The sequence below is a fragment of the Anolis sagrei genome, chromosome 1, assembly GCF_037176765.1.
Source record: "Anolis sagrei isolate rAnoSag1 chromosome 1, rAnoSag1.mat, whole genome shotgun sequence".
NCBI classification, from domain to species: domain Eukaryota; kingdom Metazoa; phylum Chordata; class Lepidosauria; order Squamata; family Dactyloidae; genus Anolis; species Anolis sagrei.
The window spans coordinates 184183132-184471489 of NC_090021.1; the positions used below are offsets into that span (position 1 = coordinate 184183132).

The window sequence follows — 288358 nt, forward strand, 5'->3', positions numbered from 1 at the left end:
AAAGAAGAACCCCTTCCTTAATTCAAAGATAGCACAGATGCTCAAAAAAGGTATATGCTGGGACAATTGAAACTGTTATCAAAGAATAAGATGTTGCATCCTTCCTCTTGGTATGCTCTACAAAACCCAGTTGGATTAGTGGTTGATCCATAATGGTGACAATATCTTATATTGCAGCTGAGGACAGTGATCTATCTAACCTGGGAGTAGAAGAATGAAAGAAGAGCAATGTTGGACTAAACCAAAAACCACACAGGTCATACAGTGACCAATCAATCAGGAATGTAAGTGCAGCTCTCCAACAATTATTACAAAGAAGTATCCTTTTTCTGATACTGAAGAGTATATGTAGCTGTCCTTACTGGTCCCACAGATATCCCAAATTTCCACAAATTTATGCAATCTCCTTTTAAGCCAGCCCTGATCACAGCCATTAGTACATCTGGTGGCAGTAACCTCCACATATTTATTATGTGAATGTGAAGAAGTACTGCCTTTCATTTAACTTGAACCTCCTACTATCCAGGTACAATGGATGACACCACATTTTAGTATTAAAAGAGAGTTCTCTCCTTCAACAGGTATCTGCCCTCAGTCAATATCAGTCACATAAGGAGACTGCATCATGTCTAATGGCAATGTGGTAATGAACAACAGAAGTATACTGGGTAAAGATTTAGATAGATAGAGGCATTTCTGTGGGCAGTCAAGATTTCCATGCTTAAGGGCTTTGCAAATGCTGATGCATGTGCTGTTCTGAACTAAGCCAGGTACCAGGAGTTTGTAAAATGTCCACTTCCCATGTTTTTCTCTGGTGTAGCTTCTCCCCACTTGACACCTTGTGTGGCATTGCAACAATATGGCACTGTAATGGGATGAAAAATCAGGAGAAGTGTTAAAGAAAACTGCACCTTTTGAGATTTAAGTGCATTTGGTTGTGTTTAATTGAAGAGGGAAACAAAAGACTAACTATCCTGAAAACTTTGCATTCATACAAATAATTCGTATAAATCTATGTGAAGCTGAGAGTTTTCTTAATCTTTATTGTAGTCATAAACTCACTCTTTGAAAGGACAACCAGGCAGCAATAGGGTGTATAATATTATTACCTTATTTGATTTTAATATTTGATAACCTAAGGGTATGGAGACCGTTTTTGTAGGATGGAGAGATCTTGAAAATTATAAATGACTATGTGGCAGTTGTGTTATTTGGTTTCATTTGATATCTCCCCATCTTTCATAAAATGCTGTGCAGATAATAAAGAGTCCTTTTAATAACTGTATTGCTACAAACTCACTCTTGTGCCTGGAAGCCTGTAATAATTCAGAGTGGATCTGGAGAGGGCCTCTTGCATTTTTGAAAACCTGAAGCAAATATGAAATTTTATTTCTGTCATAACCTTGTTAAAGATATGCAACTCAACACAATTTCTCTAAAACCCTGAGCGCATGAAGAAAATTGTATTTATTTCTTGTGGTACGCATCTATCATAACCAACCAAGTTTAGGATTGTAAACTGAATTTTATGTCATTTTTTGTGAGGTGATGGTAGTTCATTATCTCCAGGAAGGCAAATGTTGTTCCTTTGAAAGTTTCCTTTCCAGCTTAGTTTAAGTGTTTCCATGAAAAACAACAACCAAACAGTACAAAGAATTAAATTCCACCCACAAGTCATGTGTTTTCTAAAGGGAATAGGAAGGAAGGAAAATTAAACTACAGCTGGGATTCTGACTTTGTTTAAATGAGGTTGGTTTAGCATTTTCATTGGCAAGTCCCTCATTCTGAAAGAATTCCATAAAGAGTTCCCTTCTAATGAAAGTGGTGTTTACATTTATTTGGGACAAATTAGAATGAAGATAGTGTCCCATAGCTGCATTATTCTATTCTTTGCTATTTTTAATACTACTTATTTATTGTGATGCTTATTTCAGTCTTCCTTACAGGAGTGGACATACGAGAAGAAGAAGAAAGGCTCCCGTACCTTTAATAGCGCAGGGAATTTCAGCAGGCATAGCTTCCCTGACAAGCTCTAGGTGCAGAAATGCTATCTTCTATACAACTTGAAAGTAGAGGAGTCGAGTTTGAGTTGAGTAGGAGTCAACTCTAGAAGTTAAGAGAAAACCCACAAGGGAAGCAAAAATATTTTAGAAAGACCAATGTTATTCCCACATGGCAGATGTGTTCAATAAAAACCAATGTGGTATGGCCATAGTTTTGGGCTGGAACTTGAGAGATCTCAGTTGAAGTCTCCATTAGGACATGATATTCACTGAGTGAATTTGACCACACTTCCTCTGAGCCAGATCTACATAGTAGGGTTGCTATGGAGGTAAAGCAAGAGAAAAGAGAGATACATACATTGCTTTTTGTTTATTGAAAAAAAGGTGGGTATAAATTTGAAGTAGAAAACAAAAAATGAACTATAGTTTTTAGGTTGCCTAAAGTAAAATTCAAGCTCAAAATTGGATAGCCAGAACATCAGAAGACTTTCAATCAAAAACATAATATCAAAACCTGTTAAATTTCCCTGAAGATGACACTAAGATGTTAACTTCCTTAGTGTATTTTAGATACTCTATGGATGCATCTACACTACAGAATGCAAACTGACATCATTTTAACTGTCCTTGGTTCAATGCTATGGAATTATGGGAATTATTTATTTATTTCAAATATTTGTACCCCACCCTTCTCAACCCCCTGGGGGGGGGGGGGGACTCAGGCCAGCTTCCAGCTGGCAACTATTCGATGCTTCTATGTACACACAGTAAAATACATAACAGAACCAATAATTAAATATAGTTAAAACATTGATAAGGCACTCTCTGGCAGTACCCTCTGGCAGAGAAGGCTAAAGACTTCATATAACTACAGGTTTCATGATCCCCTAGCATTGAATAATTAAAGTGGTGTCAAACTGCATTAATTGTAAGTACACCTAAGTATTATCTTAGAATTTGATTGAGACCCGTTAAAAAGATATTAAGACTGCACAATATAGGCAACAGTATAGGAGCATTATTGTGTACTGAAATACAGCAATGTGTGAGACAAGAACCTCATCACATTGGAGTCCAAAGTGCAGGCAATAGTGGAGGGATTTGCCAGGCAGCATGGCAAATCTGGCAGTTAGTGGGGGAAACTGTCAACCCTTGCCCCCCATGGTCCACACTGTCACCTTACCCATCCCACAGGAGGAAGTGTTGCCACCAGATTTCCCCTATGCTCACCCCGTAATTTCCTATGAGAACTTCCCCCTGCATTCACCCCATTATTTCCTATGAGAACATTGGGAGCTTCCCATCTTCTCTGGGTAGCATCCTAACAAGCTGCCAGGATGCTGGAAGGATAAAGCCCCATTGGAAGTAGCCCTATGTTGTTTGATGGGCTCTGGTAGGCTCCGTCCTCCCAGCATCTTGTAAATATCCTAGGATGATGACATTTGGTAATGTGATGAGGTCAATCTTCATATATCCATGGATTCTTTCACACACTTTGTCTATACATTTATGTTAATGTATGCAAGTTTTATCCAAAATTGGGGCAAGGCAAGGATTGCCATTACTACGAAATGACTTGAAAGCACAGCAACAACATCTTAGCCATTACTCATTCATAGGGTAACCATAAGTCAAAGTCAACTTCTTAGCAAGTAACCATTGCATTGCTTTTCTTTTATGGTACAAATATTCTGAATTCAGTCCTTAGCAAATCTGAAGTTTTAGCATGCTCTGGCTACAAGCATGAACTTTACAGGGAGAAGAGTCATTTCTCAGTGTAGTTCTTACTGATGTAAAGCTATGTCTTGTTTTCAAGGCTTCTGAAGAAAATGTAATCCAAGCAAAATTATAGAGGGTTTATGTCTTTGATCTGACTCCAGTGAACAGCTGTACTGTACAATCACTGTCAAATCTTGAATACTGAAAAATAGACTGATGTGAAGTGCTTTTCACTTCCATTAGTAAGCCCAATACAGTCAATGACTCACTTTGAACCACAGCCTTTTCAAAAGGGATGCAAAACGACTGCCCAGAAAGCAAGAGAGACAGAGAATGAATAAATATACTATCTCTATAAATCAGTTTACACTGAGAGAATATGTAAAAAAGTCCCTGTGTACAGACATTAGACCATTGTTGCCAGTACTCAATGGGGAAAAAAAATCAAAGCTATTAATATAGATATTCACCCCAGCTATCTCAAAATATCAAAACAGAATGGATATTTCCTGAACATCACATAAACTTAATTTGAGTTTGTCTATAGACTCTAATGCAAACCCAAGTATAACTATGATTATGTGATACTTGGGTTTGTATTAGAGTTTCTGGAGTCCTTGAATAATCTCCCATATTGTAAGCTCATTTTTTTCCATTCCTTATTAAGGACCTCATCACACTAGAGCAGAGGTCGTGAAACTTTTAAAACAGAGGGCCAGGTCACAGTCCCTCAAAATGTTGAAGAGCCAGATTATAATTTGAAAAAAAAAAGAATGAATTCCTATGCACACTGCACATATCTTATTTGTAGTGCAAAAAAAAAAAACCTTTAAAAACAATACAATAATTAAAATGAAGAACAATTTTAACAAATATAAACTTATGAGTATTTCAATGGGAAGTGTGGGCCTGTTTTTCGCTGATGAGATAGGATTGTTGTTGTTGTTGTGTGCTTTCAAGTCATTTCAGACTTAGGTTGACCCTGAGTGAGGGTGTAAAACTGTCAGGGTTCACTGTGTGTGAAATTATATGGAGTAGAATAGAGTATCCTAAGAAAAGGTTTGGCTGATTTGTTGGAATAAAAGAAGACGCTATTGAAACTGAATCAAAGACAATCCAATTTCTCAGTCTGTTCACAGTATGTCCAGCTAGGGAAACACCACACACACATACATACACACTTTTCATTGACATCAATAGAGGGTAATATTTCTCTATGTAAGGACACACAGGGATCTGAATTGGGGCAACTGAGTTCAATGCCACAACTTCTTGTCTTCCCACTGAGATTTGCATTAAATAAACCTTCCACTCAATAAGACAAAATTATTTAAAACATTTATTTGAAGCAAAATAAAACAGACAACTTGAGATTACATAGAAATACAAATTTCAACCAGAGCACTAAACCTTTTCATTAAAAATGTACTTCCTTGTTGAATTAATTTAGGTGTTTTTGTATTGACCTGATCAGTTAGATCACATTTAGCAATTTGCAGAATCAATCTCCATAAAAATCAGTAAAACAAAGATTTCTTAAAATGTGCAAATAGTTTCTGAGTGTTTTTTAAATACCATTCATAGTAAATGGCCCCTAGATATATGCTTATTACGTAAAGCTTTCTTTAAAGTACGATAAAAATACAAATTCTATTTGTTTAAAAAAGCCATTAATATGGCTACTAAACATCCTTGTACAAATTGCAAAATACTATATGACAAACAAAATTATAGACTTCGTTCTACGAAATGCAGCCTACTATACCTCCTTCGTGATTTCATATATATCTATATTGACAGGCACAGAGACCAGGATCCAAAGGTTCACTTGTGGTGGTTTGCATATCCATGGGTCATTTTCACTCCTCTCACTTGCAGTCAACTGCCCCTTTTTCCCCCCAGGCTGCAGTTGGAGACCCACTGAAATGGCATCCAATGTGATGAAGGGGTGTACAACTGAAAAAAGGAGATAGCCCCCCTGTTTCCCTCCAGCTTTGCACACACATTGCATCTCTTTGGATTCTGGCCATAGGTATAGATATACATGCACACTGACCAAAGAATAAAGAAGGAAGACTTAACACAATGAAAAAGAATTAAGACTCAGTGGAGCCACATACCTAAGCAGCTGCCCAATTTAAAGCAAGTGGAGATTCCCAGCTTTCTAGGCATCTGCTTAAGCATCGTCCAAGAACTAAGCTTTAGAAGGTAATAATATTGCATAAATGCATTCTATTATCTCTGTAAACCTCGGAGTATACGGTTCAAAACTATATTTTGCAAACCAAGTACCAAAAAACTAGTTCTTTTTCCTCCCTCCAAAAGATAAAGCCAACAAAATAATCTCACATTTGCTCTCTTTTTTCTCCCATGCAGCCCCCCCCACCCCAAAAGTCTTTAGTCTCTCTTTCAGCAAAAGGATCTATACAAGGAGAGAGAATTTTATCAGAAAAACAAATGTTGTAATTTTTAAATAGACATTGAACAAAATAATGGCAGGAATGGAAACATGAAGGGAGATGTGATGAAGGAATGAAATGGACAACTAAATGGTTCACTTATTGCTAGTTGGAAGGCAAGGGGAAACTTTATGCAGAGATATGGCAACAAAACACAGATGTCCAGCAGCTGGTGGCTGTGCACAATTCACAGCAAGAGTGTCTATCCCCACCATTAATAAGGTATTGATTCCTTTCTTGGAATATGTTGCCTAATTACTCACCTGTAAATTTTGCTATAAGATGAGATTATTTACTGATTCATCATATTTTTACTCCAAGCAACTTGTATATACTGTATTTTCCAGCGTATTAGATGACTTTTTAACCCTTGAAAATCTTATGAAAAGTCGGTGGTTGTCTAATATGCCAGGTGTAAAATAAAAAGAATAATAATTAAAAGAAAAGAATAAAATCCAAGCCCCTTAGTGGCATGGCCTGAGGAAGGAGGGAAAGAGGAGGGCGGAGGGAGGGAGGGAGGCCACGGGGGGGGGGGGGGAGCGGCAGACTGCATTGCTAGGGAGACCGGATGGGGGTGATGGCCCACTGAGCTTTCCCTGTGGCCTCCGCCACTCTCCCTGTTTTACTTTCAAGGTCCTCCTTTACACCAATGCTCATCTCCTTCGAAGGCCACTGGGCTCACCTAGGTACAAGGAAGTGCCTCCAGATGATGACTTTCAGCATCCCCCGAGTGGTGGATATGCTTGCTGAGGCATTCTGGGAGTCGCAGTTCCCTTACTCCTGGAGGTGCTGCCTTGGGGCCTAGGCGAGCCTTCAGAGGTGAGCATCAGGGGTGGAGGAGGGCCTTAAAAGTAGAGCGGGGAGAGCAGTGGGGGCCACGAGGACAGCCCAGTGGGCCATGGCCCCCAGCTGGTCTCTGTTGATGCGGTCTGCCACTCCTCCTCCCCATGCCCTCCCTCTGGCCTCCTCCTCCTCCCTCCCTCGCCCCGGATTGACAAAGCTTGCACTTGGGATTTCTTGTAACAAGATGGCCATAGTGTTGAAAGAAGGGTAGTCTTAAATGGCGAGTATATCCCTAACTCTGTATTTTATCTTTAAAAGTTGGAGGTTGTCTTATACGCCCAGTCATCTTGTATGCCAGAAAATATGGTAGTTCCTCTGTGACTTCCTATTTCAGTCACTTACAGAGCTTACAGCTAAACTCAAGGAGAACTGTATTATGTCTTTGCAGACTGTTCTCCATGCCATTAACACTGTGGAAAACAGAGCTCTACAATCCTTTAAGAAGTTTGATTTCAAAACAACCAGGATTTTTTTTTTCAAGAAAGACATGGCTACAGTGCATACCGGTAATTCCTATCAATCAGGTTGAAGAATTTCTGCTAGGCATAGTGACTTAGCAACCACCAGCACCCTAAGCACAGTTTAGATTTAATTCAGTTTTAATTTATGGATGTCAAGACATTCAAGTAACTCTGTTAAGGAATGCGTAACTGTACCCTAATCGTGAACATCATTGTGTGTATAAGGCATGCTTGTAACTAAATGTACAGCTGTAAACAGGCAAGCGTGGCCATTACAAATAGTGATTGAATAGGAAAATCTTACTCACAAAGCATTGTTTTGAGTGTGATTAATAAGCTTGCTTCTAGTAGACCCGATCAGAAATCTTGAACATCTTTAGCAAAATAATATAAAACTGGCACATGGATCTTTTGAGTACAATTACAGATTCAGTACTTTAGGTTTTAAAATTTTATGCCCGTTTGGCTTTTGCTAAGCTAGGATCCCACTTGTCTGATCAGTTGCAGTGTGACTGGGATCCCTTCCTTTTGACATGGTTGATCACCCAGAGGGCTATACAGTTTCTGTGAATCAGAACTGTGCACTGGTGCCAATCAGTATGACTGATTTGTCTTGTGGGGGGGGGGGCAGATCCTATGGGGTAGGCCATGGAGAAAGAGTTCTCTCTTTGGTCTGCTCCTTGTGTACTGAAAGAAGACTTGGATGTGGTGCCAAGCATTCCTATCACTGGCTTCGATTTCACAGAGGAAGAGCATACAACAGTTCCAATGAACTGGAAGTGTACAAAATCTGTTGGCATCATATATTTAACATCAAGGCAAACTGCATGCACAAAAGACAGTCATGGGGGTACAGGGGACAGTCCTTATGAGAAGAGCCACACACAAGTGCTTTGGAAATTCAGCTGGAATTATGTTGAGTAACAAGAATGTATTATGAAGCATTAGCAGTTCACCCATACTGTTATTTTCAGTATCACCATGATTTGTGACCCTATTGTATGACTATTTCACTTGCAGTTTTGGAATTAAGAAACCAGCAATAGGGATTTAACTTTTAAAATATGTCGCCACTGCAAATCGCAGTCTTAAAAAATGCCACCTGATAATGCAAAAGGTGGTATGCATTAATGATCCGAAGGACTTGCCATAAACACACAGTGAATTGCTAAAAAAAATGCAGGTAACAACGTTCAAAATGTGAAAATCAAAGAAAGACAGCAATGTGACTTCATTTTGGTTTCATATACATGTGAGACTTTTTCTTTTTTACATTTGTACAGGGATAATACTGAAGCCTATTTGGAGTTTTACAGAAGCAAACCTCACAAAAGGTAAGATGTTGAAAAACTTTTTGGCACATTTATAATGTTTGTAATACATTTTAAAAACTTTTTTAAAAAAATGATTCTTTATTTTCATTTTTCTTCTTGGCATCAACACCGGCTGTCTAGAGGATCCAGACAAAATACTGTGCCTTCTAGTGTCAGTCCCATTTTGAACCCCTCCTGGAAGAGAGAAAGAAGGAATAATAAAGTAAGATATTTTACTAAAATGAACTTAGTTCAACAAACATTTGTGCCTTGGTTGGTTGCATTTTTTCCTATTTAAACATGGTAAACAGTAGTATACATCTTTGAAAAAATTGTTCTTGCATGTAAAGATGAATAAATTCCACAGCATAGTGAGACAAAATAAATATTTCTGTGAAGTTTTTGCCTGGTATTCATACATCCATACATGATTTGGAAAATAACTATATACAAAAATAACAGTTGTTTATGCAAAAAGAATTTCAAGCAATATTTATTTTACATGAATTTTTCAAAAATATCCGTAAAGTTGATTTTTTCCCCACAAAAATGTTTTATGCAACCCTCCCTCCCCAATTTTCATGTAAACATTACCCTGTTTCCAAAAAATGTTTTTGTGCAAACACAATTTGTCTCTCAAAACATGCTATTTTCTTTTTGCATAGAGTATGTATTTCTGCACAAAACCTATAATTTCATGCAAAAACCTCGTGTAATTTCTCCGCAGAATAAAACCCTGAACAAATATAAAAATATCAGTTAAAATGTACTAAATATTCCAAATCCTATTGTGCTAGGCTCTCCAACGACATCAAATAATCTCTGTTAAATTAAAAACAGAATATGAAAATTCTGTCCAATAAGGAATTCAAAGCAAATGTGGTGATTTTATGTGTAGCTCAGTTTTAGTAACATTAACATTTTCAATGGTGTGTGAAATATATTCTCAGGTGAAATCTTGTTTACTATTAAGGCTACTACACTATGTCTTTGAAGCTGAATTTTGCAATCATGACAGTATAGCTCCCAACCATTTAAGTGTAACAAATGTTTCCAGGTGAGAATAAATTAGTTGTGAACAAATCAAACCAGCCACCATAAGACAAATCAAAGGCAGCTTTAAAGCTATATTCAGTTCTTTTATCTTCTTTCTCTACTGTTGTAGGAAATACTCGAGGGACTTCGCTTTTGCAATAGAAAATGAACATGTCATGTAAGATGAGACAATAAAGAAATGATCAATGATTGTGCCATCTAAGAATCATGCAATTTAGACTCATTGTCTTGGTAATGCTCTTTTCTAACAGTTGCTGCTACTTCATGCAAAAAATATATCACCGCCATCATCACCTACATGTTTTAGGTATTACAAATCCTATGTCAGACTGTATTAGGTAGATGCTGTTCTAAATATTTAAGGCACATATTAGAATGGGAAGTTCCAGAAACTTTAGTAATTCCCAGCTGAAATTACAAATGCATGGGAAAAATATGTTAAGTGATATAATAATAACCTTGATGGGAATAATTAAGGAAAGATGTATTAAATTTTCCTGGCAAAATTAGTTGTAACAGCAGTTATAGAAAAAGGCATTAACTAGGCTTTCCCCTTCTAATGAGCTCATCTGGCTGCCCTGAAATTGAGAATACTCATGTGCTCACTGGGGAACCATGTGTGTAAATCATTGTCTCAACTCATTTTTTGTGTGCTATCTGTGTTAGCATAGTATGAGGTTTCTAGTAGGTGAACAGTAAGGTAGTCATCTACACTTAGCACAAAAGGAAACAAGTGAAAATGTATCATTTTAATTAGGAGTCTAATTTTTTTTGTTAATTTAGAAATTGTAATAATAATATATTCTTCACCACAGAGGGAAAGACTGTGACCACAAGATATATGTTTTTCCTCCTTCTGCTCTCCAGGAGCTAATCCATTGTGAACAACCTCACAGCTCCTGTTGTCTGTCTCCTCTCATTGTTCTTCATCGATAAACTGGTCTTGCACTGGACAGCCATTTAAATAGTTCAGTCCAAGTCCTCTTTTGGAAGGCGTCTTGTCTTTCTGCTCTTCAGACCAAAGGGACATGATTACTCCAATGAATGCTTCATGCAATTCAGAGAGTGTCCAATGGCCAACCAACTTTCAAGCAGCTAGCTTACTAGCCTCATGGATGAACTTAAATGAAGTGGTCTGCTATGACTTGGAACCACAAGCTTTACTTCTAGATACTTGGAGCTTTTAAGTTAGCATACCATATTTACTTGAGTGAAATGCACCGCTGATTGTAATGCACACTTCCATTTTGAAGGTGCACATAAAAAAAAAATTGTTGTCAAATGTAATGCATGGCTTCCCCTTCGTTGTTGGCCATTTTGCTACCTGTCTTGGAATGGATGATAGGCAAGGGAAAGTCACACCTCTCCATCAGGCTGAGGCCTCAGCCTGACTTGGGTTGGGGGGGGGGGGCAGCTCTCAACTAAAGCTTCATTCACAAATCCTTCAAAAACTCCCTGTCACCTGTCTATCAGTCACCAGTCTCAGCCTGATAGAGTGGCATGGCTTCCCCTTGCCTGTCAGTCATTCGGTCCCAGCTAACAGGCAAGGGGAAAGTCTCAGCATGATCAGAAGGGGGGCGTGAGTCTTTCAAAACTAGGTGGAGGTGTTGAAGGCCTTGTGAATGAAGCCAGTTGGGATGCAATACCCATCCATTAGGGGTGCAAGCAGGTTTATGTATGCAATTCTAATGTGCCATCAAATCTAATGTACACCCAATTTTTAGCTATGTAATTTAGCCAAAACAGGTGTGCATTAGAGTCAAGAAAACACAGCTATGTATGCATAGCCTTCTTTACAGAATATTAATCAGATACATTTAGTTACATATACTATACCTTCAGAAAATGTGATACATGGTATTTTAGATTTCTATTTAAATCTAATATATAATGTGAAAAAACATGCTGCCTTGTCTTTCCCAACGAAATAGTAATGAGAAGGAGATTGCACTGGCAAATATACTGATAATTTCCCTTGGAGGAAGAAGCCCCCAGTTTTTTACCATCTGAACTTGAATCTCTTGTGGAAAGAATTTGGGGAAATGCATTCAGTCAATGCTACTAGATAAAATCCTACTTATGCTATCTTTTGGGACTAAAATATTTACTTTTACTATAGCCTCAACTAGGAGAGTAGCTATCTTGTCAGCTGTTTGTATTACAAACGAACTGTTATTTATGTTGTGGGTAGTACCATTATATTTCTTGCTTCTTGATTTTTCTTCTTTCTCACCTAGTGCAAGTTTCAATATTTTACATGATTTTTAAACAATCAGTCACAGACAACTATGCTTTGCTGATATTATACTCTGAATATATAATTAATTTTTCGGAAGCAAAGTGCAATCAGTTTGTTGAACAGTTTGTCCCAGCAGATTTTTCAATATTTTGTCTATTACTGTTACAAAATCTAAGGTAAAAATAGAGGAATCACTTTTTTCTAACCATTATCTCTTTAAAATTATGGAGATACAAAGGATTATGTATCAATTGAAGATTTATATGAATAGTTATTTTTAACAATAACATATTATTTGAACAATACACTTTTATATATTGCCTTCTAGCTATATGGCGAATCTTACAAAACCTATGAAGTCTAACCTTCTAATGAAGCTATTTGGGAAACGTGAAAAACTTAGAGGCCTCAGAACATGGTACCTAAACAAGAGCACAGAGAAAAACACTGTAATTAAATAAGCTGCAGTTTCACCTAATTCATACTTTATTTTAAAAAACTTGAAATGGTGGAGAGTCCCGTCCCCCCAATATGACATACAACTTATTCAAATTTATTTGATACCTATCTATATCTGTCAGGGTGATTTGAATGCGATTTTCCTGCTTCTTGACAGGGAGTTGGACTGGATGGCCCATGAGGTCTCTTCCATCTCTTTGATTTTATAATTCTATTAATTAGAGAAACAGTCTCTTGCTGAAACATTAGGTTGTGGAGTGGCCTCCTTCATATCTTGGGGAGTAGAATTCAAAGACCCAAAATGTGACTTTCCAATGTGGATTCAACTACTTCACCTGGTTTAAATCTTTACAGGATTCTGGTCCATCTTATGAACTCAGAAGTAAATCTTGACTGGACTCTCAGGGATTTACTCTCAGGTGAGGGTTTTTAGAGTTCCACCCTTCAAGTGTCACTATTTGGGAAAATGGGTTTCTAAAAAAACCCCTATCTATTTACACATGAACTGTCCTCCTTAATAAAACTTCCTTGTGGGGTGTGTTGCATTAGACAAGGGACAAGCAGTGAAATGTCCTCCCTGGAAGCTTATCTCATGGCATATTTTGTATTTCTTACTACCCCATTAAAACTTTCTTCCATCCCCAGTCTTTTATGCTTGGTCATAAAGCTGTTTTATTTTGTCTACACTTCATAATATGTTTGAAATTTCTATATATTCGTATTTTTAATTTGTTCTGTGAATTGTCCTAAGAATTACAAAAGGATGGGCTGCCCCTACTCAGAATACATAAATAACATCCTGGCCTGTATTATCTATTGGTATACTTGGAGCATTGAAAGAAATCCCCACTGGACTATGAGAAAAAAGATCCATAAAACCAGCATGTATGGCTTAGTCCTACATATTTTGGAGATAAAATTTTTGTACAGGACTGTTCGATATTTCATATTTCTTCTATATGCATTGATTCCTACAGTTTGCCCTGAATCATGGGTATTTGGTTTCATGAATAATGCAGAACCATAAATATGACACGGAAGTTTCACTTCTCAACATTCACTTTAACAGAGTCACAAATGCCCTATTTTTCAAGTCTGTTCTGCACTTGTAAGCTGAGGGAAATTTTTTCATTATGGGAATGAGATTTGCCTTTTCATCCAGCAGAATATCTCAATAATTATATGAAACTTAGGTGCCTTGTTTTAACAAAGTCTCCTGCGATAATATTTTTTTTTTTACAGTTTTGAATAAAATTAAGCTTTGTTTGATACTTAAATAAAATAATCTGGCTAATTGGGCCGAATCAAACCTTGTGAAATGCTTGTTCACTTATATGCTACATGAATGAAAAGTACTGCTAACTATAGAATATCCTTATTCTCCTCCCTAATATCCATTTGTTGTTTACTAGGAATAGCGAAGTTCTCCATTTCTTATAATAAAGGGAAAATGTGCCCAGAGAACAAAAGGATAAATTTAAACCTTGAGCAACCTGGCTATTCCTTATTACTATGGTTGATCTCCATAAGTGTAAAAGGAAGCAATATCACTGTATTCCTGGCAACAAACTTTCTTCATCCAGAAGGAATGATTGGAACGGCTACGTCATTGGATTAGTGGATATTTTGTGGTAGTGAAAAATACAGAGGGAAAAATTCCAAAATTATAATTAAATGTATAAATTTGTGTTCATATTATGGAAAAGAGTATTTTCTGGCTTCTTCATGGCATACATTCCCTTTTATTAGGAAATGGAAACAAAAGATTTTATCAGATATACCAAAGTCTTTCAAAAGTAGCTGGAAAAAATGCAGTGGATTTTTTTTCTAGCTAACTTTCATCTAAGGAGTCGTCAAACAAGTACGTTTGTTGAAGTGTGCTGCCACAACCCTATTTTGAGTGAGGTCATGGACCTCAGGATGAGCTGGCTCTGTTTTACAGGAGAGCAACACATCCTGTAGAAAGTAAAATAAATAAATAAACAAATAAATAAAATGGGAAGGTTTCCGGCATGGTCAAAAAAGATTTGTTATTTTTTGTTAGAGAGGATTGCTTCAGAAACAGTCCATTCAAGCAAACAGAAAGAAATTTGTCAAGTGTAATGTCATGAAAACAGAAAAGAAGGCTTGATGGTTATGAATGGGTATTGTTGGGGACAACGGTATAGATTTTTTACCATAGCTCAAATATAAGCGACATCAACAACACATCATAGAAACTCCATAGGAGATAAAATGAAACTTGAAAAAATATATACAAACCATCGTTGACGCTGCACACCCATGAATGCACAAAGAGATAGAAGAAATATTAGAGCTTTCAACAAACTGGTAGGCATCAATAATATTTCTACTGATTTAGTTATACCTTTACTACACAATTAAAATACATATTAAGTTGGAAAAGATAAAAACACTCATTTTCTGTAACACATAATTAAGGTTCTCTGCTCTTTAAAAATAATAAAATGTTTTAAAGCATAACTAATCTTGTTTTTACTTCACTAGTCGTAATAAGTAGCAGTAATAAGCCAACCACAATATTTTCTATGCTTTCATGTCTGAAGAACAGACAGAATAGTGGAGAATATGATGATACAAGGCAATAGGGTCTGAATGATGGGAAATGCCTTCAACTCGGATAAGAAAAGAAAATATCAGTAAACAGACTAAATTTCCCTGTGTTAACTAAACATATATGTGCTTGAGAATTAAAATGTACTGATATAAGTAGTTGATCAACAATAGGAATTTAGGCCCAAAACAGGTAAAGTAAGGGCCATGGAGAAATGGGCTTGGTAAACTGGGAAAGTCAGTTTGCTCTCACTCTTTGCCATGTGCTTCATTAGCTAGCATATGGGTAATAAAGCCCTAGCATTAACTGGGCTAGATAAGGCTCTATGTACAGGAGCTACTGTGGTCTAATGGTTTGAGTGCTGGACTAGTGCTGTAGAAAACCAGAGTTTGAATCTCTACTCAGCCATGAATCCTACTGGAAAACCATGAGAAAGTCACTTGCTCTTGCCAAGAAAACCCCGCTATATGTTTTCTAAGGGCCCATCCAAATAAGGGCCCATCCCAGGACATGTCTCAGTTTTTAATGGAGGTGTCCAAGTGACATTCCTGGTAAAAATGAATTAATTCAGAACTATTTAAGGTTTCCCTGGTTTGTTCCAAATTAATTTGGGGTATTGGGCCTGTGGGGACTCACTTCTGAGTAGTCCTGGGACAAGTTGGGGGTGTGAGTCCCCATTGCAATGCTGAACCTTTTGGGCTCTTGGAGCCCAAAGGTGTGGGATGGCACTGACTCCCTGTCTCCAAGCTCTCAATTTTGCCCTAAAAGTTAAGTAAAACGTTTCTGGCCCCTATAACTTTCCTCCTTGCACAAGGAAATGACTTATGAGGAGATTGGGGGGGGGGGGGGGGTTATGAGGAAAATCCTTCCTCATCCTCCCCCCACCATATTTCCTCATGCATCATTTCCTTGCACCAGGATGGGAGGAGGAAAGTTATGACTACCAGGTATGTTTTACTTATTTTTAGGGTGAAATTGGGGGGTTTCAGGGTGGCTACCCACCATCCCAGGAAAGCCACACTCTATCCCAGGAAAGCTCAAGTTTTTTGGGGAGGGGCAGTGGGCACTGAAATCCACACCAAAGTGAGTTCTTAAAACCTGCTTTGGCGCAGATTTTAGTCCTGTCTGGAAGCACCCTAAGGGTTTTCATGATTTTGACTTGAAAATACATTACAATAACAGATCTTCTCACTAATAATCATTTTCATTTTCCTGCCTCTCTGGTTGATTGCTACAAAATTATTGGTGATTTTCCAGAAGGAAAACAATGATACATTAGACATCTTTTCTTTTCCTCCCGTAAAAGCTTCTAGGGCTGGTGTTTTCAAACAGAGCATCAGAAGGTCAAGGAAGCTGAAAACTTATCCTATAGACTAAGATGAGCTCTCTGTTAATAACTCGGCCAACCCCACTTCTTAATGTAACACTGAACATCTCATAGGCAATGGACACATTACCCACCACATGATCCATTTCCCTCCTTAAAAGCCCCATGTTTACATTGCTTTGGAAACATTATTTTGTGCAGAAGTAAATATTTGATCACCTGCATCTCATCTAGTTTGGACTGAATGTCTGGAGGGAAATCTCCTGCTCCACAGCTAAAAGGGTCAAAAGGTTCTGCTCCAAAAAGGTCTCTCTCTAGAAAGAATTACAAACAAAAAACAAGGAGTCAGCAACACATCCGAGCACAATATGGAAACTCAGATTTACAACAGCTGGTAAAATATCAGCCCTAGAGCCCCAAATAACACTTGCAGCCATAGTTATGCTATCTTCTAGAAGGTCACAACTGGAATAGCTGTGTTCAGTACTCTACTTCGGACTATTGCCTATTGCCACTATGAAGAAATCATTACATGCCACTGATTTCATATTCTTTCCCTTAAATTAATGTCCCTGGATTAATTACGGTACATTTACAGAAATCCTAGACAATGGAGTATGGTTGTCAATGGCTGTAAACCAATTTGAATTTCATGCTTTGAGAAAGGTTTGATATTCATCAATTAATTAATTAATTAATCAAATGTTAAGGCCAATCAGAGACTCAAGTTTGCATAAATGGCCAATAAGTACAGACATTAAGAATTTTACGTTGTTCTATAAAATAGTCCTCAGAGCAACAAGGTAGCAGTTTTGGTAATATGTGTTTTTTAAGCAATTTTTTTAAAATTGAAAAAGGCTTTGCTTTCATTTCATCTCTAATCCCAGCAATCACAGATGATCAACAATTATATAAAAAAGAAGGTGGAACGGAACAGATCCAGACAGAGATAATAACATGGTTTATTTTTTAAAAATGTCTTCATATAAAAAATGGGAAAGCTTGAAACTAAGTCTTGCTCATTTCCTCTACATAACTTGCCACTCTAAATGTATAACCTCCCATATATTGTGCTATAAACTGGCTGTGCACTCGTACAATACAATTATATCTCATTAACAAATGCAAATATTTCCTCTCTGATCTCTCTATCCTCATCCCTTTATTTCAGGCTATTACCTTTATGTAATCATTTGTATGTGATGTTTGTTCCTGAAATGAATTTTATGAAGAAATCATTTCCATTTTCTGATAGGAGAGATTGAGTAGGTATTCCTTCAAACACTCCCAGCATATGTGAACAATTCAATTTGTCTTATGTATATATGAATTTCTCCGTTTCGGGAGCATTATAAAACAAGAGACATTTATAATGTGATGCTTAGTGGGATGTTTTTCAACATCTTGACATGAATATTACTTTTTTCAAAATTGCTACTGTTACTCACAAGTTTCCCAAATATATTGAAAAGATAATGTACAAGAGTATTAAAGTCCAAAAAATAGTCTTTGAGGTTGCATGTTATATACGAAAGATCTCACAAAAATTAACAATCAAAGTCATAACATATAATCCTTACAACAACCCTGTAAGGTAGGCTAATATTACTTTCCCTAATACTATAAAACATTTGGGGAGGCCATCTAAGACATAAAAGCTTTCCTTAAGCCAGTTAGTAAATTTGTTCATGGCCAAGAAGAAAAAAAAACATTGAAACTTTTGAAGTTCAATTTCTTATCCTACCTCAATATCAATGCCTCAATAACAATTACAAATGTAAAACAGAATAACCCAACAAAAACAACAGCTTAAACATAACAGCTTTAAATAAAAAAAACATAATCTATTTAAAATTATAACTAACAGAAAACGTGAACATAAATATCTGAATTAATTTACAAATGCCAATGAGATTCAAAGATGTGTGCATCAATTGTGTGGGCAATGATGTTAAATGTGCTAATATGGTCTAACAAGGCCCAGGTACATTAATAATTTCTATCAGAAGTCTAGTAGTAGTCTCCCTTGAACTAATACTCCTCCTCTCTGTATGCTAATGAGAAAACTGGGTTTTCAGCTGTTTTTTGAAGGACAGAAGGGAGGGGGGCAGCTTTATTTTTTTAGGAAGGGAGCTCCAGAGGTGGGGGGGGGGCAATCACAGAAATTAAGATATATATTGGCCTCCCATAGGATGCTGAAAGGACACATAGGCACATCTGCTGTGTGCACCAATTTTGAGGAGTCATGGAACAGTTTTACCATAGGTTTAAGCCTCCCAGACTTGCTTTAGAATCAGAGGCTTTAGTGGTCATTTTCAACAAGAGAGTAAACTGGAGGTCAGCTTCTGGTTTATTTCCTTCCCCCCTTTTGGCTTACATCAACCTGGGGGGGGGGGAGCGGACACCATTGACCCCAGAAGGATATGTGATCACCAGAATTTGTCTCATCCATTGCCTGCAAAGTTACAGGCTTTTAACAAAAGAAAATACATAATTTCTCATGCATTATATTTTTGGCCATTTAAGGATGAGCATTTGGGGTCCTTGGTGAGGTTAAAAGCAGCTGGGACCATTCACTTATGGGTAACACCACACAAATTATTTGGTAGCGTTTGTGTGTAAATCAGTAACCACAGATAACTTTACTTAAGCATAAAACTCAAAGTATATTGGGGGAGGGCAGCATCATTTTACTGATGTTTCATCTCAGATATTTCAGGATACAGAATATGGGTAATTTTGAAATACAGTGTTAATTACATGAGTCATTGTAGCCAGACATAGTTGTGTAGAATATTATTTCATAGTCCTTTAAAATTGTACGTCTTCCATTACAGAAATATGAGATAGCTTTATAAGAAACCAGTCACAGCCAAGATGACATAATTAAATATCCAGACATCTTCTGCTGAAATTAAGATGGGACTAGCCTGCTGGGATTTGACAAAGTGTGTATAATGGTATCCTAATATTACTATTGTAACAATTGAAATAACAGATCTGAAAGTCAACTTTTGAGTGTCATGTTCTGCCTGTGGTACATATTTAGCACAACTATATGCTATGAAACAATCATGAGGAGCAAAGCAAAGGCAAATATATGACAAATGAGCATTTTTTTTGTTCTTCCTTAGCTTCTTTAGTGGTAATTAGAAGGGGCAGATTATGATTCCATCAAAATTGGATCAGATTGTGGACTAGAGGCATTTCTCCTGACGTTTCGCCTGCATCTATGGCAAGCATCCTCAGAGGTTGAGAAGGTCTGTTGGAAGTAGGAAAAATGGATTTATATATCTGTGGGTTTATATATATAAATGGGTTTATATATATAACCCATTTTTCCTACTTCCAACAGACCTTCTCAACCTCTGAGGATGCTTGCCATAGATGCAGGCGAAACGTCAGGAGAAATGCCTCTAGAACATGGCTCTATAGCCCGAAAAAACCCACAAGAACCTAGTGATTCCAGCCATGAAAGCCTTCGACAATAGATGGTGGACTGTTTATGATGCTATTAATTTAGTTGTATTTACAGCCAGCCCTCAATATTCGCCAGGGTGAGGGGCAGAGGCGGCTCTAGGTAATTTTCAATTGTAAGCAAACAGTATTTTGCCCCCCCCCCCAACCAATCACTGATATATATTTTCTATTCATCATGGGAGTTCTGTGTGCCATATTTGGTTCAATTCCATCATTGGTGGAGTTCAGAATGCTCTTTGATTGTAGGTGAACTATACATCTCTGTAACCACAACTCGCATATGTCAAGGTCTATTTTTCCCCAAGAGCACCTCAAGAGCGCCCCTGGGCAAAATCTACTATACTGCAAATGCTTACTTTGCGTAATAGGTTGAGCCGCCCCTGGTGAGGGGCATGAAATCCCTGTAAAAGTGAAAAACGGTGAATAAAAGAAATTGTTATCCTTTTTACCTGAGAGACCATCTCTCTAGGAATGTCTGGAAACTCACAACAGAATTGCACTGGAGGACCTACATATTTCTAAATAGGTATTCTCTTTAGAAATCTCTTGGTCCTCCAGCATGACTGGAAGTCTGACCATAACGTCATACTTGATGACCAAGAGATTCCTAGTGAGAACATTTTAAATTAAATTCATGAATAATCAAATCTGCAAAAAGTCAAACTGCAAATGCAGAGGAATGAGTATACACCAAAGGATCAGATAGTATAGCCTCCCACAAAACAAAAGCAACATGCACCCCCACACAATAATTATATAGGTGATTTTACCTTTTGGCTTTATTTTGCTTAGTATGAAGATGTAAATAAACTTTTTTTGCTGCATGAAAAACCCAATATAAGAAAAATATTAGGTCACTCATTACAAACTTACTGATCTCTGCAGATCTACTTGGCACTGGAGGAGGCTGTGTGCCATTGCGAGTAGGTGTTGATGACTGAGGGGATATGGGAGAAAAGGGAACCATATCAAAGATGTCAGTGGAGGGTGATTTAGGTGTCACACTGCCTGCCTACAATAAGGACAATAAACATTAGGGTAATATTTCACATGGGGAAAAAAATTAACAGTATTTAACTTTTTGCATGCAGAAGATAAAAGGCTACATTATCAAACAGAATGGCATGCCAAAATAAATTGCCAATACTGAGGAAATAGCATTTGCAGCCCAAGATATATGAGACATGCTAAAGCTTTTGCACGTATCACTTCACATTTACATCTCTTCGGTAGTATTTAAAATTACATAACTTTTAAGTATACAAAAACTTGAAAAATATGAGAAATTCTGAAAATAGAAGGACAAGGACCATTTACTAGACATTAAGTTAAATGTACAGAATTACTGCCTGTAATTAAAAAATAGAAGATCAATTTCACTTTATTAACTCAATTTTATGCAACAATGGAATGAGAATTCTGACAGATGAGTTATTCTACATGCTTAAAAAACATTTGTTGTGGATACCAATACATCATAATAATTCAAATATCTCACAATTAAAAAGGTTTCAGAATTCAATTTTACTTCACGAAAATATTTTTTGTTAAAGCACACTCTTTCTCTGGTTAACGGAAGAATATCGTCCTAAGATTAAAAATCCAGTAATGATACACATGAAAGAATTGTAATTTGAAGAACAGAATCCATTTTCAGGTGCTGGCAGTACAGATTCCCACGGGCAGCTACCAGAAGAGGCTGGTAACGGAGAGAAGAGGCAAGTAGCCATGACATCACTTTAATTACTTTACTGTATTTGCAAGATAAATGCTCCCAAGATCTGAATTGTATCTCAGATGTTTTTCCAAAGCTGTCTTCAGATCAACCGTACCAATGTCATCTTAACAGAATGGAAAAAATTGGTAGCATGCACTGTATTACCATAGGAGTCTTTATTGTTAGATATGTTTATTGCATTATTTTGTTGTAACTGATTGTTGAATTAAATCAGTATGTCTCATTTTGGGTTTCATCATGTTTATACCTAGAATACTTGGGCTGTCTCCAGCGAGATCCTTTCGTACACTGCAAGAGATTTTCTATTTGACTTATCAAGGCAGAGGACTCTGTTAGCGGAAGAAGGTGGAAGTGATTTTCACCATTCCTGTCCCCAAAGCCAGAAGACCAAATCACTTTCCAGTGTGCTCAGTTTTTCTATAGCAGTGAGGACTGAGGCTTAAAAAATATTCCCCATTTTTTGGATTGGAGTTCTTTCACAAATAAAACTGTTTTGTATTCACTTGACACAATTTGTCACCAAACAGCTGTACCATATATACTCAAGTATAAGCCAACATCATATTTCAGTCAAGGACAGGTTTAGGGGCAATATTATGGAGTGTGATATGACCCACAGTTAGGTCGAGGCTCATTCCACAGAGAGAGACAAGTACCAGCTCTGCCTCGGGAGCCAGATGCCACCAGCTACTGTCCCTACCATTTTCCCATCCAGGCCTTCTAAAAGACCAGAAGTGGGGCTCAGGCAGAGGGAGCAGAGGAGATTGGTGCTTCTTTTAGAACCTTCTCAGATAACCTTTCTCCACTTTCCTCAGAGAATGAGAAGATCTCATCCCCCCCTCCCTTATAAGAACGAAGATACAGGAATTACACTAACCCATACATAAGTCAATCCAGATTTCTTAGTTGATTTTATGACTCTTTCTACACACACACACACACACATATATAAATGTGAGTGTAAACAGTAAAGAAATGTATTCTAATCTACCACAATGTGTCACAGAAAATCCAAAAAGTTCTTAACATAAAAATGTTTATAAAATTCTAGGTATGGCATAAATTTTCTGTTGTTGTACAGCACACACACACTTCCAAGAAGAGTCTACTTATACTATGCCTTTTTAAGAGTTACAATCTCTTACTCTATTATAAGTCAAAGAGCTTGGTTTTCTGGAAGATGTAGAATATCAGCACATTGACAAAGGCAGAGGAACTACGAGTTAGTACTGTAACTGTCATTTGGGAGAAAGCATTAACAACAACAACAACAACAACAACAACAACAACAACAAGCATTCTTCTGTTTGGCCTCTATGCCATAAGTAATAAGTATTTCCATTACATGGTTTTCAGAAACATCTCTTAACTCTAGTTTTCAGTCATAAACACTGGTAGAGGATCTCATGTGAAATCTGTAATGTATGTTTATCACACTACCAAAAAGTGCCTATATTGGCACTGAAATGACAGCTGTTATAGATCATATATGAACTTATATACCTCCTATACTTCCTACTCCTCAAGTTATTTAGTCAACCTAAATTCAGCACAGAGTGAGTTTGGAAGCCCTTCTGCTTCAATCTTCTCATGGAGACTTGAATGACTATGCTGTACACTCAGAAAAGAGATTTCTTCAGACTATATGGCTAGTTTTTTTTTAAAAAAAACCCTCTGGTCTTGTGAAATCCTTTTTTTTTTTTTTTACAAAAGTAGAATTATCTGATCTTCTACATTATAATCAGAATTATCTGATCTTCTACATTATGATCCAGTGTCATATGGGTGGTATATCAATGTAAGCTGCCCAAATTGTATAAATATAAGTACAAATACATTTTTTCCTTTAGTTTTATGCATTTCCCATCCTTCTGAAGAACTGTTGTCTGAAAGGTGGCCAGTTTTATCCAAGTTAGTTTTCATTTCTGTTTTTGGGGCTCCTAAAACAACTGGTAATTCATACAGAAAAATTCTGGTAAATATTTTCAGCTTTTGCTGAATCCTAAATAAGCTTGTGTATATATAATTTGTATATGACCTATGTTTCTAGCATACCTAGTTTTTACTTATGGTAATCTTTTACTAATCCACACACCACAGGTATGCAACAAGTGGATTTCTGAATGTATAATCTCGAGTAAATAGAATTTAAGTCTGATCTTTTAAACTATTGAGATTTACAAGCAAACACATAGGAGTGATGGCAACATAACCCTTATATGGCAACAGGAAAATTACACTTGTGGGGTTAATTATTTTCATGATTTTTTTCATATCAAAGATAATTCAAATACTGAAAGGTTGAAACACAGCACAGAAAATAGCTGTCTTCATTCCTGCCTTATCACAACATAAATTTACAAGAAAAATGGGCAGCATGCTTAACTCCTTCTTATTTTGAAATCAATGGTCTGAAATGTGCTTATTTCCAGCTACATTGAATTCAATGACAGGAACGAAACAAGGATGGAACTGTATCTACTGTTTTTTTCTCCACCCCTTGAGTTAGTCAGACTAAGTTGTTAAAAAATTAACTTTATTTTAAAAGTTACATTAAAAGTAAAAAAAAGTCAATCAAGAAAAGAAATATAGAGTAAAAACACAAAGAACACCAAGAAAAAGAAAGAAAGAAAAGAAAAAGTGGACTATCTCTGATCTCGCTTCATCCAACCAAAAGAAAACAAACATAAGCCTCACCCTCTAGGCCTTACAATGTTGACTCCTTTCTCAAACACCCCCCCCCCCCCCTTCAAATTATTCTTCAAAACTCAAAATTGGCACATCTTTCTTTTCCTTGATCAAAAAGTGAACAAAAGGCTTCCAGGATTTAGACTAAGTTTAGATGAATTCAATTCCAGCTGAAATGAGTGGGACCAGTCATGGCTAAGGCTACAAATTTAATACCTCTATTTATATTAGTCGAAATGTTTAGGATCTAGCATCTGAATCCAGTCATCTTAGAGGACCCCCAGGAATTCAATGGTACTAAAGTTACTTCCAGCTGTAGCAAAAAAATAATAATCCCAAAACGATTCTATAAAACTACCAGAATCGCCCCGCAGCTGGCTTTAGATCTGATGGTTTCAAAGTCATTTCAGTCCTCCAGCTTGAGTCAACTCTACCATTCAGGAAGTTGTTCAGGAAAAACCTTTCCTTTTTGGAAAGGGCACAGGAAGCAATGTGTTTAAATAAAACAAAACATGCTCTGATGAGAGAAAAGGAAAAAAACCCACCCATTCTGGATGAGGCAGTACATTTATCTTGTCAGGTTCCATCTGAATTAGGATTATTCTGTAATATCACCATTAATTTGAACCAACTCTAAGTCTCCCCAGACAAGGCAGTCTGGTGATTGAGAGAACTTTCAATAACTGTTTGCGTTCAATGTCTTACTGGACACATATTGCTTACTAAACAAAATTTGTAGCTCCTTGAACTTTTGTCTATTATAGGCCGTTTAATCAAGAAATGAATGACCCATGCGTTTGCACGCAGATCTCTCACTAATAGCTGAAACAAACATACTTGTTATACTATTTGTTATAAGGTATACATTTTTACTGCAAAATCCTAGGGCAGACATTAATATAGTCACAAAGCATTTGGAAGATGAGAAAAAGTAGAAACATCTATATTTTTTAAACCATGTGTTCTTCCATCCACACACTGCAAATAAATACTCACTTCTGTTTCTCTTAGATAATGAGACTTTATTTTCAAAGAAATGTGCACTAGCAGTACCCAAGAAGCATTTTTAATTGAGTAAATCCATGCAAAAAGCCTAAATGTTTTCTGGGGCAGCCAAATGATAAGTGCAAATAGAAACTGAATGTTGTATCAGCCCATATTCAAAATCAGTAAGCATGAAATAACTTCTATTGGGAATAAACAATGGGCATTCTTCATTTTGCACAGAGTTAAATTGAACTTAGCAAAAAATAAATTATTGGTTAAATACCGGTTTGATTGTACACTGTTTCCTAAACTTTTTATGCTGTCCAATCACAGTTCTTGAAAGGCACTGACTTTTAGAAAAAGAACCTGGGAGAAGATCTCACTTCCTATTTTACCTTATATAAATTGCTTCATTTCTCAAAGCATGGCATGAATAATTTTGTGATCATTATCTACTATCTGATGAAATTTGTTTAGAATGAGATTCTAAACAAACCAATTCAGAATTAAGTAACCTTCAACTTGATCACCCTTACTTCTCAATTAGGCCATTCTGGGTTGGGGTACATCACTTTTATTTACTCTGCTGGTATACCTAACCAACCCAAGTAATCATAGCACAAACTCACCATTAAGCATTTTCTAAGGAGAGAAAACTCTAATACGTATTGGGAAATGTATAGTGTAATTGTAGGGTTAAGATCTAAGAGAGTCAGAATGCTCAAAGTTTTTGTACTACCTATAATGATGAGAAACATATCTGGTCTGTCCTTTAACCACTGTACAAAATGTAGCATTTTGATACAATCCACACACAACAAAGATAGAAAGGTTGGGGAAAAAAGACTGCTTGTGCTCAGCCGGATTACACGAGGTCTTGGGATGATGTGTTCATGGACTGGCTTTGGAAGACCACTTTTGGAAGGTGGCGGTGTTAATAGTCCAGATGACTGTCTGGAGTCAGGAGAGCTCACAGGGGTGAATGTAATAGAAGAGATATCTAAGCAAGGAGTAGAATCCTCATTGCTACACCAGAAAAAGGTGGAGGGTCTTTGAAACATGTGGCATTCATAATCAGACTCTATGTGCAGCAGCTGTAAAGGAATCACAGAAAGAGAAAAATATTCTAAGGAAGAAAAGTGGTAAGAAAAGGGAAGGAAATGAAAAAGTACATTTTAAAAAGTATTGCTTGCTAACTGATATTCAATTTTTTTCCTCAGTAAAGTTGATTTTTTTTTTCTATCTCTCAGCAACAATGGGTAATCCAGTTCTGGCAGAAGCAAATTGAATATGTTCATTAAATGATGCAGTTATTTCTTTTTTTAAAAAACAAACTTTTTTTCATGTACAAAAATAACCACATGTACCAAATACGTTTTCAAATTATCATATCTATAATTGCTTTGCATATGAAAGGCAAACATGGTTGTGTGGTTAAAGCACAGCCCAGTATTTTGTGCATTTCATATAACTTCACAAACCATTTTTCTCACCAGTCACAGATACAAAATAAGGTTATTATATCATAGAGTTGATTAGGTTCTCTTCCCTCTGAATGTGATACTTATACATCTTGAAATCTTTAGACAAGTAATTAAAGTGCATCTGATTAATTTCAGTGGACTATAAAATGCAACTGTACCTCTCCTTCTTGCATTTTCCAGCAACCAATATACAGAGGTATGCTGCCTCTGATCCTGACTAATAGCCATTAAGACCTCAATATTTTCTATTCCTTTTTTGTAATTATGCCTAATAAAAAATTATCAGCATAAATGTGATTTTTTGCACGGATACGTATTTGTTTACTCTTGCTTACACTGAATCAGATTTGCCATTTGGAAATACGTTTTTAGAGAAGTCTTCACGATTTGTTGTTTTTATCACTTTACATAACATGATTTAATCTGCAAACCGCTTTGTGGAGAGAAAAAAGTGGGGTATAAATTAACATAATGATCATGATCATCATCTTGGCCCTCTCCCTCTTGTCCTCGAACAAACATAATAGAATGAAAGAAACAGAACAGGAAACGAAGTGTAGAGAATAGTAATCAGGTAAATAATGAAAAACAGAGGCATGTAATTCAAAAGAAAAATGCCAAGAAAGTAATTATAATGTTAACATGTATTTTAAAAAAATATGGGGAAAAGCTAACCTTGTTATATCACATGTAGTGCAATGTAAAGTATAATACTATGGAACATGGAGGTAAACAAATAAGGGAACATAGTGTTGACATTTGAAAAAAGCAACCATAAAATTAAGTATTTTAATGTGGGAAGGGGAAGCTATGGCCAGCAGCAGTGGTGGGTGGTGACATTGATGTAAGTGCACTTAAAGATAACAAGCATAGCATTTTAGTTAATGGCCTTTAGAAGGTAAATTTGAAATGCTTTGAAAAGGTGGTTGAGTCACGTCTTCCATATCCCACTGTAATATTTTAGTAGCCTGACCTCAACAGGGCTGATTGCGTCCATTTATTGCACAAAGGTAAAATGCTGTTCCTGGAAAATTTGCAATAGGAAGTTACAGCCCCGTTGGGCAGCCTAGTGAGAGACAAGGATGAAGCAGATACGTGTCACTTGCCCTTTCCCTTGGGTAAGTACTGGGGGGGGGGGGGGGGATAAAAGCTAGAGTGAACACTTTGGTACTGGCTATTTAGGTTATAGGATATAAGACACTGGGAAGGAGACTACCCTGGGTCTGGCCTGGAGCATTTGCCCTCACTTAAATCCTGCATCTTGGGGAAGGTGTCCTTCTGTTTCAGTAAATGGCCAGATGGGAAGCAACTAAGGAACCAGCTACACTATCCATTTAATGCAGGTTCAATCTGATATTAACGGAAGTGATTTTGCTATGCAAATTATTACATAGGAAATCCTGGCAACAATTTGAGGCCTGGGCGGGGTTTACACAAACCACTGATGCACGTAAAGGGTTTTTTTTTACAGGCTTTTGTGGGAGTTTGTTGTCTGGCTGCCACAATTTGAAGCTAGTTTTTGGATTGCATTAAATAGTCAGTGTAGATGGGGGTCAAAATTATTGAGCCTTAGGACTCAGGTGGTTTGTCCAGGGATAGGCTGAGGAGGACATCAAGGAGTGATGTCTGCCTCAACTACTCCTGCCTAGGCTACTTCCCACTCTTGCTCTTTTCCAAGTTTAACGTATTTTAAATAGGTGGTAGATTAAATAAAGTAGACCTTATTCTACCCAGTTCTATGTTTCTGGTCTCTTCGTGTCATGCTTGCTCAGCAATGACACAATGGGATTTGAGCTGAAAGTAAGGTCATTTGCTGACATGTTCAGATGTAAAAGGAGGATTCCAGAGAGATATTGTTAAAAACACTCACTAACAATTCTTTTTGTCTAGAGGTCAAGGCTTCTTCAAAACCATTTTTTTGTTTTTAACTATCAAATAGCTCTCTTAATATATGCCTTTTATGATGGTTGCAAATGAACTGGTCAGTGATTTTGTACTCCTAGAACACCAGAAATAATGGCTGAAAATGTATTTTTATGAGTTTAGAATATATGGTGAAAATTGCTTGAAATACATTAGCTACCATTTAGACACTGATCTGAGATGGATAAAGAAAATCTCTTAAGAAAGTAAACTTTTATTTGAAGTATGAAGGATAAAGCACCATCATACTGGAGCAATGATTTAGAAAACTGTACTACCATCAAATGACTTCAGTCAAATACTGGGAGGAACTCAGATATAAAGCCAAAGCAAATCTTGAAAAATAAATAGTACATAAAGAGTAACAGAAAGTCTATGTATGAACCCAAAAGTCTAATGATGAGAAAACACAAAAGTCCACATAAATTAAACCACTAAAACATGGTAGGCAATTGCAGTTGTACACTCAGCAGTTCCTGAACTCTTTGCCCATGAGCAACCCTTCTTGTAGGTGGATTAAAGAATACAGTTCTATTATGTAGTGAGGGAAACCACATTATAACAACCATAGTACAGCTCTAGCTGCCTACAAAATTATTCAGGAAATAGTCAAAACAGTGTTAATTAATATCACATACAAGCCTGCTACGAATGTACATGACACAATAACCAAAAAAAGCATACAATTTTTCTATGCTGAAAATAATGGCATTCAGCCTCATAGAAAAGCAATGTAAGACAATATATGAAAAATGAAAAACTTCAGTCTATAGCCACATGCAGTTTTTGATGTAAATCAAGTATATGTGAATTTTGTGCAAAATAACTCCATAAATATAGAACTTTGTGAAAAGAGAACATTTCTATGCAGATTTTGGTTTTTTTTAAAAAAAAAATACAATTTCTTGTCTAAAACAAACATATACATATTTCACAACATGTAAATCCTGCACTGTGAAGATTCTCATTCGACTGTGATTCTTCTTTTTAGGGTTACATAAAAGGAAAAAGATGCTGTTCCACCATTTTCAAATATTTTCAGATATTATTTCCACAAATGGGCTACTCTCAAATTGTAATGGACATCTTATTCATCTTAAGATTCTCCTAAATATGTGAAACCCACCTCAATATTTTTGCCTTCCTGGAATTCTTTACATACTTCAATACTAAAGCAGGCAAAATTTATATAACTATATTGTTTTTGCAAGCTTGTATCTTTTATTGATATCCATGTTCTTCTCCAACCTTCCCAAATAAATTCCTAGAAGGTGGGTGAGTAGGTAGGCAGGCAGATAGTTTTGGGCTTGTTTGTAAAAGTCATTTCTCAGATTTTTTTTTCTCACCAAAATCTTCCATTGGCTAAGACTGGGTGTTTATCTATCATGTTGTTAGGAATTTAGCATTTCTAGACCTGGTCTAAAGATAGTGTTTATTCAGAGTTGAGTGCAGACCTCTCCTCAAACAGCTGGATAGTGTTTTGGCTAGCATCAGACTGTGGTGGCAGCTTACAGTAAATGTTTTTATTTTGAAGAGGGAAACTCTTCTACAAAGGGAAATGGTAGTACAAAAAGTTCCTTGGCCAGTTAGAATCCACATCTGCAATCCTAAAGCTGGGGAAGAATACATGCTATAGCCTAGTAGGAAGAATATAATGTGGTGTGTACAGATATTCAGAGTGTAAGTATTTGCAGTAGAACATTTCACAGACTTTAGATATAATATAGTACACTTCAGATAATGTGTGTGAGTGTGTAGATATGTGAGGGCAGGGCAGGGGGGGAGGTATCCTTTTGTCAGAATTAAGACCTTGCATAGAGACATAACTGAGAAGATCTGGCTTTTGTTTTAAAACTCAAAGAAAGGAAAAGCCATACAAAAAATTAGGAGAACATACAGCAAGCATACTCTAAAAAGTGGATTTTTCTTTTATCTTTTAGCTATAGTGGAACTAAGTGAACCTCGGTGATATGATTGCAGCAATATTAGGGGGGATTCAGCCACCTTCATAAAATTGTTTAGGTAAAAGTAAAAGAAACCATCAACGCTATAAAAACTTTCAGCAACAACTCACTGTCTCTACACATTCTGCTTATAATTATTTCTGGACTGTGAAGAAGGTTGTTGTGAATGTAGAAATTGTGTTTATCACATTGTAAGGTCAACGCATGAGATAAGCACTGGATTTGTTTTTCATATGGAACAGGAGGGTTGACAATGTATACTTGATTATGCCACTGAAAAATTCTTTGGAGATATCCTCACTACAAAGAATGCCAAAGAACACTGAAAAGAATGCCAAGGCATAACATTTACTTTGTCATTTTTATTGGAATACAAATGGAACAAAAACCAACTGTTTCGTTTTTAATGTAAATTTAATCACACAGAGCTTTCTTGCATTATGCTTTCAAAATTAGCAAAGCTTACAGCCAAATATTTGTCTAAAGCCTGAAGTGAATGCAACACAAATATGGGAGAGAGTGTTATTACTAAGGGATGGGACACAGAATACCTTGTGGATAGTGTTAGCAATTAAAATTCTAACATTTGTGCACATGAGAACATCCCAGTAATAGCTCCAGAAAGAATTACAAGTGGGATTGGAGGTTGTTCACTTCCTTAAATCCCATCCATTTAGCTATTTTTATATATCAAAACATATAGAAAGGTTTATGGAGAGGTAAAACTCTTGTCCCTTGAGTTGGGCATCAGCAGCAGCTAGAGAGATCTCTGTGCTGAATATAAAGGAGGCAGTCAAAGAAGTCTGAAAAGGAGGGACTGACAGTAGCCACAGTTAAAAAAGCGAGTCAATTATAGAATATCCTCTAGTAACTATCTTAAGATTTACAGGAAGTTAATAATATCTGCTATAGTATAGATGGCTTCTATGCCTGGGGTAGTATTAAAATGACCAGGCTTGGAACGTTTTCATAGTACAGATTATAAATCCATTCATTTTCAGCCACAACTCCCTCTTCCAAAAAACAGCCTTTCAACTTAGGGCCCTTCCAGACAGACCCAAAATGTGGGACCTGTCTCACTTTTACCTGAGGCATCCAAACAACACCTCAGGTAAAAGCAAATGCAGAGAAAACTGGGTTTTCCCAGTTTGCTCCACATTAATTTGACACCTGGAAAGATCTGAAACTTAAGCTAAGGTAATTTTTCTTTTCTTTTTACAAGTAAAATTGGAGGGGAGGGGGCTTCAGGGTGACTGCATGCCATCCTGAATGTAATCGGGATGATATATAGTCACCCCCCCCCCCCCCAGGAAAGCCAGTTTCTTTTGGTGGGAGTGGGGATGGGAATCTGCACCAAAGCGGGTTTTTTTTAGGGCACTTCCAGACAAACCCGCTTTGGCGCAGATTTGTGGGCTGTCTGGAAGTGCCCTATTTTCTTCCGTACTCCTCAATATTTGTCACAGATATATTGGTTCATGTGTCCTCCTTGATACATGATATACTTTATGTGTGACTCTTTTAGTGATGAAAAATTCTATCGTAACTGAAGGATATAGATTTGATTAAGGTTTCAAGTTTTGACTGAATGGATTATAATTATGAGTATCACTAACAAAGTCATAAATTTATGAAAGGAAGACTACTTATGTTTCTGGACTGCAGTACCTGTAGTCTATGCGCCGCAGGATGAATGATCCTAGTGTAACCTCCACAACTCAACTAATTAACTGAGTGGTAGGAAAGAAATGCAGTTGCATGGGGCATCAGTCTCAGCCAGAATCATTGGGGAGGAGGGAGAGGTAATGAGAAATGCATGCCTTTTTGATGAATACTATTTGAGCTGACAGAAATCCTGTTGTCAAGATTTCTGTCTCCCTAGTGGTGGTAGTGGAGATCACTAGGCAAAAAATAGAGGTAGCTTTCAGGCTCCCTGTATCCCAGCAATTACCACTGAAATGTCTAGGTAGTAGTGATTCTGCTTCCAAGACTTCTGTTTTCACCCACAACCATAATATGTGAGTATTTACAAGTATACGCGCATGTAAGATTGCATAAGTCTCTAGCACAGTGGTTCTGTGGGTCCCCAGACGTTTTGGCCTTCAACTCCCAGAAATTCTAACAGCTGCTAAACTGGCTGGGATTTCTGGGAGTTGTAGGCCAAAACATTTGGGGGGACACAGGTTGAGAACCACTGCTCTAGCATCAAGATTCCAGCCCTGCAAGCCCAAAAGCTCTCTGTTTTAATTCATTACTCTACTTTCAACTCCATTTGTTTTTCCAAATGTTAATATTTAGCTCAAAAACCAATCAATCTTGAGAAGGAACCTTATGTTTAATCATCTTTCATATTAATGAAATTGTTATCATACTTTACACAAGGAGAATGATTTCCTGGATTACAAGCAGTCACTACGGACTACATTAGACAGAGCTGTATGGAGGATAGGAGCTCAAAAGTAAATCTTTTTCACAATATTAATAATTGTAATTAAAATAATGCACTAAAAGAAGGAAAGACTCACAGAGAATATTAGTTTATCAGGAATAAAAAGTTGCATTCAATTTTCATAATGAAGTTCCACTTCACTGGAGTGTATACTCTTGGGATTCTGGATGCTATTTCGATTCATTTCTGTTTACAATTGACTGTCAGTGCTGGAGAATCCTAAAAGGTAATCAGGCTCTAAATGCAGCTTACCAAATAAGATAATATGACAATAAGACCGCAGACTATATTATTATCATCTTAAATTGAGATACTTTTTTTAAAAAAAATATATACTGCATCCACCATTATTCACTGAAACAAGGCTAATCAGAAAAACCTAAACAGTCAAGTTGTATCTTTAACAGTAACACAACACTATTGTTTATGAGGAAGCATCATGGAATCCCAATTCATACACAGCTTCAAAAAGTGAAGGGTTTATGGCATTGCACATAAAACAGACAAATAAGTAAGTAACCATATGTTTGTGACAAAAATTCAGGAGCACCAAGTGTACCCAAATCCATGGCAAATTCTCTTGATATGCTTAATTTCTAAGGAAAAGAAAGTTGAAAGAGGGAGGGCGGGAAACAACAAATTGCCTCGGGATCAGGAAGCCTTTGTTCATAAGCTTTCAAATCTGGATATTTTCTGAAGCTAGACAGTAATTATTGGAACAAATTGTTTATTTATAGGGGTTCTTTCATTCATTTTTACTTAAAATGTTCCAATGTTGATTCCTGCCATTCAAAAGAGGCAATCGAGCTGAATTCTGCTGAGCACAACTGCAATATTCTCTTGAATTAAATCCATTTAGGTTCCCAAGATAAGGTCACCAAAGTTCTCCCCAACTTCATCAGTATTGTTAATGAGAGAGATTTTGCATGCTCTACTAGAATATTTACTTCATTTATATACCGCTTTAATTTATTTACTTCATTTATATACCGCTTTTCTCAGCCCTCAGGCGAATATATAGAACTGCAGTTACAAATGAATCATAGTTACACAGCTGATGACATGACTTTGAATATTCCTTTTCTGGTTTGTCACAATCTTAGAGTTACTTAAACACAGAAATATGAGTTAGTTAGGTCAATGAGCAAAAAAAAAAAAAAAAGCTTTAGATTGATTCTGAAGCAAATTGGATGGTAGATATATTTAATAGCACATTCGCTAGAAAAAATGGCTTTTGCCTAGATACTTACTGGCGAGGTGTGTATTTGGGTTATTCTTAATTGGTTCTCCAAATCTTGTACCTTGTTTTTTAACTCCATGTTTTCTGTTTCTAATTCATTAATCTAACAAAAAAATAGTTAACAGAACGGTGAGTAGACATGCAGACTAATTAGTGGTGTTGTGGATAAGGAAATTTATCAAATAATCACAATACTCTTAAAGCAGCCTAGAAAAAAAAGAAATCATTGAGGGACAAAAGGTTTACCTGTACTCAGTAACTGGGACTGTACAGAAGCCATATGCTGAAATTCATCCATAAAATATTTGTTCTTAAATAGGTAACTGTTGTCATTGTCAGTCATACAAGTTGGAAACCATGTCCTATGAGGAGTGGCTTAGGGAGCTAGCTATATTCAGTCTGAAGAACCGAAGGTAAGGAGGTGACATGATACCCATGTTTAAATATTTGAAGAAATATCATGTTAAAGATGGAGAAAGATGGTTTTTACTGCTCCAGAGACCAGGGAATGAAGCAAGGGACTCAAACCATAGGGCAAGAGATTCCACCTAAACATTAGAAAGAACTTCCTGATAGTAAAAACTGTTTTACAGTAGAATATGTGGTTTTGGAGTGTGGTGAAGGATTTTTTAAACAGAGGCTGTTTGGCCATCTGTTGGGAGTGCTACGATTTTGCATTCCTGCATGGCACAATGGGGTTGAACTGCATAGCCCTTGGTGTCTTTTCCAACTCTATTATTCCATGATTGTACACTAAGAAAAATTAATAAGATTTTATACAAGGAGAGTTCCAAATTCTATCCTGTGCTCAATAGCTTCTGCAATATTAAATTCCCATTTCCTTGTTTATGAACATAGACACATATTTATATGTAATTTTTGTTTGCAAAGTATTATTCAGATCTGGAATGAAAAAGGAGGTTGCTTACTACATGAATTTAGTACAGTACCATCAATGGCTTTCCCCATAGTTTTTCCCATTCACTTGTAATTTCTGTAAAGTTTTGTCCAATTTGTATCTTTTTGCTGATAGAAAACATCACCTCCCCTCTCTACTGAAGGGGCTCTCTTCCATTTTTCCAGAGGACAATTGTTTTTTGGTATTTGAGGGCTGGGGGCTGGAAAAGAAGCAGGGAAAATGGTCAGAAATCACCTTCATCCCTATCTCACAAATGGGAGCCCATGTTATACCAAAGGAAGTTCCATCAGCAATGAGATACAACTCATTCTTGTTGCATGTTCATATGCAGCCCAATCTAATACCTCCTCATGGATTAATGAAAATTCCGCTTTTGTTTTGTTTTCTAAATAGCTATCTTGAATTTGTCTAATTTGTGATGGAACTGCTTAAAACCACATAGCCTTATGTTGGCATTCTCATCTTTTCTTTTCTTTTATTGCTGCCAAGTCCTGTTATTTCTTAGTTTGGCAATTTCCCCAAGATCTAGATTACATTCTATAAACTTGCTTCTTATAAAATCAGATGATAAAATTCCCATCATACTTATTCTGCTACATTCCAGCAGTATTTTTTGTAAAGAAAAATCTAAACGATACGTTATGTAAACCGAGAAAGAACACGTGACGGGTTAACTTACTCTTTTTTGTAACCCTGCAATCTGTTTTCTTGTTTCAACATCCTTTCCTCCAGATTCCAGAAATTTCCTGTAAGCCAGGTCAAATGCTTGACCAATAGTTAAGGTTATCTCTTCTGCCTTTATATAAAGCAAATATTACCATTAGCATGCAAACTGTATTTTATGTAAGGAAGAAAAAAAATCTTAAAAGAGTATATTGGTTCATTACCTATAGTCAGCTATGCAAAGAAACTTAGCAAAATGGAAAGTCTACAAGATGCTGAATCAACAAAGAATGTATTATCCAAATTACAATGAAAGGATGTCTGAGCTGTGCAATGCATTACTTATTTTAATAAGCGGTTATAATCTTAGTGAACTATATATTATATAATCCACATCTGTACCATTTATGACTGAATCCCATACTTAAAATATAAGTCCACAAATCTATTGTTTTTGGAGGAATTTATTTCTCATTAAAAATCCCTAAAACTTATTTGTCATATGACACCTTTAGAGACCGCCCAATTATATCATCAGGGTATTCTGGAGGGAATGACCCACACATTAAAAATAATCTGTTTAAATGCAAGTGCCATAGGCAGAAAACAATAAATTCAGAGCATTGCTGGTAAATCACAATGAAAAGGACATGATGTTCAGCATTCTGTTTAAGTGATGCTAGATGAATGACACAGAGATGGGACAAAGACTTGGCACAACTGTGGAACTGTTTTTGAGCCAGGTCACTAAGTAGAAGTAATCTGTCTCTGAACAAACTCCAATTGGCTAGATCATTCTAGAGTGATTCCTACTCATAAAAGTCCTGGAACTGGTAGAGAATCTGATTTTTGTGTACAATGGGTACTCCACATTTGCTGGGTTCAGGTGCACTGGCTCTCTGCAAAAGTAGGAAAACTGCAAATTAAATGGCTATGTTTTTACCTGAGAGGACATTTCTCAAGGAATCTCTAGGTCTTCCAAACAACTCTGTGGTCAAGGTCTGCCCTAAGTAGATCATAGAGTTGCAGTGTAAGACCTAGCAATTACTAGAGAGAATGTATTAATCAAATCTGTGAATATAAAATCTGCAAAAGAGAAACCTGTAAATATGGGAGGCCAAATGTACATTTGTATGAATGATGAGTATGACTCAATTAGAGCAGCATAACACTGAATACAAATGCTTTCTTCCAATAAACAATTGGGCTTAACACTGGTTTAATCCTAATACATGTAAATTTATTCATAAATTGATGGAAAATCAGTATTTTTCACATAGGTGAAGTGCATCAACATCAAGAAACAGAGGAAGAGATAAATATAAAGACACATTATCTAAGAACATGGAAATACCCAAAATATTAATTCTTATCATGGCTGGGAAACTTTGAGAGCTGTAGTGTAACCACCACCCCACATCCCAAAAACCTCAATTTGTTTCCAAGCTCTACTACAAAGCATCTCTATATCAAGATAACAGGCCAAATATTTTCCCAGCATAATAGGGGGGAGCATTTTTCACAGGTTGTTTTGTACTGTGAATCCAGTGGGATAAAACACACACATTGGTTGTCAAAGGCAAGAGCACTTGTTTTATGCATTCCTCTCAAATGCAAAAGCGGAGTCTACTCCAGACCTGTTTACTGCTAACTAGAATTACAAAATAGGATGTAGCAGGACACACAGGCATGCACCTTTCATGCTTTATTTGTTTTGCACAAGGTTGAGGAAGGCAGATCATATTTTGGACTCCATTCATACTAGCTCCAGTTGGAAAGTTTGAATAGTGCTGGCTAGTTTCTCATTTGGCAAGATTAAAATCAAAGTTTTAATGACAATCTTACATATCAGTGTAGGAAACTGTATCAATAAAAGCATCTAGTGATATTATCAACATTCCAGTGCTGATAGCTATGACAAAATTGTAGCTTCAGAGACAGGAATCTTGGCATGTTTTTCTCTCATTTCTGTTTTTAGAATAATTATGAAAAAAGGCAAAAAGTATTATAGCATAAAACCCCCTAGCCTAAATCAGAGCATACATGTCATACTTACACACTTTTCACTGTCAAAGACATAGCACAAATGCTTATTTGATTCAGAATCTTTGCATATGAAAGTGAATATCCTTTTGTCGGTTTTGTCATCAGCACAAAATGATATCCTATGGAGCTGGCAGTTGTGCTGGACTTCCTGCAAACAGTAATTGTGCAATTACACTTTAGGAATTATGTTTCAGATATAAATCGCATTTTGGATCTTGAACACTTTCTAACCTTATAAAAAGACAGGGTCCTCTCTAGCCATAAGGAGTAATACTCTACATAGGAGGCAAAATTTACAATCACCACCTACAATTTATTTTCTAATGGTATATGGCAGTCTTATAAAACACTACAGTTGCTTTCTCAGTTATGTTTACAATCTGTTAGGCATCTGGGTCTGATTTGCAGCTACACAAGGCAGAGAAGTATAAACACAAGATGTTCCATTACAGATACTGGCTTTATTCACTGGTTCTTTTTCTGGATCACACTCAAAGTAGTTTCTACACAAACATCTTACTGCTGTACATAATGTTCTGTCAGTTGACATGTCTGTATATTTAATGTAGTAACCAGACTGGCAGTATCATTTTTTCAGATGGAAGATAGGATCTTGGAATATATAGCAAATGACATGTGTCATCTCAACATCCTACTCAAAAGACATGTTAAATAAATCATGCACTCAAAACACAAAATCTGACTCTTGTGATTACTTTAACAAATCGTGACAACCAAATATCTTAGAAAGCAAGTTTCACACAATGTGGCAAGAATATATAACTATTTGCAACTTAGCTGAGGCAATGTATATCCTCATTCTTTGACAGTGAAATTACATCAACCGCCTGTCTCACTGATTGTAATGGCATATGCACGTTGTAAGTCTCATATAGGCTTGCACAGGCAAGTTGCTTACCAAGGTAAAGTTCAATCTGGTCTCTACTAACTTTCTTTCGGCTAAGGGTTGACACTGGGTGGTTTCTGATGGATGGAGTCAAGTGAAATTATAACTTACCAACCACATTTCAGTGGTGTGATACTTCGTTGCATGTTGCTATAATGGGCATGATATGACCATGCGAGCAGTGTTTCCTCCTCTCCCTGCATCTATTTGTGGTTTATATACACATCTTTCTCCCAATAATTTGAAGCATTTGCTTGGCAGTGCTGTTTTAGCACCCTGTATGAATCATCCACTTTTTGAATCAGCAGAATTGCAATCTTCTACATACATTGAAAGAGAATTGGTACTTTGCAACCACTCCTTTTTTGACAGCTCTGTTTTGATCATGCAGAAAAATTAACACATATCTACTACCATTCAGAAGGGAGAATCATGGTGGTGTCCAATACCTTGCTTAGTTGCTATTGTTACATAACTTATCATGGAGCCGATGATTTCCATTTGAAAAATAAACATTTGGAAATTTATAAAAACAAGAAAAATCATTGGCACTTTTCTGTTTTTTCCTTTCAAAGTTTCAAAGAAGTTTTTTATTACTTCTGGCCAGCATCATGGGAAAGCAGTTCTGATCATCAAGAAAGATATGCAGCTTAAATGGGAGAGCTATTCTCTGCCCTTTTTATTTAGTGTCAAAAGCATTGCATAAAACAGATAAAACAAAGGGATCACAACCAGCTAAATAATTTTAGAACAAAACCAGGCATTAGCAGCCACATTGTCTGTAGCTTTAAATTATTCTTCCTCTGTGCATGACACAGGGCATTGTGGGCAAGCATACAGATGTGGAGTTGTTTGTTCTGCTCAAGAGTTTCACAAGGTGGAGGATTCTTTTAGGTAGTGCCATTTTGTCAGGTTGTTTTTTGATCTGCCCACTCCACTTCTGAATCTGTTCAGGAACTTCCAAGTTCCTGAACATCCTTGGTTTGCCCCTGGAAGAAGACCCTCCTAGAGGGTCATCCAATTTGGATTTCCTGGTTTATCTGTCCAGAGGGAAGCTCTTGAGGTTGCTGGTGCAATATTAAGAGAAGTGGTGGTTTTCATGAAGCTTTTCCTTGATTTGAGTCTATTGGGAGGAGGATGATAACAATACAGTGGATGGCTTTCATGGCCATTCTTTCCAACCCAAAAGCATGACTTTACAACATTCTCTGCCCTAAAATAATTGGGACTGTAGTTCTTCAGTATAGGCACCTCTGGGAAACCTATTTTTTTTTAAAAAAAAATATTCATAACCTGACATTATAACTCTTAACTACTCATTTAAAATGTGTTAATACCATACAATTTTGCATTGTGCAGTGCCTGATCATTTACTTCCTTCAGTCCTCCCTCAAAACATCTATCTTCTCTGTTACTCTGAGAGCACAAAATACTTGTCAAATGAAATCCTCAATGTCTTTCCACTTTTAGGACATTTCTTTGTGCGTACCAACAATTGCACTGATTATAAGGTGGTGTTCTGTGGTTTCTTGGATGTACAAATGGCTGTCACTTTAAACATATTCTTCTTCTTTGAGGGGGTGGGGATGGGATTGAAAAGCTAGAGTTTTCTTTCCTTTTCCACATAATTGAATTGATGTTTCACCATGCATTTCTTTCATTTATGGAAGGACCATATTTGTTTCCACTGATATTGGTGTTCATGAGGCCAAATATAGAGAATTCAGTAATTCTCAACTCAGTAATGCAATACTATAAAGGTATTTTGCATTTCTTTCCATGAGACACTATCATGGCTCAGAGTTTTTGGGTTATTTACAGTTTGATATATGTATTATGGAAATGGCTAACAACAAGTAACAGCCTCTCCTATGCCAGCAATCTGGAAATAAGTCACTTAAGTGGATTTCATTCCCTAGGGCAAAATTTAAAGAGAAAGTGAAAAGAAGAATATAAGATTCTTACCTTTGTTTTTGGATCTAGAATTTTAACGCCATATATTGAGATTTGTAACTCAACCTTTGGTGTTTTTTGACCTTCCGATTTCTTGATATGCCTTGCAAACTGGAAATTAGCAAGAAATATTCATGTAGAAATATATATAGATATATATAAGCTATTGTAATTGGCTGCAAGCTACAATGTAAAACAATACTTTCCTCTATATAACTATATATAATTATACATTTTCCTGCAGTAAGTAACACAAACTTTGTTTACAGGGGTCTGTGTTGGATGCAAAGATTTCTCAGCAACCAGGACAGGTATTTGTTTTTTGGTGGGTGGAGTACTGACACTATGTTTACGAAATTCCAGTGGATTTTATGTAAATTTCATTTATTTAGGCAAGTACTTAAGAACCTCTTTTCTTAGGCAGGCATTTCATTTTTAAACATGGTACTGAATAATTGATGTTTTTAAAAGAATGTGGTATTTGCATTATATACAGTTTTAATTACTGCATTACCCTGTGTTTTTTATTTTTTTTCTCAATGTTCTATGCTTTGAAAAGTTGCAAAAATTGAAAAACTGGCTAAATATATTCTTAAATAATGTAATAGCTGAATTAATAAAACAATACAGAACATGACTATAAAAACCCTTTCCTAAAATACATATTGTCACTAGAGGTCTCAATGAAATGCACATTGCAGCTTCAGCTTGTTCTTGTTTAAGAGATGGTTCAATTTCAATCTAGTACTAACATGCAACTTAGACTACTTCTCAGGCTATCTGATATAGGGGACTAACTATTGTTTTCCAGTGTGCTGAGAAGTGGTGGTGGTGGTGGTGGTGGGGGGTGTTATTTGTTTTTGTTTTTGTTTTTTGCTCATCAGGTACAATGGCTTGTTCCCATCCTGGAAATTTGTTAAGTATTCAATGGCATGGGGCCCAGAAATTGTCCAGGGACCATCACCTTCAGTAGCACTAATGTAGACCACTTTCCTCACTTACCAGATATGTGTTCCTCAAACAAGTGCAGAAGCTCACATTTAGCATAGCCACTTACCTTTTTATCAACTTTTCGTATTTTTGCTAACAACACTATGAAACATGATTTTTGTTCCTGGGTTATAAATGTTATTTCCCAATTGGATACATCATAAAAACATGGGAAAAGTTTATTAAACTGCAAAAACATAGGGTTTTTTTTGTAAAACATCCTGCAGCAAATTTTATTATAGTTTTTCAATTATTATCTCATAGAGTCCCAACCAATTCAATATAATAATAATAATTTTTATTTATACCCCACCACCATACCCCCAGAGGAACTCGGGACAGCACAGAAAGCACTCAAAGGTGTAAAGACGCAAAATACAAAAAAGTTCAAACATAGTAACACAGAAGCAATAACCACCAACAAAAACATAATAGAACCCTCCCTGGTTAAGATCAATAAAATGCAACAATAGCTGCAGGTAATAAAGTTTGTAGCAGCCACAAAAACATTTTGGAGTATAACAACTACTTTCAAAATAAGTACTGTATAATTAAACAGGAAATAACACTTTAAAACCAGGAACAGAAATATTTTAAAATTTTGTTACATAGTACTATAAGCAGTAGTGTAAGTTTCATAAAATGGTACTGAAAGCAACTGAATATACTTATAACACATATGCATACAAGTGCATGCTTGTGCAGAAACATGCAATCATACACAACAAATAGTTCAAAATAGCTCAAAAGTAGATGCTCCAACTATTTTCCAGCCTAACACTCTGTTGAAGAAGGTGGCTGAAAGGAAGCTAAGCTAAAAGGACAGGCGTTTGTTTGTTTGTTTCAATTTATACCTTGCATTTCTTTCAATATAGGACCCAAGCATCTACTTGGTGACAACTAGACTCTGTTGTCAACTGTAGCATTTTGACTATATCCATCCCCTCATTCAGAAATACAGTAGGCCTTTTTGCAATGTGCTTGCTGCCTGTCTTCCATCATTACATCATTACTTCATTGTAGAGTTGAATTTGGCTTAGTGATCAACTGCTGACTTGTGTTGACTACAGTAATAACAAAATGTAATTGTGAAGGTTTCATTTATGTGATTTAGAGTCCTCATTGTTGAAAGTGGTGGAATGGGTTAAGCCCTTGTGCGGGCAGGACTGCTGACCAATAGGTCAGTGGTTCAAATCCATGGAGAGTGGGTTGAGCGCCTTCTGTCAGCTCCAGCTCCCCATGCAAGAACATGAGAGAAAGAAAGTGGGCTCCCCCAGTGGTGGAATGGGTTAAGCCCTTGTGCGGGCAGGACTGTTGACCAATAGGTCAGTGGTTCGAATCTGGGGAGAGTGGGTTGAGCTCCTTCTGTCAGCTCCACCTCCCCATGCGGGAACATGAGAGAAGCCTCCCACAAGGAGGGTAAAACAACAAACATCCGGGCACCACTTGGGCAATGTCCTTGCAGATGGCCAATTCTCAAACATCAGAAGCAACTTGCAGTTTCTCAAGTAGTTCCTGACACAAAAAAGCCTTTCAATTACTGGGGCATAACAATGATCCACTTGTTCCTACTGCTTCTGATTCATTTGTCCTACTTGGAGAATTCTGCAAGACATTTACCACCTAAGCTTATACAAGCATTGTGTGGAGAAAGGCTACTGCTGTTTTTGACTTTGCATAAAAAAATGGAAAAGAACTGGAAGATGAGGGGAAGGACAATATAATTGAAGTCCTAGAGCAGGGGTCCTCAAACTTTTTAAACAGAGGGCCAGGTCACAGTCCCTCAAACTGTTGGGCTGGATTATAATTTGAAAAAATATATATGAATGAATTCCTATGCACACTGCACATATCTTATTTGTAGTGCAAATAACACTTAAAAACAATACAAAAATTGAAATGAAGAACAATTTTAACAAATATAAACTTAATAGTATTTCAATGGGAAGTGTGGGCCTCCTTTTGGCTGATGAGATAGGATTGTTGTTGTGTGCTTTCAAGTCATTTCAGACTTAGGTTGACCCTGATTGAGGGCCGGAAAAATTACCTTGGAGGGTCACATCCAGCCCTCGGGCCTTAGTTTGAGGACCCCTGTCCTAGAGGAAGGAACAGCAACAATGTTTGTAATGCAAGAAGCTCTGAGGAGCAATCTCTAGTTTCCAAGGATATTCTTTTCAGGGACTTCCTCCATTGGGTTTTCCACATAATATTCTTTTCTCTTCTCAAAACTAAAAGCTTATGATCACATCCAGTTAATCTATACATGATCTTGGTTTCAATCATGCTTGATGAGGCTAAATGTGAAACATTCTAGGGACCTCTTGTTTTTGATACCCTTATGACAAGACTCAAGGGGGAAATATTAAGTCATAACAAAGAATAAAGTAAAAAAAGATAAAAAAATTGGAAGCATTTCCATTACAAAAAATAACTAGGCTCCCCTAACATCTGTGGTCTCTCTAGTAGGTATGATTCATAGTACTTTCATATAGGAGCAAACAAACATGAAGCAAAATTGAATATTCCATCCAGAGGACACATCATAAAAAGTTGATAATGCAACAAAGATGTATCTTTATAGTAACCTAAACAATGAGCTACTCAATATCATAACTTTGATACTGACTGTAGTGAAATAAATAAAAATTTGGAAGAAAAATAGAACAAATTAAGTTTGCCAATAGCACCTCTCTTTGGTAATGGAACATCAGCACCACCTGCTGGTAAAAATCAAATTATATACTGTATAATCTTACAGTTTTATAGACTGAAATGTCTGGGGGAGGGCAAGACATCAATAATTTGTGACTAAGTGTTGAACAGTTGATTATAGGACTATATCAGCTTCCTTTGGATTCTGCTCAAATGTGGATCAAGTGATCAAGTTATGACAGTCAGAACTGACTAAACAATGCCTCTGCAAATTTAACCATTTAATATTGAATGGAAACCAAGAGCAATACCTCACAGTAGGCTCTTAACTCTATGAAGCATCTGATGTATTGGACTTTCATTACGACGTAAAATGCACAATTTTTTTTAGAAAAAGGATCTGGCTTTTAATAGACCCCAAGTGCAGGTTTCCTTCACCGTCAGGAAACCTTTAATTTATGTTCCTTGTTTCCTACAATTAAGTTAGCTCTTTTTGAAGTTTTGATAATGCTGCGATTTCATGAAACTTTAATTCACACATCTATTTTCCCTAACTAAGAATGAACAGATGTGAATACTTTGAACGTTTTTTCATGCAGAGCATGCCTAAATTGAATTACAGAAATCTTATGATTCATCATTAAAAAGAATTAAAAGGAGGGAAGTTTTAATTGAGCAGGAAGTATTGGATGTGATTTCATTCTCTGATTCATAATTCAATATACAATTTTGAGCCCTCAGAAACTGCAAAGCCTCCACAATTTTTCTTTTAAAATGGAACCATCTTTTTGAGTGTTTTTATGCATGTGTTGCTTTGTATAAAATGTTTCACAGACATTTGTAAGGGTGGAAAAAGACCAATAATGCCCTTGATTCAACAAATCGCCTCTTTGTTATTTGCCAAACTGTGTGATTAAGACTGGATCTCTTAGGCAACTTTTGTTTCTGTTGAACAACTGTGAAACTGTGTGGTTGAAGGCTTTTATTGCTGGAATCACTGGGTTTCTGTGAGTTTTCCGGGCTGTATGGCCATGTTGCACAAGCATTCTCTCCTGACGTTTCACCCACATCATGGCATTCATCCCCAGAGGTTGTGAGGACTTCACAACTTCTGAGGATGCCTGCCATAGATGTGGGCAAGATGTCAGAAGAGAATGCTTCTGGAACATGGCCATATAGCCGGGAAAACTCACAGCACCCCAGCCTAGAGAAATCCCTGCTGAACATAATTGGATTAGATGGACTGAAAGCTCCTACTGAAATATTGTAGGCCCCTTCTACACTGCCATACAAAATCCAGATTCTCTGCTTTGAATGGGATTATATGGCAGCGTATACTCATATAATCCAATTCATAGCAGATAATGTGATTATCTGCTTTGATAATCTGGATTATATGCCAGTGTAGAAGGGGCCTTAGAAACAGACCTCACATTGCATTCATTCTCAGAGGTTGTGAGGACTTAACAACTTCTGGGGATGCCTACCATAGAAAAGGGTGGATCATCAGGAGAGAATGCTTCTGGAACATGGCCATACAGCCTGGAAAACTCAAAGCAAACCAACTATGAAACTGACCAAAACTAAGCCTCAGTATCTTTTTAAAGCAGGACAAGATCTTTTATTATATAGGACATGTTTCTGATATTGGAATTAATTTGGTAGGTCAATTAGTGTGTTGGGATAAATGTTTTATTTAGCACTTCTATCCGTTGCCTTTATTTTTGCATGGCAACCAAGGATTGCTGACAAATGCAGCTTTTAAGAAAACAAATGATCTGGAGGCAAGATGTAGCTTTTAGTTCCATTCTGTGCTTGTAAAAAGCACTTTGCTAACAAGATGCTGGGGTCACATAGATTTCAATCAGGTCAGCATTATTTTTAAAAACACAATAAAATATAGTTGACTATGACTCAAATTTAATATAAAATGCAGTACAGCATTAAAGATTAATAGCTCTGCTATAAAGCCAGGGGCTTGGGTTTCTGGTAATGGGGCTCACTGTTAATTCCTGTGATATATCATAGATGCATGAAACTTTACCCTGTATTTCCTTTCAGCTGAAAACTTTGAGGTATGAATTAATATCTCTTTCACCACTCTATCAACATGAAGTTGTTGAAAAGAGACCTGTATAGGGAATCATGCATGAATTTGTCATCAGCTTTGACCTCTGATGTGATTGGTGGTCTTTGAAACCAATTTTCAATAGTTTGGCATAAAAAAATCATTCTTAAAGTCAGATTTGGCCACAGTAGTCCACACTCTTGTTCCATCTCGAATAGACTACTGCAACACACTCTATGTGGGGTTCCCTTTGAAGACTGTTCAGAAGGTTAAAGTAGCTCAACAGGTGGCAGCCAGGTTTCTTACTGGAGTGGGGTACAGCACTGGGACTGTGGTGCAGCCAGTTGGGAATCAGCTGAATTAAGATCACTACTGACCGAAAGGTCATGAGTTCAAAGCCAGTCCGGGTCGGAGTGAGCATCCAATCAATTTGTATAGCTTGCTGTCAACCTTTGCAGCCCGAAAGACAGTTGCATCTGTCAAGTAGGGAATTAAGGTACCACTTACGCGGGGAGGCTAATTTAACTAATTTATGATGCCATAAAAATCTCCAGCAAGCCTGCAAACAATGAGGAAGTACTTCATCAGTGCCACAAATGAACAGTGAAGCAACAGCTTCCCTGGTGGCCAGAAATCCCTCATGAAAAGTTGAAATGTTAAATTGCCTCTGTGTCTAAAGATCGAACTGCAAAGACTCCAGCACAAGTCAGTAAAGGTGGTCCCAGTGGTGATCGGCACACTGGGTGCAGTACCTAAAGACCTTGGCTTGCACTTAAACACAATCGGCACTGACAAAATTACCATCTGTCAGCTGCAAAAGGCCACTCTACTGGGATCTGCATACTGGCATGTTGCAAATGTACATCACACAGTCCTAGACACTTAGGAAGTGTCCGATGTGTGATCCAATACAACAGCCAGCATAGTGACCTTGTTTGCGCTTTACTAATCTTGTCCTGTTTCAAATAATAATAATAATAATTATTATTATTATTATTATTATTATTTTAAATTATAAAGAGAAATATTGAAAGGTTTTCTCTAGCATTCTGAGGGATGAATATGGAAATGAATTATGTGAAGAGTTCCCTGCATTTTGCCTATTCCAAACTTCAGCTGTTGATGAAGATGGAGGGGCCTCCCTTCTCAAGGTAAAATCATTATTCTGATGACAGATTTGCTCCACCCATAGCCAAGTAAGGCTTTTGTTCTGGTATTTGCTGGAGCTGAGGACTACAGGGGTGGTAGGCAAAAAGGAGGAAAAAGATAAATCCCAATTTGAATTTTCTCCATCTCAAACAGGTCTTGAAGCAATTCTAAATAAGGCAGACCTTTGCAAAACAGGAGAGCTTTCAGTTTGAACACGGAAAGCTTGACTAATGCAAAGACACAGCCAGTTAAGAGCGAGGGCGAAGACAGATGCCATCCCACCACCAGAAAGTATGTAGATGAGTTTACATATAAATAAGTTGCAGGCAGACAAGACAACCAATGTGGGTTGGGTCCCTGCTGTGAGTGACATTGAAAATATTTTGTCCCTACTGTAGTTCCAGTTTGGATTGAGGATCATTGCATTTGTAATTTACAAGGGAGGATGCTTTGATTTCTTCTGATTTTATCCCTTCAATTTGACCAATTCATTTAATTGCTAGTGCAAACTCTTACCTTGACAGAATTGAATTAAGAATCACAATACTGGCATGTTGCAAATGTACACCGAGTCCTTCAAGTTACAGAAACATGCTTAGAACAGATTGAACATTGCTTCCAACTATATATACTACATTTTAAAAAATATTTCCCTACCTTAAGCTTTCTAACAGCGTCTCTCACGATTTCTGTGCCTTTTGGCTGCTCCACTTCAGTACTGCCTAGAAACTGAAAATATTGTAATTTGTGAGAAAAGTAATGAAAACTTATTTCTTCTTTAAAAAAAGACTGACATCAGTTATCAGCATGTTGTGTGGTAATAATTAATCACTGCATAATTTTGAATCATCAAAACATATAAATACCTCCTTTCTGGTACTATTTTATCTTTCTAGTGAAACTGACACATTTACTTTACTTAATTGAAACACCTTTTTTTGCTTATTCTGACAAACTTCTACATAATATTTTCTAATGAATATGAAATACTATTACCTTTTGAAATTCTAATCATCTTAGAAATATTATGATTAGACATTTGAAGCCAGACAAAAGTCCTGTGGTACAATGTTAATGAAAAGTTGGTACTAAAAATATTTTAGAAATATGGATATAATATTTAGACGGTGTGTTCATGTAATGCTACATAGAGTTCATGCTTCTAAAATCATTTCAAAGCACGCTTAGAAATAGTTGTAAATAAATCTCCAAATGTTGTGAATACAGAACATCTTTAGAAGTCTGAAACTTTGACTTCAGCAAACACAAACCTATTGTAACATGCTGTCAAGTTATCAGTTTGAATATACCCATACCAAATCAAAACAATGTGTGTGTGTGTGTGTGTGTGTGAGAGAGAGAGAGAGAGAGACTTACACATGCACACTCACACTGATATGTGACAGGGAGAAAAAATATATCCAAAATAGAGCAATTTTATCAGCAAATTAAATCATATACAAGTTTATGTTGCTCATACAAAGCAACTATGAACAGGTTGCTTACCAATAACTGTAGTCCTTCAAGTTGCTATGTGTGCCTGTGCAGTGCATCTCTCAAACCCTTCTGAAGCTATACAATATGCATTTTGGTAGTACCCCCCCCCCCCCATTTTTCACACACCCGATAAGGACATTTTCTGCCTAAATCATCAGTTCTCTGGGCACTGAAGTGGCAGCCAAAGATGTAAGGAAGACAAGATAGGACAAGGGGAGGATGGATGAGGTTGTGTGAGTTCACAAATGGCTGCTTGAAGAATCACAGTTACGGGAAAACACCCTGTTGTCTCTCTTTGTGGACTTTGCAACTCACACAAATGGGAGACTAGCAAGTTATGCACCATAAGACGAGGGAGTGCAACACAGAATAGCGTAGCCCCCCCCCCCCCCCAAGCAGCCTTCACTGGGGGCTTGTTTTATGTAGAAGGATGTCTCTCAAGGAGAATGCTGCCATCAACATTGCTCTGTGGCAATGGAACCAAAGGGAGAGGAAGGTCCCCAAGAGGATATGACACATCAGGTACATCAAAAGTTGTTCAGGTGGAGTACATGCAACCACAGCCTTTGGAGAAGATTTCAAGAGCTTGCTTTCCAAAACACTACCAACTACTGTTCCTGAGTCTGTACAATGAAAATGCCATTCACATCTCCTGATGAATGTCCATCTTCCATGAGTGCTCACTTGATTCCCAGTGACACCAGCCAATTGAACAGCAACTGTCTTGAGTACTGCTGTGAAGATTATGGATCCTTGGCCTCTTATTTTTTTTGTGGTTCTTCTGCACAGGCTGTTCAGATTCCATAACCATATCAAGGGTCTTTTATGGAATGGAAGGCACTCAGGACTGAGTCAATGATTTGGATGCAGTCCACTCAAAGGTCTTTCTAGGTTTTGTAGATCTAGTATCTGTTTCAAGGAGGTATTGTTTTAGTGTTTCAATGTGTACATGAGACTGACAAAGTACCAACAATGCACATGATGCTGCTGAAGCATGCAAAAAGAGACACCAACAGAGGAGGCATCCTAGTGGCTATTTTTCACGGTTCAGACACCTGTTTTTGATGCATTTTCCTAATTTTAATCTCACAATGACCATGGTGATATTGTGGAATAAATGACTTACAATGACTGCACACTCTCACATAACATCATAGTCTATCTCTTGCGGCCAAGTATGATTGCCTTCAAAGTGTATGGTCCTGGTGGTGGGTATGTAGGTGATTGTACAGACTTATCTATTCTTGATCTCCATGCTCTTTTGCAGTGAAGACACTGATTTCTAGATGGAAGGAGGTCCTGGTTAGGGTTGGTTTGAAGCAACTTCCTCTTGACACATTCTCCCTTCTGCCCTCTTTGAATTCCACAGCACTATTGCTAACAGCTAACCTCCAGTTAGAACACTTGAGGGGCAGGGCTTCCCAGTCCACAGTGCATATGCCATGGTTTTTAAGGTTAGCTTTAAGACCATCTCACATAGCACTCCTCTCTCAAACAGATTTTGGCCCCACAAGAAATAAGCTTTTTGAAAGATGTGAAGGAGGGCATAAGCATGGCCTCGAATAGCCAATCAATAGCAATGCTGAACCATAAACCAAGGGATGTGCCAAAGCAGTCTGAGTCCAACATAATAAGGAAAAGCCAGGCCAAATAACCAAGCCAAAACACAATGAACAAGGGGAAAAATCAATCTGAAGACATCAATTAAAGGTAGAAATGATTCAGAATGAACACTCCAGATCATTTCCTAATTATGACGCTGCAGCAGCAGACAGGAGGCTTTAAGTGGGAAATGTGCTGGTCAGGAGATGGGTGGCGATGCAGCCAAAATGCATACTGCATGGCTCCTGAAATGTATGAGTGGTGCACTGCATGGGCACAGATGATTTATTTGTGGTGTCACAGAGAACATAAAGAAGAAAAATCTCTGTAGGGTGATATTTTTCAAAAAGTCAGACAAAACCCCCAAATCTTTGCACAGCTTCCAGATTCTAGGGGGAAAAAAATCTCCAGCTATAGTACTTTACAAAAGATTTTAGAGTGTGTCTGGAATCTGGTATCTTTCCAGAACTGTCAACTTGCAGAGAGCCACAAAACAAACGGATCAACATTAAAACCTTTTGTGTCGACATGAAGCTCGGTGTCAGCACACATCTTGAATCATTGTGTTATGCCAGGGCTTCTACCACTCATACTGGCATAAACATACAAGACCAAGATACAATCTAAAGAGAATGCTATAGTAAGAATGCCTTATAGGTCTAGTGGTTTCAGAAGAAATCATAGCATTGCAAACAACAGTTATCATTCATAGCAGTGGAGTGAGACGGGACAGATAATTACACTTTCTCACTCATTGATCATATGTGCCCATCCTGTTGCACAGCATAACAGTTTGGGTAACATGATATAGAATAGACTAAAACTTACTTGTTTCTTCTACACTGTGCTGCTGCTCTGTTTAATTTCTACTATAGACAGAATGTACATCTCCAGTGTAGAATTAATGTTGTTTTACACCACTTTAATAACAATGGCTCAATGCTATGGAATTGTGGGATTTGTAGTTTAGTGAGGCACCAGCACTCTTGACCATGAAGGAGCTGGGGGTAGTGATGGCTGATGGAGAGTTCTGGCATGGGCTGGTCGACGAGGTTACAAAGTCAGAAGTGGCTGAACAATTAAACAACAAATGCACTCTTTGGCAGAGAAGGCTCAAGACCTTTGAAAATGACATTGAGCCATGAAAGTTAAAATACTTTCATATTGCATTAATTCTACATTGTAGATGCAATCAAATCATCTGCTGCATCCACTGGCTGCATAATGGATTACAGTGCAAGAAGAGTGGTGCTTGAGTTGCTACAAATACCGGTCAGCACTACTGCATTTGCTCAGGAGAAAAAGGTAGGATGTTTGGATTGTGCTATACTACTGTGTCTTCTATATTTTATATAAATAGTAAGTCTCTAAATTGATGAAAACATTTCTATTTTTAGATCAGGGGTCAAACAACATGTAGCCCACCAGATACTTGATGGGATTCCACTCCCCTTGAAGACACAGGTCCGCTGTCTGGGGGTCCTCCTGGATTCAGCATTGACGCTTGATGCTCAGGTGTTTGGAGAGGCTGAGAGGGTCTTCACACAACTAAAACTTGTGCACTAGCTGCGACCGTACCTCGTGAAATCTGATCTGGCCACGGTGGCCCATGCCTTAGTTACCTCTAGATTGGATTATTGCAGTGCACTCTACGTGCTGCTGCCCTTGAAGATGGCCCGGAAACTTCAATTGGTCCAGCGACTGGCAGCCAGACTGCTAACTGGAGCGAATTACAGGGAGCGGTCTACCCTCACGTTTAAGGAACTCAATTGGCTGCCATTTATTTTCCGATCCCAATTCAAGGTGCAGGTTATCACCTACAAAGCCCTTCTATGAACCTGCATGATCCCTTCGATCTTTGGGGGAGGCCCTCCTCTCGCTTTCCACCTCCATCATAAGCACGGCTTCTGGGGACAAGGGTTAGGGCCTTCTCCATGGTGGCCCCCCGGCTCTGGAACTCGCTACCCAGGGAGATCAGGCAAGCACTCACCCTAGTAGTTTTTAGGAAAAGTCTAAAGACTTGGCTTTTCTGGTGTGCTTTTAGGGAATGAACAACAAATCCCCATACCTTGTCCGTCCCAGTACAAATCTATCCTTTCGATGCACTTTATTTCATCCCTCAGTGAAGATTAACCTCATTATTTTTCCCACCTGTCTCCTACTAGATACTCTACTCTTTTTATCTATCTAACCCAGGGGTTTTATATTTTTTTTCTTTATTGCTGTGTTTAATCCTATTACTACTTTAGATTCTGTGTACATTTTATTGTATAATTTTGTTATTGTTTAGCATTTTATTTGATGTTATTGTCTGTTGTATGCAATTATTTTGCCTTATTGTAACTTTTGGGCTTGTCCTCATGTTAGCTGTCCCAAGTCCCTTCAGGAAGATGGTGGCGAGGTATAAATAAAGTTTATTATTATCATACCATCCCTCGTCATTGGATATGCCAGGCTGGATACATATGAGTTGCAGTTAATAACATCTAAATGGCCACAAGTTGTTCATTTGCTTTTGTAGAAACCCTGAGAATGAGACTACCTCTACTTACTGCAGATTATTTTAATCTTCAGAAACAATTTATTGCCGGCACAGTATATGGAATGTGTTTGCAAGAATGTTTCTAAAGATGAGATAATCATAAATGAGATAATTACTACTCTCCACATCAAAGGGCCACTGAACAACAATGAGCACACAGTACGTTTAATCCTCCACTTGACTTCCATTGAATTTCATAACCAAGAAAATTGACTGTGATCTATGAGAACTTCATAATTGTACAATAAAGGCAGAACCACAGGGAACACATTTACTTTTACATCTCACATTTCAATTGAGAAAAAGGACCACATGACATATGCGGTATATCTGAATGGTATTAGCATATGCTTTCACAGATATTTAACCCAAGGTCAACATACTGCGGAGATTTAACGATTTTTTATAAACAGTCTCATTGTTGACTACAAAAAATCTCAACACCTGTTGAAAAAACTATTAACAATACTAGATTTTCTTTTGCTTCTCACACAGAGGCAAAAAAAACTAATAGTTGTAGGCAAAAAGAGGACAAAATTCACTCAGAAGAATGATTCTGCACCTTTATTCCTTCGAATAATCATAACAAATTAGATTATTAGCTTGTCCTAATGAAAGGTAATTAGAAAGGAGGCATATATTTACTCTAATAATGGAAAAGTGGTTTGTCACAATAGGTTACTGTTATGCAATATATTAAATAACTACAGTTCTGCTATTCATCTGAAATATTGGTTTTCATTGACTTTTCACACAGAACATCACAGTTATGGGTTTCATCAAGCCTCAAGCCCCACCACATTCGCAGGGGGTTCGGGCCCAGGGGTCCCTGCAAAACCGGAAAAACTGTGAATATAAATAAAAGCGCGAATACATTTTTTACTTGAGACAACACTTCTCCATGTATTTGGAGGTCATCCACCATGACCTTCAAATACAACTTCTGGCAGGAGCGGACTATAGAATCATGCTGGAGAACTACATTTATTTTATTTTCCTAGAGTAGTCGCAGAGCTCCTGGGAAGAGCACACAGAGCCCCTAGGGCTCTGTGGAACACAGGTTGGGAACCACTGATCTAGGCTATACACAAATTGTGTCATTACAATGAGTTACAGGATCAAATTGTGAGTGAAAAACTGCACGTCTTCACATTATTTTAATTCTCAAACCTGACATATTGAACCAATTTTTTGTATTATTAAAATACATTTTCATAAGAAAAGCATTAGGTTTCAATTCATTTAATCTACGTGATTTATAGAACCACTGATTTATCATGCAGTAGTTGTGATTATAAACTGGATTAGGATAAAAACTTTTTTCATTCCGTTCATACAATTTTTAAAGCCTCTCTCCATTAAAGATAAACCATTCAGATCAACATTTAAGTTAGCAGCAACTTCAGTGATTTTGGAACACAGGACACAAGCCACAGAAATTGAAAAAAATATTTATTCATGCAAAACCGATGACTGCTTCTCTATGACACCTCAATGCATTACCATTTTTCTGCATTTCAGAACATAACATTTCAAATAGATGGTGCTTGTAACAAGAGACTAAAATTCATGACTATGCAAAAGGATGTTGACTTTTTTTTACTTTGTTTATGCTCATAAATGGAAAAAAATGAAGTTAGTTTCTAAAAATGTTTTGTGTACTTTCTTGCTCCACCACAAAGATTGGAAATCTTGTTTAGTTTGGATGACTAAACAAGAGTTTTAAAAGATACAAGAACTTTATAGAAATCTTTCTTTTCCAGTAGAGAGCAGTGCAGGGTTTTTCTCTTTTTAAATTCCTTTTCTACAAAATTATTCATCAGATTTCACAATGGCTTTTAATGTCTTTAATCACTGCCTGTTAACAAGACTTGTTTCACTCACAATTAAAGCAAGAAACTGTGAGAAACTTTATAAGCAATAGCATTATTGTGGATTAAAGTCACTTTGTCATGTTATGAAATATTACCTGTGTGAAGTAAGTTTGCTCTCTGATCATGTGAATACTAGTGAGTGGGCCGAAAAGACCTTGGAATCCAAGAACTCAAGTAAGTCCCAAAACTAATTTCTCTTCATTTCACAAAATATATATGAACAGTAGAATGAATTTTAATACAGAATATTTGCTATTAGGCATGTGCAATCTGGATAAACCTTGGTCTGTTTTGGTGTCCCGGCTTTCGGTGGGGGTAATGATCCGGTTTTTGGGAGCCTCCCAAATTTGGGAAGGCAAGTATTTGTTTTTGCTCTGGGGTGCTGAAAGATCTGGTTTTTGACCCATTATGGGGAAGGGGGGCTTCCCAGACTCCCCTTCCCATCATTTTAGGCAATTGATCTGTTTCTACTCTAGAGGAGAGCCACTGTAGGCCAGCATGCATGATTCCCCTCCTGGGCCTGCATGTCACATGCACTCTTTCCAAGGCATTTAAAGGAGGACATTTCTTAAAGCTGTTCCTTACTATAAAGGACAGGTGCTGCAGGCAGACACACACACTTTAAGGAGGCTTTTTACATGTTTCTATTTTAGAGGAGAGGCACTTGGCTGCAGGCAGATGCTTGCATTTTAAGGAGGCTTCTTGTTCTTAAACCTGTTTCTACTCTAGGGAAAAGGTGCTGCAGGAAGGTGCTCACACTTTCTCTCCTGGGCCTGCACCATGCAAGCAGTCACACACTCTTTCCAAGACATTTTAAGGAGTCTTCCCACTTCCAGCAATGACTTCCTGGAACTATCCTCCCTGGGCTTCTTTTTTAAAATCCTCTTTTTTCCTGGCATTCTTCAATCTCCTTTCTGTTTTGGGTTTAATGCTTCCTGACAGCTGTTGCTACTTTCTTCTCTAGATGAGAGGTAACTGGTAGTAGTTTTCAGGGAATGAGGGTTTTCTTTTTGTTTGCTGAGGATTAATTAAAAAAAGACTAAACTGTGATGGCAAAAAGCAGAGAAGGAGCCAAGATTGGCTCCCCCTTGCTTTTGTTGTGGGTGGGATTTTGTACCGGGAGGTCCCTTACCATTATGTGCTCCCGATGTATTGAAAGTACCAAAGGAAATGGAGGAAATGAAATGAAATGAAAGCACACAAGTCTACTTGCTATTAAACATGAAATTTCATCACAGATTATTTATTTATGCATTAAAGTATATAGCTGAAATTGTTTGAAATACATTAAAAAATTAAACACAATCCACCTAAAACATTGATTTAGAACTGTTAAAAGCACAATAAAACACCAAAGGTCAGAACACTTATGGCAATACTAGTTAAAAGCTTGAGGCTTGCTGAAAAAAGGTGAAAAGATAGCAAGGAGAGAGCTAGCCAAGTCTATCTTGAAAAAAATTTCATAGCATGGGAGCAGACATTAAGAATGCTTTCTACAGAGTCCTCATTGCTGTTCCTTTGTGGTGGTGAGCACAACAGAAATCCCTTCCCTGAAGATCTTAAAATTCCACCAGATTCATATAGGCAGATGCACTCTTTCACAGAGTCTGGATCTAGAGGGTTTTATAGGTCATAACCAGCACACTAGGAGCCCCTGGTGGCACAGTGGGTTAAACCCTTGTGCCAGCAGGACTGAAGACCGACAGGCCAGAGGTTTGAATCCAGGGAGAGCATGGATGAGCTCCCTCTGTCAGCTCCAGCTCCCTATGTGAGGACGTGAGAGAAGCCTCCCATAAGGATGGTAAAACATCAAATCATCTGGGCATACCCTGGGCAACGTCCTTGCAGACGGCCAATTTTCTCACACCAGTGGCAACATTCTCCTCAGAAACTGACCAGTTGCCAGCAAAGCTGTTTCAGCAATCGATTTATATGATGCCTATTGCCAGCTGCCGTTAGAAATCTATTTGCAGTGTTTTGGACCTGAAGAAGATTTTGAACACTTGCTGCAGTTCCACATAGCGAGTGTTATTGTAATCCAAATCAAGGCATAGGTTACTGCAATCAAATATGATATCTCAAGGAAAGGGATCACTGGCTGTGCCTAGAAGCCAGTGGCTTAAATCTCTATGAAATCCTACTTTATAGTACTATATGCTAATGATCACAAAAAGTCTGAATTTTTATGTACAGGTATATGTGTATTGGACGAGAGAAATACAGGGAGTGGGATGTAATCTTACAAGTTTCACTTCATATGTTACAATTGTTACACTTTTCTGTATGTACAGGAGAAATTTTAATTCATGTTCTCCCACAAAAGAAAAAAACACAGAACTCTTCATATAGGAAAACAGCCAACGGAAGTGAGGCATTATACTTTAGTTCTGTCCTACAATGTTCTTCTTTTGGACAGATGCAATTTAAACAATTTAGAAGTTATAAAAAAAAACATTTAACCCTCCTGATTTAGCAGTCTCTCCTCATTCTCGGAATTTAGAATACTCTATGTTATTTAAAAATGACAACCACAGAGTTTTCCAGCATCCTGACAACTGGGGGCAAAATCTGTGGCACTTAGATTCCTTCTACTTAATGAAGGAAAATAGCCCTCAAGCATGGACAGGTTGCTTTTAGACAGTGTCAAATTGTATAAAAGGTACTCCCCCTTATTTCCTTCCTTTTAAAGAGCGAACTTATTACAGTTCTCTCTCCTGCAGTAAATCTTGGCTTCCCCAATGCCTGTACTCCTTTTGACAGATGTACTTATCAGCTAAGTGAATGTTGACTGCGTTATCAATCTTACTCCTCTTTCAATTCTCCAGGCAGATTGTCCCCCGGTTTTTAAAGTGTCACTTTCAACTTTCTCCAACTTTTTTTTTGGTATTTCTATTTTAAAACACACTGTTTTTAAAGAGTTGGGGGGGGGGGTGTCTCAATGATAGCACCTCCAATCAATTAATGCAATACCAAGGCAGCAATCTGCAACATATATATGGTGGTTCCCAAATTGTGGTATTCTGGGTGTTTTGGATTTCAACTCCCAGAGGCCTCAGCGGCCTTGGTCAATAATCAGGAATTCTGGGAGCCAAAGTCCCAAGAACCTGGAAGGCCATAGTTTGGGAATGACTGATATATACAAACCCAACCCCTAATTCTGAATAAAATACTAGTGTGAACAATCTGAAACAATTGTGCTTCCACTACAGTTCCAAAATCCAAAGCATCTGCAGGCATGGATTAATGGGTCTAATCCATAAACTCCTGCCTAGGAATTTTCAAAATAAGGGAAATACATAATCACAAGAGAGAGAGAGTGGTGTAGTGGTTTTACACCAGGCTGGATGTGGTCTTTTGGCTCTTTGTGCCAGCTCCCGTCTGCTTTGCCGCCCTTCAGTATGCAGACATGGTGGCCCACCACATCCCCACACTGAAAGGAGGGCCAAGGCAGAGAAATATCTCTACCAAGTGCTCTCTGGAGAGCACTCGGCAGTGGTGTGTTTGTCTCCCTCCTCTGAGCCTGAGGAAGGTGGGCTGCTGCCTTCCTGGGTCCTGGAGAAGAGCTGGGGAGAGAAACACGTCGTTGTCAAGTGGCAGTGGTGCGTTTGTCTATGGGGGGGGGGAAGCATGAGAGAAGCCTCCCACAAGAATGGTAAAACATCAAAACATATGAGCGTCCCCTGGGCAACGTCCTTGCAGGCAGGCAATTTTCTCACACCAGCCCCAGCCCCTCCAAGGCCCCAGCCCCACCCTTACAGACTGGCTCCACTCCTTCCAGCCCCACGCCTTCCAGACCATGACCCAGCCTCTTCTGGCCCCACCCACACTCCCTCTCAGCCCAGCCTTTGTAGCTGGGCCTATATGGTGGCCTCAGAGCAAAAAGGTTTTCCCGTGCCTGTTCTACACTACAACAATGGATATGAAGATCTCAATCCCTGTTCAGCCATGGAAACCCACTAGGTGATCTTGAACAAGACACACACTTTCAGCACCAGAGAAATAAATCCGCATAGATTGGCATTACTTTGTGGGACCATATGTCAGCTATTTTTCAATATGGACAAAATATATGTGTTTTATTATTAAAACTAGAGCCAGTAATAGTAATAGTAATAATTTTATTTCTGACTTGCTTCTCCTCATGGCTCAAGGAAGATTACAACATAGCTAAAACACATAATCATTGTATAAAATACAAATTGAAAAAACACAGTAAACTCATCATTGACCAACTATCCCAACTGTTATTGAAAATCAATGGGTTAGATTAAGCAAAACATCAATCCTACCACAAATAATTGAAGCAAAATGTAAGTGTGCATGCACACACACACATTTCTTACTACTGTTTCAAATAAAAATATATTGCAGTCATGGGCTTAGTCTATTTCTGTCTTAGAAAAAAACGACTACAACAGCCATCTCTTCTCATAAAATAGTTGGCTCAGATTCCTGTAATTTTTTATGAGATATTTTATCTTCAGACAAGAATATAGGAATGTTACTACCCAGTGCATTTTAGCAAAGCATTAGAAATGATTTTCAAGTCACTGTTTTGATCGGTATGTGAGAATATATAATGCAGTCCTATTCTGAAATAGCTGTTTACATCTCACTGCCTCAAATGTGATTTAAACAATAGAATTAGTGTTTATATAGTACTGAAGCCATAATAGAATACTGTGTTCTCCATACTTTTCAACCAATAGATATACATTGCATCTTTCAAGCAACTAACAGCTTTTCTAAGTCACAATATGATGAAGCTTAGTGATGCATTTTTTTAAAAAAACCAAACAAACCTTAACTCTGCCAATGTTGCTATGAGAAAATAAAGTATTTTCTATACATTGTGTTATGCTTTATCAGAGATTTTAGGAATTATTTTGGACTACAGCTTCCAGAATCCCCAGCAAATGTGTTCAGTGTTCAAGTTTTATTTTCTGTTTTTTTTATAAAAAACATAAGGCAGTATTTAAAAACATCCCATTCCATTTCAATATTTGGTTGAACAGTGTTTTTGCCTGATCTTTTTCAAACAAACTCTAAAGAAGATTTCTTTAAAAACATTGCTGTTTGGGAAGATGAGCAGCAAAAGATGTAAGTATGAATGGGTGTGAAACTGAATGTTCTTAATGGACATTTTCAGTGTGAACAAATAAGAACAAATGTCCTCCCAGGGACTCCTTAAAACCTTATATTTCACAACCTTCTGCTCTTTTGATTCTATTTTCTGGTAGCTTTTGGCAGTCTTCGTGGCACATTTTTTAAAATCTGTGTTATTCAGATAATCAGTACTGAATTATCATAATAGCACTGTTTGTTGTTGTTGTTCATTTGTTCAGTCGTTTCCGACTCTTCATGACCTCATGGACCAGCCCACGCCAGAGCTCGCTTGTTGGCCATCACCTCCCCCAGCTCCTTCAGAGTCAAGCCAGTCACTTCAAGAATCCCATCCATCCATCTTGCCCTTGGCCGGCCCATCTTCCTTTTTCCTTCCATTTTCCCCAGCATCATTGTCTTCTCTAAGCTTTCCTTTCTTCTCATGATGTGGCCAAAGTACTTCAACTTTGCTTCTAACATCCTTCCCTTCAATGAGCAGTCGGGCTTTCTTTCCTGAAGTATGGACTGGTTGGATCTTCTTGCAGTCCAAGGCACTCTCAGAACTTTCCTCCAACACCACATTTCAAAAGCATCTATCTTCCTTCACTCAGCCTTCCCTATGGTTCAGCTCTCACATCTGTAGGTGACTATGGGGAATACCACTGCTTTAACTATGCACTAGAGCCCCTGGTGGCGCAGTGGGTTAAACCCCTGTGCCGGCAGGACTGAAGACCGACAGGTCGCAGGTTCGAATCCTGGGAGAGGTGGATGAGCTCCCTCTATCAACTCCAGCTCCTCATGTGGGGACATGAGAGAAGCCTCCCACAAGGATAATAAAAACATCAGTCTCCAGGGCAGCAGAATCATCCGGGTGTCCCCTGGGCAACGTCCTTGCAGACGGCCAATTCTCTCACACCAGAAGCGACTTGCAGTTTCTCAGTTTGCTCCTGAGACGACCAAAAAAAACAACAACTATGCACTGTACAACCAATCATATTTGAGCACATAGCACTGTAAAGTCAGGTGAGAACTAAAACAATAGTTGCCCTCATCTTAAATGCAAAAACATAAAGTATAGAAACAGGCACGATCCTTTATAGGCTAAATCTAAAAATCCAATAATCCGGTAAAACAAGAGCCATGACAACTCACTACAGTCAGGGTCACTGCAAGGAGCTCTTTGTGGAATGAAGTACAAATCCCAGTCAGAACAGCTCTTTATCAAGGCAGTGACTGAGCGCACTGTGAAAGATAGGCCAAAAATAAAAAAGGCCAATTGTGATGAACAGAGTGGGACAAATCTGTTAATATTGCTCTCTCCCACTTTTGGCTTTTTCTTTTTTCCCTTTTTTTTAAAAAAGCTTAGGTTCATTTCAACCAATTTATAAAGAAATGAGAACATGTTGGAAAGTTGTAAAAACTAAGGATGCATTATTTCATTAATTGTCGTCTCTAAGAAAGCAAGAAATAATTTTTGAAATTTTCTTCCTGCTGCAAGAAAGTCTTCATAACACAGTTTTTGAAGCCTACTTTAGAACTCATTTGCAAAAGTTTGCATGGAAAACAGCATTTTATCCAAAATGCTAGTTTTCAAAGACTGAAACCATGAAGTCAGTTCTCAAATGAGAAAAAAATGTATGTAGAAAGCAGCAGTTCTTTCCCAACTTTCTGCTTCTGATTTTTTTGACTGGGAAAATAAAAGGATCCTAAAATGTTATTCCCTGGAAATTTCAGGATACATTATGACAAAGTCTCCATTGTGCTAATGGCTAGGGGACATCTACACTGTAGAATTAATATCACCTTAACTGCCATAGCTCAATACTATGGAATCGTGGGATTTGTAGATTGGTGAGGCACCAGCACTCTTTGGTAGAAATAGTGATGAGAAGGCTTGGGGGGAAAAAACAGAAAAATTGGGCAGTGGGGGGGATGAGAGAAAACAAACCTGGGAAAATTGGAAGGGGGGGGGCACCAAAAACTGTTCCCCCCCCCCATTTTTCCAGGTTTTTTTCCCTAGACTTTCCCATCTATGTGTAAAGAAATTGTAAAACTCCTATCATTCAATAGCATTGAGATATGTCAGTTAAAGTGACGTCAAACTACAGTAGTCTCACTTATCCAACCTTCGCTCATCCAACTTTCTGTCTTATCCAACACAGTCTGCCTCCCACCAGGATCCACAGCTGTTTCAATACATTGTGATGTTTTGGTGCTAAATTCATAAATACAGTAATTACTACATAATGTTACTGTGTATTGAACTGCTTTTTTTGTCAATTTGTTGTAAAACTTGATGTTTTGGTGCTTAATTTGTAAAATCATAATGTAATTTGACATTTAATAGACTATTCCTTAATCCCTCCTTATTATCCAACATTTTTGCTTATCCAACGTTCTGCTGGCCTATTTATGTTGGATAAATTAAAGTGACTCTACTGTTCATTGATTCTACAGTACTGATAATCCTTATTCTTTTTGCCATTTGTAATAACATAGGCATTCTATGAATGCGAACCAATAACAATGGGACTGCAGGATACTTTTTTGCTCATCGTGACAGGCTCTTGTTTGTTCATGTTGGAATATCAATTATATTAACATACTTCAAGAAGGGAAAAAAGGATGACCCAAACAATTACCATCCGGTGAGCCTCTCATCAATACTAGGCAAGATTCTAGAAAAGATTGTTAAGGAAGTGGTCTGAAAACACTTAGAAACAAATGCATTCATTGCTAATAGTCAACATGGATTTATCAAAAACAAGTCATGCCAGACTAATCTGATCTCTTTTTTCGATAGAGTTATAAGCTGGGTAGATGCGGGGAATGCTGTGGATGAAGCGTATCTGGATTTCAGTAAGGCTTTCGAAAAGGTCCCCCATGACATTCTGGCAAACAATTTTTTTTTGTCGTGTCAGAAGCGACTTGAGAAACTGCAAGTCGCTTCTGGTGTGAGAGAATTGGCTGTCTTCAAGAACGTTGCCCAGGGGACACCCGGATGATTTGATGTTTTTATCATCCTTGTGGGAGGCTTCTCTCATGTCCCCGCATGAGGAGCTGGAGTCGATAGAGGGAGCTCATCCGCCTCTCCCCGGATTCAAACCTGCGACCTGTCGGTCTTCAGTCCTGCCGGCACAGGGGTTTAATCCACTGCACCACTGGGAGCTCCAACTAGTTCAATGTGGGCTAGGCAAAACTATGGTTAGGTGGATCTGTAATTGATTAAGCAGACGAACCCAGGGGGTGCTCACCAGTGCTGCTTCTTCATCCTGGAGAAGAAGTGATGACCGAAGTGCCATCAGCAGGGTTCCGTCCTGGGCCCGGTCCTGTTCAACATCTTTATTAATGACTTAGATGAAGGGTTAGAAGGCATGATCATCAAGTTTGCAGATGACACCAAATTGGGAGGGATAGCCAGAGGACAGGAGCAGGATTCAAAACGATCTTGGCAGATTAGAGAGATGGGCCAAAACTTACAAAATGAAGTTCAACGGTGACAAATGCAAGATACTCCACTTAGGCAGAAAAAAATGAAATGCAAAGATACAAAATGGGGGACGCCTGGCTTGAGAGCAGTGTGTGTGAAAAAGATTATGGAGTCCTCGTGGACAAGTTAAACATGAGCCAACGATGTGATGCGACGCCAAAAAAAGCCAATGGGATTTTGGCCTGCATCAATAGGAGTATAGTGTCTAGATCCAGGAAAGTCATGCCACCCCTCTATTCTGCCTTGGTTAGACCACATCTGGAATACCGTGTCCAATTCTGGGCATCACAACTGAAAGGAGATATTGACAAGTTGGAATGTGTCCAGAGGAGGGCGACTAAAATGATTAAGGGTCTGGAAAATAAGCCCTATGAGGAGCAGCTTAAAGAACTGGGCATGTTTAGCCTGAAGAAGAGAAGGATGAGAGGAGACATGATAGCCATGTATAAATATCTGAGAGGAAGTCATAGGGAGGAAGGAGCAAGCTTGTTTTCTGCTGCCCTGGAAACTAGGACGTGGAACAATGGCTTCAAAATACAAGAAAGGAGATTCCATCTGAACGTTAGGAAGAACTTCCTGACTGTGAGAGATGTTCAGCAGTGGAACTCTCTGCCCTGGAGTGTGGTGGAGGATACTTCTTTGGAGGATTTTAAACAGAGGCTGGATGGCCATCTGTCAGGGGTGCTTTGAATGTGATTTTTCGTGCTTCTTGGCAGGGGGTTGAAATGGATGGTCCACGAGCTCTCTTCCAACTCTATGATTCTATGATTCAGTTCCTTACTGGTCTGTTCACTCGCTGTTGAGTCCCTAACTTGTGTGTATTGATTCCAGTGCTTCACAATTCTTCCTATATGCAGCAAACCTAGTTCATTATCCTGAGCTGAAGAGTACACACTTTCCCCATACATAAAAGCACTTCTTATCACAATTTAGTCACACAGCACCTTTATGTCTTTGCATCAAATTGCATTTTCAAATTGCCTAGATGTCATTTGATTCTGGATGCTCCTCTTCAGTCTGCCAGAGGTCACCTTATTGTTCACACTACCAGCTCAATTACCATTACTGGGAAATTGCTTAGTAATCTATCCATCACACTATTATTCAGAACAGCTGTGTTATCACACACGTTTAGCTTATTGATTTTCCTATAAACTCTAGAGATGAAAATCTTTTCCTTTAACATTATTTTGATACTTAGTTGTGAAACCATCTTTTCTCCTGCTTTTCTAACTTGATGGCAGTTGATAAGTGCTACAATACCGCATTTGAAAATACTTGCAAATAAGGATGTAGATTAAACAGATTTCATCATTAGGTTATCATGTACCATCCTGCAAGCAGTCTGCCCGTTTCTTCTCTGATTTATGCCTAAAGAGAGGAGGGTCACCATGTGATATTATACTCCAGGAGAGGGCACTCTCAAAAATGGATTATCTAGATACCCTAAAGTATATTAAGGAAGTGCCTGAGTTACAAACATCCAACTTACCAATGACTCATAGTTAAGACTGGGGATGAGACAATAGGAAGTGAGATAAATCTACCCCTCAAAAGGGAAATTCACTCCTGGGAAAAAGTAATCTCCAATCCTTGTTTCTACAAGCCAAATTTTTCTAAACCCAATTGTCACAGACACAAAAAGTGAGGTGATTTTACTGAGGCCATATTCAAAAGATTGCTCATCACTTAGAACAGTGGTTTTAACTTGTGGGCTGCAGACCATCGATGGGTCACAAGGATGACAATCGGGTCTGCAAACCTCCTTCCTCTTTATTTATTTATTTCCGCTCCTTTCGTGCCGCCTGCCACTCCTGAGGCAGGCCATTCTTCTGTTTTCGCCATCTGCTTCTCTGGCCCTGGAACTCAATAAAAAAGCTCCTGTTTTGTAGCAGGTTTCCTATGAGGCAGTGAGGTGGTAATCTTTTGTGATATTATACATCATCCTAATGGGCGAGAAGTTGAGAACCCAATCCTAATAGTGTAATATGCTTTTTTATTTTGCCTGACTCGCTGCATAATGAAGAGTCTTTGCTGATTTCCAATCACCTATGCTACATGCACTCTAGCTCCTGCCAGTTTCATTCTGATCTTCTGTAAACCAGGATAAATTAAGGGATTCAACAGCACTAAATTGAGCATTTAGGAGTGATGGAATTGGAAACCCTTTTTAATTCACTATTCACAGTTAGACCAAGATCTCGATAGATTTTTCACCCATCAGCCAGAAAATCCCCTAAAGCAGGGAGGACCTCAAACATCTGATGAGAATTGGTTGTTCAATCGTCCTAAAACTAGATTATTTTTAATCTGCCCAACAATAGGATAATAACTAAGTTCTATTTCTCCCTGTCACTGGAGTCATCTGGGCCTATTCAGGAGAACTAGTGCTTGGGTGCTGTAATGGGCTGAATGAGGGTTGATAAACTGAAGCTGGAGCCCAATAAGAGGCTTTGTGGATTGGTGGTTCTGAGGCCCAAGGATTGGCAAACATCCTGTCCTAGATAGGTTTGCACTCCTTCTGAAGAAATAGGTACATAGCTTGGAAATATTTTAGATCCCCCTATCACTGGAGGCCCATGTGTGCTTGATACAAGTTTCAACTAGTGCACCATCTATTGTCTTTCCTGAACAGAGGTAACCACGCCACAAAATAGTTCATGTGCTGGCAATCCTGAATTAGACAACTGCAATATGCTCTGTAAGGAACTGACCTTGAAGAACACTTGGAAGTGGCAGTTACTACAAAATGCAGCAACCCAACTCACTGGAATTCTATATAAACAATTTATAACATCAGTCTAAAAAGAACTGCACTGCTTGCCAGCATGCTTCCAGATTGACTTCATGATGCTTGTGGTGACAGTTAAAATAGCTTTCAATCTCAGTATTTGTGGGGAACCTCTCCCTATATGTGCATGATCAAGGACTGCAATCTGGCAGCTCTCTTTCTTTGTACCACCAGTGAAGTCAATATACTGTTCCAAGAGAGCAGAAGGGCTTCTCAGCTGTGGCACCTCAGTTATGGAAAGTCCTCTTCTTGGAGGCCCAATTGGCACTAACATTGATCTCATTTATGTGTCAAGTGAAAACCTATGAGGATTGAATGAAAAGTAATACCTCCACCTTCATTACTTGGGTTTGGATGTGAATATTTTAATAAATCAAATGCAGAAATAATCCTTAGAATGTGCTCTTTAACTACCACTATTCATTTTTCTACATAAGCACCAGACAATTGGATACATTTCTGCAAATGATGAACAAGTTTTCTGAAGCTGTCACGGAAGAAGTCAACACTCTGTTTCCACAACCAGCGTCTCACAGTTCTCTCATCCTGGGTACCCATCGTGCACTGATCTTCTGATAGCCAAGCAAAGCAATAATGCTCACATTCTTGTGAAATGCCAATTATGCTTGAATTTTCTCTCCGAGTGACACAATGATCGTCCTGAATCAGTCTTTCAACCTTTTGCTTGTGAAACTCGATGGTTGCTGTCACAGAACGCCCAACACTTTGTTTGTCAAGTAAGTCAGATGTTCCCACCTCAACATCTTTAAACTTGCTCACCCAACAATGCACAGTACTCACGTCAACACAATCACCATAAACAGCTTGCATTGTCTAATTAATCTCCTTTGGGATGACACTGTCTGCTGTCAAGAATTCAATGACTGCACATTGCTTAAGTCGCATTGACCAACCATTTGCACAGGGTTCCATACTTCAAACTTTAACAACACAACCATTCAATGCTAAGGCTTCCTGCTAAAATGGAACTGTAGAGGTAAGTCTACTGAACAAGCCAGTACCTGCCACATACCAGTACTGCCATCATTTGAGGAGTTAAGAAGCTGGAGGCATTACTTTTCATTCAACCCTTGTAGTTGTTCATAAGGCCTTTGAGGCTCATTAATTGAATACTAATACAGTTTTATATTTTTTGAATCTTTTAAATATGCTATAACTTTTTATGTCTAATACATTTTAGTGTGCTTAAATTGTTTTATTGTTTTTATCTTGTTTACGTTTCATTTTATGTGAAAGCCACCCTGAGATCTTTTTGGTATATGTAGTGGTTTGAATTATTTTAATAAATAAAATAAAATAAAATAGAACAATTAAACACAAGAAAACAAAAGCTTGCTTTTTACTGCAGGACAGAAGTTACTATTTTACATTCCAGTAAATACTCATGAATTTTCTCCAGAATCATCAAGAAAAACACACACACTTGCTTGTGGGAAATTCACTTAAAGATGTTTTTCCTGGTTTTCTCATTTAATGATTTTTGTCAGAATATATATTTCTTAAAACAAAAATTCATTTCTTCTGCATTTTTAAAACACCTCTAATTCTTTTTGTTCCAAATATGTAGTATATGCATTTTGGTAAAGTCTTCAAAAACAGCTTGCTACGAAATTAGCTTTCATTTTTACCAGCAACCTTCAAGAGCAGAGATGACCTTGTTCTGCAAGCCTGTAATGTTGTATTAAGGATGTTGTTGTTGTTGTTCATTCGTTCAGTCGTCTCCGACTCTTCGTGACCTCATGGACCAGCCTACGCCAGAGCTCCCTGTCGGCCGTTACCACCCCCAGCTCCCTCAAGGTCAGTCCAGTCACTTCAAGGATGCCATCCATCCATCTTGCCCTTGGTCGGCCCCTCTTCCTTTTGCCTTCCACTTTCCCCAGCATAATTGTCTTCTCTAGGCTTTCCTGTCTCCTCATGATGTGGCCAAAGTACTTCAACTTTGTCTCTAGTATCTTTCCCTCCAGTGAGCAGTCGGGCTTTATTTCCTGGAGGATGGACTGGTTGGATCTTCTCGCAGTCCAAGGCACTCTCAGCACTTTCCTCCAACACCACAGCTCAAAAGCATCTGTCTTCCTTCGCTCAGCCTTCCCTAAGGTCCAGCTCTCACATCCGTAGGTGACTACAGGGAATACCATGGCTTTGACTAGGCGGATCTTTGTTGTCAGTCTGATGTCTCTACTCTTCACTATTTTATCGAGACTGGACATTGCTCTCCTCCCAAGAAGTAAGCGTCTTCTGATTTCCTGGCTACAGTCTGCATCTGCAGTAATCTTTGCACCTAGAAATACAAAGTCTGTCACGGCCTCCACGGTTTCTCCCTCTAAGGTTTCTCCCATTAAGGATGAGGAACCTCTAAAGAAAAGGTTGCAATCCTAATTCAGTACTAATATAGTGAAACAGATAGGCTTACAAACCCACACTTTTCGAGAGTTATTGTAATTTCATTGCATTGCATCATTAACAGGTATTAGAGCAAAGACACTCTGTGTCTAATCTGCAAACCCTTGTTCCAATCAACTATATTGGGGACTATGTACCAGCACAGGCCAGTAGATTTTCCTTGCATAGTATATCCTTGCATGATATAATAAATTGCTTGGGGTTGCTTGACACACTTGCAAATTCAAGAAAAAAATTATTATATTATGTATCTATGAAGTGTTTGCATAAGCTTCTGATTATTATATTTTCATGAGTTATTAGATGGAATGATGCAATGCTGCATAATAGCTTTAACAAAAGAAAACTGCCATGTTATTGATTTTAATGTGATTATTAAAGAGATGCCTAATGGCACTTAATTTAGCTGGATTATGCATAATCCAACATAGTAAAAATATTTCCTTGTCACTGGTTGCTTTACCATGTTACGGTTTTCAACCAATATAGTTCAGTAGAGCAGTCCTAGCTATTTTATTGTAGTTTCAACCAAACCACCTCTTTTTGGTGAAGGTGGATGAGTTTTAGCCACTATAAATCTTTTTAAAGTGCCATATAAGTAGAAACAGTTTCAGGAAGCTTCCTTACAATAAAATTCTGATTTTTATATTTTATTTCAACAGTGCAGCTCTAAAATGTCATAAAAGTATACTTATTGTAACTAAATTCAATTTCAAGCCTGGCATTGGCTTATAAATCAAAGTAACTGAAATAGTTTAGTATTTCCCCTAAACCGAACTGCTACAAGTGCTTCTATTTCATAATCCAGTAACACTGGATTCAGGATACAAGGTCAAGCATTAATACTATTTGAGCAAATGCATACACAATGTGAAAACACTGTTAGATATTTCAGACCTGTTCTTCTGTCTTGTATACACAGTTTGACTGCTCAGATATAAAATATCCTGAAATATTTATATTCATTTCAAATACTTCTATATATTTCTTGTACATAAAAATGTGTGATGCTTCTGTGGAAGTGCTTGAGATTTTTTTTGTTAATTAGTTCACAAGATTTTCAGTAGAAGGCAAAGTTACTATCTCTGAAACATCACACATTTTGAAAATGTATGTAAAAGAACAACTTAACACGTTTCCTCCTCCTGAATAACAAGCCACCAGATGAGTTTTAACTATAAATTACTAATTTCTCAGATTATGATATCTATACCAAACATATAGTTTGAGATCTGCTAGCTATATCATTTCACTATAAGCTAAATGACACATAATACAGAATTATTGAGGTTTTCATTACAAGTATTAATTAATGATTAAAGTGCTTCTTAAACTTTTGACACTCAGGATCCCTCTGATCCAAGCAATTGTTATATGGCCCTGGGTATATCTATATAAATAAAAATGTAATGTTTGTTTGTGGGATTAACAAAAGTCAATAACTACTGGACGAATTGACACCAAATTTGAACACACACCTATGAAAGCAATCTATGTCCTTCACACACACACACACACACACAACAAAAACAAAAAATTAACCTGAAAGAACTTAATCTGCCATAAAGCTAAATGGCTATACAGAGCATGCATTAAAATGACACCCAATAATACCTATATGCCGTTAATAATACTATCTGTGTCTATAATAATATCTACATGCCTATAATAATATTTATACTTCGATAATAATAATAATACCCATGTAATATCTTTGAACTGGGTTATATGGCAGTGTGGACTCAGGTAACCCAGGGCCCTTCCACACATCCATATAACCCTTTGACCTCGAGGAGACTGAGATGGGCATATATTAGGTTGGCACTTTGCCACTTCAGTTGTGTACTGATAGTATAGAAACCAAATCTTCCTCTTTTCTTTCTTTCCCATTTCTCCACAATGGGCCACAGCAACATGTGGCCGGGTACAGCTAGTATGCATATAAAATAGGTATAAAATCAAATATTTATTGATAACAAATAGGCATTTGCAAGGCTTGCTAAACAGACTAACTTTCCTTTTTGTGGAGTATATCTGAAGCATTTTCTGCAGAGTTCACTGTAAAGAATGCACAACAGATTCATAGAAATGTCTAAAACAGCCACTAGGTGACACTCAGAAACTTTTACTGTTGCCACATTTTTGGGACGCCAACCTTGAGGTAGGGGATCCCATTTGGGGTCAGGACCCACAGTTTAAGAAGCATTAGGAAAACTAACATAAACTTTGGGTTGAATGCTCAGGGCAATTTCACACAGCCATATTATCCAGAACTGCGGGTAGAAAATCCCACAATATCTGCATTGAACTGGGTTATCTGAGTCCACACTGCCATATATTCCAGTTCAAAGCAGAAAATGTGGGATTTTATTCAGCTGTGTGGAAGGGGCCTCAAAGGACTGTTAATGTCTCAGATTCTTCTTCTCCAGAAGAGGGTCACACATACTTTGTGCTGTAAAAGAGTTCCAGTACAAAGTAATAGCACACCTTTAGTATGGTTCCCAGCTGTGCGTATCTAATTCCTCTGTGCTATTCTTAGTGTCCCACTGCCTTCATGATGACTTGTTTAGAGGAGAATCTGGAATGGTCCCCCTTGAGGCATGTCCTTGGTTCTGCATAATTACCCACTGGCTTAAATTGAATCTTACTCTTTCTGTTCTTGATTCTAATTCACTTCTTCTCTGCCAGGTTGAAGGCTGTTGAACTGAAATTACAATAGTATAGCTTTTTTTTCCCTTTAGGTATGTTGTGCTTGGGATTTCCTAAGGCCAAAGAAACAAGCAGGCAACAGAGCTGGGACACAGCCTTTTACAGGAAGATAGAGCAAGAACTCAACCCTATCTTGTAGCCATATGACAGGATTTATTATGGAATTATCTCTATATGCTGGAAATTTATAAATACCACAGACCTTTTATTCTGGCTCATTTCAGAGTTTTATCATCAGATCTACTGAATGGGATATATTTATGAATATCTTATACTCAGTATTGTTATTCTTACTGGGCAGGCATAGTTGAAACATTTGATCATGTCCTGCTATACTGCCTACATTATAAGGTTATTCGTTCTGAATTTATAGATTAATCTTGGAAACATTCCCAAGCAGATCTAATAGCTTTTATATTTTCCTTCTTTCAGATTCCTTTTGAGAATCGATGTTGAAGGTTGCAAAGTTCTGTATGCTAGCAGATACTGGTACAGTGGTTCTCAAACTGGGGTCCCCCGATGTTTTTGGTCTACAACTCTCAGAAATCCCAGCCAGTTTACCAGCTGTTAGGATTTCTGGGAGTTGAAAGCCAAAAACATCTGGGGACCCCAGGCTGAGACCCACTGTACTAGTAGGAGGAAGTCAGTGAAATCCTATAAAGACTGCCTCTAACCCTAGTAAATGCCATCCCAAGTATGTGGTTTGAAAGTTTTGAAAAGTTCTTCTCCCTCCCACTCTTGCCAAAATTCTGTTCAATTAACAGCAGCTATATCCAATAACTGCAAATACACCTGATATGGAAATACCTTGTTGCACCTTTCCACAAAAGATGCAGAGTCTCCTAGACAAAAGAGAGCAGTCCTAAATTGAGAACTATGGACATGGCTGAAGACAAAGGGATTCAAAGCTAGAAAAGGTCTACTGGGGCATAATATTGAACCCAAATACCGGTGAACTGAGTATCAAATATGGTATATCAAAAATAGGAGGAGGAAAAGGAGGAAAAATAGCTGGAGCACCATAATATACCACTAAAAGTGTTTTCCAGTTTCTGAAAGATAAGAAAAATATAGCAATTGCTTATAATAAAATACCCGTATTTATATGATCTAATGTGCCATCGAATCTAACGCGCACCTCAGTTTTCAAACCCGATATCCAAAACAGTTTTTGCTGCTGAATGTAACACTCAGCAGCAAAAAGTGCACTTTTTATCATTTAGAACATCAAAGCTGCCAGCAATGAAAAAGAAATTCTTGGTGGGGTCATCTATGTTGTAGAATGAATCTGCTCTAATTGCCTTGGTTCAATGCTATGGAATTCTTTACAGCAGTGGTTTTCAATCTGTGGGTTTTCTTTCTGGGAGTTGAAAGCCAAAACATCTGGGGACCCATAAGATGAGAACCATTGCTTTACTAAGTATTGAGCCCTCTCTGTCAAAGAATGCTGATGACTGACCAAACTACAAAACCCACGATTGCATATTACTGAGCCATGGCCATTAAATGAGAGATAACGTCTCTCAAAGAGGAGTTCCAGGCGCTCCTGAAGCAGCTTCCCTTTTGCTTAGGCTCAGCACTAAGATTACCGCTATTCGTGAGTCTAATGCGCACCCTAATTTTGGAAAGGTTATTTTGCCCAAAATAGGTGAGCATTTGATTTGTGTAAATAGTAGTTAAAACAGAACTGAAGACAACTGCATTAAAAACGCTCAAACATCATTCTGAAAATTTTATTTTCTATGTAAGAGAATGACTTAAACAAACATCTACTTCTTTACCAGTCCTGATATGACTTATCGGATATTCCTCCTCCTTCTTTTTCCACACTTAAAGCTGTATGGAAGGGTAAATTATTAGAATATGCCCCAAGCTTCACAATCTAGAAACTGCATGATAAATAAATACCTACAGTTCTGTTGCTTTGGGAATAATGGGGAATGTACATTTTATGGCTGTGCTCTTGTACATCCCTGAAACAGCAACAGGGCCATAAGGACTGCCATAGCACTGCAGCACAGGAAACTTCTTTCTCTGCCTATCTCATTTATTAAATGTGGGCAAGGAAAGGTCAGGGAATGTTATTTTCCACAGATGGGTCTACACCTGATCTGAAATGGATTCAAGGAAGAGGACAAACCAATACAGATGGACCGGGACCTGGGCATTTTGGGAATGATAAGGCATCTTATTGCTTCTCTTTCTTCCAGATACTTATACCAGCATGTATTCATTCAAACCTGATCTCTGTAATCAACTTTCTCATGATTGCTATAATCCGAATGGAGAAAAGGGGAAAAAACCTTCTGGATGTTAGAATGAGATTAAATTATGTAAGCAATTAGATGAACTATGTTTATCTGCATTTTTTGCCTGATCACCGTTTTTGAAGTACACAGAAACATGAAAGACTGAAGTCACCTTCTTCATCTCACTGCTGTATTTATTTACCAAAACATCTAGATGTCAGGGAGGCATCTGAGAGCAAGAGGGTCGAGACTTTTCTGGCTCAAATATAAGAAAGAAGAAGACCAGATCCAAAAATAAAAATAACCCTAAGGGACAGAATGTTTATCTTAATACAAAGCATTTCAATTTGTCATGCATGCTGCATCCTAAATTTTCAATCTGAATCCCAAGGCACAGGCAGCAATGTTTACAAAAAGAAAGGGAATGTCAGGACAGGATTTAAACAAATGCCATTCTTCATGTAGGAAGAAACAATGGAAGGAAAGAGACCTCTCCTCACCTTTGCATTGTAGGGTATATAGTGCTTTGATAAAGCTTCAGGAGTGTGCATCCATGTTTTATCTGCAAAAGGAAAAACATACATAATTTTAGCCTTACTAGTTCTCATGTTACTTGTGGTGCTTCTGGATAGGCATTTCAGTCTTGTTCATGGAGTAGTGCAAATAATTTTCCCTCATGAAAGAAAATGCTGAAAACAAATTTAAAGAATTCTGTATGTGTAACCATCATATAACAATCAAAAGGCACTCCATGCAGTCATATCGGCCACATGACCTTGGAGGTGTCTACGGACAACGCCAGCTGTGTGGCTAAGAAATGGAGATGAGAACACCCCCCCCCCCCGAGTTGGACATGACTAGACTTAATGTCAAGGGGAACCTTTACCTTTACATAACAATCATATACCTAAAAGACAGCTACTTGTCTTGGCACAAGTACCGTAAGTAAAGAGAGATTTTCAAGGAACTGATTACCCCTGAAATTAGATGGAATTTCCTTGAACATATCAACTGCATCATATATACTGCATAAGTAACAACTGGAAATGTTTCATTGGCCTTTAATCCCAATTAGTCTTAACCAGTCTAGTGAATGGTACAAGACTTATAAGTCAACAGCATCTGGGGACCCATTCCTCATTTGCAGTTGAAATCAACCTCATTTAACATTCTAAGGTAACCCAACTTTATCACAGTGAAGCATTACTTATCCGAGAATTCAAAATACTCCAAAATTGAAAACTATCTACATGGATGGCTAAGAGAGGGACACTTTTGCTTTCTGCTGGTTCAATGTTCACAAAATTTGTTTCATGAATAAATTATAAATATTGTACGAAATTACATTAAGACTATTTAACATGTTTATGAAACATAAATGAATGTTGTATTCAGACTCAGGTGTCACATTACGTGCATATATGCAAATACAGGCAGTCCCTGGGTTATATACAAGATAGGTTTGTTTTAATTTGAATTTGGAAGTACGTTGGAACATATTTTTTTAGTTTTGGATGTCACAGGGAAGGGGTAAGACCTCTTTAATGTTGGTTTTACTGTTTGTGCACCAGTTCAGAAGACTTCACCTCACTTTCTGTCCATGTGACAACTGGATTTTGAAAATTTTGGGTTGCTGTGGAAATAATGAGTGCAGACACAGTTTCAGTAGAGACACCCTTTTTCCTTGATAACTCATACAGGAGTGAATTTCCCTTTCTAGGGGTAGATTATCTTTCACGATGTTATTTGTTGATGGTTAATGACGTCTCAATATGTGTTCCTTTTATGCTTATTATCTAGTCAAAATATCTTCCCTCAAAATATTGCAAGTATTTTAAGTAGCCAGCAAGATATCAGGAAAAATTCACGTTAATAGAACATGTGAGATTTCTATGCTCGAACCTGACAAATACTGGGTTGTGCTAATGAAAATACTTTGTGCTTGATAAAGTGAAGTAATGAAATAGAACAATTATCATGTGGGCAGTAATAATATTTGAGGCACAATTGATTTGAGTAATCTGCATCGAATTCAGGCTAACTTAAGTGTCCAACTATTTGGTGAGAATATGCGAAAATATCTTGCTACCTGATGTAAATTTTCTTGAAGCTGATTATCTTTTTTTTCATACAAAAATATTGATTTACTTATGAAAGTAATAATTATGCTTTGGATTTTTTCCCAGATTTCGTTCTACATTCATATGCAGAACAAAAAGATATTTTTATATATTTTGTGAGGGAGTTTGGAATGAACATGGCTTCACTTTTCTGTGCTCATGCACTCTATGCTCTCACCACTCCTATCTATTAGTGGCCTTTCCCCTTCTCCATTGCCACCTGCTGACCGCCATGTACATTCTGATATTAATTTAAAAAAATGGGTATATCACTATATTTATATTCTCTATATGAGACTTCTAGAACCACAAGAAATGCAACCCCCTCCCCACCACTATTAATAAATTCTTTTTTGAATTGTTCCTCGTAAAAATCACATTGCCCCTCTGTGGGGTGTGTGTCCCACTTTGGGAACCAGGGTATAGAGCACATTCCTTTATTTATAGATTTATAGGTATATAACACAAACAGTTTCTAGGAGGATATAATAAATTGTTGCCAAGTTTAGTGATATTTCTCCAATAATCGCCAACTTAACCATGAATCAGCCCAAACCAGCCCAAGCAAATCAATCTTACTGCATGCGTGGAAGTTATTAAACCTTACATTTATTTGGCAAGTCTACACTGAGAAAATATTCTTCCTGTTCTTGCTGTTGAAAACTTAGCAATGAATTGTGCCATTAAGAAAATACCTTTAGAGGAAATTTCAGAGATTTTATAGGCATGTAAGAGCAAGTGATCTGTAAAGTGTGTTGGGCCAAAGCTGTTGCACTGCAAATCCCAAGAAGGTATAGCTCACATCAAGAGTAAAGAGCTTACAATTGAGCTCTTGACACCAACTGTACACAAACGGAAACTATTATATTTGGCTGGTGATCAACAGCCATCTACAGTACCAGCTGCTGTTACAAAGACTGGAATCTCACACAGGAAAATCTGTTGGAAAAACCCAAACTATTTATCCGTGTTAAAAATTTCACAAGTTTTACTAGGATTAGTATTTCAGAGCAACTTTTTAATCTTTATCTGAAGTTGAAATACATGGTATCTAATTTATGTACAACAGAAAATGATTTCTCTATGAATTGCCAGGATGGTGTAGTTCTTTTTTCTCTTCATTGTCATCCTGCTTCTAAGTTTATGCAGTTATCCTTTGCAAGGTTTTTGAAGGAGAAAGGTTCGTGGTTTCTAGAGATGGCACATGCTGAGAATTTCACTCAAGTCAAGGTAACCTAGCCGAATGAGTGGTGAGCCTACATTCTTTCCACTGATGATGTGTTATTAGGGAAGGCATGTCCCACCTGCTTCTGCCTCCTAACTCATTAATCCTATCTCTCCAGCCTCAATAGCTGGCTCCATCCTGACTGCAGCATATGAAAATTGGGTAGACTAGCTCCTTACACTTTCTTTTGATCCGACATTATATGTTGTCAGTTGGGTAACTGTCATGGCAATCTATGAAATGGTGCCCTGGTGGAACATTTTGTATTCTAACACACTGATTAGAGAAGCAAATATATCTGATGGGAAGAAGAGTTCAATATGTGTCATATTGTAAGACTTCATCAGATAGTTTTATTTGCTGTCAGCTCAATAATGCTTGATAATGATATTTATTTCCATTTCCAATTTCATTGCATATTTCAAAATGGAAAGTGCTATGCAGCTTTAAAGATTTTTCACTCACATTTTTTATATCAAGCTGGGGAGAGTTTTAACATTTTACTACCTTCGGTTTTTAGAAAAGCATTTTATTTGAATGTATCCCCATATGTATTATCAATTGTTCTGCATTCCTGAATGTTTTGGTACTTAATTCATTGTTGCTACATCTTTTAATATAACTGGGAAGTTAATTCACCAAAGGGGAAAATCAATTCAAAAGTGTGTGTGTGTGTGTTAAAAAGCACTATTTTTCATATAAATATGCCCCCAGTGGTGCAGTGGGTTAAACCACTGAGCTGCTAAACTTGTTGACAAAAAGTCACAGGTTGACAAAAAGTCACAAAAAGTCCCCAAATCCGTGGAGCGGTGTGAGCTTCCGGTGTCAGCCACAGATTCTGCCAACCTAGCAGTTCAAAAACATGCAAATGTGAATAGATCAATAGGTACCCCTCCAGTGGGAAGGTAACAGCGCCCCATGCAGTCATGCTGGCTACATGACTTTGGAGTGTCTACAGACAACGTCAGCTTTTCAGCTTAAAAATGGGGATAAGTACCGACCCCCAGAATCGGACACGACTGGACTTAATGTCAGGGGAAAACCTTTACCTTTACCTAAGTGTGTGTGTGTGTGTGTGTATTTAAAAATTACATCTTGCATCTATTTACAAAATATTGCCACATAAATTTGCTTGATTATTCTTGCATTTGATAAATGTGCCCTATTTTGTTTCTGGCTTTCTCATTATATTTTGACAGCAAGAATTAATTGCTTTAGGAAATATTTTCCCATCCCCAAATAGGAGGTTCACAAAGAAAACAAAATCTAAACAGCAGGGGGAAAAGCAAAGATGCTTCATATATTTAATGACAGTGAACCTTAATGGTATCTCCAATATTCCTCTGCTCCTTGAAATAGAGGAAGAGTTGCTCACCATGACATTCCCATCATTGCCTGCCCTCTGATAGATTCTTTCTCAGAAACAGCTATAAGGGAGGAGTGCCTGGAATATCACCTGTAATGCTCCAAAGTCTGAAACTACATTGTATGTTAGTGTAGACCGAGTCAAAGGCAGCTGGAGGGATATTGGCTTATTGACACATGAGGTGGGTCTACATTGACCACCTATCCCAGGGATAATCCAGGGTGGTGAGCAGTGGATCAGCCCTGGGATGGGTCAGACCATCATTCCCCCAGCTACTGTGGAGGTGAAAGGGAGTTCTGGTCATACATCTGCTCCAAATTGGGTATGGCACCGCTGGATGACCATCCTTACCACCACAACCCCTAATTGTTTTTTTTTTGTTGTTGTTATTGTTGTTGCAGCAGTCAACATGCACAACATGGGTTGTGTCTGCCACTCATCACTTGCAGTGACATTGGCTGGGGTACCAGAGCAACATAGGAGATGGGAGAGGAGGAATTGCTCCCTTCTTTCCCTCTCCCTTCTCCAATTAACTCACTGCTCTGGCCATTGTCACTCCAGGTGATGAGCCACAGACACATGTTATGACTGCTACCTGCTGCAACAAGGAGAAACTGGGGAGGCTATGGTGAGTGCTATCCAATTCCCCAGGGCGGTCTGAACCTGGGGATTACAGGATGGCCATGTAAACAGTTGTAACTAGTTCCATCTCAGAACTTTGGTTTGCTTCAGATTCTTGGGGAGAGTTCAGAGCAATCCACAACTTTGGTTAATGCTGTTCAAGGCTGTGTTAAGGTGGTCTTGATCTGCATTAAGCCAAAACAGCTCCCTGTGTTTTTCTTTAGCAACCATAGAGCTAATTCACATGCCATTTGGGATAAGTGATCAGTGTAGATGTGCCCCACGGGAGCCATCATATGGAAATGATCTAAATGACCTTCTGTACTTTGCCTTTCAGGTGGGCTATTAAAATGTTCCTGACCATGCTGATATCAGCCTGGAAATTTTCAGACATGAACTTTGATATTTAAAACAATAGTCTGAAAGATTGTGAGATTTACAAGACCTAAAAGGAATTGACTACTGAGTAAAACTGACATCCAATAGAGAGTAGGAAGTTTGTATGGTGCTTTAAATAGTTGTGTAATTGTACTTTAATCATAATGTATAGTATGTAGTTATATCATTTCTAAAATGCCTGTAAAATTATATTAAAATATTATAAAAGCAAAAAGGATGAAAAAAGAAGGAAGGAAGGATTCACTTAGATGTTGTTTATGAGATAGAGAATTTATTTTCAAAATAAGAAAAAAGGGCTGCTAAAATACTTGACCACAGAGAAGAGAAACTAGAATAAGAAGTTTAACTGAAGATTAAGCAATAGAATCTTGCAGAGGATGTATTCAATTTAATAGCTGAATGGGTTTAACAATGAAATCCAGACAAACATGTTATTTTCACCCATTTTATGAAGAATTAATTTTAACAGAGCTTCACAGTTCAGCACCTATTGTTTATTTTGAAATAATAAATAATGAAGTTTCGCAAAACAGAATGATATAAGAACCAATATTACAACGATGTCTATAACTGAATCTGCATTCCAGTGTTTCCAAGAATATCAACACTGGCAGAGGTCTTAACATAAGAATTTTAATGACAAGTAAACAGTAGGTAGTAAGATACTAGAATATCTGTGCAGTCATGGGGTGAAATCAAATCACAGTTTATTGTAAACAAGTAAGTCCGAAGTGAAATGTTTTTTAGAAAAACCACAAGATCTTACTGTCCCTAAAAGATCATTTGAATTATTCTTCTATTCAGTGTCACAGTGCTAGAAACTTTTGAAGGGGTAGGTTTTGAAGGAGAAGAAAGAGCTTGGGAGTCCTCCTCTCCTATTACTTTCCCCATATTCACAGCATAACCTTAAATTTCAGAGTTAAAAAATAAAACCTGACTAGTGCTGGTATAGTGTGTTTCATGGTAGATCAGCACTGAAAAGAGTCCACATGGAATTCCCTTAGTTGCCATGCAGGTGGGAGGGAGTTTCCATGCCACATGGTTTGGTGCCTGTGGCCAGCCACTCTACAGTCTCAGCATCCTCCATGTCATGAAAGTCTCTGTTGCAAAACAACACCTATCTTACCCCCATTGCTTGTGCTGATGCCAGACAGAGTGATGGAGTGATGGGATACTGGGGGGGGGGGGGGGAGGAAGAAATTCCCCCCTCCTTTTCCAGCATTCTTCATTGCCCTGGTTGATGTATCACAAACAAGAGTTAAAGATAGGTGCCATGTTGCAGCTAGAAACAAGGGGGGAAGGGGATTCCCATTCCTTATCCTCAGGTTAACAGAGTTCAGGGAATATGAAATAGCAGTTGGGACGTTGGCAACCAGTTCTGGTTGGGAATTGGCCCAACTACCCCTAAGGCCCCATCTACACTGCATGGTAAAATCCAGATTATTTGCTTTGAACTGGATTATTTGGCAATGTGGACTCATATAATCCAGTTCAAAGCAGTTAGTCTGGATTATTTGATTTGATAATCTGGATTATATGGTAGTGTAGATCCAGCTCAACTCAGGGGGAAAACTGAATTCTCAGACAGAATTTGGTAATGTCCTTAATCTCCTCTATGTACCATCGCAGAGATTAAGATCCTCCGGGGAAGCCCTGCTTTCCGTCCTGCCTTTGTCACAGGCGCGATTGGTGGGGACGAGAGACAGGGCCTTCTCAGTGATTGCTCCCCGGCTATGGAACTCCCTTTCTGGTGAGATCAGGCCGGTCCCCTTCCTCCTGTCCTTTAGAAGGATGGTAAAAACTTGGCTGTGGGACCAAGCTTTCGGGACAGGGCAATGAAGCGACAATGGGAAAGATGACAGGGCCAATTAATTTGATGCGGTTGGCTAGGACAGTTTTAAATTGTCTCATTTTAAATGGTGTATTTTAATATTTAGATAAATGTTTTTTAATGTTTATGTATTGTACCCAGGCATTGAATGTTTGCCATGTATATGTTGTACTCCGCTCTGAGTCCCCTTCGGGGTGAGAAGGGCGGAATATAAGTGTTTAAAATAAATAAATAAATAATGAGGGGAATGGTGAGTTAAGGTAGCTTTGCCCCATATTACCACAAATAAGTCTTGTGTGGCTTTTAGTTACTGCAGGGCTGATCCAAATCTATGCTGGCCTAAGAAGTCAGTGTAGATGGGGCCTTGAATGGATTTTAAAAACAATTAAACAATTAATGTTAAAACATGAAATATCAAACATATTAAAATGAATTAAAAGACAAATTACAAACTCTTAAAAAAAAACAGCACTGCACAATATGAAAAGCCCAACATAAGTAGGCCTGATGGCAACCAAAGGACAGACAAGATTGAGCAATTCTGGCCTCTTTAGGGGCAATTCTACACAGCCCTATAACCCAGATTATCAAGGCAGGAAAACCCACATTATCTGAGTGTGGACTCAGATAACCCAGTTCAAAGCAGATATTGTGGGATTATATAGGGCTGTGTGGAAGGGCCCTGAGTTCACACTAAGATAGTGTGGAATTTTCTGCCTTGATATTCTGAGATATAGGGCTTTTTGGATGGGCCCTAGGAAGGGAGTTCCAAAGTTTGGGAGAAGGCACCGAGAAGGCTGCTCCTTTGCTCCAACCAAATAGTGACATAGAAACATGGGCTTCTCCAGACAATCTTAAGAGTTCTACTAAGCCAGTATAGAGAGATAAGAGCCTTCAAATAACTTGAACACAAGTCATATAGGGGTTCAAGAAGAAAATCCAGCACTTTGACTTGTGTGCAGAAACAGACCAGCAGCTGTGGCAATATGGGAGTTGTGTGCTCCCTGTAGCCAACCAATTAATAATCTGGCTGCTGCTCTTTTGGACCAACTGAAATTCCTGTGCACTTGTCAAAGTCACTACCTATGCAGAGTGCATTGCAATAATCTAAAAGGGGCATGTACCACTGTGGCCAGATAAAGCTTCTCCAGGAATGGATACAATTGGTGCACTAGTTTTAAATGTGAAATAACAGAATTGGTCACTGCTCAAAACCAGGCCTCCAGGCTCGGAACTGAATCTAGGAATACTTTCCCAATTGTGAACCTGCATCTTCATGGGAAGATATCATCAGCATATTGGTTACACTTGACTGCCTAACTCCAGACAATCTTTCCCAGAAGTTTCATATAGAAGTTAAATAGCAAGGGGAGTAAGACTGAACACTGAGGGCGAAGGGGTTGAGCAGGTTTTAAACTTTGAGTTTGTTTAAATAGTTTTTAACTGGGAATTAAAAAAAACTGTTTATATTTAATTCTGTTTTAATGTTCATATATTTGAAAATCTAAGAGGGTGTGCTAATGCTTTTATGTTAAGCCGCTATGAGTCCCCTTCAGGGGAGATAAAGCAGGGTATTAATAAATGCAATAATAATAATAATAATAATAATAATAATAATACTCCAGCATCATCCTCTAAGAGTACCCCTGTAGGATGCTTTTAGGATTCTCTGTAAGAAAGAAGAGAGCTAATGTAGAACAATCCCCTCAAACTCCTTTCCAGGAAGGCAACTCAGAAAGACACTATGGTTGATTGTATCAGAAGCTGCTGAAGGGTCCAGTAGAATCAATAGTAATGCACTGAAGCACAATCCCAGATGTGCTTTTATGACATTTCTATCATCATATGATCACATGATCAACATTGATTTAAATATATTTAGGCATATAATGAAAGGCAAAGAAGCAATTCCGATTCTTGAGAAATATTCTGATCACTCCTTCACCCTGAATCTTCACATCTGAGACAGAATTCCTTGTAAATGCCATGACGGCATATTTTTTCAGTACACTCTATAGAAATGGTGGTGTATTTTCCTTGGAGTAAACTTGAACTACAAAACAGACTGTAACCCCACACCTTAAAAAACAGCATTTTAATAAAATTATCAGTAAAGAGCTAAGATGCTGATGACACAAAGCAGTGTTCCGGGGTTGTTCTCAATTATGCACAGACAACCTCCCCAATTTAATATATCCAATTAAAATAATTTACAAGAAAGTGTTTTCAGCTGATATTCCTAACAATGATCCTTAGAGAGACATTTGTTAATTTTCTTGCCAGGACTGGGAAAGCCTTATCTTCCCTATGCAGGGTATCTGCTTCTTCTGCAAAATACCAGCCTTTATGCAAGGATTTATGCAGCAGCTTATTAAAATGACAAAATGCTGTTAATTCAAGTATTGGCAACAGTATATCGGATTCCTTGCTTGTCCTGTATATTTGGTGCTGCAGATAGACTTTCAAACCCTAAGTTTTAGGAGCTTGCATTGGCAAAATGAAATAATGGGATAACTGGCATATTCACAAATAAAAATAGATTAATGAATAAACTTGCTCCCATAATCCAAATGTCCTAGTTTGGGAATAAAGAGCTGCTTTGGTCCAATGGGTTAAACCAGTGGTTCTCAACTTTCCTAATGCCACGACCCCTTAATACAATTCCTCATGTTGTGGTGACCCCCAACATGAACTCTAAAATTATTTTCATTGCTACTTCATAACTGGAATTTTGTGACTGTTATGAATCATCATGAAAATATCTGATAGGCAGGATGTATTTTCATTCTCTGGATCTTGGGAGTTGTAGTTGCTGGGATTTATAGTTCACCTACAATCAAAGAGCATTCTGAACTCCACCAGAGATGGAATTGACCCAAACTTGGCACACAGAACGCCCATGACCAGCAAAAAATAATGAAAGGGTTAGGTGAGCATTGACCTTAAATTTGGGAGTTCAGTTCACCTATCTCCAGAAAGCACTGTGGACTCAAACAATGACAGATCTGGACTAAACTTGGCACAAATACTCAATATGCCCAAATGTGAACACTGTTGGAGTTTGGAGAAAATAGACCTTGACATTTGGGAGTTGTAGTTGCTGGGATTTATAGTTCTCCTACAATCAGAGAGCATTCTGAACCCCACCAATGGTTGGGAAGTCTGGCCCAATTGGGCCAGACTTCCCACACAGAACTCCCATGACCAGCAGAAAATACTGTGTCTCCTGATGGTCTTTGGCAACCCCTCCAACACCCCATCACAACCCGCCCAGGGGTCCTGACCCCCAGGTTGAGAAACACTGGGTTAAACCCTTGTGCTCGCTGAACTGTTGACCTGAAGGTTGGTGGTTCGAATCTGCAAGATGGGGTGAGCTTCCATCTGTCAGCCCCAGTTTTCCATGTGAGGACATGAGAAAAGCCTTCCACAGGACGGTAACACATCCAGGCGTCCCCTGGGCAATGTCTCTGTAGACAACCAATTCTCTCACACCAGAAGCTACTTGTAGTTATCTCAAGTCGCTTATGACACAATTTTTAAAAAGTTTGGGAATATAAGCAGACATTAATTCTTCTGTGTTTTTTTATTGGCTGTGGGTGAACACCAACACGGTATAGCGGAGGAGGTCCCTGCTCTATGTTTTCAGTTCACAAGGTACACCAACTCCCTCAGTCGCTTCAGGCAAATTGTTATTTGCTAGTCTCAGTCTTCCATTGGGCTGTGAAGATCAAACTGGCTTCTCTTGAAGGGTTAGCTGGCCTGTACTGAGCTACTACACAAAGCAGTACATATACTAATGGTGTTCTCTAGGTAAATTGCAGGCATTTATGAAAGATAAATAGCTGCCATTCTATAACCCAACAGTGAAAAACAGCATCTATTCATATCTAGGGCCATTGGCAGGAATAATGTTACACTTTACTTACAAAACTGAAAATACACATTGAGAAACAATGGCCATACAATAAAAGGAAATGTGATTTTGGTCATGAAAACAATAACTAGCTTTGTAAAATAGCATATTGCAGAACTAAGAAATTGCCATGTTTTTTTTTCTCCAAGTATTTTTCAAAGTTTAATAGAGCCAGCTTATATGTATGAAACTATTATGACAGTGGGGAAAAAAGAAATTTACTAGACCACACACAGAATAAACAACCCACTTGAAATGTCAGGAATATATAAATAAAGCTACTAATTTTGTTACATAATGTAACTATAGACATTAGCTAAATATACAAATAAATAAATAAGTGATACTTTGTATAGTATGAGGAATATGAAACCTTATGCAAGTGAAAGTTAGCAGGCAAATATCTTTATAGTAATACAATTCTAATGACAGACCCTACATACAGATTTGGGGGGGGGGGGAGCTGGCTATGTTTTGACATTTCGTTACCTGAAATCTCCTTATTGTCAGAGCTCTGCATCAAACAACCACAAATTACTCCTACAGAAAAATGTCTCTTGCTTTCACCAGTAGCTATTTGTTTTATTTATCTTCTCCTAAAATATAATATAACACAAAAAACCACCTAGAGAAAGAAGCTATGGAAGAGCACTTAGCATGCTGATGACTCCTGGATGCTGTTCCGAGGTTGTGCTAGTCGGTATGAAATTTCTATATGACAAATTTGGGTGCTATTGTTCACACAAATTACTCAAATCATCTGAAAAACCTATTTTGCTCAGGAAAGGTTGAATGTTTTAGTGTGTTCGGAATGTATGTTGCTGAAAGGTTTCCTAAATGTGACAAAGAAAAGGGATTATTTGTTCTGGCAAATTTCATAACTCCTCTACGAATATTTTGGATACAACAACATGAAATGTGAAGTAGAACAATTATACATTATTATTCATGTAATCACAAAAACCTTCTCCACTGCTTTCAACAACTTTCAAAATAGCTTAAGTAATTTGAGTGAAGTATATACATCTCTTTCCAAGTGGTCATGAAATGGTTTAACTTAGGACCTCATCACATGGGGCTTTTGACCCGTCATATGATGTTTCCAATACAGAGCCAGGATGGAGCCTATCACATGATGCAGGGCAACTTCTGGTAGGACTCTGTCCTAGAAGCATTGTAGGACGGAGTCCAGACAACATGGGTGGCTATCTGTGTTCTCATTACCTAAGCCAGGACCAGCATGGAGGAAAGCCAGGTAGTGATGGTTTCCATGTGTGATGGGGAAGGGGTCGATGCAGGGGGCTTAAGACTGGTTTTCCCCACTGCCCAACAGATTTGCCCCTCTGCCTGACAGATTTGCCCGCTGTCCCCCTGCTTAAGGACCTACATGTGATGAGGGCCTTAGTTAAGGGTGCTCAGGAACTTTAGAACTGAAAGAAGAGAAAATCTATAATAACTGGTTGCTATACATCCTCCTCCTTCAGGTAGTTATGTAATTAATGAGCAGACATGTGTAACAAGCTACATAAACATATGGATCCTTCTAACAAGAGGCAGGCTACACATCCAACAGATGTTTGCAATTTTTTTTTACTTAAATAAGGGATAAACATTTCTAAATTGGGGAAAAACTAATTTAAGCACATTCATTCGAAATCCAAAAGCAGACATTATTTTGATAGATCTTGGTCTGAAAACACATTATTTCACAATAGAAAAATGGCTTTATTAGCCAATTCGAGCTGTCAGTATATAGGTCAGGATACCAATTATAACAGACCTAATTATTACATGTAAAAAAATGAAGAACGGAGAAATTGGCTTTCACAAAATAAGGGGATAAAGGAGGTGTCAAAAATGCCAAAGTAGTTCCCTGACTCCATATCCAAGGCATGCCGTTGCCCAGCACTGGAAGGAGTTATTTGGAGGCGCTTCCTTGGGCCTCTGGAAAATGACTCCCAGCTGCCCTGGGCACCAGCATGCCTTGGATGTGCTCCCAGAGGCATTCTGGGAGCAGTAGTTCCCTGACACCTACGGCTCCCAGAATGCCTCTGGGAGCACATCCAAGGCATGTTGCCACCCAGTGCTGCTGGGAGTCGGCGTCTGGAGGTGCTTCCTTGGGCCTAGGCAAGCCCAGTGGCCTTCAGAGGAGGTAAGCAGCTAGGGTGGAGGAGGTCCATGAATGGAGAGTAGCGGGGGCCACAGGGGCATAGTGTTGGAAGAGGGGTAGTCTTAAATGCAGAGTATATCCCTAACTCTGTATTTTATCTTTTAAAGTTGGGGGGTCATCTTATACCCCCCATCGCCTTGTATGCCAGAAAGTAAGGTACTTTTTGGTCAATAATACCTTTGTGTGGAAGGTCCCATTTCCAATATTAGAATGAAATTAGCCAATGAAATGAAGAGATGTCTGAGAAGCAGGGAAGCCAAAGATTGAGGGAGAAAATGCAAAAGTTAAGGGAGATGAAAGAAAAGAATATAAGATGGTCACAAAAATGAACTCTGTCAACATTCATGTTCATGTTGAACCTCCACACGTAAAATAACAGATTCGGCTATTGGTTCATGTCACCACTTACCACTTACCAAGGCAGTGACATCTCCAGCTCATCCCTTGTTTGGGTATCAGCCAGCACATCAACGACTTAAATCAAGAAATAGTTTTCTTAGATCTACAGAGACACTCGCTGGAACACCTCAGCAAGTGAGAGTCCAAAAGTGGCAGGCTCAAACCCAGCATCTCAATCTGTGGGTGATACCAGATGGGACTCTCCCTCCTGGGCACACAGAAGACTGGGCGACTTGGAAGGTGCTGAACAGACTGCGCTCTGGCACCACGAGATGCAGAGCCAATCTTAAGAAATGGGGCTACAAAGTTGAATCCACGACATGCAAGTGTGGAGAAGAGCAAACCACAGTCCACCTGCTGCAATGCAACCTGAGCCCTGCTACATGCACAATGGAGGACCTTCTTGCAGCAACACCAGAGGCACTCCAAGTGGCCAGATACTGGTCAAAGGACATTTAATCAACTACCAAGTTTGCAAAATTTGTGGGTTTTTTTATCTGTTTGTTTTGTTCTGTTAGAAATGTAATACAATGGTATGGTTGCTGATGACACGATAAATAAATAACCACTTACCATTGCCAAAAAAAGAAGGTACAACACATACATTCACAGAAATTTGTATAATTTATAAAATGTAAGTTTTTTTTAAAAAAAAATACTGTCCAGTAATTCAAACAAAAATACAATATATCTCACCATACAGGAAACGGCTGCTCAAATTATCTCTATGCCCAATCAGTTCTTTGCTGGAGTATTCAGTGTTGATGGACAACTTCAAGGGCAATTGTCTTCTCTCTTACTATTTTTTTTAATATAACTGAAATGGACTTGGGGTCAAGAACCCCTGAGATAAGAGTATGTGTTCAAACTAATGTATTTTCTCCGACAGATGTTCAAATAGAGAACTTTCTGTGCTAACAAAAACATGGTGCAATTTGTTTTCATGGGCTCTATCTATAAATGCAATCTGTGACTCACATCCTAAGTAGATGCTCAATGTATCAGGGCCTACTTAAATATGAGGTTGATAATTTGACCTCAGGTGACATACTAATAATTCAACAAAAACCACTGAACTGTAGTTAAGTTATTTTTAGATTAACTCATTATAAAATCATCTAAGTTTTAAATTTAGAAAGAAAAACTATTCTACTTGTGTACCACTGTATCAACAAAACATGAGAAAAAAATGTTTACTTTACACCACATTTACTTATGATTGCTACAAGTTTCGACAGTCCATAATCAAGGTTTACGCAGCCAAATGTTACAAGGATGCCACAAGCAGCTATATATGTACAGCATCCATGACTTTATAAATCTAAAAATCGATTCAGTTTTATTTATGAAGCAAAACCAATCAACACAAACTCTCCACAAGGTCAAGCATACTGTTAGAATTTTAAAACAGGACAATGATGCTGGCAACTTGGACAGATTATATGTAGACAAGCAAGCAGAGGCAGAGGAATACAATCTATACATAATGATTCACTTTCTGTGACTCAGTACTGCAGAATCTCCTCCTGAACTGCTTGTGATCATACATTTTATCAAGAAGATATTTATCTTCATGATCATGTTTTAATCAAAGGGCAAATTAGAAATATACAAAAATTAAAGCTCGAGTCTTGCTTCTAAACACATCATGCCCAAGGAAATACATCAAACATTTTGCAGCCTACAGTTGGCCCTCCATTTCTATGAATTCTGCATTCATGGATTCAACCATCCAAGCTTGAAAATATTTCCACCCTCCTCACATTAATGTAATGTAAGGGATAGTGTTTTAGCAGACCATTTTATATAACGGGACTTAAATATGCATTTGGTATCTGCAGGGTGTCCTGGAACCACATTTCAGCAGATACCAAGAACCAGGGGCGGCTCAACCCATTACGCAAAGTAAGCATTTGGAGTATAGTTGATTTTGCCCAGGGGCGCTCTTGAGGCGCTCTTGGGGGAAAATAGACCTTGACATATGCAAGTTGTAGTTACTGGGATGTATAGTTGACCTACAATCAAAGAGCATTCTGAACACCACCAATGATGGAATTGAACCAAACATGGCACACAGAACTCCCACGATGAACAGAAAATATATATCAGTGATTGGTTGGGGGGGGGGGGGGGCAAAATACTGTTTGCTTACCATTGAAAATTACCTAGGGCCGCCTCTGCCAAGGACTCGCCATATTTCTCTAGTAATCAACTATTCAAAAGAAATTGTGGACTATAACCGTCTTTTGCAACATTCTCTTTATCTTTAATCTCTTTTCTATATTGAACTTTAGTCCTTACCTTCAAAAACACCTGCCATAAGGAATTATCAAGACCCAACCTGGCTGTCTGGTTATATTCACCTTTTCAAACCTCATCATTTTTAATAGGCAATTACTTCTGTGGGTTACATTTCTGGCTCTAATTTGCTGTTGTGCTCTGTTAGGCTGAGGTTCTGCATGGGGCTGTAAATTCCCACATTGTGCCATTTGTAATATGCCAATGCATCAATCCATTCTACTTAATGTTGCTGTATTACTAGTTCTCCTGTATTACAACATTCTGTCCCCAGGAAGCAATTATCTTCTACATTGATTCATCACCCCTTTCCTATGTTAAAAAACACAGATCTTCTTTTGGAGAGCAGTCTTAATGATGAACTTTTGTGATGGGATAGTTATTGTTGTCAGTGTTATATTTATTGTTATATTTATAGCAAAAGAGAGTATACTTGCATAGAATATGACATGAGTTTCACACATGGCTCACTTTTATTTCTGATAATAAGGAAACCCGCAATAAAATGTCAGTGCACTGTTTAAAATTCATTCCATAGCTTGCTCTCCTTCCCAAAAGGCTTAGTATAAGCAACAATGAATCATGAGAATTACAATTTCTAGACAGTAATGCTAATGTTCTCAGTACTACTGTTACACATTCCATGTGTTAATGTTGTGGTGTTGGCATCCTAAAGGACTATGTGTTGTTATCACCTTAAAGCCACAGTATAGTGATGGTCACCATATATAGTGATCCCACCTCAAAATATTCATACTCATCTTAAGGGTTTTGCTGTCACCAAAACACTCACTAGATAAAGTTTGAATGTTTTGAAATGGTCATATGACTGATCAAATAAATAAATTATTATTAGGTTTGAATGCTGGACCATTTTTTCCTCTAACAGAAGTGACTTGAGAAACTGCAAGTCGCTTCTGGTGTGAGAGAACTGGCCGTCTGCACGGATGTTGTCCAGGGGACACCTGGATGTGTTACCATCCTGCAGGAGGCTTCTCTCATGTCCCCACATGGGAAGTTGGAGCTGACAAATAGGAGCTCACCCTGTCTCAAGCATTCAAACCACCAACCTTCAGGTCAGCGGTTCAGCCGGTACAAGGGTTTAATCCATTGTGCCACTGCAGCTCCTAACGCTAGACCATGGCTTTGCAGGACATAATTCAAATCCCTACTTGGTCATGGAAACTGACTTGGGCAAGTCATATATAATGACGCAGTGAGTAGTAGAGAAGATTTTAAATTAAATTTATATACGGGGATATATAATGCCAACGCTCACTGCTCAGCCAAAACTATAACAATGACACCTCCACTACAAACTAGCTCTTCAAAAATATAGAGGGAGTATGGTTAATGAACCAACTGTCTATTTAAAAGTTAGGAAGTGGGAACCACTGGAAGTGAGAGACTAAAAATGATCCTTCAAAAGATTTCTGCTGCCACCATATTAATAATAAACAGGCTGTTTCTGTGTTGAGAGATGGTTCTGTGACCCACACTGTGTCACTATGGTTTTCTTAGAGGCTGTAAAAAGCTGACTTGAATAAGGCTTTGACCACAAAGGTATTCGCACTGAGGCTGGTATAAGTTGATAAAAATAACAAGAACGTTTATTGAACAGACTTGAAATATTCAGGTACAAATGCTTAATGGTTTCAGTGAAAATACTGGCATAAAAAGCTTGTGGTTGCATTTGAGTAAAGATATTAAAAACTTCTGGGTTACAAGTTTTAAAAGTTCCACCACAGAAAATAACTTCAGGAAATGAATCTCTGATAGTAACTCCCCAAAAATCTCCCTTAGGAATCTAGCCAAAACCCTGAACTAGACTTCCTTAGGAAATGAACAGACCACTAACGGGGTACTGCTCCACACAGTATTCCAGCTATTTACTCAACAACTGTTCTGAATACTACACAAAAGACTGACCCAAACTTCTTTGAAACCCAAACTGCTCTTGCTAACACCCAAACTTCTTCTCTTTACCCATTCCAAATTCCAACTGGCAAACTGGGAGCTCAAACCTCAGTTTAAAAGACACTTTTTCATTCAGACCACTTAGGCTCTGCCCCCATCTTCCTAACCAATCCTAGCCTCCTAGACTTGAACATGCCCCCTCAAGGCAAACCTAACCTAAGATGGCTTCTCCCTTTCTCCCTTCTCCAAAATGGATGCTGTGGCTTCACAAGGCCCACTTCCGTAGGCTTTTGCCAGCTAACTGAGGTAAGGGATTCATTACATCATACTATTTCTGTCTCAGAGGAAGGCAATGGCAAACCCTATCTGAAAAAATATTTCCAAGCAAAACATACATTCACTTTAAGGTTGCCATAAATCAGAAACAACTTCAAGGCACACAACAACAAGTGTTAAAGGCTTTTCTTTGTATAAAACCTGGGTGGGTTAGCTCTCAAGTTTCAGCACTGTTTTAAAACTGATATAGCAACAAGGTAGTAGGCTTGGTTGTGTTGAATGATAAACATAATTTTATCAGACACAATTTAAAATGATATACAGATTAGTTCACTCTTTATTCTCCAGCACATAAAAACTTATAACTGCTCTATCAATCTCTTCATCCAATTTCAAATTTGCCTCTCATCCTCCTTATTCTGTCTACATCATTCCCTCAGCACCTCTTGTCAATCTGTATGCAAATAAATGTCATCCAAGATTTAAAATCTGTCACTCAATCTTGATGCACTCTCCAAACTGTATCTGTGTAATATCAGAAAACATATACACAAAATGTATACAAATCTATGTAGCACAGATTTTCATTTTAAAAAAGAACAGATTTATTTCCAATTCATTACTACTTATGACATTATAAACCTTAATAAACATCAACTACACTCAAAAACCCTAACTGTATATGAGAAGACATTTTAATGAATCAATATATATTTTATTTAGATACCAAATGACTAAACATTTGGAATGTCGAGAATACTAGAAATTCACAGAGCCTTCTCTTTCTCTCTCTTTCAACCAATGCCAAGGTGCCTAATGAAATCCTGAATAGATGACTGAGTGTATCAAAGGACTGGACATCTATGCATAACCTGAAGCTCAATTCAAGCAAAACAGATGTCCTACTAGTCAGTAAAGAGTCTGATGCATATGGGATTGCATTTATTTATTTATTTATTTATTTATTTACTTTGCTTATATACCATTTCTGCAGAAAGATCAGTTACTCGGCTCATGGTGATACTATGTGTGCACTAAAATGTTCAGTGTCCACATCTTTAGAGCTGGAAGTGTATTTTGGCCAAGATACCAGCATTCAAATGCAAGGTGGTGATAGCCTCGAAAAGGTTTGTGCGAAGTTGTGCTCCTCCATCAGGCCTGATAGGAAGCCGGTAGTGGCCTTGAAAAGGCTGATGGGAGTCTGCATTCCTCTATCTAGCCTTCCCCGCCCCCCGCCCCCCAGCCTTTTTGTGCCCACCATCACCAGTTTTTCCATGACCACAGCTGCCCAGCTGGGATTTGCTGCCCAACAGTACAGATGGGTTTAGGTGGACAATTGTAACATACCATCCAATTCAATCTGCTCCTCAATTTTAGCGATGCAATTTAGGCAAAAAAAAGTGAGAATTACACTTAAGTAAATATGGTATTTTCCTTTGCTGTTGAATAATACATAGCTTCTGAACTGTTTCACTTTCACTAATTGTTGTTAGTCTCTAAAATTGTTGCCACCAATCTCCCCTACCCATCCTTCTTATCAAGGCAGCTACTGGGCCTCCTCCTGTACAGAAAGAGGCCATGTCATTGCTGGGGATAATAATAATACTTTTGTTTCTTGCCCTTGGGTGGGGGGTCTCCATTAAGGTCCCTGTCCAGTGAGGCTGAACCATGTTTGGCACAGTTGCATTGTGTGGACTCCCTGCTACCACAGAGGTGGCTTAGGGAGTCCCTTTTGGGCACCACATTATCAATCTGGGTAGAAGGGCCCTGAATTGTTTTATAAAGTTGCACATATAATGAATTAAGAATGTATTAACTTTTTCAGGGTATTTTAATTATTTAACGGAATCATGCAAACTACATGCTTTACTTGAAGTATGCTAATAAATGTCTTTACCCTTCAGTCTGCATTTAAAAGTAAGTAAATTGTATCTACTGAATTTAAAGAGGGAGTGCTTTAGACCTAGGCCTACTAAAATGCAAACTGAGATTTCTGTTTATTCTGCAAAATTGACAGTACTAATTCTCAGTGGAGCATATTTGCCTTGCTCTTTTTATATGTGTTTATATTTCATTCACAACTTTTACTATGTCTACATGAGCTGATGTATTTTTGGGCACATAAACATTCCTTAAAGCTCTGCTGGGTAAGTTTACTTTATTACTATTCCCATTTTTTGATTTCGTATTTTTAGCATACGCTGTGTCAACAGGAAAATGCAATGAATGTCCACTTTTAGTCTCCATTTAGAGGTGGGGAATGGGGGAGGGGGAGAGAGAATGGTGATAACAACAAATACAACAGCAATATATGAGGGTTGAATGAAAAGTAATGCCTCCACTTTCGTAACTCCTCAACAGATGGCAATACTGGCATGCGGCAGGTACTGTCTTGTTCAGTAGACTCTCCTCTACAGTTCAATTTTGGCGGGAAGCCTTAACATTGAATGGTCATGTTGTTAAAGTGCAAAGTATGGAACCCTGTGTAGATAGTCAGTCAATGTGACTTAAGCAATGTGCAGGCATTGAATTCTTGATAGCAGAAGGTGTCATCCCAAAGGAGATTCATCAGAGAATGCAAACTGCTTATGGTGATTGTGTTGATGTGAGTACTGTGCATTGGTAGGCAAGTGAGTTTAAAGATGTTGAGGTGGGAACATCTGACTTGTGTGACAAACGAAGAGTTAGACATCCTGTGACAGCAACCATTGAGTTTCACAAGCAAAAGCTTGGCAGATTGATTCAGGACCATCATCGTATCAATCAGAGAGAAATTTCAAGCATAACCGGCATTTCAAAACAATGTGTGGATCATATTATTGCTTTGCTTGGCTATCGGAAGATCTGTGCATGATGAGTACCCAGGATGCTGACACATGAAATGAAAGCGCACAGACTTGAAACTTCAGAGACTGGATCTCACCACCATACGACATCCTCCATACTGTCCAGATTTAGCACAATCTGACTTCCATCTGTTCCTGATAATGAAAGATTTGCGGGGACCTCATTATATTTCTGATGAAGACGTTGAGAGAACTGTGAGATGCAGGTTGCGGAAATAGAGTATCGACTTCTTCCGTGACAACTTCAGAAAATCTGTTCATCATTGGCAGAAATGTATCCAATTGTCTAGTGATTATGTGGAAAGGTGAACACTGGTAAAGAAAACATTCTAAGGATTACTTCTGCATTTGATTTGTTAAAATATTCCCATCCAAACCCAAGTAACGAAGGTGGAGGCATTATTTTTCATTCCATCCGCATAATAGGGAAAGCCTGTAAACCAGTATGTGACTATTAGCTCTCTGAGTACAGTTTGTAACAGGGTATAGGGTTACAGCCTGTGTTAGACGGGGTCGCACTCCCCCTGAAGACGCAGGTTCACAGTTTGGGTGTGATCCTGGACTCATCGCTGAGCCTGGAACCCCAGGTTTCGGCGGTGACCAGGGGAGCATTCGCACAGTTAAAACTTGTGCGCCAACTGCGACCGTACCTTGGGAAGTCTGACTTGGCCATGGTAGTCCACGCTCTGGTTACATCCCGTCTTGACTACTGCAACGCTCTCTACGTGGGGTTGCCTTTGAAGACGGCTCTGAAGCTCCAATTAGTCCAACGGGCGGCAGCCATGATACTAACCGGAGCGGGGCGCAGGGAGCATACAACTCCTCTGCTGTACCAGCTCCACTGGCTGCCGATTTGCTACCGGGCCCAATTCACAGTGCTGGCGCTGGCCTTTACAGCCCTAAACGGTTCTGGCCCAACTTATCTATCTGAACGTATCTCGGCCTATCAGCCCACCAGGACCCTAAGATCTTCTGGGGAGGCCCTGCTCTCTATCCTGCCTGTTTCACGAGTGCGGCTGGCGGGAACGAGAGACAGGGCCTTTTCTGTGGTGGCCCCTCGGCTTTGGAATGCCCTCCCCATAGAGGTGAGATCAGCCCCTTCGCTGATGGTATTTCGAAAAAGGTTGAAGACATGGATGTTTAAACAAGCATTCGATTAATCTGGTGCAACGAAACTGATGAACAAGGATTGGTTAATCACAGACGACGAAATTGGATTGCGACTACAATTAAGAGATGCATGGGATTATTATTGGTGGCCCAATAATATTGTGTATTGTGTATGTGTTTTGGTGGTGCTGGGAGACTTTAACATCTGGGAGACCTGGTGGTGCTGGGAGACCTGGTGGTGCTGGGAGACTTTAACATCCACGCCGAGACCACTTTATCTGGCGCAGCTCAGGACTTTATGGCCACCATGACGGCCATAGGACTGTCACAGATAATATCCGGCCCCACGCATCAAGCTGGGCACACTCTCGACCTTGTCTTTGTGGCGGACGACGAATTGATCAGAGTGGAAGATCAAAACATCCTTCCAGTGTCATGGTCTGACCATCATCTGATCACATTTAGACTTACTGCGACCCTAAACCTCCGCAGGGGTGGAGGACAAATTAAGATGGTCCGCCCTAGGAGACTGATGGATCCGGATGGATTCCTGAGGAATCTTAGGGTTCTTCCTGCCTTGGAGCCTGGCGATTCTATCGACGCCTTGGTAACTCTCTATAACGGGGAGATGGCCAGGGCGTTAGATATGATCGCACCCGAACGCCCCATCTCGTTGCGTCGTGACAGGCCATCTCCTTGGTTCACCGAGGAGCTGGCTGTGATGAAGCACACGAGAAGGGGGCTAGAGCGCAAATGGAGGAAATCTCGAGATGTATCTGATCGAACACGGGCTAGAGCCTCTCTTAAGGCATACTCCGTGGCCATACGGGCGGCCAGGAAGTCATTCACGACCGCTCGTATAGCATCTGCAGCAAATAGATCATCGGAGCTGTTTCGGGTCGTGGGAGAACTCCTCCACCCACCTGCGGTGGAGGGGGTCCCTGACGACCCCGCAGCTCGGTGTCGCGATTTCGCACACCATTTTGCAGATAAAGTCGCCCAGATACGCCTCGAGCTCGACTCCAATTCCATCGCAGTGCCTGAAGAGGTGACGGAGGTACCTGCTTGTCCAATTTTGTGGGATTCTTTTAGGCTTGTTCTTCCTGAAACCGTAGAGGAGGTTCTTGGGGCTGTGAGGGCGACCACCTCACCTCTAGACCCATGCCCATCTTGGCTCATTAAATCAGCCAGGGAGGGGTTGGTTGACTGGTTTGTATTGATTGTCAATGCATCGTTGGAGCAAGGGATTTTTCCATCTGGTTTGAAACAGGCAGTGGTTCGTCCACTCCTCAAAAAAGCTTCCCTTGACTCCACGGTGCTGAATAACTACAGACCAGTCTCCAACCTCCCTTTCTTGGGTAAGGTGCTGGAGCGGGTGGTCGCCTCGCAGCTCCAGGGCTTCCTAGACGATACCAACTACCTAGATCAGGCACAGTCTGGTTTCAGGCCTGGCCATGGCACCGAGACAGCCTTGGTCGCCTTGGTGGATGACCTCCGCAGAGAGCTGGACAGGGGGAGTGTGACTCTGCTGGTTCTCTTGGACATCTCAGCGGCTTTCGATACCATCGATCATGGTATCCTTCTGGGTCGTCTCTCTGGGATGGGCCTTGGGGGCACGGTTCTGTCGTGGCTCCAGTCCTTCCTGGAGGGACGCACCCAGATGGTGAAGCTGGGAGACGCCTGCTCGGACCCCTGGCCTTTGACCTGTGGGGTCCCGCAAGGATCTATCTTGTCGCCCATGCTCTTCAACATCTACATGAAACCGCTGGGAGAGGTCATCCGGAGTTTTGGAGTTGGGTGCCATCTCTATGCGGATGACACACAACTCTACTACTCCTTTCCACCTAATTCCAAGGAGGCTTCTCGGGTGCTGGACGAGTGCCTGGCCGCTGTGTCGATCTGGATGAGGAAGAACAAGCTGAAGATCAATCCCGACAAGACAGAGGTCCTCCTGGTCGATCGTAAACCGGATCGGGGTATAGGGTGGCAACCTGTGTTGGACGGGGTTACACTCCCCCTGAAGCCACAGGTCCGCAGTTTGGGTGTCCTCTTGGATTCTTCGCTTACACTTGAGGCTCAGGTGTCGGCGGTATCCGGGAGGGCCTTTGCACAACTGAGACTTGTGCGCCAGCTGCGACCGTACCTTGTGAAGGCGGATCTGGCCGGGGTGGTCCACGCCTTGGTCACCTCTAGAATGGATTACTGCAATGTGCTCTACGTGGGGCTGCCCTTGAAGACGGCTCGGAAACTACAATTGGTCCAGCGGGCAGCAGCCAGGATGCTAACTGGAGCTCATTATCAAGAGAGGTCAACCCTCTTGTTCAAGGAGCTCCACTGGCTGCCATTTATTTTCCGAGCCCAATTCAAGGTGCAGGTGCTCACCTACAAAGCCCTGAACGGTTTGGGACCACCCTACCTGCGTGACCGCATTTCCATCTACGAACCCACACGCTCGCTCCGGTCATCTGGGGAGGCCCTGCTCGTTATCCCACCTACGTCGCAAGCGCGCTTGGTGGGGACGCGGGACAGGGCCTTCTCTGTGGCGGCCCCCCGACTTTGGAATGCCCTTCCAAAAGAGCTTCGTCAGGCCCCTACTCTGGCAGTTTTCAGAAGGAACCTAAAAACTTGGCTGTTCCGATGTGCCTTCGCAGATTAGGAATCCCCATCCCAAGTCCTAGATGCACTTTAGCACAACTAACATTGCTGCACACCACACTTTAATCCTACGTTCCTCCTGCCATCTCAGCACTTTTAACCCTGTACCCCATTGCGCTGGCCGAACCAGTTTTAATAGTGTCTTGATGTATTGTCATTGTGGTTATTTTGCTTAATTATTTGATTTGCTTTGTTTATCGCTGTGTTATGTTTTCTATTGTATTGTGTTTTGTGGCTTCGGCCCGTGTAAGCCGCATCGAGTCCTTTGGGAGATGCTAGCGGGGTACAAATAAAGTTAATAATAATAATAATAATGTGTTTTTATGCTTTCTAATGGAATATTGCTGCTTGTCGTTGTGTTGTAAACCGCGTTGAGTCGCCGATTTAGGCTGAGAAACGGCGGTATATAAGCACAGTAATAATAATAATAATAATAATAATAATAATAATAATAATAATAATGTTCAACTTTTGTTTACAATGTATTTCTGCCAGAAATTTGTCATTTCTGTCCTTTCCAAGCCATCACAACAATAATAATGATAAAATAATAACTATTTATAGACTGCCCTATCTCCCTGAACAGACTCAGGGTGGTTTCCAACAAATATAGCAAATATTCACAACTCATAGCTGCCTTTAAATGTGTTTATTACATATTATGTAACTTTATGAGAATTTGTGTCTTAATTTGCTTTTATGTTCCTCCTTTCCTCCTTCCCCATCTTTTCCACATGTATTGAATCTATTAAATTAAGTATTTGTATTAATACTAATATTACAAGTATACCATATATCACATGCACAAATAACCTATAATTGATATAATATTAATTATACAATTTGTAACATATAAACTGTGATCAAGCATTTCACTGTTGAAATATGGCTCAGGAAGACTAGGATTCTGATCCCTGTTCAGACACTGAAATCCAAGGCATGACCTTAATAATAATAATAACGAACTTTATTTATACCCCACCACCATCTCCCCCAACGGGGACTCGGGGTGGCTTACATTAGGCTGAACAACCTTGAGCAAGTACCTCTCTTTTTTAAAAGAATGAAAAGGCAAACCACCTCTGGAAAAAATTTGTAAAGAAAACTCTATTAATAGGGTTAGTCAAAATTAGAGCCAACTTGCAGGCATAGAACAACGTAACAATATATGAATTATGATGTGTTTATGCACTGGAATATATTTGTAAACCACCTAAAAAACCTTTGATGCAATAACTACAATGTATTTATCACCAGCCTACTAACTGCAGATCCCAAAAGATATGAAAGAGGCTGATTCTGAGATATTGATGTTTTTCATGCATGAGTTCAATCTATCCAACTTCCACATCAATTAGTAATTTATTTGCATTTTATTGCATGTCTATGCATTTTTGTGTAATTGTTTTTGCAACATAGTTTCTCACAGCATTTCTTGCTGGAGACCTGCATTGAAAAATTGGAGAAGTGTAATAATAAAAATTTGTTGTTGTTTGTTTATTAGTTGAGAAGGTGTAAATTATGTTACTGAGGCTTCCTCCAAATAATATGGTTCTTCCATTTTGGAGACCTGTACAGTCTATTTTTTTCTCTCACTGTGAAAGCTCCTACATCCTGCTCTAGGAATTCCAAAGCAAACTAACAAAGCATAAAGGCAAACAGCAGTGTCTACAATAAAGACAGCCTCCATCTGTCTTCATGCCCCACAATGGTAACAAAACAGTGAAGGATAGGTCATAATGCCAGGAGGCTCACTCCTCCATATTTGATCTCTTATGGTCAATAACCTTGGTTACAAGGTAGAAAAATGTACCATAAATGAGGAAGAATTTTAGCTAGGAGAACACCAAAAGATAAAGATGGTTTGAAATGATGGCATACTCCTAATACATTAGTGTTAGACAATGTAACAGAAGCATTTGGCAAGACACAAACCCAGGATATGTTTGGAAGTTTGGAATTAATTTTAGTAAGCCTTGTGTTCTTCCCTTCTCCGTTGGACAACTGCGAGAAGACTAGTTGTTTGTGTTTCAGTTTAAAATTAACCTTAGTTTAGTTTGTCATTCAAACTTAAAACTGTATTTGATATGAACTTAGTAGTTGAAACAATCCAGGTTTTACAAACTATATCCTGAGATTTGCTTATTTCAAGAAATATTACCGTAAGCACAGTCTGGCTGGATTGAGGAGTCATAACAAGCTGTGGTCAATCAAAATTAGAAATGAAAGCACCTAATCTTCTCTTCACAGCTGTCCCAGAACACAAGGGGAGAGTGTCAGGCCACACTGTGATGGATTTGTCATAACTGAAAGGAAGATGTCAGTCACTGTTTAATTTAGTGTGCCTGAGCTTATTCCTCCCTCTCCTTCCACCAACATGTCCAGCCAGAGAAATGGAAAGCATTTGATTCTTTTTTCAGGTACTCTTAAATCTAAATTTGAACTGTGCGGATTTTTAAACAGAGTTGGTGACTAGTCATGATAGCTCGGGGATTCCAGAATTTGTGGTGTTTTTTTTAATGTAAACTTTTTCTGAAAAAGTCAGAATAAGAAAATGGCCTTTTTCCTTTTTTCAGACAATTCAGATTTTTAAGTAAAGAGTAATTTCGAAGTTTCAGAGGTACTGATCAACAGCAATTAGCAAAAAATGAATGCAAATTATTCTGTTTCTCTTTGCAACTGTACTCTAGATCTGTATTAAGTCTATGTATGGTAATGCATAAGCATAAGCAAAGTTTATTGAATAGTCTATTGACCGCATCAACATTAAAAACAAAAACAGACTCGTGCACAAACAGACAACAATCACCATCCCAAGACCCCCACAACAGCGAACCAACACACATTAGGTTAAAAGATAACTAAAAATATTATCATTAAAATGTCTATATATGGTAATGCAATTCCAGTAGTTATTAAAAACCCCAAAAACCAAAGCACGTGTTAAAATTTTGTATCTTCATCTTGGCCAAATTTGAAGCCAAATTGCTCTATAGTAAGGGCAAATAGAATGCTCTTATTTTTTTAGTCTACAGCAGACATGTTTGCCATATTTACTGTGTATACACCACACAGTAAATGCCACTACTTAATACATTAATGGATGAATGGGAAAAGGTCACTTTCAAAACACGTTATAAAAGATTCCACATGCACTATTGAAATGTAAGCAAATCTAAACAAAATTAAGCACTAAAGAATTTGTCACGCTTACACAAAAACAGCAATCTTCCCAGCAATTCTGGTATCAAATATCCCTGTTAAGTTTGTTGAGTCAGAAAAATAGGAAAACATAACAAACATATAATCTAAATGCATGGACACAGTCCCAGAACTACAGTTTGAGTTCTCAGCACATTAAAATGTCTCCTTTAGTGTAAATGATAAAAGAGCAAAACTGGTATCAATGTACATCTGTGAAAAGTACAATTCTGCCCTATGACTCAGCCATTTTTCCTGGACATTTTACAATTTTTCTGTATGACTAATATGTTAAATTCTACTTTCATAAAAGATGTTTGGTTTTCCAATGTAATCGGTGAAAAAGTGAATATAAAGACAAATTTCAAATGGTGCTCGATGAAGAAATGTACACTGTCCAGGGTTTTCAGGAAAAAAAATGTCTGGTTCAGAAGAATTTATAAATATTCTCTGTGAAAATAAAGAGGATTTTTGCTTGTTTTTTTGCAAGGAACAATTTTTCAGCCAATACCTTTTAATTGTAAGCATGTAGGATTGATTTTGTTGATCTTAGCCAATTCACAGCCTCTTGTTTTTCTTTCATTAAAGTCAATATTACAAAAATATGTACTTATGCTCTGCCTAATAAATTTTTTCAACATGTTTTCTCCAATTTTACGTTCTTATTTTTTAAAGAAGCATTCTTCTGAGCATTGCGTCACATATAACATTGTACAACCTCTAAGAAAACAGAGGTTATTAAAACACTTGAGGCAATATCCTCTGTTCATACATTTGCCATAGAACGCCACTTTTAGGTCTGCCTCCCTCTTTTCACTGCTGCCCTCCTTTTATTTTTTGCTTTTCTGACATAACACAAGTTATGCTTCTTACCTTTCTTTCTGCTAAAAGCACGATTCATGATGAGAAATCACTTGGTCCGTGCAATGAAATCTAAAAAACAAAGAGTACAATTAAAGTGGCATTGATTTCAGAAATACATCGACATCGTTTCATAAATCAGATTTACTTTAAGTAGAACAGGAGAAAATCTTTGAAACAGGAACAAATCTATTAAATGGTCGAAGGAGCTGATGTGTTTTAAAAGGAAATTAAAGATGCTATTGCAATACAAAAGAAAGAAATAGGAACATTGTGAGCATGTTTGAGAATGTCCGATTAGATTTACTTATGTGTAGGCACGACCCTGTGAAATGGCTTAATGCAGGACCACAGATCTTCTGGTCCTCCAGTTGTTGACAGTTTGAATCTCCATTTGGGCCCTTTCAGCCAAGGTAATGATGAGTAGGGTTGCCACGAGACCTTTATTGTAAGGGTGCATTTACACTATACAATTAATTCACTTTGGTATTATTTTAACTTTTAGCTCAATGTAATGGAATTCTGGGAACTACAGTTTGGTGAAGCCCCAGCACGCTTGGGCAGAGAAGGCTAAATATCTTGTAAAACTACAGTTTCCATGATTTCACAGCATTGAGACATGGCAGTTAGGATTGTATAAAAGTGTATTAATTCTGATGAACCCTAATAGAAACCCTTTATTTGAGCACTGGATAACTTGTTCTTCACAGGGTATGCAGGAACCCCTTATTATAAGGGAGGGCCCCTATAGGATGTCTGGAAAGAATGAAGCCATCCAGATGACATTGGAATTCAAATCCTAGTAGCTCCTGGCCACCATAGGCAATAGTGAGGAATGTTGAGAGCTTGACTCCAGCAACATTTGCAGAGTCACATAATTCCCAAGTCTGCATTAAATGAGTATTTTCCCCTGCAATGGAATTTGGTTTCAGTTGGATCTTTCTCAGTTTTTTCAGTATTTCAACCAAATGTATTGCACATGACTTAATTGAAATTACCATCTTGGACAATAAATTAAAATAAATACTGAGAGGCACTCCATTCTAGATACTGTGTCAAAGTAATGCAACAGAATAATTTCACAGTAGAATAAAATAATTTTAATGTCGATGCCACATTTATTTCTGTTTTTCCAAACAATCTAAATTTTATTTATACTTGAAACAACTTAGCATCACTGTGATTTTTAAAAGTGTTTCATTTCAATTAATTCCATAATCATTATTTGAATCTAAATAATGTTGATGTATTACAACCTACAACAAGTGGTAAGCTTGATTTGAACAAAACTGAATATATTGTAATAAGGTACAGCTTAGGAAGTGTTGAATTTTCAAATATATATTTAAATAAATAGCATTAAAACCACTTTCCATATATCTAAACCATGTGTTATTCTGAAACACTTTGTAAATGCCTACTGAACTGAAGAGCCATTGTTATTTAAATGTTTTAACTTTGATATGCCACATTTGTAAAGCTTGGGAGTCACATAATAGGAACTGAGTAGCTTAATAGTTTGCACGTCATCTAAGATTAGACTTCTCAAAGGAATGCAATATCCCAGCTTACTAAAGGCCATGAATTCAGCTGACTACAGTCTCAAACTATGTTTATTGTGGAAAATACACAGCATATTTTAGAGAAAAAACAAGGTACTTAAAGGGTACTTTAAAAAAGACGACGAGATCACATATGATGCTCTTTACAACATGTTGTTGAGTCTATAGTGACTCTAAGATGAATCTGTCATGGAGTTTCCTTGGCAAGCTTTGTTCAGAGTTTGCCTTTGCCTGTGTCTGACACTGAGAGTGACTTGCCCAAGATCAACCACTGCGTTTCCATGACTGGACATGGATTCGGACCCTGGTCCAACAGTGAAGCCACTCCATCACACTCTTTTTTCTACAACAACACAAATACTAAAGGATGCAATTAAATGGACTTCATAAGTACACACAGTGCCTTGGGCACACAAAAGAATCCCCTCATCTCCTTGCCTTCAAACTGTGCAATGATAGCTTGATCTACTGTGCTTCGCAAAGTGGAGTGCTTAACCGTATAGCTCAGGTTAACCACGTCTGGTACATAAATGGAACTTCTATTAAAGTGTCAGTTAACAGGAAGCACAGCAAAGAAAAGTGAACTACAGTGGAATTCGCACTTTCTCCAGACAATATTCCCACTCACCCATCCAGTAAACTCCCAGACAACTGTCTCAGTCACCATGTGCCAAATGATTTTCTGTTCTCTCTTCTTGCCCATAACCTGGAACATTGCTATATAGCAGAAGCCCTCAAAGTTTTAAGAAGAAGGCCAGTTCAAGGTCCTTCAGACCATTGGGGACAGAGACAACAGACTATATATACCATGAACTAATTCCTATCAACACCACACATATCTTATTTGTAGTGCAAAAAACTACAATATTTAAAATGAAGAACAATTTTAACCAACATAAACTTAAAAGCATTTCAATAGGAAGTGTGGGCCTGCTTTTTGGCTGATGAAATAGTCAAGTTAAATAGGATTGTTGTTGTTGTGTATCTTTAAGTTGTTACAAACTCAAAGTGATTCTAAGTATAAAGTTTAGAGCAGGGGCTGGGTAAATGACCTTGGAGGACAGCATTTGGCCCATGGGCCTTGGTTTGGGAACTCCTGCTGTAAAGTAAAGATACAAGTAGCCGAATAGATTCAGTGCATACTGGCTATAGTCTTTGTATTGGTTAATAAATCTGAAGGGTTAACACTTTCCGATAGATTGTGTATATGAACACTGATACTGTTATCAATAATGTGATGAGTGTAAATTTTAAGAAACAGTTGCAGTCACATATATCATGGTCGGTCTCGCTCTCTCTCTCACACACACACATACCACCCCAAATAATAATAATAATGAGGAAATTTTCTGGAAATGTGCATCTTTAAATTGCCCATTTAAAAATGACCTCAAGTTTTGGGGTTTGGGAGAGGGTTTTTTAAAATGAATATTGTAGTTATCTTTAAGAAATTCCGGGTTTATGGTAAAGAAAATATAGAGTAGTGGAATTATTATTAATGATTAAAAGTATGGATGTATAGCAGCCCCTGGTGGCACAGTGGTTAAAGCCCTGTGCTGCTAAACTTGTTGACCGAAAGGTTGCAGGTTTTAATCTGGACAGTGGCGTGAGCTTCCGCTGTCAGCCCCAGCTTCTGCCAAACTAGCAGTTCAAAAACATGCAAATGTGAGTAGATCAATGGGTACCGCTCCGGCGGGAAGGTAACAACACTCCATGTAGTCATGCCAGCCACATGATCTTGGAGGTGTCTACGGACAACGCTGGCTTTTCGGCTTAGAAATGGAGATGAGCACCACACCACAAAGTCAGACATGACTGGACTTAATGTCAGGGGAAAGGCTTTACCTTTACCCTACAGATATATAGTTCTCACCTCTCCCTGTCCACTAATGAGAACACTATTGATTGAGAAAAAAAGCCTTGTGTACCCTGTTTATATAGCATTGAATATCATAGACTTGTGTCTTTTCACTATCCATATTTGGAACGGTCCTTTGGTTGCCTGTGCAAACTTTATTTGTATTCGAGATTTCAGACTTACTTATGACCAAATATTCACAACTTCTTTATTTTTAAAATTTATCTGCAAAATGTACAGTTTGTTCTATGTGCACCAGGTGCCTGAAGGATTTAGCTTTTCATTTATTTGGGTGGGGTTACCTTCAGTATGTGGGATAAATAACAAATAATGCTCTAAGGCAGCGTTTCTCAACCTGGGGGTCAGGATCCTGGAGGGATTGGAAGGGGGGTGTCCCAAAGACCATCAGAAAACACATTGTTTCTGTTGGTCATGGGGATTCTGTGTGGGAAGTTTGACCCAATTTTATCACTGGTGGGGTTTGGAATGCTCTTTGATTGTATGTGAACTATCAATCCCAGCAACTACAACTCCCAAATGTCAAAGTCTATTTTCTCCAAACTCCACCAGTGTTCACATTTGGGCATATTGAATATTCATTCCAAATTTGGTTCATATCCTTCATTGTTTTAGTACACAGTCCTCTCTGGATGTAGGTGAAGTACAACTCCAAAACTCAAGGTAAATGCCCACCAAACCCTTCCAGTATTTTCTAATGCTCATGGGAATTCTGTGTGCCAAGTTTGGCTCATCGTTGGTGGAGTTTGGAATGCTCTTTGATTGCAGGTTAATTATAACTCCCAGCAACTACAACTCCCAAATGACAAAATCAATCCCCCTCCCAACCCATCAGTATTAAAATTTTGGCATATTATGTATTTGTGCCAAATTTGATCCAGTGAATGGAAATACATCCTGCATATCAGATATTTACATTACGATTCATAACAGTAGCAAAATTACAGTTGTGGAGTAGCAAAAAAAATGTTATGGTTGGAGGTCACCACAACATGAGAACTGTATTAAGGGATTGTGACATTAGGAAGGTTGAGCCCCACTGCTCTAAGGGCTCTTTGGGGCCCCTTCCACACAGCTGAATAAAATCCCACATTTTCTGCTTTGAGCTGGAATATATAGCAATGTGGACTCAGATATCCCAGTACAAAGCAGATATTGTGGGATTTTCTGCCTTGATATTCTGGGTTATACGGCTGTGTGGAAAGGCCTTGGGTCAATCAGTCTCATCACCATTTTTTTAAGGTGCTGGGATATGGCCTATTACCTTCTGGGAAAACTAATTAACCAGATATGAGAAAGAAACATACACAACATACACAAAACTATTTTTTTTTTACAGAAGTGAGAAAAAGACACAACACTGTGGGCTGGTTCTGAAATGATTTCTTAATGTTATTACCTTGAATCCACCCTGAAAAATTAATTTCATGCCAGAGTTTTCATAAACATGCAGCAAGAAACTGATTGCCTGACAGCAGGGTAGTACGTCTTCCACAAAATACAAGCAAAGCAATTTTAGCTACATAGTCATCACCAAGATGACACTTTACAGAAGGTGGAATTTAGTTTGTACATTCAGAGGCAAATATTATTTCACACCTTCTATATGCTTCATCATACATTTTCATGCTATTTCTTCTGGTCACTTCTGGATATCAGCCAGCACGCCAACACCTTAAATCAAGAAATAGTTTTCTAAGATCTACAGAGACACTCACTGGAACACCTCAGCAAGCAAGAGTCCAAAAGTAGGAGTCTAAAACCCAGAATCTCAATCAATGGCTGATACCAAATGAGAGACTCCCTCCTGGGCACACAGAAGACTGGGTGACTTGGAAGGTGCTAAACAGATTGCACCACGAGATGCAGAGCCAACCTTAATAAATGGGGCTACAAAGTGGAATCCACGACATGCGAGTGCGGAGAAGAGCAAACCACAGACCACCTACTGCAATGTAACCTGATCCCTGCCACATGCACAATGGAGGACCTCCTTATAGCAACACCAGAGGCACTCCAAGTGGCCAGCTTGGACATTTAATAGAATGCCAAGTTCGCAAACCTTGTTTTTTAATATATATATATATATATATATATATATATATATATATATAGACACACACAATACAACTCTTTGGTTCGCTCCTGATTCAATAAATAAAATGATATTTCTTTTAAAACTCACTTCATAACCAAATCATATTATCCAAATAGTACAAAAAGTATCAGCGAGTCAATTATTTAGTCACCCTATAAATGGGCAAGTCATATTCTCTCACCCTCTCTGAACGAATTTAGCCAAGAAAACCACTGCAATAGGTTCACCTTAAGGACTCTATACATCTGACATTACTTGAAGGAGCAGAACAACAAGTGATATGAATATGAAAATACTAGTCAACAAATTATCAAAGAGGATGTTTGAAATAATATCTTTAAAGGACTTGTGGATATTGACTAATAGTATCCAATCTTCTCAATGCTATTTTTTTCTAAATGCACAATGCTCTCCACTTTAAAAAAATGAATTACTATATTTACTCACTTTTTTTGACTAAATTAACTTTCCAAAATTAGGGTGTGCATTAGATTCTCCTAATAATATGGTAAATACTTTTTTGTGTTTCAGGGGTTTGAAAATTGAGGTGCGCATTAGATTTGATGGCTCATTTGACTCGAGTAAATACGGTACATGAATCTATAATACCATATATAAAAATTTATGGTAGTTGTAAGGGCAATATTTTATCTATAGTAACAGAAAGTTAACAGAATTATCCCCAATGTTCCAATGACCAGAAGATTCACTTGGTCTTGTTGACAGGTCAAACTGGGAAGATTTGCGCTTTAATATATAACCCATTTGGCTAGCTTATTCTGCTACGTGGATTCGTATGAAGCTGCAAGCACTGCAATTCTTGAAATGCCATGGCTTTTATTCCTTTTATCATGCAAATTAAATGTCTAAGATGCCTCTCAACCATAATAAATGTCAAGACAGGCTATAATTGGTTGGCTTCCTGAGTATTCATAAGTCTGTGATCAAATTGAGATCTGGGTATGTTCAACAGGCACCACAGATTAGCAACACCATATTTCCTAATGGGGAGAGTTTATACCTTCAGTTGAGATTGAAGGAATGGTAAAGTAATATGTACAAAGTAATATGCAAGCACTATGAATGGTTCTTGTGAAATCCCCCCCGCCCAAAAAAACCCCCAGATATAGAATTCCAAGAGCTGTGAAAAACCAAATATATGACGTCTTCCTGAATATTAGGAATGGGAAAGCTGTTGATTTTGCCTTTTCCTTCATTCATAATTGTATACTACAATTTCTTTCTCTTCTAACTATTAAACATATGAATTTTAATAAATTCTTCAAAAATACATCAAAACAAAAAAAATCCCATTTCCACTGGCCAAACTTAATAGGCATGGCTGTTCTCACCATGGGGAGCACTACTTTGTACCTGCTTCCCATATAGGTGGCAAACATGAGGAGAATCTCATAGAAAGGCTGACAATCTTGATTTTAGTATCAACATGGATAAAAACATAAGTATTAAAATTCAAACTTTAAGAGGTACATTCAAAGCCATGAGTGCAGACAAAGAAAAGGCAATTGCCAAGGGTTACCTCTTGCCTCCTGCAGGACTATGGGGAGCCACCTTGTGTATACCATGAAAAAACCTAGGAAAGATTTTTAAAAACAGTCTTCCAAACTGTCAAGGCATCTCCAAGCCAATGGGAAGGGTGTTATAGACCATTTTTACTACATTTCTAGACATTTTTGCCCCCTGGCCCAGAGGCAGATAGAGAGCTTTCAGTTAAAGCAGGACCTTTCACATGCCCTGCTTCAGTCACTTTCTGTTTTGAAAAAGGAGCCATATTGTTGTGCTTTCCTCTGACAGGGCAGTAGGCACAATACCTTGACATATGAATTTAATTTGTTGTGTGGCCAAGCTCGTAACTCAATTTGATTGTATGTCAAATCAAATTTCCTCATTGAAATACTATTAATCTGTTCTGGACCCCCCCTCCCCCCAAAAAAAACTCCAAACCAGTTATGTGACCCTCTAGGCTACTTGATTTACACTAACTGGATTTACATTGCAATCTGCAATGAGTGATTAATCTGTAGACGTATCTATAAGGGAAAAGGAACCCCCAAAATATCATGAATGCAAAATGGCCAATAGAAGTTCTAAGATTTTGGGGATGCTATTCTGACTTGATTCCCCAATTTTGATGTGGAGTGACATCATAGAGACTTTTGAGGCCACCTAAACCTTTGCTTATGGTTCTTGTGCACTGTTGTTGGTTTTTAATTTCCATCCCAAATGAACTTCTCACCCAGTCATGGAACATATTAAAAAGAATACTGTTTCTTGAAAACATTGGCACTCAGCATAAGCAAGAGACATAGTTGGGCAGACAACCCCTTTTTCCACTAGTCTCTGCTTGTACTATCCATGAACTAGTTGTTCTACATAAGAAAGTGTCTTGGCAGAAAGCATGGCAAATTGGATACATCCCATCAAGTTCTGAGTCAACTGTTTCTTTATTAGAGTCTAGAAAATACACAAGCAATGCAATGTCTGATTATGACACACATGAAATTGGCATATAACCTACCAGGCATAATCTGACACAGTTGTTATGCTAAACAGAAGGTTATGAAGATTCAGCTATTTGATTAAATTGTATAGGGAAATTTGGATTAAAGGCATGATGCGTGACTTTTGCACTATGAGGCCTATTAGCATTTTTAATTACTTGTATCACTGTGTGAAAATAATTTGCCAGGCTTTTAAAAAGCAATAGTAAAGAGGAGAATCTATGTTATTATGTGATCTCGTAGTTTTGAAAAATATAAATATTTTCAATGAAATATTTCTTCTGGTTTGATCTAAAGCTGACCTATATTGAGCAAGGGATTTTTTTTCTCTTTCATCAAAGTTTTCCTTCTTGCTACAATGAGTACTGCTACAATTCTCACGGTAACTTTAGAAGACAATTGACTACAATGTCGTTTTTTTTAGAGGGAGTGTGTGAAATCTTAGTTTTCTGTTCATAATGCAGAATGAAATCATTGCTTGGGGGAAATTCAATGGACTGAAAGTTATGCATACAGACTTATTTTGTTTCCATGAGAATTGCATGAAAGTTGACATACTGAACCTTGTATTAAATTCTATTCATTAAAAAGGCAGAGAGCAAGGGAGAAAAAGTGGGAGCAGGAATCAACATTTTCTTCAAGAAGGAATAAAAATTGAAGTACAGCTGAAGACACTGAGGCCTTTTGAGAAAACATGCAAATTAAAAAAAACTTACATTTAAAATCTGCACCATAAAATTCTAACTATGGAAGTACAACATTGCATAAAATTAGGAAAGAAAAAATGAGCAACTCTGTTCATCTTACTATTCACTTGCCTGAGGGAATGATTTAAGGATACTGCCTGAAATCATATTTTCACATCAAAAACAGTTCACTAAATGCCCAATTATTAAGGGAAATTGTATATTTAGTAACTGTGAGATGATAGATAGATAGATAGATAGATAGATAGATAGATGATAGATAGATAGATAGACAGCAATATGGGAAACCAGCTTGAAATCATCTGGATAAGAATCAAGGGAACTGGGACTCAAAAAGATGTCGTTGTAGGCGTCTACTACAGACCCCCAAGCCAGGAGGAAGATCTTGATGAAGTCTTCTGCCAACAGTTGACCAAACAGGCACAGAAAAGAGATGTAGTAGTCATGGGCGATTTCAACTATCCCGATATTTGCTGGAAAACAAACTCGGCCAAGAGTACAAGGTCCAACAAATTCCTCGCTTGCCTTGCAGACAATTTCATGGTCCAGAAGGTAGAAGAGGCAACAAGGGGATTGGCTACTCTTGATCTCATCCTAACAAATGTGGAGGACCTGATCGATGCGGTCGAAGTGGTAGGATCCTTAGGGGCAAGTGACCATGTGCTCCTGCAATTTGAGGTACAAAGGAAGGCCGAAACTAAGACAAGTCAAACCCGCATTTTGGACTTTAGGAGAGCTGATTTCCAAAAAATGAAGGAAACGCTGAGCAGCATTCCGTGGACACAGATACTAAAAGACAAGGAAGCTACGGATGGATGGGAACTTCTCAAGAGTGAAATACTCAAGGCGCAATTGCAAACCGTGCCAACAAAGAGAAAAAATAGGACAAGTGCAAAGAGGCCAGAATGGATGTCCAAAGAACTTCTAACTGTGCTAAGACACAAAAGAGACATGCACAAGAAGTGGAAAAAGGGAGAAATCACCAAAGAAGAATTCAAACAAATAGCCAACACCTGTAGGGAAAAGGTCCGCAAAGCTAAAGCAAAAAACGAGCTCAGACTTGCCAGGGACATTAAAAACAATAAAAAGGGCTTCTATTCTTATGTCAGTAGAAAAAGGAAAAACAAGGAGGCGATAGGACCTCTTCGAGGAGAAGATGGGGCAATGCTGACAGGGGATAGGGAAAAGGCAGAACTACTTAATGCCTTCTTTGCCTCGGTCTTCTCACAAAAAGAGAGTCTTCAACCTCAGCAAGATGGAGTGGATGAGGGATTGGAGGACATCCAACCCCAAATTGGGAAAGAAGTCGTCCAGGAATACCTGGCCGCTCTTAATGAGTTCAAGTCCCCAGGACCAGATCAACTACACCCAAGAGTATTGAAGGAACTAGCGGAAGTCATTTCGGAACCATTGGCAACCATCTTTGAGAGTTCTTGGAGAACGGGAGAAGTTCCAGCAGATTGGAGGAGGGCCAATGTGGTCCCAATCTTCAAGAAGGGAAAAAAGGACGACCCAAACAACTACCGTCCGGTCAGCCTCACGTCGATACCGGGCAAGATTCTGGAAAAGATTGTTAAGGAAGTGGTCTGCAAACACTTAGAAACAAATGCAGTCATCGCTAATAGTCAACATGGATTTATCAAAAACAAGTCATGCCAGACTAATCTGATCTCTTTCTTCGATAGAGCTACAAGCTGGGTAGATGCGGGGAATGCCGTGGATGTAGCGTACCTGGATTTCAGTAAGGCCTTCGACAAGGTCCCCCATGACCTTCTGGCAAGGAAACTAGTCCAATGTGGGCTAGGCAAAACTACGGTGAGGTGGATCTGTAATTGGTTAAGTGGACGAACACAGAGAGTGCTCACTAATGCTTCCTCTTCATCTTGGAAAGAAGTGACGAGCGGAGTGCCGCAGGGTTCCGTCCTGGGCCCGGTCCTGTTCAACATCTTTATTAATGACTTAGATGAAGGGCTAGAAGGCATGATCATCAAGTTTGCAGACGACACCAAATTGGGAGGGATAGCCAATAGTCCAGAGGACAGGAGCAGAATTCAAAACGATCTTGACAGATTAGAGAGATGGGCCAAAACTAACAAAATGAAGTTCAACAGTGACAAATGCAAGATACTCCACTTTGGCAGAAAAAATGAGATGCAAAGATACAGAATGGGGGACGCCTGGCTCGAGAGCAGTACGTGTGAAAAAGATCTTGGAGTCCTCGTGGACAACAAGTTAAACATGAGCCAACAATGTGATGTGGCGGCAAAAAAAGCCAATGGGATTTTGGCCTGCATCAATAGGAGCATAGTGTCTAGATCTAAGGAAGTAATGCTACCCCTCTATTCTGCTTTGGTTAGACCACATCTGGAATATTGTGTCCAATTCTGGGCACCACAATTCAAGAGAGATATTGACAAGCTGGAAAGTGTCCAGAGGAGGGCGACTAAAATGATCAAGGGTCTGGAGAACAAGCCCTATGAGGAGAGGCTTAGGGAACTGGGCATGTTTAGCCTGAAGAAGAGAAGGCTGAGAGGAGATATGATAGCCATGTATAAATATGTGAGAGGAAGCCACAGGGAGGAGGGAGCAAGCTTGTTTTCTGCTTCCTTGGAGACTAGGACACGGAACAATGGCTTCAAACTACAAGAAAGGAGATTCCATCTGAACATTAGGAAGAACTTCCTGACTGTGAGAGCCGTTCAGCAGTGGAACTCTCTGCCCCGGAGTGTGGTGGAGGCTCCTTCCTTGGAAGCTTTTAAACAGAGGCTGGATGGCCATCTGTCAGGGGTGATTTGAATGCAATATTCCTGCTTCTTGGCAGGGGGTTGGACTGGATGGCCCATGAGGTCTCTTCCAACTCTTTGATTTGATTCTATGATTTGATTCTATGATTCTATATTCCAGAGTAGGTTTCACTCAAAACAAATCCAAACTAGTTCAGAAATGGCTGTTTCTTCCCTGCTCCTACAAGTTCTCTGGAATCCAAAACCATTCTCAACTCCTGCAGAGTAAATCTGGGGAGCTCCTTAAAAACAAGTGACTTAGTCATGACATGTAATGATAGTGTGGCAAGAATCACTTGGAAAAAGATATGCTTACATAAGCATGGGATGGAAAGTATGTCAGCAAACCCCTCTGTGTTCAGAAAATTTGCTTCAAATTATGTTCAGATTTGCTTCCAATGATGCCTGCCACCAAACTTTCTTCTGTGCATGCTAAGAATGCCAGTACAGAGCATCAATTTTCCCAGTAATTTCTTGGTATTGTCTTGAGCTGGAAAACTTTCAAATCCCATTTTTCATGCTACCTTGCAGCAGCAGATTTGCCTGAGCACTCTTTACTCTTTTGGAAAAGGAAGGGAAACAACATCTGACAGGTCCAAGCAGCCTACTTTTGAGCGTCTCACTTTCTTCTCAGCCAGAGTACTCACTGCCTGCTGCTACTGCCAATGCTGTTGTACTCTCAAGATTCTAGCCTTTGTTTCCAAAAAGGATGTCAGCAGATGAAAAATACCTTTAAGGGTTTGTCTCACTGAAACTATTACTGCATATGGCATCCAGTGCATGTTAGAAGCTGTCCAACCACAAATCGAAACAAGGTTGCACAATACCATTCTAAACTTACATCAAACCAAACTGACTTTAGGATGTTATTTTCAATAGACAGGGGACTTCTGCTTTGAGACAGTAGACAGAGCTTTCTAAGTGTGTTGAGATGATGTCAAAAGTGCTGTTGCACTGAGTTTGGGTCATGAACATTTTGTTGTCGGCATGTTGTGGTCATCACTTTCCACTCCTTCATTTCTCTTTCCCCAAGCTGCTTAAGAATCCACCTCCAGTGAAGAGCTGGAGAGGACCTGAAAATCCAAAACTTCCCATATGTAAACCGTTGACCTTCTTTAAAATAATAATAATAATTCCAGGAAACCATTGACCTCCTTTAAATAATAATAATTCCAGTAAGCATACAGTTTTGTGGGTAATTCCAGACACTGATATGGTTTTCCCTTGTTGATTAAATATTTTCTTACTATTTGCAAGGACTCTTGTGTCTGTTTTGCAAAGGTTTCACTTTGTGCATGCCCACGAGGCTCAAACCAAGATTTGGCAAATATAAATACTGCTACCTCTTGGCGGAATACACAAAATAAAGAAAAGGTGGGAACTGCAAAATGTATCTTAATTTTTTCATTAATATTTTCAGTGTTTGTAGGGACAGTGCTTGCCTGCTGTGAAAAAGCAGAAATGATTTATTGTACAACTGTGAATTTATCCAGAGATTTTGCTGAAATCCTATGAAGGCAAGTAATAAATTCGCATGGATGAAGAAGAGCAGGAGGCATTACATCCAATTTGCTGCAGTAAGCTTAGCGCAATTTCAGCAAACATTGGTGTCATAAGAAGAATGGCTATCATGGTGGATAGCTATCCCAGCTCTCACCAAGATGGGTTTGCAACACCAGAACTTACTTTTAGGACCATGTGCAGTAAAGTCCTGAAATAGTAAACAAATCACAACAGTCACTGCACATTAGCTCATACCTAGAGATGACTGGAAAGATCTGAGAAAATAATAGAGACAATTTGCGTATTGTCCAATCCACATCTATCCATTATGGGCAGCATTGAATTGAGTGGAATTTATCACCAGGCCTGCATAAATGAGATTGCTGGCTAATTTGTGATGGTAGTAAGATTTGCTCACAAAAATATACATTCCTCTGTTCCTGACAAGGTGCACTTGGAAGATTTGAATCCTGGTCTCCCAGAGTTCTAGTTCAAACCACTACAATATGTCAATTTTCCTGCCACAGTTCACATCCTGCCAAGAGTGTTGGTTTCTGATTTTGACAACTATTTATTTATTTAAGACTGCATAAACTAAGCATACAAAAACCCTTGAGGCTGGTTCCTCAGAATTTTCCAAGCTTTCAAATGCTCACAATTAAAACCAATTCTTCTTCCTTTTAAAAAAATAACCTTCACATTTGTATAAATGAGACCTGATAAGCACCATTAACATAAATGCTAATGTTATTGTTCTTGTTGTCCACATACAGCCATTATGCATCTAATTTCTTAATGCTATTGATCCCAAGAATCACAAAAACTAAAATTCATCAGATTAAAAAACAAGATAAGTATCATAAAATCATAGAGTTGGAAGAGACCTCATGGGCCATCCAGTCCACGTCCCTGTCAAGAAGCAGGAAAATTGCATTCAAAACACCTCTGACAGATGACCATCCAGCTTAAAAGCCTCCAAAGATGAAGCCTCCAACCAGGTCCGTAGCCAGGATTTTGATTCGGGGGGGGGGGGGGGGCTGAGTCTGAGTGGAAGAGGGTCTACCCTAGCAAACCTTTTGTATCATTACCCCAATACCCCCATGCATATGGGATATATGGAGCATGGTGATCTGATCATGATATGAATAAACATAACAGTTTAAATAATGTACCAGTAAGGCTTTTTCACAGAGGGGGGGGTGTGAAGCCCCCAAAGCCCACCTCCCCCCGGCTACATGCCTGCCTCCAACACATTCCAGGGCAGGGAGTTTCACTGAAGGAAAGGAAGATACAAGTGGGGGCAGCATTGGAGGAATTTTGAGCTATGCTGAATTTGAAGTGGCAAATCTTTTTCTGGAAGGGAAACGAGCACATAAGAGATGCATTACAGACAGAATACTGCGAATGTGGCCTTTGATTCGATTGTTAGTGTCAACTGGACTACAGCTATTGAATAAATGATGAAAGGCAAAGTATGACTTATGTAAACTATACTGATTCAGGACATCTACTTAACTGGAGTTAGCCACTGGATGCAGACTTATTTTTCTTAACTGTTGGCCCTCAAAAAACCTACACTGTTAGTTTTATCCCCTGTTTGAAGAAAATGCTGTTTCTTTTGACCATCAGATCTTCAATGATCAAACAGTTTGCAGCACTGTGAAAGGATCAACTTAGTACGACAGACTTCAGTTCTGTGTGTTTCTTGGCAATTTATTTTTCAAAAGAAACCGAGGAAGCATAGTGGCACTATGCAGAGAAGAAAGGGATTCTCTATTTTGCACCAAAGTCAGCAATGTTTATACAGATAATTATACAATTTGGATCACTAAGATTTTTTTCAAGCTTGCTGGCAGGGCTGTCAACTTCAAATTGCTACATGCTACTTCAGGAAACATATTAACTCAGTTTACATTCAGGAGCATGTCACATAGGAACATAAGTGTCCACTGGAGAATATCAAAATAACCCTCTCTTTTACAAACAACCATTTATAAATATGTAAGCGCACTATTTGAAGAGATTCTTCAAACTGCTGCTTAAAAGTAAATTCAGCTGGATTGTTTCCCCCTCTGCTTCTTTTGCATACTATTCTGCTATAATGCAAATCATATTTGACTAAATAAAACTAAAGCATTCTTTTAATGTGGCAGAAGCACATGCAAATCAACACTGAAAAGAGGCAACAGAAAAAAGGACTGTCTCAGCTGAATAGATTTATATCTGGTTTAGGAGAGAAACTTTTGGAAGATGGTGCTAAGGACAGGCTTTGTTTTGTTTTTGATGAACAGTGTGTCTGCTACACAAAAGACATCATTTTTCTAAATAATCTCAACTTAGATTTCTCTGGTCAACAACAAAAAGTTAAACCAAAAAAAATTGAACGCATATTTGATGCATATTTTCTTTTATCTTTCGAGATAGAAAAGGTGCTCAAGCATCTCAGGACAGTGGTTTGGGGGAATTTTAAGACACTGGTCAAGGTTGCCCTGACCAGACAACTCAGGATTTTATGGGTATCATTACAACTTTGAGGGCTTTCTCAGTACATTACTAGTTTATCTACACCACTGGAGAAATTATACTGTTTAGCCAGTATTGTACTACCTGACATCCGCCAGGAAGTAGCAGCCAAGAATGAAAGGACCAATGCAGCGACATCTCCGTCCCATCACCTGTTCGGATATCAGGCAGCACGTCAATGCCTTAAATCAAGAAATAGTTTTCTAAGATCTACAGAGATACTCGCAGGAACACCTCAGCAAGCGAGAGTCCAAAAGTGGCAGGCTAAAACCCAGAACCTCAACCCATGGCTGATACTGAATGAGAAACTCCCTCCTGGGTACAAAGAAGACTGGATGACCAGGAAGGCGCTGAACAGACTGTGCTCTAACACCACAAGATGCAGAGCCAACCTTAGGAACAGGAGCCACAAAGTGGAGCCCACGACATGCGAGTGTGGAGAAGAGCAAACCACAGACCACCTATTACAATGCAGTCTGAGCCCTGCCACATGTACAATGGAGGACCTCCTTATACAGTAGAAACACCAGAGGCACTCCTACTGGTCAAAGGACACTTAAGAGAATGCCAAGTTTTTAAACTTTGTGTTTTTTCAATACATTACAACTGTACTCTTAGTTTGCTTCTGATACGATAAATAAATAAACTAGTCTGATGCCTGTGGAGTGGCATAATGAGGCCTGGTTTTTGCTGTTGGGTGGATGAAGAATGATCTGGGCTTAGAGGAGAGAGATTTCAACAACTGCATTCCTGTGCTCAGAAAACTTCCTCATGGTTTGGCTTGGTGACAAAGCAGGGATAGATGGTCTGCTCCAGAGAATTGGAGGAGCTGAAAAATTGCTTTGAATGTCCAGTTGATAGAACTGTCAATTCAGTCAAAGTCTTATTCTTTTTATGGATAGAAAGGGACATTGATATAACAACTCCTAAGCACTTGATCCAATGCTATAGTACCCCTAATTCAGCTTGGTTTGTAGAAGATTTGCAAGAAATGGATCAGGCTGGGTGATGGCTAGAGTGAAGGTGGAATATATCATAGAGTAAATGCTTGTAAGACTGTGAGGAATATTGAGGGAACTGCTCTTAATGAAAAGAAAACATACTCCCTTAATTGCATGGAAAGAGATGCAAACCGAAACTGGAAACATATTGATAGCAGGCAAATGAGTGATTGTGGCCCATTCCACACAGCTGAATAAAATCCCACATTTTCTGCTTTGAACTGGAATATATGGCAGTGTGAACCCTGATAAGCCAGCTCAAAGCAGATATTGTGAGATTTTCAGCCTTGATATTTGGGTTATATGGCTGTGTGGAAGGGTCCTGGGAGGGAGGTGTGGGTGGGAGAGGATAAAAGGGGGAAATGGGAGGGAAGAAAGAAGAGAAGGGAGGATATGCTTGTAAATCTTTTCTGTGAGGAAGATGGAATAAAAGAACTTTTGTAAGTACACTGACAAGGCTGACTGCTTTCTTTATGGACTATTCGACTGAGTTTTATTGATCCACACAGCAAATGGGCTGATGTCAACATGGAAGCTGAAACGTTTGTCACTCCTCTTTCAGGGGAAGAGGAACACCCTGTAACCATGCTATTATGCAGCAATGAGGTGGGGGGGGGGGGGGAGCTGACTATGCTTGATTTCTGTATCATTGAAATGATGTCCAGATGTGTTATTCCATATAGAAAAGAGTTTATTGGAATGGGGTTCAGAGTGTCAAGGAGTTGAATCCTTGGAGACCTGTTGTGAGAAATTCTCAAGCCACTTGGAGGAGAAAGTCCCTTCTATTCACTCATAACTTGACATCCCACTTAACTCACAGGAGAGTTAAGTGGAATGGGGAGGAGAGCCCAATGCTCAGTCTGTTCAGTTTTTTGACGTCAGTTCCAGTTGCTGACGTTTGATTATGTTGATAAGATCCTTGAATTAGTACAGCCCATCAAATGTATGTCTGATCTTGCCCATCACAGCTGATAAAACCTCGCAGGATTGGATTAATTGGATGGGTGGCAAATGCCTCATTACATCATAGGGAGGTGTCTCTGAAGAGGATTTTCCTGGACTCGGAGCATTGTGAGAACTACCATCATATTGCTTATATCCTCTTTGGGGCAAAATGCTTGAACATATTGTGGCTAGGAAATTTATGGAGAAAACAAATAATAATAATAATAATAATAATAATAATAATAACAATAACAATCTCCATGGACAGTTCCTGGGAAAAATTGAAAGCCAAATTGTCAAAGAAAAAACATGGCTGCGGCTCACAAATGGAACTCTGAAAAAGGAGATGGAGGGCCTGGTTCTGGCAGCCCAAGAACAAGCCATTCAAATGAATGCCATCAAAGTCAGAATTGAAAAGTCGACAACAGATCCTAAATGTAGACTCTGCAAGGAAGCAGATGAAACAATAGTACACATCCTGAGCTACTGAAAGAAGATCACGCAGACAGACTACAAGCAGAGGCACAACACCGTTGCTCAGATGATTCATTGGAACTTGTGCCACAAATACCATCTGCCTGCGACAAAGAACTGGTGGGATCACAAGCCAGAAAGACTTACAGAGAATGAACACGCCAAACTCCTCTGGGACTTCTGAATTCAGACAGACAGAGTTTTGGAGCATAATACTCCTGACCTCACAACCGTGTTAAAAAACAAAGTATGGATCATTGATGTTGCAATCCCAGATGACAGCAGGATTGCAGAGAAACAACTGGAAAAGCTGACACGATATGAGGATTTAAAAATCGAACTGCAAAGACTCTGGCACAAAGCAGTAAAGGTGGTCCCAGTGGTAATCGGCACACTGGTTGCAGTGCCTAATGAACTTGGCCTGCACTTAAACACAATCGGCGCTGACAAAATTACCATCTGCCAGCTGCAGAAGGCCACCTTACTGGGATCTGCACGCATTATTCGCCGATACATCACACAGTCCTAGACACTTGGGAAGTGTCCGACGTGTGATCCAATTCAACAGCCAGCAGAGTGTCTGCTGTGGACTCATCTTGTTGTGTTTCTAATAATAATAATAATAATAATAATAATAATAATAATTTTATTTGTACCCCGCCGCCATCTCCTCAAAGGGACTTGGGGAGGCTCATAAAGCACTCCAAGGTTCTGCATATAAAATAGACAATACATAGATCTAAAAAGGATAAAACAAAGATTACAATCATCCAAACACAGATTACTTGGACACCTTTTAGTCTGGCTCCAGTTCGCAAAATGTCATTGAAAGGGTCTGCACTGCCATTTAAAATCCAGATAATCTGCTTTGAACTAGATTATAAGGCAATGTACACTCAATATAATCTAATTCAAAGCACATAATGTGGATTATCTGCTTTGATAATCTGGATGATATGGCAGTGTGGAAGGGGCCTTAGTTTTCTGTCAACCTACTTCAAAAAATCTGCTTAGATCTCTTGCAACTTTGATATTAATATTAATCATGGTATTTTAGTAGACCAGCTCAGGGTAGGAGTAATTCTATTATAGTAGTTCCATTCATATCCAAGGAAATGGCCCCAAGGAGTAGCACTGAAGGATTTCTGCTTAGCCATTAAAATGTCTAGCATCTTGTATCCTGTGCTGTTCGATATTGATATGAAGCTGCTGGGGGACAATCTTTAAAAGAAACTCAAGTCAAACCATTGATTCCCCTTGAGGGGGCGGGAGAGAGAGAGAAAAGAAAAAAAGACATCACATAGGAGCCATTTCTGCTTTTAAATTATTCAGGGGAGGCTGTTCTCGCAGTCCCAACACTCTCACAGGAACATTTGGCGAAAAAAAGACAAGCGTGCCTTCTCAATGTCCGCTCCCAGGCTCTCTTCCAACACAGCTAGACAGGCAACATCCCTGCTTTTCTTCGCTGGCAAGAAAATGTGTTTTATTCCAGCAGGGTTTTGGCAACTGACCTGCTACTAAGAGAAGTTTCTTTAATTAGTACTTGTGCTTTTAAATTGATTTTCGTTCTGTATTTTTAATATGACAATTCTTTTACTATTATGTCAATATTCTAACTGTGCTTTTTAAATGTTTTTAATGTTGTGAGTTGTCCTCGCAGCAATATTGGGAAAACTTGACATATAAAATAAATTAAACCATAAAAATGGGCTCACTATTAAAATAAATACCAAAATTCTTATTAGGATAACATTTCCCTTATCAAGATAACTGCATCTCACATAATAGTGGGGGAATTATTTAGTCCTCCCAAATCAGTGCTTTTTATGCTATTTGATGTGAGGGGTCAGCAGTAATTGTTTCAATATGGGATTTCAAGCTGTTTGCCAGTTTCAATTCTACAATAAAAACCTCAAGCTTTTCCAGCTCAAGCTTTCCAACTTTATGATTTCTCTTGTGATCAGTATTAGTAATATGTAACATCTTTATTCTCTATAAACCCTTACATAGCAGAACATTGTAGACGTTGACAAACCTATGGCTTTAAAAAAAATCACAGTATTTATCAAAGAATTGTTCCCCTATTTTATGAACCCCACCACCCCACTGTTTACATTCCAAATTCAAATTATTGCATTTTCTATTAGAACTTATGTGTGGTTCTGCTAATTTAAATAGTTCTTTCTTACTGCAATCATGTTTCTCTTCTTTTACTTGAATTCCTGCTTCTGTTTTCTGAAATCAATCTGGAGCAACAATTGGCTCATTGGTCACAGATGTACAAAACCTTTATTTCCGTTTGTGTTGCTATCTTGTCTGGCAATCCACTAGACAAGAAGAGACATGGGGATGTCTTTATTATACAGGCAGTCTCTAAGTTACAAACATCCATCTTACAAAGGACTTATAGCTACAAACAGGTGTGAGATAACAGGAAGCGAGATAAATTTCCCTCTTGGAAGGGAAATTCACTCTTGACAGAGTTATCATGAGGAAAAGGTGTCTCCAATGAAGCTTTCTCACCAATCTTTATTTCCACAACAAACCAAATTTGTCAAAATCAAATTTTTGCAGAGGTAGAAAGTGAGGTGAAATATTCTGAACAGGACAGACAGCAAAACAAACACCACAGGGTTGTTAACTCTTCCCTGTGCTATCCAAAGCTTGATTTACACTTCAACAATGTACCTGTACCAACATACAAACAAATTCAACTTCAAAACAAACCTAAAAAATTTATCTTGTTCGTAACTTGGTGACTGACTATATATATGATTTTATTGATGACTCACTCTTGCTTTTTTCATTGCCAGTAAATGTAAGCAAAAGTTATTTTTCCACTGTAGCTTCAGCAGTCCTACTTACTGTAAATTGCGGAGGAGTATTTATCATTACTGTGATGAAACAACTAATGATAATGCAAAAACATACAATGAAAGTTAGAGTTTTCAAAGGCAAAAATGAATTACACAAACACACAAATGCCCATGAGCTCTTACGAAACCATCTCATAAAATAAAAATCAAAGTGTTTTATTGACTCTCTTCACTGATTTTGATCAGATCTTATTTTAATTGATTCCATCTGGTATGCTTTTACATGCTAGTTATTTTGTGTTTCTATTTGTTGCCTGTCACTATGAGTACATTATAAAACATATCAGTTTATCATTTAATAATTAATTACAAGTATGATAATAAAGATGTCTATAAAATAATGCATTTTTTTCATTGCTGATGGTACTTGATTCCCTATTTTTAGTGTGAGTGGACAGAGCTACATTGCTTGCCTGCTTAACCCCCCCCCCCCCCCCCCCCCAATTATCCTGGCAGCTAGATATGTCTTGTTGTAATTGGATGTTGGTTAGCATGGGGTGATTTTACATTTGCTGTTCTTAATTCCAAGAACTTATATCACTCTGAAAGACAGAGGAAGTCCAGAAAAAGATTAGAAATTAATTAGAAAAAGAAATTATCTTAAGTGGAAATGGTTTAGGGATCCTCAAGAGACAAAAGCTCCTGGCCTACTTGTTTTTACCCCTCCTTTCTTCTTCGATTAGCCCAGCAACAGGCTGGGAGCCAAATAATACTTCTGTACTACTCAATATGTGGATTGCATTTTTGTCAAACAAAGTTCTTCAAAAGCATAAATTGGAAACATGTGTTCCCTCCTCTTTCTGGCTAGAGCAACGCTAATAAATTAGATCAATATGAACCAAAAAGGGTACACAACGGAAGTGAATTTGTCACTTAAGATCTATCAACTTACTTCTCTTTAGAAATGAGAGCAAGATAATCCAAAAAATCTGAAATGTAATTTCCTTATTTTTCTTGTTGGAAATCTAAGATCAAGTCCACATGAGTATTTTAGATGTATTTTGTTTAAATGGCAAGCTTGGTTAGCTAAAAGTTAACCTTAAAAACTGTGGCATAGACAACAAGAACTGGGAAGTCCTGGCCCTTGAGGTCTCCAGTTGGAGGTCAGCTATGACCAGCAGTGCTGTGGAATTTGAAGAGGCACGAATGGAGGGCGAAAGGGAGAAACATGCCAAGATGAAGGTGCACCAAGCTAACCCTGACCGGAAACGCCTTCCACCTGGAAACAGATGTCCTCACTGTGGAAGAATATGTGGGTCAAGAATAGGGCTCTAAAGTCACCTACATATCTACCTCCCAGACGCTACACTTGGAAGGCCATCAAACACGGACAATGAGTAAGCAAGGAAAGCTTGGGTATCTATATTCCTAAAAATGTACCTCTTTCTGAAAGAAAATGCTTTTGAGAAAAATGTATAGCACTTAAGTCTACCTTTTACGAAGCTGGTAGCCACCAGGGTCCTTACAATCATCTACGCTACTTCTGATTGTTGTTGCAAGCACTTCCAAAGTCACACTAAAGCGCATTCTACACTGCCATATCAAATCCATATTACCTGCTTTGAACTGAATTATATGGCAGTGTAGATTCATATAATCCAGTTCAAATCAGATAATGTGGATCATCTGCTTTGATAATCTGGATTTAATGGCAGTGCAGAAGGGGGCTAACACTTTCTCCCCAATCCATCTTCAGAGCTCTATAAATGAACACAATATATTAGAGATGAGCTGAAGTCTATTTGTTTACATTGCTTTTTGGTTCTTGACTGAAATACTTTTGTTCATTCGCTCAGTCACTTCTGACTCTTCGTGACCTCATGGACCAGCCCACGCCAGAGCTCCCTGTCGGCTGTCACCTCCCCCAGCTCCTTCAGAGTCAATCCAGTCACTTCAAGGATACCATCCATCCAACTTCCCCTTGGTCGGCCCCTCTTCCTCTTTCCTTCCATTTTCCCCTGCATCATTGTCTTCTCCAAGCTTTCCTGTCTTCTCATGATGTGGCCAAAGTACTTCATCTTTGCCTCTAATATCCTTCCCTCCAATGAGCAGTCAGGCTTTATTAAGTATGGACTGATTGTATCTTCTCGCGGTCCAAGGCACTCTCAGAACTTTCCTTCAACATCACACTTCAAAAGCATCTGTCTTCCTTCACTCAGCCTTCCCTCCCCTTCCCTTGAATACTTTGCAATCATTTTAATATTAGCTCCACAACAAAGACGAATCACTATTTCCCTTTTGCATATTCAATCAATCTTTTTTTTCTTTGATGTTTTCCCCAATGACATTTTGTCTAATGTAGACCACACGCAAGCCACATTTGCAAAGCAAACAGCAGAAGTTTATATTCAGTTATTGCTACTAATTTTAAAATGAGCTAGAACAGACCTGGATTGAAAGAGCAGGTTAACAAAACCAGGCTTTCTTAAGCTTCAAAAAAGTAAAAAGCTGTGCTTCACTGAAAATTCCATGGTTTCAGGCCTTTCTTGATGAAGAAGGGGAAATAGAGGATAGCAAAATAGTTTTTACCTGTCATAACCAAATCACAACCACTACTGTCATAGCAAATACAAAGTGATCATGTTAAAGAAAAAACCTACACTTCAACAGTTGGAAAAAATAAAGGATGATGTTATATGAAGATATGGGCATTCGCTATTTGTCATATGTATTACCTGAAGATTTAGAAGTCCTGTAGCTGTGCTTTAAAACATACTTCAATTACAGAAGCCAATTATGCTCTACACTATAATGCACAATTTATCGTTATTTCTAGAACAAATTTACAGGCTATCTTTATGTTATTATTGTTACCATAAAACATATGATAGAGAAAACTTCTAAAGATGTAACAGCTAATGAAGTCAAGAAACATGTACCAGATTGACTTATAGCATGGCCCTGGATTCAGCAGGTATGTAAAAAATGTCATCATTCTGGATCCAGAGCAGCTTCGGGGTACAATTGTTTTGAATAAGCCCATCAATGTAGAAGCAACCAATGTCATAAAATGCCTACTTTGTAGGTCGAGTTTTGTGTAGAGCTTGGAATTAACTAGCTGATTAAGTCATAACGTTATAATCTAATTAGACTTTTATAATCATATTGCCTAACTTACTAGGTTTCCTGAATAGCACGGAAACTAATTACATGTTTTAGCAAATTCATTAATTTTTAAACCTTAGAATTCATTAGAAGAAGGGATTCTTTTTTAGCCAAAAAATTAAATAAAGAAGCCTAAGAGGGAGAAGGATAAAGGATGGAGAAAGGTGCATCATGTAGCTCTGCTGGATGGCAGTAGTAGAGCTGGAAAGCAAGTGAAGGGCTGGGATTGTTGAACAGTTGATGAAAAACAGCCTTTGACCTTCTCCTCTTCTACTCTCAATTTCCCACAATTTGCTTTCCGCCACAACCTAACATGGGCAATTTTTTTGACTTGGGGGAAGCATGGCAGGTGGGGAGGGAGGAAAGGGGGGAGGTTGGGGGGGGGCAGGAGCATTGACAAAGAAGGGAAGGGAGAGGATTTAATACACAACTGTTTACTGGCGCTGGACTTCCCAGGGCAGTGGCATGGGTGGTCCCTGGTGTCCTTGGCCCACAGCTTGATGACACGGCAGGGTTCCATGCCCAAGGTAAACCCAAATGGCCTCAGCCCTGGGCAAAGCCTCTTCCAGGCTTGCTCTGAGGCCTCCACTACCACGGAACTCAGCTGTTCCTCACTGGCACACTCCCCTTTTTCTGGACATCTGCCCCTGTCTCCTCAGAAAGAAGAAGAGCAGCAGTAGAAGGGATGGGAAAGAGCCCAGGGCAGCCATGTGTTCCTGCAGGGTGTGTCAAATCCTCTTGGAATGTGACTGCCTAAGGTTCTCCTTCCCTTCCCTCCTGCTTCTGCTCTTCTTTGGGCAACAGCATGAGCTGCTTCCTGAAGATGCGCTCCTCAGGGATGTACCTTCCTGGAGCAGCTTTCCAATAAAGAGGAGGCAAGGCAGAGGAGCCACCCTCTTCGTCACCATGGGTGGAGGAATGGAAGATGAGGGGCATGCCAGTGAGGAGAAGCTGAATCCCATGGCAGTGGAGGCCGAGGTGCAGGCCAGAAAGAGGCTCTGTCCAGGGATGGTGCTGAAGCTGTGTGTGACAGCCCTAGCCCTCCTCTCAGTATAAGAACACAGTGGGTTATCGTGTCCTCATGTTGGGAGTATAGTGTGAGAGAGGAGGGCCTGAGAAAAGAGCCCAAGAGGCCGCATCCAGCCCGCAGCTCTGGGTTTGCCCATACCTGGGTCATACACTATGAGGGGTTTGATGTGGTTGAAATTATAAAGCTCGAGCTACATTCCATTCCTGCCTTATGTCTACTTAGAAATAAATCTAATTAAAACATCTGTGTGCTTATTATTAGTCACAGAGTATTGAATACTTAGATATTTAAGTGGAATGTTTTCATCATTCTTATCTCCTAGCATTAAAGCTAGTTTCTGAGTAAACAGAAACAGAAAGCATGGGTTTTGTTAAATACTTCTTCTGATTCAATAATAAAAGTTTCAACCTCACAAAACTCTTCTAGATTTTCCTGCTCTCTTGGCTTTTCTTCCTCTCCATTCTCATTCTGCTTTTCCTTCGCACCTTTTACACTAGATCACACACTTTGAGGAGCTTCATAGCTTGAGTTTCAAGATCAAACATACTGCAAGCTAAATTCAAACTCTCTCAACCCTCACCATTTTTTAAAGTCTATTCAGAACTAGGTCCCATTGTGTGGGATGAGTAAAATGCGTGTCCTACCACTGCACTTTGGAAATCATGTTTCTTGATAGCATATGGAAAGGTGGAAAACATGTAGTGGTTCAGCTGTGTAGAAAGCATGTTCTGAATATCTTCATAAGCCCTTTAATAATTGATTAAAAAAAATTCTACATTTGATTCAGTGAATGATTTTTTGAAAGCCAGCTGCTGATTACCATAGTTGTGATGAATCAGCATCCTTTAGCTGGAATTAACATGGTACTATTACCCTTTGACACAGTGGTGAGAACAATGAAGTATTCTTGATGTGGTTCTGCTATAACTTTTAACATTCCTAACTAGCACAGTAATGAGTGAATAATGGTGGAAGTTGCAGTTCAACAACATCTGGAAAGTTTCCATCCCTACTTCAAAATTATTCTCCATTACTAACATTTGAGTCTCTTTTAAGAGAGCAAAAGTGGCATACAACAACAGCAACAACAGCAACAACAACGTACTAGAAAGGCAAGTAAATGATGTAAATGCATGTGAAGGTAGGATGTGGTAGAAAGAAGGGGAGATATAGATCAGCAAGAAAGCTGAATTCAACAGGTTAAAAGGCGAGATCCCATACGTTATGATATCCTTTCCCAACCTGAAAGTTTCCAAATGTATTGAAGTTTTGTTATTCCTATGCAATAACAATACCATGGTACTCCCACAGAATAAAAAAAATCACATCATGGAATGGCAACTTTTAAAAAAGAAACTAACAGTTTTGAATATGACAATAATAAAATTCATTCTTGATCTCCTCTCTCCTTCCTCTTCCCCCCATCAAGGATGACTACCTCCATTCAATTCTGTATAAATTGCCTGGTCTGCCATGGAAATGTATTTTCAGTACTGCCTTAATTATTAGCAACCAAATTAACTAGAAAAAAAAAATACTTTAATTGCATTGGTAATAATTATTTTCCTAATTTCTAACTTTCAACAGAATGAAATTAATTAATCAAATTAAATCCAATTCCAGATCTCCACGTAGACTAAACCCATGAAATCTGCTTAATTTGTATAAAGGTTATTTAATATTCAACAACTGATTTTGTTGGTCTATATTAATTAGTAATAGGAATTGATTTTAAGCCATGGTGCTTCAGTTCAAAAAGGGTCACAGTCTCCCATACAACAATAAATTATCAATTTTCATCCTGTCACACTACCATTGCACTGAAGTGACAACAAAAACAGAGAACAGTGGATCAGCTCTCTTTGTGCACTGTCATTGGGATAATTTGTCTTTACCATTCATATAGGCAAAACACAACGTGGGTGGCATTTAAGATTGCAAAGTACTGACCACAGTCCTTTGTGAAGTTAAGATTAGGATGGAGATATGTTGTTTGTGGGAAGTATCTTTGAATCTGTGGTAACCTTTGCCATTGGATATTATGGTTTGTTTGATCTCAAACATAAAATTGGTTTGAGGGAGTTTTCTCTTTGCTTTCTTTTTGTAGTTCAGGTTTGCAAAATATGATGGAAATATGGTACTGTAATATTCATAACTATTTGAAAAATGGTTGAAATATATATTTATTGAGCATCAATAAAATCCTGGTTTGATAACAATAATTGCTGTCCAGGACTTATTCAGAGTCAAATTTGTATATGGTTGTTTTATACAGAAAAAAGTTATTTTTTTTCACAGGAAACAGCCATTTCTGGTCAGAAAGTAAAACTTTGCAATTTTTGAAGGTTTTCTAACAGTACTAAGAAAAGTTTTCCTTATTTTCCCTTCTTCTGAATCAACATTTTGGGCACATCAACAGAAACTAAAATCTACACCTTCTTTCTGTTAACAGTTAGTGAAATTGCATGATTTATTCATTATGTTTGTAATTTTCAACCCATTAGCAAATAGCACATTTTATATTACTTTTATCACTGATAACTACCATATATGGATGTTTTTATGAAGAAAAAAACCTGTAAAATTTATGCACTTTTTCAAGTAATAGCTCTTACTAGCATGAATGACACTTATAAATTATCCTTCATGAAGTATTATTGAGACTGATTTATGAAGTATTAGAAAAAGAAAACATCCAGGAACATCTTATCTGTCTAATAGTGAGTATTAGGCAAATTTATCATAGGCTTTTTTTTTTCAGACGCACTTCTCTAGAGTTGTACTCCAACATTTAAACTATATATTCTCTCATGAAGACTGAGAAACAAGCAGGAACTACAGTGCCTTCTTGTGACAAAAACCATGATTATGTATCTTTCATTCTGTAAGTTACTTTCCTGGATATTAGACAAATAGATGATACTAAAACATTTGAAATAAAGAGGATGTTGATGTTTACATATTGGAATTCCAACAGTTAAATCGTGGAGATATTGCATCTACCATCCTCTTTATGTGAAAATATAGTTCTACCCCAAAAATTCCAAAATATGTTTACATCTCATAGCTATTGTTAGTAATTTGAACTCTACAATGGAAACCAAAGTATAAACCTTCTGTATTTGGCAAACTATGTCTGCAGACTCATGGCTCAAAGAGGGCAGCATCAAATGATTTTTCACTCTTGTTGACAGATGCATGCTTTCCTGACATCACACTATCCTCCAAATGCACAACAAAAAGGACACACTTCACACATTCCTCTGTAAATAAATGAAGGATAAGAACCCAACTGATATCAGCACGGCCAAAATTATTCAGCAGACAGTTTTGTCCAACAGTGAAACCTTAATAAAAGGCCACAGAAACCATCATAAATATTCTCCCCATGCAATGATAATAATGCAACAGCTATACTGTTCATCTTAATAAACAGTTGATACGAAACACTTACCGTGATGAGACCAAGTTATCACCAAGGGTCAGAATAGCAGCTTGCTCTCATGGGAGATAAATCACTTGCTCTTCAGCATGTCTGACTGCATGCCATGGCTCTCTGGCTTTCTTCTTCAAATAATGCTGGATGTGCTGAAAGAATCAATGGGAAAAGTCAGCCAAAAAGCTAGGCTTGACACAAAAGTAATATATTCATACCTATTATCTTATCTTTTCTTTTTGGAATGAAGTAGCTGGACATTATTAGTTCACTTAAGAAAAATGTGGATACTCTAGTACGCTGAAAAACTAGGCAAGAGAGCTTGCAAAACACAGGTTTGAGATTCCTCCTTCCTGAAGCCTTCCTTGTCAGAAAACACCACCAGAGTAAAATTACAGTTTTCTGCATTACCTGTATGTGCTTTACTTCCACTACAATTTTCTTATACAATTATACAGAACATAAGACCCTGAATCTCTTTTTCCTCTTCAAAAAGACGGGCAAGGAAACAATGACTGGAGAAAATAGAGTTTGAAATTAGTACAATATAGGGAACACATTTCTTGTAGCCGCTGTATCTTTCTTGGTTACAATACTGCTCTGCGATAAAAAGAGATCATTAAATATATGCTGAGAGATATACTGTAAAAAGAAAAGAAATAGCTGAAGATACATTTTAAAAGCTGTATAGATAGATAGCTAGATAGATATTGAGAGGGGGATTATGACATGAAATTACAATACTGGTAATTTAATGTAAGAATCAGTCTGAACCGCAGAGCTTTAACGTTCTCTTACAGTACCTACCTAACACTGGTATAGAAGTCACTATCTGCTGCAATTACTAAATCAAAAATACTAAAGATCAAAACTTGGAGCCATGGAGAAGAAGAACTAAGTAAGTTCCTGGACCACCTCAACAGAATCCACCCAAATATCCAATTCACCATAGAAAAAGAAAATGAGGGGAAACTGCCATTTCTTGATGTCCTAGTCATCCGCAAACCCAATCAACAATTAGGCCACACAATTTACAGAAAACCTACAAACATGGATAGATGCCTACATAAAAACTCCAACCATCACCCAAGTTAAAAGAGAAGCACAATTAAAGCCCTTGAAGACTGTGCAAAAATAATCTGTGAACCCCACCTTCCCCAAGGTGAACGGAACCACCTAAACTGAGCTTTTCAGACCAATGGATCACAGACATCAGAAGAGCTGCAAGACCGAGAACAAGCCATGAGAGTAAAGACAAAGATCCACCCAAAGGAAAAGTGTTCCTGCCATACATCAAAGGAACCACTGACAGCATAGGGACGCTGATGAGGAAACGCAACCTACAAACTATCTACAGACCCACTAAGAAAATACAACAAAGGACAAGATGGATCTTCTCACCTCTGCAGGAGTCTACCGTATACCATGCAACTGTGGACAAGTCTACATAGGGACCACCAAACTCAGTGTTCAAACACTAATCAAGGAACATGAAAGGCACTGCAGACTACTTCAACTAGAGAAGTCAGCCATGGCAGAGCACCTGATGAACCAACCAGGACACAGCATATTATTTGAGAACACAGAAATGATGGACCGCTCTAACAACTACCATATCAGACTACACAGAAAGGATGTTGAAACCCACAAGCATGTTGACAATTACAATAGAAAGAAAGAAACCATGAAAATGAACAAAATCTGGCTGCCAGTATTAAAAAAACCTCTAAAACAGTAAATAAAAAACAACACTCAAAAACCAGGGAATTCCAGACAAGAAACAATCAGGGCCAACTAATCACCTCCCAACAAAGGATTCCCTCATAAGAAGCCAGATCTTGAAACTGCAGGACCGTTAAATGCTAATCTAGGTGGCCAATTGAAACATTCACACCTAGCTCCAACAGACAAGAGTTCTTTCTCCCACTCTGGACATTCCACAAATATATAAACCCAATTTTCCTAGTTCCAACAGACCTCACAACCTCTAAGGATGCCTGCCATAGATGCAGGTGAAAGATCAGGAGAGAATGCTTCTGGAGCATGGCCATACAGCCCAGGAAACTCACAACAACCCTGTGATCTCAGCCATGAAAGCCTTCAACAATACATCCAAGAAAAATATTGTAACAGAACAGTTCTGGTTCCAATAATTTTGGATAAGGGATACTCCACCTGTATAAGCTCAAAGAAAGCTAAATATAGGCTCAGGCAAAGTCCAACAAAATAAGTAAAACAAGAACAGAGAGAGTAGAGTGATAGGAAAAGTGACAGCGGGGGGTTAATATGTTGCATTCATGGTCTATGAATATTTTCAAAATCAAATTCAGTTCTTCTTCTATTCTCAAAATGTGAATATGTTCATACATAATGACACAACAGGAAGTCTGCACGTTAGTATTAAATTATGATACAGAGAAAAATTGCATGTGAATTTGGTCATAGCACTTTGCATTGCTGTATGAATATAATGATTATCAGGATGAGTTATTCACATTACTTTATAGATAATTATCACCACAGGTACTGATGAAGTTTTGAAGACAAGGAATGCCAGAAACATATTACAATTAAGTAAGGAGGTTCAAAGTAAAATAGAAACCGCACAAGAATATGGAAATATGTTTGACACACATTCTAACAGTTCTGAAGTTCCATAGTAGCACTAAATGCAAATTCCTTTTAACAATTCTACTTTAATATATTTAACCATATATTTTTAACATATATTCAAGTGAGCACATTGTCTAGTTTTTTCTTGATTTTTGATGAAATATGAGATTATAAACAAAAATTAAAATAGACACCTTATAGCTGGTGAATCACTGTAAACCCATTGCTCTAGGAAAATTATAGCGCAATCCTGAAAAAAAGAGATGACTGCATTCACTTAGGACTCTTTAAGTACTTTTATAAGTAGCCCAAAACAGAACAAACCAATAGAACAAAAGAAGATTTTCTTGACTAATCAGATGCCTTTGTTGATTATTTTTAATACAGCAACTAATTTTAGTTCTTTATATTAAAATATATTGAATTTACATTAAGTATGCAAAATAGTTTATGTGTAGAAACATTTTTTGTGCATAAAATGCTGTTTCCTCTGCAAAAATGTGTATTTTTCCACCTGCAGAGTTAGGCCCTTTAACGGTCTGAGGGACCGTGAACTAACCCTCTGTTTTAAAAGTTTGAGGACCCCTGATATAGATTAGCAAACCACAGTGTGCTTGGATTTAGGGACCTTGTACACATGCCCAAAACACGTGACCCAAATGATGCTTCAGGTTAGTCCAGATTAATCCAAAGTAAAGTGGGATTTCCCATTTTATTGTGTATCAATAAAACACCACAACAGATCCAGACCTTACTGTAAGGTCTAGATCTGTTGAGGTGCTGGGCTTGTAGGGATTCCTGGGCCTGTGTTCCATAAACCCTGGGGTCAATCCCCACACTATCCCGGTTCTCTGGGCTTCTGAAGCTTGAAGGAGAGGGAGGCTGCCCCTTCCTCACCAGCTCCCCATTCCTCCCAAAGAAACTTACTGGAAGGCCTGCTGGCAGCACAAGACATTTGCAGAAGATTCATGACACTTGGAAATAATACTGATTTCCCTCCCCCCACCTTCTGACACGTTATTTTCAAATGTGAGGAGTACTCTATGGAGGGGCCTGTGTTGCCAGCAAGCCCCTTGGGGAAGTTTTTTGGGGGAAGTGGGGAGCTAGGGGAGTGGCTGGTTGATCCAGGATGGCATCTAGCCATCCCTTGAGGGAAAGACTAGGGTTGTGGGAGGGTGTGGGGACAGAAATCCAGTAGGAAGTAGATTATTTTAACCCACTTATTCCCATGTTTCTGCCATGTATAGAAGGACTCTAATTGATCACTGCTACAAGGACTATGAGTTACTGAAGTTTACTGAAATTTCTGTCTCACCACATTCTTCAGTTTGTACTACTGGACCTTGAATAATTTTTGCAATTTGAATTTAGCATGGAATGTATCAAGAGCTGCCATTTCTGGATTTCTTCCATTTAGGAAGAAATAAATCATATAAGTCTGGAAATGTCACATCTGAATTAGTTGCAGTGTGGTCTTTCAACTGCACAACTTGTGAAAATGTAAGTAAAAAAATACTCATTTCTAGAAAGGAATTACTTTCTAGAAATGTTTTTTTCTATCCTTCCACATGAGATATCCACTTTAAAATAAAAAAGCAACTAAATACTAACCATACTGCACATATTGGACAAGTATGAAGCACAACTGTTTGGATCCTGAGTACTGACCTCCTTTCTTCCTGCTTTTTTAAAGATTCAAGCCTCTGTTCTGAGAGATGTTAAATGACATAACTTTACTAACATAATGCTTTAGTATGTCACCTTCACTTCTGCGACTAATTTGTGCTTACAAAGTCTAATTAATTGATGCAGAGACAACTGAAACTTATTAAAACAATTATTATTCTCCCTTGAGATTTCTGTGCCAAATCCAGGCAATGTTATGTCTTAGCCTTTGAGTTCCCATATGCGCCATGACATTTTATAATTGGCAGCAATAACAATAGGTTAATTAATTATTTCCCATAATACTTACAATGTATTGTGGGGCTTTAAAATCCCATATCTGATTTTTATCAATGGGAACCTTTGTTCTGCAACTACATGGCTTATGAGAGGTGGGCAGTAAAACACACACAAACACAACAAAACAAACCACCCTTCAGAGTCCTATTCATTTGCTTTCCCACCATTTTAGCAGAATAGGGTTGTTTGTCTTTTGTTGGTTTTTGATCTACTATAAAGGACAATACTCAATAAATCTATTGAATGATTTGCTTTACAGAAGGGGATGATAGCTGTATGCTATGCACAACAGAACACCTAGATTGATGCTTCATGATGCAATTATATTATACCTACAAGACACTTTTGAAGAATCTTTGCTACCGAACTGGGATGCATTATTTTGTTAAAAAAATGAACTGCATTTCACATAACAGAGGCCTGATTGATCACTACTAATGCATATTATTCTTAGATTGTGCCAGTTTATGCCAACTATTTCTGAGGAATTATTCATGTTTTTACTATGTACTATTTACTAGGGATGTGGAGCTCCAGTGCCACAGTGAGTTAAACCGCTGTGCCAGCAGGACTGAAGACCAACAGGTTGCAGGTTCAAATCCAGGGAGAGTGGATGAGCTTCCTCTATCAGCTCCAGCTCCTCATGCGAGGACATGAGAGAAGCCTCCCACAAGGATGGTAAAAACATCAAAAACATCCGGGCATCCCCTGAGCAACGTCCTTGCAGACAGCCAATTCTCTCACACCAGAAGTGACTTGCAGTTTCTCAAGTCGCTCCTGACATGACCAAAAAAACCCCAAAAAAATCCAAACAAACAAACTAGGGATGTGCAGCGTTCAAAATGGACTCAGCATTTTTGGGTGCCAGATTTCACATAACATCATGGGCTGCACGACCCTGTTTTTTTTCCGGCCACAACAAAACATGTGTCTGCTTTTGGTTTCTCTCAGCTACATGTGGAATGTGGAGTGCCAGCCACAGGTGCACACGGGTGTCCTTGTGAGCCTGCAGCCTGAGCCAATCAGAAGAAGAAAGCCGCCAAGCCGTGTTGTTTAGCCAAGCTGATCTATAAATTATGGGGTGAGCACCTCCATTTTCCTTTAGCATCCTGGCTGTTGAGAGAGAGAGAGAGAGAGAGAGAGAGAGAGATTGTGTGCTAGCTAGCTCTATGTTCTATCTCAGTGCCGTCGCTGCTTTGGATCATGTTTTGCCTCAATTCTTTTCCTTTGGCAATTTAATTAGATTTTCTTAGTTTAATATATTTCAGTCCTTCTGCTTTTTAAATATTTCACTAGGAAAGTGAGGGTGAGCATACATTTTGGGGGGAGGGGCTGTGAAAGGAAATTTTTTGGGGGTGTTTATTTAAATATTGTGGTGGTTTAGTGAAGTAGAAGATAGCCTGACTCCCTTGAGTTGTTTGTTGTTTACCTCTTTGACTGTTGTATTTTTCTGTGTGTGTGCTCCTTCCCTCACACAAGAAGCCTGAGGCTATTCTCCAACCCCAAACATACATACATACACACACATACACAGTTTGACCACAGATAATATAGATGTTCTGGCAAGTATTACTAAGGCCTGAATGCATTAAATGGAAAAATATATATTTTGAGCCTTCTCCACCTAGTTATTCAGTACAGCACCAACACAGGAATGACGGACCAGTTTGGTAAAACATATCAAACTTTTATCCTGTACTTTTAGGTACCTGTTTTACTTCACCTATACGTGCACATGAAGAGACTAAGTAAGACCTATTAGGACACACTTGTCTCCCCTTTTCCTTCCCTTGTTGCCCATACCACATAATGATTCAACAAGATTTATCAGATTTGAACTCTTGAGCCTAACAGCTGGTTGGATCAAGGTAAACTGCCACACCGAATGTGCCAGTCCTCCAAACATGTGGCTCTAGCTACCATAATCTTTTATTTAATGTGTTAGACAACATATTTCAAATAAAAAGCTAGTAAAAGGAAGCAAGCAAGAGTAGCTAGCTAAGGATTCAGCAATGCTTTGCTTATTTTTATAAGAAGTAGTTGTTAAATTCATGATACAGATATGTATGCAATTTATATTGGCACAAAATATGAATGTGCAAGCACACAAAATCATTGAGAGTAGTCTACAGAGCAGTGGCTTTCCATAAGACCTTCTAATCATTCTTCATGAGGCTGTGACACACCACACATGCCCTTCATTAATGCCAACATCAATAGATTATTGTAATGGATACAGGGTGTAAATGTAGTTTTAACCTTGGCAAAAGCAGGATGGTTAGTGAACACAATTATAAATGCATCTCTTGTTGCTGAAAACCACAGTAAAATGTTTCTAAATGGCTGAAAAGAGGCAAGACGAAAAGATTATTTTACTTGAAGTTCTTTGCCTTGTTCTTCAGACAATACCAGTGAAGCAGACAAGTGTAGTGCCTAACAAACCATTATGCTATAAACTGCTATAAACTGTTCATATTTACAATTTCTGTAAGACGAACTGACGAACATTTTCATTACAGCAAAGCTATAGAAGGATCTGTTAGGCACGGCATGGCCTACAGGTATAATTCTGTTCATAATCTCTTCTGGTACATCCATCATTGTTCAATAAATGTTGTCTCTATATGACTGCTTTCCCTCTGCTGCTTACCTCTCCTAATGGCAAGAGGCCATGAACTGAAAACTTCATTTTGAACTATGGTATGGCATGAACGAATTTGGAAAGATATTAGACATGTGCGATCAATAAAAAAATATTTCAAAAGTCGTTATAAAATTGGGTGTGCTGACATCTTATTTCTTAAATGTTTCTAAAGTATAGTTAGTAAAACTTTTGTTACTATAACGTGAGTAACAAAATTTAGTTACTTTTTTCATTATAGTAACTGTGCAAGTGGGGAAAATTCAGGGGCTCCTTTGTCCTACGTTTTTACAGCTATTGGGGTGAAACTTGCTACAACTGTAGAACACATTTACCACTCTTAGCTCACCAAGTTTCAGAAGGTTTCACTTATCCATGAATTTAAACATTTAAAAAACCCACAAGAGCTATCTCTTTGAATTTTCTATACAATGACACAAGGCAACAGAGGATCATCCCCCTCAACCCCTGGCCCCACAATCTTCAAAAATATTCATACATCTACTGATTTTAGGGACTTTTAAAAGTTTTGACAACAATGTATTGTTGTTGTTTTTTTGGTTTTTAAAAAAGCCACAACGTCTTTCATATGAACTTCCATTTAGGGATTTCTTCCCAGCCCAGCACAGAGGTTTACTTACTAGTAGCATCAGTCAGTCTTTCTCTTTGCAAATTCAACAATTTATTGGAATTCTAGCTGGCTCCTGGTATAGAGGGACACATCTCTCCCCTCTCTTGATTGGTGCTTTCTGATGCTGAGCAGAATTCTGAGAAATGTAGTTTAGGGCAGGGCCTTTTGAGTTCTCTGGCATAGGGCTCTTCGTCTTCCCAGAATTCTGTGCTTACTTTCCCAGCAAACTCTGCTTTCCCTCTGCTGCTTACCTCTCCTAATGGCAAGAGGCCATTAATTTAAATAGCAAAAGCAGCCATTTTGGTTTTGTTCTGCTTCTCTGTACTGGAAATAAAACTGACTTTGGGAGGCTTCCGAGATTTACAAAATACAAATGGAAAAGTATTGGATAAGTTTTTATTCTTTTGGTGTGGGCCATGCCCATGTGTCAGATATTACATCATAAGTACAAATTTAACAAATTTCATACGACTTATGATGACTAATGAAAAAATTGCACACCCCTAATAATTTCGTACAGATATGGTTCCAAGACCTATAAAGTCTTTAGAAGTAACTACAATGGTTATCTGTTAGCTAAATAAACACCCTAAATGTAGAAATCAGTGATCTGTGATCTTACATAAGAAATAGTCAATGTTATTGGCCACTGAGTCACATATGGAAAAGAGGGAAGTCATGCATGCATTGCTAGAACAAAGAACAAATTGAAACTTGGCTATTTCTATGGTCTGACCATGAAATCTATGTATTCTTGAAATGAAAAATGCTCATAAAATTGTAAAACATGTATAATAATCAACAGTCAGAAAATAACAATCCCTATTTTTAAAAAAGAAAGAAACCCACAAACTAACTTCGTATTTCTGGAAAAAGCTCGGCACTTCCATCTTAAGTACACAGGAAGTGATATTTCACTACACCCACATAACAATATTTTCCATTTCAAAAGATAACAGCAAACTATAATTGGTGCCTGCCTGTTTTATTCACTTAAATAAAGAGAAGTATATCACATTATATAGAAGCAAATTCCTTCTTTTATGCACTTATGGTACTTCCAGAGTTTCTAAGTGGTTTTTCTATGGTTTTCCTACAGATGTTTACAACGTAAGTACACTGATATGAATTCTTTTCCAGAATTAATGTAACATAGCACTTTATGACACCTTGTAGCATGATCCACGCAATGTTCCTTCCAAAATGCCACATAAAGTAGTATGTTATACTTCCACAAGCCATTGATCCAAATGATTTTTAAAGCTGATAAGGTATTTTTGTTTTGTTTCTTTTTCTTCCTGTTAAAAGGTATTAGAAATTGTTTCCCTTTTTTCAAAAATAGAAAAGCATAAACTTTACAATTCATTGAACTGCGAACATCTCCCTTGTTAAGTGAGGAAGGTGGAAATGTGGAAGGAAGCAAGAAGAAAATGTTGATAGATTCCAGGAAGTGTCAAAAGATTGCCCATTAAAAATAGGAATAGGATTGGTATTTTTTAAGAAACTCGGACTAAAAGGCTGAATTATACTCATGTGAAGCTTTGTTAATTACTTTACTTTAACTGAAAATTGCCTTTTTTTGCCCTTCTCTTTCTGGACATTTTTGCTGTGACTTCAGATTTCTCCCTTAGCCGTGTGTCAATTTTGTTTAGCCTCCTTATTACCAAGTTTTCCGCTTTTCTTTCTTGTTGATGCTTCTGTTAAAGTTATTGACAACCAGGGTACTGCAGAGCTATGTTGTGTCAGTCATTGATTTCCCCTTTTCTTTTAGCCAGGAGCTACTCTGTTTTCTTCACAGCAGCCTCCTTTCTAACTGAAAAAGTGACAAGGGGTTTCATTATTTCCGGTGTCAAACAGCACACTGTTCCAATTAAGGAGTAACAATGTTATCGCAGAAGAGAAGATCACTTGACAGTATCACTAAGTAGATGTACTTGGCAAACTACTGTGTGCATAGGAGAAAATAGTACTATTTCCAAAAGGGTAGAGAGTGGGGAGAAAGGAAAAGATACATAAAAAATACATTTAACAATGGGAGGCAAAGTACATGTTCTCCATGCGGAATTCATAGAAATTGGAAACATTCATATGAAGCCTGATAAATTCATATTAATTTTAACTCAAAAAATAAATTTCTTTTAGTAAGTTACAGGCAATTGGTTATATAGTTGACTAAAACACTTAATTTTTAAAAAATCACTAAAAAATGGCCATAAGGTACCCCCCAAAAGCCCCCCCCCCATGAATTAAAGGTACAAGAAATTGAATTCCCCTAACTGCAAACATCATTTCAATGTCCCAAAGTGTTGTGCAAGGGTTTTCTTTCTTTTACATTCTGCACAGAAAAAGTACTACAAAACTTATTTCAATATGGGGAGGAGAAACTGTGAGTGGCCTCTACTATTCTTCCCATACTGTTGAGAAACCCATTTTCCCACCAGGACACAGGCCCCTTCTGTACTGTCCTATAGTCCAGGCTTTGATGCCAAATTATCTGCTTTAAACTGGATTACATGAGTCTCAACTGCCAGATCATCTGGGATAAGGAGATAATCTGGGATCAGATCCTGGAGTATAGGGCAGTGAGGAAAGAGCCACAATTAACAGAAATATGTACCTTGCTATGGGAGGACTGCAGATCTGACTTTAACCATCTCTAGTAAAAAAAAAAAAAAAGAGGTAAAGATAGCAATTGTTTTGCTCAGGTTTGGGCAAGCAAATCTGGTAGCAAACAGCCCCAAAAGCAGGTCCAAATGTTCAAAGCACAGAAAATCCCTACAGACAGGCCCGTAGCCAGGATTTCGTTTCGGGGGGGGGGGGGGCTGATTTTTTTTCAGGGGGGGTTTCGGGGGGGCTGAGTTTCAGGGGGGGGGGCTGAGTCTGAGTGAAAGAGGGTCTAGCCTAGCAAACCTTTTGTATCATTACCCCAATACCCCCATGCATATGGGATATATTGAGTATGGTGATCAGATCATAATATGAATAAACCTAACAGTTTAAATAATGCACCAGTAAGGCCTTTTCGCGAACCACCATGAAAATTTCGGGGGGGGGGGGCTGAAGCCCCCCGAGCTCCCCCCCTGGCTACATGCCTGCCTACAGATATGGTACTTCTGGAGTTCTAATGGACAGATCTGATTTTTTCCATCCATGGAATTAAGTACTGTATATATATCTTGTCAAGAAGGATCCTACTTTGGATCCAACTGGCTTTAAATTGCTGTTTTGCCTTGAAGCCTGCACACAGCTGCTTATCAGAATAATCTTGTTCATCTTTTGAAAGAAAAAGAAGGGTCTACACAGCAGGGAGTATTACTTGTTACTATTATCTGCTTATGGTCCTTTATTTTCTAAATAATGAATTAGTATTCACAAAATGCTGAAGAGGATTTACTTTCAGGGGCATGACTCTTAGAGCTTCATCAATAGCTTTGAAATGCATTAAAAAAGATAAAGTGTCAAGTTATTTACACGAAATCACTGTAAGCAAGATAAATATCTATTACGAATAAATTTCTACATATTTTTCTTTAGACTCTATCTTATTCTTCACTTTCTTTGAAGAATTTTTACAAAACAAAACTGATCATTGTATATTAGTTTCAGAACATGTTAAGCTTTCAGATATAAGCCAATATTTCTCAAAGCAAAAGTGAGAAGGAGTTTTTATGGAGCTTTGAAATTGCCCGCTGTGCTCAGCCACTGATTGTTGATTTTGATGGTTATGTTTTTATGATGTTTTTATATGTATTTTATGGTTTTATAGTTCCATGTTTGACTGGGTTTGGTCCCCATGTAAGCCGCCCCGAGTCCCTTCAGGAAAATGATGGTGGGATACGAAAAAAAAGTTGTTGTTTTTGTTGTTGTTGTTATATTGCACTTAATTTTTGATGTTGATTTTCATATGGAGTTTAAAATATCAGCTTTGACACATTGGAGTTTAAAAGACACTTCAGCAGCTTTTACTAACCTAAAATTTAGCTAGTAAAAGCCCATTGGAAATATATGGATGGAACCTTTCCCCCCCCCCCCCCCATTCTCTCAATTGTGGGCAAAGCAGAGATCATATTTCCTTCTCTCTGTCTCCTCCATATACATGCACACAGTACTGTAAGAAGAGAATATATACGCATATGAAAAGGTCAAATATGTGGGAGTCTCTTAATCTGGATTTTCCATTTGGCACAGTAGCAATCTCTGCACTGGTTTTTATATATGTGGATTGTTTGTAAAATGTACATTTTTTTAAAAAAAAGATTGAAAAATGATCTATAGGAGGCAATACATTGTTGTTTAGGAGTATAATATTATGTACAGATCAAAGCTATCAATATGTATCAAATCACTTTGGGACAAGGCTTGAAACATTGCATTTGATAGCAAGAGAATGCATCTTCTCAGCACTTTTTTTTATTCCTGTAAAAATTTGTCCAGATGGATTTGGTACCTTTTTTTAAACAAACTCCAGAAATGCATGTGACACATCTCTACTTTGAAAACTAGGGAGGGGGACTGTACAGGATCTACAACTGATGTCCTAATAGTGCCCATCAGTTCATTTCTTCAGAAATGCCTTCAGATAGATTTCCCATGAACTGCAACCTACAGTTCATGACCTGTCCAGCAGCTGTGACCCTGACTGAAATGGATTCAACTCTGATAACAACCAGCAGAAGACGTGTGCCTACAAAATAGGTGAATGTTAGTTTTTTTTCCAAATAGGATTATAATCCTACAATATAAAATGAGTGCATGCTTGAATTGTTTCTAAAAGAGGAAACAGATGTTTATTAATCAAGAAGCTGTCTCCTTAGTAATCAGGTAAATATATTCAGACATTTTTTTTAAAATTAACTAGCAGTCAATTTAAGCTGCTCATGTTATGCGTCTGTTTAAGATGCGTGTCTATTATCTCTCAATGACACTGGATAAGAGAAGTTATGTAAATACTAATAAGTGAAAATGGATTTCCCCCAGAGTTATCTATGATAATTCTCATTTCACTTGGCTCACATTTTCCTCCTATTTGCTGTAATTGTTCAATAGAAACCAATATCTCTTCTACTTCAAATTTTACATTTTAACTATCTCTTCAGATCACATAATAATAGTAAATGTAGACTCTGCAAGGAAGCAGATGAAACAATAGATCACATCCTAAGCTGCTGCAAGAAGATTGTGCAGACAGACTACAAGCAGAGGCATAACACCGTTTCTCAGATGATTCATTGGAACTTGTGCCAGAAATACCATCTGCCTGCGACAAATAACTGGTGGGATCACAAGCCTGAAAAAGTTACAGAAAATGAACACGTCAAACTACTCTGGGACTTCCAAATTCAGACTGACAGAGTTTTGGAGCACAATACTCCTGACTCACAATCGTGTTAAAAAACAGAATGTGGATTGTCGATGTTGCAATCCCAGGTGACAGTAGGATTGAAGAGAAACAACTGGAAAAGCTGACACGATATGAGGACTTAAAGATCGAACTGCAAAGACTCTGGCACAAGCTATTCAAGGTGGTCCCAGTGGTGACCACCTTGAATAGCTTGTGCTATTCAAGGTGGACGTTTGCAGCTGGCAGATGGTAGTTTGTCAGCACCTATTGTGTTTAAGTGCAGGCCAAGGTCTTTAGACACTGCACACAGTGTGCCGATCACCATTGGGACCACATTGACTGGCTTGTGCCAGAGTCTTTGCAGTTTGATCTCTAAATTCTCATATCGTGTCAGCTTTTCCAGTTGTTTCTCAGCCAGGAAAGCCAACAGCAAAACTACAAAACTTACTGTCGCCTGAGATTGCAACATCGACAATCCATGCTTTTTAAAATAATAATAATAATAATAATAATTATTATTATTATTATTATTATTATTTGAAACACAACAAGATGAGTCCACAGCAGACACTCTACTGGCTGTTGAATTGGATCCATACTTTGTTTTTTAACACGATTGCGAGGTCAGGAGTATTATGCTCCAAAACTGTCTGTCTGAATCCAGAAGTCCCAGAGGAGTTTGGCATGTTCATTCTCTGTAACTTTTTCCGGCTTGTGATCCCACCAGTTCTTTGTCACAGGCAAATGGTATATGCGGCACAAGTTCCAATGAATCATCTGAGTGATGGTGTGTCTCTCCTTGTAGTCTGTCTGCGTGATCTTCTTGCAGTAGCTCAGGATGTGATCTCAACATCATTGAAGTAGTTAAGCCCCCCGCCAACATCAAGGCAGCACCCAATGGGGGGATGATGATGATGATTATTGTTGTTGTTGTTGTTGTTGTTGTTGAAGCAATGGCACAGCTAACATTGTTGTGTATCCATTGCCTCACCCTTATATTTATTATATTAGACCCATTGCCTGATTATAAAGTTTCCCTTGTAGAGACAGTCAACAATTTATATTTTAGCAGATATTGCCCTTGGACTTTCATCTCCACAGTTATACTGAAGGATTGCAGGCAGAGCATGCCTGACTTTTTTAATTATCTGTGAGGCACTCTGGGATCCTTTCCAGTTGAATGAAAGTAAAAATGCTTAGCATAAATAAACAAGCATTTTGCAATTGCAATTGCGATTACATTACAAAATAATAGATTCCTGATACTGTCCCCATAATGCATTTCCTCTGAACCAGAAGGTCATTTATAATGTATTGCAAAATCTATACATTAGCCATAGCCAAAAACAGACATAATTTTGGGGGTGGGGTGGGTGTTACAATCACAGCATGGCTCTGGAGAGTTTTTCACCAACTCACGCAATTGCAGGCAATTTGAAATTAAGATTATTTCAACAGTACACACCAGGGCAAGGAGACACTCCAGCAGTATATGTCATGGTGTTTTCACAAACTCCTAAGCAAGTTGATTAGCACCAACTAATCCTCTTCATAGAATAACCATGCAATCCCAAACATATGTGTAACTGCAAAAGGATATATTAGCACCTTACAGATTAACTTGAGAGAACAATGTTGGTAAGGTAAAGGTAAAGGTAGTCCCCTGACACTAAGTCCAGTCATGTCTGACTCTGGGGTGTGGTGCTCATCTCCATTTCTAAGCCGAAGAGCCAGCATTGTCCGTAGACACCTCCAAGGTCATGTGGCTGGCATTACTGCATGGAGCGCATCTATTTTATAAAACTGCAATTCTATTATACAATATGAATGCATCTCAAGTCTACTGCCTAAGATGCATGAAGTGCATCACTTTGCATATAATACTACAGATTAAAAAGGATGTCTTTGAATTGACTCTACCTAAAAATAACAATTACATGAATATATAGTTCTTATAGATTTAGAATTAGCATTTGAGAGAGTTCGACTCAATTTTAATGCAAGCCAACAAGCAGTGTCCAAAATTTTCACAATTTATTTTGTGAAACTGAAGATTAATTCACACACTGCTCAGCAACTTTTGCAATTATTACAATGAATTTGTCTCCCTCTCTCTTTTACACTTGTAAAAACAATATTTTAAAATACTTCTGTTTGCAATCATGCTATTAAATTATGATGTATTGTTCTCAGTATTTCCAAATTACATACATATGGGTGCAGATTTATCATGTTAATATTTGAGTGCCCAAATGAATGAAAAAACTTCCTGCAATGTATGTTGCTATGCAACAACAGGAAATCAAATAAATCAAATCTTATTAGAAGATTAGGACTAGAAATATTATTTTTAATATTTACCAGAATAAACTGACATATTTCCCTGTAGAAAGTGGAAAATTTGCAGATGATCAACTATACAGAAGGAAGAATATTTATAGTCATTCACACCTCTAGAAGCAAATTCAACAAGATTACTAATCAGAAAATCATACAAATAGTATTCAGATCTCAGAGCTATAAAATGCAGAAATTGTTTGCAACTTTTTCTTAACATCAAACTAATGCTTGCACTGTAATCCAATAACTACATACATACCTATCAAATCAAGGAATGGTAATGTATGCATAGGTATGCCCCTTATATCCTTTCTAACATCTCTCTTTATTAACCCTATTCATTGTGTTTCATTATTTCAGGCATCATATGAAATATGTAACCAAGGCTTTTTAAACTGGCCACAATCTGACTACATGTACTTCTCCCTCTTTCATACCTTCAATCTATGTGGCAAATAACACCTTTTCCAATTATCAGACACACACACACACGCACACACACACACACACACACACACAGGGTGGTGATGATAGAGCAATTTATACCAGTGCTTGCCAAGCAGTGTGATGGGATAAACGAGCAATTATTTGTGGCCTAACATGTTGAGGACTGGTTTCACATTGATACCCATTGACAACATTTTTTGTTCTTTCTTGAGAAATCACCTGGAAGTGATAGACAATGTCTTATGGACCAATACTAGTCTGTAAACTACAACGTGACTTATACAATATTATATGTCATCCTCTGAAGTTGCAACCACTAAGAAGCTTTGCTTCTTAGGGCCTTTCTACAGGCCCAAAACTAGTGATGAGTTGCAAGTTAACCTGAGGTGTCCAAATGATTAATAAAACACCTGGAAAGATCTGGACCTTACTGCAAAGTCTGGATCTTTCCAGGGCCTGTGGGGACCAGCTTTCATGATCCAGAGGACCAATATTTATTGCCATCACAGTTTTTCGGACTCTGGGAGGCCGAAGGAGCGGGATGGCACCAACACCCTCCCCTCCCAGCACCCTGTTGTTCCTCCAAATTTACTGAAAGGCCCTACCTGCACCTTCAGGCTCCTCAGAGAAAGCTTCTGATGCATCAGAATGACGCACCGGGAGTTCTAGATAGGGAAAGCTGGAAATGTAGCCACCCCCCCCCCCCCCCAGTAAAATCCCGGAGTTGGGACTGTTTGGGGCCTCAATCCCAAAGGGAACTGGGATATAAAATCCCAGTTCCTCTCCGGATTTGGGCCTGCGTAGAAGGGCCCTTAGACATACATATACAGCTATCATGTCATTCTACTACTAAATACTTCCTTCTTATTTTGCCTTACAGAATCATTCATTTTGTTAGCCCTGCAATGTTCACTATGACTCATCTGAAAGATGAAACTTCTCCATCTCTCCTAACTAACTTTGTTTATTATTATCAGAAACCCTGAGGTCTGAATCTAGATCTACCTCCAACCTGAGAAACATTTCTTTCATGGATGTAAAATTCCTTAAAACTCCATGCAAATAAATTAACTTAAAGAGCCATCTAGTGAATTATAACTTCATCTTTATATCAATTTAAAAGTAAATTGTATCACTTATGAAGTGTTAAAAGCTATCACAGCTGTCCTTATTTTGTTATCCCAACTTAATTTATTCTACGTAGTATTTTATTTTTGGCAACTCAGCTACAGCATTTTACAATTAAACTCAATTCATGGTTCAGTAAACACTAGTAAAATTCTGCTAAACTGATTGCAGATGTTGCTGCCAAAACAGACACAGGGTTGCTAATAATGTTACTGAGGGCACTTCCAGACTATATCAAACATTTGGATTAAATAAGTGGCTTTAAAAAATCACTGGACCTGACAGCAAGTCCAGACCTGACAATCCTGAGAAATGGTCTCCACCATCCTGACACCTTCCCTTGTATTGGATTTCATAAATCTGCAAGATGAATAAGGGACATCTGGTGGAAGTTTTTAATTCTCTCACAAACACACCCTTTTATCCCAGTTTCTTCTGGGCTTTAGTGCATGTGTAGAAGGGCCCTGAGCAGAATTCCTATAAAGAAACAATGGAGAAGAAATTCTTGAAAGACAACCTTGCCAAACCCTAGTTGCAAAAACAAAAAAGACATAAGCTTTTATAAGACTACAGTCTACTTTCTCTGGTGCATCAGGATTTAAAGATGGGCTAAATGGAAAGATAAGGTTGGTCTAAATTGAAGTAAATAGGAATCACTTAAGTGTTGCTTTACCATTTGACAATTGATTCAATAGATCTATTCCACTTGAGACTAGGAATTGGATTTAGGCCACTGATCATTAGATCTTTCAGGAGTTCTATTTGTGTAATGGATATTTCTATCATATTCTGGAACAGTTGCAGTGGCATTCTCTCCTCAACTGAGCAAGTTGCTAATACTGTAGTTTGATGGTTAGTTGCTTTATAATGTCTTTTCCAACTCATGGGAAAAAAGCAAACACTGACTCTAGCTCATAAAGATGCCCTCAAACATCAGAGACAATGGAGGAGAGCATCTGGCAAGAACCAATGCTGGCTGTGAGACTGTTGGAGTCAAACTCTTAACAAATGACCTTGCCCAGCTCAGCTATAGAGAAACTGAGAAAAAGTCTTATTGAGGATCAGTTTAATGTTTCTTATATTCTGACTATGGCTTTCAAGGAGGTTGCTAGGAATGGGTTTAATGAAAGCAGGGAATTAACAGAGCTTGACCAAGCAGTTTTTGGCAATGACAGGAAAGAAACTCTGAATGCAATCTCCTCCAGGTCTCAATAACCTTCAGGAAGGCTGCCAGCCATTCCAGACTCAGACAGAAGGAAAGGAAGAAATAATTTTGACAGTACATTCTTTCTCCATGCTGTGCATTTTATTCCACATGAGCCTCATACTATTACAATGGCTGAGATATGCCAAGTTAAATATGTCCTCCCAATTATAGCGTAATTTAATTTTAACACAATTAAATCTTATGACAGTTGTTCTTCGGTATTTACAGCATCACAGTCCTGAACATAAGCACTAAAGCAGTCTACTGAAAAATATTTATGGAATTACTTTAAGCTATACTTGAAGTCCCAATTATTACTTGTGGATAGAATTTTGGTGTTTTGCTTTAGTTTTTTTAAACTTGCATGTAGAAAACCATAACCAGACCTTTTAGAGAAGAAAAGGGGAGAAGGAAGGGCACATAAGATGTCAATTGGGGGGGGGGGGGTAGGTTAATAGCACCTGACTATATTTCCAAAGCACATTTTCTTGAAAATTAGTTCTATTAAATACAACTTCACAATGAAAAATGTTTAAATCTCTCTAAATGCATCCAAAATGTATTTTGATGCATGGGGCAAGGTGGCACAAGAGCAGAATGAGAAACATACAAGATGTGTACAAAATTATCTAAAGGAAAAAATTATACAATCCGCAGCATAAGCAAGATTAGTCCTAACTCCTTTGACTTTATCACATGAATGCACTATCCCACTACAGTACTTCTATCAATAGTGGATAAATAATGGGTTGAGCACCTTTGATATCCCCTGCCCTTCAATCATGTAATTATGCCAATTTGTGGTCCCGCAATCATACTTAGTCATAGCCTCACTACATCTACTCGTACTATAGCTGTACCATATTTTCTAAATTATTTTAGAGCAATTGTGAAATTCCAGATTTAGAAAAAAGACAACTATGAACTTATGAGATGGGAGGGAGAGATTACCAGTTTGGGAATAGCAAGGGTTAGTTAGCAAGAGATAGAAATCTGAAGAATACTGTTGGTATGCTGGCATGTAAGTAGAAGGCACTCTTAGCACCAAAGTAGGTGATGGGACCATTGGCAATTTGAGAACCATCAAGGGGTAGAGATGGGAGACTTGCAGAGAGAGGCCAGACAGCACTGAGATGCATATAGCATTATACAATAGGGACCACTACCAAAGGTGAAGGTCCGCCTGCAGTATCATCTTTGCATGTCCAAATAAAACAAAGAGTTGAAGGTTTCCTGGAAAGTCCCGTCTATTGTGCAAGTAGCCATTGCAATTGTAGTACTAAAGTCTGAGCCAGTCAGGCTGGGCTGTAGCACAGCTGGTTAATTGGCAGTAGCAATAGATCACTGCCGACCGGAAGGCAGCAAGTTCCAAGCAAAAGTTGGATTGAGCACCTGCCTGTTAAGCCTAGTTTATTGTCCACCTAAAAAGTTCGAAAACAGCTGAACTGTGAGTAAATAAATTAGGTACTACTTAAAGCAAGGAGGTATTTTATGACATCATAAAAATGCCGGTGATCAAATAACAAGGAGGAAATACGATCAAAATGACTCTGTGTCATAATGGATGAAGTGAAAGCACCCCCCGGAACTGAACATAATATCCAGGTGCTAAAGTTGGAAATGCCAAAATACCTCTGACTGTCTGTCTTACATGTCTAAAAACGGCATTGAATGTTAGTTGTGTATGTGTGCATTTTGATCCGCCCTGAGTACCCTTCTTGGTGAGAAGGACAGAATATAAACATTGTAAATAAATAAATAAATAAATAAATAAATAAATAAATAAAATGGTTGGTGCTTATTCTTATCCCAAACAATGGCAGAAAAAAGAATCATGCCTGTGTCACCTATATTATTCATAGAAAGTGCTACATAAAACTAAAATCAACTATTATTCTATTATCTTTTATTCACTTACTTCCAAGCATAGGATAGGTAGCATTAAGAATGCGGAGTCTCAGAGCCTGGCCCTGAGTCTCTAGATTTCATTATATATCTCCCAGAGGGACATGAGAGTGCAAATTCTTCAGTTTTGATGAGCTTGGCTCTAAAATAGAATAAAGAGCTGGAGAGAAAAACAATTTGCAAGGCTTTATTGCTGCAACTTGCAAAGGCGCTATAGGGGTCTATGCATTTACTTAGTTTTCTTCCCCCCCCCCCCCCTCCCAAAGCTCTTGTGGTGCCAGGACTCTACCTCTGCTCTGCATCCACCTTCTGGCTAGAAGCTCTGAAAATTCAGGGTATGGGACAAGTCTGACCTAGCAATCTTCAGCAACATCCACCCACTGCAGATGGGTTAAGGGAAAACAAAGCTTGCACGATTTTACAAGAAACTCCTTAAATAAAGCAACCTTTATCTTAGAGTCTGAACAAAAAATGAGAAATTGAGGCAATATTACCATATAAAATAATACATTGCTCAAGGAAATGTACAGCAATTGCTGAATGAGTAAACTGACATTCACATTACTCTACAGGATTAATGTAGGAATAAATTGGATGAGGGGCACAATATGTCACCCGGAGCTCCTTGACTAAAAATGTAATGACTAAAGTTACAGCACAGAAAGATCAAGATAACTAGATTCTTGAAAAAAGTCTGCATGATAGACAAGTGGCCCCTCCTTGAAGGAAAGGATACCAGTCCCTTTGCTTAGAAATTCCCACATATTGTCATACAAGACCTTGTTGGGTGCCTTGTACCTTGAAATGACCAGAAATTGAACATTCAGAGAAACTATTTAATAATTTTATGTCATGTTTTATGCCATAAGCTTTAGATGACATACGTCAGGGCCCATAGGCCATGTCATGTTACGTGACCCTCCAGATGCTGGACTATAGCTCCTATATTTCACATCATTAGGCATCATAAATAGAGCTGATGGGAGTCGTGATACTATAAAAATGTAATAACTAAAGTTCCAGCACAAAAAGATCAAGATAACTAGATTCTTGAAAAAAAGTCTGACAGTTTGCAGTTTGTTCTGTTTACTCAGGATAGAGGTGTTCGAATTTAGATGCAAAGCTTGTGGATATGATGTCTGACTTTAAAATGTCCTTTAACTTTTCCCTAACCATAGGGCCACAAGTGCTGTTGGGTTGCAATTCCCATCATCCTCAGTCTGCATGCCAGATGATCAAGTGTGATGGGACTGAACAGCATAGGCCACTATGTAAAAGCTTGGGAGTGATCCTGGACTCATCGCTGAGCCTGGAACCCCAGGTCTCGGAAGGCCAGGAGAGCTTTTGCACAATTAAAACTTGTGCGCCAGTTGCGCCCGTACCTTGGGAAGTCTGATCTGGCCACAGTGGTCCACGCTCTCGTTACATCCCGAATAGATTACTGTAATGCACTCTACGTGGGGTTGCCTTTGAAGACTGTTCGGAAACTTCAATTAGTCCAGCGGGTGGCAGCTAGATGACTCACCAGAGCATCATACAGGGAGTATACCACCCCTCTGTTATGTCAGCTCCACTGGCTGCTGATCCAATTCCGAGCACAATTCAAAGTGCTGGTTTTGACCTACAAAACCCTATATGGTTCCGGCCCAGTATATCTGTCCGAATGCATCTCCTTCTATGTCCCGACTCGGAGTTTAAGATCTTCTGGGGAGGCACTGCTCTCAACCCCACCTCTATCACAAGTGAGATTGGTGGGGACAAGGAGCAGGGCCTTCTCGGTGGTGGCCCCTCACCTGTGGAACTCACTCCCTGGGGAAATTAGGTCATCGACACCCTCCTCTCCTTTAGAAGGAAATTAAAAACATGGATTTGGGACCAGGCCTTTGGGTAATCTGGCGGATAGATAAGGGACAAGCGACAACTAGAATTGATGGATTGGACAATGTGGAATTTGAATTTATGGACTATGAGCTGGTAAACGTTGAGCACTAGATTGTTTTTAGGGATTGTGATGTATAATGGATTGTTTTAATTGTTTTAATTACTGTTTATATGTTTTATTTTTTACCTTGTTGTTGTACCGGCATCGAATTGTGCCTTTTTGTAAGCCGCCCTGAGTCCCCCCTCGGGGGTTGAGAAGGGCGGGGTAGAAGTGCGAGAAATAAATAAATTAAATAATAAAAGAAATTAGAGTTGGCCCTCTGTATCCCCAGATTCTCCATCCATGGATTGAACGACCCTTTGAAGGTAACCATAAGGCTAATGTGGCCCTCAATAAAAATGGGTTCGGCAACTCCACTTTAGATCCTTAAAAATACACCAACATCTAAATGATATTTCAGAAAATTAATCAAAATAATCAATCAATATATCTACATATATATGTAAATAACAATTTATTTTGCTTGCCAGTTACTGTTGGCCAACAGCCTCTATGTTCTTTGAGCCATAGACTAAGTCATTTTCTATCGATGTAAGATACATGTAAGAAGCAACCGAAATAAATAAATTATTAGTAACTCTTTTAAACCCAGAGGAACATTCTTTACTAAGACAACTGCTAAAACATTGAGGCTCTGCAGACTCACAACTTGATACCTGGCAAAGAGTTTGAATTCCTACCCATCTATCATCTGCTTTCATCCAGTTAGAAATGCAGCAGCACGCTTAACTTGTTCTAGCCTCATTACTTCTCTTGGGCTGTAATTAGCCTTAGGATCAAGCTTTTGATATTACTCTTTGCATTTAAAAAGATTCTATTATTCATGTGCCTATGTTTTCTCTATTAGGACTTGAATTCTTAATTTGATGATCTTTTGTGCTGCCTGCAAAATATATGAATATTGATTAAGAAGGTTGTTTTGAATGAGAGAAAATATCAAATATTGACTTAAATGTGAATGGATCAGTAGAGTTGTGGTCCATTCTTTACAGAAAAAATAATATCACATAGGTTATTCAGTTTTTTAATGTCATATGGACAATTTATATATAAAGGAATTATATATTCATTTCTAATAGATAGTAATCATGTTCTAATTAACCTCCTGTCAGGTCAAGTCTTCAGTGTTAAACTCACGCTTTCCTTCTCCGACATCCTATATTTGTGCCATCCACTGTCCTCCTTTTAAAAGTTTTGTACCTCTCACTAAAGGTACCATTTCTTTTTTCAAGTCTTTCCTTGACTTTATATATTTGGTGCTCTCATCCTTTCCACACTGAATTCATTCGCTGTTATATTGATATCCATCCCATCATTTAATCAAGAATGATGGGATGGATATCAAGGCAAAATAGTACCTATTTGATCCCCCACATATGACTTAGCAAAATTTCTTGCTGCACAGTTACAAAGCCATGTTGGGCTCACTACACACTACATCAAGGACTCAGCCCACTTAATTGAAAAAAATCAGCAATCTCAAGCTAAATACCAACGACAAACTGATCAGCTTCGATGTGGTATCTATTTACCATGGTCCCGGTAGCAGACACCATGGCACTCATCAACCAGAGGTTCCCAGAAGACATCACAGCTCTGTTTCACCATTGCCTCACCACCAGCTACTTTCAGTGGGACAATGAGTTCTATGAACAGAGAGATGGAGTAGCTATGGGGAGCCCTCTCAGCCCAGTCATAGCTAATTTCTACATGGAACACTTTGAAAAACAAGCCCTTGAAACAGCAACCAAAAAGCCCACCATATGGTTCAGATATGTGGATGACACCTTCACTATTTGGAGCCATGGAGAAGAAGAACTCAACAGATTCCTGGAACATCTTAACAGCATCAACCCAAACATCCAATTCACCATGGAAAAAGAAAATGAAGGAAGACTGCCTTTTCTAGATGTCCTAGTCATCCGCAAACCAGATCAACAATTGGGTCACACCGTTTACAGGAAACCCACACACACGGATAGATATCTACATAAAAACTCCAACCATCACCCAAGTCAAAAAAGAAGCACCATTAAAGCCTTGGCAGACCGTGGAAAAAGAATCTGCGAACCCCACCTCCTCCAAGATGAACTGAACCACCTCAACTGGGCTCTACAGGCCAATGGATATTCCATCTCAGACATCAGAAGAGCTGCAAGACTGAGAACAAGCCAAGATGGTAAAGATGAAGATCCACCCAGAGGAAAAGTGTTCCTGCCATACATCAAGGGAACCACTGACCGCATAGGAAAACTGATGAGGAAACACAACATACAAACCACTTACAGACCCACCAAGAAAATCCAACGAATGCTACATTCAGCAAAAGACAAGAGGGATCCTCTCACCTCTGCAGGAGTCTACCGTGTACCATGCAGCTGTGGACAAGTCTACATAGGGACCACCAAACGCAGCGCCCAGACACGAATCAAGGAACATGAAAGGCACTGCAAACTACTCCAACCAGAGAAATCAGCCATAGCAGAGCACCTGATGAACCAACCTGGACACAGCATATTATTTGAGAACACAGAAGTGCTGGACCACTCTCACAACCACCATGTCAGACTACACAGAGAAGCCATTGAAATCCACAAGCATGTGGACAATTTCAACAGAAAGGAGGAAACCATGAAGATGAACAAAATCTGGCTACCAGTATTAAAAAAAACTCAAAAATTACAACAGCAAAACAACAGAGAGTAAACAATCAGGCACATCAATTCACTCTCAACAAGAGATTCCCCCCAGGCGCTTCCAGGCCATTGAATGCAAATCAAGGTGATCAGCTGAAACATTACCCTGGTCATTCCACAGATATATAAACCCATTGTTCCTACTTCCAACAGACCTCACTCCCTCTGAGGATGCTTGCCATAGATGCAGGCGAAACGTCAGGAGAAAAATTGCCTCCAGAACATGGCCATATAGCCCAGAAAAACCTACAACAACCCAGTACCTATTTGAGTTTATAAACCACACACACACACACACACCATTCTCTGTTTGATGGATATAATCCCTTAGCACTCCCTTTAAACAATAACATAATTAGACTTCTACTTAAGGGAATACTCTATTAATCCTTTAATTCCAAATTGGTAAATGCTCCCATATTCAAGCAAGCTTTTCCAAAAGGGCTAACAACACATCTTTGAGAATGCCATTGTGCTCACCCACCAGTGATAGTAATATTAATATTATATTTATAATACTAATATTATTTGATTATCTCCTTTAAAAAGGCAAAGCTGACTCACTGTTGTGCACTTGTTTTCTTGTAGGGTCATATGTTTGTGTAAATATAAAAAGTACAAGAAGAGAAAAATAAAATACAGGCACCTATGAAGTTTAATAGGTTATAGTAAAGACAAAAATTATTTTCAAATGAATCTGTGATCCGGCCACCTTATCTTTTAATGGAGATTCAATTGTTATAGCCTGCACTCTTATACCTACCTCCTGAGGCTCATTCATAATACAGGTAAAGTAATGGCATTTGACAAGTAAGGGACCTCTGCTACTGAAATCGAAAATTGAGTTGGGAAACCATCTCCCAAGTAACATTTATGCTTATGCAGTTTTATAAATGAATATGTCATTTCTGCTTTGAAAACCTATGCTCTGCTGTTGCTGTCGCTAAAACTCTCATTATGCTAAGATGTTTAGAATCCTTAAAAAAAGAATCCTAGTGCCTAAAAAGACACTACAAATCCCATACTTTCAAGCTGCTCCTTACCTAACTTGTTAAATCAGATTCCAAGGTTTTCTGGAATGCCATTCTGACCATGAAGGGCAGCTGGGGGAGATTTAAAATTTCCCATTACAAATCCCTATTTCTAGGCGCAAAGATTACTGCAGATGCAGACTGTAGCCAGGAAATCAGAAGACGCTTACTTCTTGGGAGGAGAGCAATGTCCAGTCTCGATAAAATAGTAAAGAGTAGAGACATCAGACTGGCAACAAAGATCCACCTAGTCAAAGCCAAGGTATTTCCTGTAGTCACCTACGGATGTGAGAGCTGGACCTTAGGGAAGGCTGAGCGAAGGAAGATAGATGCTTTTGAACTGTGGTGCTGGAAGAAAGTTCTGAGAGTGCCTTGGACCGCCAGAAGATCCAACCAGTCCATCCTCCAGGAAATAAAGCCCGACTGCTCATTCGAGGGAAGGATACTAGAGACAAAGTTGAAGTACTTTGGCCACATCATGGGGAGACAGGAAAGCCTAGAGAAGACAATTATGCTGGGGAAAGTGGAAGGCAAAAGGAAGAGGGGCCGACCAAAGGCAAGATGGATGGCATCCTTGAAGTGACTGGACTGACCTTGAAGGAGCTGGGGGTGGTGACGGCCGACAGGGAGCTTTGGCGTGGGCTGGTCCATGAGGTCACGAAGAGTCGGAGACGACTGAACGAATGAACAACATTACAAATCCCATATCTGCAGACACTAATCATTCACATCCAATCTATTTGGTTAGTAACTTCTCTGTGTGTGTACACAAATAAAAGCCATCAGTTACGGTTGTCTAATTAATAACTGAGGAATTGTGTTAACCAAATTTTCATATCATCTTTATAACAAAAATTGTGCATCATTCATGATAGCAGACTTAAAATACAAGCTGTCTTAGGTCCCTTCCACACAGCTATATCAAATCCACATTGAACTGGATTATATGGCAGTGTGAACTCAGGTCCCTTTCACACAGCTGAATAAAATCCCACATTATATGCTTTGAACTGGACTATATAGCAGTGTGGACTCAGATAACTCAGTTCAAAGCAGATATTGTTGATTATCTGTCTTGATATTCTGGTTTAAATGGCTGTGTGGAAGGGCCCTTAGGTCCCATCTGCATGGCCATACAAAGTCCAGGTTATCTGCTTTTAACAGGGTTATATTCATCTACACTTCCATATAATCCAGTTCAAAGCAGATAATCTGGATTTTTCATAGCAGTGTAGAACAGCAGTGACAGTGAGTCACCCCGGAAAATTCCTCTCTTGATGTTAACAGTTTCATAGCTTTCATTGTCCACGAACAACTCAGTTTTACATTGTTTCATTGCATTTTCGGTGAACTTTTGAATATTTTCACAAACCCCAATGACATCTAGACATTTGATAATCCAACAATGTGGCAGTGAGTCAAATGCTTTTTTTGTAATCAATCCAAGTTGTATAGAGGTTTGTTTTGCAGCTTTTGCAATTCTCTAGTATTATTATTATTATTATTATTATTATTATTATTATTTATACACTATTTTTTCTCCACAAGGAGACTCAGTGGCAAATAATTCATTAGTTCACTGCAGGAGAGAACCAAATAGTTTAGTAATAATTGTTTAATGTAAAAGTTGCTAGCCAAACATGACAAATTTTGTTCTATATTTATAATAGAATATAACATATACCCAGATGGTGAAGCTGGGAGACGCCTGCTCGGACCCCTGGCCTTTGACCTGTGGGGTCCCGCAAGGCTCTATTTTGTCGCCCATGCTTTTCAACATCTACATGAAACCGCTGGGAGAGGTCATCCGGAGTTTTGGAGTTGGGTGCCATCTTTATGCGGATGACACACAACTCTACTACTCTTTTCCACCTAATTCCAAGGAGGCTTCTCGAGTGCTGGACGAGTGCCTGGCCGCTGTGTCGATCTGGATGAGGAAGAACAAGCTGAAGATCAATCCCGACAAGACAGAGGTCCTCCTGGTCGATCGTAAACCGGATCGGGGTATAGGATGGCAACCTGTGTTGGACGGGGTTACACTCCCCCTGAAGCCACAGGTCCGCAGTTTGGGTGTCCTCTTGGATTCTTCGCTCACACTTGAGGCTCAGATGTCGGCGGTATCCAGGAGGGCCTTTGCACAATTGAGACTTGTGCGCCAGCTGCGACCGTACCTCGTGAAGGCAGATCTGGCCGGGGTGGTCCACGCCTTGGTCACCTCTAGAATGGATTACTGTAATGCGCTCTACGTGGGGCTGCCCTTGAAGATGGCTCGGAAACTTCAATTGGTCCAGCGTGCAGCAGCCAGGATGCTAACCGGGGCTCATTATCAAGAGAGGTCTACCCCTCTGTTTAAGGAGCTCCACTGGCTGCCATTTATTTTCCGAGTCCAATTCAAGGTGCAGGTGCTCACCTACAAAGCCCTGAACGGTTTGGGACCACCCTACCTGCGTGACCGCATCTCCATCTACGAACCCACACGCTCACTCCGATCATCTGGGGAGGCCCTGCTCGTGATCCCACCCACGTCGCAAGCGCGCTTGGTGGGGACACAGGACAGGGCCTTCTCTGTGGCGGCCCCCCGACTTTGGAATGCCCTTCCAAAAGATCTCCGACAGGCCCCTAACTTTAGCAGTTTTCAGAAGGAACCTAAAAACCTGGCTGTTCCGATGTGCCTTCTCAGATTAGGAATCCCCCATCCCAAGTCCTAGAAGCACTTTAGCACAACCGATGTTACTGCACACCGCACCTTTAATCCTATGTTCCTCCTGCCATTTCAGCACTTTAACCCCTGTACCCCATTGCGCCGGCCGAACCAGTTTTAATAGTGTCTTGATGTAGTTATTGTTGTTATTTTGCTTAACTGTTTTGATTTGCTTTGTGTATTATTGTGTTATGTTTTGTTGTATTGTGTTTTGAGGCTTCGGCCTGTGTAAGCCGCATCGAGTCCTGCGGGAGATGCTAGCGGGGTACAAATAAAGTTAATAATAACATATACTCTCGATGTTAATAAATGGATGCATTTTTTAGTCTTCTTTTTAGCAATCTGATTTGTCTCCCATATTATTTTAGCCTCAATAAAACTGCTGGGTTTACACTCCTTTGTACATTTCTTGAGTGGTCAATAAAAAGTCGTTTCAGTCAGCTCTAGATATTGCTTAATTTTGTTCTTAAAGAAGCTATTCTCACGTTTATTGCCAGTACTAATTAAATGTCACTAAAATCCCATTAATTGCTGCTATACAAGAAAAAAAAGTTAATTAAAAAAGAGTAAAAAAAACCAACTTTGTTTAGCACATCATCTTGAAAGAACTTTTGCACTCAAAATGTGAAGGTCTGGCAAGGTCCATGAAAACATCATATGAAGGGGCTTACCTGCACACATATATCCTTACTCCTAGTTTAACCCTACAAGCAAGTAGGTTATACATTATTTTAAAGGAGTAAGGAATCCACTATGAATGATGGATGAATTGAAAACGTGATGCTGAAGAACACAAATATAATAGGGGAAAATTGTTATATCCACAAGTTTTCACATAATGTGACCACCAAATATTATTTGTAATGATTGTAGGCTGAATCTGCTGCCATACAAGATGATTTCTGTTTGTAAAATAGAACTCTTCAAGCTCTGCCCCTCTCTGGCCCTTCTACACTGACATATAATCTGGATTATGAAAGCAAATAACCCACATTATCTGCTTTGAAGTGGATTATCTGAGGCTCCTTCTACATTGCTATATAACATCCAGATTATATTATTTAAACTGGATTTTATGGCAGTGTAGACTCATATAATCCAGTTCAAAGCAGATAATTTGGATTGTGTATGGCAGTGTAGAAGGGGCCCTCCTTCTTTCCATTCTTTCCCATCTGTCTGAATTATTGACATTACTTTGGATAATTGGATTAATTAACAGCACAATTCGGTGTTACAGTCTCAAGCACCATTTAGGGGTGGGACAAACCTATAGGAACACTCTTAACAGAACTGTAAAAAAGTGAACAGGTATATAGATTTATTTGTTTGTTTGCTTGACAATACATTTTCTTCAGTTTTTGAAACTTGACAATAAATCCTAAAAGGGAAATAGAAAACTGCTGGAATCCCTACAGGGCAGATCCACAATTTTAGAAAATAGGTGCTTCTACAAATTTTACATGTATTATGACAAGGTAAAATTAGAATGCACAAACATATATACAGATTATATGTATATGTATATGTGAATGAATGATAAGGAGCATTATCTCTAAAAATAGTATTTCCTGGTGTTAATAATCTGCCAAATAATCTATCAGAGATAAGACCTTGGTGGAAGAAAAAAAGGTAAGAAATATCGCCAGCTTTTTTCACTACAAAAGCTTGGGTCAGGTCATATAGCCAAAAATGAACTTTATACAGAGCAGATGTCTCCAAAAAATCCTACCCAAGACTGATTATCACCATGGGAGGCAAGAGAGAAATCCACTCGATTAAAACTCTAGTTACATTGAGCAACAGGTTGCAGCCACAACTTCATCCAATTTGTTAACAGGAAAATTCCATGCATTTCAATTATAAATTGCATTAGAAGTAATGAAACATCTTCCCATTTATATTACTTCAAACATGGAGATAAGTACTGTTTTATCTTGGCTCAGTTTCTGAAATATGGAGTGCTGGGACACAAAGCAAAATTTGAAACATGGGTTTTTTTCAAACTTTAAAATTATTTGAATAAAAGTATTCAGAGTCATTTCTGAGAAATATGACCATTGCAAGTTTCAATACAGAATAACTTGATCCTTAAATTCCTCCGTAATATATAAATCAGATTATAGGGCCTCCCCAGTAGATCTTAAATTACGAGGTGGAACATAAAGGTGGAACATAGAGGGAAGTTTTCTGCTTTGAACTGGAATATATGGCTATGTGGACTCAGGGCCCTTAACTCAGGATTTGATTCCAAGTTTTCTGTTTATCCCAGATTATCTGGCAGTACAGACTCATATAATCCAGTTTAAAGTAGAAAACCTGGGATCTGGTCCTTGGATATAGGGACTGTCTGGAAGGGCCCTCGGATAACCCAGTTCAAAGCAGATATTGTAGGATTTTCTGCCTTGATATTCTGGGTTATATGGCTATGTGGAAAGGCCCTAAGGCTTGTCAAGATATTTGTGCTTTCCAAATAACTCAAGATATGGGAGAAGAGGGAGCATGAGCAAGACGAGTTAGACAAGATAGAAGTCAAGACACAAGATAGAAACCAATAGGAAAAAAGGAAGAAGCAACTGCAAAATCTGCAAAAATCTGGACAGGGCTGTTGATGACATGACTTGGAGGCTCTCATTCATAAAGTTGACAAATATTCAAGTCAATATAATGACAAGTAACAAAAATAAACATATTTAATGTGTATTGTAGTTTAATGGTTTAAATTATATATAATTTAAGTTCTCATTGTATTAATTAAAAATCTGCTCAGACTGGATATATTCAATTTTCATTAGAATATTAGAAAACTAAGGGATAGAGACCAATAGGACCTTTACCTCCAAAGTTTTTCAAACTGTGGCTTATGAGAGACAATGAAAAAGTACTGTACATGTATTTGATGTAAAACAAAAGTATTTAATGTATTGTCGAAGGCTTTCATGGCTGGAATCACTAGGTTCTTGTGGGTTTTTTCGGGCTATAGGGCAATGTTCTAGAGGCATTTCTCCTGACGTTTCGCCTGCATCTATGGCAAGCATCCTCAGAGGTAGTGAGGTCTGTTGGAATTAGGACAATGGGTTTATATATCTGTGGAATGGCTGGGGTGGGGCAAGGAGCTCTTCCCTGCTGGAGCTAGGTGTGAATGTTTCAGCTGACCACCTTCATTAGCATTTGAAGGCCTGGCTGAGCCTGGGAAAATCCCCTGTTGAGAGGTGTTAAGATGTGCCTGGTTGTTTCCTCTCTGTTGTTTTGCTATTGTAATTTTAGAGTTTTTTAATACTGGTAGCCAGATTTTGTTCATTTTCATGGTCTCTTCCTTTCTGTTGAAATTGTCCACATGCTTGTGGATTTCAATGGCTTCTCTGTATAGTCTGACATGGTGGTTGTTGGAGTGGTCCGGCATTTCTGTGTTCTCAAATAATATGTTGTATCCAGGCTGGTTCATCAGGTGCTCTGCTATGGCTGACTTCTCTGGTTGAAGTAGTCTGCAGTGCCCTTCATGTTCCTTGATTCGTGTTTGGGCAATGCTGCGTTTGGTGGACACAGCATATTATTCCACAGATATATAAACCCATTGTCCTATTTCCGACAAACCTCACTACCTCTGAGGATGCTTGCCATAGATGCAGGCGAAATGTCAGGAGAAATGCCTCTAGAACATGGCCATATAGCCTGAAAAAACCCACAAGAACCTATCTCATATTTGTTTCCCCTCCTTGGAAGTTTTTTAAAACAGGAACATTTGCTGGGGGTGATTTAGCTTTAAACAGTCCAGATGGATAAACAAGATCAAGTAAATTCCATTTGGTGATCAAGTCTCTGGCAGAGGACAGGATTGTTGTGAACAGATGTAGGTTTAATAGTAAAACAAAATCTCAAGCCAATGAGATCCCTTTCAACTCTGCATAATTCTGGAGTCATATCTAAATTAGTCTATTTTACAAGCTGGTGGTGATTTTACATCTACATGATATTTCATGTATTCATTTGTTCTAAAAACGTTTTACAACAGTGCCCCACATGGAAGTTATCTCTGTTAGATGAGAGAAAAAGCTTGTCTAGTCCAACATTCCATTCCCAGAGCACTTTGCTAGTTGTCTACAGAAAACATGTCACCCAGACATGAGGCCAACTGCACCTTCCAGCTCATATTTCAAAGCAGTGACATGCACAGAGATACTGCTTCTAATACTAGCAGGAATATATCTACCCTACTAAGTTATTTCGTGGTGGCACAGCAGGTTAAACCACTAAGCTGCAGAACTTGCTGACTCGAAGATTGGCAGTTCGAATCTGTGAGACAGAGTGAGCTCCTGTTGTTAGCCCCAGATTCTGCCAACCTAGGAGTTCAAAAACATGTAAATGTAAATATCAGCAGGAAGGTAGCAGGGCTCCATGCAGTCAGTCCTAGGAGGAATCTACGGACAATGGCAGTTCTTTGGTTTGGAATTGGAGATGAGCACCCGTCCTCCCCAGAGTCAAACTCAACTAGATGATGTCAAGGGGAAACTGTACCTTTTTTTGTTTGTTTGTTCAGTCATTTCCTATTCTTGACCTCATGGACTAGCACACGCCAGAGCTCCCTGTCGGCCATCACCACCCCCAGCTCCTTCAAGGTCAATCCAGTCACCCTGAGGATCCCATCCATCCATCTTGCCCTTGGTCGGCCCCTCTTCCTTTTTCTTTCTATTTTCCCCAGCATAATTGTCTTCTCTAAGCTTTCCTTTCTTCTCATGATGTGGACAAAGTACTTCATGTTTGCATCTACTATTCTTCCTTCCAATGAGCAGTCGGGCTTTATTTCTTGAAATATAGACTGGTTGGATCTTCTCGCTGTCAAAGGCACTCTCAGAATTTTCCTCCAACACCACAGTTCAAAACACCTATCTTCCTTCGCTCAGCCTTCCCTATGGTCCAGCTCTCATATCTGTAGGTGACTATGGGGAATACCATCGCTTTTACTATGTGGATCTTCATTGCCAGTGTGACGTCTCTACTCTTCACTATTTTATCAAGATTGGACATTGCTCTCCTCCCAAGAAGTAAGCGTCTCCTGATTTCCTGGCTGCAGTCTTCGTCTGCAGTAATCTTTGCACCTAGAAATACAAAGTCTGTCACTACCTCCACGTTTTCTCTCTCTATTTCCCAGTTGTCAATCATTCTTGTTGCTATAATCTTGGGTTTTTTTTATGTTTAACTGCAACCCAGCGTTTGCATTTTCTTCTTTCCCCTTGATTAGAAGGCTCCTCAGCTCCTCCTTTTGGTCATCAAAGTGGTATCATCTGTATATCTAAGGTTGTTAATGTTTCTTCCAGCAATTTTCACCCCAGCCTTGCATTCGTCAAGCCCCGCACATTGCATGATGTGTTCTGCGTACAAGTTGAATAGGTTGGGTGAGAGTACGCAATCTTTACCTTTAAATTATCACCACTGATTTCTTTCTTGAATTAGTCCAATCTATTTGAAATGCCACTCACACTGGCAGCTTTGACAACATATTGTGTCAGAAGAATCTAGTTTAGTTAGGCATTGTGTAAAGAAGTACTTCTGTTTATCTGTCCTGAGTTTTCTACCACTTATGTTCAGTGGAGGCTCCAGATTCCAATATTGGAAGAGAGAGAGGAACACTACTTTCTTTCCACTTTTCCTAGCCCTACACACAAACATATTAAAGTTTTTAATGTTAATTTTTAATATACACAAAGGGAAAGAGAGTTCACTAGGGAGGAGAAATAGACAGCGACCCTGAAGCAGATTTACACCAAACTAAACTGCCTGGTGTAGATAGTCTTGGGGGAGGGAGGGAGGAGGGAGTTCTAAAAGTTTCCTTTGCAAAAACTGTACTAATTCTTTTTTTCAGAAAAACATGCCCTGCTATATTCTGTTTCATCCATAATAATATTTTCTATCAAGATAGCAAGCCTGTAATTTCCTGGATACCATCTTCTATTCATAAATGGCTTTAAATTACAATTCTCCAGCTTTCTAGTATGGATGCATTTGTCACAGAACAAGAGTGACTAGAATTATTTTCTGGAGCCAATGCAGCAGGAGTGCATGGGGTGGGAAGAGTGCATGGGAAGTTCACCACTCTTCATTCTGCTCCATCTGAGACAGGAATGTCATACAGTCTAATCACTAGGCTTTACAGCATCAATGGTCATGAGTTCACAAAATCATCAATATTGATTTCAAAGTAGAATAAACATTGAGTCAAGGCTGTGGATTAATTTAAATGCTGCAACACTGATTTTTTTAAAAAAAAAATCCCCAGGTAAGTGCATGTGGTGAGAACCCAGTGAGAGTGCATAGTACTTAAATTCAACTGTGAAACCACAATGGCCTCCACGACAATGGCCATCAGCAGCAACATTGAAACAATATTGTCAACTGAACCATACAGTTGACACATAAATTCCATTAAGCAAGAAGTAAAATTATACATCTCGTGACACATTCCTATCTTTCTCTTTCCAAAGACATGTATGTCTAAAGATAGCACACTTTAGAATTCTTAAGACTGAGCTTTCAAACTTCTCTACATTTTGAAAAACAGGGCTTATGCAACATGACAGATTTCTCAAGCACTCTCCTCTTGTCAGCAAAGATACCAAGCAATGTCTCAAAGATACAATGTTCAAAAAAGAGATGGGCATCAGAACATATAAGGTTCCATAGATACTAGTTTAAAACAAATTTTATCAGAAGTACATCCCATGTGCTTTATTACAGTATCTTTTAGATGTGTAGAAAATCTATCTGCATGCAGACAAATTACTGCATTGCTCTCCGATCTCTACATAGATCTGTGAAAGGGCATTATCTGAAATTGTTCCTGGGATTAAGTTTATGAAATATGTGAACTTTCTCTTCCCCTCCACCCACTCCCTCTCTTCTTTTCATCAAGAAAACTGAAGGCCGCAGAAAATAATAAAGTATGTTATTGATTAATTAGGTGAGAGAGATCAAGCTGTCACAGCCCTCAAAAGTGTGTGTCTGTGCAGACAATCGACTTGGGAAAATTGGGGGGGGGGGTGTTGCCCTAAAGACCCAAGGATAATAACCATTTAGTAATCTACTAAATCCACAAGCATGTGGACAATTTCAACACGTGAATTTGTTATCTTGGGAATATATATATATATATATATATTCCCTTTTTTTAAGGAAAATTTTCAATAAAGATTATTTTTTTAGAAAACAAAGGAGGAAACCATGAAAATGAAAAAAAAATCTGGCTACCAGTATTAAAAAAAATCAGGACAGTAAATAAAGAGCAACACTCAAAAACCATGGGAATTTGAGACAAGAAACAATCAGGGCCAGCTAATCACCAACAAAGGATTCCCTCAAGCAGGAAGCAGCCAAGCCCCACTTGCCTAGTTTCCAACAAACCTCATAACCTCTGATGATGCCTGCCATAGATGTGGGCAAAACATCAGGAGAGAATGCTTCTGGAACATGGCCAGACAGCCCAGAAAACTCACAGCAACCCAGTAATCTACCTTGGTTGACTAAGTTCACTTGAAATGCAACAGTTTCACTAGAAAAAATTATTCCTTAATTTGTAGTTTTGTGTTGTATTTATTTTAATGCAAATTAGGTGCTAGGATGTTTTTAAAATCAGGATTAAAATGTTAATACATCATTTGCCCATGATCCAGGGTGGGTATTCTACCACAAAATCTTAAGTATCAGTAATCTTTCAAATTTTCTGGTAGAATACAGAATATACCCAGTGTATATTCTGATGTCAAGACAGGGCAGAGATGAAGTGATAAATACAGCAAAGTTCAAAAGCCACCATGAAAGTTTAGAATACACTTCAGGTCAGTACTGTATTTTAAGATAATTTTCTGTTGATGTTGTTTTAAGGATGCATACATTGTACAACAACTATCATGATGAGCATGTTTATCTAGATCACAGATATTTCACTATGGCTTTATCACATAAAGTTGGAAAACTGGCATAGAAGAAGTACTGTCACCTTTGGTGATGGTCCCTATTTCATGACACCATGTGCACTCATTCCCATTGCCATGTCTCAGCAATACACTCATCCTCTGCTATTCACAGGCAAAACCCGTCAATAGCCCCTGATAGCAGCATGGTGCTACAACATTGTCTAATGATTCCCAACCACTTGCCTGGCACAGGAGTGACATCAGAGGATGGGACGGACTTTCTCTCCCACTCTTCCCTCATAAATAAATAAAAATAATTTGGGAGGGTACCATGTGTTGAAGTAACACCACTCAACTAGGAGCCCCCAGTAGCACAAAAGGTTAAACCCTTGTGCTGGCAGGACTACTGACTACAAGGGCAGAGGTTCGAATCTGGGGAGTGGGATGAGCTTCTGTCTGTCAGCTCCAGCTTCTCATGCTGGGACATGAGAGAAGCCTCCCATAAGGATGGTAAAACATCTGGGCATCCCCTGGGCAAGGTCCTTGCAAATGGCCAATTCTCTCACACCAGAAGCAACTTGCAGTTTCTCAAGTTGCTCCTGACATGGGGAAAAAAACGCTCAACTAGAAGGGCAGTCACGATACCTCAGACTGCTAACACTTGGAGCCAGGCATGTAGCTGGGGGGGGGGGGGGGGGGCTTGAGGGGCTTCAGCCCCCCCCCCCCAATTCTCATGGTGGTTCGCGAAAAGGCCTTACTGGTGCATTATTTAAACTGTTATGTTTATTCATATTATGATCTGATCACCATACTCCATATATCCCATATGCATGGGGGTATTGGGGTAATGATACAAAATTTGCTAGGTTTGCTAGGGTAGACCCTTTTTCGCTCAGACTCAGCCCCCCCCCGAAACTCAGCCCTCCCCCAAACCCCCCCGCAAAAAAACCTCACCCCCCCCCCCGAATCGAAATCCTGGCTACGGGCCTGCTTGGAGCAGTGTGATACTGATGGTCACCATGCCATGCATTGCTCATATTGCAATGAATGGCACTGTATAGCAGTATCATGTCCAAAGTCATATGCATCAGCCTCTAACAATAACCAACTCTGCTAAAGACAGCAAGGGATAATAAATCTAGGGTTTGATCCCTATGTTAAATGAAGTGGTATTACTTGTATGGTTGGTTACCATAGGAATTTATCCATTCTATCAGACAGCCTGTCTAACTCTTTATGACATGCATTGTATATTGCTAGTGAATAAGTCTAAGCTTCATAAAAGGCTTAACAATCCTCAAAGCAATTCGCCTGCAAAGCCCAATTGCACTGAAAGGGACCGGTGCCAATCTGTAGCTGAGGAAGCACTGGCGCATGATGCTTCAATCCTGAAGCTGATTTAAGAGTTTAGAAAGGAACAGCCCTACCCATGAGTAAATAGTTCTTGGACTAATCACTGTGTAAGTTCATTGGTACAGTTTCCAGCAGAATAAATGGAGTGAAATCAAGTATTACAGCCACTTGGTGCTTGGAGAAGGCAGCAATTAGCATTATTGCTTGGAAACAGTCCTACTGAGTGTCATGCTGTCCTCTCATAGGCAGCCAGTTTCCCCAGGGCAGGCTCCTTCACGTTGGACAATTTGCTAGTATGAAATTCGCAGTCAGAATTAGCAAGCAGTGGTCAGATCATACATCAGACAATTTCAGCACTGTCATTCCTGAGTGCAAAAACTCTCAAGCACAGCCAAGCATATCATATCACTCAGCAAGATGTCACTCACTGACAAAGCAACATGCAATCAAAAATGAGTGAGCGAAAGGAACCGTATTTGATGGGCTCATTTGATCACAGTGTTTAAAGAGCTCCATTTGCAACAAGACAGCAAACTGATTGAGCCATGCTATATTGGCCTGTGGAGGAAATATTTATCAAACTGTGCTAAAGAGCCTTTTGGCTGGATATTAAAGATGGCAAGATGAAATGGCTTAGACTGTACATTTTTAAAGGCAAGACAGGTTCAAATTTCAATTCAATCATAAATTCTTTAGGTTGCATTAGATAAACTACTGCTTCCATCCACAATATGGAGATGATGATGTTGATGAGAGCAATATATTTACAAAAATATAAAGATTCCAAAGATAATATACTGTACATGACATGTTTCACAAATGATCTGTTAATGATATATATTTAACTAGAAATCCATGAGGTATTACTTTTTTAACATTTAATGTTCATCTATATAAATAAAAATGTAATGTTCGTTTGTGGAATTAACAGAACTCAAAAACCACTGGACAAATTGACACCAAATTTGGACACAAGACACCTAACAACCCAATGCATGTCCTTCACTAAAAAAAATGATTTTCTCATTAAGGAGTTGTAGTTGCTGGGATTTATAGTTTGCCTACAATCAAAGAATATTCTGAACCCCACCAACGATGGAATTGAACCAAACTTGGCACACAGTTCTTCCATGACCAACAGAAAATACGGGTAGTCCACCTGCATCCAGAGATCACTGTGGACTCAAACAATGATGGATCTGGACCAAACTCTACAAGAATACTCAATATGCCCAAATGTGAACACTGGTGGAGTTTGAGGAAAATAGAATCTTGACATTTGGGAGTTGTAGTTGCTGGGATTTATAGTTCACCTACAATCATAGAGCATTCTGAACCCCACCAACAATAGAATTGGGCCAAACCTCCCACACAGAACCCCCATGTGGGCCACAGCAGCGCGTTACAGGGGATGGCTAGTAAAGTAAATATAAGTACATCAGTTTCAGGAAGGGTTAAAGATTTCACCTCTTCGAAGACCCCTTTATTTCTCCCTCTACCTAATCATGGGACTTTACCTTTTGAATAATAGCAATAACCTTTCATGTCTCTTACTGTGAGCAAGCAGTGGAAATGCTGTCCTGTTCTCTGTCTACCCTAGAAAATATATGGAAGTGTCACCAAGTCTCATACTCTATCATTATCTGCAAATCCATCCGGAGCCCACCTTTCCATTTAGGAGTTTCTATTACTGTCATTCTGGCACCAGGACTGTGGCACAGTTGGCTGAGTGTCAGCTGCATTAAGATCACTTCTGACCAAAAGGTCATGAGTTCGAAGTCAGCCCGGATCGGAATGAGCTTCCAACCAATTGTTTAGCTTGTTGTCGACCTTTGCAACCCGAAAGACAGTTGCATCTGTCAAGTAGGAAAATTAAGTACCACCTATGTATGGGGAGGCTAATTTAACTAATTTATGAGGCCATAAAAAAGACTCCAGCAAAGCATGCGGGGAATGCGTAAGTACTTCATCAGTGTTGCAGATGGACGATGAAAGTGACAGCTCCCCTGGCGGCCAGAAAAAGTTAAATAGCCTCTGACCATCTGTCTATATCTGTTGTGTGTCTTTGGCATTGAATGTTTGCCATATATGTGTACATTGTAATCCGCCCTGAGTCCCCTGCGGGGTGAGAAGGGCAGAATATAAATACTGTAAATAAGATAATAATAAATAAATTCTAGTGCATAAATAGGGGAAACATAGAATTCATGAAGACACATAATATCCCTTCTTATTTATTTATTTATTTCACATATTTGTATCTCGTCCTTCACACCCCCAGAGGAGGAATCAGGGCAGCTTCACAACAGGCATTCATTCAATGTCAACAACAGTAATAAATGATAAAAGCAATTCAAACAATTAGTTAAAATTGCTTTAAAAATTGTTTAAATCATGCAGGTTTGAAATCATAGTCCAGGTCAGTCCATTGTCATTCACACAAATTGGGTCTCATTCTAAATTGCTGCCTCTACTGTTCGAACGCTAGGTCCCATAACCAGGTTTTGAGTTTCATTCTAAAGGATAAGAGGGAGGGGGGCAATCTAATGTCACTGGGTACTGAGTTCCACAGGTGAGGGGCTACCACTGAGAAGGCCCCGGACATTCCTGCAAACCCCAAGACCTGCCATTATATTTCTCTGGGGGGAGGCAAGACTGGTCCTCAAACCTTCAAAAAGGCATTCTGCACCCCCATCCTCACTGATCCAAGACCCCCCCCCCCCCCCCCGGCCCCATACACACACCAAACATCCCCAAACAGGCAAGAATAAATGCAAAATGATGACAGAGTAGCAGAATGAGTACAAATTACTGGAAACAAACTCTGCCAGTCCTAATGAAGTCAAGTGATAGAAGCCTGACCTTGTTGGGGGTCTTTTGCTCAGAACCACTCTGCAGTGAACCTTTAAATTTGCAACTCCTGGACCCTTCTGAAGCACTGTCCTTCTTCCCTAACTGAAACCTAAAACATCTACTGCTTCAATGTCAGTTTCAAGAAGGTTATTGATCTTTCTAGTAACTCAGTAACTCCTCTGCTTTCCAGCCAGGCACTGGCACAAGAACCAACTGTTTCCTCAGTATTCTCTGGTTCCCATAGTTACTTTAATGAAAGGATTCTGAGGTGTGAAATCATAGTTCAAGTCTGTCTTTTCTAGAATTTTTTTACTTTGGATGGACATTTTCCACTCAGTTTATATTGCTCACTAGCCTCAAAGAGTGGCACTCTATGCTATACTATGTTCTGATGTTGTTTCTTTCACCCAGAGGAAAAACTGTACAGTGCATTTTAAGTTATCTGGTGTAGGCAGGATATTATTTCCAATGTGCCACAGGGCAGCAGACAATAGCTTGTAGACCAATATTGATCCATGGACATAGATGTTTATCAGTCTATGTTTATCAGTCTGCTAGAGATTGCCTTCATTGCTTTCAAGGAAAATGTGAATGTTGTGATAAAAACATCTGAAGTATGTGTAACTTACATTACTCATCCATAGCATATCATTAAGCTAATGTATCCTTATACCTTTAGAATATTAAATAATATACATCATCTATGTATGAAAAACAACACTGGGCTATATATAAATCCTGTAATACTTACTTGCCTATCCCTGGATACTATTCAGTTTGTTTGTCCTTCTAATGCTGGAAGGACATGAGTAGCAAGGGAAATGCTAACAGAAATAATTCACTAATTTCTTCTTTCTAGACCAGACCAAAGATCAAATTACTCCAGCATTTTGTAGTCAGTTGTGTACTTTTCATCATGTACTTTTCATCACATTTAATTATTATGATTTCATTATTCTTCCTCTCAAGGAATTCCGAGCATGACATTGTCCTCCCAACAACCCTGTAAGTATTGGTAAAGGTAAAGGTTTCCCCTGACATTAAGTCTAGTCATGTGTGACTCGAGGGGGGGGGGGGGTGCTCTTCTCCATTTCTAAGCCAAGGAGCTTGTATTGTCTGTAGATGCTTCCAATGTCATGTGGTTGGCATGACTGCATGGAGTGCCATTACTTTCCTGTCAGAACGGTACCTACTGATCTACTCACATTTGCATGTTTTCAAACTGCTAGGTTGGCAAAAGCTGGGGTTAACAGCGGGAGCTCCCCCCCCCCCCCCCCCCCCGGATTTGAACCGTCAACCTTCCGGTCAGCAAATTCAGCAGCTCAGCGGTTTAACGCGCTGTGAGATAATGTTGTTATTGCACTCACAACCCCTTTCCCAGAGTGGGATGGGTACAACGATGGCCATTCTTACCATTTGGTCAAAACAAGGCACAAATAGCAGCATGAGCTGTATTAAAAAAAAACTGATATAAAATACTTGTTTATGTTTATACTAATCTTTGAAAAATACATTAAATCAGATCATATAATATTAGAACACTATTCAGTAAGGAGTCTTGTCCAAGCAGAGGCGACCCTAGGTAATTTTCAATGGTAAGCAAACAGTATTTTGCCCCCACCCCCCACCCCCAACCAATCACTGATATATATTTTCTGTTCGTTGTGGGAGTTCTGTGTGCCATATTTGGTTCAATTACATCATTGGTGGAGTTCAGAATGCTCTTTTTATTATTATTATTATTATTATTATTATTATTAAACTTTATTTGTACCCCGCTAGCATCTCCCGAAGGACTCGATGCAGCTTACAAAGGCCAAGGCCTCAATACACAACATAACAATACACCTAAAGCAAAATTAAACAATTAAAGCAATATTAAAAACAACACAACAACAGCAATAAACAATACACTAAAACACAATAAAAACTGGGCCGGCCAGAGTAAAGGGTACAGGATTAAAAGTGCTGATGTGACAGGTGATGTCTAAGGATTATAAGGCAAGTGCAGTGTGCAGTGTGCGGCAATCTTAATTCTAATAAAGTGCTTCTGGGACTTGGTATTGGAGATTTCCTATTCTGGGAAGGCACATCAGAACAGACAGGTCTTCAAGTTCTTTCTGAAGACTGCCAATGTAGGGGCCTGTCTAAGATCTTTGGGGAGGGTGTTCCAGAGTCGGGGGGCCACCACGAAAAAGGCCCTGTCTCGTGTCCCCACCAAACGCGCTTGCGACGCAGGCGGGATCACGAGCAGGGCCTCTCCAGATGAACGAAGTGAACGCGTGGGTTCGTAGACGGAGATGCAGTCACGCAGGTAGGCTGGTCCCAAACTGTTCAGGGCTTTGATTGTAGGTGAACTATACACCCCAGTAACTACAACTCGCATATGTCAAGGTCTATTTTCCCCCAAGAGCACCTCAAGAGCACCCCTGAGCAAAATCAACTATACTGCAAATGCTTACTTTGCGTAATGGGTTAACCTGCCCCTGTGTCCAAGGCATCTGCACTCAGAAGTTTCACTGAAATTAGTAGAATGGGACTTGACTCAAGAGGGGGAAAGCAATGAGGATTCATTTCCATGAACTGCACTCATTTTTTCCTCCCTCTTCCTCCTCAGCAACAGTCAATCCCAAAAAGGCATACACATAACTGTTCCAAAAAGGATATAAACACACATAGTCTACATCAGGGGTTCTCAAACTTTTTAAATAGAGGGCCAGGTCACAGTCCCTCAAACTGTTGGAGAGCCGAATTATAATTTGAAAAAAATGAATGAATTCCTATGCACACTGCACATATCTTATTTGTAGTGCAAAAAAACTCTTTAAAACAATTCAATAATTAAAATGAAGAAGCATTTTGACAAATATAAACTTATTAGTATTTTGATGGGAAGTGTGGACCTGATTTTGGCTGATGAGATAGGATTGTTGTTGTGGTGTGCTTTCAAATTGTTTCAAACTTATGTTGACCCTGACCAATGACCTTGGAGGGCCGTATCTGGCCCACAGGCCTTAGTTTGGAAACCCCTGGTATACATTTATTCATGACTATGTCACTAACAAGATGTTGCCCTTTACTTTTCACAAGATATGTGACTAGGTGAATTATTCCATTTAAACACTCCATTAAAATGTTTGTTGGTGAATATATTTTTAATTGGCATTGACACTGATTACTTCCATTTTCAAAATACAATTTACAGTCTAGTATTTTCCTATAAAATCTAAGAATGTTCTCTGGTTCATTCTTGCATTGTGAAGTCATCAAATTATTTAAAACTGTCATACAAACTTTATATAATTTTATTAGATTGCTTGCATATTATTACATCCTTTATGATGACATTTGTCTTATTACAGGCAACAAAGGATTATGTTGAAATTGTGAATGAAAGCTCTAGTGTAATATACAGTATAAGATAATCACATGTTATCCCCCAATATTGTGAATTCATCCATTTTTATTTAATTCACTGACATAAATATTAATATCATCCTCATTCCTAACTTTACTTGAAAAACATAAAACAGTTTAAATTCAAGATTGAAGGAAGAAAATTGATTCCTTTCTTGTGTTACATTGTTTATAGCATTGTAATATAGTGGCTAATAGTTCTAGAATGTTGCCTTCCTGAAAAAGAAGCAATATTTCACCGTTGAACAATTTGAGCCCTCTGGCAGTATTCGAGTACACAAATGGACTCACATATTCTTACCTTTACATATATACTTATCCCTAATTTATAATCCAATGTTAGGACTGACCAGTAACCCAAGTTAATCAAATGGCATGCAGGTAAATTAAAAACATGAAACGCAAAATCAGAATAAAGGTGTTTTAATAAAATAGCAAAAAAAAAAAAAAAAAAAACCCAGCAGCAGAGGGGTAAAAAAATCCAGCATATGATAAAACTAAAGTAGCACCTGGCATCAAAAATGAAGCTGTACAAAGACCTGAATAAATTCAATCAATTCTTAAAATACTCGAGAGAGTAAAATGTTAATTGCCTGACACAAAAATATATTTTATGTAAATTTCAAGTGAGGCTTTCCAAGAAAGGCCTTCCACATATGGAATTCCACATTCCCACCTCCAAAAAGACCTTTCTTTTTGTAGTGTAAAACAATTTGTCGTATTAGATTGAAGCAGATTTCAGACAACATTCTTGTGTTCTGGTGGGTAAACATCTTTCCCATATCTTTGCCCTAAGTCATTCAGGGATTTAAAAACTGAAAGCAATTGAGACCTACAGCCATCACAGCTGGAAAATTTATTGGACAGTCCCAGCTAACAGTTTTGCTAGAATGTCCTTGTCATGTGCAAACATAAACCTACACAATGCATCATCATAATGGGAAGTTACTAGAGTATGGATTTCTAGTGCAAATCTAACTTTATTCCTATTGGTATACTGTTCATTGCAGGAGACAAATTTAATAAAAAAGCACTCTTAAGTTACTGAGGTCACCTTTGCTTCTGGTGACAATAGCAGATCTAAAAGCAGCTGGATAGCGGATCCTTCACAACAACCATTCCCAGCTCTATGTTCCCTTGTTATCCCCCAGGCATCACAGTCAGCATGCACCACCATCAAGCAGTATTTCCATTTTGTCCAGATTGAATCTCAAGGGTGCCTTTAAAAAATCTTTATCCAGTCCATTACCTTCTCAGGTGCTTGTAGAAGTAAAGATTTGTGTCATCCATACATCAGTAATGCCTTAGACCAGTGATTCCCAAACTTTGGTCATCCAGTTTGGTCAACAGCCAGGAATTCTAGCAGCTAAAGAGCAAAACATCTGGAATACCAAAGTTTAGGAAACACTGCCTTAGACTATCCCCAGATAACCCACCTAGAGGTTTCATGCATATACTAGAAATTAAAGCAGGTAAAATATTGCTCTGAAAAAAACAGCCACAGAGCAGAGCAGTTCCTGGAATTGACTGTTCAAGCAGAAAAGAAGTAACTACAAAGCAGTGCCTCTACATCCCAATTAAGACAGTCTACCTAGATGAAAACCATGGTGGATGGTGCCAATCGGTACACTGACACAAGAAAACTAATAGACTCACAGTTCTCTGTATTCTGTACACATTTCTCCACAGGATGGGGAAATGGCTGTTCTTCCTCAAGTCTTGGCTGAAATCCATCTTAAAATAAATGAAGAAATTCTGGAGGTGACCAGCAACTACTTACTCCAACTTACTCCAACATCATACAACTTACTCCAACATCATACCCAGGAAGAGGAGGTGGTAACCACGCTGTTATTCTTTCTATCTTCTGGGTCTAGGGACTCTTCAGAAGCAACTTGTTCATTACCAGTTAGATTAGAAGACTTTACTTCCTTCTGGACAAAACTGGATGTTCCATCCTTTTGAGATGTAAGATGTCAGGGAGAACTGGGTGACATTTAATTATTGCTAAGTAAGGCATCTAAATGCCTAGCTGAAGAGAGCAGGTCCTATAGATCAGAGTTTTTCAAACTGTGCTCCTCTAGATGTTTTAGACTTCAGCTCCCACAATTTCTAACAGCTGGTAAACTGACGAGGATTTCTGGGAACTGAAATGGAGGAGTACAGTTTAAGAAACACTGCTATAGATATTCACTATATATTTAGAAAGTAGGAGCAATTTACTTAAGAAGACTGGAAGTCTTAGTTCACGGCACACCATACAAGTTAAATAATATCAAGACCAACAAAAGAAAACATCTGACAGATGAACAAAGAAGTGACTAAGCAGGTAAGTTAAATAATTCGTTATTGGTTTATTAAATACAGTTATATATTACAATTATACATTTTTGTTATTTAAACTATAAGTATGTGAAATTATGTTTTTTTTTATTCTTTTACTAAGGAATTGGCCTTAGTAAGAAGTGTCCTTGAGTTTACACATTTTAAAGTAGTGTATAACCAGTGCGTTTTTGACATTAGATAGTTAAATTGGGATTTGAGAGATTCAGGTTCTAGTTCATGCTGAGACATGGACCTCACACAAAGTACCTGTTTTCAGTTTGCACCATCTCACAGAGCTGTTGTGGGGATAATTGGGGAGAAGGATAGTTTCATTGGCCACACACATTTTGGTGCCTCAAATATTTGACCTGTTTCTGGGTATACTTGACCAGCTGATTCTAAAAAATGGCAGCAGTTTTTCCCTATCCACTCTATTTTGAGATAAACATAACATATGCCATAAAGCTAACTTCATCTGCTCGCCCATAGAAAATAATGATAATCATATCTAAGAAACTAGAGCTCATGCGGTCTATCCAATGCAATTTTCTGAATCCGCCCCAAATAACCCCAGAAACAGGCCCAAAAATGAAGACACCCAAAACAAATGTTTTGATGGGCAGTAATAAATAACTTTTCACCTGTAACTAGTTACTCTCTCCTTTGGAGCAATCCAACACATCTCCCTGTGTTATTGATTATATTATTTTTGTTATATTGTTCAAATACATCGTAACTTCTGCATGTTTTTAGTGATGCAAACTTTTATCTAGATCTGTTTTTTTGGTTTTGTAAACATCCTTAAATCCCCAAACTGAAAGCAAGGCGAATTTACATAAATAAAGCCATACTCATAATCAGGAGAATCTCATATGTTAGCCTAGAGTTCACAGGAAGAAAAGCTGAGTATCAAAATAGCAAATAAATACTCAGTGGGAAATTGGGCTCTGAGCATGTCTACTTGAGAACATATAATATATCCCTTTATAGCCATCTTCTCTTTCTTTGGGTTCAAAGCTTCAAGCATTGCGACCACCGGAAGCAATCAATGTAAGGGGTAAAACTCATAAATTCATATATTCCTGGTCACTATTAAAACATAAACACAATTTCCCTGCATTTTCTTGGGGATAAATACAATATCCACAAATCCTTTCTAACTATCCCACTGGACCTATTTTTCTTCCCAGCACATCTGCCCTTGGGACCCCATATTACTAAATAGGGAACTAATCGTGGTGCATTCTTTCTACAATTCAGCGAGACAAATCCCATGACTTATTGTACTTGTTGCAGTTAGAAATAACCATGCTGCATGATAATCTACTTAAAGTCAGGGATATTAGTACTTCTGTGTGCTAATGAGGCAGTAAAGGTTTCCTAGAAAAGGAAGTGGGTGTAGAAAACCTGTGAAAAATTCCATTCATTTGGGGACATGAAGCCTTTACTCTTTTTCAAAGCAGAAGCAGCTTTTGTATTTCCCTTTTAATAGAGTTAATTGTGATAACTGTATCTTTCATTCTCACTTATGTGAGAATCAATTACTGAATGGATGGATAATTCATTCAAGTATTTTGCAGAAAAGAATATTCCCAATGTGCATACCAGGAGAAGGTACAGTTTTATTCATAACAAAGTTTTATCAAGTAGATTTTGTAATATGTGTAAGAAAGTGTATAATTATATATATATATAGAGAGAGAGAGAGAGAGAGAGAGAGAGAGAGAGAGAGAGAGAGAGCTAGCTCAAGTGAAATTCTAAAGCTACTATTCAGGCTGGATCTACACTGCCATGTAATCCAGTATCTTATCCCAGATTATCTGCTTTGAATGGGATTATATGAGTCTACACTGCCATATAATCCAGTTCAAAGCAGATAGTCTGGAATCAGAAACTGGATTATATGGCAGTGTAGATGGGGCCTGAGACAGGTATTCCAGATTCAAAAATGAAACATGAATGATTTTTTTTCAAACCAGACCCTGATGTTTATCAGATTCAGAGTTGATACATGGCTAGGCTAACTGTCACCAAGCTAAACGGCACTATAAATGCAGAAGCCAATCTCATCCATAATGCTATAGCTTTTATTCAAGGAAGGAGATCACGTCTCTGATGTGCTTGCCTCATTTTAAATTACAGTAAGTTCAGAAAAGAGCAATGAGACTAACAAAAGGAATGGAGAGCAAAAAATATAAGGAAAGGTTTGAGGAACTAGGCAAGTTCAGCTTGCTGAAAAAAAGACTTGAGGGGGAGACATTATTTAATTCTTTAAATACCTCAAGGTGTGTCACAGATAGGAAGAAGCTGCTACCAGTGAGCCCCCAGTGGCGCAGTGGGTTAAAGCACTGTGCCGGCAGGACTGAAGACCAACAGGTCGCAGGTTCGAATCCGGGGAGAGGCAGATGAGCTCCCTCTATCAGCTCCAGCTCCTCATGCGGGGACATGAGAGAAGCCTCCCACAAGGATGATAAAACATCAAAAATCATCCGGGCGTCCCCTGGGCAACGTCCTTGCAGACGGCCAATTCTCTCACAACAGGAGTGGTTGCTCCTGACACGACAAAAAAAAAAAAAAAAAAGCTGCTACCAGTTCTAATGGTTTGAAGATGCAGGGGATTTCTGTTGAACATCAGAAGGAACATATTAACAGGAAGAGCAGTTTGAGCAATAGCTTAGAGAGCTAATGGATAACATCTTCTGAACATTTTCAAAAAGAGGCTTCTGGAGGTGCTTTAGCTGGAGATCTTATGTTAAGCAGGGAGTTGGACGGAACGGCCCATAAGACCTCTCCCAGCTGTATAGCACCTGTCTGATCTTAGAAGCTGTGTCAGCCCTGGTTAGTACTTAGATGGAGATACCAGATGCTGTAGATCATATTTCAGAAGATGAAATAGGCAAAACCACCTCCGAGTAGTTCATCCTAAACAACAACTTATGAAATCCATGTGCCTTCAATTCACCTGTTGTTGTAAGTCGACAGGTAACCTGAAGGCACGTACACCCATACATGACTCTTATGAACTAGAGTTCTTTAATCACACATGCAATGATAACCTTATATTTCACGACATTCATGAGTAAAAAACGTAACGGTGGGAAAGCATTGGTGTTTCAATGCAGAGTAGTTCTTGGATATTGCAAAGGAATATCTCCTTCTGCAAAAATTCAACAGGATATGACACCAAAGGATCCCAGCCATAAAGGTCTCAACTGAAGTCTTTGAAGCAAAAGATGTTCCAGTCTGGGCCATAGGTTTCTTTTCAAGGAAAAAATAGCACATTTTATTATTAACATTTGTTCCTTCTGTGTCTCTAGATTCCTTATAAAATCTAGGCCTTTAAATATTTAGTGTTGCATTACTCTATTGATCTTCTGACAAATGCCACAGCCTTGCATTAGATAAATACATCATATTGACTACAGTATTATAATTGTAGTCATGTGACATGCCATTGAACTGTGAGGAACTAATTGATTAAATTGCATGCAATCTTCTGCCAAACCTGCTACACTGGGTTGCTGACATGGCTGGAATGGTTTGCTGACATCCTTGAATTATTTGGACAACCTCAGCATTGTAGGATATCACACTGCAATTAGCTTTTCTGATCACTTGGCCTTGATGAAAATAGTATAAAAACAATGACTAGTTGGTATAAGCACCCTAAAGGCTCCAGGTCCCATCTGAGCTTGAAAGCTAAGCAGTGACAGCTCTAGTTAGTACTTGGATGGGAGATCAGACAAAGGAACTTGAAAATCACCTCTGGATATTCCTTTCCTAAGAAAGAACTATGAAATCTATGAGGTTGTCATAAGTCGAAGGAGGACTTGATACACAAAAATTCGCATAAAGATACACCTCTAGGCAAGAACCATCTTGCTCAATTGATTTCAGTCATGCCAGTGGAAACAAAATTTCAGTTTCAAAAATTGCTCTCTAGTTGGTGAGATCAAGGATGATTGTCCAGTAGTCTTGGAATTCTGTGCAAATAAAAAAGGTTTAGGTTCTGCTTCTACCTGAAGATCTGAGAAACTGGTAGTTCCACTTTAAAGAAGGAATCAAGTTCATGCAGTGAAGCATCACAGTATGATATTTATCTTCTCTTCCAGTGGGAGTCTTGTAAGTCTATATATTGCAGTTGAAGCCTCAAGATCAAATTTATTGTACTGGAATTCAGGAACATAAGAACTTAAAAAGAACTCAGTCCAATATTCTCTTCACATTGTGACTAATTAATTGCCTATGGGAAGTCCTCAACAGGAGATAGAAGCAATAGCAGTCGTAACATTTGTGTTTCCCAGTAGATGGTATTAAGTAAGAGAGATATACTGATATCAAAGTGAATATTTAGTGATTATGACTAATAGCCAATGGTAATCTCATGGATAATTTACTATATCATTCAATAAATCCAAGCAGTAACTTTTCCACATTATAGTCTGAATTATAGTTGAATTCTTCTTCACATTATAATTGAATTCTTCTTCACATTATAGTTGAATTCTTCTTCACATTATAGTTGAATTCTTCTTCAATTTCCAGAGCCTGGTTAACCCATAAGATCATTTTTGTCAGCATTCAAATACATTTTTCAAATTGATGCCTTTCTAGCAAAACATAAAGGCAAGGCAGATTTTATACTGGGAAAATATATCTAGGAGTCCAGTTCCACCCTATTCTCACAAATAATTTAAACTGAAAGCCATTGCATTGGTCTGTTGCTCATTTCCCTATGACAGGCTTCAATTCATTTCAGTAAAATCTGTAATGTGCTCAATGCAGGAGCCAGTGTTGTGCCAGGAGGCATCTGCAGATTTCATCAAGTTCCAAATGAAGCAAGTCCATCCCCTGGCTACTTCATCAGACTAAATAGAAGACTCACTGGAATTAGACTAGTAATTCATATTTTGGAACAGAAAGCATTTAAACATCTTGACAAGTAATTTTCAATGGCTGTTTAGTGGACAAGCTTTACGTTTTGACAGACAGATAGAAATCTGTCTGTCTGTCTGTCTATCATTCCTGTCTACATTTTAGTCATGAATATAACTACTGAATTCATCCAATATCACTGTGCATTCTATGACACAAATATTAGCTAAATATTCATAGTAACGTTAATGCCTATTTTCTGAATAACTGTTAAGATTGTAAAAAAAACTTAATTCACTTTGCTGTACTTCAGTACATTGAATACCATGTGAGCATGCAGCTCTTCATCCTTTAATACTGCAAAACCTTAAAGGGGGGATTTTTAAATAGCATGAATAACAATCATTTTCATTATGAAAGAAGGGGGTGTCACAGAAGAGGGTTAGTGTTATTGTTGTTTGTTGTTTTGTTTTTTTGCTTTTAAGGTAACTATGACTAATGAAAAACCTATCATAGTTTTCTTGACAAGATGCACACATGGTTCATCTACACCAGTGGTTCCCAACCTTTTTTTACCAGGGACCACTCTCCAACATTAGTACCAAAAGGGTTACAAGTCTGTTTTTAGTCAACTTTAGATACAGTTTGGGATACTGATTGCATTTGATAGACCACGTCAGCCCTAGTTTTTGATACAGCACATATGTCATGGTCAGCAACAGGGAAGGAGTTGTAGGCGATGCGAAAGGGGTGGAAATAAAATAAAATAAAGAGGAAGGAGGCTCATGGACCAGATTTTCATCCTTGCGGCCCACTGGTGATCCGCGGCCCACAGGTTAAGAACCACTGATCTACATGCACATCATCATCCAGGGATGATGCAGAGCAGACATTCCTCAGACCAGCCCCAAATTTCATGAAGCAATTCAGACGTTCTGTCTTCTAGTCATGACAGGGGCAGGAGTGAAGTCCAGACTTTCCAGTTGGGCTTAACTCAGTTCAAAGATGCCCAATGTGATCAAGGAAATGGAGGGAGACACTCCCACCTCGTTCTCCATGTTACATGGGTGCCTTTGCTGATATCAGTGATAGCCAGGAGCTCTGTGGCAGGCTATCACAGAGAATTAGAAATAGTCCAGATGCCTACACTAACCCTGGAGTGAAGTACTCCACTGAAGTATAAGTGAAACTCCAGAGCATTCCCCAACCTCTAATGCAGGGTAAAAACTGACCCTACAGCTTTCCCTGGATGTCCTCTATACATCAAGGAATAATTTCTGGTCTTGTGCAAAATACGAAGCCAGTGTGGATAAGCCCTCAGTGTGCTTCCATGTCTGCTGAAATGCAAAGAACAGCTTAAGGAAAAAAATGTTTTACAAGGTTTTGGCTTAATACTTAAAATATTAATCTTGTTTTGCAATTATATTGTTCAAAGATTTGAAATTTTATTTTGAAAACCTTAGGTATGGACATTTAAAAGGTAACAATTCAGCAAAGAAAACACATGAGTGATTATCAGCTACCAACAGACAAAGACATGAAAAAGCACATAGTTGCCAATACTGAAAGTTAATTTAGATGGTTTTCTTTTCTACACTAAAAATAGCATTTTCTCTGTGAGGCTCAAAGTCAGTCTTTGGGGATATACATACTGGGATATTTCTAAATCTCTTCAAAATTAATCGCTGCCATCCTGAATTGTCAGCATACTGAAAACCAGAAGATTATGACTGTAAGCTATTTTTGTCTTTAATTAGAAACTGGATATATCAATCTGTTAGGAAAGGTGTTCATTCCAAATTCACATCTACAGTTAAAAACATGTTTTAATACTCTTTAAAGGTATACATAACATATCCAACAATTTACAAATGTACCAAAGATTGTTTTGGTACGCATGTAACTTAGAGTCACTTGTCCCTTGAATTTCATCAGGTATTTTTAGGCAAAGAATACTCAGAAGTGGTTTTTGTCATTCTCTTTCTCTGAAATACATCACCAGGTATTCCTTCACAGTCCTGCAGGGGTAACCCTGCTTAGCTTCCTTGAAGGTGCCTTGAAGATATTTAGGCCTATATCTGTGAAATGGAAATCTAAATTTTTGAAGTAGCTCAAAATTGGTCTAAAATTGGCATCAATGTGTAAAAGGGAAATATTTCCATTATGGGGTGATTGCAAACAACAACAATGCAAACAGGTTCTAATGATTGTGTGCATGTGTCTTATAACAAACATTAATTTATATTAATTCATTAATAATATATATTATCATTATGCAATTAAATTAAATGCTTTCCCCAGCACACATCACAAAAACATCCCTCCACACTTCAGCCATCACTGCACAGCCCCCAATGCCACATGAATGCAAAACCATGGAGTTCGGTACAGTTACAGCTTTAGAATAAAAGCTATCTCTCAGTCTGTTTGTCTTTGTCACTCTGTACCGCTTGCCAAATGGCAATAATTCCAAGAAAAAAAGAATATACTGGATGAGATGGATCCTTAAGAATGCTTCTTAAGGTTGCAGGACTTATAATTATCTTCCAAAGAGTTGAGAAGGCAACCAACTCTGTGCAGTAGTGGTGACTCTTTGGAGTATCTTCCTGTCTGCCACTGTGCAGTTACCAAACCACACGCAGATGCAATAGGTTAGGACACTCTCTATAGCACAGGAGCAGAAGGTCACCAGCTGTTTTTCATTCAGATGTTGGTTCCTTAGAAATCTCTGGTAGTACAATCTATGCTGGGTTCTCTTCACCAAAACTGCCCTATGAATGACCCACGTCAGATCCTTCTTAACAGTGACATCAAGGATTTAAACCTGATCACCTGCTCTACTTGATCTCCATTTATGACCAAGGGCTGATTTTCTGATCTATTCTTTCTGTAGTTCACGATGAGCTCTTATTGATGTTAAGAACCAAGTTATTGTTATTGCACCACAGTAACAGTAAAAATTACAAAATTACAAAGATCACGCAGCAATATAGTATATAAAAGATTTCGAAAAACAGAAGACATACTTCCCCTCTGTCTCCATAAATTAAATGGGAGTATGTCCACTGAGCTTTCTCAAACACATTTGGGTATAATATGTAGGCTGTCCTCATAATCCATGTTTTTAAATTAAAACCCAATACAGAATTGTCTTAACTGGCTTGTATTCATTAAATATTCACAGACCTTTCATACAATTAAAACATTCAGGACTACCTGAGTAAATTTGTTTGTTAAATGTAGGAAAACAAACTGTGAGGATGGCAAATGTGGAATAAACTAATTAATTGACATCAAAAAATAAATAAGTAAAAAACCAACATAATTAAGAAGCTTATCACCAATAAGCATCAACAGCAACGATTCACCTGTTGCTGTGGAGCACCTACAGAAAGATTATTTTGAGTATCTTTGCTCTAGATTAGAAACAAAATTTGCTTGATGAGAAAGAGTATCTTAACACATCAAGATACCCAATTAAAAATGCAGTAATCTTGTTCAAAAAATGTTTGTGCAAAATACGATGTTCAGTGTAAACGTTAAGAGTTTTGTACAAATCAAAATTTAGCCAAAAAAAATCTAAAATGCACACAAGCCATATTAACAAACCTGAATATGGGCTTAAAATCTTGTGAACTTTTCTTAATAGCCATGAACAGTCATGATTCCAAACCAGTAACCAGCTTTGTATCATTGCAACTTCAGCAGAAACAGCCTTTTCTACAATGTACTGCAAAAATGAGGCTTCTATATGGCCATCTGTATCTCAAGTATCTCTCACATGGCAATTTTCAGTGTGTTATCATTTTGTTGCAGAACAATAACACATACAAAGCATTATGCTGTGATGTGTCTTGGTGGTTGGCAGGGGCAACAGAGAGGACTTCCTCAGTGGCAGCCCCCAGTCTCTGGAACTCCCTTCCTAGGCTACAATGCCTCCCTGCCTGCTGTACTTCCAGCAGGCTAAAACTATTTATTTATTTAAGCAGGCTTTTAAAGAAGAAATATTTTACATGCATAGATACTTTTGGAAATTACAGTTCAAAATTAATCTTCTTCTAAGCTTTGGACCTAGTTGCATAAGTTATCTTTTAATCTAAACAGGTTTGAATGTGTGTTGGTTCGCTGTTGTGCGGGTCTAGGGATGGTGATTGTTGTCTGTTTGTGCACATTTCTGTTTTTGTTTTTAATGTTGATGCGGTCAATAGACTATTCAATAAACTTTGCTTGCTATAGTTGCATAAGTGTGTGCATCCTATACATATATCTGGATACAGTAGGACCCTATATCTGCAATTGATCTGTTCCTGAAATTATGGTGGGAACAGAAAATTGTAGATAATAATGAACCCGATTGAAATGAATGACTCTTCTTGAGGTCACCATAAAGTCATCTGGAATGACCTACAAAATTCCTAGAGTGGCATCCTCTCTAGAAATTTACTATGTCCTCTAAAACAGCTCTATGTTAGCTTTTGAAGAAAGCATACTATAGAATCACCTGGTGGATCTACAAAATTCCCAGCTTCAGTTACTTGTCAGGTGCAAGTAACTGAAGCTGGGATATCAGTCTCACAGATATGAGCATCCAAAGAGCAAACCCAAATGTGAAGTAATCCTAAGAAAAATATGAATGAAGGCTACATTTGGTCACAGCCAAATACTTGTATTTAGTAAGGTTGTTCCTTGTTTTCTAACTGAGAGTTAGAAAAATGTAAAAGGAAGAAAGACTTTCCTAATTCTCGGATATATAATGTGGAAGAGATCTTCTCCCATGAACAGATCTTCTCCCATGAACAGAAAATATTTATACAGTATAGGTAATCACAGTAATCAAAATGTGGCTACAAGTGTTGTCCCATGAGTCTGACTACAACAACAGCTAATTTCTTAATTGAGAAACAAGCAGTGTACCAATTCCTGCTAAGAAGAAAAGAAACACTGATAGTCCATGATGGTTTGAAAAATAGATTGGTATATACCATCAAGATAACGGTAGAAAGCTGGGTGGAGATCCAATCTAGCCTTGCTCACTTGGTGTAACATTACCAAAGCATTCAGGATCAGCAGAGTAGGTCTACTTACAGGTTGAACACCTCTTAATTCAGAATTCCAAAACCTGAAATACTTAAAAATCCAAAATTGTCCAAATAAGCAGCTGAGATAATGCTTTCTGATGGTTCCATGTACACAACCTTTGTTTCATGAACAAAACAATTAGAAAATATTGTATAAAGTTACTTTTAGATATTGTGTATTAGTTGTATATGAAATGTAAAGGTTTTTTGTATTTTGCCTTGAATTCCATCTCTTAAGATCTTTCACTATGTAAATATCTGCAAATAGTTATATTCTAAAATAAAATAAAAAACATCTGAAATTCAAAATACTTCTGGTTTCAATTATTTTGGATAAAGGATACTTAGCCCATGCCATCAATCCTTCTCTGAACTCTAGGTTCTTTACTATGGGAATACAATGTATCTTCACACTTAAATGTGATACTTAACACAAAATGATGGTTATAAATCATAATACTTCAGAGGATTCATGATTCCTTTATTTCTAACTATGTTAGCAAAGTCTCTTGGCAAATCTTAAATCAGATCAAGAGCAGGAAACAGCAAGATATTATTTAAGGTATGTTATAATGTAGAAAACATCAGAGCTAAATGATATTGTCTGTATTTGATAAAAGATGGTTAGAGCATAATATGCAATCACTACTTCTCAAGAGAAGCAGGAGTACGAATTATACTTTTGCATTATTTAAAGAAAACTCAGTGAAACAAAATGTTTTAGAGGATGCAGAGTTGCAAGAATGGTTTTACTTTGCCCTTAATGCAGTAATTTGAAAAGGACTTGAAGGCAATTCATTACTTTTCATAAAACTGACCATCATGCTGGTGAAGACTATCAGTTATTGCTAGAATCTGTTGCTCACTGCCTAAAAGTGATGTCAGTTGGGGTGCAATGGCATTCAGAGAAATAGGGGGGAAGGTGATTCCTTCTTTTCCCCATCTTCATGTTGCTCTGACACCTTGTTCAACATCAGTCCAAGCAATGAGCAACAACAACTACCTATGTCATACCTGATGGCCAAGAAAAGGAAGGGAACAGTAAGGACTCCTTCCCACCACTCCAGCAGCTCAAGGGCTGGCAGTAAGGACTTCCTTCTGATTTGGGGCTGGTGGTAAAAAAAAAAATCTTTGGGACAATCCAAAATTCAACACTCTGGATTGGTACCAAGAAAAAAAATCTGTGTAGAATTGCCTTCTGACTTCATCTAAAGGTACAGTCCTCAATTTCTTTCTCTCCATTAGCCATGACAAAACTATCTTGTCACATGAATTAAGCGGTGTCATATGTCTGATTCAGGGAGTAATCAAGGTAGCATGGCACCCCATAATATCAATGGTCTGGTCATCCGGGGATGTGTGCAGTTGGGTTTGTGTTAGCAGTATTGCAAGTGAATATGGGCACATCCACTCAAGAATGGGCCTAGGAACCAAATAGGAAAGCTGGCCATAGAAGTTCATAACAATGTTTTCTGTCATACTCTTTTCCAGGAATTTCTATTCCCTCAGCAACAGACAATCCACATTCTTTGGCGGATGAATATGTTTAGTCCTTACTAGCCTTGTGGGAGAACAGTTCCTCTTTGGTTTTGCTCTTTCTGTTACATTTTAGTACACACTTCTGGAAATCTTAACAGTGCAAGCTTGCTTGAGTGATACAATATATGTATAATATATACATTTGTCCTCTTTATAAGGAGTGTGGTGGAGGCTCCTTCTTTGGAGGCTTTCAAACAGAGGCTGGATGGCCACCTGTCGAGAGTGCTTTGAATGCAATTTTCCTGCTTCTTGGCAGGGGGATGGACTGGATGACCCATGAGATCTCTTCCAACTCTATGATTCTATAAGTGTAAACTAGTTTTGCTTCTCTGTCTGTGCTTATGATTAATCCTACCTAATATCATACTGTACCCCTGCGGCATAGAGGTTTGAGTGTTTGACATTAACACTTGAGACTAGAATCCAAATCCCCATTTGGACATGGGAAATCCCATGACTACAGCTAAGTGACACTCTCACAGACTCAGAGGAAGGCAAGGCCATATTTTGTTCCCATTTGATCAAAATATGGCAAGAAAACCCCCATGATATAGTCATCTTAGAGTCACCAGAAGTCAGGAATAACTTGACGTTAAACAACAATATAACTATAATAGATTGTACTCATATTTTTAGAAAAGAGAAGAATGGGGCTCCAAAGTACCCTTGACTACTTTGAAATCTATTGGTTGTTAGTTCAAAACTTTTTTACAACTCCTTTTTCCTTTAAGCCTCACTATTCATTTACTACTGGCAAATTTTCCAAAACATTTGCCAGATGTTCTTGCTGTTACAAAATTGTCCTTCTTCAAAGGGTTCTTCCTTATTCAGACAAGCACATAAAATTCAGTTAATTCCTTCACAACACAACAGTTAATTCCCAGCTCTACAAAACTCTAATAATGCCTGTCCCAAGTTTGGTCTAGCACTCCTAAAACATATCCAGATTTGTTTTCTTTATTGTGCAATTGTTCTGCCTCGTTCACACAATTTTACATCCAGTCCAAATGGCATTATCTCCCATTTGTGACTTTCTTCTTGCTAAAGAAGATTGGTTAAGGAGACATCGCTAAAATTAGGGCACCACACACTTTAATTTTGATCTGAAATGATAAGAGCCATCTGTCTGGAAGTGCTAATACTCACTTCAATGAACATGCCATTCAGAACTCAAGTGGGCAGACACTCAAATGGAGAAGAGGAAGAAGGCTATAGAAACTCTATACATTATTGGATTGCTATCACTTCTAGAAAAAAAAATCAGAACACAGTATGAGATAGAGAGCAAGCAACATTTATACTTTCAATCCACAGCTGAAGATCTTTTATTGAAGAACCTATCTTATTGAAGAAATATAGACATTGTAGAGCTGATGTGCTTTATACAGCCCTTAGCAGAAGTGCTCAGCTTTTAAGAATCCCAGCCAAATCATAGAGAGATTAGACAGAAGACACAAATAGGCAGTTTGTGTTTGCTCTAATTATGTGTTGTTGGAGGCTTTCATAGCAGAATCACTGGGTTGCTGTGAGTTTTCCAGGGTGTATGGCCATGTTCCAGAAGCGTTCTCTCCTGACATTTCATCCAAGCAGACAAGCGTTGAAGCTGCAAGGCCATTCAATGCTAATCAAGGTGGCCGATCACAACATTTACACTTGCCTCAAACAGATAAGAGTTCTTTCTCCCACTCTGGACATTACAGAGATATATAAACCTCACTTTTCCTAGTTTCCAACAGACCTCACAACCTCTGAGGATGCCTGACATAGATGTGAGTGAAATGTTAGGAGATAATGCTTCTGGAACATGGCCATACAGCCCTGAAAACTCACAGCAACTAAGTCTCTAGTTAACCTGGATGCTAATGGTCTAGCTCAAGCAGCATTATTTCTCCTGCTGGGAAATAAATGCTAGCCTCAAAAACCTCTGGATCTGTTAAAATTCAAGTTACAACAAGAATAATATGAATACTGATGAAACAACAAAAATAATGATAAAGCAATTTCATAAAATATAGGTTGCTCAGTGATAAAGTACATCTTTTGCACAGCAGATCTGGAAATCCATCACTATGATCTCACAGACAAAGTGAGACTTTGTAAGGCAGCAATTAAAGGGGACTGTGACTTCTTTCTTGCTTCAACTGGTATCTCTTGGAAAGCTTACCTCACTAAGAATGATAACTACATCAAATTCCAGATGGGCCTGTAGGCCATTTGTTTTCTTTTAGAAGAAAGAAAAAGGAACACAGGAACTAATAAATACAGTTTCCCAATCAGCAATTACTTAAGGCTCCTTCCACACAGCTGTATAATCCACATTGAACTGTATTATATGGCAGTGTGGACTCAGAAAATCCAGTTCAAAGAAGATATTGGATTATCTGCCTTGATATTCTGTTATATGGCTGTGTGGAAGGACCCTTAGACTGTGCACTTATACACATCTATTATAAAGTAAACAGCAGAAGAGACTTTCTACTTAGTAGGTAACTAAATGTTGTTTTTTTTTTTTTTGTATTGTCTCTGCATCATGTAAAAATTTATATACTAATCTGTTTTTTAATGCAAAAGATGGCAAGGGAAAGGGGGCAACCCAAAGGCTCTCTCACATTGCACTGCATTCTTATTGTTAATGCAAAACTATACTGCAGCATTATAAATCAGTGATTGATAATATCTGGTCTTTAGGCTAATGGAAGCCTGCAAGCTCCTTCTGGTTTAACCTCCAAGAAATGATCAGAGATCAGACTGCATTTAAAGCTATTTAAACTAAATACTTAATAGTAATAATTAGTAAAAACCTATTTTTTCTTTGAAGTCAGGAAACTCTTGCCTACTTCCAAGTATCCTCCCAAACTGGTACACATGTTGATACCCTACTTGCTTACACCCACACGTGCACTTAGGATACTCTATCCAGAACCCACGTTGACAGGTATGATGCCCTTATTCATGGATTCAATATCCAAGGTTTCACTTACCTATGCTCCAAAAAATATATTTCTCCTTAGAAGTGTTTGTGGGTCTTTCTATGGTCCTTTCAACACTGTCATATAATCCATGTTATCAAATCAGATAATCCACAACATCTGCTTTCAACTGGATTATATGACTCTACACAACCATATAATCCAGTTCAAACCAGATCATCTGGATTTTATATGGCAGCATAGAAAGGGCCTCAGTCATGCTCAACTTTCCTTATTCATCTGGTGAACCTTCACTTCTCCAACTGCATTAATTGTATCATCACATCTGCACACCTAGGCTCCACCTACAATGTCATATAATACAATTTGAAACTGCATGATATGGTCAGTGGAGATGGGTCATTAACCTTTATTTCATCAAGTACAATCTTCTTAGAATACATCTTATCCAGACCTAGAGGTGGATCAGTCAATTACAAAGAAGAATCTCTCCCCATATAAATCAATGTAACCAGGACTGAGGTTTATCTTAACTATGAACACTTTGCCTCTTTTAAGAAATAAAAATAAACAAAAGCTTAAAAGAAAGATGTCCCAGAATCAATAATAGAGAGCTTATCAGAAAATCACTGGAACAGAAAAAGGAAAGCACCATTATGGAAAACAGGAAACTAGGAGCAGTTTGAAATAACACGGTTATCACCTCAGCCCTGAAGGATAATTACCATGGGACTTCATGAGCAGCAACAATAAAATCTATCAACAGTCATCCCATGATTCTTAAGATCAAAGATCCAAGGCTACAAATTAAAAGAGGAACATGGCAATGAGAAACACAAAGGCTTGGATAATTGCCTAAAACCATTGTGTTCCCACTACATATTATGAAGTGGTACAATAATGGGTGGTGGCTTGAAAGATTATTCCCTTCTATACAAACATTAATCAAATTGATATGGTTATCTCCTTTTATTGTTTAGATTCAATCTGCCTAACCCAGTGTTATCTGCCCCTTATAATGCACACCTTAGCTGTACATCCTAAGCTTTTGCTCTGAAGTGTTCCTAAGATGCTGATGCATGATGATATGGCACTCAGATGACCACTCAAAAGGGTTTATGTCAGAGCTCTAAAAAGTTGTGAATACACTTGCTCAGTTACTGTTTTAAATAGTAACCTTCTACAAGTCTCCTATCAGTGATTTGTTTTGTATTTAAATTCAGATTGCTGACTGTATTGTATATATATTGGTATATGGTTTTCCTTAACCGTGAAAGGGGCTGCAGACCATATGATCAGATCTGGGATTTTTTTCAGACTCAGACTCCATTTCAGAAGTTAGTAAAAACTGTATGTTTTAGAAGTATGTAGAAATAGACTGCTTTAGAGACTCTGTTAGACTTTCAGTCCAGAGGGATGTTTTAGACTGGCGATTCTCAACCTGGGGGTCGCAACCCTCAGAGGGGTTGTTTGGCAATTTCAGAGGGGTTGCAGAGCCAATTCCTTAGGTGATGACCCTCCTGCCAGCCCCATGTGCCACCCAAAGGGCACTGAAAAGGCCCTGAGAAGCCTAGGCCTTCTCTCGGCATTGGCAAGAGCATGGGGGATGAGGGCTGGTGGAGGGAGCGTGCACCCAGGGTACAGTGGAGGGAGTGTGCTCCCTGCACCAGCCTTCTTCCCCCACATGTTTGCCAGTGCTGGGAAAGGGATGCTCTCCGGTGTTGGAAAGTGTGTGGGGGAAGAGGGCTGGTGCAGGGTGTGCGCTCCCTCCACCAGCCCTCTTCCCCCATGCACTTGTGAATGCCAGGAAAGGGATGCTCTCTGGTGTTGGAAAGTGCATGAGGAAGAGGGCTGGTGCAGGGTGGCACTTCCTCCACCAGCCGTCTTCCCCAGTGCACTTGTGAATGCTGGGAAAGGGACACTCTCCAGGAACTATATTTAGAGATCACTGCATTAAAAACGTTGAGAACCACTGCTTTAGACTTTGCACTGTTGGCTGTAAGAATGATGCCCTGTGTTATCTGCACAGAGAAACTACTTCAAATCCCCTCTGTAACTGGATTGATATGAAATATACCTGTATGCTGAATACATGAAGTTTGTAAGTAAACCTATGCTATTTTAAAGAATACTATTTTTGATCTCTTGAGAGTATGATTTAAGCCAAGAAGTTTTAAGGGAGAGTAGATGTTTTTTTGGGCAACTGAAAAGAATACTTCTGAAACTCTATATAATTTTTGCATTGGCATATCTTTGTTCCTAACAGTTCAAAAAGATAACTAGGTTATCAGTTTAACAGCTGAGAAACCTAATTGCCTTGCAAGAATACTAGTGGATATTTACCACTAAGGAGAAGGTTGACTCATGTGAGTTTTTAACTCTTCTTAGTAAGATCATACTTTACAAAAAGTTACAATCCCTAACAGGGTCTTTCTTTTAGCCCCACGTCTTTCTGCCAGGACTCTCACCTGCAACCCAGCTCTCCTTCCTCTCCTCCTTTCTCACACACTGCACACCTTCCTCTCCTCCTCTCTTGGTGCAGCATGCATCTTCCTCTCCTCCTCTTTTGAAGCCAGTCTTTCCCACGTTTCCTTATGCATATACACACAGCATTTCCCCCAAAATGTATAGTTAAAATAAACGATGGTGATTATTGGAAGGATATGTAAGCACATTTATATTGAAGAAGGTTAGAATAATGATTTAATCAGAGTTGGACAGTCTTATTTTAAATTAGAGTTTTATGTAAATATTCAAAAACATTTAACCTACTGATGCCTTAATTAATGTAATGTTATTGGTATCTATTTTTATTTTTATTTTGAAATTTACCAGTAGCTGCTGCATTTCCCACCCTCGGCTTGACTTGAGTACAAGTCAGTTTATACTTTGATTGTATGCTTTGTGTGTTACTGCATGGCAGAAGGTTGGACCAGATGGCTCTTTTGCTCTCTTCAACTCTTATGTTTTTATGAAAAGACACATAAATATGCATCCTTCTAAGAATTAAATTGAAGACAGACCTCTGAGAGTATTACTGTTTTCATAGCTTTAGAATCAGGCCAAAGAATACCTAAGCTGTTTTCAAAGCTGTTTCCATACATCCATATGTGATGGAAACAGCTCCAACTGAATGCTATCCTGACAGAAAATGGGAGGAGAAGGAAAGCAGATGAGGTACACCTCCTTCCTGTCAAGCACTGAGAGATGCAAGAAGTGTCTGCTGTTTTCAAAAACACTCTTAAAAATGCAACTATTAGACACTGCACTCAACCCTAATATACCATATATCCTAAGAGGCCTAGTGTTTACATATAATAATCCACAGAGGAGTTAAAGCACAGAGTCCAAATACAACATTGCTGCCAAAAAGAACATTTTAAGATATTGAACAGAGAATCTTGAGCCATCTCAACAGGAAAATGCTTTTGAAAGAATTTCAACATTAGTTGATAAATTGGCAATGACAGCAGAGTTGATCTGGGAAAATTGTTTGTTAAAAATTATTGCTACTGGAAATATCCAGAAAATAAATATTATCAGGCTTCAGCTTAGGTTTATTTCCAAGCTCCAGCATGGACTTTTTTGTTCCACATCAATCTCACCCCACACACCCCTGGCTAGGATGCAACATTTTATGCATCAAGGGCTCCATTATAGGACATGTTATTGTGGTTGCCATGCAATTGTTGCCTCTTTAATTTAAAAAGGGAAAGGAAGGTCATAGGTCCATTAGTAATAGGCATATTTCAGACATTGCTATTTAACAACTGTTGAGATGGGTTCATGAGGGCAGAGGAAAACACATTCAGAATACCCTACGCAGCAGAATTTCTATTTTCCAAACCAGTGCTGCAAGAACTGCACAACAGACTATAACCATAAGAATGTACTGTATCTGCCACAAATCCATATTGAAGTGATATTTTAGGTCCTACTACATCCGTCCCCAGGAGCACATAATAATCTTGCATTAAATCATAATCTTGTATATAGTTGTAAAGCAATAGTGGCTGCTTGAAGGAGTCACATTTCCAATGATGAGGAAACAAGAATACAGATTGTTCTCTAAGCAATTGGACAATATCTTAATTTTCTCTCCTGTATCGAGCTCTTTTCAGATATCCAGTTCGAATCAACACATTAGGCTCACCTCCATTGTTGCTTGTCTCATGTGGAAAGTGTACACACTCGCCGAGAAGTATTTATTTATTATTAAGAACACGATATACCATCAAAGCAAGGAAGCAAAGTACCTTCCTAATTCTCTAGTCACTCCAAACCAACGACAGCAGAAAGAGGAAGGGAAAGAAAGAGGGAGGGAGATGTAATTCTGAGAACCAGAGTAGAGTTCCTGGGGATCCTGTCCTTAACATATACTATGCAGAAGAAAATGGTAGCATTAAAATGGTCGGTCATTCAGTCTCCACAGAGTCTTCAAGAATGTCACTGGCCATGTTAACAAGCACTGAACTCACTGGATCTTATTTCTGAATAATTCAGTAGTCTCGCTTATCCAACCTTCGCTTATCCGACATTCTGTCTTATCTGACATTCTTCTCCGACACCCTACTTTTCCTTCAGCATTTTCCCTTCAATTAAAGGAGCACTCCCCAACTCTCTCTCCATTCTCAATAAGTGAAAAAGGCAAGATGAGGAGGAGGAGGGAGGGAGGGGGGAAAAGAGGCAGGACTGGAAGTGGAAGCTTCCTCCCTCCTTCTCTTTGTGATTTCCACATTCCTCTTCTGCATCTGGGCACTTCCTGCTGGGCCTCTCTAACCCTAAGGCATTGCCTTGCCTTAATCCTTCGAGTCCCTGTTCTTAGTATTCTAGATATCTAGCGCCGCATCTGACAGGTAACAGTAGAAGACTCCGTATTATCTGACTTTTTTTTTTATTCAACGTTCTGCCGGCCCATTTATATCAGATAAGTGACACTCTACTGTATCAGTATGATTGCATTTTCTGATGTGAATGAAATAATGCTCTGGAGTAGACTCTCTCAAAGTAGCCAGTACATTTTGCCCAGTGCTGGACCTCTACAAGATACAATTTATTGTGGCACAGTGCAGCTCTGCCATACACGCAGTGATTACTAAATCGAAAGGAAGGGGGTAGAGAGAAAGAACCAAAAGAACTGAAACAAAAAATATATGTTTTATGTGAATATGATAATAAAACAAATCTACAGACAGACTTGAAGGGAGAAACACAATATTCTCAAATCATGGAGGCTTCTCATAAATATTCATCTTATTTTAGGAGAATGAGCGATGGAGGGTGGATAAAATACATTAAAAGAAGAAAAATGCATTAGAAAAAGAGAGATGAAGAGATAGAGATAATTTTCAAGGTGGTGCTATTATTATGAGATCCCTACCCCTTCTCCCTGAGAACTGGAAATCCTATACTTAACACATAAAAATGATAATCCAATTTCCTTGAAAGATCCAAGAATAGCACTGGCAATCTTGAAGTTTATTTAATGCAAGCTGATCACTTTTGCTTTTTTAAACAAAGCTATTTGTTTTTTAAACAAAGCTAAGGACCAGGGTTAGCACAGCAGGCTAAACCACTGTACTGCAGAAAAACTCTGCTGATTGAAAGGTTGGTAGTTCAAGCCTGGGTCAGGGTGAGCACCCACCATTAGCCCCAGCTCACCTGCCACCTAGCAGATTGAAAGCAGAAATGCAAATAGATAAAATAGGTGCCACTTCTAGTGGAGAGGTAATAAAGGTGCCCTTAAAGACATAAATCAGAGCAGTGGTTCTCAACCTGTGGATCCCCAGATGTTTTGGCCTTCACCTCCCAGAAATCCTATCAGCTAGTAAACTGTTTGGTATTTCTGGGAGTTGTAGGCCAAAACACCTGGGGACCCACAGATTGAGAACCACTGGATCAGAGGAAAGCTCCTCAGCATGGAAGATGGACCAACAGCACCCCCTTGTGGTCAGAGCCAAGCACAGCCTTCAAGATGCTGGAAATAAGACAGGAAAAACTGCCTTAGAGCAGTGGTTCCCAACCTATGGCCCTCCGGGTGTTTTGGACCAACTCCCAGATATTCTGGCCAGTTTAAAAGCTATTCGGAATTGTGGGAGCTAAAGTACATTACACCTGAAGGAGCAACATTTAGGAACCACTGCACTAAAGGGTGAGTGAGATATATAGATATATGGATATATTAACATATTATTGATCTATAAAATAGACAGATTAAGTCTCTGCACCATTTGCTTTTAGTTCTGTGCTTCTGATGTTTTGTATACTTTCTCTGAATGTTATTGTTTATTTCTGTGGATGACAACTGATGTGATTATCAACTGTTGCCTGGGGACCCTAGTGGGATAAGAAATGGTAAATAAAATGCCATGAATGAATGAATGAATGAATGAATGAATGAATGAATGAATGTTATCATTTTGCTTTAGGTCGTTTTGAACTCTAAGGGCACTTCCAGACGTAAGTTAAACCTGCTCCAGAGCGGGTTTAAATACCCACACCCCAGGGAGGAAAACAGGCTTTGCCCACTGGTTGTCCTCATGCCATCCTGAAAACTTTCAGGATGATTTCGGGCCACCCCAACCCCATGCCTTAAAAATAAAGTAAAACTTACCAAGTAATCATTAGGTCTCTCTGCAGACCTCCTGGAGCACACCAATGATGTGCTAGGAGGTAGGGGGCAGGAGTGATTTGCCCCCCACTTCCTAGCACATCATTGCTATGTTCCAAGAGGCCTGCAGAGACCTAATGGTGACTTGGTAAGTTGTACTTTATTTTTAAGGATTGGAGATTTTTTTAAAAAATTCTTTTTGGAAACATTTTGACAACATATCCAAGAGTCCCCAAACACCTTTGGCTTCTTTACAGGAAGCCCGTAACTCTTGCCATATGGCACTGCAGTATATATATACTCTACATAAATCATGTGTATACATGTGAAAAGGACCCTATTGATCATAAACATGAGCCAGCAGTGTGATGAATGTGAGCCACCAACAAAGCCAAATACTATCTTATCCTGCATGAAAATAAACATAGTTTCGAAATCAAGGAAACAATAATTCTCCTACATGCTGCATGGTTCTCAGCACCTCATTTTAAGATATAGGCAAGTTGGATCAAGATCTGAGAAGGACAATGAAGATGGTAAGAAGCATAGAGGGGGAAAATATAGAAGGGAAAATTGAAGGAAGGGGGTCAGATTGAAGCTTGAGGGGTGACACGATCGCACAATGTGTCATAGATTTTCTTTAGCATCACTTTGCTTGCGTGGATAATTAATGCAATTATTCTATAGTTACTGCAATCCCTGGTGCCTCCTTTCTTGGGAATTGGAATCTATAGGGAGCACTTCCAATCTGTGGGACTTTATTTTCCATATTTGCTCAGAGGTTTCAGTTAGAACTACAGTGGATACTCATATCTCTTGCCTAAAGAAGCTCTATTTGTTCATGGTGATTTATTTATCCCAAGTGCTCTAAGTGCAACTTCCATTTTACTTTCCAGAATTGTAGGTTCATTATCAAATGACTATTTTATTCAGGTAATCTGTCATTCTTTCACTTCTTTTATATAGTTCTTCTATGTATGGTTTTCATTGCCTTTTTAACTGTATTTCGCCACATAATTTTTTCTCCTGCTGGCCATAGAGCTTCCTCAGTCTTAGCTTAATTTTTCTTTTGATTTCCAAACACTGTGAAAGTGGTCTCTTGTTCTTCCTTTTTAGTTGCCATCTTCAATTTATCTGCATTGATTTTATAGTAGTTCTTTTTGTCTTTGTGCACAAGTCACTGAATAGTTATACTCAGAGGTGTATTCAGTTCATGATCTGTGCCACAATACCAGTATGCTCCTTCTCTTGTTTTCCAAAAAGAATTGAGCTTTTCCATCCTCTGTTCTCATGGGATTTTCATGGTGACACACATTCAAAAAGGGTTTACCACTTCTGCACAGTGCTAACATTGCCAACTGCCATTGTCTCTGAGACATCCTCTGCCAGTGTCACTCCCCACTAGCACAGCTGTCCAATTGTGGTTTGACAAATTTAGTTTGGCTCCTGAGCAAAAACCTAACATGAGAGATCCTATCAGCAGTATGTCCACCATCAACATAGCCTCTTGCATTACTGGAGAACACAATCCCACCACTGCAGAGAGACAGTGCCATGGTGAGATAATTCAGAAAGCAGGCAATATATTCATGTTCTTTAGGAGTAAATTTCCTTCCCCATCCCAGTTAAATTTCCAAAAATCCAGAAATTACATTTCTAACCACATTGGAGATCAGCTGTGACCAGCAGTGCTGTAGAATTTGAAGAGGCACGAATGGAGGGCAAAAGAAATGTGCCAAGAGGAATGTGTGTCAAGCCAACCCCAACCAAGACTACCTTCCACCTGGAAATGATGCCCTCACTGCAGGAGAACATGCAGGTCAGGAATAGGGCTCCACAGATACCTACGTACCAACCACCAGTACACCGAACATGGAGGACAATCTTACTTGGACAATGAGGGATCGCCTAAGTAAGTAAGTTTCTTTCCCAATCCCAGGTAAATTTCCAAAAATCTAGAAATTGCATTTCTACCCATGCTGGATGATGTGATGCTATATAAGGGTTACATGGTCCAAGTCCACCAAGCATTTCAAGTAGAAGCATGCTTCTGTTAATGAAGCCTTTTGAGAGAGAAACTCCATTTTGCAAAGTCTTTTTACATCTCCTCAACCTCCCTTTACATCCTAGTCTTTCATCTAGTTCATTACCTGCAGGGAAAATAGAAAATATGATACATTCTGAAGTAACAACATTGAGAATTCTTCTACCTAACTATGCATGATGCATAGGCTAGCTCTCAGAATGTTTCCACTACTTAGAAAGCCCGAACTATACCGCACTCAACATGTCACGATCATGTTCAATAAGCTCACAAACAAAATATGCAACAAGTATGTGGCATAGAGGAAAGTGAAGAGGAAAAAAATAGCAAAGGTATTCAGAGGGGGGATAGCTAAGGATTTATCTGAAGGGACCCTACGGCGCCAAACATTTGTCTGAAATTAACTGTTGCTTCAGGGTCTTAATTAAAATGTGCTTAAATTGCCAACTGCAGTAGGTGATGATCCTTGCCATTATCACACCAGGCTCCTTGAAAACATTCAGTTCATCATCTCATAATTAAGGACAACAGTGATGAGTTGAATGGATGGAATTGGGGAGGAAATAAGCACGATGCAGAAAATCAAGGGTTAAATCCATGGCTGCATTAGCATAGCAATTTTGGCAGAACAGGACTTTTCTTTCTCCTCTTCCTCCACAGAACCATACATCACCCAGAAATTGTCCCAGTGGGTTTCCTAGTGCAGTGAAATACTGAGGTTTCTGTACACATATGAGGTGGGGAGTTGAATGAATGCTATTCCCATTAAAAACACATCTACAGATAAGAGACAAATGTGACTAAAGCCAACTTAGCCATTCTGCAAACAATCAATGCCCATCTCAATCATTACTGTGGATTATAATGAGCCACACATATACTTTATGCATACAGACATAACTTAAGTGGACTGGAAATGACATCAAAGGTTATTCAGTAATAATCAATCTATTATTCTTTTCCCACACTAATTTATAAAAGTAGTGCTTGGTTTTATGGAATCTTCTCTTCAGTAAAGAAAGCACTGCTTTACCCACTCCTTATAATATATCTTCCCCAATTAGTGACATATCCAATCTGTTATTTAAGTGAATATGTATGCAATGTATAGGCCTTGAGGACTCCTACCCATCTCTGGTTTTTCAGCAACTGACAGATATTTTTGTGCACAAGACTCACATCCACTAGTATTGATTGAACATGACTATTTGTGACAGCATGAGAACTACAATTATGTTTCAAATTCAGTCGAGTGAAATGGCACAAGATAAAAGACCAGTCATATATAACGTTTTACTACAATAATTACAAAATGAATCAAAAAACAAAACTATGCAGTATTTATAGAAATCTATAGTACTCTTATACGTGGAATAGAATAGTGTAGTATAGTGTAGTATAGTATGTTATAGTAGGGTAGGCTATAGGAAATTTATTTATCGTATCTGAAGTGAATCAAGGGTACAGTTGTAATGTATTTAAAAAACACAAAGTTTTAAAAACTTGACATTATACTAAATGTTTTTTGACCAGAAGCTGGCCACTTGGAGTGCCTCTGGTGTTGCTATAAGAAGGTCCTTCATTGTGCATGTGGCAGGGCTCAGATTGTACTGTAGTAGGTGGTCTGTGGTTTGCTCATCTCCACACGTGGACTCCACTTTATGGTCCTATTTCTTAAGATTGGCTCTGTATCTCGTGGTACCAGAGCACAGTCTGTTCAGCTCCTTCCAAGTTGCCCTATCTTTTATGTACTCAGCGGTGAGTCTTTCATTCAGTATCAGCTACGGCTTGAGGTTCTGGGTTTTGGCCTGCCACTTTTGGACTCTCTCTTGCTGAGGTATTCCTGCGAGTATACTCACAGGTATAGGAAATACTTTAATTGTATACAGTTATAGTCAGTTATAGTCAGAATATTTTAAATGTTAAAAATAGAAGGGAAATTCAAATGAACCAAAGGGCAGAAACAATACCTCTAAAAATGATAGGTTTAGATCAGAAAAAGGTGAAATACAAAGTTGTGCATAGTACAGAGAAAGAGAACAAGCAGAAGTTTTCCCTTTCTCTTTGATACTCCCAAAACTAATTATTATAAGTGAAGTTAAATAGCAGGAGACTCAGAGAAAACAAAACTGAAACTGTAAAGATAATTTTTCAACACTGTATCCTTTTTGACACATGCCAAGTCCAGTTGCAGAATTGCTACACATACACAACAAATCTGTGTGGTTTTTTGGAATGGACAAGGCTACTTGTCCTCCATGAATTATGACTACTATATATTAGTCCCAGCACCACACAGAGCATGTTCTTCAATGCCAATTAATAGGGAACATGAGAAGGACAATGATATCTGACACTAATATACTCTGCTTGTAGGTTTCCTGTAGGGCAAGAGAAGGAATCTCGTAGTCCTCCAAGTATTGTTGGACCACAGCTCCAGGACTGTTGGTCGCTGTGAGTTTTCTGGGCTGTATGGCCATGTTCCAGAAGCATTCCCTCCTGACGTTTCGCCCACATCTATGGCAGGCATCCTCAGAGGTTGTGAGATCAGCTGGAAACTTGGCAAGTGAGTTTTATATAACTGTGGAATGTCAAGGGTGGGAGAAAGTGGCAGGGTGGGTCTCCTTGAAGCAGGTGTGAATGTTGCAATGGGGCCACCTTGATTAGCATTGAATAGCCTTGAAGCTTCAAAGCCTGGCTGGTTGCTGCCCGGGGATCCTTTGTTGGGAGGTGTTAGCTGGCCCTGATTGATTCTTATCTGAAATTTGCCTGTTTTTGGAGTTTGCTCTTGATTTACTCCAAGATTACTAATCTTCAGTTGTGCTGAGTTGGCTGCAGTATAACTACATCTGGATGGCCACAAGATTTTCACTCCTACTATAAACATCTGGTTGGTCACTATGCAAACAGAACTCTGGATTAGTTTCAGGCTTAGCAGTGGCTGTTTTGAAATGTAGTATGTCTGATGGCTTCCCTTGAAAATCACTTACTGGGTTTCTTTTATTCTTTCTGTATGTTATCTCAGAAAGTATTGACTATGTGGAGAAAATGTTACTGGAAATAATAGGGACATTATAAATACATTCCTGGAACCTTTAGATGTGTCAACACAGTAATATAATTAAATAAATATATTGTTTGAAGTGAATAAAATAACATTAATTAAGTAAACAGTAGATCTTCTGAAATGAATGGATAAATATCCCATCATTAGAATTCACACAAAGCAGTGTTTCTCAACCTTCCAAATGCTGCAACCCACTTAATACAGTTGTGGTGACCCCCAATCTTAAAATTATATATATATATATATATATATATATACACATACTTCACAACTGTAATTTTGCTACTGTAGTATAAATATCTGATATGCAGGATGTATTTTAATCCACTGGACCAAATTTGGCACAAATACCCGATATGCCCAAATTTGAATACCGGGGGGGGGGGGGGGGGGAGAGAAGGCACTGATTTTGTCATTTGGGAGTTGTAGTTGCTGGGATTTATAAACCTACAATCAAAGAGCATTCCGAACTTCACCAGTGATGCAACTGAACCAATCTTGGCACACAGAATTCCCATGTCCAAGAGAAAATACTGGAATGGTTTGGTGGGCATTGATCTTGAGTTTTGGAGTTGTAGTTCACCTACATCCAGATAACACTGTGAACTCAACAATGTTGGATCCAGACCAAAATTGGCATGAATACTCAATATGCCTAAATGTGTAAACTGGTAGAGTTTGGAAAAAAATATATCATGACATTTGGGAGTTGTAGTTGCTGGTATTTATAGTTATAATTAAAAAGCATTCTGAACCCCACCAATGATAGAATTGCGCCAAACTTCCCACACAAACACATATAACCAACAGAAAATACTGTGTTTTCCGATGGTCTTTGGCAGGCCCGTAGCCAGGATTTTGATTCCGGGGGGGGGGGGGGGGGGGGGCTGAGTCTGAGTGAAAGAGGGTCCAACTTAGCAAACCTTTTGTATTGTTACCCCAATACCCCCATGCATATGGGATATATTGAGTATGGTGATCAGATCATGATATGAATAAACAGAGCAGTTTAAATAATGCACCAGTAAGGCCTTCTCGTGCAGACCACCATGAGAATTTAAGGGGGGGGGGGGCTGAAGCCTCTCAAGCCGCCCTCCCCCCCGGGCTACATGCCTTGTCTTTGGTGATCCCTCTAACACCCCTTCATGACCCACCGGGGGTCCCGACCCCCCAGTTGAGGAACATTGACATAAAGTGATCTTCTAGATCAAAACAAATATTATTTCTCTGAACCTGCACATTATACACATTAAAGTTGTTATTTAGCAGTGTTGACATATTGCATTCATACACCAGAATACAGAGCAGAAACAGCTTGTACTAATTAACTACAATTATTGTATGGCACAGAGAGATAAGAGTATTAGTATTACTATCATTTCTGGTGACAAAATTAGGTTTTAAGTTCCCCCTTCCCTTACTACTTTTGCAACAGGTACAACTGGGTGCATTATAGCATTAATAATTTAATGCTGAAATGTGTAGCTTTTTCGTCAAGAGATTTCTTGTAACTAAAACTGCAAGCTGGAACAAACTTTACTAAGACAGAGCATTCTTCTAAAGCATGCACATGTGAAACAGATTAAGGGGCACCCGTATGGGTTCAAGCTCTTTAGCTGCTTCAGCTCATTAGTGAAATACCTCTCTCCCTCCTTCTCCACAGAGAAATTATCCCAGAAAACACAGTGCTGCTCACAAAGGCTATAGCATTTAAAAATCAGCAGTGCTATATTATGTGTCCTTTTTGGTAGCAAGTTTTAACATGGATTTCAATCATCTTGAGATGTTGGCAGCATATTATTAAAACCTGTTTATTTCTTTGAAAAGCACAGACCCAGGTCGCGGGATATGTAAATGTTTCCAAACCTAGCATTTCGTTCCTGCTCAGAACCCCACAACAACCTCTCTCCCCTATATTTGAAAGCTTACAAGTCACTACCCTCCTCCTTCTCTAATTACATGTATTAATTCCTAACTGCAATGTTCTTTTGCCAGTACTGCAATTTTACAATGGAAGAAAGAAGCATCTCAAAAAAAAAATCATAGGCACAAACAGAACAAGACTGAACATGGTCCCCTCAAAAGGGAGGAAGGAGGACCATAGCATGTTCCAATGAGAGTTGCAATAAATGTTGCAAATGCTTTTCAATGTTACAGCCAATCAATGATACCTTATTTCTTTTCTTCTTTTCAATTTAATTTTATTGAATTAGGGGAAAAGGGGGGGGGGGAAGAGAAAAAAGGAAAAAGAAAAAAAGGGGGTAAAAGGGGGTAAAAGGAAAGTTTAACAAGTAGGAAAGGGGAAAGTGGAGGAGGCTAACTATGGTAGAAAGGGCACGGAGGTTTCCCTTACTGATGAGGATGGGAGTAGAAGGGTTAGAGGGGGAGAGAAGGCAAGAAATTGGGATAAAAATGAAAATGAAGAAAAATGCATGATGAAGCTAAAAAGAAGGGAAAATAGTGAAAAAAAATATTTTTTTCACTAAATTCAATTAAAATTAAGTCTTCTTGTTGACTTCCAAATTCTTTTCCCATCCGGGAAATTAATCTCTTGCATATAAATTGTAGTTAGTCTCTCTGTCTTCTCATAGTTACATCATTTCCATCTGCGTTTTTTGGGGAAAAAAAGTCTAGGAAAGTCCAGTCTGTAGGGCATTTGGGTTTGCCTTGATGTCCTTTCAGGAAAAAAAGTTAGTCTGTCCATATTCTTTATGTCCATTATTTTTAGTTTCCATTTTTCTTCTGTTGGGTTTTCTCTTGACATCCAATGTCTTGAAAATACAATTCTGGCTGCAATTATATAGTTGAATAGGGTATCTTGATTCTTCTTCATATTCATATCTGTTATCCCTAATAATTCATGTTTTATGTTGTAATTATATTTTTAAAATTTTCTGAATATTTTCATGGATCATTTTCCAATAATTTTGGCAATTTTACACCCCCACCACATATGAAAGAAGGTTCCAGTTTGAGTGCCACATTTCCAACAACCATCTTTAACATTTTTATAAAATTTAGCCAATTTTTGTGGTGTGATGTACCACTGATACACCACCTTGTACCAGTTTTCTTGTAGATCAAAGGAATATATATACTTTATTTTTTTTCCACATTAGTTCCCATTCTTCCATTTTATTGGTCTTCTAATATATGCAGCCCACTTCGTCATACAATCCTTGATCTGTTCTTGTTCCATAGACCATTGCAACAATTTTTTTATATTTTGTCTTCTTTTCCATCACCAATATTTTGTCCCATATTGTATCTTTTTCTGAGAAGCCCAAATTTTTGTCTTTATGATAAAATTCTTGAATTTGTCTGTATTGGAGCCATGTTATGTTCTTATACAGGGTGAGGCAGCATAACATCCTTTTTTCAAAAACTTAATAAAATCCATTGTATGAATCAGAATTTTTTATTTTTTTTAATGTAGGCGCATACCTAAAGTTTTATTTTACATAGTTTTTAAGATCAAATTAGGTAGGTGACGTCCCCCATTCTCCATACACTGAGTAAACCGATTTCTGGCCTTTGTCATGACTCTTGCCAGCATAGCAGGCATTATGTTGGCCATTTCTTCCTGGATCTTGGTCTTCAAATCGTGTAGGGCCCTTGGACGCTTCACATAAACACGGGATTTCAAAAAACCCCATAGAAATAAATCACAAGGGGCCAAATCTGGAGAGTGGGCCGGCCACTCCAAATCCGCTCAAAAAGTAGGCCTCAACGTCAAAAGCACGGTCCGCACTGTTCCAACGCATGATGGCAACTGAACTGTGTCAGGACAAAACTTTATACTCCCGCCTCTCAGACGAGACCACTAGCGTTCCACTATGTCTTCAACCGACTGAATGGCACGCATTTTTAAAAAAGGAAGTTATGCTGCCTCAACCTGTATGTTGAATTTAGTTCTTCCTGAGATTTCATTATATGTCTTATTTCTAAGTACTCCATTATATTTTCCCTCCCATTATTCTTCTGCCCCCTCCCCCATTTCCACAAAAAAAAAACCAAATGTCATTAGTGTGACTTGCCAACATAGCATTCCCAGTCCTCGTTTGGATGCACATTGAGTCCCCAACATTTATGAGGGGTTTTTCTTTGGGGGGGGGGGGCTGTTTTTCTAAAAAGATACTATTTTTTTCTATATGAGGACCCATATTCAGAGTACTGACACAGCTTTCTCAAAAAGGGAAGGGACACGTTCAGTTTAACGAAGAGCTGGCGGTGTATTCCTCAAACAAGCTATATTGTCTCCAGCTTCCTTAAAAGCAAACTATGTTTTCCCCTGCATAGCTTCAATATAGAGTTTTGCTAAATGATCATTACCATGTGGAAGCCTTTATAGCTTCAGGCTAATTTAAATAAGGAAGTGCTCTCCCCTTCTAATGCTGTTTGTGTTGTTTAAACATTTATAGTTGGACGAAGCATAATTATGTGCATTACTGAACATACATAAATTTATGTTTGATGGCCAAAAGTGATATTTTATATCTATATTAATACCTGCTTTTCAAAATATACATACACAAAGTGAGGATGAAAGTTATTGATATATTATTTATTCTGTTATTTTAGACTAGATCTTATTCACATTGCTTTATAGCATGCAAAAACCCCTATGTAGCATAGCATCCAAAATTATTATTTGAAATGTTCTATGTGCTCAGCTGATGCTGAAAAGTAAAATCTGTGCGCCCTTGAAACAGACGCCAAGATTGCATTCCTATACACATTTATTTTGACAAAGAATAATTTGGGCATTATGAGATCCAATATGGAAGTGGATCAGTTGGCTTTTTTCTTTGAACCAATGAGGCTTTTCTTAAAGTTTTCATTGTTTGGAGCAATCCAAACTAATGGGGTATTTTGATGTTATTAACAATGTCATGTTGCCCCATAGCCGCTGTCTTTCTGGACTGTGGGCCCATCACAGTCATGCGCCTACATGTTTAGTTCTCTTTTTTTTTGGGGGGGGGAGCTCTGGGACCAATCCCCCATTGACACTGAGCAACCATAATATTAAAGTTTCCCCACCTCAGAAACTTGGGGGGGGGGGAGCAGACAGGATGATGCACCCACAACAGTTTTAAACATATCAGTTGTTCTCCTTCTACACATTCTCCAAATGCACATTTCTGAAACAGTATAGACAAATTTGTGCAGAGTATTACAAATGCAGGAAAAGGAATAACACATATGTGTCACTGAATCATAACACTTACATTTTTAATCTATTTTCTAATAATTCTTAATTCAATAAATTTCCTTTCCCTTGTAAAACCAAGATGTAGCTGTCACTGAGCTTTTTTAAAAAAGGATCCAAGGATTTCTGACCTGTGTTGTCACAGACAAATTCAGTGTCAATGGCATTTATGTGAAGTTAGGATGACTTCAAGGATAAGTCCACTGATTACTCAAAAGTCATTATACCTTTGGGAAAAGTAGTGTCCATTAGCTACCCTCTGATCATATACTGAGAGAAATCACAATGATTAATGTTAACCCTGCCAATACATAATTATATAACTGGATGTCATGTAGTAAGCAGTTGATAGGTAGCAATAAAGAAAAGTATCTGTGTTGTCAAAGGCTTTCATGGCCGGAAGCACCGAGTTCCTGTGACTGTCTGGGCTCTATGGCCAAGTGCCAGAAGCATTCTCTCCTGACATTTTGCCCACATCTATGACAGGCATCCTGAGAGGTTGCCAGGAAGGGTTTATGATGTTTGTATTGGTTGTAACTGCTTTGTGTTATTGTCTTTGCACTTTTTGGATTTTGCTTTTTTGCATCTTTCAGTGCATTTGAGCATCCCTGAGTCCCTCTGGAAGATGTTGGTGGGGTATAAATAAAGTTTTATTATTTCATTATAGATGTGGGTGAAACGTCAGGAGAGAATGCTTCTAGAACATGGTGATACAGCCCGGAAAACTCACAGAAACCCAAGAAAAGTCTCTGTTTAGCAGAATTCTGTGCAATATCCATAAAAAACAGAGACTATCACTGCATCCCCCAACACAGCTAATCATACTATAAAAGATTTTATTAAAACATCTCAACATCTTATTCTCATCTTCCTTACTGATTATAGACACAACAGAAACAAGCTCATTAACTTCCTTGAGTTTTCTATGTACATCTATCATGTTACCCAGAACTAAATGCATACATGGGGGAACATAATTAAATTATTAAATCCGTGATAATAATTAAATTATTATCACGGATGCCTTATTTAGTCAGTTTAAATTGACTTTAAAGGAATTATGCATGATTGTACTAGATCTTCCTGTTAAAATGCAGCAAATTTCAAGTCTTTGCAAAATAGTAATATATAAAAGGTATTATATCATAGAATTATAGAGTTGGAAGAAATCTTCCAGAGTTGGACTCAACCGCATTGAGTCGCCTGTTTGGGCTGAAAAATGCGGTATAGAAATAAAGCAAATAAATAAATAAACCTTGAGGGCCACCCTGTCCAACCCCCTGCCAAGAAGCAGGAAAACTGCATTCAAAGCATCCCTGACAGATGGCCATCCAGCTGCCAAATAGGAGCCTCTACCACAGTCCAGGGCAGAGAGTTCCACTGCTGAACAGTTCTCAGAGTTAGGAACTTCTTCCTAATGTTCAGGTGGAATATCCTATCCTGTAGTTTGAAGCCATTGTTCCACGTCTTAGTCTCTAGGCCAACAGAAAACAAGCTTGCTCCTTCCTCCTTATGACTTCCCCTCACATATTTATGCATGGCCATCATTCTATCCTCTCAGCCTCTGCAGACTAAACATACCCGGCTCTTTAAGCAGTTCCTCATATGGCCATGAGTAATCCACATATGTTAGCTGAACACAGTCAACATGTCCTGCAATCTACCTCTTTACTAATGGAGAGTCGTGGGTGCGTGGGTGAATGGAGTCTCACCACTAACCAGTTGCTAAAGGGTAAACAAGAATAATCTCATTAACATTAGCTTACCAGACAACAGTTTAAGGGGGGAAAGGTACTAGGCCAACCCCACTCTATCAACAGCATCCTCAGAAACTAAGGTGTCTAAAAACCCAGTAAAGTTATTTATTACTGCTATTTGATAATAGCAATGTGAAACGGTTATAGAGCTTAGAAATAAGCAGAAGCAATTACTGCTCTTACTTGCCACTTTCAAAGAAATGAATTGAAATATGGCTTTCAAGTGAGATATCCTATCTCACTATTGCTCAACGGACAGCTTAATGGTGCTTCCTTCGATAACTATTAAGAATTGAAGGTTTCTTCAGCAGGAAATGGCTACAACTAGTTGGTTGAAGGATTGGAGAGAACGACTTTGAACAGCTGGAGTGTGACCATAAATAACACTCCCATGTGCAATAGTCACTAGCTACTGTTTCAGATATTAGCACACTGTGGGATCTTGCAATAAAATGGTAAGTAATAACTGTATAAAAAGGTGTTACAAAAATGTCACAAGTGTGTCTATATCAGTGTTTCTCAACCTTCCTAATGCTGAGATCCCTTAATACAAGTTCCCTATGTTGTGGTGACACTCAACCATAACGTTATTTTCATTGCTACTTCATAACTGTAATTTTGCTACTGTTTTCGAATCATAATTTAAATATCTGCATGATGTATTTTAATTCACTGGACCAAATTTGGCACAAATATCCAATAAAGCCAAATTTGAATATTGGTGGGATTGGGGAGATTGGTTTTGTAATTGGGAGTTGTAGTTGCTGGAATTTATAGTTCACCTACAATAAAAGGGCATTCTGAATTCCACCAAAAATGGTATTGAATCAAATTTGGAACACAGACCTCATGACCAATAGAAAATACTGGAAGTGTTTTTTTGGGCACTGACCTTGAGTTTTGGAGTTGTAGTTCACCTACAACCAGGTAGAGGACTGTAGACTCAAACAATGATGGATCTGGACCAGACTTGGCATGAATACACAATATGCCCAAATATAAACACTGATGGAGTTTGGGGAAAATAGACATTTGGGAGTTGTAGTTGCTAGGATTTATAGTTCATCTAAAATCAAAGAGAATTATGAACCCCACCAACAATAGAATTGGGCCAAACTTCCTACACAGAATGCCCATCACCAACAGAAAATACTGTTTTCTGATGGTCTTTGACGACTTTTCTGACACCACCTTGCAACCTCTCCAATCCTCAGGTTGAGAAACACTGATCTATATTCTATCTGCAAAAGGCTATGCTAAACCTCAAATGTCTTGATAACCAGAGAGGTAGCAGGAACAACAAAACTGCCATTGCAATTCTTAGAATTATAAGAACTAAACAAAAGCAAAAACATACATGCTAAATATAACAGTTTGTTCCAATCTCCACAGGAAAGCAACACCACCCAGTATGCCAAGCAACTCTATTAGTTAATAGTTTCTTAATTATCTCAGCCCAGCACACCCCCTGGAATGACATCTAAAAAGGGGAAGATTCACAGTGAAAGCTTATTGCCTCTGGATATCAGATACTGGGGGATAAGCATGAGTGACTGACATCTCCCTACATCTAGTTTGTAGGCTTTTGATCGCAAACTGCCTCCCTCTGTTTAGATCACCATGGGGCACTACATGGACCATTTCTTCATGACAGTAAACAGCATTGTTAGATTTACAAAATGCTCTTCAAGTCTTTAAGAAATGTACAAAGAAAACGAATACAATAGCAAAAGAAAAGGCAAAACCACGAAGTTGAGATCGAACGCAACAATAGAGTCCTTCTGTACCACACTCCATTGTTAACTTTTAATAAGATGAAAATTTAACAGAATAACTTTCTGCTCTCCTTTCTTGCTGTCATGATTTAGAGAAGCATCCTTGCCTTCTGGAGCAGGCTTTGAGGGGTGTAAGGGTTCATGCTAGATGGGAATCACCTACCTGCTCCCAATTCCATTAACAGAAGCAGTTCTATAATTAGGCTTCTCTGTCCTATCACACTCTCATTCATTTCCCTCACAAAATGTGTATATTATCATTTTATACACTTGCTATAGATTAAATATTAACACATACTGTTAACTGCACTGAAGAAGGATCCCACAATCATAGCTATTCAGTGTTGTAACTCCCCTCTTTTTTCATTATACAATCCTGGAACCAAGAGTTCAGGATCTTTACTACAGCCCTTGTTAAATGAGGAATTATGACTGCCACATTTCCACATGTCCTATGATTTACAATCAAGTTATATGCATGATGCTTTTACTTATACCTGCAAATCCACCTATAGTCATAAGTCCTAAGAGTGATTAAAGTTTTGTCGCAGGACACTAAAACATATTAGTTGAGCATGCAATCTTTATAGACCACAAAAAGCACCTGTTTTAGTTCAATTCCAAAGTAAGTCTGCACACCCTTTCATATAAACTCAGCAAACTGTTCCACTTCATATTCTCATTTAAGTAGGTGTGCTTATGCATTATTTGTTTTTCTGGGACCTTCACTTTAGAGAATATGGCACAAAGTAAGTTTGAAAAATTCAAACTGTAATGCTAAAGACACTTGCTAGAAAGTAAATATCATTGACCTTGGAGGACATGGACTGATCTATAAGTGTCAGATTATTCTGGGCTTACTCAAAAATGCAGATATTTAAACAGGGATAGAAAATGAGAGCAAATGAAGTGTAGAGGCTTGAGAATTCAGCTAGGACACTCTGTGAAGTCAAGGTTCAAATTCCAACTCAGTGATGGAAACCTACTACGTGATCCTGGGCAAGACATACTCCTTCAACCTCAAAGGAAAGCCACAACAGATCTTTTCTAAGTAAAAACTAAAGGTAAACGTTTCCCCTGACATTAAGTCTACACGTGTCCAACTCTGGGGGATAGTACTCATTTCCATTTCTAAGCCGAAGAGCCAGTGTTGTCCGTAGACAATTTCAAGGTCATGTGGCCAGCATGACTGTATGGAGCACTGTTATCTTCCTGCAGAAGTGGTACCTATTGATCTACTCACACTTGCATGTTTTCGAACTGCTATGTTGGCAGAAGATGAAGCTAACAGTGGGAGCTCACCCTGCTCCCCAGATTTGATTCACCAACCTTTCAGTCAGCAAGTTCAGCAGCTCAGTAGTTTAACCCAATGCACCACCAGGGGGGACTCCTCTGAGTAAATCTTCCCAAATAAAACCATGATAGCCTCCCTTTAGAGCAGTGGTTCTTAACCTATGGGTCCCCAGATGTTTTGGTCTTCAACCCCCAGAAATCCTGACAGTTGGTAAACTCGCTAGGTGTTCTAGGCCAAAACATCTGGCAACCCAGAGGTTGAGAACCACTGCTTTAGGGTAATCTTAAATGAGAAATGACTTGAACAGAGCAACAACAATAAGCATACTTAGCATATCTTCTGTGAACAGCAGTTTAGGATTAAAGATGCATTCTAGCCAAGAGAAAACTGTGCAGATCGCTCTTCATCACCCTCACATGAAATGAGAGAAGTGAGGCAGCATTATTAGCAAGACCTACTGAAGCAGCTATGGGAAGATGGCCATATTTCAGTTGATGCTGCAAAAACAACAAAGACTTTTGGCATCTTAAAAGACTAATATGTATTTGAAAAAGTGATTTGAAAAAGTGATTTTGTCATTTGGGAGTTATTGCAGCTTGGATTTGTAATTCACCTACCATCAATGAGCATTCTGAAATCCACCAACAATGGAATTGAACCAAATTTGGCACTCAGAACTCCCATGACCAACAGAAAATACTGGAAGGGTTTGGTGGGCATTGGCCTTGAGTTTGGGAGTTGTAGTTCTCCTACACCCAGAGAGCACTGTGTACTCAAACAATGATGGATCTCGACCAAACTTGGCACAAATACACAATATTCCCAAATGTAAACACTGGTGGAGTTTGGGGCAAACAGACTTTGCCATTTGGGAGTTGTAATCGCTGGGATTTATAGTTTGCCTACAATCAAAGAACATTCTAAACCCCACTGAGAGAATTGGTCCAAACTTCCCATAAAGTATCACCATGACCAACAGAAAAATACTGTGTTTTCTGGTGGTCTTTGGCGACCCCTCTAACCCCACTTGTGACCCCCCCCCAGGAGTCCTGACCCCCAGATTGAGAAACACTGAAATAGAGCATTATATCTCTGAGTAGGGAACAGTAGTAAAGTGCAAGGACTAGATGTTGGGTCATAGCTGGGGCCAAAATTATCTGGGGAACTGATAAATTAAAAGCACAGTGGGACATCTTTACAAAAGACGATCTCTTGGGAATTGTAGTTTGGTGAGAGACTGGCACTCTTTGGCAGGTAAGGCTTGTGACTGAAAGTGGTGACAGGGTGTGTTAATCCTCTACTTTGCAGGTGCACTTGGAGAGGGCAGTTGACTGGCTGAGGAAGCCACTGATTATCCAAAAGGAAGAAAAAAGTCACTGATGGCTCCCCTTGGAGAATGCTTCCCATCTCCCTCCCTCATAACCTGCCAGAGTCAAGGAGCCCCCAAAGCTTCGGCGGCGGCGGGTTTAGCAAGCAAGACGGGAAAGGCAAATCAAAACAAGAGGCCGCCAGAGCTTCAAAGCGCCTCGCCCGGGCGCCACACACCAACTCCAAGGCCCCGGCTCTTTCACACCAGAGCGGGGCGGATCCTTCCTGGGGAAGAATGAAAGGAAGACAGACAGAAAGACAGAAAGGAGTCCCACTTGCTTGCTTTCGGAGGGTTGCCTCGGCTCAAGTGGCTGGCCGCGGGAAAGAGGGGGAAAGGGGGGGGGGGTGCCAAAGCCCGAGCCGTGACAGTTCAAGCGGTGCCAGACTGCATTCCTCCGACAATGTGTAGACGCGCCCAGGGATGCGCCAGGCGAGGGGTGTGCCCTCCTCGCCACCCAAGAGCCGCCTGCCGCAAAGTCACACTCCGGCAACAAAAGAAGGAGAGAGGGAGAAGAAGGAATACGAGAGGAAGGACAAGAAGGAAGAGGGGGGGGGGGAGAGAAAGAGGAGAAGAGGGAGAATAAAAAAGGAGAAGAAGGAGAAGAAGAAGAAGAGGAAAAGAAGAGGAGGGGGAGGAGAAAAATAAGAAGAAAGAGGAGGAGAATAAGGAGAAGAAGGAAGAGGAGGAGAAGGAGAAGAAGGAGAAGACGGAAGAGGAGAAGAAGGAGAAGAAGAGGAGGAGGAGAGGAGGAAGGGGAGGAGAAGAATAAGAAGGAGGAGGAGGAGGAGGAGGAGAAGGAAGAGGAGAAGGAGAATGAGAAGGAGGAAGAGAAGGAGAAGAAGGAAGAGGAAGCGAAGAAGAAGAAGAAATAGAAGAAGGAGAAGAAGGAAGAGGAGGAGAAAAAGAAGGAGAAAACGGAAGAGGAGAAGAAGGGGAAGAGAAGAAGAGGAGAAGAAGGAGAAGGAGGAGGAGAAGGAAGAGGAGGCGAAGGTGAAGAACAAATAGAAGGAGAAGTCAGAGGTGGATAAGGAGGAGGAAAAGGAGAAGAAGGAAGAGGAGAAGGAGGAGAAGAAGATGGAAGAGGAAGAGAAGAAGGAAGAGGAGGAGAAGGAGAAGGAGGAGGGGGAGGGGGAGAAGGAGAAGAAAGAATAGCAGCAGAAGAAGCACAGATGGGGAAGCCAAGGGCCCTGTCTTCCCCATCTCGAGCTGCTCCTGCTCTTTCGCCTCCCGAGTTTGCCCTTGTTTCCCCAAAAGTTTCCAAATCCAGTGAGGTTCTGAAATCATGAAACACGCATGTTCCATGATACACTCCCCAAATGAGGGAGATACTGTGGATTAACTACCTTGAAATTCTGGGTTATATGGCTGTGTGGTAAGAGCGCTCCATGCAGCCATGACCTTGGAGGTGTCTATGGACAACGCTGGCTCTTCAGCTTAGAAATTGAGATGAGCACCAACCCCCAGAGTTGGACATGACTGGACTTAACATCAAGGGAAAACCTTTATCTTTACTGCCTTTTAAAAATGCAATGCTGGCCACATGCCTTTGGAGGTGTCTATGGACAATGCTGGCTCTTTGGCTTAGAAATGGAGATGAGCACCACCCCCCAGAGTTGGACACAATTGGACTTAATGTCAGGGGAAAACCTTTATGGCCATGTGGAAGGGCCCTAAATCTACTTTATGTTTGAGGTTCCTCCTTTTGGTTGAAAAGAGTATTAGATGAATTATAAATTAGCTAAGGCCCCTTCTACACATCCATATAACCCAGAATATAAAGGCTGAAAATCCTACAATATCTGCTTTGAACTGGGTTATCTGAGTCCACACTGCCATATATCCAAGTTTAAAGCAGAAAAATGTGGGATTTTATTCAGCTGTGTGGAAGGAGTTGCTGCCACATCCAATCCAGACTATCTGCTTTGAACGGGATTATATGGCAGTGTACTCATATAATCCACTTCAAAACAGATAATATGGATTATCTGATTTGATCATCTGGATTATATGGCAGTAGTGTAGAAGGGGCCTTGTTAAACTTGTTGACCAAATGGTCGCAGGTTCGAATCCAGGGAGCGGCGTGAGCTCCTGCTGTCAGCCCCAGCTTCTGCCAATTTAGCAGTTCAAAAACATGCAAATGTGAGTTGATCAATAGATACCGCTCAGGCAGGAAGATAATGGTGCTCCATGCAGTCATGCTGGCCACATGACCGTGGAGGTGTCTAGGGGCAACGCTGGCTCTTCTGCATAGAAATGGAGATGAGTACCAACCCCCAGAGTCAGACATGAGTGGGCTTAATGTCAGGGGAAAACCTTTACCTATGCTTAGAAGGGGCCTAATAGTCTTTTAGCCACCCAGAGTCCCTTTGGGGAGAGTGGGGCAGGATATAAAGCTTTATTATTATTATTATTATTATTATTATTATTATTATTAAAATGTAGATCTATAAACTAATAACAATAAGATCTATAAAATAATAAAATGTAGATCTATAAAATAATAAGGATAATAATAACAATAATAATAATAAGGGTTCCTGCCCAACTGGGGAAAAAGCTGTGGTGTGGAAAAGTCCAGTTTTAGGTGGATCCAGCCCTTTTCACACAGCTATAGAAAATCCACATTGAACTTGATTATATGGCAGTGTAGACTCTGATAATCCAATTCCAAGCATTTATTGTGGATTATCTACTTGGATAATCTGGATTATATGCTAGTGTAGAAAGAGCCTGAAGGAGGACCCTTCTACACAGCCATATAATCCAGAATATAAACATCCTTGTGAAATTTTTGTAACACCCTTTTAATATATCTGAACTGGATTATATGAGTCTACACTGCTATATAATCCAAAACAAATAATCTGGATTTTATATAGTGGTGTAGATGGCGCCTCGGGCCCATTCTACCCAGCTGAATAAAATCCCACATTACCTGCTTTGAACTGGATTATATGAGTCTACACTGCCATATGATCCAGTTCAAAGCAGATAATCTGGATTTTACATAGTAGTGTGGATGGTGTCTCGGGCCCATTCCACCCAGCTGAATAAAATCCCACATTATCTGCTTTGAACTGGATTATATGAGTCTACACTGTCATATAATCCGGTTCAAAGCAGATAATCCAGATTTTATATAGTAGTGTAGATGAAGTCTTGGGCCCATTCCACACAGCTGAATAAAATCCGACATGCTCTGCTTTGAACTGGATGATATGAGTCTACACTGTCATATAATCCGGTTCAAAACTTAATCCGGATTTTATTTAGTAGTGTAGATGGAGCCTCAGGCCCTTTCCACCCAGCTGTATAAAATCCCACATGCTCTGCCTTGAACTGGATTATATGAGTCTACACTGCCATATAATCCGGTTCAAAACAGATAATCCGGATTTTATTTAGTAGTGTAGATGGAACCTCAGGCCCATTCCACCCAGCTGTATAAAATCCCACATGCTCTGCTTTGAACTGGATTATATGAGTCTACACTGCCATGTAATCCGGTTCAAATCAAATAATCCGGATTTTCTATAGTAGTGTAGATGGAACCTCAGGCCCCTTCCACCCAGTGGGAGCAGTGTGGAAGGGGTCCAACTTCTCTGACTGAGCAGCACTGAGCCATCGCAGTTCAAGTGGTGCCAAAAGTGTTGGCTGAGGAGCTCCCTTTCCTCCTCCTCCTTTCACGTCGTAGCATCCCTGCTGCTCAACAGGCTTTAGCCTTACAAATTAGCAGATATTCCTAACGGAAACAACAACTCCACAACAGCAACAACCGCCCTCTCCCCCCCCCCCCCCGCCTCCTCCTCTTTCTGAGACAACTCCGCGCAAGAGTTCCGGAGACTTCTCCGAGTTCCCTCCCTTGCCAGAAAGGCTGCCGAGAAACAAAGCCGAGCAGCCGGGAGAGCCCGAGAGCGACGGGCTTACCTCGGGAGAGGAGAAAGGAGCCCAAGTGCCGCCTCCAGTGCCTCCAGTTTGGCCACAAAGCGAGAGGCACACGCAGCAGCAGTAGCACCAGCAGCAGCCGCCTTCTCCTTCCTTCCCTGCCTCCCTCCTTTCTCAGCCGCCGAGGCAAAGTTTCGTGACGTCACGGCCCTGGCTCGCTGGCTTCCCCGCCTCACCCTTCCTCTGCTGGAAGCAATGCCTCCACTACACCGGAGGATGGATGCACCACTCTGCCTTGCCACTGCCCTGGCTCAGGACCAGGGCTTCCTAGGAGGCGCTTCTCAAACTGCATCTCACAACCAGGCCCCTTCCAGGCAGGCCCTCTATCCCAGGATCCCATCCCAGGTTTTCTGCTTTCACCTAGAGTATTGAATGAAAAGTAATGCCTCCACCTCCGTCACTCCTCAACAGATGGCAGTACTGGTATGTGGCAGGTACTGGCTTGTTCAGTAGACTCTCCTCTACAGTTCCATTTTGGCAGGAAGCCTTAGCATTGAATGGTTGAGTTATTAAAGTGCAGAGTATGGAACCCTGCGCAGACGCCTCGCTCGAGAGCACTACGTGTGAAAAAGATCTTGGAGTCCTCGTGGACAACAAGTTAAACATGAGCCAACAATGTGATGGGGCAGCAAAAAAAGCAAAGGGGATTTTGGCCTGCATCAATAGGAGCATAGTGTCTAGACAGGCATGTAGCCGGGGGGGGGGCTTGGGGGGGCTTCAGCCCGCCCCCCTCCGAAATTCTCATGGTGGTCCGCGAGAAGGCCTTACTGGTACATTATTTAAACTGTTATGTTTATTCATATCATGATCTGATCACCATAATCAATATATCCCATATGCATGGGAGTATTGGGGTAACAGTACAAAAGGTTTGCTAGGGTAGACCCTCTTTCACTCAGACTCATCCCCCCCCCCCCCGAAACAAACTCAGCCCTCCCCCCCCCCTCGAAACAAAATCCTGGCTACGGGCCTGTGTCTAGATCTAGAGAAGTAATGCTACCCCTCTATTCTGCTTTGGTTAGACCACACCTGGAATATTGTGTCCAATTCTGGGCACCACAATTCAAGGGAGATATTGACAAGCTGGAATGTGTCCAGAGGACAGCGACTAAAATGATCAAGGGTCTGGAGAACAAGCCCTATGAGGGGCGGCTTAAGGAGCTGGGCCTGTTTAGCCTGAAGAAGAGAAGGCTGAGAGGAGATATGATAGCCATCTATAAATATGTGAGAGGAAGCCACAAGGAGGAGGGAGCAAGCTTGTTTTCTGCTTCCCTGGAGACTAGGACGCGGAACAATGGCTTCAAAATATAAGAGAGGGGATTCCATCTGAACATGAGGAAGAACTTCCTGACTGTGAGAGCCGTTCAGCAGTGGAACTCTCTGCCCCAGAGTGTGGTGGAGGCTCCTTATTTGGAAGCTTTTAAACAGAGGCTGGATGGCCATCTGTCAGGGGTGATTTGAATGCAATATTCCTGCTTCTTGGCAGGGGGTTGGACTGGATGGCCCATGAGGTCTCTTCCAACTCTTTGATTCTATGATTCTATGATGGTCAATGCAACTTAAGCAAAGTGCAGTCATTAAATTCTTGACAGCAGAAGGTGTCACCCCAAAGGAGATTTGTCAGAAACTGCAAGCAGTTTATGGTGATTGTGTTGATGTGAGTACTGTGCATCGTTGGGTAAGTAAGTTTAAAGATGTTGAGGTGGGAACATCTGACTTGCGTGACAAACAAAGAGTTGGACGCCCTGTGATAGCAACCACTGAGTTTCACAAGCAAAAGGTTCACAGATTGATTCAGGATTATCGTTGTATCACTCAGAGAGAAATTTCAAGCATAATTGGCATTTCACAAGAATGTGTGGGTCACATTATTGCTTTGCTGGGCTATCGGAAGATCTGTGCATGATGGGTACCCAGGATGAGAGAACTGTGAGACGCTGGTTGGAGAAACAGAGTGTTGACTTCTTCCATGACGGCTTCAGAAAATTTGTTCATCATTGGCAGAAATGTATCCAACTGTCTGGTGATTGTGTGGAAAAGTGAATAGTGGTAGTTGAAGAGCACATTCTAAGGATTATTTCTGCTTTTGATTTATTAAAATGTTCCCATCCAAACCCAAGTAATGAAGATGGAGGCATTACTTTTCATTCAACCCTTTCAAGTATTGAAGCTATACTCCTCCATCATCAACTCCGCTGGACCAGCCACATTGTCCAAATGCCCGACAACCATCTCCCAAAGCAGTTGGTCTACTCCAAACTCAAGAATGGAAAACGAAATGTTGGAGGATAGGAAAAGAGATTTAAAGATGGGCTCAAAACCAACTTTAAAAACTCAGGCATAGACACTTAGAACTTGGAAGCCTTGAGCGCTCTAGCTGGAGGCCAGCTATGACCAGCAGTGCTGTAGAATTTGAAGAGGCACAAATGGAGTATGGAAGAGAGGAACGTGCCAAGAGGAAGGCACATCAAGCCAACCCCAACCGGGACTGCCTTCTACCTGGAAACCAATGCCCTCACTGCAGGAGAACATGCAGATCAAGAATTGGGCTCCACAACCACCTACGGGCCCTGCCAGGACACCGAACTTGGAGGATAATCTTACTCAGATAACAAGGGATCGCCTAAGTAAGTAAAAGTAATATGTTTCTGCACTGCCAGATAATCTGGGATAAACAGAAAACCTGGAATCAGATCGTGGGATATAGGGCCTGTCTGGAAGGACCCTGAGACATGGCAGTGGTGTCAAACTGCATCCCTTCTGCATTGAGAAGAAGGACTTACAAACAAATTCAACATGTCTAGAGAACCTATTTTGTTTGTAACTCAGGGACTGTCTATATTGCCAAAAGACTTTTGCCAGCTCTTCCCTCGCTCTTTCTGTTTGTCTGGGGCAGAGATCTCCTAACATTTCATACTGGTGACACATTTTTTAAGATATGCATCATTTTATGACATAGTCATTGAGTTTTTATTACATAACTGAAAGTTCAACCAATCCCTTATAAGACATAAGGGATACAGACACATGCATATATTGTAACAACAAAATGTATGAGGTCACATGTATCATGAAAACCTTTAATTTGTATCTTTAAAAAATATAATTTATTGTTTGTTTCACATAGACTCTGAGGTTTCTCATTGTGTTTGTATGTCTTACACACTGCAGCCAACATATTAATGTGTTGAAACACTGATTGGGAAGCTCTGGTGTAAGGGATTAAATTCTGTGTTTTCTGTGGTGAACCTCTTCCTTACCCAAAAATCCAATTTTCAAAAAAGCATCACCAACCGTGAGATACCTGAAAGAGGCACAAACATTATTTGGCTTCAGCTTCCCAGACTCATTTTTATTTCACCCCAGCTGATGCAGTAGGCTGCACTCCGCTAAAAGCACATGCCGAATGAAGCTTGTGAATTTTGAAGGTATCACAAGACTCTCCTGTATATTATTTGCAACAGTTCAGATTACTCCAGTGCCAGCTCTAGCCTGGAAATTTTCAATCTCCTGATAATGGTTCAGAAAAAGTTCATTGAATCATAGAGTTGAAAGAGACCACAAGAGCAATTCAATCCAGCCTGTTGTCATACAGGAATGCATAATCAAAACACTCCTGACAGATGGCCATCCAACCTCTGCTTAAAAACTTCCAGGGAAGGAGACTCCTCCTCATTCCAAGGCAGCATACGAGTTGAATAGCTCTTACTGTCAGGAGGTTATTTTCCCCTAATGCTCAGGTGAAACCTCTGTCTTTACCATTGAAATCAATTGCTGCAATTTGTCATAGGGTAACTCCCACAATAAAGGAGGTGCTGTCCAGACAACATTCTAGACAGTCGCAAATTAATTTGCTACACACTAGAAAAATCCTGGTTTGTAGTGAATTAATTAGATAGTGGGTTTATTCTGAACCTCCTTGGAAAGTGTGGGATATTTCCAGTTCTAGACTGCAGAACCCAGACAGTATTCCCACAGTTTGCCAGGCTAAATAAGACCAGTAAACTGTGGGAATACCCACCTCCTCCCATAGTCCCCAGACCCCTTAGAAAACTTACCCGGCCTCTATTACAGACTTTGGCCAGCTCTCCTGGTGTGTAGAAATGACATGCCAGGAGGAGGGGGGAGGAGGGAGCAAAATCACTCCCTCCCTCCCTCCCCCTCCCCCCCCCGCTTTCCTGGCTCGTCATTTCTACGTGCTGGGGGAGTTGGCCAAAGCCTATAATGGAGGCTGGGTAAGTTTTCATTACTTTTCTAAGGGGTCTGGGGGCTTCGGGGGAGAGGGAGGGCCTCCAGACATTCTCTTGGGCTAGTCCTGAGAGAACATCTGGACACCCACCGCAGAAAGTGTGCGTTTTCTGGAATGGAGATGCAGATTCTCTTGGGATGAAGGCCTGTCTAGATCTGGCCCTAGTCTTTAAAGCAGCAGAAAGCACCCAAATCCAACTTGCACAGTAATCCTTCTATATTTACAATTGTGACTTTTGTACGTTTGATTCTTCATGGATTACATTAAACGCTTTATCTAGAAATCCCTAGGTCCTTTATTGTGATTCTATTATCAGCTTCCTGACAATAGAACACTATTAAATATTAAATAGAGTATTTAGAGATTTCTAGAGAGAACAGCTCTCTGGGAATCTCTAGGTACTCCATTGTGATTGCAGCAGAAGTTGACTGTCTACAGTAGAGTCATGCTGGAAAACCTAGACTTTTCTAGAGAGTTGTTCCCTCAGTTTAATAGAAGTAGTAATCTTTATTGATGATTTTTGCTTTCATTTGAGTCCTCTAACCACAATGGATGTGGAGGGCTGACTGTAATGTTGAATATTTGGAAGAAAATCCCATGAGTGCCTCTTTCCCCCTCTGTCAGTAAACACACACAGTAAAAACAAACTGCTGTCCATTCATGGCATTCAGAATATACTGCCTGAGGCAAGTTTGCCAGGAAGACTGGAGAAGGAGATGTCCTCCGGATATTTTGGACTTGAGCTTCTAAAAGTCCCTTCAGAGTGGCCAATGATAAGGGACAGTATAACCATCCCTTGCAGACATGCCACCTGCAAATTAGCAATAGAGTGTGAGCATTAACATGATTCTAAACTAGATATTACTTAGAATATGTGGTGAAAAATTTAAATGTAAACACATGCATTTTAGTAAAAATAGTCTAAACTGAAATGGCAAGGTTTTTTTTTTCTTTTTGGCCAGGATAAACTAGGAGGCTTTGTTCCTAAAAATGTTGATCAATATATCATTATGATGGATTGATTCATTAATGCATGTGCTTCCGCTGTGCCTTCTTCAGTTGATTAAAAGTAAGCTGCCTAATATCAGTTGGGATATATGGCTTTACAGCATCAGGCTAGAAGATAATTATCATTTCTGTAGAACTTTTGTTGTTGTTCACTGGAGGAAGGTCGCTGTTGTCTCTCTTTTCCAGTGTCCTATTGAAAGGGGAAATGCTAATTTACACAAAGCCATTCCATGGGTTTCTGAAGTGAAGTGTAGGTGAATTAAAAAACACACATCTCTTCACTGTTGTCATAACTGTTAAAAAGCATCCATTACTTAACACTGATTGGTGATATTATCTCTTGATTATTTCATCCTTGTATGCAAGAACAAATGATTACTGTAGTTTGCTCAGCACTGTGAGAGCAAATGAATATTTCTGCACAGTATTTTCCCCATATACAATCATACAGAAGTGTTCTGAAGGACTTTTCTGCACAGAAAAACAAAGGCAGCTCTGTACAAAGAAACATTTTCTATGCAAAAACCACATTTCCTGCATGTAACACTTTTGCTGTACCAAAAACCATATATTTCTGAATGCAGAAAGTCCTCCAGAATACTTTAGGTTGTTCGGATACTGAGAGAAAACTCTGTGTTCTGTTATTTTTCCCAACAGGGTTTCCTAACTGTCAGAAACCTATTTTCAACCAGGAGCTAAACACTGAAATAGAGAATATTCTTTTCATCCCTAAGGCAAATGAAGAGAAAAATACATTGAAAGAACAGTTGTTTCATGAGTTCATATTTAAAATTTAACACTACATAGTTGTAATACACCATCCAGTACCCTAGGCTCCCAATATTCCCATGTATACTGCAATGAGAACTGAACTGCATTTGAACACAGTTCAATCTCTGCAATACCAGTTGAGATCATCTTTATTGAAGCTAGTTCAAAGTTTCAGATATCTTATCAGATGAAAAGCCTAGTTGTATATGGAAGAATATCAGAAGAAAATGTATATATGATAACAAGGTTTCTTTTTCATGAGGATCGTAGAACTCTTTGATAATGTTTTTAATGCTTTGTATGGTTTTTATATTTTTATATTGCTGTTAGTGTTTTAATAGTATTTTATGATTTTTTTAATTGTTGTAACTGTTTTGGCATCGAATTGTTGCCTATTGAGGCGCCCCTGGGCTAAGAGGGGTGGTATGCAAATGTAGTAAATAAATAAATAAATAAAGAGACTCATCATATGATATGTTGCTACAAATAAAAGCTAAGGATAAGAAGGAAGTCTTGCTAGATTACTCATTCTCCAAAAAAAAAAGTGCCCCAAGGTGTGAGTATTTAGTTGATCTCCGGACAATGAGACAATGCTGTTTCATTAAGGTTCCTGCAATGTGTGTAAAATGGTTTTGCCCATATTTCTTGCCTTTTCCCTTGATATTTATTGCATTTATTTATGACTAGCTTGGGTACCTAGTGTTGTCTGGGTTATTTGAAAAAAGTCAATTTGAATTGTACAAAATGCATAAGGTTGTGGGTGAACTACAACTCACATCATTCCAAGTTAACCTAAAACACTCCATCAGTACTTAACATTTGTTATGTTGGGCAAGTTTGCTCTAGATGGATCATCAATAGAGTTCAGTGTGCTGGCTGTAGGGTAAACTACAACTCCCACTATGGTGAGTCAGTCCCCTCAAATACCTCCAGTAGGTTGAGTTAGTCATGGGGGTTCTGTGTGCTAAGTTTGGTCCAGGTTCATCATTGGTGGAAGTCACAGTTTCTCTGGTTATTGCTGAATTATGACTTTCAGAAAGGAAGGTCAGTTCCCCCAAATCCCTCCAGTAAAGCATATCAGGTGTGTGTGCCGAGTTTGGTCCAGATCCATTGGTGTTTGAGTTCACAGTGCTCCCTGGATGTAGGTGAACTTCAACTCCCCTAAATCAAGGTGAATTTTTTCCAAATACCTCCAGTATTTTTTTGCTGGTCATGGGGGCTCTGTGTGCCAAGTTTTGTCCAATTCAATCTTTGGTGGAGTTCAGAGTGCACATTGATTGCAGGTGAAGTATACACCCCAGTGCCTACCACTCTAAAATGTCCAGGCTAATTCCCCTTAAAACCCACTAGTATTCAAATTCAAGCATATCGGGTATGCATGCCCAGTTTGGTCCAGATTCATCATTGTTTGGGTTCATGATGCACTCTGAACATAGGTGAACTACAACTCCTATAAATCCCTGCAAAGACCTCCAGTATGTTTTGTTGGTCATGAGGTTTTTTTGTGTCAAGTTAATTCCAGGTCCATCATTGGTAGAGTTTAAAGACTCTTAGATTACAGGTGAACTATAAATACCAGTACTTATAACTTCTATAAATCATGGTAAATTCTACCCAAACACCTCTAGTATGTTCAGTAGCTGATCAATTCCTCTATTTGCTGTGTGCCATAGAAAAGTATAGGAAAAGGTTAAGGGAGAGGCAGTGGGCGGGGTCATGCAAATTACCAATGGAGAGAATCAGAAACACTAGGATGTCTGTGGAGGAGGAAAAACAACAAATCTAGGATGAAATGGTCCCCATATGAAAGTCTTCACTTGGATGGTAGGCAGTATGGTGCTTGAGGAGGACATTGGCAGGGCTCTTGTACATGTTTATGGTGCTCTCTATAATCTGCAGTGTCATTGGAGAGAAGGCCATTGGAATCTCCAGGGCAGTGGGAGCTATAGCTATTTGTGGAAGTGGGAGCCTGTCTGTGGAAGTGGACACCCTAGCCATACACATTCATACATATTTTCACTTTTATTATGGATATAGATAGATGGTTCTGTATTGTCTCCCAACCTACAAGTGATGAAAAATAAAAGGAATTAAAACAATACAAATATTATTCATTGAAAAGCATATTAAATAGTCTTTAAAATATTCTAAAATCTATCCTAAAACACATTTTTGGAACTGTTACAATAGCAATTTCAAATACTTAAGACCACTAAACAGTACAACCCTCTTTTAGCTTCCTGCCAGAAGTCCAAAACAGGTGGAGTCTGCCTAATGTTATTTTGCAGGTAGTGCCACAGTTATTATTTATGATGTTTGTTCTGTTTATTTATATCCCACTTTTTCTCTCTATGTGAAGACTCAAAGCAGTTGGGGCACTGCTCCAGAGAAAGTCATGTTGTGCTAAGCACACATATATAGGAAGGACACAAAGATTTATTTACTTATAAAACAATACTGGCATGCCATGCTATTAATTTTTAGAAGTCCTTACAACAAAGCAGTAGCTTTCACAACAAGACTTTCTCTGGAGCAGCTCCCCAACTGCTTTGAGTCTTCACATGGAGAGAAAAAGTGGAATATAAATAAGCATAACAAACATCATAAAGTTTTAGCTCTGTATTTTGCATAAATTATGCAAAAATGATCACAAATGCAAAAAAACCTCTTGAGACCAACAGATACCATCTTGCAAGATCAGCCTCCTCCTAGTTCAAGATCAGAGCCACTTTTCTGAACTTAGCATTTTGCATAAAGTAGCTTTACTTATCAGATTATTTGTTGTTGACCTGTAAGGGTTGAGGGGAGCTGGAGTACAACAGGAGTGCAGGTTCCTTGGGGAAAGAAACCATGTCAACAATAGCCAGCTGCAGAAAGAAGCATTATTTCTTCATGCAAGGAGAAAAATCGAATCCATAGCTTGGAAGGACTGCAAACAGCATTCCATGGGAGTGTTCTTGACAGCAGCAGTCTGATTGCTAATCAAGATCTTTCAGAAAACTATTTTGGAGGTTGTTCAGAATGTAGCATAGCTCCCTGGAGAATGATCTGCTTTAGGAAGGCCTACATTTCCTTTCAGAACTATATTACATTGGGGAACACAGAGGAGAATTGCTGAAAGTTTCCGAAGGGACTAATGACTTTTTCCTGGCTAAAATTACAGAGCTACTGATGACAGAAGAGAGTTATTATGTTAAAGAGTAGGTTCTTCTTGAAGAAAGACTGAGTGAGCTGACAACTGATTTCCTGAGAGCTGGCAGAAAAAGCCTGGTGAGTTACCTGTCATCAGTAAGCTAATAATATGAAGGTTATCTCTCATTTTAATCAAATCTGAGGAAAGCAAAGGAAATCCTAAACTGGCAATGATGAGGGTTAATACAGCAAGGAAGAAATTGGAACACAATCCAGGTAAGATAATACTTTTGGTTGATTTAGGATTAGGTGCACAGGTTGGATTGCATTCCCTCTTCATGAACAAATTAGATATAGAGTTTGGAAAAGTTGTTTTTGACTGTGGTTCTCAGTCAGCATAGTGATGGCAGCTATCTTTGATCACCATATCTATCAGGTTAGGGGTAGACAGTTTAGGGGTAGACAAAACCTATGTTACACCTGGTAAGGTGGTCCCTTAAAAGGGACCTTGGGGTTGCAGTCAACCAGGACATGCCTAATACAGTAACAGATGAATCTGCCTCACTCCCAGATGACACGAGCACCACTCAGAGGCTTAAATGAATTCATGTGCCTGTCATGCCAAAGTAATCAAGAATCCACTGGGGTCCCTTCCACACAACCAAATAAAATCCCACATTATCTGCTTTCAACTAGAATATATGGCAGTGTGGACTCAGATAACCCAATTAAAAGCAAATATTGTGGGATTTCCAAGCCCTTTGTTGCACATCTTCATGAAAAACTCATTTCCATGCAAACCACAGTGGCACTTAAAGTGCACGGCTACTGTAATAATGCCCTTGACAATATCATTCCACACTGCACTTGCACACTAGGCCATGGCAATTGTTTATTTCTTGGTGGATGCCCTTTTACCAGGGTGTCCTTTGCTTCTTCCTTTACATATGTCTAAAGATTTTTAAAATCTTCATGACTTAAATGTTTAGAAGGTTAACATTTAACCTTCTGAAGTTCTGTCCTCCTAAGTCAACCTGAGCTAGAAAACACACATATCAAGACTTCACTTACATTTGGGTGTCAAAACAAATATTAGATTTCCATTTCAAGCTTTCAAATTGAGAAACAGATGAATAGCTTGAATTTAAGACCTTATGATGTAACAGTATTCAATTCAAAAGACAGATTAAGTGATGCAAGTCAAGAAGTAATAGAAGCCTCTTTAAATATTACATATTTTTCAATTGAAGACTAGACTGGTAGTGTTTTTTTTTAAAGGAATATTATAAGAGAGAGGATTCATTTTTTCAAAAGAAGCTACTTATTACAGGTGATGATCTGCCACATGGGGTTCTTTGGGGTCTGGTGAGTACCTTTCACTTTCAAAATCACAGGTATTGTAGGGCAGGGACAGTGTCATCCTACTTAAAGGACAGGCAACTCATCGCTGTCGCATCCTTTTTATTCCCTGTGGTATCCTGCTACGGTTAAGAAATGTTCATCCTTCAAGGCACAAGAAATTCATCTGTCATTCTTCCTTTGAACTTTCACAGGAGAGTGCTACAGTAATAGCCACCTTTCAGTTTGCATTAATCCAAGAAACAAACCCTGAGAGTAGGAATTTGCGAAAGAAGAGCAAAGCATTTGACTGAAATGGAACATATGCTTTTAACTTGAAACATGCAAAAAAAGACAGACTAGCCGTCAAAATACATATTTAAGTGCTTCGTTTTGTGAATTAAATTTAAATCTTGTTTAGCCTTCCATGAGTATCAGGTTGGGCTATTTTATTTTGCAAGTCTGTCGAGATTTTGCTAAGGAACGTCTTCTTACCGCCACAAATAAAGGAAGAATCTGGCAACCTGGTCCATCCACTATACCACATTGTTTTTGTGGAATTGATATACATATTAATACAAACATACTTCTTATGGTAAGAACTGTGCAGGGCTTGAGTTTATAAGCCAAGAAGGCTTGTGAGGTGTCCTGATTTGTGATTGTTTTCCAAAAATATCGCTTATGTCCATAAAAGGGGGGGGGGCACAAAAATAGGAGTTAAAAATGGGATTTCATATAATGTATTTATTTTATTTACAGTATTTCTATTCCACCTTTCTCACCCGGAATGGGTCTCAGAGCAGATCACAGAGCATATATGCAGCAAACATTCAATTATACAATTACAGATTATACAATGACAAGACAGACAACAGATAGAGGTATATTACCTACCTAACCCAATTCAAGGTGCATGTGCTTACCTACAAAGCCCTAAACGGTTTGGGACCTGCCTACCTGTGTGACCGCATCTCCGTCTATGAACCCACGCGCTCCCTTCGTTCATCCGGGGAGGCCCTACTCCTGTCCTATGTTTTAATATTTAATATTTGTTCTGTGCCTTTTAAAATGTATTTTATAGAAATACTAGCTGGGTTGTAGGTTTTTCCGGGCTATATGGCGATGTTCTGGAGGCAATTTTTCTCCTGACATTTCGCCTGCATCTATGGCAAGCATCCTCAGAGGTAGTGAGGTCTGTTGGAAGTAGGAAAAATTCGTTTATATATTATAAATACTAGCTGTCCTCCTGCCACGCATTGCTGTGGCCCAGTCTGGTGATCTGGGAAAGTGTTGGTTTCTAATATATGTAATTCCTTTATGTTTGTGGGCAAACAGTATTTTTTGCTGTTTCTTTTTCAGTGTTGATGTTTGTCTACTCTGGAACATGCAGCACATAATTGTCCTTCTTTACGGGTCCCTTTCAAATCTATGATACTATATCTGTGTGTGAATCATATCTATCTATCTATATCTATGATTGTATGGCTCTTTGTCAGGAGGGCTTTGATTACGTTTTCTGGCCCTGGTAAAGGGAGTTGGTCTGGATGGCCTTAAGTATTTTCTGATGGTCATGGGGGTTCTGTGTGGGAAGTTTGCCCCCATTCCGTTGGTGGTGGGGTTCAGAATGTTCTGATTGTAGGTGAAATATAAATCCCAGTAACTACAACTCACAAATGTCAAGGTCTATTTTCCCCAAACTCCACCTGTGCTCATATTTGGGGATATGGAGTATTCGTGCCAAGTTTGGTCCATATCCATCATTGTTTGAGTCCACAGTGCTCTCTAGATGTAAGTGAACTACAACTCCCAAACACAAGGTCAGTGCCCACCAAACCTTTCTAGTCTTTTCTGTTGGTCAGGGGAGTCCTGTGTGCCAAGTTTGGTTCAATTCCATCATTGCTGGAGTTCAAAATGCTCTTTGATTATAGGTGAACTATGAATCCCAACAACTACAACTCCCAAATGACAAAATCATAATTTTTTGAGTGATGGTCACTTCTTGTGATGTAAGACATTTCGTTGCCATATTTGGTGTGATTTCGTTCATTGGTTCTTTTGTTTTTTAAGGTATTCATTACGCACAGAGCATTTTTAAATATAGAGATAGATGGTCATTTGATTTAACTATGTTTTAATATGTATAATTTTATAAAATGTTTACAATGATTATGTGTTTTAACTGTGTTGTAACCCACAGGCTACAAGGAGAGGACAGTAAGAAATAAAATGATGATGATGATGAAATTAAAACAATGCAGGCAAAAATAGCCACCCTACTTCAGAAGGACTCAAATCACTTTTTTTCTGTTTCTGTGCATAAAGTATTCTGGAAGCTGTTACATATATTGAAATATTCTTCTGTGACTTTTTTCTTGCTGATGTTGCACAGTCCCAAAAAGACGGCAATATTATGGTGAATGCAGCTAATCTGCAAAGAGTATGTATGGGTTGTAAAGCAATTCCATGAGGTTAATTCAAAACCTTGAAATGAATAGACATAATGGCTAGGGAATTTGGAAGTTGTCACTTCAAAAAGAGTATTGTTTCACACTCTGGTGCTACAATAGTTGCTTAGAGCTATAGCTGGTTATATTTCTAATATCAGACTCAAGCAGCTAAACAAACCTCCAACAATCTTTGGGAAGACCGATAGCCCCCGTGACAGACCATATGTCTTGCATATAAATGATCCTAAACTCAGGCTGGAAAAAGACTTCTGTCTTAAACTTGAAGAATCACTTACTCCCTGTCTGCACAGACAATGAACTGGTGGAGCCTACAGCTTCCTGTCTTCCCAGACTCTCAGCACAAACATCTCCAAGTAACTATGGAGATTCAATATAAAAAATAAGAACAGGGGAATTTTCCCAGGACAAAGTGAATGGTACCAGTATCCCATGTTCAGAAATGAAACACATTTTATGCATGGAGACTTACATTCCTAGCTTCTGTGGGTGTGGATGGGGAGGAAATTCTGGGCATTCCTGAGATGTTCTAGGTGGCTGGAAATCAAAACAGATTGGGATGTTCTGAAATGATCTCAGTTGGCTGTTTATAGAGGATGACTCCTCTAACAAAAGATTAAAGATAATGGCTCCATTTCTTTGTCTCTGGTCATTACACTTAATGGATATAGTGAAGAATGGAATGCTTTAGAGAGAGCTCTTCCAGATTAGATTAAAGGAGCATGCGTTTTTACAGATAAACATCTTGTCACTTCTGTGTCCACTTCTTCCATTTGGAAGAAGAGCTGTTTGTAATGATTTCTTGGACCTGTGGCAGGGCTATTCCAAAAGTATATATTTCTATGTGTTTGTATGTGTATAGACACATATACACAATTGGGTCGTAGTCTGTTAACTTGCTCTGGCCCCATCCATACAGCTCCCATTTCTAAATTGGGGGGTGGGGTGGCTAGACAACATCACTGGAAAACCCGCAATGATTTGCTACAAAGGAGGGAAGCCACAGGATAAAAAGGTTTCTTTTTATCCTGTTTCTTATCCTGTTTCTGGCTGAAAGATGTGCATGTCCCTGTGGAAACTGCTCCAGCTGATGTCCGTCCCTTTTAAAAAGGCTGAAACAGCTGATCAGTTGATTAGGCTGTCAAATGGACACACAAGTGATTGATAGGAAGCACCAACCAAGAGCCATCAGAACTCTCTGAAACTATTTTACACTGTAAAAACTGTAACATTGCAAATTCCTCTATTATGTGCTGATCTGTATATGTCCACATGCAAATATGTATTATATTAAGATAGGCAAATGTGTGCAAAACTTCAGGTGGCTGTCCCCCACCCGCCCTCCAATTTATTCTGAGTCACAGAAAGGAGGCCAGTGAGGATGGCAGGGGAAGAAAGACCGGGACTAGCTGTTCTGTGTAGGGACCTGCTCTGAGGTCTCGTTTGTTTTTTGGTTTTTTTGCCCCTCTTCTAAATCTCGTGATTTGGTGCTGTCTGGAAGTACCCTGTATGATTTGAAGAATATTTTATTTCCTTTGAATTTTTGAAAAGAACCATAGAATGGACAAGAAGAAAATGGAACATATTATTCCAATATATTCTGGAATTAAAAAGAAACCTACTTGGAGATGGGAATAATATGTTACAGCTGATTGTGGGAATTTCCACAAAATAGTCTGGGACAGCTTAAGTGTCATTTGAATCTTTTAAAGATTTTTTTTCCAGAGCACTACAGCCACAAATAACACAATGCTCTGATACAGTTGTTCACTCTAGAGTCGGCTATACAAATATGTGTACAAAATACTAGGAGGTGAAATTTTATACTAGGACAAGAATCCATCCCCTTGATCCTGTTTATTTGCTCACCTACATCAGTACAGATGAGGTGAAAATGTTTGAGATCTATAGTTCCATCTAGGTTCATGGGTATTTTAACATAAGCATGTATAGAAAGGATGGTTCAGAATATTGGAGATTGGTGCTAATGTGCGCGCTCTCTCTCTCTCTCTCTCTATATATATATATATATATATACATACTGTGATGAAGTATTAATCTTCTTTAATGCCACCAATATTCTGTGAGGAACCTTCTTTTAAATATCAATTAAGCTGCCACCAATATGTTTAGAGACGCTGGTTTATGTCTCTGTTTATCTTTAGTTGTGTTGTGAGGTGACTTTGGTAGTGTGGAATGCACCAAGCATAAAAGCAATGGAGGAGGCAGGTTTGAAATACAAAGAGAACAAGTTTTATTGTTAACAGAACGTAATTGTTGCAGTTTTGAGAATTTGAACTTGGCACAAGGCTTGATGTTACAAAATGGCTGGTTTGAGATACATTCAGGCTTCTGATGTTACAATTCTACAAACTCCTTCTTTAGTGAAGTGCTTATACTACTTCAGAGTTCCCTATTGTGAATGTCCACACTGTTTGCCCTATACTCGGAACAAACCACTGATCACCAGTCTTTCCTTACTGGCGATCCTTAAAACCCCCTCTGTTAGATCCTTTTTCCTCAAAGTAATCTAACAAGGTAACACCTTCAGCTCTCTTGCTGAAGAAATATTCACAAATTCTAAGAACTGCTGAATTCTCACAGCTTCACAACCCAGAGCCCTAACTGACTCTGAACCTCTTCCCCGGGTCTCATCCACCGGACTAAACTACTTTTCCCAGAGTCCTTTCTTGACTCTGCTATTTCCCAGAGCCCTTAACTGGCTCTGCTCTTCTCCTCAGGGTCTCTTCCTCCTGACTGAATATTAACTGACGCTTTCAAACCTTTTATTCCTTAAACTCCGCCCACCTCCTCTGAGGCTTTGTTACCATGGCAACCTATCTCTCTCAGCTAGGCCCTGGCAACAAATGTAATACATAAATACAGATTCAAACACATTATAGATAACACTTTATAATAAACATTATAAATACAGTTTAAACACATTATAAATAACACTTTATAATAAACACATCTCTACACCTTCCCCCCCAGAAATATTATTTTTGTACCATTCTCGATCCCAGAATGGCAAAAATAATTCCACATATTATTCAACAATATATACATATACATCAATTCTGAAAGGGAAACATATTAGGGTTAAATACATTTCAATTACACATATATACAAACCTTTAACCTATGGAATCCTAGATAAGGCGTCCGCAACTAAATTTCGTTTACCTGAAACATTTGAAATTAAACATGTTTCAAATATAAAATCCTGTAAACATAAACTCCCTCTTAACAATTTGTTATTCGTACCCTATAGATTTTCTAACCATTTTCATTTGTTGACATATTACATTTATCAGAACGCCAATTTTTACTTAAAACTTCCACAACCCCTCTTCTCTGTGGTTGGGACAATTCTCTGTTCATGTTTACCCGATCTAAATTCCTGTACTGTTCACGATCACCCTCCCAAAAAGAAAAGGGACCGGATTCCTCTTCTGAAACAACAAAACATACATTTGCAGATCTTACAACATAAGGCTTCAACATATTTACATGGACTCTTCTTTCTACATTGGATTGTTCATCAAAAATATCATAGTTTATGTGGTTGTGTCTTCTGATGACCTTCCATGGTCCAGACCAATCCAATTGAAGCTTGTTGGCCTTGTTGGGAGATAAAAATAAAACTTCATCTCCGATGTCGAAGACCTTTGGTTTAGCAGTAGAGTCATAATAGTCTTTCTGTTTCTGCTGAGCCGCAAGCAAATGTTCTTGCGCAATGTCTCTAGCCAGCTGCATTGTTGCTTGAAGATCTCTTAAATACTCCGTCACTGGAACAGGATCCTTCGCCGGACTTTCTTCCCAATATTCTCTTAACAGATCTAACGGACCACGAGCTTTCCTTCCATACAGCAATTCAAATGGACTGTAGCCGGTGCTGTCATGAGGGACGGTCCTGTAGGCGAACAGCAGTTGTTGTAATTTGACGTCCCAGTCATATGGCCTTTCCTGACTGTAAGACTTTATCATTTTGACTAAAGTCTTGTTCATATTCTCAACCAGTCCATTTGTCTGCGGATGATATGCTGTGGAAGTCAGGTGTCTAATTCCACATAACTCCAGCAATTTCGACATAAGCTTGGAAGTAAACTGGGTTCCCAAGTCCGAGACCAGTTCTCTAGGATATCCAGTTCTTCCCCAAATGGACAGCAGGGCATTTGCAATTGTAGTTGTTTCGATGTTAGTCAGAGCTACAGCCTCTGGATATCTTGTGGCGTAGTCAATCATGGTTAAAATGTAACGGTAACCACGTCTGCTTGGTTTACAGAGAGGACCTACAATGTCAATGCCTACTCTGTAAAATGGTTCTCCAATTATTGGCATAGGGATCATAGGAGCTTTAACTTTATCCCTTCCAGTGCTCAATCTCTGGCAGATGTTACAGGATTGGCAAAACTCTTTGATCCTCTGGAACATGTCAGGCCAATAAAAGTTTTTAGTGATCCTCTTCGTGGTTTTTCTTATGCCCAAATGTCCACCTTGAGGGTTTTCGTGTGCCACCCTCATCAGCTGTTCTCTAAAACCTTGAGGCACTACAATTTGACTACATGTCACTGATCTTTCTGTCGAGTTTACACTTTTGGATTCTCTATATAAGACACCATTCTTCAGTATAAACTCGGAGGGCTGTTCTTCTGCCAACACTGTGGGGTTTTGAGCTAAAGCAAATAGAGGCTTCAGAGATTCATCGGCTCTCTGTTCCTGCCGAATCTCCTCAACTCCTCCCGTCTTCTTAACAAGCTCAGCCACTGTAGCGCTGGTTTCTGGACTCTCGTCTCCATCTTGTTGTATGGCAAAACACATGGCTTTTTGTTCAGGGCTTTCATTGTTACATTCTTTCTCCCCACACGCCATCTTACAGTATTTAATCTCCTCAGCCAAATCATTTCCAATTAAACATTGATATGGTATGTCAGGACTGACTGCAAAATCCCACATACCCTTCCATCCTTCATATTCTATTGGCAAAGTCACCACGGCTGATGGAATTGCCGGTCCTAAACCTTTTAGTTTTATTTCAGAGGTTGGCTGCTGAAACTTCTGAGGTATTATTTCGGGATGCACTATGCACACTTCGGAACCTGTATCTCTGAGTCCTTTCCTGTCTTTGTTATCAATAGAAATGGTTTCTAAGTAGTCCTTAGATGGGCTGCCTGACAGGATGAACAAACATTGTTTCTCTTGAGGCTCTGAGCTTGAACTCTCCTTTGCAACAGTAACCGGTTCTGCCTTTGGTGTTTCTTTCATTTTATTTATAAAGAGGGTTGTTTTCTCATTCCTTAACAGGGGACATTGATATTTTATATGATCCAATTTTCCACATTGATAGCACCGTCGTTTTACCTCAGGAGCAGTTAGTCTTATTACACTCTGCCTCCTACAGATGGTGTCTTCTATGTCAGAGCCCTTTTCTTGCTGTGGGCGCGTTTGTTGTGGATAAAATGGCTGCCTGTTTGTTCTTTTGTCCCCTGGCAGATCTTCCCTTTTAAATCCTTCTTTCAAGGTTGTTATTTGATCTGCCATACCCGCTGCCTCTACAATCGTGGATGGCTTGCGATCTTGAATCACCCAACGAATTTCATAAGGAACTAATTGGAAAAATTGTTCCAATTTCAAAAGTTCCCTCAGCTGTTGATAATCTTCTACCTCAGACGTCTTTATCCAACTATCGAACAGTTGAGACAATCTAGAGGCCACCTGAGCAAAACTTTGTGTTTTATCTTTCTTCAACGTCCTGAACTTAAATCTATAATATTCAGGAGTCAATCTATATTCCTGTTGAATCTGTTTCTTAAACAGATCATAGTCTCTACAAGACTCCTCCGGCATCTGTCCATAAATCTGTAAAAGCTTTTCACTTATCTGAGGCCTTAGGTATATCATCCATTTGTCTTTAGCCAACCCAAAATCTCGACAACATCTCTCAAAAGATATAAGGAATTTCTCTGGGTCATCACCTTTGGTAAATTTTGGGAATTTCTTTGTCAAATCTGGGGTATCCACTCCAGATCTCCCTTCCTGGACAACACTGGATGTTTGAGACAAAGCCAATCTTTGTTTCTCTAGCTCAAACTCCATTCTCTTCAATTCTAACTCCCGTTCAAATTCTCTCACTCTTTGTCTTTCCTCAAATTCTCTTTGTTTCGCCTCCATCTCCAATTCTCTCTCTCTTTGTTTTTCTTCAAATTCTCTTTGTTTTGCCTCTCTCTCCATCTCCAATCGTTTCATCTCTAATTTGTACTTAAGAGCCATTTCTGACATAGGCACTAGCTCTGTCTCTGCCTCAGAGCTCGAACTTTCTTCTTGGTCTCCCTCTCTTTCCTCAGCCAGCTTTCTCTGCCGCCTGGTAGCCATGTTTTCAACAACTTTTACCTCACAACTTATTCCTAAATTAAACTTAAGGCACTCGATCAGTTGTTACACGAATCCCGTCGTCTGCCACCAAAAATTATGTGAGGAAGTATTAATCTTCTTTAATGCCACCAATATTCTGTGAGGAACCTTCTTTTAAATATCAATTAAGCTGCCACCAATATGTTTAGAGACGCTGGTTTATGTCTCTGTTTATCTTTAGTTGTGTTGTGAGGTGACTTTGGTAGTGTGGAATGCACCAAGCATAAAAGCAATGGAGGAGGCAGGTTTGAAATACAAAGAGAACAAGTTTTATTGTTAACAGAACGTAATTGTTGCAGTTTTGAGAATTTGAACTTGGCACAAGGCTTGATGTTACAAAATGGCTGGTTTGAGATACATTCAGGCTTCTGATGTTACAATTCTACAAACTCCTTCTTTAGTGAAGTGCTTATACTACTTCAGAGTTCCCTATTGTGAATGTCCACACTGTTTGCCCTATACTCGGAACAAACCACTGATCACCAGTCTTTCCTTACTGGCGATCCTTAAAACCCCCTCTGTTAGATCCTTTTTCCTCAAAGTAATCTAACAAGGTAACACCTTCAGCTCTCTTGCTGAAGAAATATTCACAAATTCTAAGAACTGCTGAATTCTCACAGCTTCACAACCCAGAGCCCTAACTGACTCTGAACCTCTTCCCCGGGTCTCATCCACCGGACTAAACTACTTTTCCCAGAGTCCTTTCTTGACTCTGCTATTTCCCAGAGCCCTTAACTGGCTCTGCTCTTCTCCTCAGGGTCTCTTCCTCCTGACTGAATATTAACTGACGCTTTCAAACCTTTTATTCCTTAAACTCCGCCCACCTCCTCTGAGGCTTTGTTACCATGGCAACCTATCTCTCTCAGCTAGGCCCTGGCAACAAATGTAATACATAAATACAGATTCAAACACATTATAGATAACACTTTATAATAAACATTATAAATACAGTTTAAACACATTATAAATAACACTTTATAATAAACACATCTCTACACATACATACATACATACATACATACATACATACCAGAAGTGGGGAACTTGTGGTCCACGAGCCACATATGGACATGGGCCCTTTTGCAACTCCACAAACTCATCAAATTTTTAAAAATGCAGGCAAAAATAGACAAATGAATGTCCCCAAACACTGCCTTGGGTAGCACTAAGTGTTAAGATATCTCATCCGCTTTAAATATCTACCCCCAAATTACCAGAAACAATTCCCTGTGCTTTGGAAGCTACAGACATAAAGACTTTTTATTTAATGTATGTAAGGGATAACTAAAATTCTGGTGTCTGCAACCTACAGCTGGAAGTGTGTGAACTATTCTCACCATGGTGCTGTCCCCATTGTAAAATATTATCACTAGCTTTTTAAAACTTCCTGTGTAAGCTATGCCTTTAAAAAAACCAAAATCTCACATTTGGTTTTTCTTTTCTGAAAGTAATGTCTTGACTTTAGTCAATATGTTTAAGTTTATAATGAGGATATGTTCTCTCAAGCCAGAGACCCTCAAATGGAGAATGAATGATAAGGAGAAAATATGAAGAAGTCTAACATTGGCATCACAGCTGGGGATTCTGCGGGAAATGAAGCCAATTTTAAAAACAAGTAAGAGAGGTCTATCAATTAAAAAAAAATCCAGGAAAGAGAAAAGGATATTGAGAAGGCAGGAATAATATATGAGAAGCAAATTTCTTTTTCTGTGTATTACTGATGCAGTTTCTGGAAAGACATAACAGTGATTAGCTCCAGGGTTTCTGGTCTACTGCAACGGCAGTGATTTTTGTTCCTGACAGCTGGTCACCTGTATGCACATGAAATAAAACCAGCACAAGCTGCTTCAGCAGCTTCTGCAGCTTGTTAGTAGGATGAGTTGACAGCATTCTTGCTTTTCTGAGCCTGTTTACTTCCATCTGACAATAGGGAAAAAGGTATGAAGCTTGGGAACAGAGGGTGTAAAAGATATGAAGAATAAATTGCTAGTATACAAGCTGCAATCCTCAGCATGTTTACTTGACTGAAAACCAAATCCCCAAAATGGTGTGTAACTAGAGTTGCCAGGGTGAAAATTGGACATAGGTAGTGTACTATTAATGGTTGTGTAGAGAAGGGAACTTCAGCAGGTGTTGCTGAAAATCCCTCTTTGACACTATCATTAAAGGTACAGGAAATGTCCCCCGTTTTATCTCTAGCAATGCTGTGTGTAACATGTGATTACTAAGTACGAACAAGTGAGCTCTATAAGAAAGCAGATTCTCACTGCCTTTAAAAAAGGGTTTATGTTCTGGGTTTCAACCAGTCAGTAAATCAGGATATTCCATATCAATTCTTTCCCTCTATTTTTCAGTATTTCATGACTACTGCAAATGCCAAGTTATCAACTGACTATTTCAGTTCCTTACCTTTCTGTGTATGTCCATCAGTACACCTACAGGGTAGAATTGCCGTATTTATTCAAAGAGAATGCAATGTGCACTTTCATTTTGAAGGCACACATTTCAAAAAAATGGATTTGCCCTCGAATTTAATGTGCCCAACAGTGCAAGTATAGCATGTCAGGAAGACAGGCAGCATGAATGAAGCCATGCCCCTCTGTCAGGCTGTGGCTGTTGAACTTGCCCGCCTTGCATGATTCCCAACTGGCCATATTCATGAGACCTTCAAAACTGATGGGGAGGTTTTGAAGGCCTCATGAATGAGATCAGTTGAGAATTACATGGGACTGAATGGGGTGGGGAGAGGGGGGTGAGGAGAGACCCTGAGGGTCATCCAGAAGACAGGATCAATGGCTAATTGGCAGCAACAACTGGGTCACCAGCTGGGTGTGCCGCCTCCTCCAGGCTCCACAAAGGAACAGTCTCTCTCTCTCTCTCACTCTCTCTCTCTCACACACACACCCCAACTGACCTTGGGGTTTATTTATTTATTTATTTATTTACGAACAAACAATTTTATTGATTAGCCAGTTGGCCTTATCAAAACAGTGTAAACACAACATACAGCATACATCTAGTCCTCTTAAAATAAAATACAAATATACAAGTATTTGTCAGCTTGAAACCAATTTAGCTTATCCTCGTCTCCCCTACCCTGCACCCCAATCTGATGTATGTACTCCAATCTCCTTTTAGCAGCTTTAAATAAATAAAGGACAACTTTTGTTGTCAAAATGTGGTTGTAATCAGCCAGCAAAAATGAGGTTTTGGCTGCTTTTATTTATTTACCATATTTATATCGCACCCTTCTCAACCCCGAAGGGGACTCAGTGCAGGTTTGCGAATAGGCAACTATTCGATGCCTTAAAACAATATACAATTAAAATAAACACTGAAATTAAAACATCTAAAATTATTACATTCATTATTAAAACCATGCTATCCACAATTGAAATCCAGGCCATTCCAGTAGTCATTGTACATAATTCCATATCCATTTATTTCACCATAATTATTCTGCAAAGGCTTGCTCTCCAAAGGTTCCTTGTTCCTTTTCACATAGGTGGTTTATGTGTGTGATTCTAACGTGCCATCAAATCTAATGTGCACTTAATTTTGGCAATGTATTTTAACCCAAAAAAGATGAACATTAGACTTGAGTAAATCAGGTCAGTTTCACACAACTTTTACTGCTATGGCTCAGTGCCATGGTATCATGGGAGTTAGTTTGGTGATAAACCAGCACTATTTGGCAGAGAGGCTAAAGGCCTTGTAAAGCTTTAACTCCCATGATTTCATAACATTGGGTCATATTAGTGAAAGTGGTGTCAGACCTAATTCTACAGTGTAGCTGCATCTTATTTGTTTTAAAATTTCTTATACAGTGATATCTTGATTTATAAGTTTAATTGATTCTGTGACTGAGCTCTTAACTTACATTGCTGTCAAGTCAAATCAATTGCACTCATGTCAAATCAAAATTTCCCACTGAAATGAATTGAAATGCTAATAATCTGTTCCAGCCTGCCACCCAAAACCACACCAATATTTTGTTACGTGTTATTAAATAAGAAAAATGTACTTTATAAATAACAAATGATGTATAAAATAATAGTACATATTAAAAGAGAAAGTAAAGAAATAAACAGGATTAAATGTAGAGTATGTATTTCCTTCAAGATCAGACTTGACTTAATCTTCTTCTTCTTTTGTGCCACTTTAATAAGCTTCAAGGAATGTGCTTGAATCCTAACAAGCACTTGGTTCAATGTCTTGACTTCATGGTTTATTCTCAGGAAAGGGAAACTCTCCTGAGACCTGGGGGGGGGGGGGGGAAGCAGAATTGGAAGGTTATAAGCCAAGTTTCCATTTTGTGCTATAAGTGGGAAACTCCAGTAAAATTGTTCTGCAATGATCATTTAAAATGACAGGGATCTATGTAACTTGCCTTGTTTTAATCAGGATAGAAATTTACTGATGATAGACTCCTTGCCCCTCAGCTTTCCTAGAATCTACCAAAGCCCTGGGATTACAGAAATAATAGTAAGGTCAAGAGGAAAGAGCTTTCCTGGCTGATCCTTCAAAGCCTTGCTTAAGGTGGTGGATGGCATACTCTTGCACTACCTCTCGCACTAGCTCGTAACTCAAATCTCAACTCGCATGTCAAAGCAAAAAATTGACTGAGCAACTGCTTGTATCTCAAAAAACTTGTAAATTGGTTCACTTGTAAGTCAAGGATTCACTATACTTCTAAAACATTCAGAACTGACTCCAAATTTCATGATACTCCCTCTTGTTTCTTGCTGTCTCCAATTTGCATCCCATCCTATTTGCATACTTCATGAGAGTTTGCTATGAGAAAAAAAATGATGCTTCCCAAATTCCCTACGGAGATTTTCTGTTGATTATGGAATTCTATGTCACTAGAAATTCTTACTAAACTGGATTTAGAGATTCCAAACTCTAAGTCCCATCCATATTTGTTTTCTGGTGGCTGATGGACTGAGTGGAAGACAACACAGCCAATGCTTGACCCATGAGCTGATACTATCTTATAGAAGTTGGACCTTACTGGAAGTTTTATATCCACTCCCCTGTCAAAGTTTTCCAAAATGCAGGCTGGAAATAAAATAATAATTAAAAAAAGAAAAAAAAGCCTCTTTCAGAACGTGGAGAAAAAGAATTAAAAGATTAAACTAAGATGTGCTGGCACAGGGATGGCTCTCTCCTTAAAATAACATTCAAAGTGAAGCATAGCTGTGTTCATGCAGAATAAGATTTGTCAATTGTTTATACAGTATGCTATATGGCTGAAGAATATGTGAATGGAGATGCTAGCTTGACTATTATTTATTAATATAAAGATGCAAATGTGGGTGGTGTGCATGCAGAAGGGTACATTCCATTGTTAGGAGTTTCCATTACCAATCTTCCAACCTAAGATTTCCTTGCCAGAAAAGAGTGTGAGTAAAGCTTGTAGAAGAATAATGGAACATAACTTCTTTTGAATAGCTGAACAGAAATATATATTTTAAGTTCCACTCTTATTCCGCTGTACCAAGTAACTTTTAAGGATGTGAGTTTATGTATGTGCCCACACATATTATTTGCTCATCTAAAATATTTATACTTTCCCTTTCTACCTGCTGACAGGTTTGATTTTTACATGCTTCAGTAAGAGTCAGAAAGTTTTTGTGAGGCTTCCAAGGTCTTCAAGGAAGTTATCACAGCTCATTTATATTTTTATTCACTAGTATGCTCCCCCAGTTAGCATAGAGCAGTCAGAGCCAACTTGTTATAGTGAGAGCCAGCATGGTGCACTGGACCAAACAAGAGTTTGAATCCCTGCACAGCCATGGAAACCCACTAGGCCACCTTGGGCAGGTCATTTGGATGCCTCCAGTAAAACTGAGACAGGTCCCGCATTTTGGGCCTGTCTGGATGGACTCACAGTCACCATAAGTCAGAAATGACATGAAGGCAAATAGCAGTAGCACATCTCAGTGAACACTCTTTGTTGGGTAATCTAAAATTAACAACAATCCCCACTTATGTGTATTTTGTAAGAAAAAAATGGAATATATACTTATGTGTACATGATACACACACTCTCTGTGGATACATCTACACAGACTATATAACCTGGAACAGGTGAGAATTGGTCTCATGGTGTCCACATGGAACCTTCTCACCCTCCGCACAGGACAAACCTGCTTAATGTAGTTTTGTCCAGCATTAGCCAAAGTTGAAGAATGCTTTGGAGTTTCCCTAAAGCACCAGAGCAGCATCACACTTAGTAAACATGTAAACAGTTGAGCCAGTTCTGAATCATAACTGGTCTTGCTGTTTACACAGCCATCCCACTTTCCACAGCATCCCACACCATGGGGATTCCCCACTTTTCCCTTCTTAACTCTCTTTCTAGTGTGGGCACCCTTGAAAATGTCAGCAATGGTGTTCCAGGGCAGCTAAGAGATCTTTTAAGATCCATGGCTCTTGTGACAATAGCGACAGGACCACTGAGTTAATGGTTGTCATCCAACGGAGTTGAAATGACTTTGGGCCTGCTGGATGGTCAGAACTCCATCCTACTGTCATAATGGGATAGAAGTAGACAATGTAGCTACCTTCTGGAGTTGTGTGGAGTACTGCTTTGGAGTTTCCTGCCTATCTTGATGCACCCTCTGAATGGAATATTGTGCAGTCTTCCAGATTTTGTTAAGTTGCAACATCCAGTACTTCAAGTCAGCAAAATAAATGGGAAAAGGCTGGGAGTTGCAGTTCAACAATATCTAGAGTACTACAAAAATTCCAATCCTCTTTTTCAGCTCCCCATAACAATGGCTGTAGTTAGCATGGCATCTATGCAGGGTTATGTGGGAAGCAAGCTTATTATAAAACTAGAGATGATGAGCATTCCTGTCCAGTTTTCTATATCCTGCTAAGAGCCTTTTCATAGAAACTTTTCATCCTTGGATAGATTGGCAAAGATTATCTAAATGAAACTGTAGCACAAGCAAAAAGGGCAAATTATGCTGAGATACTAAGAAAGCAAAGAACATGTTGAATAAAACAAATCCAGATGGGTTGTAAAAGTGAATTGAATTTCAGGTTATGGAAGAGCTAAAACAAAATCCACTGAGACAGGAATGGAAAAAAAATGAAATGTAATTAGCTGCAACCAGGCTTCTGGTTCAAGTTCACTGAAGTTATGATTCACCAAGTGAAAAATGGGTGTATGCATTATGACTTGAAAGTTATTTGACAGTTCTCTTTTTTCTTTAATGCCAGAAGAAGAAAAGCTAGAGATTTATTACATAGTATATTTTCTTAGTGTGTGTTCATTTATAAATTGGGTAGTCCTGCCTAGTTGGGCTACAAACCTATGCACAGTTTCCTGGTTTGGGTTCCAAACAACTTAATACTGAACTGGTCTGCAACCAAGGGTAATTCTATCATTAGGGAGGACATCCACTTTTTGTAGGTGGTGAAAAGAAGTATCATTTTGTCTTTTATCTCAGGCTCTATCTACCCTGTCACATAATGCAATTTGAGTAAACTCATGCAGCTGAACTGCATTATATGAGGCTACATTAACCATATAATGCAGTTTCAAACCTGTTATATTTGGAGTGTAGATGGGATCTCAGGCAGCAACATCTTTTGAACGAATCTTCTCTGCAGCTATAAATCTGAGGCCCCATCTACACTGCCATGTAAAATCCAGATTGTTTGCTTTGAACTGGATTATATGACAGTGTAGACTCATATAATCCAGTTCAAAACAGATAATTGGATTTTATATGGCAGTGTAGATGGGGCCTCAGATTTATAGCTGCAGAGAAGATTCGTTCTTCTTGAGTGGAATTGGTGTAACCAGGATCAAAATAGTCAGTGCTTGATACTACAAGCAATTTTTGTAATCTCTTCCAAGAAGTTAAACATTGCACAGCTGTTAGTGATTCTTCCAATGGAAGAAAGCCATATTAAAATATATTACCTTAATTTGAAAAAAAACCCCACATAACTTATTTGCTTTTAATGTATAGATATATATTCCATGTGTTCCTCAACAAATATTCTGCAGTCTTGTTTTGCAAAGGGATGAAATGTCAGCAGCTGTTAACAAATAAAGATGAAAATGTTTTTCTGGGAAAAATGGGGCTTTGTCTCAAACTTAATGCTTCTTTAGGGTGAACTGGTGATCAATAACATTTACAATCAGAAATCTAAGGCAGAAGCTATGTTACAACAACAAGGAATGTAGATATGAGATGAACACTCTTCATTGATTTATTGGAATAAGAAAATCCAAGAAACTGAGAGGCGATAACATTCAGAAACTATTTGTTCTTTATTTGAAATGCTTGCAAATGAAGTATGTGATCTAGATATTAAAAAGTCGTTCCATGTTGTACTTGGAACTAGAAAACCCCTTACAAGGTCTCCCATTTCCCCCTGAAAATATCAATGAACCATACAAAAGGGCTCAATTATTTTAAGATTAAAATGAAGACTAAGGGGGAATAATTCCTATTCTTATTTTTCCTTATTTAGAAGTGAGTGGCATAATGATATTAGCTGGTATTGTTGGGTATCTCTTGGAAAATTATCTACTGCAAGGTCCCTGGTCCCATTCCTTCTCTTCATTATGTTTACCTATTCACTTTATGAGTAAGTAATGACTGTTGGGCAAGTAGGCTTATTAACAAAAGACCCTCCTCATAAATGCACAGCAGAGTAACTTATTAGCAGTATAACCCAGCACAAGTAGCCCAAAATTGATAAAAAGAACAAAAACACAAGAGACCAATGTTATCTCTTCCACAGGAGGCTTTTCTTTATAGCAAAATAATACGGTTGCACTATTTACAAGAACAAGGTTTTTATAACACAAATAAAGTTCTTTATATTTCCTTCTTTGCTTCCATGCTGGGCTTCTTTCTCATGCAGATAAACAGCTTCACTCTCATAGAACCTTTTCTCACACCAACTTACACAGGAACTTCAAGCAGTAACTTTTTACACACAGCAACCTTCACACATGAGCTTTACACACAAGGCCTTCAACCTGGAGCTTCCTCAAATTGGGACCTTCTCATACTGAGGCCTACTAACACACTGAGGCATTTCTCCCACAGAGACCTCTCACAGACTAAGGCTACTAAGCTACAGGCACACCTGCTTATATTGAACTACAGCTTTTGCTGAGTTGTTGCATCCATTTAACCCTTTCAGTGCTTGACTCACATTTTTGTAATTAAAATACAAAGTTTTTAAATTAATTTTTGTAATTAAAAATACAAAGACCAGACCAAGAAGAACCAGAAACATCTTCATGTTTTTTCTAGGCTTTAAAACGGATTGTCTCCACAAGGAGGAGACAATGGAAAAGAAATGGGCCAACTCTGAGAAGACAGGCCAAACTTTCCTGCCCTTCAAATAAACATCCAAAGCCAACACCAATATAATGAAAACTTCGGCTACGATATCAGTAAACAGGCCATGATGGCATATAAGAGGAAGGTCGAGCATTATTTCCACAGTAACAATGTGAGGCAGCTGTGGCAGGGGATTCAACAAATTACTATCTGTAAATCAAATAATGATGTTCCTGCTGAGGGGGACACCTCATTGGCAGAGGAGTTGAATTACTTTTTTGCCCACTTTGAAGTAAGTAAGTGGTAGCTGGAATTCATCCAGGCAGTTGCAGCTCCTACCTCAAAATGGAGGAACTTAAGGTAAGGCACACTTTGAGGGCTGCAAATCCTTGGAAGGCCACTAGACTGGATGGCATTTCTGGTCAGGTGCTTAAAGACTATGCTAACCAATTGGCTGGTGCTTTTGCTGGGATTTTTAACTGGTCTTTATTTCAGTCTATTATTCCATCTTGTTTGAAGCTTTCCATCATTCTTCTGGAACCGAAGAAGCTCCCTAATTTTCAGGTAATTTTCAGGCCTAGAGACAAGTAGCACTCACTTCCATCATCAAAATGTGCCTTGAAAAACTTGCCCTCTGCATACATTGAACAAACATCAGTTTGCATATAGAGCCAACAGAATGACAGAGGATGCCACAGCCATTACACTCTCCACTCTTCTGACTCACCTGGAATGATGGTCGAACTATATGAGTATACTTTTTTGCAGTCTTTAGTTCCATGTTTAACACAATCCACCACATACACTGGTGTCTAAACTTACAAATCTTGGATTGTCAAATATTTAGAACAGTCTTTCCATTATCATTGAGATATGCCAGATGTAATTAATGGAACCAGGGTACTAATTTTTTTGTTACACACAAATAAGTGTATTTCTACTGATTGTTTTAAAAAGAAAAACATCTTCATGAATCAGAAAATAAGAGTGGAGAAATTAGAGACCAGTCACTGTATTGCCCATAACAGTGACCCTATTTTTGCATCCATTGGTTTCAACCACATTTGCCTTAACGCAAATTAATTTTCCAATATTCCATTACCAAAGTTTAACATAAAATTATAAGTGCCAATTATACCAACCCTGCTCTATTTTTAACCAATCCTGCAATCTTATGTACATTTACAGAACAAGTCCACTGATGTCCATAAAACTACAGTCTGCATACTGTATATTTTTAAATGAGTGGTAAACTGCAACAGCCAGCAGGAAGGAACAAATTGAACATCCTGCATGAACCCATATGCCAGTCAGCTGGTTGTTATAGCACAACACTAGCCATTTACTAGAAAAGCATGGGTTTATTCTAGTCTGCAAAATATAGTAAATGATAGGTAGAATTATCTCAAATCTTCAGTGTTTCATTTTTCACAATATACATAGCGCACTGACCAAATAATAAAAATGAGGCTTTGGTGATATGTTTTCGGGCATATTATGCATTTATATCTCCTGAAATCAGTTCAAAATATGATGTGGGATGAGAGAAAACTGATAAAGCCTGCCAGCATAATAATAATGAAAAAAAACTTTAAATGAATAATAAAACAAGAAAAGTGTGCTTTTTTGTGAGAAGTGAGATTCTATAATACAAGGCTGAGAAGGAGCAATAGATGAAATCCAACCACCACATAAGACAGTATCCAGGTGAAGTGGGTTTTGTATAAAACACCACGTAGTCCCCATGGACTGCTATATCTTCTTATAAATGTAATTCCACTGAAATAATCATTATAAGCCAGTTAGTTAGACCTATTAATGGAAGAATGTATGCAGCTTCTTCTGTCAAAGTGAACAGTGTCAGTCTTAGACAGAGGAGATTACAGGAGCAGGAAACACAAGTGGATAAATGAGCCATATCAAGTTTGTCATCATACATAGACCTCTCAGGTCAGACTGGCTAACTCCAAATGCAACAAGTTACAACAAAGCACATATGAATAATATGAGTTGGCTTTATGCATGCAGCAGAATGAGATGGTTAACATGGATTGTGTCGGTCAGACTATGGGGAAAGGTAAGGCAGTTTTTGAATGTTTCTCCATTAAACAATATAAAATAAAAACCAGCATATCTCAAAACAAGGATATGGGGACTTTGTTTTTTTGGCTCAAGAGCCCAATTCTAGTTTGGGAAGGACCCGCAGGACTGTATTCTTTGGATCTAAGAGTACTAGGTAGAGCCTAGGCAAGATCAAGGTAGACTAGGGATTTCATTCCACATTGACTTGAGACCACCTGCTCTCTGTTTTCCAGCACTTCTGTCATGGAGTCCCATGGAGACCATCATATGATGCAAGGCCACTTCTGGTTGGACTTCATGTGACTCCTTGGCAGCAGCTTAAGGAAACGGAGGAAAGACTCTGTTTTCAGGACATGGGTTCTACTTGACTCCCAACTCCAGAAGCCTCTGAGAAGGCGGAGAAAAGCAGAGAAAGGTGCAGAAAGGACACTGGATGGCTATCCCAGAAAATGGGGAAAAGTGGGAGGAAATTGGGTAAGCTTTCTCGCTGTTCATTGGATGAGGTTTTAGGTGGGACAGATACAATTGGCAATAATTGGCACCAATCTGGATATTTTCCCACTAAACGTGCAAAGTATAACTTTTCCCCATCTCTCTCTCTCAGTCTCTCTCTTTCTGTAACATTTTTTCTTGCCTGGAAAGCACAACTGACACCTTTACTAGTGTATAAATACTTCCAATCACTGATGACGAATTATAGCAGAGGAAGAAACTTGCAGGTTGGTTGAGGCCACATCTAATTCAGGATGATCCCTGAATCATCATTATTGAGTAGATGCCCCCTCTTTTTTAAAAAGTTGTAAAGTGTCTTAGTAACATTTAAACACACAATAGTTTAAAACAGTGGTTCACAACCTGTGAGTCCCCAGGTGTTTTGGCCTACAACTCCCAGAAATCCCAGTCAGTTTACCAGCTGTTAGGATTTCTGGGAATTAAAGACCAAAACATCTGAGGACCCACAGATTGAGAACCACTTTTTTTTAAAAAAAAAATAACAATATATGGACAAAGTAAAATCACATTATTCTTCACCCCAAAAATTAAATAAAAAGATTTCCTTGGCATACCATTAATGTCTAAGAAGAAATAGACCAATTCTATCTCATCAAATGCCCAAGAAGTGTCTTAATCTAATTCTGAATATACGTGTTAAGACTGGGGTTGGCCAGGCCTTCCTGAGAAAGCAGTTCATAGTGTTTCACAGATGGAGTACACGTTAAAAAATGCAATCTTGCACATCAGGACCCTGAACCTCTCTCAGAGAAAGCACTTGGAAGAAGGCATTAGACATTGGTCTCAGAGTATGGACAGGGCTATAAAAAGTGTTCTCTCTATTATGGAGTTGTAAGCTTTATAATCTTCACAGGCAAAAAAGCAGTCTCAGAAAGAAAGCAGCAGCCAGCACAGCTAGGACTAAGCAGACATTATATAGACCCACAAATCCCTTCGCAATAATTTGGCTGCTACATTTTGCACTAGTTATTCATCTGTGAAATATTAAGACTAGACTAAAATATTGTACGATCAAAGGTTATAAGGTGAGGATATCAACATGAGAAAATGAAACTGGTACATATAAAAGTGTATACAACCAGCTAATATTATGTACCCTTGATGGTGTATTTTGCCCTTTGCTTGACTCTTGCCCTCCTAGTATCTTTTGAAGATGTTATTGACGTTTCGTTTAGCTCAGAGCTATTTCACAGCAGGACAACTCAGACCAAAAACAAGAAATACCATCCCAATGTTATGTAAGGAAATGTTGATCTTTCTTAATGAAACTTCTCAGGAATGTTTGGATAAACCAACACTTAAACCTAACTATGTTTTCACAGGCATTTCAAATGCACTGTGCTTAATACTTGGGCCTCATCTATCCTGACCATATAATATAGTTTTAAACTGCACTATATGACAATATGGATGGAGTCTTAGAAAACGATTGCAAACCTGGTTCACTTCAGACTGATTAGATCAAGCATGGAAAAACTTCGTCCCTCCGGGTGTTTTGGACTTCAACTCCCACAATTCCTACTGACTGTTAGGAATTGTGGGAGTTGAAGTTTGAAACAACTGGAGGGCCGAAGTTTGCCCATGCCTGGATAGATTATAACTCCCTCTATTTCTGATCATTCGGCAACGAATTTAACTATGTGCCTCCACCTTGGAAAACTGTGATGCTATGAAAAATTGTTCTTAAGAAGTTTTCATACATTTCAATCTCACTGGTAAAACAATGGTTTTTTACTATTTTAATCCTCACTGTGGGAAAATTAAATAATGAGCAGTTTTTAAAGCATACTCCCTCTCTCCTTTCCTTTACAAAAAAGCTCAAATCATGGCTTTGGGACCAAGCATTCAGGCAGCTGACTGAGCAGTAACTGCAATTGACCTATGAGAACTAACAATGGAAAGACCTCTGACTGGAACTCTGGACTCTGATTTGGATTGGGATTTTAGCATTGCACTGTTTTTAATTGTATTTTTATGCTTTTAATGTTTTCTATTCTCTTGTGTTGTCCATTGTTTATTTGCTTTGTAATGTGATTGTTGTTTGCTGTTGGCATCTAATGTCTGCCATTTGTAAGCTACCCTGAGTCCTCCCTCAAAGTTGAGAAGGACGAGATATAAATGTTTGAAATAAATAAAATATTTACAGCTTAGGACTGTATGTGTATGGGCTCCTATGCAGAGAACAGCATTTTCTGCATATAAAACAAGATATAAACATTTCCTGCACTGAAAAATTCCAGAAAATTCTGCTTTCTGTGTCGAAAGAAATTGTATCTTTATGCTTTTAATGTTTTAATTTTTAATGTATTTCTATTCTCTTGTGTTATCTATTGTCTGTTTGCTTTGTAATGCGATTGTTGTTTGCTGTTGGCATCTAATGGCTGCCATTTGTAAGTTACCCTGAGTCCTCCCTCAGGGTTGAAAAGGATGAGATATAAATGTTTGAAATAAATAAATAAAATATTTACAGCTTAGGACTGTATGCGTATAGGCTCCTATGCAGAGAACAGCATTTTCTGTATATAAAACAAGATATAAACATTTCTTGCACAGAAAGAAATTCCAGAAAATTCTGCTTTCTGCGCAAAAAACTATGTAACACAAATCACAGTTTCTCACCCTTCTTTGACTCTCCTCATAAGATTTTCCTATCACCTGAGAAAATTGTTTTTGAATCTTCCCTTTCTTCAAATATTTGAAAATATTATTTTCGTATTTACTTCCGGGTCATAAAAATGGCTATGAGATCATGTACGGTTGTCCTAAATTGCCCTTAAAAACAGCCTTTAGACAATGTTGAAAGTAAAAGAAAAATGCTTTACTTCAGCAAACACAAAGGATAAGCAAATCCAATTGAAAAGTGCAAAAGAAAGCAAGGAAGTCTTAATCCAGACACAAATCAAAGTCTCTTACGAAGTCCCAAATGAAAAACCAATCTGCCATCAGACAACAGACAATGAACTAAGTCCTTAGCAGCAGACACAAAACAGATTCTGTTGGTGTGAAAATAGCAGTATCAGGGTCGTTGTTACCAGTGAAAGCTGACTACTCCTGCCTCTGATTTATAGCCCTGAATTCCCCACACAGGAGGTGGTAGGGTGTCTCCCAATTAGCTTAGTGTTTTTAGCAGCTATTCTGGATGAACGGCGTCTGTGCGCTGTCTCTTTTCATCTCTCTAGAAATGTGGACACTTTCAAACCTTCATCATCTGATTCTTCTTCTCCCTCCAATTCCTGAGCATTTCCCTGTTTCCCTTCCTCTTCTGAAGATGAGGAATCCCCAACAACGGTCCAGGACTTTTACTTTGTCTAACTCTAAAAAAAAAAAAAAAGCACAAAATTTGCTGACCATTAAGAAAATTTCCATTTAAAGATCTCAGTATTCCAGCCACCCAGGAGAATGCATCTTAGCCCTGAAACAAATTGGAGTGAATCAGAAAGAGCCTAACTCTTTTTAGAGCAAGATGTTTCATAGCCACTCAAATCCATTAAATATTCAGAGCATTCAGAAAGCACACCCTAGACAATAATGATCACTTCCAATGGTGCCAAATACAGCAGTATAGGCTTGTCAGAGAAATGTGTGTCATCCAATAAAGACAGACTCACTACGTAAGGGCAATAATATACCCATTCTACCATACAAGTGCTTCGAAAATGCTTTTAAGATATATTATGTGATATAAATGTGTTAAATAAAATATTGATAAATGCATGTTTATGATGCATATTGTTTGTCCACCAAATTCTCTTAGCTGCTACATTTCAGTGTATCACAGAAGATACAAATTAAACAGAGTCCAGATTTTTTAAAAAAACAATGTAATATAGTCTTCTCAGTAGATACTCTGATCACTTGCATTTCATCTTAACTTAATCCTTATCCTTGGTTTGCTTTTCCCCTGATTCTTCCCAGTTTCTCTTCCAGAATGATTGCTGTTAAGAGATATTACAGTCTTCCCATTTTCAATCCATGTCTCAGAGTGTCTAATACAGAACAGCTAAGATAACATGTTTTCATTGTTGTAGATCTGGGATTTCCCCCCCCCCCCACTCTCTCCCCCACCTGGGTACTTCATAGTAGAGAGAAAACTCCAATTTATTAACAATGTAGCTACAAATACATTGCCAGCTACAAAGGTCTAAACACCAAAGACTAAATCCCAATGCTAGCTGGAATTGACATATTGAATCAGTGATATTTAATGTTAATGTAGCATTGAGCAACTGATTCGACATGCCCACTCTAGTAGGGGCTAGCAAGTGATCTTAGGCTGGTACACATCTAATCATTTTCCTTAATAATTCTGTATTCCAATGAGAGTCTGCTTTGTAAGACAGAAACATCACCATGTACTATATATAAAGGAGAAATGTTTACAACTTTATTGATTATAGCTGTAAATAGGATTGGCTCAACACACATGGATCTTGTTTCCAGGTATTGACCAACCCACCTGTTGAATGATAAAACCATTTAGTCAGCCTGCTGCCAAAAAAGCCGCAATTGGGCCGCATGCTATATCGAGCAGTTGATTTGTGGCTAACAAGTCAAAGAGCCACCCAAATCACAATGAAATAAAACAATAGAACAAGGGGCATCTCCTCCTTGTGGAGCCCCTGGTGGTGCAGTGGGTTAAACCCCTGTGCTGGCAGGACTGAAGACCGACAGGTCGCAGGTTCGAATCCGGGGAGAGGCGGATGAGCTCCCTCTATCAGCTCCAGCTCCTCATGCGGGGACATGAGAGAAGCCTCCCACAAGGATGATAAAAACATCAAATCATTCAGGCGTCCCCTGGGCAACGTCCTTGCAGACGGCCAATTCTCTCACACCAGAAACAACTTGCTCCTGACACGACCAAAAAAAATAAATCTCCTCCTTGTATACTACAGATGAGGAAACCAATCATTTTTTTGCCCATATTTGAGTAGTTCAAACCTTTTTCTATGTGTGCATATGTTTCTGTTATATCAAGAAATTTGCAATCATGGGAACATTAATGCAGCAAAATAAATTATTGATCTTTTATACTAGCCAAATACACTAATTATAACTTCTCTTTCCATATAGAAGACAATGTTGTATGCATCACAGGGGAGTAGGAAGAAGAAAGACTATAGTAGCACCTTTAAAATTAACTAGGTTTTATTTAAGCATGATGTTTCGTAAATATAAACCCACTTATAAATCCTACCAGAAGTGTTTGTGGGTTTTGTTAGAGTATGTAAGGAATCAGTGTGTGAGTGTTTGTCAACCGTAAAATAAGATACATGAAGCTGATTGGTCAGGCTATGCAGCAGGCTGAGTCTGGGACTTTTGGATACTGTTACATTTTTGTTCAGGCTTCAGCTATGCAGGTGCTTGGATACAGGGGTCATACTATATTTATACAGTTGTGGGGGTGAGATGTAATGTAATAGCATCCATGTAATATAATATCATCCAAGAAGATGCAAATCATTATCCTTGCCCTAATTTTTTAAAGGTGATACAGGTATTTTAATTTTTTATAATGGTCAGTTAGTTGATCTATGAAAGCAGTAAATCTGCTTACCAAAAGTCAGTTTCCTTGGGTTATTTTGTTAAGAAAAACACTTTTCATATATGTTAAGGAGCAAGGACTTTTGTATTGATATATGTAATATACCATTGTGTTTGTTCATACTTTTGCTAATGGATTGGGAGTTGTGAAGATTCAGCTGAAAGAAAATTTCCTTTCAGGATAAAATCCTTATTGAAAGTGGAATGACCCCACTCTCCCCATAGCTCTCTCCCCAAACTTATGCCAAACTGGATAACTGATCCATCTAACTCAGTATGTGTTTTTAAATATTCAACTACAAATTAATACTAAACAGGGACATATGTTCATAAACAAGTACATTGGACTTTCAAGAGTATCTTTTTTCTGAATCAGACGCCTTTTTATTTGTACTCAAAAGATTAAATAATTTTAAGAAGCCTTCCAGACCTGCTAAGGGGATTTTCCAGAGCAAAGTACTACTTATATGGCTAGTGTTCTGTTGCAGAGCTGATTACAGAGCATTTCCTTTGTGCTGTTTTTGAATGTGTAAAGAGTAGCTTAGCAATACAGCCTGTGCCAACTAATATGTTTAAGATATTGTAGAAAATCGGAAAGATCAGAAAGAGGAGTGGACTTTAGTTTCCATCCCACATCAAGGCCACTCTGAAAATCGTATGCTATATGTCTCCACAGAGAGGTACCATTCAATTACTGGTGAAATTATAAGGGTTTATATGTATTATTTTTATATATATATGCTTTAATATCACACCTAATATGTAAATTAAAAATACACAATATAATAAAAATGTAATAAAAACACACACAAGACAGAAGACAAGGACAAATAAAGGTACATTGTTTCTCCACACAACCCTCTAAAATTTACTTTCCATTCTTTTCTGAATAAAGTATGCTAGCTTACCAGTATATTAAATATTTCTTTTCTCAAAATTGCATCTCTTACATTTACTAATTTTTCTTATAATGAAGAAAAATTCTTCCTCATATATTAAAGTCATAATTACTTTTTCTTTCTTTACATAGTCTGCAAAAGTTTTATTTTAATATGTTTGTCAGTATATCTAATTCATTAATTTTGTGCCTGTTCTGCAATATTTGGAATTTTATTATTTTTCCAGTATTTCATGTACACCAATCTTGCAACTGTTCTCATGTAGCTTATTAAAATTCTGTATTCTCTTTCAATCTTGTTTTTCAAATCTAACAAATGGTACTTAAGGGAATTAACACAGGGTTTCACTTTAAATGTATCAGAAAAACATGTGTGAGAAAGGGAGAGAAACAGCCTGCTAAAAGTACTAGTATACCCCTAACCTGTTGACCCATTCCATGGAGACTTAGAGGGGAAGCCCTAAACGGTTCAGGTCCCGCCTATCTCCATGATTGCATCTCCTTCTATGAACCGGCACAAGCTCTAAGATCTTCTGGGGAGGCCCTCCACTCAGTCTCACTACCATCTCAAGTGCGGTTAGTGGGGACGAGAGAGAGGGCCTTCTCAGTGGTGGCCCCCCGTCTCTGGAACGCCCTTCCAAGGGAAATAAGACAGGCCCCATCCCTCCCCTCCTTTCGTAAGAGCTTGAAGACCTGATGGTTTCAACAAGCCTTTGAAAATGACCAGTTCTAACTCAGTCCCACACATTGTCTAATACGGCCTTATTCTTCCTACCGTTTACCCAGATTCTTTCCTCTAATCGGCCCCGGAATGAACAGCCACAGACCCGTACCTAATATTATTGTTGCCTGCCATAGCATTGCACTCAATTCCCGGGCCCCCTAGAATTTTTGGGCTTGCACAAATCTTTGCCCGGTCTTTTAAATTTTTAATTGCCTTGAAAAGGCAGGATTACTTTTAATATATGTGTGTTATGGCGACAATTTTTATGCTTATATTTTGTTTGTTAATCTTATGGTTAAGTTGTTTTTACTCTGTATGTTTTGTGATGTTACTTGGGAACTGTTCTGAGTCCCCTCAGGGAGATGGAGCAGTATATAAATAAAGTTTTATTATTTATTATTGTTCAATCGTCTTCTTTGCCCTCAGTGTAAAAGAATTCTAGCAGTTTGCTCCTCTCCAGATCCATTTTTGGATTGTCCTCATGTCTCGATTCTGACTTAGTCCCATACACGAGCCACATACTTCCAAAAGGATGAGATGTTGCTCTGTAGCATTCACATGAAGTAAAGCAACTAACAGCCTTATCACATAGGGCAAAAATGTGGCCCAAGTCCCTTCTGCCCCAATTCACTCATGGAACCATGACACCCATCAGACAACATAGGGGGACTTCTGGTGGGGCTCCATAGGTGGACCGGGTTGGCAGCATGGTGGGATGCTGCTGCTACCAACACAAAACTCTCCCCATGTTCCACAAGGAAGAATGGGACTTTGAGAGACTCAAGTCATATGGGCCTTTACAATGAGGTCCATAGTAGAGCTGAATGGGGCTTTTCTCAACTGGGTGGTCTAAAATCCATCCCACTCCCACAATAGGATGGAGACAAACAGTTTAGCTACCTCTGGGGCTGGGCTGGAATAATGCCATTGTGTGTCAGCCCCACATTAAGTGGGTGTGTAGATGAGCCCATAATCTTGCATGGACATCATGCAGGATCATTCTTGCACTTTATCCACTCCCCTGGCCCTACTTTACCTCATTATATTAGCTCAGCCCTCCCACAATTATTGAGGCCCACTCTTGTATCTTGGCCATAGAAAACTGAACTTGCCCAATGGAATTAGCACTGAACTGGCTTTTAATTTTAAATATGTATGGCTGTTTTATAGTATTATGTCTTTGTTTATAATGATTGCTTGTATATTTTTATGTCTGTAATTGCAATGTTTGACCTATGCTGGAAACCGTATAGAGTGGTATACAAATAAAAGTTTATTAATATTATTTATTGAGTAATGCTGCACTCTCAATAAAATTACAAACCAGTTCAAAGCTCCTAAAGCACAGGAGAGAGGAGGTAATGTTGAGTTCAATTGAAGGAAGCAAAAAACTAAGGAACGCCCCATTAAATCTGTAGGAGAAAATGAAAACCCATCTCAAAACCCTCAAGATAGTTCTTTTATTGGTAAAAATGCCCAGTACATTTTGGCCTTCTGGGAGGTTATTTAAATACATTTATATCCCACTTTTTCCTGGCATGAGATCCAAAGAGACTTACAAAGCTTATAAAAAGTTACCTTAAAAAGAGCAATCAATAATAAAAAGTCAAACCAAAATTAAAGAAATGTAATTTTAAAATAAAATAAAATGTTTAAAAGTATGACATCATTTTAAAAACATAACAATAAACGTATTCTGTTTTGCCTTTTATTATTTTTTGTCTTTATTTCCATAATAAAATCCCATAACTTGTAGATATAACATCAGATTTCCCTATTTCCTTTCCTCCCTTCTTCCTACACCAACAATAAACCAAATATATATCTTTATCTCTTACAGTACCCTGAATTCATTTTCATAGTGTTAACAATTTGATTGTATATTATTCTTAACATTCAGTACATACACACACACACATACTGACAGTGGATTAAATCCAAGTAACATAACCATTAAAGGTTTTCCAAATTTTCCCTCTTGCTAATCTCATTTTATCTTTTAGTTTTTCTGACAGTGCTATATCCCACATTCTGTTTATCCACTTTTGTATGATTACAAGATCTTTATTTGGTAATCTTTCAAATATGGAAATTAACAATAGTGCTGCTCTATAATGTATTCTTTGACCTGCCTTTTTTACTTACCTAAGTTATTTCTCCCCCCAGAAATTTATCAGATGGGGGCGGATTAGCCACATATGTTGCCAATCTCCTGTCTGAACAATAGAGTTATTGTTATATACTACACACAGCCCATAAAAAGCTCCCTGCTAGCCATTCATCATTAAAAGTCTGTTTGAATAAAAAAAAAATCCCGCCTGCTGTTAAAAGAAAAGCAAGAAATGGGGTGGGGTGGGGTGGCCTCTTGTGAAAGGAAGGTCCACAGGCTAGAAACAGTCACCGAGACTGTTCTTTCACATGCCTTTAGCAGGTGGCAGTTGGGGTGAAAGATGGTGCACTATGACATTAGTAAGTCTGAGGAGCCATTGACAATGGTCAGGAGTTCTCATGGAGCTCTGCAGCACTCCGGCAGCAATAACATGGGTCAAATCCATCCTGTTTTCTCTATGCCAATGAGTGCAGGGAAAAGGGAATCACCAACAGTGGACCAACACACATCAGACTCCAGAGATTTGGCTAAATTCCAGAGTATTTCCTGACTTTTTTTACATGGGGCTAAACAGATTTGACCTGATTTTCCCTGTGATAAGGACCACAAGTGACCAAAATATCATGAAAATAGCCATGAGAGATTACAGAGTGTAAATTGGCTATTCATCCCATGGAGACCTGAGATAATTTTTTCTCTAAGGATCATAAACGTCTGCCATGTTAATAAGGGCTTCTATTCTTATGTCAGTAGAAAAAGGAAAAACAAGGAGGCGATAGGACCTCTTCGAGGAGAAGATGGGGCAATGCTGACAGGGGATAGGGAAAAGGCAGAACTACTTAATGCCTTCTTTGCCTCGGTCTTCTCACAAAAAGAGAGTCTTCAACCTCAGCAAGATGGAGTGGATGAGGGATTGGAGGACATCCAACCCCAAATTGGGAAAGAAGTCGTCCAGGAATACCTGGCCGCTCTTAATGAGTTCAAGTCCCCAGGACCAGATCAACTACACCCCAGAGTATTGAAGGAACTAGCGGAAGTCATTTCGGAACCATTGGCAACCATCTTTGAGAGTTCTTGGAGAACGGGAGAAGTTCCAGCAGATTGGAGGAGGGCCAATGTGGTCCCAATCTTCAAGAAGGGAAAAAAGGACGACCCAAACAACTACCGTCCCGTCAGCCTCACGTCGATACCGGGCAAGATTCTGGAAAAGATTGTTAAGGAAGTGGTCTGCAAACACTTAGAAACAAATGCAGTCATCGCTAATAGTCAACATGGATTTATCAAAAACAAGTCATGCCAGACTAATCTGATCTCTTTCTTCGATAGAGCTACAAGCTGGGTAGATGCGGGGAATGCCGTGGATGTAGCGTACCTGGATTTCAGTAAGGCCTTCGACAAGGTCCCCCATGACCTTCTGGCAAGGAAACTAGTCCAATGTGGGCTAGGCAAAACTACGGTGAGGTGGATCTGTAATTGGTTAAGTGGACGAACACAGAGAGTGCTCACTAATGCTTCCTCTTCATCTTGGAAAGAAGTGACGAGCGGAGTGCCGCAGGGTTCCGTCCTGGGCCCGGTCCTGTTCAACATCTTTATTAATGACTTAGATGAAGGGCTAGAAGGCATGATCATCAAGTTTGCAGATGACACCAAATTGGGAGGGATAGCCAATAGTCCAGAGGACAGGAGCAGAATTCAAAACGATCTTGACAGATTAGAGAGATGGGCCAAAACTAACAAAATGAAGTTCAACAGTGACAAATGCAAGATACTCCACTTTGGCAGAAAAAATGAGATGCAAAGATACAGAATGGGGGACGCCTGGCTCGAGAGCAGTACGTGTGAAAAAGATCTTGGAGTCCTCGTGGACAACAAGTTAAACATGAGCCAACAATGTGATGTGGCGGCAAAAAAAGCCAATGGGATTTTGGCCTGCATCAATAGGAGCATAGTGTCTAGATCTAAGGAAGTAATGCTACCCCTCTATTCTGCTTTGGTTAGACCACATCTGGAATATTGTGTCCAATTCTGGGCACCACAATTCAAGAGAGATATTGACAAGCTGGAAAGTGTCCAGAGGAGGGCGACTAAAATGATCAAGGGTCTGGAGAACAAGCCCTATGAGGAGCGGCTTAGGGAACTGGGCATGTTTAGCCTGAAGAAGAGAAGGCTGAGAGGAGATATGATAGCCATGTATAAATATGTGAGAGGAAGCCACAGGGAGGAGGGAGCAAGCTTGTTTTCTGCTTCCTTGGAGACTAGGACACGGAACAATGGCTTCAAACTACAAGAAAGGAGATTCCATCTGAACATTAGGAAGAACTTCCTGACTGTGAGAGCCGTTCAGCAGTGGAACTCTCTGCCCCGGAGTGTGGTGGAGGCTCCTTCCTTGGAAGCTTTTAAACAGAGGCTGGATGGCCATCTGTCAGGGGTGATTTGAATGCAATATTCCTGCTTCTTGGCAGGGGGTTGGACTGGATGGCCCATGAGGTCTCTTCCAACTCTTTGATTCTATGATTCTATGATTCTATGATTCTATAATATAGAGAGACCATGGGTCCCATCTACACTGACCATTTAATGAAGTTCAAAGCTAGCTTCAGACTATGGCAGCTAGACAACAAACGCCCACATGCGTGCATGAAACAAAGCCGCTAAGAAAGTGCCCTGTGGGTTATGTAATCATCATCCAGGCCTGCTTCCAGAATTTCCTATGTAATCATCTACACAGTGAAACCTCTTTCTTCAATACCAGTTTGAAATTGCATTAAATGGTTAGTGTAGATGGATCCATTGCCTTTCAGATTGGCTGGAGTAGATACTAAATTAGAGAATTCTTTGGACCAGGAATACTCATTGTTTGGACAAATAAAAACATGAGAACTAGAGCTTTCATTTGTTAAAAAATACAACATATAGCAAGCATTTTCTCTTACATTTCCATTTGTCCAATAATGGCCTGAGAGTTTATTTTCCAAAATGACTCTTGAAGAAGGCCTCTGAGCTCACAGAGGCTGAAATTTATTACACGTTTACCAGTAGCAGAGCTATCTTTTCAGCCTTGTGAGCCCAGCTGCAAGGGCTAGGCTGGGAGGGAGTGTGGGTCAGGCCAGAAGAAGAGAAGTTGAGGGCTGGAAGGGACAGGACCAAGGCTGGAAGGAGTAGGGCTGGGGCCTTGAAGGGGCTAGGGCTGGGAGAGGGAAGTGGTCTGTCTCCAGGGAGCCAAACATGTCGCTGCTGCTTGGCAGCAGCATATTTCTCTCCCTGGCTCTTCTGAGCCCCAGGAAGGCAGTGGTCTGCATTCCTCAGAACCAGATAAGGGAGAGAAACACGCCACTGTCAAGCATGCTCTGCAGTGGTGTGTTTCTCTCACCAACTCTTCTGGGCCCTGGGAAGGCAGCAACCCGTCTTCCTCAGGCCCAGAGAAATGAGACACTCAGAATTTGGTTTGGTCTCTGCCTCGGCCCTCCTCTCAGCCTGGGGACACAGCAGGCCACAAAAGGGGAGGCCGAAGCAGATGGAGGCTGGGGTGACAAATCCAAAGGGCCGTGCCCAGCCAACTGTCCTGGGTTTACCCATGTCTGTTTCAGCATCTTAAGATATGTCGCTAAACTTCCTTAGGGCAAACTGCAAGAAAGAAAAACTCCTGAAATCCTGCTCAACCAGGGAGAAGATCATTTAATGAGAACACTGGAAGACAACCTCAGGTCAATTAAATTGGTTGCAATATTGTTTCTTGTTATCTGTTTCACATTCAGTTGTCTTTCATTGTATTTACTATGAGGAAGTGACATGGAGAAAATCACATCGATCAATACAAAAATACAGAAGAGCTCACCAGCAGAAGATAAGGGCAAACATTTTACAATATTAGTAGATATATGTAACCAAATAGATGCCAGCTGGGGAAACAATGCAAAAATATGAGTAACTCGTGTAAAATATTTTTGTATTTTGTAAAGGGGTTCATAAATCCGATAAATACTTTTTCTCCAAAATGTTGCCTGCTGAAGAAGAAAAACAAATGTACTATAGATTGGGCATTAATGATCCTTGCTACGGAATGAATTCTAAATATATTGTTGGAACAAATGCTTATACTGTATAGCTCATTAACTAGGACTAACAAACACCAGGCATTTGTTTGAGTAAATAATGGTGAAAGCTGCATATTGTAAAGGAACTAGAGGTTTAGTGTTGTTTCTGCTGCTGCTGTTTTGAATGAGGAGGCGGAAATGTATCCCAGTCTAAAGCTCTAAATAAAAATGAGATACTGCATTTATTCATTTTTAAGACAAAAACAGGTTTTGGGAACAAAATTGTGGATTTTGATTTGATTCATGACTTAATCAAGGGTCATTCTGCAGAGACAGAAAATGCAAGAACCACCTCAGAACACCAACCACTCCAGCTATGGCCACCACCATTTCTTACCCAGACATTCAAGGAGGTCTTAAGTGGTACTGTGGTGGGGAGAGGACAAGAGATTGGTGCTTCTTTTAGGTTCTCCCAGGATGGACTAAGCTCTCATTTTCTACCCCCCTATACAGGGAATGGGGTTGTTTCTTTTTTTGTTAAAAGTTAGGTTGCATTACTTGTATTGATCTATGGATGAGTTGACCCAGAATTTTTGGGTCCACTTTCTGACTAAAATTCCTAGACTTATGCATTCAGTAATTTTCCAAGGAGAAATAGATTCTCTTCAGGGACATATTTTAATTTAAGGTTGTAATCCTAAGCACATCTACTAGGAAAGAAGACCACTGAGTCCAGTATATTTTATCTGGAAGTAAAGTAATATTCAAAATATATCCTGAACCGAAAAAGGCCACTTCAGGTTTTGTGTGAAGCAAAGCAGGCATCCCTTCAAAGCTCTCCAAACTGATTTCTGCTATTTTCAGTGTTTTGGAGTGGATTTAGAAATTCAGAGCAACACTTATATGTGAAAAACTGATATATATTTTAGTCCACATGCCAATCTGAGAAGAAGAAGAGAAGTAATGCTTTGTGACTGGTAGCTCTAAATTCCAATAGCTTCTTCTTATTTTTACTTCCAAATCTCAGTACCTTTGATAGGAAAGAGAATTATTTTGTCTTAGGACTTTATCATATGAATCTGCTGTCATTGATAGCGGATACATACCAGGTTGAGCACCTTCACTTTTACAGCTCTCTTCAATTGCATGGGAACTGTAATCAAAGACCATGATGACATGATGGCAATAGTCTTGGACATCAATGGCTCCCAAAGTGACCCATTTAAGGTGGAATCAGGTGCCAAACAGGGATGTGTTATTGCCCCAACTTTATTCTCCATCTTCATCGCTATGATACTTCACCATGTTGATGGGAAGCTTCCCACCGGAGTGGAAATCATCTATCGGACAGATGGCAAGCTGTTTAACCTCGGCAGACTGAAAGCCAAAACCAAGGTTACAACAACATCTGTTATAGAACTCCAGTATGCTGATGACAATGTCGTCTGTGTGCATTCAGAAGAAGATCTACAAGCCACTCTAAATACCTTTGCAGAAGCATACGAGAAGCTTGGCCTGTCATTGAACATTGAGAAAACCAAAGTGCTGTTCTAGCAGTCATCAACCAACCCCTTTCCAATGCCAGAGATACAGCTTAATGGTGTAACATTGGAAAATGTTGACCATTTCCGCTACCTTGGCAGCCACCTCTCTACCAAAGTCAACATTGACACCGAAATACAACACCGCCTGAGCTCTGAGAGTGCAGCATTTTTCTGAATGAAGCAGAGAGTGTTTGAGGACCGGGACATCCGTAGGAATACCAAGGTGCTTGTTTATAAAGCTATTGTCCTCCCAAGCCTGCTATATGCCTGCAAAATGTGGACTGTCTACAGATGCCACATGCAACGCCTGGATTGATTCCATCAGCGCTGCCTCTGGAAAATCCTGCAAATCTCTTGGGAAGACAGGCGGACAAACATCAGCATGCTGGAAGAAGCAAAGACCACCAGCATTGAAGCGATGGTCCTCTGCCATCAACTCCACTGGACTGGCCACGGTGTCTGGATGCCCGACCACCATCTCCCAAAGCAGTTGCTCTACTCCAAACTCAAGAGCGGAAAATGGAATGCTGGTGGACAGAAAAAGAGATTTAAAGATGGGCTCAAAGCCTACCTCAAAAACTCTGGCATAGACACTGAGAACTGGAAAGCCCTGGCCCTTGAGCGCTCCAGCTGGAGGTCAGCTGTGACCAGCAGTGCTGCAGAATTTGAAGAGGTAAGAATGGAGGGTGAAAGAGAGAAATGTGCCAAGAGGAAGGTGTGTCAAGCCAACACCGACCGGGACCGCCTTCCACCTGGAAACCGATGCTCTCATTGCGGAAGAAGATGCAGATCAAGAATAGGGCTCCACAGCCACCTACAGACTCACAAGAATTCTGATCCTGGAAGACTATCCTACTTGGCCAATGAGGGATCTCCTAAGTAAGTAATCAAAGACAACAGTAATGCCTCTGTTAGTAGGTGCCTGCTGTTTAGATCAACTCCATAAGCAATGGTGTGGCAATCCATCGAGAAGCCTGAGTCAGTCTCTTCCTAAAACTTTGAGCTGACTATAGATTGAGGGGAAGTCAAGACATTGTCCTGCTAAGTATGGAATCTGTTGACAGTTTATGGGAATGGCCCCAACTCAAGAAGTGGGGACTGAGAACAGATCTAGCCACTCCCAAAACCTCCCTTATCCTGCTGTTCTTGATGTGACATGCAAAACTTCTCACTTTAAAACAAACAATGTGGATGAGACCTTTCTGTCAGAAAAATATAAAGGAAGAGGTATTTTAAGGCTTTTGTAAGCAGATAGGACTAAAGTTCGACCAAACAGTGCTCTAATATACTGTGTATGCATTTGAAATATGGTCACAAACATGTGAGAAAGAACACCACTCAAGGTTGGGAACATAAGGTATTCTTGGCAGTATATCATGTGCAAAAATTATATGGCACACAAATTCTTCTCTTTTCTCCATGGAGCATCATATTTATGGAGTATGATCAAGGCTAAAACAATTTCAGACAGTATGGTGTCTACTAAGCACACTGCAAACAAAACACTTTGAAGTCTGCTTTTCCTTCATCTGAATTCTCTAACTCTGTACCTTCCTCTGTGAATGTTTTAGTCTAAAATGGATGCTGTTTTGTTTCCCTCCCATACTCCTCATAATCATCCAATTGTTTCCATCAATTTATAAATGAACTGAATTCACCCATAAAAAGTACTTATCACAAACCAAACAAAATTCTGAACCATCTAGTTATGAAATTCACTAGGAACCACTATTTTCAGCATGGAGAGGATCTAGTTTTATCTATCTGCCAAATAGGTTTTAAAAATCAAGAGGTTGGTAACACTAACCAAGATTCAAAGTCTAGGGTTGCCAGAATAAAAACTGGGAAGAGTCTTGTACATGTAATGATTGTATAGAAAATCAAATTTCAAAGGATGTTGCTTATTACCTGATTGTGAAATGCTGTTTTCAACAAAACCATGGAATCATAGAGACCATCACTATTTTTCAATCTGGCAACCGTAATTCAAACCCAGACTTTGAAGAGTCAAACAGTCAAAGGCAAAGTCTAGCTTGGATAAATATATCTGCCTGTTTTGCTTTGGCCCACGCTGGAATTTTTAAAACAAATTTCAAGTTCTTTCCATTGCTTTTTAAAAAGCATTCCCAGTCCCTGTATCATTGTGAAGAAAATAGAGTACATTATATTGTTGAAGGCTTTTGTGTGAAGAAAACAGAGTGCATGATAATTCTTGCTTCAGATTGCCATTTCTTTTGGCAAAGAAAAATTGCGCCCATAATGTTATGTTAGCACAGGAAGAGCATTAGAATTTAGTGCCATGTGCACACACAAAAAAAAATGAAAGTACCCTTTCAATAAATCTGGAGTATGATAAGGAAGATGTACCATCACTCCCTCCACTACTGCTACTGTGGATTTGAGCATTTTTAGTATTCAGTGCATACCAGCGACTCTCACTATGCACACTGAATCTAAGTAAGTGATAGTGCTAAGAAGCTACCGATTGCTCATGTTTGTATTTAAATAAGCATTTAGAAAGGAACCCAGTCATGTTTGCCATACTATCACAGTGCCATTGTGAAGGTATCGACAAAACTGGAAGCTTTTTCGACTAGCTGTATTTAAAAGAAGTAAGGTTGATTAATGTCCCTGCACTTGAAACTACAAACAGTAGGAACGCATGACTGAGTCTCACTGCAGAGAAAGTTTACATTTGTTCAGCTGATGCCAGCAGTAAAGCAGGAACCATGCTGTTAATTTTTCTCCCTTTACCAAAGAGTGGGGAATTTTTTTAAAAAAGTGGAAACTAGAGCTGAGCTAAATGCAGTCCAGTAAGTATTTTCATTACAAACAAGTGGATATAGCTTCTGTGCCATTTTTGTTAACATTGTGGCCATCTTCCATCTGGCAACACAGACCATGTGATAATGTCACTGAGAGCTAACCAACCAAATTCTGAGTGAAAATAGGGGTTCCTCAGTTGACATTGTCCTTCCTCTGAATTAACATCTGTTGCCTTCAGTGTCATCTGGTTGGGTTGTTTGCATGCTTCACAACAGTGATGGAGAATGTGTTGTCTTGTAGATGTTACATACTTATCTCCCATCATCCTGTACCATTGACTGTGTTGACCAGGGTTGAGCCGAGAGGGCATCAACAGCATAAGAGGGAGCATATATTCTGCCACCCCTGCCTTAGAAAACAGATCTACTAGGGAAAAAAGAGCTATCACAAAGGAACACTGTTCTAGCTTCAATATCAGCAACACAAGTTGTTTGAATTGTGTAGAGTTTTGGAATTTTACTTTTTGGACTACAACTTCCATTTTCCTCCCTGACTGCATAGAAGTGTATAGAGTGCCTTCCCTATGCAGTCCTCACACATAATAGCAATGCAAAGCAACATCTCTGAACTAGATTCAGAAAGGCCAGAACAGTTCACAGAGTAAGGAAATGTACAGAACACATCCTTCCTCATTTTAACTCAGCTCCTGTAGAAACTGAAATGTGACTACTCATCTCTTCCATGCTAATTTAAAACTTGAAGCTCATGGAAGAGAATGGAATTATTAAGAAATAATGCTGAGGAATGGCTATTTACTCCCAAGAGAAATTTGAAAAATCAACTCTTGCTGAGAGAAAAAACATCCAGAAAGGACATCTCAGCCCACAGGTTTATGCAGCTGTTCTTAGGAAGGACAGAAGTAGGTGTGCTTTGCTTCAAAATATTTGTGTTTTAAAAATAAAAGTTCCAGAATAGAAGTGACCACAGCTCTAAGTCAACAGATTGGATTTCTGTTCTTCTGATGTCCAGGTAGTGGAGGCAGGATGTAATCTGAATCCATGTGGTTCCAACATGTGAATGAATGTGTTTTTCTATTCTCATAACAAATTATTATTTCAGTCTGAATAAAAATATTATAGAAGACATTTCAGTGGAAAATTACTAGAGAAGAAGAATGAAGGATGGCAGAATTCAAGAGCCCTTTAGAGGTTCCCTTGATTTACAATACTGGATTTTGCTTTGTTAATTCTTCTCACAATCAAGAAAATCTTATTCGGTTCTCTCTTTTTGGTTCTTGACTGTGTCTGACACTTTCTTTCCACTGTTAATTAGTTGTTTCAATTAATAAAACGTATCACAGTCTCCAGAGTACCCTGCAGCAGTTCCTGCAAAACAAACACATGATTGATTGTTCCTAACCTCAGTAGGTAAAAGTCCATTCAATACCATAAACCAGGAATTTGTTTCAGTGAGCTGCACCTGGGGTGATAGTCTGTGGATTGAATTTGAGAATGAACACTATAACTTTCTTGATCTTTGAAAATGAAATGCAATGGGCTAGACTGATTTGGCATACCACTATGTAACCAAACTTGAAATATTTTCTGTTTCTGGTTTGAAAGTGTTATTCCTGTTTAATTGTGTGATCCTTATTCTGAAAATACTTGTTATACACCAGAAACTTTCCTGGCTACGGGCCTGCATACCAGAATTCATTCTTGCTTTACCTTCAGGTCTTCATCCTTCCCACTATCAACATTATCATCACTTGATCCAGGGTTACAGCTGGAAACATGAGAAAGGTTGGATCAATGAGGATATCTTAGTATGGTGCCTTCTGATTAGCCTTTCCTCCAATAACAATGGAACTTTTGGGATGGCGTTTTTTTTGGCACTAGGTAGATATCTTCTATTTCTGATGATTCCTCCAATGTAACATTATTATGGGGCACTGTATAAAACCTAAATGGTGCCAAATATTGACAGGCAAGGATAATCAATGGTCATTTCAAACCATATGGTGCAGGATCCATGACATGACTCTTCCTATATCCTATATATATTGTGAAATGGGAGAAAAATTGGCATCAGAGAGAACTATAATGGGATTCACTCAAATCTTACTGTGGATTCACTCAAATCCCTCACTGGAAATTAATGCTGATCCTACTTCCATTGAATGTCCAATGACTAGTGTGGTTACCTTAATATATTCTTTCAATGTATGGAGGACATCATGGGTATTCTTCTATAGTATTGAATTCTCCCAAGTGACATTTTGGAATTGTCATGCTTGGAGTACATATCTGAGACCCCTTCTACACTGCCATATAATCCAGTTTATGAATGCAGATAATCCATATTATTTGCTTTGAACTGGATTGTTTTAGTCTACACTGTCATATAATAAACTTCAAAGCAGATAATCTAAATTTTATATGCCAGTGTAAAAGGGACCTTAGTGAAATCACAGCTAACTTAGGCTCCAGTGATTTCAGAGGATATCCTCTGCATCAGTAAGTTTGGATAAAGCCCAAGAGAGGAACTAAGCTATCACATCACTTATGCCACTAAAAGTATGAATAGAATAGATCCTTATATCTCCAAAACAGTGCTTTAACATATTTCTAAAACAAGTCCCTCTCTGGGCCCTTCCACACAGCCATATAACTCAGAATATCAAGGCAGATAATTCACATATCTGGTTTGAACTGGGTTATCTGAGTCTACACTGCCAGTCCAATATGGATTTTCTACAGCTGTGTGGAAAGGGCCTCTGTTATGCAAGATGTTCTTATTGCATTCCAAGCCCAGAGCAAGTTATTTTGCTGCCATAGAATGGGCTGGGATTTGGGTGGTCTGTGACCTGCAAGGTGACACCAACGGCATTTTTGTACCACTACAGTTCTTTGTGAACCCCTAGACTGAACTTTTGATAGCAAAACTGTCAGTTGCCACTCTTGTGACCCCTTTGTTTCATTTCCATTCATTATTTCAAGTTTCCAACCTTGACTTTATTTTGGTGTAATTTTATACATTTTAGAAAATTTTGTATGAAATTTAGTATGCATTTTATGCATGTTTTAATGCACACATTGATGTTCACATTACATCTTTTCTAAAATGTGCATTTTTGTAAGCAAATTGTACCCATATACTGCAGCATTGTATATAACCTCCTGAAAAATGCATGTTTTCTATGTATTTTCCCCTAATATAAATATTTTTGTATGCAGTTTTGAAACAGAGATCAGGATTCCAAGGATGCAGTGCAAATTTCAGGGGGAAATGACATTTTGGTTCAGTAATTGATTTGCAAAATAGGTTCTTACAAAAATTCAGACTAGACAGATTTATCACTCACTTGTAATTGCATATCCCATTATCCCAGCCCCTATGGCTATTCTCTTCTTATGAAAGTAGATCATTTTAGCCAATGTCTAGCTCTGAAATATTTTTAAGAATGTTTTTTTTAAAAAAAGGATGCATTAAAACATTTTTATTCATTTTTGTTCATTTTGCAAAATCTCAGGGTTCTTAGAGATGATGGTTTAAATGTTACAGGTAAAACACTTTAAAGATGTAAATAAATATTCAGGTGCACATCTGCTTAGCTCACTAGCAGTGAGATTTTGTCTCTTTCCTTGAGATCTGGGTAAGAAAGATCAAACCCTGGTTGTCAGGATCACATCTGAAAAAGGTAACCCTCCTGAGATTCTTCTTGTTTTCCTATGAGAAAGGCCCCGTTGTTTTCCCATCTCTGTCAGCATTTTCTAAAGAGTTCACCCTTTGTGATCATTGCCCCTCTTTGCATCTTTTTTCAAGGAGCAGAACCCCAAGCAAACAATCCTTGGGAATTTCAGATTGATCATCCTGTCAGTGTGTGAAGGCATCAAAAAGACTTTTAAATAGCATCAAAAGAGACCTGGATTTGAGCTCAGTGTAAACAGAGAGCCCTTTTCACCCATATGCTAGCTATGAAATTCACAGGGAATCTAAGTTTTCAAAAGGGGACACAAGTATGTATTCTGTAGCAGAGTCATCCTTCATAAGAATAATTGCATTTGATCTTGGGGTTACTTCATCTTCTTTTGTTTCTCATAAGATATAAATTGCCATACAGCAATAAAATTCAGCCATCTCTGATCATTACTTTGCAGAAAGAGATGATGTGGTGAATTTAATAAGATATGTCAACTGAATCAAAAAATTGATCCTGATATCAAAGTTTGCTGCTCCTACAGTGATTTGAGAAGACAACTGTATGCCCGTTAGTCTAGCTGGAGGACGGATATTGCCTTAGAGGGGCTTAGACATGGTCTATCATAGATAATGCATCTCCTCAGTGGTACAGGATGAAGAATTTTTCTTCTGCAGGCATATGGCCTCTCCTGGGTGATACAACACTAGAGGCAGATGAGATAATGGCTTTTCCTTTCCTCTGGTGTCTGTTATGTACTGCATTTTCGCATGGGCCTTGATAGCCATGCTGTCTGAAGAGGAGGCAAAGTCAAACTGAATGTCGAGGTGGTTTGCTAGAATATGACTCCTTGTCAAGGCATCATTATTGCAATCAAAGTTATGTCTCCTGTTTACAATGGGAAAAATGTCTTTAGTGGTGGAAAAGCATCAGCTTCTCTATTTACCATGGTGGATGTTTGCCTCTAGGACTTATGCAATAATTATTAACACGCGAACTCTTAGGAAAAACAATGGAGCAGTGGTAGGCAAACAGAGGCCAGTGAGTTGCATTTGGCACCTGGAACCCATTTTGGTGCTCTTCTAAAGCTCTCACCATACTTCCAAAGCTTCCATCCACAACCTTATTTTTAAATTAATATAGTTTTGGCCAATTTTTTTGGCAAACAACAAAGAAAGCCATAAAGTGCATAAAAACATTGAGAAAACACACCCTTCTTCTCAACACGGGATTCAAGGTGGCTTGGAACCACTTAAATACATAATACAAAAACAAACCAACAAACAATTACATTGTTAACACAAAAGTTAAAACACTGTCAGAAGAGATTTCCGTTATCAGAAAACCATGTTGTATTAGAACTATAAGGTAAACAATTTTAAGAATGAATCTATATAAATAAAAATGTAATGTTTGTTTGTGGGATTAACAGAACTCAAAAACCACTGGACAAATTGACACAATACATGTATCAGGCCAACAAGTGACCATCACTCATAAAAACACTGAAAAACACAGCAGAAGAGACTTAAAAGCCAAAAAATACATTGCAACCATGCACAAAACCACACATATATATGCAAACACACACATACACACATATATACACACACTGTTACACAGACTGGGCCACAGTGTGGCAGGGGACAGCTAGTAAAATAATAAAATAGAAACACAACATACATGCTCATTGAAGCATCCATCTCCCATAGGATAATTAAAACCACCAACTGGTGGAAGGATAGTGAAGCCTCTGTTCCTCCAAGAGCCTTGGTTGGGGGCAATCAATTTTTTTTCTTAAATGAATGATTCATAGAATCCAAGACCTGGAATACTGTGTCTGGTTCTGGGCATTATAATTCAGGAACGATATTAACAAGCTGGAATGTGTCCAGAGGAAAGCAACCAAAAGAGTAAAAAAGTTTGAAAGCTAAGCCCTATGAAGAATGGCTAGGATACTGGGTATGTTTAGCTTGGAGAAAAGAAAGTCAAGAGGTGACATGATAGCTGTGTTTAATTATTTGGAAGGATGCCATATTTAAAATGGAGCAAGCTTGTCATGAAACAAAGGAGTCACACTGCAGGAAAAGAGATCCCACCTAAACATTAGGAAGAATTGTAACACCTGTTCAGCAGTGGAATATGCCCTCTCAGACCCTATCTACACTAATAATTAAGGTTGGTGAGGGGCTGAATCAGCCTGTGGGCATCTAAAAAATACTTAGTGAAACTGCACCCCAGATTTTTTAAAAAAAAACAAAACAAGGGAAAACCTGAACCCTGCATCAGGTTTTGTGCTTTCCCCTGCATTCAGGAAGTGTAGCGCTGAAGGAAAGGTCATGAGTTTGAAGCTAGCTCTGGTTGGAATAAGCTCCTGGCCATTTTTCCAGCTTGCCGTCAACCTTTGCAGTTGCATCTGTCAAGTAGGAAATTTAGGTACCGCTTTATGCAGGGAAGCTAATTTAACTAATTTACGAAGTCATAAAAATCTCCGGCAGCATGCAAAAGAATGAGGAAGCACTCATCAGTGTCACAAGTGGACGGTGAAGTGACAGCTCCTCTGGTGGTCAGAATTCGAGCATACCCTCATGAAGCTGGAATGTTAAATAGCCTCTGTGTGTCTGTCTATATATGCTGTGTGTCTTGAATGTTTGCCATGTATATGTACCTTGTAATCAGCCCTGAGTCCCCTGTGGGGTGAGAAGGGTGGAATATAAATACTGTAAATAAATAATAAATAAATAAGGGTAGACATCTGCCATTGCTTCCTATGTGGAACCACCTGTGGGTGTCCCGATATCCTTCCCAGGCTCCTCAGCTAAAAGGGACTCCCTCCTTCCAGGGTTCTTTGCCAGTCGCATGACATGAAACTTGGAAGATAAGGTGATGAAAATGAGAAATGTTTCTTTGTTATCCTTGTGACCAACAATGATGGATGGGAAAATGGCTGCCCAGTGATGTCAAAACAGTTTAAGTGTGACTGGACAATGTGGTCACCGTTCTGCCTCTGAGTCAGCTCAGAGTGCCCCTTTTGGGCCACAATATGGACCAGAACTGGAGTTTTGCACACTGGTTCTGCCCCTGGTTCTGTGTAGAAGCATCCTCTAATTGTGATGGGGTGTCCTTCTCTGGAAGTTTTTAAAAGGAAGCTGGAGTGCTTTGATTGTTGGGAGTGCTCTGATTGTATGTTCCTGCATGGCAGAATGGGGGTGGCCTGGAGCGCCCTATGGTTTCTTCCAACTCTAGAATTCTATGTTTCTAAGACAACATTGGTTTAAGTTATATTCTAGCAACTCATTGGAAAAGGCAAATGATACGTGTAAAGACATTGCTTTTGAAAGGTATGTATTGTAGTAGATTAATAGAAACACAGTTCTTGTCACATTTGATAGGATGTTAGTGTAATTTATAAAGCTAAGCATGTTACTTTCGCCTGCTTCACCAAACATCATTCCCTTCATTAAAAAAGCTGCTAAGAGGGAAGAAACTACTTTGCAACCTCAATAAAACAGTTTATCATTGCAAAATAAAAATGATAAAAAAGTTTATCATTGCAAAATAGTGATATGTTTTCATGGTAGGAAAGGGAGTCTTCTCACTATTATTGTTGAGTAAGTGAGGCAGACTAACTGTTCCTTTGACAAAAATATTTCTTACATTTCAAGCACATCAATTTTTATAAATGCTGTGTGGCCTCAAATTTGAAACAATCAATATGTTTCAAAGCAGAGAGGTCCTGAATTATTGCTTATTAAGAGCCCCTCTAGTTTGGAAATAAATGAAATTTACTTCCAAATCGAAAGATTTTATAGCATGTAATTTAGAGAAAGAAGGATCTTTTAAACCCAAATTGCATAATTATATGCAAATGTACTAAAATCTTTATTGCATTTAGACTCTGCAGCCTGCTGCAGCCTTTCATATTTTATTTACCTTTATAGGGGAGAATAACTGAGCATAGAGTTGTAATGTGAAATAAAATTAGTCAGGATAGTGTTGGGCACCCATTCTCCATTTCTGCTATGTCTCTTCCAAAGTTTGTTTTCCATAGTAATGGGGTGCAAACTATTCAATCCAGAATTTTTAGAATATTGATTCTAAAAAACTGCCCTCATGGGATCTTTGTGATATGGCCTGTTTGGAAACATATAGTATTTGCAGATATTGGAAGTAAGTTTTTTTCAAAAAATGTTTTTTTTAGAAAAGCTGTATTGAAAATTGATATGCATTGGATTTCAGATTTTTAAAATACTGAATCCTAATGCAAGCTCATATGGAGGTGGGCTGGACATAGACAGCTATGTCCACTCCTTCCCATGGCAGCTACCCAGGTATAAAGTCTGAAACACAGGGAGCCTGGAAGCTCTTTTAAACCAGGTAAGCTGTGATAAAAGAGTACAGTAAAACAGAGAGGCGGGGGGCTCTCTTTTCAAAAAATATTTCACACAGGAAGAACCGAACCAGACACTAAATCCATTTGCATGTGTATATGTGTTTATAAAATACACATTGAGTATTATTTTTATGAAATTTTGAAATCGGAAATACTCCAAAATACAAAAATGGCCACAAGAGTAGCTGAGATAATAACAACTTTGCTTTCTGGTGGTTCCATGTACAAAAACTTTGTTTCATGCACAACATTATATAAAAAATATTATGTATAAAATGAACTGCAGGCTATTTATATAAGGTATATATGAAACATAAATGAATTTCATGATGGTTCTATCTCCAAGATAGCTGATTATGTAGACATGTGCAAATACAAATATTCCAGAATCTGGGAAAGAAACCAAAAAAATGAAATACTTCTCATCCTAAACATTTTTGGTAAGGGCTACCCAGTTGTAATACATTTTTTAAAATACAATATTCTGCATTTGGGGGATGGGGGTATCTGTGCATTAGTCTTTTCTTTTTTTATGCAGGAATTTTTTTAAAAAAGAAAGTTATGTTTTTCAGTAAGATCTCTCAACTTGTCAAGATATCCACGCTCATTTAGAAAACTTGTGAATATTCCTTACGTATCTTGCCATATTTTCCTATGGCAAGAATCAAGTGGTTGTTTATTGCAGTTCACTACTCAAACTAGGTATTGTAGATTGTTAGCATATAGTATGCACAAAATTCTGGTTTTAGTACATTGTAATATAAAGTAATATTTTGTAAACAACTTTTAATATTACCCTTTTATTTTATTTTTAAATGCACATTAAATTTATGCGGTAGGTCATCTCAATCACTAAAAGAATGGGAACTGACACAAACATCCCATCAGTTTGTAGCTCCAGAAAGGTTATTATTATTATTATTATTATTATTATTATTATTAACTTGATATATATCCTGCCTTTCTCCCAACAAGAAGTCAAGGTAGATAACAACCACACAATCTCATAGCAAATTTAAACTTAACAAATACAAAAAGTTTTAAAAATAAATATTAGTGAGTGGTTATAAAGTTAAAATACAATTAAAATATATTACATACAATTAAAATTACATTTAAAATTCACTATCCCCCAGTAGTGTGCCCCTTATCCTTTGAAAGCCTCTGAAAGGTCCAGGAAAACCAACAGGGACACAATCCCCCTGTCCAGTTCTCTGTGTAGGTCATCTACTAAGGCGACCAAAGCTGTTTCTGTCTCATAACCACGCCTGAAACCAGACTGAAATGAACGTAGATAATACACCTTATCCAGGAACCTTGGAGCTGAGAAACCATCACCTGCTCCAGTACTTTGCCCAGAAATGGGAGATCGGAGACTGATCTGTAGTTATCAAGTACAGCACAGCCTAAGGAAGGTTTCTTTTAAAAAGTCTTGTCACAGCCTCCTTGAGGCCTGCAGGGTCTATGCCCTGATGCAGGGAGGCATTAATCACTTCCCTGACTCATTCCACTAGTCCCTCTCTGACCTTGTTTAGAAACCAGGAAAAGCAGGGCTCTCATCCCTCCAAGGATCTTGTCCAAATCCTCAGGCTGCACAAATTGAAAAGTATCCATCAATACTGGACAAGTAGGAGCTAATATTACATCCACCAAGCTGTATGAACTGTGGCATCTAAATCAGAACAAATCTAGGCTATCTTCTCTCTAAAATGATGGGCAAGTTCTTCACAGCAGAGTGATGTGACCATCCTCATTCCTGTATTTCCTTCTGTATCCCAGCTATAAAAGGGATAGCTGCTCCCTAAAGACCATCCCCCCCTTCCCTGGAATGACAACAAAGCCGTTGGTGCCAGATCCAACCCTTCTGGCCTCTGGATTTTATGTAACAGCTAGTTCACTTCACAGGTGGGGGAGCTTTTTGGGTTTTTTTTTTAATCTGCTGATGTCTGCCTTCATCTGGGAGATGAGATCCCAGCAGAGATTGTGAAGATCATGGTCAGTTTGGTGAGAGAGGGTCTCAGGGAGATGTTCTAGTGGTGTAGCCCAGCAGTCAGGCAAAATAGCAAAGCTGGATGGTAAAATGTTCTGCCTTACTGAACTATTTTTGCAGCAGGAGCAAGCTCTCCCAGGACCCAGTAAACTCCATTATTATTATTATTATTAGTAGTAGTAGTAGTAGTAGTAGTAGTCCAGCTGGTCCATGAGATCATGAAGAGTTGGAAGCGACCGAATGAATAAACAACAACAAAGTAGTAGTCGTAGTAATAGTAATAGTAGTAGTCGTAGTGTTCATGATTCTCATATTAATAGCAGCAGTAACATTTATTCATTGTTTATCCACTCACCGCAGTCTACAAAGTGATGCATAATAAAATCACAGTAAAATATAAACAGTATGATATAAGCATCCCTGTGCTAAATATGTTGCTTTGATCAAAACTCAAGTGACCTAGTTAATAGGATTAAGAAAAGATTTAAGCAAGTCTAAGTAGTCTCAGATCATTCACATTCTTCTGTTTGATTAGCTCAAGTGCAAACAAGGCAAGAGCACAATTCAGACAGGAGACTGAGTTAAGCAAATATTTTCTAAGATGATGATTTTGATATCCACAAAGAATGAAGGTGTTAGCATTTATCCAGCCATTCTTTTGGTAAGCCACATCAAGCTCTCAGTTAATGGAGTGTTGCCTGCTTTGTTGCTCATGTCAGCCGTAGCACTGACATAATAATATCTGCTCAGCCTAGAATAAAATGAATCGAGTTCCTTGAGCAACCAATTCTTAGATCATGAAGACTATTTTCTCTTTTTACTGAAAAACACAGAACAATAATAATATAGTTCCAGAACAACCCTATGTGGAAGATAGGCAGATAGATAGCTAGTATATCAACAGAGCAGTCTAGCCTAAATTTTATCTTTCACCTGAAAAGAGAAGGGATGCAGATGGTGCGAAAAAAAAAACCAACTTGTGTCCTTCGTGTGTGTGTGTATCAGGCTGTAATAACAATGGTGACTGAGGATTTTAATGATTGTCATCACAGAAGCGTCTACAATTCTAGCTTAACATTCTCCTATGCAGTGCATTCTCCTATGCACTGACCTTTCTAAAATTCTTACTGTCTAAACAGCCTGAGTAACAATTTATTTTGTGTGCATTTAAATTACTTGTAGCCTATATCACACAGAAATAATAAGACATTGTGAAAATATTAGTCAGTTTTAAGTTTGCTTCATAGAATCAAAGAGTTGGAAGAGACCTCATGGGCTATCCAGTCCAACCCCCTGCCAAGAAGCAGGAATATTGCATTCAAATCACCCCTGACAGCCTCTGTTTAAAAGCTTCCAAAGAAGAAGCCTCCACCACACTCCGGGGCAGAGAGTTCCACTGCTGAACAGCTCTCACAGTCAGGAAGTTCTTCCTCATGTTCAGATAGAATCTCCTCTCTTGTAGTTTGAAGCCATTGTTCTGCGTCCTAGTCTCCAGGGAAGCAGAAAACAAGCTTGCTCCCTCCTCCCTGTGGCTTCCTCTCACATATATTTATACATGGCTATCATATCTCCTCTCAACCTTCTCTTCTTCAGGCTAAACATGCCCAGCTCCTTAAGCCGCTCCTCATAGGGCTTGTTCTCCAGACCATTGATCATTTTAGTCACCCTCCTCTGGACACATTCCAGCTTGTCAATATCTCTCTTGAATTGTGGTGTCCAGAATTGGACACAATATTCCAGGCTTCATTATTGTGCCATAAATGATTTCTGTTCTGTTTCTACACTGTTTTCAACCACTCTAGCTATTTTTCTATTTGAAAGTTAAATCTTTTTCACCCTCGCCATCTTTTTGTTATTCAAAAAAGTCAATGAAGTCTTTAATAATAATGAGATCCAGGAAAGGGCAAGTTAGCTAATGACCAGAAAGTAAAGATCACAATGAACATAGATACCACCTTGAATTAAATATGTAATGATTTATTGTCCTTTCATGAGACTCCAAATCAACTCCATGACACAGTTACTTCACTTAATTTTATAGTGGGCTGGTCATGGACAAGCAAACCACTTGGGTTAGGTTTACTTTTTATATTTAAAGTGTGTTCTTTCCAAGTTTTATTTTATCACCACTAAGCATTGCAGAATGGTATTATATGTCATCTGTTCCTATATATCATTTTCTACCCATGCAAATTTCCTGTTTTGATTTGTTGAGAGAGTTTTTAACAAATCTAAAGACTTGTAATCTCTCAAAGTAAATATTTTCTATCACTTCAGTTTTGTGCTGATGTCATAAAAAAGGCAGTCACAGTTTCTTCATAGAAGTTTTTGCACTGCTGAGCTAGCTGGGCAACTTTTCTTGTGTATGTGTAAGTAACTCTTAGATGCAACCTTTTCACACAATATATATGATCTTTCTCCCTGATATAGCCAAAATACTCCTTATCAATAGCTTAATTCCTGAAATCTCTAGTCCTTCCCTAGCAAATCTTTGAATCCCCTGATGTTCTTCACAAGCATTACCTCAGAATAGGAAGGGAAGAGAGCCAAGACCCACACATATTCTGGGTTCCATCTTTGAATAAGAGTTCAGTACCCACCCTAGAGAAGAAATACCTTTTAGATAGCCAAAGCAGCATATCTGAAATCCAAGAGCTGTGGTTTGACTTGATAGCTTTTTTTATGTCAAGAGAGACTTGAGAAACTGCAAGTCACTTCTGGTGTGAGAGAATTGGCCATCTGCAAGGATTTTGCTCAGAGGACACCCGGATGTTTTGATGTTTTACCATCCTTGTAGGAGGCTTCTCTTATGTCCCAGCATGGGGAGCTGGAGCTGACAGAGGGAGCTCATCCACACTCTCCCCAGATTCAAACCTGTGACCTGTCAGTCTTCAGTCCTGCCAGCACAAGGGTTTAATCCACTGCACCTTTGGGGACTCCTATGTGATAACTAAGAACCTGCCCATACTAAACAAAAGAAATCTTGGAAAGTCTCCGATTTTGTTTCTGTACAAAGCAATTTTATTTTGGAGAGCTATATGATCTTCTCCCCATCTCTAAGTATTCCTAGAGAACTCCCAATATTACCAAAGACTTTCTGTTCTCATGCTTAGATTTATCCATTGTTTCCTGATATTAAATATACCTCTCCATGACTATTCTGGAGTTACCCGAGATGACTACCACCAAGAAACACAGAACCCAGATCCAGCAGATAATTTACATAAATGAAAGAGGAATGGTAGCAATTATCCTCATGTTTAAGCACTTTAAACACATTGGCATGAACAATAAGAATTAGAAAGGTCTCAGTGGAAGCGGGTGGTCAGTTTCTGAGATGTTGCTGGAATCTAGATGTGACACATAACTAGGAGAAGAGGAAGATAGAGGAAAACTCAAGACATTCAAGAAAGAGTTTGGATGGAAGACCATGAATATGTAGATTAAATTGAAATAAAAAAGAACTGGGAAGCACTGAAACTTTCAAGGATTTTTTGCTTTCTAGAGGAGAAAAACCAAAAAAAGAGAGAGAATGAATGTAAAGTAAATGCCATCATGCTGATAGATTGTTGGCTAGTTCAACATACAACCTGCTAACATTCAATTACTGTTCAGTCAAAAACAAATAGGCAAATAAAAGTTGAGAGCTTTTGCAGATTAGTCCATATTTGTTTTAGAGGAACCACTGACTAGGGAATATAAAAACCTTGCTTGAAGACCTGAACAAATTTGGTCAGTTGGCTGAGTTTGAGATTAAAAAGCAAAGATGAATATGCCTAAAAAGAGTATGAGAAGAGACAATCAAATGCAATTAATAGAGTTATCAGACTTTACAGCTGAGAAAAGGGTTAAATGTTTGGGCATTATTATGATAGATAAGAGCTTTATGATGTGGAACAACAATTATGTAAAGATATGTGTAAGGATATAATGTCTTAATATCATTATTGGGGAGGATATCTGTGACTGGATCTGCACTGCCATATAATCCAGTTCAAAGCAGACAATCTGGATTTCATATGGCAGTGTATATGGGGCCTGTGATAAAAATTATTTCCTTTGCTGTTCATGTTTCAGACAATTCTGATTTTCTGCAATTTTTATGCCACCTTTTTCCTCATAGGGACTCAAGTGGACTAACAATAACATAACAAAATAGCATTTTTAAAAGGCAAATACATATGACTACAAAATAAAAACAATTACATATTTGTGTCATGATAGAAAGGTTAAAATATAATTCTCAAATGCTAAAGAAAGTGAAAGTTGAGGCAGAATAAAAATGGAAGCAAAGTACATTGTGCCAGACTGGGGAATGGATTGGAGCAGGTGTGTCAAACCCATTGTCAACATTTTCATCCTTATGGTTGTCTTCAAAGGGTTACTTGTAATTATAAAACTGTATAAATGTAACTACTCATTAACATATTGGTTAAATAACCTGTTACTACTACTACTAGTAGTACTATGAAGCCCCCAGTGGTGCAGTGGGTGAAACCGCTGAGATGCTCAATTTGTTGACCGAAAGGTCACAGATTTGAATATGTTATTTAACATATTGGTTAAATAACCTTAGGTTAAATAACCTAAGTAAACATATCACTATCACACACCATTCTCACCAATTGATCATATTCTGAAAATAACGGCAAATACAAAACAAAATGCGAAGAAGATCCAGGTGACTTGAAGGCACATCCTCACACATAGGAAAAAGGTTGTGTGTTGCTACACAAGGAGGAAAATGGTACAGAGAAGGCCAGAATGACCAAAAGAGGAAGCGATTGCTGCACTGTATAAAGAAATAGAAATGTAAGGTCCATGCATTTGTAGGAAAGAAAAGTCACACAAAAGATCCCCTCCCCCACACACACTTTTTCTCACACCCTGTGTACATTCTTTTCTTTCCCATATACAGGTGGCCATAATATTTCCATCTCTATATAATGGTCATTTCTCATTGTCATTAAAATTTCTGACAATATTTCCATGTTCCCAATAATAATAATGGAGTGCTGGCGCCTTACCAAACTACAGATCATACCATAATATTAAGCTATGGGACTTCTAGTGGTGTCAAACTGCATTAATTCTACAGTACAGATGTGTCCTGAAATGAGTTAATTGAAACACTTCCAAGATGTAAGTTCTAAGAATTACTATTAATTATTAAGAATTAAGCTGGTCTTCAAGAAAAAAACAAGTTATAAGGGATTTGATAGAGGTTCTATAAAGAAAAGAGGAGCAGGGTTCATCTATTACCTTTTGTGATACAAGGCTATATCCAATTAGGCTGAAATATAACAGTTTTTTTTAAAAAAAGAAATTACTGTTCACTTTATTATGTATACTTTACTTACTGAACTGAAAGCCAAAAGATAATCAGAATCCAAGGGCTTAGCAGAATTCGGAAAAGTATTAGGCATATGTGTGGGTAATGAGAACATGCCTAACAGTATTAGATGGGATATTAAAACTAAACATAACGCAAAACCATGAGCTTTGGGTTTAAGCCAGGCTCTTACGGTAAGTTAAGAACTTCTGCCCTTGGCATTGCTTTAATGAAATAAATGCACAGGGTATACACACACATTTTAATGCTTCAAGAGAGCTTTCGACTGTAAAGAGCCTTCAAGAAGTCCTTGACTAAACTCTTTCCTTGCTGCTTCAGGATAAATAAGCTCTAAGGTGCCATCTCTTCTTTATTATCGATTTCTACATATTTTTATAGCAATCTGAGAACAAGCTTCAAAGCTGATTTTAATCTCTCTGTCTTTCATTGAGGAATTCACAATCCAGCTGCTCTGCAGAATTAAATGAACCAAGATGGCAAGGCACACTGTATTTAACTGACAAGCGTGTGCCTAATTCAAAATGTTAAATAAGAACGGAAATGGATGGTGAAAGTTTTGTTGAAGGCTCATTCATACTACACAGTAGTAATAGAACAAATATAAAGGTTTTCCCCTAAGGTTAAATCCAGCTCATCTCCATTTCTAAGCCGAAAAGCCAGCATTGCCCATAGACACCTCCAAGGTCAACAAATTCAGCATCTCAGCGGTTTCACCCACTGCACCACCAAGGGCTTCGTACTAGTACTACTAGTACTAATAATAATAATAGTATTTATTACCCACCTCTCCTGATGGCTCAAGGCAGGTGCAACAAATTCAAAAACATATGAACATAAATCTATACCATAAGTTATATGAGCTGTATTATAATATTATAATGTATTATTAGAGTTTTTGCACTGTTCCACTTGGAGCCCCTGGTGGCGCAGTGGGTTAAACCCCTGTGCCGGCAGGACTGAAGACCGACAGGTTGCAGGTTCAAATCCGGGGAGAGGCGGATGAGCTCCCTCTTTCAGCTCCAGCTCCTCATGCAGGGACATGAGAGAAGCCTCCCACAAGCCTCCCAAAAACATCAAATCATCCAGCTGTCCCCTGGGCAACGTCCTTGCAGACAGCCAATTCTCTCACACCAGAAGCAACTTGCAGTTTCTCAAGTTGCTCCTGATGCAGCAAGAAAAAATTGTTCCGCTTTAAACATTGCCATGGCTCTGTCCTCTGAAATCATGGGGTTTGTAGTTTGTCAAGAAGTACAAAAGAATATGGCTTCAGTCAGCTTTCCACATTCTCTGGGATTAGGGTCACAGAACTCCCATGAATGTAGATAGCCACAAATAAATGGTTCATTTTTTACCTAGGAATGTCTAGGTCTTCCAACATGACTCTGTGGTTGTGTTTATCTGGAAGGTGATTATGGTATCACACTGAAGGGCCTAAATATTCCTCAAGAGGCCTTCTCTCTGAAAGAACCTCTCGGTTCCCCCAGTATGACTGGAGGAAATTGACCATAGGGTCATACTGGAGGGCCTAAAGATTTCTAGAGATAATATTTTAAATCAAATCCATGAACAATCAAATCTGGAGAAGTCAAAACTGCAAATAAGGAAGGATGACTGTACTGCTTTGCTCAGTATGTGGTGGACTTGTGGTAGAACAAATAAGTTTTGGGTTGGTATCCTGTTGCCAGGGTCCTCTGGCTAAGCACAATTTGATTGTGTGGCTCTTTCATTTCCTACACTTATTAAACACATCCTAGCTTGGTGTAGTGCTTTGAGAATTTTAAAACAATTCTGAACACCAGGAGTTTTATCCACATTCAGCCATAGAAACCCACTAGGACCTCTTCACATGTGCCTGGCCCCTGTTCCGTTTCACTGGCAGTTGCACAAGGCGCCTCCATCGTTGCCGAGGAAGCGCCTTGTAATGCTTCCTCAGCACTTGGAGGGTAAGTGGGACAAGGCCTGTCAAGCATCATTTAATGGCACATGGGAGGCCCTGTCCGCAAAGTGCTTCAAAGGGGCAATTTGCCCCAGTGTGATGAGGTGGAAGGTAACTTCCTCAGCTTCTGAGGAAGACAACAGCAAATCTCTATGAATAAATCTTGCCAAGACAACTCCATAATATCTAGAAAGTAAGATTACAAGGCACGTAGCTCTTGTGGGGAATTTTCGCGGGGGAAGTTGGTATCATTGCCACATAGTTGGAAGTGAATGAGCAGTGCCAGTCATCAGTAGCTCATCAACTGGCATTGTGGTGAAGGTTAGAGATGAGCATCCTCATTCCGTTCCCCTCCAAATGCAAAGTTCACGCTGTAATGTGCTACCAAAATGCTAAGGGCATGAATGCCAATGTGATTCATCTCAAAATCATTTCAGTTTATGGAGATAATGTAATATCAAGACAAAATGAGTATGGAATATATTGTGAGACTATGAAGCAACTTTACAGAACCATCCAAAACAAACAAACGTGGGATTCTGACGGTGGGAGTCTGTCTTCTTCATGAAAATGTGTGTCTGCACACCACTCATGCAACACAAGAGCTGTTGACTTCATTTGGTTGGGATGTTTTAAACCTCCTCCCCCTCACAGGCTCAATCTCGCACCCAGTGACTATCATCTGTTCACTAAATTGAAAGAACACCTTGATGGAAAACACTTTTCCAACAATGACCAGGTAAAAACTGAAGTGACAAACTGGCTGAAAAAGGTGGAGGGAAGCATCTATGGCAGAGATATCAAAAACCCGTCCCACAGATGACAAAATGTTGAACTGAATGGTGATTATGTGGAAAAAATAATGTAATACCTATGTTACAATCCATTTAAGTTTTATTAAAATATATTCATTCTTTGTATTTTTAAAAAATCTTGTAATCTTACCTTCTGGATAGCCCTCATGTGTTTGCATTGGGTCACCAAAACTCAGAAACGGCATGAAGGCACACTACAAAAAACCCTTTTGCTAGAAACAACTGCTTTAAACAATGAAAAAGTATCATATACAGAAAAAAGTAGGCCTGGGAATGGAGGCGAGTGAGGAATAATTGTATCTGTCATATAGAGAACATTTTAGTATATCAATTTAAAAGGAAAAGAAGATTGGAAAGAAACAATTAATGTCAAAAATAGTAGCTTTCATGTGATGATTTTACCATGCTCTGACAAGAATCATTGACCGATTTTAGTTTCATTGGGACACATCTCTTGCACACATTCTGTTCTTGAAATGAGGTCAGATTTTATTTGTCAGGTTCACATAGTTTTCTTTCTAAACAATACAGACATTTAGCTGTTTTTAGAAAAAAATACTCCTGTAATATTATTCTGGGTGAACGAAATACAACACTTTATCACTTTATCACCTACCCTTCAGATACAGAGACACAATCCTGTTGTAAAATAAGGTTTTACTACATTTTTAAACCAAGATTTCTAACCTATTCACCTTACATGACTGAAAGTATTAAGTGGTTTCATTCTGACAACTGAAAAGTTTTAAACAATTCTAATTAAGTTTTTTCTTACAAATGCCTTCCTCAGAGTGTCTGGAAATGTGTCCTCTTTCATGGAAGAGGTAACACTAACCTATACATGAGAGGTAAGAGGTACCAGTCTATCTCTTACCTCTGTCATATGTTAAAAGCAGAGATAGATAGTTAAATTGTGTACAAAAATAGGCCACACATTTCTTTGAAACGTGTTAATATCCAAAGTACAAGGAGGGAAAGTGTTAAAAGCCATTGCAAGAGATTGATGCCAAATGGGGACAACCAATGGCTACCATGTTAAGAGTCCACTCTAGGTTTTATTATGGTCTTTCAGTGGATTGAATTCTCTTCCAAATCATTGGTCACCTTGGACTGCTCCTCTAAAGTCAGGAATAACACCTAGAATGGATTTCAGCACACCTTACATGAAAACCAAAAAATGCCAAAGAAGCATCTTTAATTAGAATTAAATATAACTTTGGTACTAAGTCAGTGATATAATCTTCAACAAGTGGTTCAGACAGGTCTCAATGTGCTACTAAGGGTTGTTTGATGGCCTTGTAGATTCATACACATAAAGATATCATACTAAACAAGGCATTCAGCTAAACAGTGAGAAGACAGAATGGTGGAGAAGTCATTTTTCTTCACTGCAATAACTACTAAATACATGGTCCTTTGTGTGGACTCTAAATGTGTTCTGTCAGACTCAAGATGGGTTTATTTTTATCTACATTCAAGCTGTTGTTCCAATGGCTTCATCCTCTCCAATACTCTGAAATACTCTGAAATATATGAGAGCCCAGTTGGCTCTTTCTAGTAAAAAAAATAAGCAACCAAGACAGACATTAACAAGCTGCTGAATCATTTCCAAATTTCAAAGATCTGGGTGGAGACAGAAGGACCAGGGA

The 288358-nt window shown here is 38.9% G+C and overlaps 1 protein-coding gene across 6 annotated transcripts; it reads right to left on the minus strand.

Annotated features, from left to right (window-relative positions):
• Positions 1–5048: 5048 nt before the first annotated feature.
• On the minus strand, positions 5049–219830 carry GULP1 (GULP PTB domain containing engulfment adaptor 1). Of its 6 annotated transcripts, XM_060780343.2 has the most exons (14): positions 219593–219826; positions 131697–131830; positions 103250–103309; positions 74530–74591; positions 48409–48480; positions 40905–41003; positions 38043–38180; positions 36003–36119; positions 34415–34507; positions 26217–26441; positions 20808–20946; positions 16674–16768; positions 14815–14825; positions 5049–8993 (listed from the first exon to the last, which is right to left on the minus strand). In XM_060780343.2, exons 3-14 carry the CDS (start codon positions 103275–103277, stop codon positions 8972–8974), a joined length of 1101 nt encoding a protein of 366 aa, XP_060636326.2. In that variant the 5' UTR covers positions 103278–103309; positions 131697–131830; positions 219593–219826; the 3' UTR covers positions 5049–8971. The 6 variants fall into 6 exon arrangements, with proteins under 6 accessions (XP_060636326.2, XP_060636309.2, XP_060636362.1 ...); XM_060780326.2 differs by lacking the exon at positions 14815–14825 and having other exon boundaries at positions 219593–219818; XM_060780379.2 differs by lacking the exon at positions 26217–26441 and having other exon boundaries at positions 219593–219796.
• Between the last annotated feature and the right edge of the window lie 68528 nt (positions 219831–288358).

Bases quoted from the DNA above. Each gene is read 5' to 3' on its own strand.
- GULP1 (XM_060780326.2), bottom strand. From the start codon at position 103,277: ATGAATCGTGCTTTTAGCAGAAAGAAAG. The intron at 48,481-74,529 runs GTGAGGAGAGGT...CAATATTTTCAG, and splicing joins ATATACCCTACAATGCAAAG to TTTCTAGGCAGTACTGAAGT. The intron at 34,508-36,002 runs GTAAGTTAACCC...TTTTTTTGTTAG, and splicing joins TTGCAGGGTTACAAAAAAGA to ATTAATGAATTAGAAACAGA.